General features: G+C 41.3%; 1 protein-coding gene and 2 non-coding genes across 3 annotated transcripts; all 3 read left to right on the top strand.

Moving 5' to 3' along the window:
- The first annotated feature begins 5225 nt into the window (after nucleotides 1-5225).
- Nucleotides 5226-5389, top strand: LOC118144030 (U1 spliceosomal RNA). Its single transcript, XR_004728497.1, has one exon. It is a non-coding gene; the product is annotated as a U1 spliceosomal RNA (small nuclear RNA).
- Nucleotides 5390-63913: 58524 nt separating this feature from the next.
- On the top strand, nucleotides 63914-243191 carry NPSR1 (neuropeptide S receptor 1). Its single transcript, XM_002751323.6, has 9 exons — nucleotides 63914-64107; nucleotides 94365-94497; nucleotides 188748-188851; nucleotides 206398-206491; nucleotides 216851-217052; nucleotides 226385-226461; nucleotides 237512-237598; nucleotides 241303-241483; nucleotides 242695-243191. The coding sequence occupies exons 1-9, from the start codon at nucleotides 63961-63963 to the stop codon at nucleotides 242783-242785; spliced, it is 1116 nt and encodes a 371-aa protein (XP_002751369.3). The 5' UTR covers nucleotides 63914-63960; the 3' UTR covers nucleotides 242786-243191.
- Nucleotides 223554-223658, top strand: LOC118143957 (U6 spliceosomal RNA). Its single transcript, XR_004728435.1, has one exon. It is a non-coding gene; the product is annotated as a U6 spliceosomal RNA (small nuclear RNA).
- Nucleotides 243192-258351: the final 15160 nt, after the last annotated feature.

Here is a 258351-nt window from a genome sequence, read left to right on the forward strand (position 1 = left end):
CTAAGAGGGGACTTGTCTTAAGCAGCTGACTCAGTGCTCTGAAAGTTGCAATGCCTGCTTCTTTTCTTTGCTAATATTAAAGGGAACAGCTCCTTCCTACCATGCTTGTGTGGAAGCCCCAAATCGTAAGAATAAAGCACAATAAGATATCACGACAACCATGCCTGAACCAAAGCACACGGGGCCATTTCTGATGAGGGGAGTGCTGTGCTGTTTTTGATGGCTCCATCCACATGGACCTTTGTGAACAGGGATGGGTTCTTGCACCTTCAGCAGAAGAGCAAAGTCAAGTCGATGTCATTGTCAACAGGTGAATTTTAGTTCCTCAAAGGAGCCAATTCTAGTTCCTCTTTGGAAGAATGTGCATGATCCTGGCAGTTGTATTTTCCTTTGGGTTATTCAGGAAAAAACAAGCTATAGCCTTATTGTTGAAGAGAGCAGATATGCAGTTTAAGCCAGATACTCCCTCCCACATCCTCCAACAAGCAAATATCCCTTTCCTCTTCCGAACCAAGGAAAGCCCAGATAGAGAAAAGCTTCACTCTCACAGAGCTAAAGACTGGGGTGAGCATTTGTTAGACATGGGGAGGGAGCTGGGGAGAGTTGATAAGGTAGCTGTTCCCATATGGAAAGAGGTAGAATGCCCTGTGAAAGAAGGTGAGAATGAAGAGGTGAAGAAGCACAGGGCTGTAGAGAGGGAGGAAGCTGGCTGAAAGAGTGAAGGTCCCACACGGGACCCTTCCAAAGACCTAAGGAGCAGGTCTTTTCTCTGAGTTCTCTCTCAGTCTCCTTCCAAGTTCAAAGGCATGGATAGCTAAATAAAGTCACAACTCCCAGTCATCAAGTTCAATACTGATTTAGGACACTTAAACCCTGTAATATAAAAGGTGCTGCGGAGATATTAGGGATGGAGAAAGTGGGGTGCTGGCAAGACAGACCTTTACATGATGCCCTGATTTGTGGTATTTGTCAATTTCCTTAGAGTAAATGTCCGAATCATGGCTGGTTTCAAGCTACCAAGGCGATGTCACTAAACACGGGATTCGTAAGAGATGCCCACAGCCACCCTCTTCGAAGCCACGGCATAACACACCACCTGGGCTGGTCCACGTTTCCTTCAGATCAACAGCTCACTTCTACTTAACTGAAAAGCTAACAGATCATCAGATGATGAAACGCACTCGGGAGACTACTGACTATTTCCCGTGATGTTTTTCTTAATCCACAGGATATGAAAGGATGAATATAACTCAGGTAATGATCATGAAAAGCATGGTGATTGAAAGTATTTGTTCAGTGTGGCAGTATGATGATTCCCTGTGTCTACACAGGCCAATTTCTGAACACTGCACTTGGCCTCTACAGTACCCATGTGCTGAGATCCACTTACCTGAAAAATGAGTCAAAGAATAAACAAAATATTCCCTTATTTCAAGAAATGGCTACTAGAGGCAAGGTTGGAGAAAATCATTTATATCTGTAGTCAAGTGGACTTTTAAACAGGAAACTCCTTGGTAGGAAGGGGTCTGAGGGTGTAGCCACTTGTGAAATGGAAAGCATTGAGAAAATTAACAGAGTTCCTGCTGTCTGCAGGAAGAATGGGTCCCCAGGGAGCTTAGAGCAAGGAAATGATGGAAGAAAGTGACTCAAACTAAAGAGACATCTAACTCGGCTCAAGCTGGACCTGAACAGAGCTCTTGAAGCTTCCTGTGGATTCTTGGCCCTGCTCAGGAGTGAGGATTACAATGTAGGAGAGCAGACGGAAGTGTTTTTCTGAAGGGCAGCTTCACCCAAGAGGGAAGGGAGAAAGAGAGAGACTAGGTGTGCTTTCTGTATGTAACTCACCAACCAAATCAGTTACTCTGGGAGCCAGGCTTGTCATGCTTATGTCTTTCCACATGAAGGGAGAGCACCCTTCCACTGCCTAGCGCATTTTTATCTTAGTCTATTGAGTTCAACCGTTAAGCTTTTGGTCACCGATGACTATGGCTGCTCCCTCATGGGAGAAGGGTGCCCAGGTGTCCAGGGCAGACCTGCCCCACCTTCACTACACCCGTCTCCAGCACTGATCTCTGCATCTCTGTGTATCCTCATGAGGGTGCTCATGGCCAACTGTAATTTGCCTCCACAACATTCAGAAATTGGTCAGAACAGCTAGTTAATTAGGACAACGCTAGGGTCATTTGGTTCCCAAGGATGAAAATTTGTTCTCTATTTTATTTCTCATGCCAAATTACATCCAGAGAGCGTGTCAGAGGTTTTGCGATAAAAAAGAATGAATAAAATGCCAAATAGATAGATATCTTGAACTTGATTACTAAAGCTTCTCCCTTAATCAAATTTCAGAGGGAAATTAAAGTCCAAAGATTAATACTTTTGCTTGTTAAAGTCCAGAATTGGTGCCTTCTAGTTTCATATTCTGCTCATCTTAGGTAACGGCTTAGCATGGAGCCCTTCACTTCACCTGTAATGCCTTCCTGCAGAACTCTCTGGATCAAGGAGTGGGAGAAGCCACTCGTACAGCTGTTCCCGCCAGCCTCACAGACACCATGCAGCAGTGCTATGCCCAGAGTCCCTTGACTTGGCTTCTTGCTACAACACGTCCACATGTGTTTTTTTTTTTTAATTTTCTGTGTCTCTCCTGCTCCTTGCCAACTCTCAGTTTTCTCCTTCTTTATTACCACCCCTTCAAAATTAGGAGAGTTAGGATGCAGCTGAAATGTACAGGTGTGCAGTTACCTCAACTTCAGTTTCTAGGTAGTCACAGACTTCAATAGATATTCCCAATTTTCAGAAAGAGCTTGCAAACTGCACTTTTGATAAACTGCTGCATCTGACGTTAGGAAAGAGTAGAACCCCAAAGATTTTTTTCTTCACTTTTGGAAAAGTACCAAACTCTGCAGTTGACCCCTCTGACAGAATGAGCTAATTAGAATCTAGTCTTCTTGCCTTCTAGCAATTTCTGAGCATTAAATATGTTAGAACCAAAAAAAAAAATGTGTTCCATGCTTCATTAGAGAACCTTGGTAACATTTTCCTCAGGGACCACGCCACATAATGAGACCCACTTGGTTTTAAAACATTGCTTCATGAAGAAGAAAAGTAGTTTTACATACCCAAACTGCCATATCATTTTTTATTCTTCTAATCATTAAAAGTGAATTTGATAAATAACTTCTGACATTTAATATGCAGCTTCTGAATCTCTTTTCTCATTAAAAAGGAAAAACTAGTTTTGGAAATAACCATCCCTCCTGGGTCTATTACTATATGGTTGACTTTTTAAATAAATGCTTTCACTTAAAAATAGAGTGTGCATAGTAAAGAAAATCCGGATACCCAGAAAAGTGGACAGAGGAAAAAGTACATGTAGTTCCATTATCCAAGAAATATCATCATTCACATTTTAATGTTTTCACTTATGATTTCCTCTTAGTTTTTATGCTTATAAAATATTTCTTCAGATTGAAAGTAGGTCAATTACCCATAAATTAAGCTATTAATTTAATGTAATTCTAAATTGCAATTCCTTATTAGAATGCAATTCTAACACAAATCCCCATGGGTTTCTTTTAGAACTTGATTAGTTCCCTCCAAATTCAACCTAAGGTATAAATGAATGAGACTATCTAAGAAAAAAGTTTGAAATAGCTAATAAAGAAGTTGCCTGGCAAAATATATTAAAATTTAAAATGCGTGTACTCTTTGTCTAACAACACAATTTGGTAAAACTTTCTTTAAAATGTACAAGGCTGGTCTGCAAAGATATATGTCAGAAGGTGTTTTGAGGTGGTTTTGTTCATTTTGTGTTGGAACTGCAGGGGCAGAGAGTTGAGGTTATCACACTTCTCAACCCTGAAACATCAACTGCCATCACCCACACGTGGAACAACCATCTCTTACTTATCTTTCTTAGGACCAATTCTTGTTCCATGTTTCTTTCCTTAAGATTCCCAGTCTTCATTCCCTTTTACCTCCTTCTCAAGCAATCATATACCACGTTATAATTATCCATTGTTTTAGAAATTTTTTTTATCACAAGGAATGAAGTAATGAACATTCCCATGAGCTTTCCATTATGGATCTCTGCAATAATTTAGCTGAGACACAGGAGAATATATAAGAATATATATATTCTTGTCTTCCCAAAGTACTTTTGAATTGCTTTTCATAATGTCAGCACCATTTTTCACTATCACCTACTTGTCCATGTGATTAATTTCCTCTCATTCTCTCCAATACTTGTCATTAACTTTCATCAGTGTAATGAGGATAATGTAGGAGTTCACTGAGGTCATAATTCACATCTTATTAATTAGTAAGTTTAACTATCAATTCATATAGCCATTTACTTTTTCATTTCTGAGATCTGAATATACATGTTCTTTGTCTACTTTTCCTTTCCGGGTCTTGATTTTTCCCTAATGATTTGGAAGAAATCTCAAACATCCTAGATTTTAATCTCTTGACAATGTTAGTTTTGACAGGTAACTTCTTCCAATTCATTGTCTGTCTATTAATTTTGTGTATGATGTTTTCCATTTAATAGAAATATCCATTTTTGATATAATTAAATAAATATTAAATTTTCACATTGTGAGTTATATTGTTAAGGTCCTCTTTAAGAATATCTGTCTGACCTGAAGTGAGAAAGATAACCTTTCATATTTTTTCCTGTTATCGTTATTTTAGCCTTGAATATTTATAATTCACTGGAATTAATTCTTATATTTTGAATGATATACAGCTCTTTATACATGAGCTTTTATTAATAATGTATCTTCTCCCTCACTGATGTGGTACTGTCTTACATTAAGTTCCCCCAAATACATGGCTCAGTGTCTGACTTTCCATTGAATTATATTTATCACCTTGTACTTGAACCCGTAGTCTATCTTTTCTTTTTCCTTTATGACAATGTCCTTGCATTAGAGCTTATTCTCTGGTAGATTTAATCCTATTTACTTTCTAAAAATGATTTGGAAATTGTTAAATATAAAAAACAATATAAGAAGCAAATATAATAAAAATAAGAAATGAGTATGAATATACAAGATCAGAGAGACAAATTTTTAAAAATTGACCTGACTGGCATGTATAGAACATTGCACCTTACAATGACAGACTCCTCATTCCTTTCAGGTGCACGTAGTATGTAAAGCAAAGCAAAAATGGTCATATGCTGGGGTTAAAGCAAAGGTCAACAAAATAAAGAATTGAGATCAATACTTACCTGGCAGGGGAGAGACTATGATCACGAAGGTGGTTTTCCCAAGGTGAGGCTTATCCATTGCACTCCAGATGTGCTGACCCCTGCGATTTCCCCAAATGTGGGAAACTCGACTGCATAATTTGTGGTAGTGGGGGACTGCCTTCACGCTTTCCCCTGGTGTAAAAAAAAATAATAATAATTGAGCTCATTCATCATAAGTTTTCTGATCACAACAGAATCAAGTAAAAATATTCAAATACAAAAATATGAATAGAAATTAAACAATATACTTTTTAGAAATCTATAGCTCAAAGAAAAAGATCATGGTAGAAATTAGTAGATGTAGAACTGAATGATAATAAAGAAATGAAAATAGCAGAGTGTGTGGAATGAGGAAGTTCACAGCCTCCTTGCATTGATGGCTGCATTCCAGCCATAATATAAATATATATATATATATATATATTTAGTTTGTTAAAATGAAAGCTCAGATGATTAATTTTTGAACTTTCTTACACACATATTTGTATTATATATATATTACACACATATATATTACACATGTATTTGTACATATGTGTACATATGTACATATTTGTACAGATATTTGTACATTTATACATTTGTACATATATATGTATATATATACATATATATTACACACACATATATATTATATATATAACACACATATTTGTATAATATATATAAATATATATATATATTCCTGGAATGTTTTAATCTATATATATTATACAAATATGTGTGTAAGAAAAGTTCAAAAATTAATCATCTGAGCTTTCATTTTAACAAACTAAATCAATCAAGAAAATAAAAACAGGGAAGAAAACCCAGTAAGAAAGAAGAAATAACAAAGATAAGAGCAGAAATCAGTGAAATAAAAACAAGAATATGATATGGAAAATCAACACTCTAAAGCTAGTTATTTTAAATGATTAATAAAATGGAAAAACCCTTAGAAAGACAGGAAAAAATAGAGGATACAAATTGTCAATATTTAGAATGCAAAAGAAGACACTACTACAGATTCTGCATAAAGTAGTCCCTCTGTGTCTGCAGAAGATTCATTCCAGGAACCACCCCACCCCTCTGCCAAATACCAAAATCCACAGATGCTCAAGTCTCTTATATGAATGGAATAAAATAAAACGCTTAAAATCCAGGCATATCTTCTTGCATATTTTAAATCATCTCTGGACTACTTATATTACATAATACAATGTAAATGCTACGTAAATATTTGTAATACTGTATCATTTTCATTAGTATTTTCTATTTTTGTTTTGTTGCTTTTTATTGTTCCTTTCCCCCTTATTTTCTATCTGTGATTGGTGGAATCCACAGAGGCAGGACTTGTAGATAAGAACAGCCAACCTCACATGAATAAGATAACTTTACACCAATAGATATGATACTTCATTATAAATTAACAGTTCTTTAAAAATCATAAAATAGACACACAAAATAGAAATATAAATAGTTTTTTAGTGCATTATTAAATATGTTTACAAAAAAACACATGGCTTTACAGATAGTTTTTCAAATAATTTAAAAAGAGATAACATAAGTCTTAGAATCTTCTAGATAATAGAGAGACAACAGTTTCAAAAGCTTGTATAAGACCTTTGATATCTATATAAGACCATTCATGATCTTGATTTTAGAACTTTTTCAAAAAGAATATTATTAGAAAAGAAAATTATAGAATATCCTTTTTAACGAATATATTTTAAATAAAATGACAGTGGTGAATCCTATCATATTGGCAGGATAATACTTATGACCAAATGGAATTTATTCAGAAATGGCATGTTGGTTTATGTATTAGTTTGTTTTTACACTGCTAAAAAAGATACTGCTCTAGACTGGGTAATTTACAAGGAAAAGAGGTTTCATTGACTCACAGTTTCACATCGCTGGGAAGCCTCGGGAAACGTACAATCACGGTGGAAAGGGAAGCAAACCCATCCTTCTTCACAAGGTTGTAGGAGACAGAAGTGTGTGGAGCAAGCTGGGAAGAGCCCCTAATAAAACTATCAGATCTCATGAGAACTCACTATCAAGAGAACAGCATGGGGAAACTACCCCCAAGATCCAATCACCTCCCACCGGGTATCTCCCCAGACATGTGGGGATTATGGAAATTACAAGTTGAGATGAGATTTGGGTGGAGACACAAATCCAAAACATATCAGTTTAATATTTGAAAAATCAATGTAATTCTATATATCAACATAAAAATTTTAAAGAAATACTTATTTTAATAAATGTAAAAAATATATTGAATGAGGCTAAAACCAAATTATGATACAATCTCTTAGCAAATAGGGATAGAAGAGAACTTAATTTAACAAAAAATATCTACCTGTAAAAAACACCAAAAAAATAATGGCACTAGGGTTGTCCTCCTACTGGAAATCAGTAGGTGACTGTGCCTTTTATGATGTGGTTTTCATGAACCATCTCTACTCTTTTCCCAAGGTTTATACCATTTGAGGGGCTCACAGAGAGGAGCAGTGACATTGTCAGAAAATTGTGATTTAGAAAAGGGGCAGGATTCCATGACTTGGAATGTTTAGTGTATAGAGTAACTAGCTTCAACCTCTCTGAAACCACTTGACCAGGAGGCAAACCTTGGGCATTCTCTTTCCTGAAAAAGGTCCCTTAGAGAATGATAAAGACATATTTTCAGCATTCTCTGCAGTGGGAAATAGAGAAGGTGCTATGGTTTGAACATTAGTCTCCTCCTAAACTCCTAAATTAAATGAAATTTAATTGCCATTGTGGCCATATTGCAAGGTAACACCTTTAAGAGGAATTTAGTCATGAGGGATCTACTCTCATGACAAAATGAGGCCTCAGGATTGAATATTTCCTGAGGCCTCCCCAGTTACACCAAACTGTGAGTCAAATAAGCCTCTTTTCTTAATAAATTACCAAGTCTTGGCTAGTATCTTTTTAGCAGTGTGAAAATGGACTGATACATAGAGTGGATTCACCTGCTCTTACTCTCTCTCTCTCTTGCCCTGTCTCTGCCCTTTTGCCATGGAATGATACAGCAAGAAAGCCCTCACAAGATGCTGACACCTTGATAATAGACTTCCCAACCTATAGAACTGTGAGCCAATAAATTTATATTCATTATAAATTATCCCCACCTTGGTATTCTGTTACAGCAGCACAAAATGGGCTAAGACAGAAGGGAAAAAATTGCTTCAGTCGAGAAGTTCTCCCCTAGAGAAGAAGACTTGAGAATACTCAAGAAGCCCTGGGCATGGATAGGAATCAGCCAACCTAAAGAACCAGGCAGGGGAACAGGAGGAATTGAACTGGTAAGCATCCATCATGCTTTCTTATAGTTACCCTTCATAACTCAGCTTAGGGTTATGGTTATATAATGAGGCCGTGATGTACTTGAGAAAGCTATGTAGTATGGCTCTTACTAAATTGCCACAGTTTCCCATGAAATGGTTCTTGAATAAGCTAAGCTCTCCCTGGATTTAGAAACATACAGCAGACTACATTGTTCTCTTTACTCTGGGTACTTGAACTGTCTAGGAAGTCAGCTGTTCGTCCACAATGGAAAAATAAATATTTCAGTAACCAAGGATGTATGGAAAATTTTAGTTTGATAAAACTATTCTATTCACATACCTTATTATGAAAGGAAATGAATAGATTTTTGATGAAACTTTAAAAAGTATATTCTCTAACCTTATTAAGAATCACAATGCAAAAATTTATTAGGAGTTTATGCTCCCTCTTTACATGAAATTTTACTGTAGACAATACTACAATAAGAAAGGTCCAAATGAAAGAGAGCTGGAAATTATCCTAATAAATATTCAGTGAAAAATATATCTGAATTGTCAGATCCATATTTCCTTTTTTTTGTAATGAAAACTGAAATAGTAGCTCAATGAAAGTATAGATGAAAATAAATGGTTTTGAAAGATTGCACAGACACTTTGTATCATAGAGGTCACAATTCATAAAAATAATATGTTGAAAACATGTTTCTGTACTCAGTATGACAATTTGTCTTAAGCCCTTATATTTGAGACTAGTGTTTTTAAAAAAAAATAACATTTTTGATGGTTGGCTCAGTCTTCATTTTTGTTCTGGGCAATATTTTATTAATGACTGAAAAGGAGACAGCAGTGTTATGGTTGACACCTAGAACCCTGGCCTGAGGGTATAGGGAGGATAGGTCTGGCTGCCCCATTTCATGAAGGAGGAATTAATATGTCAAGAGAGTAGCACCAGGGTCTAACATGGACCACCGTATCGAATGAGAGCCATCCCTTATCAGCCAGTCACATGCTTATTTGGTTATAGACTCAGTGGAAATTAACAACGGCACATGATGGCTAACACAGTTGATATAAGTCTTAGGCTAATACAGTTTCAGGGAAAAGTAAAGCCATATATTCAAGGTGTGCTGAGCCCATCATAGAGTTTAGCTGCATGGTAGTGTTCAGTTCTGGATCCAGCTAAGAACAGAGAGATCCAGAAAAACTGGAACAAGTTTGGAGGTGGATACCTGGAATGGTAAAGGCATCAAGGCATTGTCACATGGGGAGCTGTTTAAGAAATAAAAGAAGGTAAGATCTATGGACGACATGATCTGTGTCCTCAGATACTAGAAGGACCGTCAGGCAGTGAAAGAACAAGACTGATTGCCATTGCAGAGAGGGGCCAGCGGCACATCTGTGTAGAGAAGAGCCAGGAAGAGTCTGCCTAAACTGGAAGTGAGTGCCCCATCACTGAGGAGTTCAAACAGACAAGCATCTCTCAGGGATGTTTGGGGGATGCTTGGTTAGAAATGGTGGGCCTGAGAGTGTGTAAGGATTGGATAAACAGCCTGAGCAACCTCTACGATGGTCTTCACACCAAAATTCCACAAGGCCCTATGTGCAAATCAAAATCAAATTTTTCTGTGGTGTCTCTTCCCGCCTGTCATTGTGGCATGAAAGTTCCTTTTGCGTGTGTGCCACCTTCTTCCGTGACCCCAGCAAAGTTCTTTATCCTCCTATTTTTAACACCCCTTATGGTACTCATTCTGCCTTGCACTGTACTCTTCTTGCCCATCTGACTGTGTTTTCTAACACATTAGGAACAGGCTCTCGTTCTCTGTCAAATGCACGCATTTTGCCCAAAAGCTTCTTGTCAGATACATGTACAACTTTGTAAATATTTATATAAGCAACTCTAAGAAAATAGAAGACTCTGTGGTAAGAAGAAAAGGAGATTGATAAGAGAACTCAAATACTTGTATAGAACGCAAAAATTAAGGGAGAAAGCCAAAACTTAAATGCTGCAATATACCCAGGTGACGTTGTACTGCTGCAAAAAAAAAGAGTTTCTTCTGAGCTGGAAAATAGCCTTTACACATAGAGGAAACTAGTGTTTTCTGAGATCAGCTGGACTACTACTGCTCAAGACAAAAAAATAGAAGTCAGGAATTCAGAAAAACAGAGTAGGGCCACCTTAGATCCTTCTTTCAGCCCTAGCGTTCTGGTCAGGCAGAGTCTCCATGCTGGAAAACCAACGCCAAAGCCAACAACGGTCACGTTTCCAGAGTCATTAAGTGGAAAGTCGTGTCTCGCTATTTCCTGGATGTGCAGCCTCTACTGTATCTGAAGTCCAGGGCTAACTTGAGAGTTTGTGATCTCCACTCTGCAGGGAGAAGTTATAGGATGGTTCTTGCAGACTCTCTAAGCATTGGGCTGGCTGTATCTGTGGATGCAGCCAGGGCAGCTGTCAAGCTGGCCCCCATGGTTACAATGGCTGGGCTCACAGCCAAAGTGCACATGCAGAGTAAGAACAAATATTACTGAGACCAATGTGTTTGAGACTGCTGAAATTAAATGTATTAGAAAAATTTCTTGTAATGGGAAAACTAGAATGTGCTCTGAGATTGTTAATTAGAATTAACTTTAATTCTTAAATAGTTCATCTGTGTCATCATTGGTTCATACATTTACTATTCATTATCATCATATTACACAGTGTAAGGGGCCCATAGAGCAGAACACAAGGTCTCTTGTCACAGGGAGATTACAGCCCCTTTGGAGTATACATCTAGGGTATAACACAGGCTTATGTCAGGAAATAAGGGCAGAGGAGAAGCCGGGAGGACTGAAACAGTTCACTCTCCTCCACTGAGGTGCTTCCTGCTCAGAGGACCAGCGTATCTGGGCAGTACCAAGCCACGGGGTTTAGGCAGTTCTAATGTTTTCTGCTAGGTCATAAGTGATGGATGATGTTCACTTTACAGCACAAACCCATGACTGTAGTGCAAACCTGACATACACACCTCCCCTGAAAATGCTTTTCCAGGCATTTTTAAATGATTTCAAAACTGTCAAAACAATAAAACCAGGCACTTTAACATCTCAGAAAGTTGTCATTTCAAATAAAATAATAAAACATGGAACGAACCTAATTTTTTAAACATTTGATTTAAAACATCTTGGGCCTCAGTTTTCTCATCTGTAAACGATTACTTCCTAACATTTTTTAAACGACACCATATGTTTAAAGTGATCAGCACAGTTCCTGACCTGCAATAAGCACTCACCTCGATCGCTGGCAAGACGGCCAATAGCAACAGCTCCGGTGCGCAGCCCCCAGGGAGACTGACGCAGAAGGTGGGTGAGCTCTGAAATCCAGCTAAGGTTCTGGTTCCCCTCATTGGGGTGCAGCCCAAGGAGGGCGAGGCAAAGGGGTGCCGCCTCCCCGGGGAAGTGCAAGGGGGCAGGGAACTCTCTCTCCTAGCCAAGGGAAACCATTAGGGACTGCACCCTGCACTTCAACCCTGATACTGCTCTTTTCCCACAGTCTTCACAACCTGTAGACCAGGAGATTCCCTCTGGTGTCCACAGCACCAGGGCCCTGGGTTTCCAGCACTGAACTGGGCACTGTCTGGGAAGACCCTGAGCTAGCCACAGCATTTATTTTTTCATACCCCAGTGGTGCCTGTGAGACAGAACTGTTCACTCCCCTGGAAAGGGGGCTGAAGCCAGGGAGCCAAGCCATCTGGCTCGGCGGGTCCCAACCTAACAGAGACCACCGCGCTAAGATCCACTGGCTTGGAATGCTTGCAGCCAGCACAGCAGTCTGAGCTCTACCTGGGACATTCCAGCTCAGTGCGGGGAGGGGCATCTGCCGTTGCTGAGGCACAAGTAGGCAGTGTTAATTCCACAGTGTAAATGAAGCCAGAAGGAAGTTTGAACTGGGTGGAGCCCATGGACGTTCAGTAAGGCCTCTGTAGTCCAACTGTGTCACTAGATTCCCTCCTCGCTGGGCAGGGCATCTCTGAAAAAAGGTAGCGGCTCATCAGGGACTCATAAATAAAGCCCCCACCTTCCTGGGACAGAACACCTGGGAAAAGGGGTGACTGTGGACACAGTTTCAGCAGACTTAAATGTCCCTGCCTGGAGCTCTGAAGAGAGCAGTGGATTTCCCAGCACAGTGTTCAAGCTCTGATAAGGGCTTGAAGTAGCCTCATCAAGTAGGTCCCTGACCTCTGTGTATCCTAAGAGACACCTCCCCGTATAGGCTGCCAGACATCTCATACAGGAGAGCTCTGGCTGGCATATGGTGGGTACCGTTGTGGGAAGAAGATACCAGAGAAAGTAAAGGGCAGCAACCTTTGCTGTTCTGCAGCCCCTGCTGGTGATTCCCGGGCAAGCAGGGTCTGGAGTGGACCTCCACCAAACTCCAGCAGACCTGCAGCAGAGGCGCCTGACTGTTAGAAGGAAAACTACAAACAGAAGGAATAGTTTCAACATTAACAAAAGAGACATCCACTTAGAGGCTTCATCCAAAGGTTGCCAGCTTCAAAGACCAAAGTTAAATAAATCTACAAAGATGGGGAAAAAACAATGCAAAATGGCTGAAAATTCCAAAAACCAGAATGCCTCTTCTCCTCCAAGGGATTACAACTCCTTGCTAGCAAGGGAACAGTCTTAAAACTCTAAATGTCTCATGACTTCTAAATGATCTCTGCAGTGTCCATTTCCAGGGCAAAGAAAAGAGCCAAATGAATACATTCCCTGCAGATCATAGCTCACACAAACTCTTTAAGAGAAATTTAAAACCCAATTTACATACTAACATGAGGGAAAACAGACAAATTTGTAAGGCAAATAAATTAGCATCTTTGAAGAAAACAGCCCAGGAATCCCTATATTCTTCTAAGCGAGTGGAGGTGGGAAGAAAGCAATGTTCCAGCATTGAGAAAACATCAACAGAACGTCTTTGAGACAACGGCAATACAGTGTTTACCGCATAGCTCAGCTTCATGTATATAGCACAGATAATCTTCCCAATGACTGGGGGTGAGGGCGAGTAGTGCCATCCCAGTATTACAGATGAGGAGATGGTGATGTGAGAAGGTGAGACTTTACAAATCTACACCATGGTTGGGTGGCAGAGCCTTGCAAGACTCAGTGCATGGGTCACCGCATTTCATGGTTCAACTCCTTCTGTTAAACTATTCCGTGCAGCACGAAGAAGCAAATGCTAACTGAAACAGAATATTATAATTCATGTGGAAGAAAAGCTTCGAAAATGAGTGCACAGCTCTGAGGGAAGTTTGCTGTGGGGGACGCCGCCCTGGGCTGCCTGCGGAGATGAACAGTCGGACCACAGCAGATTTTTATTCGTTTGGACATGGTGAATAAAACAGTTTTAGACTCTGGGGGAGAAAGAAATTGGTTTGTGGGTAGGGGTGATTTTTTCCCCTAGGTCTTTGTATTTTAGTAAGTGGGAAGTCCTTTTGTTTTCTTTTTGGGGGGTTTGGGGGGGTTGTGTTTGTTTTGTTTTGTTTTGCTTATTCTGTTTAAAAAAGGGAGTCCCTAGGACTGCACTGTGACATTTCTTCCATTTTCTCAGATAAGGATGGTTCAATAATTTTTTCACTTTCCCTTTCTATCATTAAAAAATAAAGCTTTTCAACCAAAATATTTGATATTTTTCTACCAATTCTTCAGAATTTTATCATGTGTTGATAGGAAACCTCTCGCCTGAAAGCTCAGTGCTTCCCCTTCTTTACATAGCCCAGCTGGGAAAGTGGTTAAAAGGTACATACTTGGGAAGATACCAGGGCTGTGAGCAATTAATCACAGATTTACTGCAGAGTCCTCTGAATTATTTCTGTGATTTGGCTTCTTAAAACTAACATACATCACAGAGTCCTTAGGGGAAAAATGAGGAAATGACACAAGGAATCCCTGTATAGAATTTTACTAGTTTTAAGTAAAGATTTTCTGACAGGCACTGAATTCAGGTCTTCACATGTATTGTCTCATTTCATCCTTAAGACAGTGGTTATTATCCCCTTTTGATTGAAAAGAACGCTGAGCCCTAGGTAAGTCACTTAGGTTGCCTAAGGCCATGCATATCCTGAGAAGAAGAACCCAGCGTTCCCCATCCCCAGTCTGTGGACTTAGAAGAACCCAGCGTTCCCCATCCCCAGTCTGTGGACTTAGAAGAACCCGGCGTTCCCCATCCCCAGTCTGTGGACTTAGAAGAACCCGGCGCTCCCCATCCCCAGTCTGTGGACTTAGAAGAACCCGGCATTCCCCATCCCCAGTCTGTGGACTTAGGTGATTTAAGGACGTGCAGCCAAAACTCTTGGCTTCCAATTCTGGTTTCAAAGCTGTGTGAATTTGGGCACGTCTTTAAATTTCTCTGTCCCTCAGTGTCTTCTCCAAAATGGAGAATAGTAGCAGGGCCAATACTAAATCACAGGGCTGCTATGAGGATCCAAACAGTTAATACAGTTTAGGTGCTTAATAGGTTCCGAGATGCCCATCCCATGTGCTCTCATGTCCCAGGGCAGGGCAGTCAACTTGCAAAGAGTTGTTGGAACACTTAACATTTTCCAAGGGAAATGAGGGGATAACTGATGCCTGTCAGTTATCGAGTGAACTACTAGCTTGAGGTAGTTCGCAGTTTCAACATTAGATCACACCTCATTCCTTGTGATGGCAGCGTATCTTCACAAAGCTGGATGTTCAGCTTTTGCTATGATGAAAAGCAAAAACCACCCTAAGATCAACGTGGAACAAGAAATTCGGGAGATGTCTGATCTTGACTCCAAGTTTCCAGACATTGTACAGTACCCAACAGGTGCACACATGCCATTAATAACTATTGTGGTACTTAAGAATGAAATAAAAGTATTTTCTTTCAATTTATGCATGTTAGTTTTTCAAATTTCCACCAAATTGTCAAGACATAAATATGTATTAAGTGGTTGAGATATCGTTACTTAATAAATGGATATGATGGGTATTTCTTTTGGCCTAGATGTGCTATGAAAAAATTACTATTACTACGGATGCCCTGAAATGAGAGTGTTCAGAACTTCTGGCCTGGAACGAGTCCTGCTTGCACAGTCCCTGTGCAGATGGCAGCTGTTGGTGTCAGCCCCCATGCTGTACTGAGTCTTATGTAAAGTTTTGCCCGTTCCGTATGACAAATATAGCTAACATTTGTGTTTGCAAACTGCCTAAACAGGTTGGGAGATGAGAGGGCCCAGTTTTTACAGAAAAGGATAGGTGGTTAAGGCAGACTTGACTTTTCCTAGAGCCCTAGGTTTACCCAGTGGTGCAGTGGTACACCCAAACTTCTGGACACAGGGCACTTGTTTCTCTGAACCAGGCTGGTTCCCCAGGAAAAAAAAAAGATACAAAAAAAGAAAAAAATGTTCACAAGAGGATTTTTTTTTTTCTTTTCCCTACCCCACTAAGAGAGTCCAGTCTCTTCCTTTCTTCCATCATGCATTTATTTGAAAAGATGTTATGTAATGATCTTAATGAGGGAATCACTCTGCTGATTGGAAAGATAAATAACCAGAAACAATTTTCTTCTATAAGTCTGAAGGCTTAAAATAAGATCTCAGCATGTTATTCTTGGGTTCACATTTTCGTCTGTTACTTTTACCTAGGGAAGATTTGTACCATGGAGACAGGAGCCTTCTGCCACCTCTTAGAAGCCATTGTAGGCTCTTGGGAGACCTGGCCCAGGGCAGGGACCAGGACATCTTAGCGGACTCAGTTTTACCGTTACAAAAAAGCAACAGGAAATAACATGCAGAAGAGATTCTGACGGATATTAAGTGTACTATTGGAGGCAGAGCCTTCTCACAGACTGTTTCAGGAAGCTGCTTTGAGGGGGTTGTGTTTTGTTTTTTGTTTATATTATTTTTAATTTTTTCTCTGGAAACATTTCGAGTATTGGTTTACCTTTAATATTTTTATAGCACCTCCCAGGATTATCCCAGGGGAATGCTTTAAACTAGCTGCAGGTAATTCAGCTGTTTTGGCTAGTTAAGGATTTCACAAAAAGTGTTCTGAGAAGACGGGGTCCTCGGTGCCCTTGCAGTGTCCAGCCTTAAGCCTTTCAGCCTCTGTCTGTAACCAATGACCCCCTGCCACTCACTAGGCACCTTATGAAGGACAGGCTCTAACAATTTCAGTTCATAGACTCAGTGCTGAACTCCCTTGATTTACTCCTCAAATCCTCCTTTCTTGCCCTCAACTTACCTCCTCATGAGCTCACTCTTTCCCAGTACCCTACGTCTGATCCAGCTGCATTGTCTGTGGCTGTTGCCTTCCTACCTATGAATGTGTTTTCTATCATAAACTAATGCCCATATAACTAAACAAAGTGTTGACTTTTTACCCCAGCAACACTCTGAAACGACACAGATTAAACCACTCTTGGGGTTTGAACCAACCCCATGAGCTTTCCTTCCAATGGCACCCACAGTATTATCTATTATCAGTATGATTATTAACATAGGCTTTCTTTTGATTGGTCCCACCATTGGAGTCTTATGTTCTAGTTGGTCATAAAAGGATAAACATATCCAATTTCTATAATTCTCGCAAGGATTAAATGGTATGCTGAATGCAGGGCATGTAGCCCAACTTCGCAGGTTCACAAGTGTAGCTTTTATTATTATGAGAAGAAACCTTACCTCTTCACTCAATGAGAACAAAGGGAAACATGGAGACTGTGGAAGTCAGAAAGGTCCCCAAAGGTATGCACGCTCTTGTCTCTGGATCCTGTGAATATGCTGCAGTCTGTGGAAAACGTAATTTTGCATGTGTGATTAAGGTTATGAACCTTAAAACAGGAAGGTTAGCCTGGATTATCAGGTATGCCCAACACAATGAAATTAATCCTTAAAAGCAGAGAGCGATCCAGGCATGGCAGCTCATGGCTGTAATCATCCCAGCACTTTGGGAGGCCAAGGCGGGTGGATTGCTTGAGCTCAGGAGTTTGAGACCAGTCTTAGCAGCATGGCAAAACTCCATCTCCAATAAAAATATAGAAATTTTCTGGGCATGGTATATGCACCTGCAGTCCCAGCTACTCTGGAGGCTGAGGTGGGAGGATTGCTTGAGCCCAGGAGGCAGAGGTTACAGTGAGCTGAGATTGCACCACTGCACTCTAGCCTGGGTAACAGACAGAGACCCTGTTTAAAAAAAAAAAAACAGCAGAGAGCCTCCTCCAGCTGGAGTAAGCCCTCTGTGACAAAAAAGGAGCTTGGAGATATCTGAAGCATGAGAAGAACTCAATAAGGCAATACTGAAAAGAACCACATGGAAAGCATGAGACAGAATGTGGACACTTCTAGAAACAGAAATCTGCCCCAGCTGATAGCCAGCAATGGACTGGGGACCTCAGCCCTGCAACGGCAAGAAAGTGAGTGTGGCCAACAACTTGAATTAGCTTTGATGCAGGTTCCTCCTCAGACTGTTGAGACGGTCCTTCTGCCACCCTGATTTTAGCCTTGTGAGACTCAAAGCAAAAGACCCAGCTAGGCCATATGCCCTGTTTACCTACATAACTGTGAGCGCACACATCTGTGTTGTCGTAAGTGCTAAACACTGGTGGTAACTTTCTCCTGCTCAGGCCTCCTCCAGGATATAGGCTCTGTGTTAGCTCGGTATTAGAGCCTATACCCTGGATTAGGCCTGAGTAGGAGAATGACTTCCAAAGAAATGCAGAATCACATCAGTACTGAGGGTTGCTCCTCAGAGGCTGTGGTAGGTGACAGACAGGGGCCATAGGAAGCCATCAGTCACAACGATACCAGACTTTAGGGCTGAGGGACTCAGACAATGACTCTACAGGGGGACCTCAAAAAGTTTATGGAAAAATAGAATTGATAAAAATAAAAAAATATATATTTTCTCTCTTAAGATAAACTGCATCAAATTCAAGATTTAATCCATCCCTAAAGAACAGAGGACCCCGGGATTTAACCACGTCCATACAGTCTTTTTTATAATATTAATGGAAGAAAAATGGGTGGCTTTTTCAGATCTTTCTTCAGATAAGGAAATAAAAAGAAGTCAGAAGGAGCCAAATCAAGACTTTTGTGTAAATGCCTAATGAATTCCCTTAGAAATCTCACATAATTGCCCTTGTTTGACTAGAGGAATGAGTAGGAGTATTGTGGCAGTGAAAAGGAATTCTCTAGTGAAGATTCTGCGCATTTTTTCTGCTAAAGCATTGGCCTTTCTCAAAATAAAATAAGAAGATATTATTCTTTGGTCCTCCAGAAAGTCAACAAGAAACAGTGTCATGCACATCTCAAAAAACGGTTGCCACGACCAGTGTAAAAACAGCTCTTGCTATGGCTCTGACTGGGCCACTTCCGCCTCTCGGTAGCCATTGCTTTCATTGTGCCTTGTCTTCAGGACGATACTGTAATGTCATGTTTCCTAATCGCTGCCATTCTTTGAAGAGATGCTTCAGAATCTTGAACTTTGTTTAAAAAAATTCCACTATAAATCGTTCTACTACAAGGACACATGCACACGAATGTTCATTGCAGCACTGTTTACGATAGCAAAGACCTGGAACCAACCCAAATGCCCATCGATGATAGACTGGACTGGGAAAATGTGGCACATATACACCATGGAATATTATGCAGCAATCAAAAATGATGAGTTTGTGTCATTTGTAGGGACATGGATGAATCTGGAGAACATCATTCTCAGCAAACTGACACAAGAACAGAAAATGAAATACCACATATTTTCACTCATAGGTGGGTGATGAGAAATGAGAACACATGGACACAGGGAAGGGAGTACCAAACACTGGGGTCTATTGGGGGGGAAAGGGGAGGGCCAGCGGGGGGGGAGCTGGGGAGGGATAGCCTGGGGGAAAATGCCAAATGTGGGTGAAGGGGAGAAAGGCAGCAAAACACAGTGCCATGTGTGTACCTATGCAAATGTCTTGCATGTTCTGCACATGTACCCCCAAACCTAAAATGCAATTAAAAAAAAATTCCACTGAAAGCCTGCTCTTATGTGCAGCTGATCTGGGTGTAACAGTTTTGGCACCCATCAATGAAAAGTTTACTTTTAATTTCTTAGTAAGAATCACGTGAGCTGAACCGATTGAGATATCTATAGTGTCGGCCATTGTTTCTGCTGTTCATGTTCTGTTCTGTCCTGTTCAATCTCAAACAAGATTAATTTTTTTCTCACAAATTGATGTGGATAATTTGCCACTGTAGGCTTTATCTTCAACATAGACTTCTCCCTTCTTAAAAAAAGTTATCCATCTGTAAACTGCTGATTTCTTGGGGAAATTGTCCTCATAAATTCTTTATAAAGCATCAATGATTTCACCATTCTTTCTCTCAAGTTTCACTAAATTTGATGTTTGTTCTTGCTTCAATTTTAGCAGAATTCATTTTGCTCTGACAGAGGCTCTTTTCAAACTGATGTTTTATCTTTCTTAGTGCCTCAAACTAGATCCTGTTCATACATGTTATAAAAAGTTAGCGCCAGTTTATTTTGGTGCAAAACATTTTTGAAATTCATGCATAATTTTTTCAGGACATACATTTTCATGAACGCTTTGAAGACCTTGCATAATTTTAACTGTGCTGCTGGCTATTGTAAGACCTCTGGCACTAGGGACGAAGCATAAAGAAATGGAGAGGCAGCATGCCAGCTATTGGGACCCAGCCAAAGGCCAGTATTTTGTGTGGAAGCAGCCAGGAATGCATGTGTTGCTGTTAAAAATATTAAGAGTAGTTTAGCAAGGGTTGATAGGATGTGTCCATAGTATTACTAACAAGCAAATAAGGTTGGTTTTCTGCATTTTTTGCTTCTGCACAGATTTGGTGAGCACCAGATTTAGAATTTATAAATGACTGACCCTCCAGTCCTTGAAACTAGGTTGGGTCAAAAGTAATTGTGTTTTTTGCCATTGAAAGTAATGTCAAAAACCACATTTACTTTTGCACCAACCTAATACTTATTTAAATGGATTAAACACAAGTCTCCCTAAGCTCAGAGAAGTTAATCTCAGGGAGAGCTGGAGACTTCAAATACAGTCAGGTCTGGTTTTTATATCTGAGCACATACATCTCTCAAAAAGTGTACTTCTTACCTTCACTCTAAAATATAATTAACAACATAACTATCTCTTGCCTTTTATGTAACTACCTCTTTCCCCCAGCCCATAGTCCAAGCACATCACAAATGTAGTATTCTTATTTTCTTTTATAAGAAACAATATCAGTCAGGCGTGGTAGCTCATGCCTGTAATCCCAGCCCTTTGGGAGACCACGGTGGGTGGATCACCTGAGGTCAGGAGTTCGAGACCAACCTGGCCAACATGGTGAAACCCTGTCTCTACTAAAAATACAAATATTAGCTGGGTATGGTGGCAGGTGCCTATAACCCCAGCTACTCAGGAGGCTGAGGAAGGAGAATCACTTGAAGCAGGGAGGCAGAGGTTGCAGTGAGCCAAGATTGTGCCATTGCATTCCAGCCTGGAAGGCAAGAGTGAAACTTCGTCTTAAAAAAAAAAAAAAGAAAGAAAAAGAAAAGAAACAATATCAATACCTGCTGGAAAAATAAAGATGTTCACAAACTGACCCCCGCCAGTCATGATTCCGCAGTGGACGGTGGGGATGGGGTGTTGAGTCATGGGTCCATCCTTCTTGCGTATTGCTTTCTGTCTGAAATGTAATTATTTCTTCCTCATGTAACTAACTCCTAACCATTCTTCAGAATTTAACTCAGAGCCTCGTCTCCCGACAACCTTCCCTCACTAGCTACCATTCATTCATTCCCCAGATACTGCCATCCCTAAACTTCTGCAAATGTTGCAGATACTGAAGTGAGCAAAAATGAAGTAATTTCCGCCTTCATCGAGTTTACACTCTAGTGGTTGAGTCAAACATTAAACAAAGAATTCACATGTAATAAGATTGTTATAAAGCTGCTCTGCCAGAATAATGATGTATCAATAATTTTATAAATTACCTCATGCCTTTTTTTTTCTGCAGCTGACTTATTAAGAAAAAAGTGTAAAGGCAGTTTTTCTCTCTCTCCCTCCAAAAGATATTCAGGCTTTCTGTAAGGTAGGTCAGGGCTCCCAGGTCCTGAAAGTAGAGTTACTAAATGGACAAAGGGTCCTGGCCTCCGTTTTGTAAGGTCTAGAACAATAGCACACAATAGAATTGTGATATCATTACATACGTACTTTCACATTTTCTAGTAGCCATATTAAAACAAAATTTTTTAAGTACAATTAATTGGATAATAAATTTTATTTAACTTCAATATCCCAAATAGTTTTCAACATGTAATTAGTACAAAACCATTATGGGATATTTTACATTCTTTTTTCACATCAAGTTTTCAATACCTAGTGTTAAAATCACAACACATCTCAATTTGGACTAGCTACATTTTCCTTTAAAGTTATTTTCCTGTAGTAGGAAGACCTTTCACTGAGTGGGTATGTGTTAATGGAGACATAAATATTAACTGCCAAAACTTGGTATCCTGGCAAACACCCTGGTGGTCAAATCTTTGGGTGATAGAGAGGCATATCTGTATTCTATTTCTGGATCAGTAGTTAATGAGGGGTAACCCTCAAATGCAGCATCATTTAGCAGAAGAAACCAAAGTAACAATACAGAACAAGGAAACAGAGCCCTCCTCCCATTTTCCAAGCTAAATAAACTCTTATTCTTGGTATATGGAAACTCTGAACTGTAGTATATGCTTTAGAATATAACAGAGATGTGACATTTCTTACACTCTGAGTGTGATAGAACAATTCATCCTTGTTAGACATAGAGAAAAAGTCCATTCCGTTTTGAGAAAGAATAGAAGAATGCAGATTAAGTATTGGCAAAGATTGCCTCGAGGAAGCGACATAAACCTGTGGAGAAGGCAGCTCTGTGTAGAGATGGGGGATGAAATGTGCTCCAGACAGAGCAACACGTATAAGTGCCTGGAGGTAGAAAAGAGATTTGTATCCTCCAGAAGCTGCAAGAAACTCAATGGAAGTAATTAAAAGGCAGAGTAGAAGGCCAGGCATGGTGGCTTATGCCTGTAATCCCAGCACTTTGGGAGGCCGAGGCAGGTGGATCACTTGTCAGAAGATTGAGACCATCCTGGCCAATGTTGTGAAACTCCATCCCTACTAAAAGTACAAGAATTAGCTGGGCGTGGTGGCTCATGCCTGTAGTCCCAGCTATTTGGGATGCTAAGGCAGGAGAATCACTTGAATCTGGGAGGCCGAGGTTGCAATGATCCAGAATCACGCCACTGCACTCCAGCCCGGGTGAGAGAGAGACACTCCGTCTTAAAAAAAAAAAAAAAAAGAGGAAGAGTTGCTCAATTTAAACTGGAAGGTGTGAGAGGAACCAGATTGTATGTACTTATGGGATAAGTTAAGGGTCTTGAACTTCATTCAAACTGCAGTGGGAAGATGTAAGCACTTAGAGGATCAGAAGGGTGTGATGAGGTTTATGTAGATGTTCACTCTAGCTGTCATGAATGGGTCAGGGGTGGAAAGAGTGGAAGAAGGGAAACTGATAGTCTAGGCTTAGAACAAGGACAATGGGTAAGAAAGATTTTGAGATCAATTTGGAAGCTGAAATCAACAGGACTTGGTGATGCATTGGATGTGGAGGTCAGGACAGGACAGGGGAGGTGCCAAGGATGATGCCCAGGTTTGTGGCTTAAAACACTTCACAACAAATGAAGAATCTGAGAAGTGTAGCAAATATAGAGCAGACTCAGAGTTCAGTGTCTTGATTTTGTGCTTCTGTGGTGCCCTGTGCATACACAATTAAATGGTTTGTTTGTCTCAAAATGTACCCATGGGGTTCTTGACTTCGTATCTTTATGTCTTGACTTTGTATCATCTTCAGCAACTACTTAACATGCCACCTGGCACAAATCAGATACAGATGCATTTAAACAATTATATCCCAATTTCTTCTTGCTTTGTGAAATCAAAATCAAAATCCATATATTGCCATACAACATCTTTCATTAATGACTCTCCAACCACCTGTCCAGCCTCATGTGTTACTATACTTCTTCACACACACCTGGTGTGTCAGCCTCAGAACCTCACCTCACAGCCTCAACCTCCCACCCCTCATTGCAGCAGTCTCTATCACAATGTCCTGACTTAGAAATTCTGTTCATCTATTTGTCATTCCTCACTTTTCACATGAACCATGTTAAAGATTACTTCTCTTCGAAGATTTCCAAACAACCTCAGGCTGAATCCGCCACAGAATCCCACAACACCTTGTTTATTCTTTAATTAGCGCATCAGTCCTTATGATTCAAGATCGGTTTGCAGGTGATTGTGTACTTAAGACTGTAAGCTCTTTGAAAGTAGGAGCTGTGCCTTGTTTATCTCTCAAATATTGGTACCTTATATTAGACTTGACACAAGTCTATGAAGTAAGGATAAAGAATATGGCTAAAAGGAAGAATTATCCCTGGTGAATAATTTTTTTAAAAGTTGGAGAGTCAGGGTAAAAACGCAGAGACACCTGCATCCTGATAGACAATGGGGAGCGCCAGAAAGTTTATGTTGCCTGCAGAAGAAAATCTGGAAATAGTTAATGAGCCTATACATGACTTTTGACTCAGCAACCTCAATTCTAGAAATCTACCCTGAAAATAAACTCCAAAAATATGAAAAAGTATATGTGTGTGTTTATGAATTATGGCATTATTTGAACAACAAAAGTCCATCAATAAAGGGTTATGGTATCCCCACACAGTGGACTACGATGCATCTACTTAAGAGGAATATGGTCTCTGCAAACGGATACCAGTGGTTCCTGGGACATACTTTTAAGTGAAAAAAATACATATATATATATATATGACATACATATATTTATATATATGACATTTATATATATATGACAGTGTTTATTACATGCCACCTTTTGGGCAAAAAGAAAGGGAAACATATATTAATTGCTTTTAGGAAATAAGATTTAAGTATATATGTTTATATTTGCCAAAGGAAACATAAAAACAATGAACCAGAGACTTACGAAAACCGTTATTTCTAGAAGTAATCTGCTAGAATCTTTTCTTTCATTTCTGACCTTTAAGTTATATGAATGTTTTACACATATGAAAGAATCAAATTAAATCCAAAAGAAAAAGACACATTATAAAACTGAATACAAGCAGAAACAAATGAACATAAATATGTATGTGTATATCTATATATCTGTATAGTTATAGATATGTATAATTGACACAAAATGGTCCATTTAAAAATGTACTTCAAATAACTCATGGATCAGAACTCCGACTATATGGCTTTAGTGTAATATACAGTATTTTAAGAAAAAAATAAACTGCCAAGAAGCTTACATTTCACTCAGGCTCAATTTCTACTCAAGTAGTCAAACTAAATTTGGGCTTATTATTATTAAATAAAATGGTATTATAAATTTGAAACTACTATATGTATATTGTAGGTTAAAGCAAACAAGGAAATATATTAATGTTATGAGGAAACATGATTTTAATATAAAAGAAATACATGTACAAAAAGATAAAGCTTTGTGATAGAAATATCAGTCGGCCCTCATCATTCTTATTTCCTACCTCTAACATCAACAGGATCTAGAAGCAATGACATCCAGGTCACAATGAACACAGCCAGTGCCTGGATTTTACCATCCCCCCGAATATGATCTCAGCTTGTTGGAGAATGACTGAGTCTAGATCTGGGACAGAGAAAGCTCAGGTGAGTCTGAGACATCCTTTGTAGTAGAAACCAAGAAAGCACTCAAAAACTAAGGGTACATGTTCAAAGCACCCAGGAGTCAAATTAAAAAGAATCTCAAGGCTAAATTCAGGACAGTATGAGCATCAAAAAAGATGGACTATTGTGGTTTGTAATATATTGAATAAATAAAAATCCCGAGTTCCTACTGAAACCATCTCTTCACCCAAATAAAAAATAATAAAGATAGAAAGGGAAAACATAAACGCTCTTCTCTACAGAATACTACCAGATAACCAGTGCAGAAGAAATAGTAGAATATAAAATCGCTGTTTCAACCCTCAATGTCATAATTGATTTAGGCAGGCTTTATCAATGGATGTTAAAACTGTTAGAAGTGGGAGATATTCTTCCACGCCAAAGTGTCATGTGACTGCTTTCTTCCTAACTGTAAATGGTGAAATGTATCATTGCAATGGGGCAATCAGATGATTAAAGTCAGCATTATGAATAGTGATGGAGCTCCTGATATAACTCACTGTAACATATGTAACATCAGCCACGAGGAATTCTTACCCTCAGTGTTTAACCCAACCTAATCAAGCTTCTAGACAGAATTTCTAATTTATCAGAAGTACATGGATGCAAGAATAAATAACACCACAAGAAAACAATGAGAAAAATCCAGAAATTGGAATATTCTATAAGATAACTGGCCTAGACTCATCAAAACATGACAATGTCATGGGAAAAAAAGTATGAAGACTGAGATATAAAGAAAGTTGAGTATATGCCAGCTAGCATGCCAAACTCTTCATTTATTTTCTAGAATCTTTACTACAACCAGTTTGCCAAGGCAAGGAGAGGTTCAACGACTGGCCTGAGGTCACATGGCTGGTAAGAGCTGCTCAGTCTGCTGAGTCTGTCTCTCTGACCAAACTGCCTACCCACAAGACTTGCTGTACATAAGACTTGTAAAGAGACTCGGACTCCCACATAGAAGTAGTGGGAGATCTCAACATCAGTATTAGATAGATCAATGAGACAGAAAATTAACAAGCATATCCAGGACTTGAACTCAGATCTGGAACAAGTAAACTTAATAAACATTTATAGAACTCTCCACTTTAAACACACAAGATACGCACTCTTATCAGTACCACATCACACCTACTCACAGGTTTAAATGAAATATTGGTTGGCCATTATTCAGCACAATTGATGGTATAAGGGAGGTTTTCAATACACATTTTTAGACCGCATTCTAGCCTGGACAATTAAGCAACACTCCCGTTCTCTCTCCCTCCTCCTCTTCCTCTTTTTTCCTCTTCTTCATTCCTCTTTCTTTCTTTCTTTCTTTCTTTCTTTCTTTCTTTCTTTCTTTCTTAAAAAAAAAAAACTGCCTACCCATAGGTTGGTGATGGCATTTATTTAACTGATTTTATGCGATACCTAAGAGTAACAACAACGGGCAGATAAATGTTTAGGTGGTGTTCTCTGAAAACAACAAAAAGTCAATGAAATTTTCTACTTATCATGTCTGCTGAAATGTTAGCATTGTATATCGGGGTTTACCTACCAAAGACGTCAGTGAGCGAGGAGCAGGGAAACATCAGCCGAGAAGTAAAGCAGCACGTGACAGTGTCACACTGGTAAAAGCGATTCATCTCAGATGTGTTATGTGAGAAAGTCAGAAGTGCCAAAATGTCCTTAATGGACCCACCAATTTGAAGGATGTTTCAATGACATCTGCAGGTCACTATTTATTTCAAATTTATGTCTTTTGAAGTGGTTCATGCTGTAGCAATCAAAGTACCCTTATCAATTCCAGGGTAGTTTACTATTTGTTTGCATTATTTTTCCCTGTTCTATTTAATATTTTCTAATCAAAAATACCAACAGACAGTTTCTAGGTAACTGTTTCTATTTACTCCATTGTATCATTTAATACGGTACTATTGTTTCAGCCAGATTCTCCTCTATCTCTACCGGGTAAAGCAAACAAATAAAATCAAAAGAGAAAAATAAAGAAAATGAGACTTTATATCCAAGTAAAATATATCAACTTTGATTAGATTCTGATTAAAAAGACAACAATAACAAGTGCCATTCTTGGATAATTGAATAAATTATTAAACAGCCACACACCACATAATGACATTTTAGTTAGCAATGGGCTGCTTACACGATGAAGATCCCATAAGATCACATTACCATAGTTTTACTATCCTTTTTTTATGTTCGGATATGCAAATACTTACCATTATGTTACAATTGCCTATAGTATTTGGTATAACAAGGTGCTGTACAGGTCTGTAGCCTGGAAGCAATAGGCTACATGGTGTACCCTAGATGGGCAGCGGGCAGTAGGTTCGTGTGAGAATACTCTATAATGTTTACACGGCAATGTAATCCCCTAGTGACATATCTCTCAGAACATATCCTCATCATTGGACAATGCGTCATAGTATACTGAATATTAGATAATATTGGGGAAGTATCAGTTTTCTCAAATGTGGTAACACAGCTAAATATGAGAAGGCCCTACTTTGAAGATTTGCATGAAGGAGGATCTAGGAGTGAGACATTTTAATGTCTGTAACTTACTTTCAAATAGTTCAGCAAAAATGACCACAACAATAACACACACACAGGATGGGTGGAAAGCAAATGATCAAAAAGAAACAATTTTTGAATCTGGTTGTAGGGCATTGTACTACTGCACTATTCTTTCAAATTTTCTCTATGGTTGGATTTTTAAAATTACAATACACAAAGAAAAACTGAAGAAGTTAGGGTTACTCTCTGTGGCATTACGTTTACATAAAGGTCAAGGCAAGTAAGACCCAAGAGAATTTTTACCAAGACGGTGGTGCTGGTGGTGACTGGAGACATTTGAAAATGTGCCAACACTTCGATGCTGAGGGTGGAAGTGAGAGGAGGGAGGTGTGGAAAAGACAAGGCAGCCTGAGAAGCTCACTCACTCCAGAGAAGAGGAAGTAGAAGGAAAAAAATGGGTGAGCAGCCAGATCAAATACTAGATAACTGAGTTTTAGTAGAAAAGACAATACCACAGTAATATTAAAAGACCTTTGAAAGAGATAATGAAAATATATCATCCATTATTCCACCACTCTCCCTATATTAACTGTATGTGTTACATTCTACATTCAAATTTTACTAATATTGTCATGCATGCTATTTTATAATCGACTTGAACTATACATTATGTCAAGTAGTTTCTCTATTTTTTAAAAGTATCCCAAAAGGCTTCCGATTTTATTATGCTTTTATATTATGATTTATTAAGCCATTATTCTGTTGAACATGTAGGTACCCCTTCCCCTCTTTCTGCTAAAATGGATGGTGGTACAAGGTATATGATAATGTATATCACCCCTCTAGTAGATTATATCTTTGGTATTCACAGGAATAAAATAACTGGAGCAAAGCATGTGAGTGGTTTTGTGTTTGGCCCACTGGGTTTTGAGAATCTAATCTTACTGCCTGAATGTAGATCCATAGTGACAGAAGGGACCGTGAATTCTTCATGCGATAGAGGAAGGACACCAGAATAAGGCCTGTTCCCGGCAGAGTTCATGAACTTGGATGGGGATCTGGGAAGGGGCTGGATGTGAAAGCTGAAAAAGCTGAGCTCTAAGCACCGAGGATGAGGCCTGCTTAGTTGAACGTGGCATTTGGGGAGTGTGGGAGTACTCTTTTCATTCAGGCGTCTGGACTAGAGAGCAGATCACAGCATAGGATTAGGTGTGGAATTTCCAATCCTATCTGCAATTTTAAATATGCATCCCTTAGCAGTGAAAAGTAGAGGTGGACTCTTGTCCCAAGTGTGAAAACCAAAGTGATTTCTTATAGATCTCAAAACACCTGGGAATTCTGAGACAGTATGAAGAAAACGCCAAGAGAGAGAGATTTAATGTTGTGCTATAGGTGGTGGAGGCTTGAAAAATTAATTGGAAATAGATGTGAACTCATTCGCATGGACTTCAGTAATGAAAATCACAAGCATCAGATGGTAGCTTCTGCCCGACACTTCATAGACTGGTACAAACAGAGTAATAGGCGATAAAAGTGAAGCCGTCCAGGGAGCAAATATTAGGGCAGAGTCAAAGTGGTGAGTTATCTCAGGAAGCGAGCACTCTCAGCATGTGAAATAGCAGGCCTGGCACTTACTACAGAGCGCTCCCATTACCGCTAAAGAAGGTGAAAATAGCCCCTTGCATGGGAAAGAAGCCAGGCAGGAATGTGCTTTGTAGCCTGCAAATCCCTTCCACTGAAATGCCTTCCTACACGTTACAGGCAACCAACCTTTTCCTCACAGAATGAAACAGACCCAGCCTTTTCCTTTTGTCTAGGACAACATATTTGAACAGGTATCTGAAAATCTCTGGGGGTATCCACTCTGACCCCAACACAAAAACAAAATAGATATGGCATCTCTTCATAAGAATGGGAAAGTAGAGAAAAAGCTGCAAATCTATGAAAACATCCAACAGTCGCAAACAAGGTCAGCATTCTGGGAACTCAGAGTAAACACTTTCCACAAAAAACAAAGTCAAGAAAAAATATGTTAACAATTTGTGTTTATAGTTTCCGATAGATTCAAGAGAAACTTTGATCTATTAGAAGTTACTAATCTGAGATGAGGAAAAATTATCTTGAGATCATCAGCATAAATAGGTTTAAAATATAATGTAGGCTGTGGATGATGATGCATGTACAATACATACATTAGACATATATATGAAATGTTTAATTACATGAAAATCTTAAGAAATTTTTTCACAAATAGGAGAAAATAATCATGATGAATGCAGGGAACATACTAAAAAAAGACACAGATTAGAAGATGAGGCCGGGCACAGTGGCTCAAGCCTGTCATCCCAGCACTTTGGGAGGTCGAGGTAGGTGGATCACGACGTCAAGAGATCGAGACCATCCTGGTCAACATGGTGAAACCCCGTCTCTACTAAAAATACAAAAAATTAGCTGGGCATGGTGGCACGTGCCTGTAATCCCAGCCACTTGGGAGGCTGAGGCAGGAGAACTGCCTGAACCCAGGAGGCGGAGGTTGCAGTGAGCCGAGATCGCACCATTGCACTCCAGCCTGGGTAACAAGAGCGAAACTCCATCTCAAAAAAAAAAAAAAAAAAAAAGATGATTCTGGGAAGATGGCAAAGTACAGAGCATCAGCAATCTGTCTCCCCAACTAGATAACAATTGTACAGTAAATCTTTCTGATGTAACTATTTTAGAACTCTGAAGTCTATTGAAGAGTCACAACTTCCAGGAGAAGGCTTGTATTTTTATCCTTCAGATCTTAGTACAGTAGCAGCTACCCATCCCCACCTGAGACCCCATGACAGGCTAACTGTGTGCATTTCTGGAGCAGGACATAAAAAACTTGCAGGAACCAAAGTGGAAAACAAGAACCAAATCCTCCAGATGCTTAAGATCTGTACTCAGATTTCTAATTGCTGTTTCTGATCACAGAGGTACAGACAGATATGAGTGGCCATTTCCCCACTGTGGCAAACCCCTGTTTCTAGAGTGGTTTCTGGAGGATTTAGAAGACCAGCACCCTCTCATCTGTCTCTTTATTTCTCTTTCTCCCACTTTTGTGATCAGACATTGAACACTGAGATACTCAGAAACACCTACATAGACAGTAAAAGTCGGAAACAGACATGCGTGTTCAGGGAAAAATGCAGACTCAGAAAGGCCTGAAAATACGTTGAGTTTATACCTCAAGCTAATCTTAGATACAGTCAATGACAACTCAAAATCCAAAGCAATAAACAACTTTTTAAAAAGCAAACCCTGAGGGAGGGAGAGAATCTGATTTACCATTAGATGAAGCTTAAGACATTATCGTAAGTAAAATAAGCTGGTCACACAAAGATCAATACTGTAGGATTCCACTTACATGAGTTACTTAAAGTACTTAAAATCATAGATACGGAAAGTCGAATGGTAGTTGCCAGGGGTTGGGGTAAAAGGGAAATGAGTTATTTTTTAATGGAAATAGAGTTTCTGTTTTACATAATAAAATGTGTATGGAAATGGATGGCGGTTATTGTGGCAGAACATTATAATGTATTTAATATCACTGAACTGTATGTATAAAAATGGTTAAATGGCAAATTTTATGTTATATATATTTTAACACATTTGAAAAATCGGAAAAAAGAAACACTGACGAAAGGGTCAGGAGATCTCATTCACCTGTAATCTATTTGGAGAAAGAACACATAAAAAGAAACTAACAAAGCAATAATTAAAAAAATAGTAGAAAAATGTCCTAAGATACAGCTTCCATCTTTAGATAAAAGCTCTCTGAAGCTTCCATCTTTGTTAAAAAGACACTGAGTACTTGTCAAAAGGATGAGAAACTCACTAGTCAAACTTAATCAGAAACTTGTTTGTGAGAGAGCCTAAGAAATGTGATTCGCAGGTTGACTCCAGAGATAAGCAGTAGAGTAGAGACGGGGAACGAAACGGATCTCAGAACAAATGGGAAAGAGGCACAGTGATTACGTGAGATTCACTTCACAAGCAAAAGTGTAACTCAGAATTTTAGAATTGGTGAATTTAATTCATCATGTAACTGAATCAAAGAATAAAAACTGTAGAAAAGATACTAAAACAACACTTGAAAAGTAGCAATAAAAGGATAAACAACCATTCTTGAATTAAATCCTAGAGACTGTTCCACTATAGATAAAATACAGTTCATCATAACTGAATTATCCAATAATGCTCTGGGTATTTTGGCCAATGCAATATGATCTTTGCTCCTGCCACAAAGCAACACAAGAAAGCAAAGAAAAAAATTAAGACAAATAAATATTATAAAAGAGGAGGCAAGTTACTATTAATTTCCTGTGCTGTTATTTTATACCATAAAACATACAAATAACCAACTAAATAACTATTAGACCTGATAAATGAATTCTGTAGGTTGTTTAATTAAAAAGCAGTATATAAATTAATATATTAGCAATACTAAGCAAAATTCAATTGATCATCCTTAAATATATCTTAGTGAATTTATTTACAAGAAACATAATGCAAAAAATGCCAGAAGACCTTCCTGATATACCCAACAAGAAAACATCAATAATACTGGAGAAACAAGATGCACTTGATTGAAAGTCTCTGTGTGTGATGGCCTGAATGTTTGTTTTCTCCCAAAATTCCTACGTAGCAAGCTCTGTTTGGGGAATAATAGAGCCATATGGGGGTTGGAGCTTTCAAAATTACTCTGGTTGGGAGTAATTAAGGTTAAACAAAGTTCCAATAGAATTAGTGTTCCCATCAAAGGGAGACACCAGAGAGCTCACTTACTCTTTTCCATGGACACACAAGGAAGAATGGCCATGTGAGAACATAGTGAGAAAGTGGGCGGCCGGGCGCGGTGGCTCACGCCTGTAATCCCAGCACTTTGGGAGACCGAGGTGGGTGGATCACGAGGTCAAGAGATCGAGACCATCCTGGTCAACATGGTGAAACCGCGTCTCTAGTAAAAATACAAAAAATGAGCTGGGCATGGTGGCGCGTGCCTGTAATCCCAGCACTTTGGGAGACAAAGGTGGGTGGATCATGAGGTCAAGAGATCGAGACCATCCTGGTCGACATGGTGAAACCGCGTCTCTAGTAAAAATACAAAAAATGAGCTGGGCATGGTGGCGCATGCCTGTAATCCCAGCACTTTGGGAGACCAAGGTGGGTGGATCATGAGGTCAAGAGATCGAGACCACCATCCTGGTCAACATGGTGAAACCGCGTCTCTAGTAAAAATACAAAAAATGAGCTGGGCATGGTGGCGCGTGCCTGTAATCCCAGCACTTTGGGAGACCAAGGTGGGTGGATCATGAGGTCAAGAGATCGAGACCATCCTGGTCAACATGGTGAAACCGCGTCTCTAGTAAAAATACAAAAAATGAGCTGGGCATGGTGGCGCATGCCTGTAATCCCAGCACTTTGGGAGACCAAGGTGGGTGGATCATGAGGTCAAGAGATCGAGACCATCCTGGTCAACATGGTGAAACCGCGTCTCTAGTAAAAATACAAAAAATGAGCTGGGCATGGTGGCGCGTGCCTGTAATCCCAGCTACTCAGGAGGCTGAGGCAGGAGAATTGCCTGAACCCAGGAGGCGGAGGTTGCTGTGAGCCGAGATCGCACCGTTGCACTCCAGCCTGGGTAACAAGAGCGAAACTCCATCTCAAAAAAAAAAAAAAAAGAAAGAAAGAAAAGAAAATGGGCAACTACAAGCCAGGAAGACAGCCCTTGTCAAAAACTGAATTTGCTGGCACCTTATCATAGATTTTCAGTCACCAAAACTGTGAGAAAATAAATGACTGTTGTTGAAGCCACCCAACCTGTGATACATTGTTACAGCAGCCCAGCCAGACTAAAACGCCATCACAGAGATGCCGGTTGTTCTCCAATTAGCCTACACATTAAAATCATTTCAACCGAAATGTCAACGAATTTCGTTTTCATTTCAGGGTCTCCTACAAGCCTCATTCACACATTATTAGAAAAAATATGTTTTCTTATATAAATCCAGACCAAGAAAACATGCTATCCTACCAGCACTCACACCTGTCGGTCGCAGAGTTACCTTAGAAGAAAGGCTGGCACGGAGTAAGGACTCATAACATGTTAGTTATTATCAATCATTGTCATCCTCCTCGTTATTATTTCTCACTTTTGGTAAGTATTTAAAATATTTTAACCTATAGTGAGATAAAGTGAGAAAATTTTGATTTAAAAAACATCAAAGATATGCCCTGTGACAGAGCAATTTCATCTTGAGGAAACTATCAATAACATGCAATTAGCCTAATGGAGAACGATGTGTATTGCAGCTTTGTTTATAACGGCATGAAATGGAAACATTCCAAATACCGAATAAGGAAGCGATTTCGAATACATTAGGGCATATCCATGAAATGGAAACCATTTCAGCAGCGGGGTCTTCATTGCCAGTCACAGTCCTGTCAGGGAATTGGTTATGCAAGTGACAGAAGAACCAAGAAGCCAAAAGGGGCTGAGGAGACAACGCAGACATTAGAACCGTGGGAAGCTGCCAACACCCCTGAGCTGGCACTGATGACAGGAAGTAGTGCTACTGAACCTAGAAATGGAGGCCCTTCTGTGGGAGCTGGGGTCCCACTGGCTACCTGAATAGGTCTCATGGGAACCTGCCGCCAAAGAGAAAACAGGTGTCCTTCTGTCTGGAGTCAATGAAGAGGCTCAGCTGCTGTCAAAAGTAACACTCAGAGCAAAGAGAAAGGCAGGGAAATATCCCACCTTATCCTTTCCAGTCTTCCGCCAGCTCCTCCCGTTAGTGAATCTGCCTGAAAATTGAAGGCAAGGGAGTGTAGAAAGCATAGTTCCCTGTGATTCAGAACAGGGCAGGAAACTGTGGGGAGTGAATCTGAGAGAAAACAAGGACTAAACCAACAGAGCTAGTGAGTGGTACTTATTGATGAGGAGGACATATTCATTACATAATTTCAGGAAAGAAACAGGCTACACCCGTTTATATTACCCAAATAGGCATATACATATATATATATATATAAGCACATAAAAATGTCTAGAGAATATACACCAAGATATTAATGTTAATATTATCTGGATGGTAGTATTTTTGGCTTATCTGAATCTCCTGGTTATTGTAAAATAAATATATATCACTAGTGACTTAAAGTAATAAAAAGATAATTGTGTTTCTGTGTTTAAGGAAAGAGCAACTTGACTGCTGGCTCCTTGAATACAGGATATGAAGATGAGCTGTCTTTATCATTTTTAGAGCTTTTATTTTAGAGGAGAAAGCTTAAATGTGTCTACCAACATGAAATACACAACTGCATCTATTGATGATGCCCATCGGACAAAATGGGCAATATATTTTCACTTCTGCTTACCCTTTTCTACTCCCATGTACGGTTGAAATATAAGGCATATTGCATCTGAATTCTTTTCATCTCTTTCAATAATACATTTTGAATCATCTCCTTTAAGAATTTCCCTCACGTTTGCTTCTTTTAAAATAATCTTAGCAGTTCTATTTTATGGTTTTCATTGTCCGATATCATGTGTTTTATTACAGGTATTCGATGTCCTTTCATTTTTATTTTGCTACTTTCCTTCTCGACACACTATCCATGGTATTTGAGTTGTATCAGGGGGTAGACCTTGTTTGGAAGCCTGATTCTGATGCCAGCTTGAAATGAAAGCTAAAGAAACACTTCTCTATCAATCAGCCAGTTGTCTTTTTCCAGCTGATCTTGGTCGGTATCCAGTTAGGGGACAGTGACCACACCAGTTATTTTTACAGAGAGAATTTAATTCAAAGAATAGTTCATCGACATTGGAGAACTGAAGGTGCAAACATGAGCCACTGAGGTAGTATCGAGGTTGTACCTCCAAGAAGATGCAACTGCCCCCTTGGGTTGGAAGGGCAAAGAGAAGGGACTGCAATTATTAAAACGTACATGCTTAGAAAAGGGGTCCCAAAGAATTGGGATGGAGACCTCCTGGAAGGAGGTCACTGCCTGATTGGTGCTGGGATGATTCTTTGGGGACTTGTAGGAACCTTCTATGGAGCTGACACTCAGACCTCTGAGCAGCAGCCCCCTTCAGCCAGAGCTACCATCCCTGAGACGATACCAGGAGGCAGGCTCTAAAGGCAAAATGGATAACCACTGCTCCTGGAATTTACTGCCAGTGCCAGCGTGAACAACCATTGCTGTGGTGTTGCTAAGGTGACCAGGAAAAGACACGAAGTAGGACTCCCTCTTTCATGCCTCCTTCCTCTGGAATTCGCTCATGCCAGAACCTAAGGAGAAGTCCTCTGACAAAACCAAAATGGGGTTCACAGAATGCTCAGCCCTGTCTTTGAATGCTGCGTACATAAGGGTGGTCTGAAGCTGAGAAATGTCAGCCAAATTCCCGACACAGAGCTCCTGGAAATTGGAAATAATAGAACTCTGTGACTATTTCCAAGACTAAGAGGAAAATTGGGGGTGAAAGAGGGGTAGAATAGGCTTGGAATAAAAACTATGGGGGTGGTTTACCCTAATGAGTATTATAGCAACACAGGTCACTGTGCCCCAATTCAGCCAGTGCTCAAGGGAAACAAGCTTTGTGCATTCTGATGCTGAGAAACTCTCAAATCTTATTTACTCAGCTGTCTGACTATCCAGCTGACCATACAGTTCTAGGTCATTTTTTTCTCAGCTCCTGTTATTAGTTCCCATTGAACCAGATAACAAGTTTGGAATCTTGAATTTTGACCCTGAAAGCTCTCACTTGGGTACAAAGAATGTATGTTCACCCCTGGTCCTTTAAATTCTATCCCTCTCCAATGGTAAAGTGGCCCATAGTGTTCTATCTTCGTATCACAGTTTCCCACAAGACCTGTGCTGGTCTTAGAGAGGGCTGTCCATCCATCTATTCGCCCATTCATCAACTCATTCAACAAGTGGTTATTTATAACCCTCTGTGTTGGGCATTGTTCTAGACACTGGTGACACAGCAGAGAGCAAAACCAGTCTCTGCTCTGATGAAGCCCACATTCTAATGGGAGGAGAAGGGGAGAGGAAGGAGAGAGGTAAACAATACACAAATAAACACATCATAGCAGTTCATAGAATAAAGGGCCCCATGGAGAATAACACAGCGTATGAGAAGGCAGAGAGTGACAGAGATGGAGAGGTGTAGAGGGATCAGGGAAGGACTGAACAAACGGAAGCTGAGCAGAGATCACAATGGTAAGTCATTAGGGACATCTATGAAAACAGCAATTCCAGGTCAAAGGAAGGGCAAGTGCAAAGGGGTGAAGCCAAAGCTATGTGGCATGTTGAGGAGAAAAGCAAAGGGCCAGTGACAGTGGCAGGACGCTGGCCTCGGGTCAGAGGGGGCTGAGATCAGAGAGGGAGCAGATCACATGGGGTCGTCTGAGTCATGTGAGGGACGTAGCAATGCTTCTGAGTGAAATGAGAAGCTACCTGGAACAGATAAATAGGATACAGAACGCAGTCGATTTAAGCTTAAAAAAGACTTATCCTGGATACTGTGTGGGTAAGTCACAGACTCCACAAATCAATCAATCAGAAGAGACACGATTGTTGTTTGTACCACTAAGAAATTGAGAAACACTACTAATTAAATCACATGAAGTTTTCTTATGACTCAGGAAAATTTTACACCCATTTAAAGAGCTGTTTTTAAATTTACGTAGACATTAGGTTTTTAATCATGTATCACTCTTGTGCATATATAAAAGGAAAATGTACATGAAATGAATTGGCTAAAGAATTCCTAAGTCTTTTTCATACTTACAGTCCAACCCATCTGAAACACTCTTTCAATCCAGAGTCATCAAGGAAACCAAGATATTCATTCATTGTTTCATTCATTCATTCAACAAATACAATCAAGGGACTACGATGTAGCAAGCACTGTCCTCAGAGCTGGGATGCAGTTGAAAATAGGACAGATGCAATCACTTACCTCACCAAGCTTACAGGCCAATAGACAATAAGCAAGAAAGGAATGGGGCAATGATCACAAACAGGAAGGCAACATCCTCTGCAAATTCTCCATCCTCGTACAGCATCGTTCACAACAGGGTCTTTAAATCAGAAAACTGAGTTTCAGTCTTGACTCTCCATTTGCTATTTATGTGTCCTGGCACAAACTATTTAATCTCCCTGGTCATCAACTTTCTTCTAATATCTACCTCATAGTGTTGGTATTCGGGTAAAATGAAATAATGTATGTAAAACCCTTAATAGAGCTTGAGTTCTCACATGGAATTCATGGTTACTACATGAGCACATGTCTTTGCATTTAAATATGTTTTATATGGTTCTCAAATTAACTCCTATGCCCATGATACTGTAGATTCTTTGAACATAACCATAGTGCATTATGCCTTCTTTCTGTAACACTTTAGGGATCTTTTAAATATGTTCCACATGTGCAAAGTTGTAATAATATGACTACTTTGCTTTCTCATGATTATGCATTGAGTTGACATTTTGTATTTTCTTCTCCTAATTCATAAGATCTCAGAAAAGAAAGCATTCTTTTCTAACAACTGTGTAAAAGAGACTGTTCTTATTTGCCATTCTTTCTCTTTGGCAGAGATAAAAATTGAAGAGCTGAAAGGCAATTGCAATACAGGCTCAAAGATACTGAAGGGCATTGTTGCAAGCATCTAAGGACTCATTGCAAACATCTCAGGAATAATTGCAAAAATCTAAGCGGACTAAAGCAAATACTAAGAGGCTCCATCTAGGAGCCCTGTGATGGTTCGTACTGAGTGTCAACTCGATTGGATTGAAGACTGCAAAGTATTGTTCCTGGGTGTGTCTGTGAGGGTGTTGCCAAAAGAGATTAACATTTGAGGCAGTGGACTGGGAAAGGCAGACCCATCCTCAGTCTGAGTGGGCACAGTCTAATCAGCTGCCAATGCAGGCAGAAGAACATGAAGAGATGAGACCGGTTTAGTCTTCTCCCCTACATCTTTCTCCCGTGCTGGATGCTTTCTGCCCTCAATCATCAGACTTCAAGTTCCTCAGCTTTGAGACTCAGACTGACTTCCCTGCTCCTCAGCTGGCAGACAGCCTGTTGTGGGACCTTATGATAGTGTGAGTCAACAGTCCTTAATAAAATCCCTTCATATATTCATCTATCCTCTTAGTTCCATCCCTCTAGAGAGCCCTAACTAATATAGCCCACATTGTTTACCCGTTTGTCCTGTGCGTCACTATAATAAATGGTTCTCAGTCAGTCTGAAGCATTCCATGTCAAAGACCCCTTAACCCTAAAGCCAGAGGGGCTGCTGATCCTATTATTGCAATTTTTGTACTAACAGAATGTAAAGTATCTGTGGCCTGGTCATCTTTCTGGTAGTATATTTAAAGGTTTGATTGAGCACTTTCTCTACTTCAAAAAGCCTAACATAGATAGAGAAAATGCAACTTTAACTATTCCTGTCTTTTAAATCATGAATGATGTAAATTGTTTCTTTGTTGGCGTTTACTTGGCCATAATCTTCTTTGAAGAAAAGTGGATGATCTGTCTCCAAAATGTCATTGCATTCTCTTCCGCTTCTAAATTCTGCACCTGACTGAAGACCTCATTTGCCATCTGGCTCATTTGTGAGAATCCAAAAAAACAAAACCCGGAGTTACAAACTGGAAAAAACTCATCTTTCTCTATATATCCTCTATTAATATGTCAGCATAGTGAATGTACGACCAGCAATATTTCCATGCATGTGAAGGGTCCATTCTGCTACCTGCCAACCCACTCTGCTCCAGAGTTCGGAGATTGCTGGAGATCAGAGTGTACAACCCCAACATAAACAGGACTCTATGGTTTCAATAAGTTATAAGAGCTTAAGGTACCTTTGAACTCTGAAATATTTTTAAATAGACACTAAATATATATGCACTATTTGACTTATCTTCTAAAAGACATTAAAATTATAATGAGAAACGAGGTGACATGAATCTAGAAAATGATCATAAATTGTTCATGATTAAAGTCCCATTACAAGCAAATCGCTTAAAAACAATGAAGGGATTAATATATTCTTATCCAGGCAACATATGGGCTTTAAAATGAATAAATAAAAATGTCTGTGTTTATACATTTCTAATTTTTCAAAATATTCCAAGCAGCTCAAATTAATTCTTGGCATGTGTTGCCTCTTAAGACATACTCCATCTTTTGAGTCACAAAATAAAATTAATTTTTTTCTCTTTAGGTTTTAATTTATATGTATAATCAGATGTCAACTGTGTAGAGAAAACTCAGTTCACCCAAATTATGGGTGAATGGTATTCTAAGACAATGATGTGTGTTTCTTTCAAAAGTCCCACCTGTCCTACTTTCCATCTAATTCTTTCTATGTCCTGGTCTATGCTAAACATTAATTCCTCTATTTTTAACTTTCTGAGAATACTGTGAAGCCAAGGCTAGAAATGCCTGGTACCAGGTCACATAAGGGTCCCAATTTTCTCCGAAATTTTCCAATTTACGACTTCTACTTACTGATGATGATAAAAATGCTATCTTTTATTCACTTAAATCTCATTCAATTGTCTTGCACTATTGGCTTCCACAGTACGTTCACTGATTACCTCATCTAATCTTCACATCAACTCCAGAACAGGCAGGACAATAATACCATATTCATTCTCATAAACAGTATGAGAGATTAAATAACTTCACAATTATGCAATTGTTAAGGATTGCTACACAAAATACTACTCAGACCTGCTAACCCCCAACACACAACGTTTTCCGTGATGTCCTAGGTGGACATAATTTGAGTTTTCATATTACAGATACCCATGCCTCAGTTGGAACTTTATCTTCACTCTTTATTAGCTAGGTGAATGTGACTTTAAGGAAACTACTTAATACTCTTTTGAACCTCAGTTGTCTCACCAACAAAGTAGAAATAATTTAAAAATGTATGAAATATCTGGCACGATTCCCCACACACGCTACGATTTTAACAAACAGCTGTTTTGAGAACACTACTGAGCACATAGCCAATACTCCATAAATGCAAGTTTCTTCTCCAGCTAAGTGACATCATGGCTCATTGCAAATGAGACTGTCACCAAATGAAACAATTATGGAGTAAAAAATATTTACAAATTGAGTCGAACAATTGCCAATAATAAATTAACATTTATTGAGGGCCTATTATCTGCCACACACTGTCAATTCTGAAGTGTTTTCTCTGTAAAGCTGGGTGCTATTCTTATCTCCAGCTTATACATTAAGAAACTGAGGCACTAATGGTTAAGTAGTGTCCTAAAATCTTACAACAAGGAGTGGACAACTGAGATCATAACCACTAAATCTGCTTCCAGAATCCTCCAACTGTAGGTCAATTTCAATATCAAATGCTACGTCCAAATGATTACAGCAAATAAATAAAGCCAACCCTTTATAAAATGAAGCCCTGTTTCATTATGTGTATTAGTAATAACTAGTTTCTGTCTTTGTGTCATTTCACTATTTCAGCTTTCTAAATCGACATTACCAATACCTTGACAAAAGGTAAAACATTACTCCGGAGAACAAGTCGGTCAACATCTATTTTTTCAACCATTGATTTTTTTTCTAGCAATTTTTAAACTATTAACTAAAATTATGTCTTTAAATATTATGATAAAGGAAAGAAAAGTTTCTCTCAAGGCAATTGACATGGCATCACACCAATTTCTTGCTCAAAAGTCTTCAATACTTTTCTTTTTTCTACGTAATTAGGTTCATATTCTTTAGCCTGTCCCTCAGAATCCTTTACAAACAGTCAGCTACTTAGTCTTTAAGTTTTATCTCTCTCAACTAACAGTCTGAAGCATACAGTCTTCTACTTTTACTTTCAAATTCTGGTCTCTACCATTCTTCTGTAGTTATTTTTATATACAGAATGTGATCTTGACTTTCTCTATGAACCTTACCCATTCTCCAAAGGGCATACAAAATAAACAGTCTTTCTGGGAGTTATGTCTTTCTTCCACTATCTTTGGGGGTCCTTTGCCTCTTAATTCTGGCAGCACACCAACCACTCTCATCATTTGACGTCTATCCTCACATTGATTAAGCACCTAAAATGTTCCAGGTGCTCTAAATCCATGTCAGTATTTAGTCTTTGCTGAGTCAGATATGAGCGCCACTGCCTATTTTATTTTATTTTAGTTATGAAGAAATCAAAGCTGAGAGACCTAACTTGCCAAAGGTATATAGTTAATAAAAAGTAGATTGGAGCTTTCTCGATTTCTCCTTTCTGGGAAGGGCATCTCTGAAAGAAAGGTAGCAATCCCAGTTCACAGGCTTATAGATAAAATTCCCATCTCCCTGAGAAAAAGCACCAGGGGAAAGGGTGGCCGTGGCACAGCTTCAACAAACTTAAACGTTCCTGCCTGCAGGCTCTGAAGAAAGCACTGGATCCCAGCACAGCACTTGAGCTCTGCTAAGGGACAGACTGTCTCCTCAAGGTGGTCCCTGTCCCTTGTGCTTCCTGACTGGGAGACACCTCCCAGCAGGTATTAACAGGAGAGCTCTAGCTGGCATCTGGCAGGTGACCTCTGGGATGAAACTTCCAGAGGAAGGAACAGGCAGGAATCTTTGCTGTTCTTCAGCCTCCACTGGTGATTCCCAGGCAAACAGGGTCTGGAGTGGACCTCCAGCAAACTCCAGCAGACATGCAGCAGACAGGCCTCACTGTCAGAAGGAAAACTGACAAACAGAAAGGAATAGCATCGACATCAACAAAAAGGACATCCACTCAGAAACTCCATCTGAAGATTACCAACATCAAAGACCAAAGGGAGATAAATCCGCAAAGATGAGAAAAAATCACAAAGAGGCTGAAAATTCCAAAACCCAGAACACCTCTTTTCCTCTAAATATCACAATTCCTCACCAGCAAGGGAACAAAACAGGAAAAAGAATGAGTTTGATGATTGACAAAAGTAGGCTTCGGAAAGTGGGTAATAACAAACTTCTCTGAGCTAAAGGAACATGTTCAAACCCAATGGAAGGAAGCTAAGAACCTTGGGAAAATGTTACAGGAATTGCCAACTAAAATAACCAGTTTAGAAAAGAACATAAATGACCTGAAGGAGCTGAAAAACACAGCACGAGAACTTCACGAAGCACACCCAAGTATCAATACTGAATCAATCGAGCAGAAGAAAGGATATCAGAGATTGAAAATAAACTTAATGAAATAAAGCAAGAAGACAAGATTAGAGAAAAAAAGACTAAAAACAACAAACGAAGCCTCCAAGAAATATGGCAGTATGTGAAAAGATCAAACATAAATTTGATTTGTGTACCTGAAAGTGACAGGGAGAATGGAATCAAGTTGGAAAACACTCTGTAGGATATTATCCAGGAGAACTTTCCCAATCTAGCAAGACAGGCCAACTTTAAAATTCAGGAAATACAGAGAACATCACAAAGATCCTCCTTGAGAAGAGCGACCCCCGGACACACGGTTGTCAGATTCACCAGTGTTGAAATGAAGAAAAAAATGCTAAGGGCAGCCGGAAAAAGAAGCCCATCTGACTAACAGCAGATCTCTCTTCAGAAACCCTACAAAGACAGAAGAGAGTGAGGGCCAATATTCAGCATTTTTAAATAAAATATATTTTCAACCCAGAATTTCATATCCAGCCAAACTAAGCTTCATAAAAAGGAGAAATAAAATCCCTTACAGACAAGCAAAATGCTTAAGAGATTTTGTCACCACCAGGCCTGACTTACAAGAGCTCTTGAAGGAAGCACTAAATATAAAAAGGAAAAACTGGTACCAGCCACTGCAATAAACATACCAAATTGTAAAGACCTCTGACATGAAGAAACTACATCAACTAACACACAAAATAACCAGCTAGCATCATAATGACAGTATCGAATTCACACATAACAATATTAACCTTAAATGTAAACAGGCTAAATGCCCCCATCAAAAGATACCAACTGGAAGATTGGACAAAGAGTCAAGACCCATTGGTATGCTGTATTCAGGAGACCTATCCCACGTACAAAGACACACATAGGCTCAAAATAAAGAGATGGAGGAATATTTGCCAAGCAAATGGAAAGCAAAAAAAAAAAAAAGCAGAGGTTTCAATCCTAATCTCTGATAAAATAGACTTTAAACCAACAAAGATCAAGAAAGGCAAAGAAGGGCATTACATAATGGTAAAGGGATCAATGCAACTAGACGAGTTAACAATTCTAAATATATACGCACCCAATACAGGAGCACCCAGATACACAAGGCAAGTTCTTAATGGCTTACAAAGAGACTTAGACTCCCACACAATAATAGTGGGAGACTTTAACACTCCACTGTCAATATTAGACAGATCAATGAGATGGAAAGTTACCAAGGATATTCAGAACTTGAACTCAGCTCTGGACCAAGAAGACCTAATAGACATCTACAGAACTCTCCATCCCAAATCAACAGAATGTACATTCTTCTCAGCACCATGTCACACTTATACTAAAATTGACCACATAATTGGAAGTAAAACACTCCTCCACAAATGCAAAGGAACAGAAATCATAACAGTCTCTGAGACCACAGTGCAATAAAATTAGAACTTGAGATTAAGAAACTCACTCAAAACTGCACAACTACATGTAAACTGAACAATCTGTTCCTGAATGGGTACTGGGTTAATAATGAAATTAAGATATAAATAAATAAGTTCTTTGAAACCAGTGAGAACAAAGACACAATGTACCAGAGTCTTAGGAACTTAAATTTACAAGAAACAAACAACCCCATCAAAAAGTGAGTAAAGGATATGAACAGATACTTCTCAAAAGAAGTATCATCAAAAAAAGACTCATCATCACTGGTCATTGGAGAAATGCAAATCAAAACCACAATGAGATACCACCTCACACCAGTTAGAATGGCGATCATTAAACAATTGAGAGACAACAGACGCTGGAGAGGATGTGGAGAAATAGGAATGCTTTTACACTATTGGTGGGAGAGTAAATTAGTTCAAACACTGTGGAAGACAGTGTAGCAAACCCTCAAGGATCTAGAACCAGAAATACCATTTGACACAGCAATCCCATTACTGGGTACATACCTAAAGGAATATAAATCATTCTACTATAAAGACACATGCACACATATGTTGATTGCAGCACTATTCACAATAGCAAAGACTTAGAACCAACTCAAATGCCCATCAATGATAGACTGCATAAAGAAAATGTGGCACACAAACACCACGGAATATTATGCAGTCATAAAAAAGATGAGTTCATGTCCTTTACAGGGACATGGATGAAGCTGGAAACCATCATTCTCAGCAAACTAACACAGGAACAGAAAACCAAACACCACATGTTTTCACTCATAAGTGGGAATTTAACAATGAGAATACATGGACACAGGGAGGGGAACATCACACACCAGAGCTTGTCAGAGGTTGTTGGGATGGATGGGATGAAACGAAGAGGAATAATGTAGATAATGGGGTGAGGGATGCAGCAAACCACCATGGCACGTGTATACTTGTGTAACAAACCTGCACGTTCTGCACAGAACTTAAGTATAATATTTTTAAGAAAGTAGGTTTGAGATTCATATTGAAAGTGATCTTGAGACAAAATTTGTATTATTTTTCTCAAAAATTTCCAAAGTGGATCTCAGTTTTACCTTTTAAGCCAATCTCATCAACTTTTCATGGCACTACCTTGAGAAAAATTTTAAAGTATACTAAGGCACAGTGGGTCTCAGTGCCATAATCCATCAGCAAATGTGGAGGACGGGCAGCAGGCACAAAGAATGTGGAATGTGCCCAGGTCTGACACAAGCAATAAGAACATGATTCGGTATCAAGAGGTTGCTTCTCTCCTGGGTTTCCTTGTAGCCATTATCAGATATTACCCAACTCAACTACTCTATAGTTATTTTTAACACTATTCTTCCTTTCTGTGTCCCATTGCCCAGTCTTTACAAGCCAGGCACTCAGTTTTCAAGCCCCCTTTCATAAGGCCAGGGGTTTCATATAACCTAGTTTTTGCTAACAAGATGTAAAGAGATAACTGTCATCATCTTCATGAGCATCATGAAACTATTTTCCTCTTTGAAAAAGAAACAGATGAAGAAGAATGTCCTCCTCTACCACCGTACCTTTCTCCTTCCACCATTTTATTTTATTTTTTGAGACAGAGTCTCACTCTGTCGCCCAGGCTGGAATGCAGTGGCATGATCTTGACTCACTGCAACTTCTGCCTCCTGAGTTCAAGCAATTCTCCCACCTCAGCCTCCAGAGTAGCTGAGATTACAAGGATCTGCCACCACACCCAGCTAATTTTTGTATTTTTAGTAGAGACGGAGTTTCACCATGTTGGTCAGGCTGGTCTCGAACTCCTTGCCTCAAGTTATCCACCCACCTTGGCTTCCCAAAATTCTGGGATTACAGGCATGAGCCACTGTGCCCAGCCTCCCCATTTTTTAAACCCATTGCCATCCGTGCTTTCTGATTTGGACTGGCATGTGAAGATATAATTATTAGGGATCTGGAGCCATCTTGTGATCATGAAGGAAGACATTGGCAACATGACAAAAATAGCACAGAGGAAGATGAAAGGACTCTGGGTGTCCTGGAGACTTGTTGAGCTACCAAACCCACCCTGACACTGCCCAGCTCAAGTTCTTTGTGGCATGAACAATACGTGGCTTATTGCTTGATCCACTGTAAGCTAAGTCTTCTGCTCCTTGCTATCCTATGTATTCTAAAGCCAATACACCAGCAAATGAGATGCAGCTGTACTGCTCCGCCATTTTTCAACATCGACACCACCTAGAACAAGAAACTTTCTGACTCTCTGAATGATATTTTTGTAAAGCTGTAGAAGCAAAACCACAAGTTTAAAAGCCTTGAATTTTAATTATTAGAACCAGATTCTTGAGAACATTTCTGATGGAGTTGAAGCCAACAGTTTATACAGTGAGGCAGGAAAAGGAGTAATCTATTCGAGAGTTGTTTCCCCCCTGTGCATGGAGAAAATCCGAACATTTTCTAGAGAGGTTTGGGAATGGACAGGAAGACAGGAGATGCTAATACTGGGCTGTGCTTCCTGGCTTTCCTTTCCTGCAGGGTTTACCCATTGATGGGGTGGATAAAATAGGCTTGGGGATCTGAATGTAGAAAGGACTTGCACCGGCCGGGTCTGGTGGCTCACGCCTGTAATCCCAGCACTTTGGGAGGCCGAGGTGGGTGGATCACGAGGTCAAGAGATCGAGACCATCCTGGTCAACATGGTGAAACCCCATCTCTACTAAAGATACAAAAAATACAAAAAATTAGCTGGGCATGGTGGCGTGTGCCTGTAATCCCAGCTACTCAGGAGGCTGAGGCAGGAGAATTGCCTGAACACAGGAGATGGAGGTTGCAGTGAGCCAAGATCATGCCATTGCACTCCAGCCTGGGTAACAAGAGTGAAACTCCACCTCAAATAAATACATAAATAAATATAAAAATAAAATAAAAAACTCTCCAGCACCCATCTGTAAACACTTAAACAGCTAGAGGTGGCTCCACTGATGCTCATGAAACAGATGATCACTCTGTATCAAGAGTATACCCATCTCACCCTGAAGCTCAGAAAACAGAATAGGAGATAGGACAGCCTCTGTTACCCAAAGGCAGAAATATGACAGGGTCATATGAGGGTACGATAAAAAACACAAAGCTCAAAACCAAGAGTGACGAGCAAGGAGACCGTGTTAGACAGTTTCAGTAACTAAGGTGAGAAACGGTGGCGGCCTGAAGTGGAATTTTCCTGGTGGATATGGGGAGAAACAGTTTTAAAACTGTTTTAAAATAGTTCTAAAGGAGCATTGGCAGAACTCATTAATTGAACCAATGTAGACAGCAGGTAGGCTGGGGGTGGGGGTGTTACATATGACAACAGGACATATTCTGGTAATACTAATTGAAGGCCTCAGTGGTGGAATCACTTATGTAGGTGATTTGGGAGCAACAGAGAGGTAAAGCCACACTCCTGGCTTCCAAGAAATGTATAGTCCATTTAAAGAGATAAGACATAACAACTCTTTTTAGTATCTGCTCTAGTTTATTATTTTATTTTTAGGGCCCTTTTCAGTTCTCAAAAAAAAAAAAAGTAGTAAAGATGAAAAGGGCATGGCATCGGAGAAAAACTTTTGAGAAACCTCAGGAACAGCCCCCTTGAAACCTCCAGCCAGTTATTTTTGTCTTATGGAGAGAGCTGATGAAATGAATAGGCTGTGTCACTACTTTTGAGAAGCCTGGGTACCATTTCTAAGAGCGATTTTCATTTCTATAAAAAGGCAGGGAAATTGCAGTATCTAAAAACAGTTTTTGAAAGTCACTCCTTGTGAGTTATATCAAGTGAAAACACTTTCACTTAAAGCCCTTATTATTTGAACATTGTTATTTACTTTTGCTTTTATGTGCATGTTTGTATACTTATGAGAAAGTGTTTCATTCACGTTTCAAATAAAATAAAAGAATGTGGCTGTGATGTATTTGTATGGGCTCTCAATTTCTGTCCTAGGTAAGATGAGAAGCGTGAAGATGCCTCCTTCGACACCTGTCATGTCCCACACTGTCCTTGTCACACTCATATGTACCTCAAGCTGTGGGCAAACTCTTCTTTACCCTGCCTGTCATCAAGGCGTGCTTTTTATATGCTATCTCTAGGGCCCCAGGACTGTACGGATGGCTTCAGACCACCACCTTCAGGAATAGGGGCCAGATCCATTGTGGGGTATATTTGGCAGAGTTGATAGAGAATTTAAAAACAGGAGAAATACTTCCTGAATAGCCCCAGTCTTACTGACCCAGCTTCTGTTTCACTGAGAATTCACGATCAACCATGATCTCACCTGGAGTCATTGCTCCAGAGAACATCCCAAAAAAGAAGGTATAGGTAGTTTTTCCCAAACCTAATTTATAGATCGAAAACCAAGACAGAGAGAGAGCAAGGTTAGGAAACACATAGGAAGTTGGAGGAGCCCAGGTCAAGCAGATATAAGCCCAAGAATGCAAGGGAAAGGTCTGAGGTATAATGGTATAGGTTTAGACAGGAAAAGCTACTGAATAAAAAAGCAAGAAAGTGCAGAGGCAGTAAGGAATCCTCAAGGACTATGTCCGATGCTCTTGTTCTACCCCAACTCCAATGAGATGCACATGGGCATTGGTATTTTTGCCTTCTGACTCTCTGGGATGAAACATCAACCACGTCATTTGCCCCAGGGAGAGGGTCTTTGAAATTAGCAGAGTAGCTCTGATTTCTTGCCAAATGGTTAATCAGAAGAGGACCTAATACATAAAGAACAGGAATCTATTGCTATCATAGATTCCTTATGCCTTGGGCAAGACACAAAACTAACTTGCTATTACCCCCCTTCTCTGATTTTACACTAACTAGGGATATAACAGCCACCTCAAATGCCCCCAGACAGTTCACATCCCAGCAATAGCTGACTTCAGCAAAGTGGGCCGGCAATTTCACCTTCGTCCCATAGATTTCAATGACTGTGTTGCCAAGGGATGTTTTGAGTGCCAGTTCACTAATTTTACAGAAACTCTGTCATTGGCTGGAATTGCTAAGGTCAGGGATTGTACATTTCTTGTCACCTTCCTTCAGAGTGCTAATTTCTGTTTTCTCTCTTGGATATATTCCAAAAATCAAACAGCAGATGCATTCTCTTGCAGTGATGAATAAGAGGCCATTCTTGGACAGGCCTAGTTGCTCTACTGAGTTAAAAGGAGCCTCCTTTTTAGCTAACAAATAATCAATCAGCATGCATTAGGTTTAGAGCAAAGAATCTTCTCTAAGTGACAAAGACTGGATTTGTTAATTTTGCTTTCAGCCGGTGGCTCAAGCCTGTAATCCCAGCACTTTGGGAGGCCGAGGCGGGTGGATCACGAGGTCAACAGATCGAGACCATCCTGGTCAACATGGTGAAACCCTGTCTTGACTAAAAATTATAAAAAAAAAATTAGCTGGGCATGGAGGTGCGTGCCTGTAATCCCAGCTACTCAGGCGGCTGAAGCAGGAGAATTGCCTGAACCCAGGAGGCAGAGGTTGCGGTGAGCCGAGATCGCGCCATTGCACTCCAGCCTGGGTAACAAGAGCGAAACTCCGTCTCAAAAAAAAAAAAAATTTGCTTTCAGCAAATGTACGTTAATATGAATATTTCTAGGATTCTTGGCAGCAATATAATTTAAAACATAGTTTACTCTGACAATGCAAGAGCATGATGTCTGAGTGTGATAAAATTTTGTCACATATGAGACAAGGAAGAAGAAAAAAAGGTTGGTAGTTCAGATAAGAGAAAATAATTGGCTGAAGAGCTTTTATATTTGAAAATGATATAAAAGTGGAAACTGAAATCGTTGACATGAACTGAGAACTTGGAAAGACCTTTACTCTTCCACTGCCAACTGCCCAGTTGTGCCTGACGTTATCCCATCTGAAGTCAGAGGTCATGATATAAACCTCCCATCTCTGATTTTCCACTAACCAGGGCTCTAATGGACATCTCCGACTTCCTCTCCAACAGCTGACTCTGCCACCTTATTTCTTACAAATCAGAGCAGCAATCTGATCACTTTCTCATATGGTCCAATGAATATGTCGTGAAGTAAAGTAAAAAGATCGAGAAATTTTTACCAGATAAACCTGCGTTTGAGTCACATCCAACAGCACACGATTCACCTAAGACTCTTACTAATTAGAGTTCTCAAGAAAATACCTTCGTGCAGTGATTCTCAAAGCTGTGGTATATATCAGAATCACCTGGGGAACTTGCTGAACTACAGAAGCCCAGGCTTTTGCCTACTTGATGAACCCGAGCCTCCATTCTTTACTAACTTCCTAGATAATTCTGAAACACATCCGACTTTGGGAACATTTGATACAGTGTTGCAGGAAGTAAGTAGAGAAAAGGATGAGCTGTAGATAAGAGGGCAACACTCTGTGCCCCTTTTCCCACTGCACTAGGAAATGTTTGAGGAGTGGTGTAGCTGGATGGGAAAGCAAGTGTCCTTTGTCATCACTTTTCACCGAGCAGACAGTTTCTTAACTGCAGTGCTTTCTCCCTCTGACTCCATGCCCATACGCACATGATGAATCCGAGGACATGTGGCCACGCGATCATACAACAGTAGAGACAACGGCCGATTTACTTGCCAGCTAAACGCGGGGGCACGCGGTCCGTCCTCAACACAGATAAAATCTGCAAGTGCTCTTCCTTTTCTGAGCCCAGTGTTTCTCAACCTTGGCTGCACAGGACAATCGAAGAATGTTTCAAACTCCTCGTTGCTGTAACCCAGACCAGTTACAGCAAAACTGGGAGGCAAGCACAGGTTTTGGTGGTTTATAAGGCTTCCCAAGCAAAAGTCTAGTCAAAATCGAAAACTACTGTCTCTAATTTCAATTCTCACGAATGAGGCAGATTCATTCTGCATTTAAGAGAGCAATCTGGAAAAAAAAAGAGAGAGAGACAGCAATCTGTAACTCTACAGTTATTTCTTCTATTGTATGCTCTCATGATTTGGTATCAGATTAAGTAGTTTAAAATGTGAGAAAATGTGCACAAAGAAAAGAGATCTGATTGCCTATTCCTTCCCGTTTCCTAAGGTCTTCCCTCTAGGTGACTACAAATCTCCTCTTTGCAAGAAGAAAATACCCACCACACCAAGATATGGAAACAGAAAGACTGTATAGACCTGATTCCTTTATAAGATGTGTAAAGAGAAAATGAGCACAGCCCATATGAAATTCAAATTTAATCAGGAAGTCTTAATCTCAATAAAAAGACAAAAATTTGCAAATGGACAGAAGATTTTAGTAGATATTTTATCAAATAAGACATAGAAATAACTAATAAGAACTTGAAAAGATGCTCAACGTTATTGGCTATTAGGAAATGCAAATGAAAACCACATGAAATAGCACTTAACCCATCACTGAAATGGCTGTAACAAAAAAGCAGACGACAAAAGTGATGTCAGTGACGTGGAAAACTGAAACCCTCATTTATACGTTGCCAGTGTGAATGTAAAATGGTGTGGCCACTTTGGAAAGCAGTTTGGCAATTTCTTTTCTTTTTTTTTTTTTTTTTTGAGACAGAGTTTCGCTCTTGTTACCCAGGCTGGAGTGCAATGGCACGATCTCGGCTCACCGTAACCTCCGCCTCCTGGGTTCAGGCAATTCTCCTGCCTCAACCTCCCGAGTAGCTGGGACTACAGGTGTGCACCACCATGCCCAGCTAATTTTTTGTATTTTTAGTAGAGACGGGGTTTCATCTTGTTGACCAGGATGGTCTCGATCTCTTGACCTCGTGATCCACCTGCCTCGGCCTCCCAAAGTGCTGGGATTACAGGCTTGAGCCACCGCACCCGGCCGGCAATTTCTTAAAAATGAAACACCATGTTACAGTGCAAATCAGCAATTCTACTCCTAGTAATCTCTCCAAGAGAGACAAAAACGAAAGACGTCCACACAAAGACCTGTATGTGAATGTTTCCTACTCATAACACCCCCAAAGTGGAAACATCTCAAATGTCATTGAACTGGAAAACGGATAATCAAAATGTGCTATATCCACGTAATGGAATAATATTCAATGGTAAAAAGTAACATAGTACTGATATTTGCCAAGCTATGCTTGAACTTCAGAAAATTATGCCGCACAAAAGAAATCCAAGACAAATTCCACATATTTTATGATTTAATTTCTACAAAATGTCCAGAAAAGATAAATCTACAGAGATGAAAAGCTGATTGGTGGCTGCTTGGGACTGGAGTGGCTATAAGGAATGACTACAAATGGGCGTGAGAGCTACTCTTTGCGGGAGAGAAATATTCTAAAATTGGATTGTGGTGATGGCTGTGAATTTACCAGAAGTTAATTAAGTTGTGTACTTAAAATGGGAAAATTTTATGGCATATACATTATATCACAATAAAGCTATTTTAGAAAAACATGTAGAATTGACTAAAATTCTGCAAAACTGATGTAAAAATTTAAATAGATATAACATGCATAAAGAAAGCTTATTACTGTGGAAAAATTACTCCAAAAATAGGGGAAAAATTAAGTTGCAGGAATCTTTTTAAAAAACAAATTCTAAAATAATAGTAGCTAAAATATATTGAGCATTGACTATATTCCAGGTATTATTCTAAGTGCTTTATATCATTTTATCTTGTAAACAATCCTCTAAGTTTGATGTTACGTTTGATTGTACAAGTATAGAAACGGAGGTCTAACTACAGATAAAAGACTGAGGCTAGAGTAAGAAGACAGACTAGAAGGAAGATGGTAGTTCTAGAGAAATCATTCAAGTAATTTATAATACTGTTGCATAATTGTAACCGGTATTAAAAAGAAGGAAAAAGAGGATAAAGACCCAAATCTAGTTTAGTGTTGATCAGAGTAAAATTAAAGACATCACAGACAATGCAGAGAAACAGGAGAAAGAGATGAAGGCGATCAGAAAACAGATGATAGAAAGATAGAGACAGATGATATATAATGAGGAACAGAGCAGGGATCATTAGTGTTCTTGGGGTGCAGAGGAGAATCAACATAACAAAAATATTAAAGATATTATTTAAAATGTTCTTTTAACTGAAGAGAATTCTAAACCTAAATAATACTATCATTAGCAAGGATAACTATCAGGCAATAATGTACCACAACTGCACTGAGCACACACCAGCTCCTTGAAACATCACAACAATCCTAAGAAGCATGCACTATAATTTCCATTTTACAAAGGATCCCCAGAGCTAAGATGTCTAGTTTCTCCAGTTTGCTTGGGATGATTCTGGTTTACTGGATGTAAACTACCTAAAGTACCCATTTCATTCCTAAAACTATGAATTTGGACAATAAATTACATGATCACACTACTTTGAGTCTAAGAACTACAGGTGGCGGTAAATTACAGAACTAAAACTTAGAGAAGTCTCCAAACCCTTCGTTCTTAACCATTTTATTACACTAAATCTGCAGAGCTAAAGTGTCCATCATAAAGTGACAAAACTTGTAAAAAAAAAAATGAAAGCGGTTATACCAAGAAATTCTGCATTTCAAAATAAAAGAAACAACTCTACATGCATTCAGCAGAAGTAAGTCACTTCAAAAGGAATAATATATTAATTAATTTAGTAAGTAAATAAAAAAGGATACCCTGCATTTCTTCTTTATGATATTAAATGCCAGAAAACAATGTCCACAAAGTCAAGTTTGAATAGTGGAAGTTCTCGAATAGATAAGTAGTTAAGAAGTCAAGCAACTCTTTAAAGACATTGTCCAGCTAATTTAGGGAGATATCAAAATTTAGACTTCACAAACATGTAAGATACAGAAGTACTGATAGGCTGGGCACAGTGGCTCATGCCTGTAATCCCAGCACTTTGGGAAGCCAAGGAGGGTGGATCACGAGGTCAGGGGTTCAATACCAGCCTGGCCAACATGGCGAAACTCTATCTCTACTAAAACTACAAAAATTAGCCAGACATGGTGGTGGGTGCCTGTAATTTCAGCTACTTGGGAGGCTGAGGCAGAAGAACCATTTGATCCTGGGAGGTGGAGGTTGCAGTGTGTATACTAGTGGTCAACAGATTTCTCAAATCATACCTACATTTTTATTTATTTAAAAAATCATTTGATATTTTTCTCAAGATCATCTAAAATCCCTCCCCTGCTCCCAAAAAAAAAAAAAAAAAACTGGTTCATGGCCTGGCGTAGTGGTTCATGCCTGTAATCCTAGCACTTTGGAAGGCCAAGGAGGGCATATCACCTGAGGTCAGGAGTTCGAGACCAGCTGACCAACATGGAGAAACCCCGTCTCTACTGAAAGTACAAAATTAACTGGGCGTGGTGGTAGATGTCTGTAATCCCAGCTACTCAGGAGGCTGAGTCAGGAGAATTGCTTGAAACTGGGAGGCGGAGGTTGTGGTGAGCCAAGATCACACCCTTGTGCTCCAGCCTGGGCAATAAGAACAAAACTCTGTCAAAATAAACAAAGAAACTGGTTCATCTTGGAGCCGGGAATGTGAAAAAAGTATCGTTTTATACTCGTACATGAACTTTCCCGGATATAAGATTTTAAATCATTATTCAAGAACCTTCTTGCATCCAGTATTGTTATTAAGAACTCAGATGCCTGTACGATGCTTCTTGGTTTGTAAAGGTTCTGTTCGCTCTCTCTGAAAATGTTCAGAATCTTCCCTTGTCCTTGGTGTCCTTAAACAGCACGGTTACTCGTCTAGGTTCCTTTTCTTCTTTGCTTTCACACCTGCTGTCACCTTGCAGTGTAAAGTCTTACAACTTCCTTTAGTTCTGGCAAATTTTCAATAATTATTCCTTCAAAAAATTTTCCTTAAGTACTTTTTCTAATATTCTATTATGAAAATTGTCCATCATATATAAAAATATACAATGAAAATTCATATCAACACCATTTCGATTCTATCAATCTTGTTTGCATTGTCACAGACCTAGCACTCTATTCAACTTTCTATCCAACTATTATTTCAGGTGTTTAATGCATTTCCAAGTAAGAAACATCAGTAACATCCCTTCAAATGCTTCAGCATGAATATCAAGTAAATGCATACTACTATTTATTTTTAAATTTTGTCCCCTCATGTAAATATTATGCAAAATAGAATACACAAATCTTAATTATGCCATTCAATGCATTTTGACGGATGCATACACCTTTGTATCCCAGACCCCTATCAAGATACAGAACATCATACAAACATCACCACCCCCTGAAAGTTCTCTATGCCTCTTCCAGTGACCTCCAAATCCAGTCCCATACCCATCCCCACAGATGCAATTACCATGCTTAAATTTTCTACCATACATTAATTGTGCTTATTCTAGTGCTCAAGATAAACAGAATTATATAATGCACATTTTTTAAAGTTTTTCCATTCAGACGAATGACTTTGAAATTAACTCATGTTGTGACATGTATTATTGCTTCGTTCCTTTTTGTTGATGAGAAGTATTCCACTGTATGGGTATATCCTGGTTTATTTACCCATTGCCTACTGGTGGAATCTTTCCAGTTTTTCATCAACAAACATAAACATAAACCACCACAGTGGTACCATCTTTTCCTTCCACTGGCATTCTGTGAGAATTTCAAATGCTGCGCATCCTCACCAACCTTCGGTGTTGTCAGTCTCTTGAAATTTAAAGTTCTTCTTGTGAATGTGCAGTGGCATGTCACCATGCACCTCCCAGACCATCGTCCTCGAGTGCTTTTACAACTGCTTATGGTGAACTCTCCTATCATCCTTTGTAAGGTGTCTATACTGATTTTCTATTTTAAATTTTTGCCTTTTTATTGTTATTCACGTGTCTTTGACATCAGTTCTTTGTCAGATACATATATCATAAATGTTTTCTCCCAATATTTTCTGTACATTTTAACATCTTTTCTTTTTTTAAAAAAGTACACTTTCAAAACAACTTTTGATTATCACATTTTAATTTTAGTGAAGTCCAGTTTATCAAATTTTGTTACGATTATTGCTTTCTGCATCTTATCTGAGAAATATTTGCCTAACGCCAAGTTGCAAAAATATTGTCCTCTGCTTTCTTTTTTTTTTTTTGAGACGGAGTTTTGCTCTTGTTACCCAGGCTGGAGTGCAATGACATGATCTCGGCTCACCACAACCTCCGCCTCCTGGGTTCAGGCAATTCTCCTGCCTCAGCCTCCCGAGTAGCTGGGATTACAGGCACGCACCACCATGCCCAGCTAATTTTTTGTATTTTTAGTAGAGACGGGGTTTCACCATGTTGACCAGGATGGTCTCGATCTCTTGACCTCGTGATCCACCTGCCTCGGCCTCCCAAAGTGCTGGGATTACAGGCGTGAGCTACTGCGCCCGGCCCTGTCCTCTGCTTTCTTATAAAGGCTAATAGTTTTGAGTCTGTGATCTCCACTTCAAATGAATTGTGGCCAGGATGAGAATCATAGGCTGACAATCATTTCCTTTTTCATGTGAATATCCAGTTGCATGTGCTATTTGTTGAAAAGACTTTCTGTTCCCCACTGGTTTGTTTTGGTACCTCTGTCAAGAATCAGATTCCTATATAAGCAGAGGTCAATTTTTATATATACAAAATGTATTGTTCCATTTATCTATTCACCAGTCCCACTGTCTTAAATTCTGTAGCTTATAGAAAATCTTGAAGTCAGGTAGTTTAAGCTCTTCAGTGATGTTCTTCATTTTCAAGTGCTTTAGATTGTCTAGATTTGTTGTCTTTCTGTATGACTTTTGAGATCAGCTTAATTTATACTAAAAATCTTGGCTCGATTGTTAGTGGAATTTTACTGAATTTGTAGATCAATTTGGGAAGTGACATCTCTAGCAATCCCAAGTCCTCCAATCCCTGAACTGGTGTTCTTCTCAATTTCCTCGTGTCTTTATTCTCTTCTTTCTGCTATGTTTTATAGATATTTTATTTCTTTTGTAAATCTATTCTTAAGAATTTTACATGTCAAAATTTTGGGAATTTTTATGGATTATAAATAAAATTGTTTCATAAATTTTGTTTTCCAATCTTTTCCATTGATTTTTAACTCTCCTACGGGAACTCAGTATATAGATGCTCAGACATCTATATTCATTGCATATGTTCCTTAACTATTTGTCCCATTTTTTCATAATATTGTCACTTTTAATATCTTCTGAGAGTTTTTCACCTTTTAGCTCATTCATTCTTTTCTCTAGTCATTCAAAATATCTATTTAGTAGTTTTCCCAGCTATTTATTTTTACACTCAGTATTTCCTGTTGGTATGCCTTAAATACTTAGCTCCATTCTTCCTTGGTCTTCTTTTTTTTGAGATGGAATTTCGCTCTTGTTACCCAGGCTTGAGGGCAATGGTGCAATCTCGGCTCACCGCAACCTCCGCCTCCTGGGTTCAGGCAATTCTCCTGCTTCAGCCTCCTGAGTAGCTGGGATTACAGGCACGCACCACCGTGCCCAGCTAATTTTTTGTATTTTTTTAGTAGAGACGGGATTTCACCATGTTGACCAGGATGGTCTCGATCTCTTGACCGCTTGGCCTCCCAAAGTGCTGGGATTACAGGCTTGAGCCACGGCGCCCGGTCCCTTGGTCTTCTTGTTTGTTTGTTTGTTTGTTTGCTTGTTTTGAGACAGAATCTCAGGTCATTCCACTTGGAGTACAGTGGTGCCATCACATCTCACTGCAGCCTCAACCTCCTGGACTCAAATAATCCTCCCACATCAGTTTCCTCAGTAGCTGGGATCACAGGCACACACCACCACATCCAGCTAATTGCTTTTACTTTTTTGTAGAAACGGGATGTATGTTGCCCAGGCTGGTCTTGAACTCCTGGGCTCAAGTGATCCCCACACTTTGGCCTCCCAAAGTGCTGTGGATTTTGGTTGTGAACTGCCATGCTTGGGCTTCCTGGGTCTTTTTCACAAGCTGCCTCTTCATTTGTAAACATCTAGCCCATGGCGTGGTGTGGAGGACAGACTTTAAGGTGACTTCCCCCCCATAATACCTGACACCTGGTTTTCAGGCTTTTCTGTAATCCCCTTCTCCTGAGTGTGAGCGGACTGTGACTTGCTTTCCACCAGTGGTAACAGGACATATACAATGACATGCGTGTAATTACATAAGCGTGTTGTACTCGTTAGAATCTTTGCTGGCTTTGAAGAGACAAGCTGCCCTGAGTTCCATAGTCACAGGAAATGAATTCTGCCAACAGTTCTGAGGACCTAGAAGTAGATCCTTCCCCAGTTGACCCCGTGATGAGTCCGCAGTCCCAGCCCACACCCTGATTTCAACCTAACACAGATGGACAAGAAGAAATACTCAGTGCCAGGCTGCCCATCTGTATGTGCTGCAATCTGCTCCCCTGCTCCTGCAGCGCACCCCAATCCCCCATCTCCAGGCCAGGCTCCAGAGTTTCTGCTGTGTGAAGCAATGAGCCACCTGGAGAGTGTGCACAGAAAAAGACCCAACTAAAAAGACTTCTCTCGGCCTCTCTCCTGTTCACAGCACGTTGCCTTTGCCTACTCTAAGTCGCCATTTCCCTATCCATGCTCCCATCTTTATCACATGTGACTCAGTCAGCTTCTAATCCACCTCCAGGATTTTCTCACAGTTCTTTAAAAATAAGCTTGTATAACATACATACAGAAGAATGCAAAAATTATTAGTGTATAAAGCTCAATGCATTTTCACAAGTGGAACACCCCAGGTTCCTATCAGTCCAATCAATGAGCAGAATATGACCAGCATCTCGGCATCATTCATCTGCATTAGCGCATGTTTTCCACTGTGTGAAGATACCGTAATTTATTATTTTATTTTACTACTGAAGGGCACTTAGGTGGCTTCTAGTTGGAGCTATTAAAACAGAACTGACATGTTGATTGTTCCATTTTTTGGTTAACGTGTGCTCATTTGTGTTGGGCATTTTCTCAGCAGTGAAACTGCTAGGTCATAGAGCATGCATACATTCTGCAGGAGATGACATTACTGAGCAGTTTTGTTTTTTTTTTTTATTTTTTATTGGATTTTAGGTTTTGGGGTACATGAGCAGAGCATGCAAGACAGTTGCGAAGGTACACACATGGCAGTGTGCTTTTCTTTCCTTCTCCCCTTCACCCACATTTGGCATTTCTCCCCAGGCTATCCCTCCCCACCACCCCTCCCACTGGCCCTCCCCTTTTCCCCCCAATAGATCCCAGTGTTTAGTACTGCCCTCCCTGTGTCCATGTGTTCTCATTTTTCATCACCCGCCTATGAGTGAGAATATGCGGTGTTTCATTTTCTGTCCTTGTGTCAGTTTGCTGAGGATGATGTTCTCCAGATTCATCCATGTCCCTACAAACGACTCAAACTCATCATTTCTGATTGCTGCATAATATTCCATGGTGTATATGTGCCACATTTTTCCAATCCAGTCTATTATCAATGGGCATTTGGGTTGATTCCAGGCCTTTGCTATTGTAAACAGTGCTGCAATGAACATTCGTGTAGTTTTTTAAAGGGGCTTGTCCCAACTTGAATCCCTACAGTAGGTATGCTAGTTGTACCTCCACATCCTCACCAACAGGTAGTATTTTCCATCTTTATCATTTAAGCCATTCTAGCAAATGTCTTCTGGTTTTCCTTGAAGTCCTACATTTCATCAGTGCTGCTCTCCTTTTTATGGAATTTCTACAAATGAGTTCAGGTGAGAATGTGTATTAGTTCTGCAGAGAAACAGAAGCAACAGAAGATGTGTGTGTGTGTGTGTGTGTGTGTGTGTGTGTGTGTGTGTGTGTGTAGGGAGGGGAGAGAGAAACAGAGAAATGTCTTATAAGGAATACAATATGAAATAATCATTCACACAATTAAAAGAGACTAAGAAGTCCCAAGACCTACAAGCAGCAAGCTGAAGACCTAGGAGAGCTGATGTGTAGTTCCAGTCTGAGTATAAAGGCCTGAGAACCAAGAGAGCTGATGGTGTATTTGCAGTCTGAAAGCCAGCTTGCTGGAGACTCAAGAACTGATGTTTTAGTTCAAGAGCAAAAACCAGAAAAAAACACAATGTCCCAGCTCAAAGTAGTCAGACAGGAGGATCTCACCCTTTTCCACAGAAGAATTCCCCTATCTATTCTATTCAGGCCTTTAATTGAGTGGATGAGATTCATTCACCTTAAGGAGGGCCATCTTCTTTACTCAGTCTGCCAATTCAAATGTAATCTCACCCAGAGCCACCCTCACAGACACACCCAGAATAATGTTTAACTGTTTGGGTATTCCACGGCCTTGTCAAGCTGAAACATAATGTTAATCATTATACCATGGTAGTTTGTCACCTTGTCCACAGCTATTTCTTTTAACTACTGTATAACATTCCACTGTATTGTATACAAGCATGGTTATACTTTACAAAAATTAAAACATTTATTATTTTGCTTAGCATTATGTTTGTAAGTTCCATTTGTGTTATTTTTGGCTGTAGATCATTTTCATATTACTATATGGTGTGACTGCATGAAAATTTATTCATCCGGTTGATGGACATTTGGGTGGTTTCCAGTTTGGGATGATTCATTGATTTTGACATTATGAATATTCAGGTTGCTCCTGATATGTTTCTATAATAAGTTGGAAAGGCATCTCTGCATGTCTGCTTGTACAGATGCATAAATGTTTCTCTTGGGTAGCCACAGGTTGAACAGTGATCCCCCCGGATCAGGAGTGGAAAGAAAAGGGCACAACCAGAAAGCTCTCCCTCCCCACCTGTTCTCCGTCCATGGAAGCTGCCACAGAAAGCTCTCCCTCCCCACCTGTTCTCCGTCCATGGAAGCTGCCACAGAAAGCTCTCCCTCCCCACCTGTTCTCCGTCCATGGAAACTGCCACAGAAAGCTCTCCCTCCCCACCTGTTCTCCGTCCATGGAAGCTGCCACAGAAAGCTCTCCCTCCCCACCTGTTCTCCGTCCATGGAAGCTGCCACAGAAAGCTCTCCCTCCCCACCTGTTCTCCGTCCATGGAAGCTGCCACAGAAAGCTCTCCCTCCCCACCTGTTCTCCGTCCATGGAAGCTGCCACAGAAAGCTCTCCCTCCCCACCTGTTCTCCGTCCATGGAAGCTGCCACAGAAAGCTCTCCCTCCCCACCTGTTCTCCGTCCATGGAAACTGCCACAGAAAGCTCTCCCTCCCCACCTGTTCTCCGTCCATGGAAGCTGCCGCAGAAAGCTCTCCCTCCCCACCTGTTCTCCGTCCATGGAAGCTGCCGCAGAAAGCTCTCCCTCCCCACCTGTTCTCCGTCCATGGAAGCTGCCGCAGAAAGCTCTCCCTCCCCACCTGTTCTCCGTCCATGGAAGCTGCCGCAGAAAGCTCTCCCTCCCCACCTGTTCTCCGTCCATGGAAGCTGCCGCAGAAAGCTCTCCCTCCCCACCTGTTCTCCGTCCATGGAAGCTGCCACAGAAAGCTCTCCCTCCCCACCTGTTCTCCATCCATGGAAGCTGCCACAGAAAGCTCTCCCTCCCCACCTGTTCTCTGTCCATGGAAGCTGCCGCTTTCCCTCACTCTGCTCCTACACACTGTGACCTAACCATCTTCCACCTTCTTTCAAAAGTTCCTCACATATTTTGTCTTATAAACATTTGCTTGAAGTAAAACATACCTACAGAAAAGTGCACGTGTTTTAAGTTTGCAGTGCAAAGAATTTCTGTGAATTCAGCACATGTAAGTAACCCGAATAGAGATGAAAAGTCATTAGGACCGAGAAATGGAACAGTGCATTTACAGGATATGTAATTCCAGCTTTACTAAATACTGCTGAATTGCTCTTCAAAAGTACCATGTCAACTAACTCTCACCAGAAGATGCACAGCCATTTCCTTCCATCTTTACCACTTGGGAGTAGCCACACACCAGCTTTTCACTGTTTTATTTCCCTTACTTGTTAATCTGGGTGAACATACTTTCATGCTTATTTGTTAGCTGGAATATGCTGCACTTGTTTTGCTATTGAGTTGCTGTCCTGTTTTAACCCTTTCTTTAAGAACCCACAGCTTATCCAGCTTTCGGCACAACTCCCTTCTGTTTGCTGCCCTTCATTATAAACTGAATGCCTTCTCATTGCTAGAGCACTGTGCCCTCCTTGGGGCTGGATGGTTCATAATGAAGTTTTCCCGGGAGATCTCATAGGACTAGGTTCTTTAATGGTGGCCTCTAAACCTGCTACCTCTTATTCCAGGTGTCAGAAACCAGTGACTGGACCTGTTTGGCTCACAGCGTGCTTTCAGCGTAAGGAATCAGGTGTTACGCTTGGTGGTCTTATAAGCAGCTTAGTTCCTATTGTTCTAGACCTGGCCTGCTACCCCCATTCATGTTACCTTCGTGCCCCACAGGCATTTGAGATTTGATGCAAACTAATCTGCTACAGTGAAAGCATCACTGTCTGGGAAATTCTGGGGACGGGTTATCAGCTCATTTACACCACAGCTGTGGGATCTTGGGCAAGTCATTTCACCCATTGGAGCCACTCTCTGCTAGCATAAGGGAGAACATAAAGACACGTTCCTTGCCCATCTCATGGGGTTGTTTGGAAATTGAATGAAAGAACACGTAAATGTGCTTTGTAGGTTGTGTGTGTGTGTGTGTGTGTGTGTGTGTGTGTGTGTGTGTGAGAGAGAGAGAGAGAGAGAGAGAGAGAGAGAGAGGAGAGAAACAGGAGCAGCTCTTAATATTCTTGCCTAGCCTTGTCTGTGGTGCCCAGGATGCTACACTACCTCCCTTCTACCCTCACCCCGAGTATTGGTCCGAGGTAGAAATGGGTGAATATACTGAAGGCAATAAGAGTCTTCACTAGGCTCCTCCCAGTCATAGCACGAGGTGTGGTGGCTTATTGACAAACACAGACCTCATGCTTTTCTGAGAACTGCCCCGTGAACACCTAGATCGAATTATGGGTGTGAAATACAAACGTAGTATTTGCCTATATTTATGGAAATAAACGTACCTGACGGAGTAGATCACAAGGTGATCTTTAAGTCAGAAAGCAACCTCAGCTGAAATAAATGCATAACTGATTTGATTTCAGAAGTGGAAACATAACCGGAGTTCTTGCACCTACTGATTAGTCCAAATTTCTGTATTGTTGAAGCTACAGCAGAAGTGGGGGTCTGCTGTGGAAGTCAGGAAAAGCACAACAGAGCAGGGGTCCCATCCAGGGAGCCACGTCGATGGCTGTGGGGGGCTCCACTTTGCTCTTGGGGGTGGGGCCCCGTCTGTGGGTGGGACCGTGGGATGATGAGGGTGGTGCTGTGCTGGCTACCCGGTGGTCATTGCCAAAGAGTGAGCAGCACATGAATCCTCCCGGTCATCAGGCAGAGCTCTTCAGTGAGGTGGGTTCAGGGAGGGCTCTGTGCCTCTGCTCAGCAGAGCTGCAGCTGCTGCCCAGATCTCAGGAGGCGAGCTGGACACTCTCACTCAGCTGCAGGATCAGGGACAGCAAGGTTCAACCCTGCCTGAGCCATGCCAGCCAACTTCACAGAGAGCAGCCTCGATTCCAATGGGACCAGGCAGACGCCGGATTCCTCCCCAGTGGCTTGCACTGAAACAGTGACTTTTACTGAAGTGGTGGAAGGAAAGGAATGGGGCTCCTTCTACTATTCCTTTAAGGTGAGTTTCCTGCCTTTGACTCTGAACACTGACTTACAATAATGAGGCTGGTGGAGCTTAAGAGTGTCAATTAAAGTATCCTAGCCAGTATTGTGAATGAGTATTGTTTATTTTCTTTACTAAAAAGGATTTTGAAAAGTCTGAAGTGCTAAAGCAACAAGCTTTATTGTATAGAGACCTAGACTCTAGCTTCTTACGAATACAGGCGGTGTTTTTCTGATGCCGCTGGAAATGTGTGAATCGTGAGTAAAATTTTTGAGTGGATGAGATTTACTTTCCCCGTTTCCTCAGGTGAAAGCACTTTTAGTTAATGCTGTAGCTGTACTTGAAATGTCTGCTTCTAGTAGGGGTTAGAGCTGTGAGTTTTTGCTAGGAACACCAAAGGTGTGGAAAGCTCCCCAGTCACCAGGACGGTGACTGAAGTGATGAGAAACAGCATTGAGAAGGCAGGAGGGACGATGCTTTCTCTGCTGATCCTTTTCATTAAACATCAGTGAGAAGCAGATTTCTCTGAGGGTAGCTGATGATGCCACTGTTTGCAACAAGTTACCTCCTAGAAGACTGAGAGTTTGGTGAGTTTCACCTTCAAAGTATCCAAGGGCCACACTGAGGAAGGATCCTCATGAAGCTAATATTGTATTGTTTCCTGTTCTGCAATAAGATCTTGTGGACGGAAATGCACCACGCATCTGGGAAAACAACAGTTTCCTGCTTCCTGCATCAGAATGCTGGGTTTTCAGGTTATTTCACTCCCTGCCTAATGATATGTTTAGTCGTTGCAATAATTCACAGGTCTCAAACTGGTCCCTTCCACCAAAGAAAAAAATAGTTCCAGAAGATTCTAGCTGTTGCTTTGTTGGGTTTTGCTGCTGTTGTGGTTGTTAATACTCTGTGTGTTCTTGAAATGACTTGGTTTTTACACAATGAGGAAGCATTACTGTAACATCCAACTCCCTACTGGAAGCATGTGAATATTTGTGAATACTCAGAATAAAACTTTCAGCAGGGAGCTCTCCCGGGAGTCAGATTTACACTTCGAGGGCCCTAAAGACCCTGTAGCAAAGCAGAGCCTGAGCAAACCACTCCTCCAATGGCTGCAGTGAAACCCTGTCCCTCGGAATCACCTCCTAATGCATACACACAGCCCAGCTGCACAGCTCCACGATATACCATGGAAAGTGAAATTAGAGTTTGTTACCACTTAATGATGACTGAATAATCCGCTTTATAAAATCAGCCTGCAGACCAGAGAGTCTGTCTTGTCAGGCTTTGTGCACCCAGGGAGTACAGGACACCACTCAGTTTTGCTGCCTGTGTGGCCTCTTTGATATTCTTGGAACGTGACAGTAAGCAGAATGGAGAGAGGCCCTCCATGGCAAAGGGGATAAAAATCAGCAATAAGGTGGTTATTCTAAGACTCAGGCAAGAATCTATCTCAGTTTAAATCTGCCATTTTTTGAATCTGGCACCTGCAGGGGTGTTTGGAACGTGTGGACAAATCCTGCCTTGCTCTCTCCAAGTGTTTGTCCTCTGTCCTAGCAACGTCACCACCAGACACTAACGAGAATCACAGCGTCTTTATCTGATTCCTACTGATACAAAAGCTGGACCACTGGACCAAGAGAAACGCAGAGAGGAATTGTGTCTGGTCAGAACGCTCAGATTCATTATTTGAGAGACACACGTATTGACTAAAACACTGATTTTTAGTTACACCGTGATGAGTGCTGGTGTTTGCGAGAACGTGGCTTACATTTCTCAGTAACTTTTTCTATGACCCCTTGAGCACAAGCAGTTTGGATGCATTGTTCATACAGAAATAGTTCTGATGCAAGCCCTTGTTCCCTGCAATTCATTTCATCCCACATAGTTCTGGAGAAGAAATTCAAAACCACACCCCTTCTGCTGTCTCCCAAATGTATCCCTTTAATCCTCATTGCCTTTATGAAAAGCGCTAAAAAAATAGCATAAAAACAAAAATAGCAACAACAGTAAAAGTCACCGAAATAACCGTAACAGCAACAGCCATACATCTCATTTGCTTTGGGCATTCTTGGTGCCAAGAGTCTTAGCAAGACTCCCTTAGCAAGTGACTTTCTGTGAAGTATCTCATTTGATTCTCGCAATCCATGGTGTATCTTTCCACCCAGACCTGCCTTCCAACTTCATCTATTTATCTCAATTTTATTCACACTTTAAAGCTCAGCTTGGGTTGCTTCTTCCATGAGGCCCTCCTTGACTCACCACCCCGTGAGCTTCATTACTGTCACAGACATACCTCTCTTCTTGCCACTGAATGCAACTCTGTCTTAAACTACTGTTTCCATATGTGTTGGGTGGATGTGTTACAGTCCTCAAGCTCCTTGAGTAAAAGGAATGCCTTATATTTGTTTCACATTTTCTCCCAGGACCTACCACTACGCTAGTCATACTCAACAAACATTGACTTAAAGTGTGGTGTGTTTTTTCTGTCAACTACCAACATCTTGTCAAATAAGCAAAATAAAGCTTGTGTTCACTGTGACAGAGGTGGGTGGGACTCTCATTAACCCCGATTCCACCCCGCAGCCCCTACCCTGCCCGGTCCCTATCCTCACCCGGGTCCCTGTCTGCAAGCCTGTTCGGTTTGTCCCTAATCCATTTCAAAGACAATGAGACCAGGTCAGTTCTAGATTCCAGTGGGTGGGGTATGAAATTAGCCGAGGCACCATGAGCCGGTCCCAGTAGTTGGTCTAGCCTTGGGGAATCCATCTCCACCACACAGCAGCCTTACCTGGTCCCAGCTGTCTTGCTCAGTCCACATACTGGGCTTCTGACCTAGTTTCCCATCTCACATTCTAGTTCTTACCCTCTGAACCCCAAAGCTCTTTCAGAAGGAGACAAAACATCCCTGTCTAGATCTTTCTGGCACTTCCTTCACAGGCTTGGAGCCTGTTCCTTACCCCCACCTCCCAGAAGAATTCTAGCTTCTGCTCCCATCACTCTAACCCACTCTGCCTTCCTAAGTGTGTTAGGCTCTTGGAAATGAGCAGGGAGGTCTGGAGTGGGCTCACCCATCCCATCCTCTACATGGGCCTTGCGTGACTAGCCCTATGTGGTCTTGGGTTCAAGGTTCTCAGCTCAGCCCCTGGCTCCCTTCACAGTTTCCAATTTCTTGTACTTTCAAGATCACATCCAGCTCACCTTCTCAAGACCTAGGCCTTGGAATTAAGGGATTATATGGGCTTCAAGAACCTACCAGAAGTTTCCAGGGAAATGGGAACTAGCTTGAAAACTTCTGGTAGATTCTGGGAACTGAAAAATGGGTATTGGACAAATCCAACACCCTTTGTCAGAAAATGAATGAGGTATCTGAATATAAGGCTGTCCAAACGCAAGGCAAATACAAAACTCTTCACACCGAAAGCCCTTGATTTTGCCGGTGAATTCACCAGCAGTTTCCTGAATCTCTGATTCTTAATAATGAGAAACCTAATTAGAAGTAACTGGAGGCCGGGCGCAGTGGCTCAAGCCTGTAATCCCAGCACTTTGGGAGGCCGAGGCGGGTGGATCACGAGGTCAAGAGATCGAGACCATCCTGGTCAACATGGTGAAACCCCGTCTCTACTAAAAATACAAAAAATTAGCCGGGTATGGTGGCGCGTGCCTGTAATCTCAGCTACTCAGGAGGCTGAGGCAGGAGAATTGCCTGAACCCAGGAGGCAGAGGTTGCAGTGAGCCGAGATCGCGCCATTGCACTCCAGCCTGGGTAACAAGAGCGAAACTTCGTCTCAAACGAAAAAAAAAAAAAAGAAGTAACTGGGAGACCTGTCTGAATTACCTTAATTACAAAATAATGCGAATAAAACTTGGTTTTATTACTCACCGGTGAGGGGAGAAACGGAACCAAGGCTGTTAAATATCACCTAATAATAATCTTTTGTAGTGCCTCGATCTGTGGGTAGTTACCAGTGATATGTGATTAACTATTGTTTATATGTTAACGGTTTCTTCTAAGTGCTTCAGGGTGACTGAACACAGTTTGTGCCCTTTGTTTGTACTCCCTCCCTGCCACGCTGTCTTACTGTTAATTTTCTTAACACTCTCTTCCTCCATTAATGGAACAAAAGCAAATTTCAACTCAGTGCATGTCCCAATTATCTCACACTATGCTTTTGCAGAGCTCAAATTAAGACTGAAGCAGACTGTGCTTGTTTTCCCTACATTTCACTTGACAACTCATTTCTGAGAGCTTCTACCTACTAAGTACCGGCACTTTCACCTGTGACTGTCATCTCAACGCCTCCCACCTTTCCAGGGCTTGCTGTTCTCCCTTCCTGTCCTGGCCCTGGGATAGTGTTGGTGATGCCCTTCCTGGAATCCAGAATCCCTCATGTCCCAACTTCCTAATGCATCTCCTGCAATTTGTAACAAGGGGTCTTACATTTACATCATGCATTTTTAATTTTTTTTCTAATTAGTCTCGCTCAGTTTGCTTAATTTGGGTTTCTACAGTTGAATACTGTGGCTGTGTCTAAGGGAATTAACTACTGGTTTTGCTCAGTTAAATCATTATTAAAGATATTGTTCCTTCCTGCCTGTTCTGCTACCCAGACCTAGGGCTTCGCTTTCCAATCCCTGACTCTGGGTGAAGTCTACTGTGCAGTGTGTCCAATTTCACTCCCTGCAAATGAGAAAGGCTGAGGATGGCATGCAATTTCCAAACTGTAGACTCTAGTATTTGAAAAGGAAATATTCCTCAGCTAAATTTCTCTTTGTATTACTAATACATCTGATGGCAGAAAGCATGATCTTAGTATCTTAGTGAATTCAGAATGAACCCAGTCATTGTGGAGCTTTTCAGCTCAGGAAGAGTTTCCACAATTTCTGGCTTTGGGAAGGCATCTATCTCCAAGGGTAGTGCTTCTGTATTGCGTTTTGCCTCCCCTCACCTCCCCTCACCTCCCCTCACCTCCCCCCCTTCCCCCCCTTTGGGGGAGGGGATGTGGGGGGATAAAAGGTGAAGAGAGTTTAATCTAGTGAGGGATCTGAGCAAGTTGGCATCAGCTGAAACAAGACACATCTGTCCCTCAGATGTGGTCATCCTCGTTCTGGACTTTTATCTGGGTTCCCGGCCGACCTGTGTCAGGCCCACACTGCTTTCTGGGGTAGCGGCCCTTGGCCACATTCTCTCCTGGTACAGCATGCTTGAATCCCCTCTCTCAATCCTGAATAAATTTCTGCCTCCTTACTGGGAATAGAAAGTTTGCTCCCAACTTTGGGCTTTGAAAACACAATGGAGTGTCTCTGGCCCTCTCTCATGCCATATAGCCATCTCATGCCATGTAGTTGTACATCTACACTATACAACTCCTACCTCATGATACATGGCAAAATCTGGGAGACTTCCCTTCCCTGGTCTCTACAGAGTAAGTAGACCTTAGCACCCGTCCAGCCCTGTGCTCCCCAAATGTAGCAGTTCTCTCTTCCTTCCCTTTTTCCTGCTAACCCTGGGAGGGGGCAATCCAATACCCATTTGTCATTGTCGCAGCTGTCTCGCATCTCCCCTGGCATCCAACACCACTACTGCACCCTCCAACCCGTCCATCTCCCTCAGCCTCCCGTCTGTCATAGGGAAACTGATGACACAGTGTCCCTCCAAATTTATTATTCCAGGCTCTCTGTTCTGAATGCTCCAAAGTCACACCCTCTTGCAACAGAAAAAGCCATTTCTCCTCCAGATGTTTAAGATATCCTCGATGAGTTATTTCAAAAACCTAGTGCTGACTTGTTTCTCTGTCTGCATTGATGGAATAAAGAGTGCACTCAGAACAGTGGGGCTGCCTGGGCTGGTGGACAGTGTGTCGAAGAAGCATGTCCATTCATGCTTCACAGTGCCACTCTGCCATCCTTGAAATAATCTCCTGTTGATGGAGTAAGCTTGTTTCAAGCCATACACTCTAGTAGATATGAAATCTAACCCTGTTTCTCTTAAGTAAACTGAGCATCTCTCTGGACCTTTCAGAGCCTGGAGCAAACTCAGGCTTTGGGGCTTTCTCCATCATTTTCAGTGAGGCAGTGTGGCTTAGAGAGCAGGCTTTAGAGCGAGACTGCTGGGGTCAAATCCCAGTGCCACCACCCCCTAGTGGAGTCATTTACATCTGGCGGACTTTGGGTAATTTGCTTCCACCAGTGTCTGTTTCCTCGTCTAACAAACAAAGCTAATGATTGAATGGCCTTTAGAGTGATGTAAAAAGTTAAGTGACAGAATGTTTGTACAGCCTAAAAGAACAGCAAGGGGCCCACAGTATGTTCATTATTCACAGTTAGAGTCCCAGGAATTCGTCATTCCACTCTTTCTCACTACTGAGAGGTGAGGAGGCGGCATTATCTGTAATGAAGGTTTGGAAAATGCTGAGAGGCCACTGCGGGTGGGGGCACTTCCAGACAGCTTTAATATGCAGGTGGTCCTCAGATAATGGCAGCAAATCGAGCTGTTTCTTAAAAAAAAAAAAAAAAAAAAAAAAAAAAAAAAAAAAACAAACGAGACCATGAAAATGTAGAAAAGACATAGAGGGAAAAATTTCTATTTCTTACTTTATCATCCTGATATTATGTCTAGCTATTATCTAGGCAAACTTAACGGCCCACAACATGAAAGGCTATTTGCAGAAAGAGCAAAGTATGCCCTATCTGGAGAAAGAAAGAAGTGGCTGCTTCTCTGGTAAAAAGATTTCCAGGCCACAGATGGCAAAATCACCCAGGGTCATGAGGAAGTCGTGAGAAATAATCAAGGTTCTTGTTTGCCCACTTAGGAAATACTGATGGGTGCCTGGAAATGACAGGTCTATTACTCTCGTCAGCACTTCACAGTTTGCAATACGATTTCACATGATCACATTTCAACCTCCCATCAGCTCTAGGGAGATTTAAAACAGCATTCTTTTTCTTTAACCAGATATGAAACTAAAGTCTGAGAGAAGTTAAAGGTGTAAACTTCCTAAAAGTTAAGACAAAATAAAAATAAAATAAGCAAGAAAAGAAAGAGGATTCTGAGCTGATTTTGGTCAGGACACATTAAGGTCTGCAACAGTAAAAACCAAACCCTGAATCTCAGCAGTTTAACACAGCAGAGGTGTATTGTTCCCTCACATCACAGTAGGAAACAGGTCAACTTGCAGCTATATCTTCTAGAACAAGTGGCTTCCAGGGGAGATGGCAAACTTTCTCTTGTTGGCTGTGGCTTGAAAGGACACATGACTCTGACTGAGTTCTGTTGGCAAGAATGAGTTACCTTGAGGGCAAGAGAAACACCCCCAGGTTGGGGGAACATAATGCATGGCTTTAAAGATTTGATCCTTGCCTTCTGGCAGATAAAACCCAAATCCTTGGACCTGGCCTATTGGCCTTTCACATTCTGACCCAGTCATCTTCTCTTCTCTCTTCATATCCTGGACTATGTTGATTTGAATGTCTTACCATAGTCTGAGGGTACAAGGTCCTGTTTACCTTTGCTGGAAATGCCTTTCTCACATCTTCTTCTTCCGATATCCCTCTAAGCTCAATTGCCTCCTCTTCCGGGAAGCCTTCAGAATCATTTAGTAGTCCAGCATCCTCACTACGCTTGTGCTCCTAAAGCACCTAGAATCTCACGGTTCCTCTCTTGACATGCATGTTCACTTACACACGCCCCCACACATACACAGCCATGAGCACCTACACATGGACACATACAAATACAGTGACACACATGCGTGTGCGCGCACACACGCACACACAGACAAATTAGATGTCAGGTATTTAGGGACACCATTAAATCCACTCTCCCCAGTACAGTGACTGACACGTGGCAGATAAAAGGTCAATAAATATGTTGTTGAATGAAAGAGTATATCAAGAAATAATCTGTAAAACAAGTTTACTGCTAACACATCAATAAGTTCATATGAATGAATTTGGATAGATGGAGTCTTAACCCTTATTCACCACCCGTCTGGCTTGAACTGATAGGTGCCATAGTTTAGGGGATTCCTGACATCACAGTAAGCCGTGTTATGTATTACTTAGTACTGATGAGAATAGTGATGATGTTGTTGGACTTTGGGAAGCACCAGTGGGACTGGTGAGTGGAGGCACCATGTGAGTCTGGAGAAGGGAAAGGGAAAAGGAACAGGCTTCTGTAACCGAGGATGCCGTTTGCTGGAAACAATACTCGGTTTCCACCTCCATCTCGCCTTCCCAGCTAAGCATTCGCTGTCCTAGTCTCCCTTGTAGTTAAAGGCAGCACAGTTTGGGATGCTTAATTGGAAGTCTGAGATTTCTAACAGAGGTTTTTCCTTTTCTGATGAAAGTGGAAAGAGATAGCTGGCATTCTGATTTCCCCCCACTTGAATTCAGACACAATGCATGGAGCTACAGCAGCCGTTTTGTGACCACAGCAAAAAGCCAAGGAAATCTTAGTGTACTGAGTTCAGCAGCGACATATCTTCAGATTTCCTAATATATGAGAGAAATTAAATCTTTGTTTAAGCTATTGCTAAGCTGAATACTTTCCTAATTGATATAAATACTAAGGGTAATATGACGTTGACAGTATTGAAGCCAAGGCCCTAAAAAGGCTCCCACAGAGAGTCAGACAGACATTGCAGATATTACACATCTGGAGGGTACAGAGGCTGGCTCTGCCCATGGTTTTTGTACCGTTATTATCTAGATTACAAAGAGATTGAACCGATTCTCCTAAATGCTGTGTAGACTGAATTGTAGGGTTTTGAGTACCAAGAACATGAAAGTTTCTCCCCCTTCTCAAAGAAAAGGGCCTTATATTTTTCAAATGATTCTCTACATTCCAGATAATAACCATTCCATTCACTTATATAATTTTATGAAAAAGTACTAAAAGCATTCTAAAACATCAGCTCAAAACACTCCCTAAAGCGTTTGCTCATTTATTCATGATGGCTCAACAAGAAGATGTTTTTATTCTCCTCCAAAAAGCAGAAGGAATCACATCCTTTTCTGACACCTTAAAACATCCAGGCCAAATGTGAGCTGGAGCCGTGGCTCTGGACTTGGCAGCTGTTGTTATGCTGTATGACCCTGAGCCTGTCGCGGGGCTGCTCCAGCCCCAGGCATTTCTGCTCTGGGTGCAGAACAATGACCACCATCCCTGCCTGGATGGTGAAGTAGGAATGGAGCCAGTTCTCCTGTGGGAGGAACAGTTTTGAGAGACAGGAGAAGGGAAGTAGTCAGGGAGTTCTGCTTACTAATCTGTGACAATCCTGTCCAGGCCCAGAGAAGGTGGGAGGTAGGGGAGGACTGATGCTCTTCACCCTCAAAGGCCAGCCTTCCGGACTCTCCATTGATCCAGCCTCTCCACCCTCCTGGCCTCTGCACCGTCCCAGTCGCTCCATTTACTGAGATTCTCCACCTTTCCAGACTCTCTACCCTCAAAGACCCTCCACCCACCCAGACTAAGTCACCCTTTGCTAAAGATAAATAAGAAAGAAACTTCCTAGGACTCTTGACTCCTTCTAAAGACAGGAGTACGTGGTGGTAAAGGAATAAGATGCAATCGTAACTTTGACAAGACTCACAAGAACCCTGTGAAGCCTCCCTGCCCTCTCACAAGTCTCTCCTTTCCAAGCCTTATCTGCTTGCCCTCATCCTTACCAGACATTCAGCTTGCACTTTGCTCAGTTTTTAAAAAACATTTCTTTCTCACCTTTTCCACAATCCCTCTTTTATCTCATTAAAACTTGTTTCTTCAATAAAGCGATTCCAAATATTAGCAAAAATAAAAAACCCATTCTGAGTAAAGGAGTTCTGAGTTCCATCCCTCAAGCGTCTCTTCTAATAACCCCCACAACCTGCCATGGCTGTTTGCATTTTAAAAGAGGCCTTTGCTTAATGTAAAATAAACTCCTACTCTCCATCCCCTGGTGGAGTCAGGGGCAGAGACTAGGGCAGAGTCTAGAGGATTCTTGGAGTTGCCTGAAGAGCCCACAACTCTAGTGCTGGGCTAGAGCCATGACTCCCCTAGGCCTGTGAATCAGACCCAAGATATCCCACAGCACTCAGAATTCTACTCACATACAGATATTGTGTTGGCACAAGGAGCATTATTCACAAGTTACAATTTAATAAAAAATGAAAGGGAATATTGTGAGTGCTCAAATAATAGGTGAAAGAATGGTTTCTCTTTTTTCACCTATTATTGTAGACTCTAACCTTGGGCAACACAGAGCAATCCACGCAAACAGAAGACATCCTTTTGACTAAGAATAAATGTATTCCCTTTCCAATGCATTTAGTCCTTTTTGAGGATTTTTGGTCTAGGTTTAGATAAAAATGCAAAGAGTATTCAGGACCACAGAAAGTATTAGCCTAAAATAAAACTTAGAATGATGTAATGAATGCAACTCGGCCAGGCCACTCGTCTTTTCTGTTGATCTGGTATATTTGTTCATTAATCGGGTTAAGCTGGCTTATGCTAAGGAAGCAAAGAACTAGACATTCTTGGTGGGTTAAACCATAATGTTTCCATGTGAGTTTCCTGCTCATGTCCCATGTCCATCACAGGGTAACAGGGGGCCTCTGTGTATTGTAATCTCTCAGGGAACCAGGCTGATGGAAACTCCATGTCAACACAGGCTTCCCTAATACTGGAGTCAGGAGAGCAGGAGCTAGAGAGATACAGAGCAATGAACCTTGCCCTGGGTCTCATCAGCTTCTGCCCAGAAATGACACATACGGCGTCCACTCACTATTCATTGGCCAAAGTAACTTCCTGGTGAAGTCTGGTATCAGTGGAGCAAAGAAACATAATCCTCCCTCTGGGGACGGCAGGGAATATCGGTGCTCAGTGACGTCTGATGCACCTCCTAAAGCTGTGAGACAGGCATTATCCTCTTTGATTTAGAGAGAAGAAAAGTGAGACCCTGAGAAGATAAGACCACAAAATAGTTAATAATCCAAAAACGTGAACCCAGATATGGTTCTCAGGCGCATGCTCTTTCCAGCATATTAGAACTTCTCAAGGCTGCTCCAGAGAATGCTAATTATGAGAATTCTTCAGCAGCTGTCTGCAGAATGTGAAACAAAGAACTTGGGAAGCACCATATATTATACGCCATTATACACTTCGAGGATGCATTCACCTATTTAACTCTCTGAGAAGTCTTGCAGTAAAGAAACTTGTTTAATTCTTTAAAATGCATTTTCCAAATGTATTTGACCACACAGCATTATAATAGTACCCCAGACAATGGCCATGGCACACACTTCAGAATAGAGCCGTGATTCACCCAGGCCTCTGAATCAAACCCAAGATAGCCCACAGCACTCAGAATTCCATTCACATATAGATATTGAACCGAAGGGTTCACACGAGGAGCATTATTCACAAGTTATAATTTAATAAAAAATGAAAGGCAATATTGTGGTACTTTATGTGCTTTCCCAAAAAAAACCTAGCAGATAACTGAACAGAACTACCCCTTTGAGCAGATGAGGCCCAGAGAAGTAAAATTACCTCCCAAGGTTACAGAGCTGGTAGACGGTAGAGTCAGGACAGAAACTATAGTCTCTAAATATCCAAGTCAGAGCTTCTGCTCAGCTTTCGAGAGGCCCGTGAAAAAATGAGAGTGCTTTATACACTGGAAAGCGCAATTTGAATTTAAGATAGCATTAATTCTCTAGGATAAGCATTACTGAAATATGTAGAATACACGGAAATACATGTGGTGCTTCAAGACAGGAAGATTAAATTTTGTGAAGATGACAGTTGTCCCCAAATTAGCATATAATGTTTGAAACAATTGTAATCACAACTTCAATGTGATTGTTTAAAATTGATTAAATAATTTGAAAGTTTTATTTAAAAAATATTCAGAAATTTGAACACAAACAACTATGAGGAAGAAATATGTCTCCCTATTAGTTATTGATAAATGTAAATCCACAGTAAGCAAAACATACAGAAATAGCAAAATAATTGACAGATAAATCAGTAATAAATAGTTTGCCCTGAAAATAAAGTCCTGGTCCATATATAAGCTTAATGTTACAAAGAAACTACCAAAATTAGTAAAAAAAGGAAGGAATATTTTGGCAAGAAAAGTAGAGGGTAGGTGGGTAATGGTTCTTATATAAAATTATAAAATAATCAGATGGATTGTGGAACTACAATTTTACAAAATAACTATAAGAATTACATAATGAAGACACTAATTTTAGGATGAGCAAGTGTTATTCAAGCCTAAAAACAAAAATTTAAAGGGAAACAAAATTATTTGCAATAAAAATATATAATATCATAGCTAGTAATACATAAAAAATATTACATGATTATAATCCTTAATATATAAACAGCTCCCAAGGGAAAATAAATGATATTTCTAATGGAAAATATAAACAATTTTAGATTAAATACAGAGTTAAAATATATAAAAAATACTGTTTATCAGTTATCTGAACAATACAAATTCAAAAATCCATCATAACATGAAACATATCAAATAAAGATGAAAGGAAAATAATATATAAAGCACATAACAGTTCTGTAAAACGTAGGAGAGTAAACCAGAACAATATAACCCAATTTTTCTGGAGAGCACTTTGGCAATATCCAGCAAACTTAAACAATATATTCAGACTTTGCCTAGTAATTCTCCTTGTAGGATTATACCATAAGTATACTAAAGAAACATTCAAAGGCAGAAACAAAGACTGCATTAAGCTGTTTTATTAAAAAGTAAGTTTCTGACAATGGAATCATAAAATTATGATATAACCACAGAATGGAATAGTAAGGATTATGCAGCTATAACAGCCATTTCTCTTTGTGTAATGTTAAAGGTTTTTAAAAGCGTAATAAATACATTTCAAGTTTTGTCTATATTTATAAAATATAGAAGAAACAAATACCAAGATGGAAAAGTAAGAAATTCTCTCTGAAAGTTACTTTGCAGATTATTATTATTATTATTATTATTATTATTATTTTGAGACGGAGTTTCGCTCTTGTTACCCAGGCTGGAGTGCAATGGCGCGATCTCGGCTCACTGCAACCTCCGCCTCCTGGGTTCAGGCAATTCTCCTGCCTCAGCCTCCTGAGTAGCTGGGATTACAGGCACGTGCCACCATGCCCAGCTGATTTTTTGTATTTTTAGTAGAGACGGGATTTCACCATGTTATTTTGTCTTTGTGTAAAACTTTATTTTCTAGAGTGAGCACATACTACATTTATTATTCTAAACAACAAAATAACCATGTAGGATACATCATACAACTTCTCAAATAAATGTTCTGCATTGTGTTTCCATGAGAGCAAATAGGAAGAGCCCATTTACTCTGCAGAAGCCTAGAAATGAACCCAAGCTAGGGAGGCTTGTACGATCCCGAGAGCACATTAAGGGGCCTAGACATGCAGGCAAGGGAACAAGACAGCAAATGAAAACCAGAGCAGAGGACTGGCTGTTTGAACTGAATGCACACCAACTTGTTAGCCTTTTACATTTTGCTAGCCAACCACCCAACTTAGCTGCACCAAAAACGAAGCTTGCAAGAGTAGCAATTCCAGACTCTGTAGCAGTAATCCTCTTGCTAAGCGTCTCCCATGCCCCCTCGCCTACCTGTTTTCGTCTCCCAGGATGCTCAGCTCCCTCTGGTCCTTACATCTGCTTCTGCTCATCCATGTGTTCGCTCCACCTGGTTTCTTTTAGCTATTTGATTTTTGAGCCTTCCAGATGGATTGTAAATACCGGGTTCAAGCCAAGGTGGATCTTCAGGGGAAAGTTTCTCAGACACTTTCACTTTTTATTAGCACCTCCAGGACAGAAAGCAAATTCCTGTCGGTTTATTATTTAAATTATGTAGATTATCAGGAATAATACATTCTTGATATTTTTATTATATAGTAATTACTTTGGTTTCTACAATGCTGTAAAGATTTGGACTTAATTTACTCAAATGTTAGTTATCTGTATTTCAAGAATCTAGAGCTTAAATAGCAATTTAAATGTTAATCTCAGTTCTTGTTACATAGCCGACGTTTCATTTGTTTATTCAGCAAATATTAATTACTGTGTAGATTTGAAGCCCAGTAGGATTCCAAATGATTTTTAACATCTGCAGTTTGCTATATTATGGGAATTCAAATGGAATTCCAGAGTTTAATTCTTTCAAAGCTTTCAATGCATGCTGTTAGTGGTTAATTTGGAAGTCCCCTTGTGTGATCCAAGAACAGATCTCAAGAAGAGATTCACATTAAAATGAATGCAGAACATTGGCATTTCTGTTGTTGGTGAAATTCAAGGATTCATCAGTAACCAGAACACTGAATTTGAAGGTAACACAAATGCAGTCCCACACGCCAAGCCCTGACTGAAATGAGAACACTTAGGATGTGGGAGATTGACACTGTTAGTAAAACGTGATCTATGACCCATGTACCAATGATCAAAACTCCAAACCAGTAAGTATGCCTTTCAGGTCGGAGTAGAAATGACTAATGCAATTATTCAACGCGTCCTGGAGACTAAACTGAAATCAGTGTTAGGCAGTAATCCTGAGTCTACTGAATCGGTTCCCTGTTCAGTCCCAGTCTGAAGGTGCGAGTGTTCCCTTCCATCACTTCTAATGATGGCATTGAGAGGTAAGGCAAAGGCAATCAGGCAAGACAACTGAAGAAGATCACAGATAGACAGGAATGTCTCCTCTTGACAGCACATTTTTCTAAGTCAGGACAGTGACACAGGCCTGTTCCTTGTCCCATTGTTAAAATAATTGGCTTTTAGACTGAGCTCCAGCTTCTCATTGCAAACCTTTTCCTGCTGTTACTGCCTCAAAGGTGCCTGGATGGCCACTATCTGTCCTCACTAACCTGCAGTTCTCCCCCTGCCTTCATTTACGCTGTTGGCAGGCACCCTGCTTCTTAGTTCGCCCACTTCTACTCCTTGTTTCAGACCCAGCTCACATAACAGTCTCCCTGGGATATACCCACTGACCAACCGTGACAGCCTCTCACAAAGTTCTAGTGCCCGTTCCTTATTTGGGTTTCTGCAACACCTTTATCACAGAAGTTCACAATGAAAATTTTGGTGGACATTCCTGCCTCCACCATCAGACTAGAAGTTCTCCTTGTCTTAGCCTCTCTTATATCCCCAAAGTATATTGAACTTTGATACTAGATTCTCAAAAATGTTTAAGGAATTTGATTGTACAGATTACAAACCAGTATAATCATGTCTCCAGCTCCATTATTTTCAGGACAGCTTCCCACTTCTGGCCTGAGTATCATTAGTACAGCAACATGTAAGCAAGGCTCTCTCCTCAGGGTAAATGCCTTTCCCTCCGGTATCCTACGTGGGAGTTCACAGAATGACTCTCAGTTCACGAATACTGGGACAATCGTGATCCACAGTCCAACAGGTCTAGGCTTGAACTGCACGTCCCATCTCATCCACATACTCTATTCTTCATGCAGGGGGCCTCTGTCAGCTTGTCTTGCCAGTCTCCAGACAGGTTTAGAGGCATTGCAAAGGGTGCAATCTCCATCCCTGTCCTAGACTCTTGTTAAAGTGATATGAAAAGCCTTATGAACATATTAAAACTTGAGCTAACAACCAAATTTATATGTAGCATTATACGGCTTTCTTACTTTTTTGTGATTGATTTAAAAATCTTGTCATACATGTTTTCATAATTGAGTGTTATAAACGATGACACTCCTCGGTAATCTGGGATGGAATCTCCATAGTTCATAGTAAAACATTAGAAAATGTGAATGCCAACAGGAGGTCATGATGACAAATGCTGTATTTCCTGAGATAATTCCCATTTCAAATGACCTTTCTGTGATTCTTGTAAGCAGCCTTGCACTTGTCATCAACCACGTTTCCATCCGACAGATATGGATTAAGCACTTCCTGTGGGCCAGACAGATGCCGGAGCTGTGACCCAGGCTTAGTGCCCGCCAGCATGGGCATCCTTCTGGCTCTGGAAGCAGGTCTCATGGAGCCACAGCCCACATAGCCGCCCTGTGGCAGCACCGCCATCATCAGAGGAACCCTGCAATCATCTCTCGAAATCCCAGTTTGCAATTCTCCAAGGCTCCAGAGGACTGATGTCATTGTGTAGCTTGCTTAACTTGAGGTGAAAAGCCAATCAGTCATGTGCCACCAACCATGTAATTTAGCTGAGAACAGGTCAATCTTTAGTTATTGAAACATTTTTAAATGCACTTCTTTCCACTCAGCATTTGACCATCTGGCTGGAATTTTGCCTCACTTCACCACTAGGGGGCATTTTATGCCCAACTATATTCTGCAGTAGTTTGGGGATGGTGTTGGGACGCCAACAGCGCAGTGTGGTGGGGGGTGGGTAGGGAGAGTGCTTCTTAGGCTCAGCGAAATTCCAATAGACTGTGCTGAAAATAGGATGAACAGGGTGAGTTCAAGCACCACTTTGAAAAGGTAATGAGTTAGTTATCACCCCTCAAATGCATGCATGTGGGCCACAGACCTACGGAAGGAGATAAACCCATTTACACCGCATATCTATGTAACAGGCACTGAGCTAAAAATCTCCATCTTCATCGTCTCATCTACCCTTCACAACGGTCCTGAGATAGGTTTTCTCTTCATCCTCGTTTTACAAATAAGGAAGGAGAGGTGATCACTTACAACCTGTCACACGCCCAGCAAGCAGCAGAGACTGAGTCCAGGTCAGGCTGATTTCAAAGCCTATCAGCTTTCCTTCCATGAGGCTCACCTGGCCGTGCATATTCTCACTCCTCTGAAACTGTTTCCTGAATCCCCATTCCCATCACTCTCCAAATCAGCCTGGGATCTGTGTGTGCTTCTGTGTGCCTGTGGGTGGGGAGGGGGACGTGCACTCATGATAAGGCTGGGAAGAAAACAGCATGCAGCTGAGTGTTTCCATACGTAATGACCTTGTAGTCAGTGAAATGGGATTTAAACTTGACTGAGTATAACTTACACACTCAACATGTTTTATTCTCTTGTAGCACCAAAACCTTACACCAAGTCTGGCATATGGTAGACCATTAATAGATCCTGGATGAATTCATAAACAGCTAAATAAACACGGCTCTTAGGAAGACCCCAGAAAGTATCTGTGGGGTAGGGGGGCTTCCTACATCTGGAAGTGTCCTGAAGCCTATGAAGTCAGGTGAGATTATCTTCCAATAGAAAACTCCAATAGATGTGGAGGTGGGGAGGGTATAATTTATAGAACCTGCTCAGCCTGCCCTAGAGACATCAGCCAATCGAAGGAAAATAGAACCCAACCTGTTTACAGAGCTCCATGGATTTACCATCCCAAAGCACGGTCCAAGAAAAAAAGCCCGATCCAAGCCATCACTGACTCACCAGCCCTGGGGGCTGACTTCCAACACTGACACATCAAACCAGCGTGATTTGATATGCTTCTCACTCTGAACCTTCAATAAGGCAGATCTGAGCCCTGAGACTACTCTGAAGAGACTGGATCCCTCGGTTCTGAAAGTACTCTACAAAGATGAAGAAAGCAGCCTATTTACTGCCCACTGGGGACCAGTGGCCTTTTCCATTAGACGGAAACTTCATTTCCGGAAATGTGAACGTTGCTGGGCAAAAATGCCGGCTATCCGTGCGAAGCAAACTACTGTCCCATTTCAGCACTGATTTTCCAGAAACATGGCCTGACTGTACTTACATGAGGAAAGGGGAACATGAGAGAGAGAGAGAGAGAGAGAGAGAGAGAGAGAGAGAGTGTCTGGAAACGTGATGTTGACTTCCAAGGCAAAACTACCCTGAGTTCACTTAATGTTTTCTCTTCCTCTTTCCAATTCTCATCCAGCAAGCAGCAGAGACTGAGTCCAGGTCAGGTTGATTTCAAAGCCTATCAGCATCAACATGCTTCTCTCTATGAAAAAGATTTCCTAAAAGAAACAAGAGAATATCTTGGAAAATCTCTTCTTTGTACTCTCAGCAGAGCTGGAAAGGTCACTGCATTAAGAAAAGGGACATGGCCTGAGTTCATAAAATATTGTTTTTAAGATGAAAATGCAGTTACTGCAAGGAATTGGGAGTGAACAGATAATCTGAGAGGTTAGCTATAAGAATAGTCAAGAACTATTATTATTATTATTATTACTATTTTGAGACAGAGTGTTGCTCTGTCACCCAGGCTGGAATGCAGTGGTGCTATCTCAGCTCACTGCAACCTTCACCTCCTGGATTCAAGCAATTCTCCTGCCTCAGCATCCCAAGGAGCTGGGACTGCAGGTGCATGCCACCACGCCCGACTAACTTTTTGTATTTTTAGTAGAGATGGGGTTTCACCATGTTAGCCAGGATGGTCTTGATCTGCTGACCTCGTGATCCACCCACGTCGGCCTCCCAAAGTACTGGGATTACAGGAGTATTAAGTCACTGCACCTGGCCAAGAATCGTCAAGAAATTCTGATAAAATTCACTGTAAACAATGGAAAGCTGAAGATGAGGAAGAGCGAAAGAAGAGAAATGCAGGGAAGTCACGTGAGCTTCATATAGTAAAAATGCCATAGGAGACAAGAAATCGGAGGAGAAGCAGAAATGGGAACAATAATAGGAGACAATTACCTGACTTCAAAAGTTGAATCTTTTAATCTAAAATGGCCAAAAAGAATCACAATGAAAAAAGACCCAACCCAAATCAACTAGTACCCACATTTGAAGGATATGGAAAGCAAAAAAATCCACCAAGAATGTAGATAGAAAAATGGGTTATTGCAAAGAAAAAAAAATGGTCTCCTCCTCTACAATACGTTAGAGGCCACAATATATTCTTTCCCATTCACATTCGTAGCACATGTCAACAGAGCCCTAGGAGGAAAATACTCTGACTCGACTATCAAATCTGTAAACAGAAACTTTCTCCCCACCATGTTGGGAGGCCGAGGCGGGTGGATCACGAGGTCAAGAGATCAAGACCATCCTGGTCAACATGGTGAAACCCCGTCTCTACTAACAATACAAAAAATTAGCTGGGCATGGTGGCGCGTGCCTGTAATCCCAGCTACTCAGGAGGCTGAGGCAGGAGAATTGCCTGAACCCAGGAGGCGGAGGTTGTGGTGAGCCGAGATCGCGCGATTGTACTCCAGCCTGGGTAACAAGAGCGAAACTCCATCTCAAAAAAAAAATTGTATCCTTCCTAAAACATTGAGTATTGAATGTACTACTTTAGTCAGAAATTAATCAAAACAAAACTTAGAAGATATAGTGTAGAAGAGCACAGCATGGAAGACAGAGTATAAAAGAGGACCAAAAGCAAAGATCCCAGTAAAATATAGAACAACAGCTCAATAATTCTTGGCAATATGTTTATAAAACTGTAATACAAATGTCAAAAATGACTCTTAGAAAGGTATGTTATACTAGAATATACTAATAATCTAAATTTTAAAATCACAGATTGTTTTAACAGAGTCTGGGGTTAAGGAAATAAAAATTTTTAAGCCTTTTAATTATTTTTATTTCTCAGTGTGAAGTGAAATTTGAATGATTTTTAATGGTCACTAAAAATTAAGCTTTCAATGTCTGAAATTTTTTGAAGTTAACATGTGATAAAAGAAAATAAATGTTTCAAATTACTAGTGAACAAATTATAATAAAAACACCAATGACAAAAATTTTTTAATACAAAAAGAAAATTTAAAAACCTTTGTAAGAACTTGCATATATAAGTTACACAATAAATTACAATGAATTGTGTCATTATTAAAAGTAGACTCTCAGGTTAAGTCAGAAACAAAAATTATATGCTACTTACAGGAGAAATAGTTGGTAGCAAATGAAGCAAAATGGTTAGAAACATACAGATAAACAAAGATACACCATTAAAGAGAAATATGATTAAATCAAGTATGGCAAAATTAATATCAGGAAATAGATAATTCGAGATGAAAAGAATTATGTACAATAAACACAGTAAGTCCTCACTTAACATCTGAGTGTTTTGATAAGTTCTCGGAAACTGAGTGTAAGTCAAACTACATATAACAAAACCAGTGACTTCTTTTCGTATCATGGTAGAATGCTGACAATATGATGTCATTCAGGACCTGCGATAGTTCATTTCACTTAGAGTCCCAGTTTCCAAGAACGTATTGATGATGATAAGTGAGGGCTTACAGTAAGTCATGTAACTGAAGATGAAATAGACATAAAATCACAAGCCCAATTAAAATATTTCATTAAAATGTGTAAGCAAAAAATTATTAGAAATAACAGGTAAACTTTAAAATTAGTATAGAGGTTATTTAAATAATATTCAAAAGCTTTATTTATAAGTGTATACTGAAATAATGCTACTACTAGTTAGGAAGAAACTAAGAAACTAATCCTAATACTAAATACAAAATGCATAATGTTAAAATTGATCACAAATGAGACAAAAAAATTAAAAATCGATCTTATGTAGACAATTCATCAATGTTATAAAAATAATTGCAGAAATGTTGGCATGTAAAGAATTGCATAGCAAATATATGACCATAATAAGTAAAACACCAGTCAGCCTAATTGATTTTACAGATAACAAGAATGGCTTCTATGATATTATAATCATATCATTGTTCTGAAACTTCTAACCAATGTGATAAAACGGGAAATGTAATCTTTGAAAGTTGGAAAGAAAATTATCATTTGCCATTGATATGATAGTCTCCACTAAAAATACAAAAGACTTCATGAAATGACAATTAGGATTAGTGAAACAATTTATAACTTTGTTGGCTTCAAAGTAAATATGTGAAAATAAGTGTTTTTATATAAACTAGCATTACCCAGTTAGAGAAATACAATGGTGTAAATGAAATATGTCATTTAAAATAGAAATCTTAAAATATAAAATACCTAGGAATAAAAATTGTGAAGAAAACCGTAAAGCTACTCAGAACCAGTAACGAAAGTACCACGGCATTACACAGTCGGGTTTAGGGTTTGTTTCTCCCATGTCTCAGCATTTCTATACTTAGAATACGTACCAGAGGAAAAACGGCTGAACCCTATAGCATCGTTTATGATACCTTCAAACCACGAACCACCCAAATGCCTATCAAGTACCTGGATAAATAAATTGGAGCATAGTCATACCATGGACTACCATAGAGGAATAAAAGTGAAAAGCCTGCAGCTCTTTGCAGTCACAAGAATGACTCTTGCAATCATAAACTAAAGAGCCAAGACAAAGGAAACATACGGCATAAAACTACTCTATAAAGTTGGAAAGCAGACCCTACTCTTTATGGATGTGTATTTAAGTGGTAACCGTAAAAACTGAGTGAGTAGAAATCAGGTTGGAGGTAATTTCTAGAAGAGGCGAAATAGAGTTTTACATATGAAGGGCTTTCTGGTGTTGACAATGGGCTTTCTTAATGATGTTGGTAGTCATTACATGGGCTTTTACTCTATGATTACTAAGTACTCTGCATGTGTATATATATTGTGCACTTTTTATGTTGTATATTTTGTAATTAAAAATACCACAAAATAAAATGCAATTGCAAACAGATAAAAATATTTGCCACTTACATTACTAAGAGATTATATCCTTTATATTAAAAAATTTATAAATATCAATCTAAAAGAAAGGGAAAATGGGCTGAGTTTCCAAATGTATAATTTACAAAATAAGAAATGGTTAATAAGTAGATAATAAAATGTTAATAATTTATAATAACAAAATCCTATAAGTAGTTGTCATTTACTAAACTGTAAAAGATTAACAACATGGGAATATTTTGAAATACTCATTTTTTAAATTCCATTTTAGGTTTTGGGGTACATGTGCAGAACATGCAAGATAGTTGCGTAGGTACACACATGGCAGTGTGTTTTGCTGCCTTCCTCCCCTTCACCCACATTTGGCATTTCTCCCCAGGCTATCCCTCCCCAGCTCCCCCACCCACTGTCCCTCCCCTATTCCCCCAATAGACCCCAGTGTGTAGTACCCCCTTCCCTGTGCCCACATGTTCTCATTTTTTGATCACCCGCCTATGAATGAGAATATGCGGTATTTCATTTTCTGTTCTTGTGTCAGTTTGCTGAGAATGATGTTCTCCAGATTCATTCATGTCCCTACCTTCCGGCAGTGTAGGTAACAACCAGTACAAACATTTCTTTTTTTTTTTTAATTTATTTTACTTTAGGTGCATACTATATCTGGCATTTCTCCCCATGTTATCCCTCTCCACCCCCCTCCCCCTACCCCCGCTGTCTCTCCCCTACCACCTCCCCAACTGCCCCCAGTGTGGGAGTCCACGTGTTCTCATTGTTCAATACCCGCCTATGAGTGAGAGCATGTGGTGTTTGGCTTTCTCCTCTTGTGTCAGTTTGCTGAGAATGATGGTTTCCAGATTCATCCAAGTCCCTACAAAGGACACAAACTCACTGTTTTTTATGGCTGTGTAGTATTCCATGGTGTATATGTACCACATTTTCTTTGTCCAGTCTATCATTGATGGGCATTTGGGTTGGTTCCAGGTCTTTGCTATTGTACACAGGGCTGCAATGAACATACATGTGCATGTGTCTTTATAAGAGAATGATTTATAGTCCTTTGGGTATATACCCAGTAATGGGATTGCTGGGTCAAATAGAATTTCTATTTCTAGATCCTTGAGGAATCACCACACTGTCTTCCACAATGGTTGAACTGATTTACACTCCCACCAGCAGTGTAAAAGTGTTCCTATTTCTCCACATCCTCTCCAGCATCTGTTGTCTCCAGATTTTTTAATGATCGTCATTCTAACTGGCGTGAGATGATATCTCAGTGTGGTTTTGATTTCATTTCTCTAATGACCAGTGATGATGAGCATTTATTCATATGTTTGTTGGCCTCATATATGTCTTCTTTTGAAAAGTGTCTGTTCATATCCTTCACCCACTTTTGAACGGGTTGTTTTTTGTTTCTTGTAAATCTGTTTTAGTTCTTTGTAGATTCTGGATATTAGCCCTTTGTCAGATGGGTAAATTGCAAAAATTTTTTCCCATTCTGTTATTTGCTGATTCACTCTTAATGATGGTTTCTTTTGCTGTGCAGAAGCTCTGAATTTAATTAGATCCCATTTGTCTATCCTGGCTTTTATTGCCAATGCTTTTGGTGTTTTAGTCATGAAGTCCTTGCCTACTCCTGTGTCCTGGATGGTTTTGCCTAGATTTTCTTCTAGGGTTTTTACGGTGTTAGGTTTTATGTTTAAATCTTTAATCCATCTGGAGTTAATTTTAGTGTAAGGTGTCAGGAAGGGGTCCAGTTTCTGCTTTCTGCACATTGCTAACCAGTTTTCCCAACACTGTTTATTAAACATGGAGTCCTTTCCCCATTGCTTGTATTTGCTGGGTTTGTCAAATATCAGATGGTTGTAGATGTGTTTCTCCTGGGGTCTCTGTTTTGTTACATTGGTCTATGTCTCTGTTTTGGTACCAATACCATGCTGTTTTGATTACTGTAACCTTGTAGTATAGTTTGAAGCCCAGCAAAGTGATGCCTCCAGCTTTGTTCTTTTTGTGTAGGATTGTCTTGGCTATGTGAGCTCTCTTGTGATTCCATAGGAAGTTTAAGGTGGCTTTTTTCCAGTTCTGTGAAGAAGGTCATTGGTAGCTTGATGGGGATAGCACTGAATCTATAGATTACTTTGGGCAGTATGGCCATTTTCACGATATGGATTCTTCCTAACCATGAGCATGGAATGTTTCTCCATCTGTTTGTGTCCTCTGTTATTTCATTGAGCAGTGGTTTGTAGTTCTCCTTGAAGAGGTCCTTTACATCCTTTGTTATTTGTATTCCTAGGTATTTTATTCTCTTTGTAGCGACTGTGAATGTGAGTCCACTCGTGATTTGGCTCTCTGTTTGTCTGTTATTGGTGTATAGGAATGCTTGTGATTTCTGCACATTGATTTTGTATCCTGAGGCTTTGCTGAAGTTGCTTATCAGTTTGAGATTTTGGGCTGAGACAATCTCTCAGTAATTGCTTGTCAGTAAAGGATTTTATTTCTCCTTCACTTATGAAGTTTAGTTTGGTTGGATATGAGATTCTGGATTGAAAGTTCTTTTCTTTAAGGATGTTGACTATTGGCCCCCACTCTCTTCTGGCTTGTAGGGTTTCTGCCAAGAGATCTGCTGTGAGTCTGATTTGTTCTGTCTGTGGGTGACCTGACCTTTCTCTCTGGCTGCCCTTAGCATTTTTTTCTTCATTTCAACCCTGGTGAATCTGAAAATTATGTGCCTTGGGGTTGCTCTTCTTGAGGAATATCTTTGTGGAGTTCTCTGTATTTCTTGCATTTGAATGTTGGACCGCCGTGCTAGGCTTGAGAAGTTCTCCTGGATAATATCCTGGAGCATGTTTCCCAGCTTGGATTCATTCTCCCCATCATATTTAGGTACACTGATCAAGTGTAGATTAGGTATTTTCACATAATCCCATATTTCTTGGAGGCTTTGTTCATTTCATTTCACTCTTTTTCTTTTGTCTTGCCTTCTCTTTTTATTTCATTGAATTGATCTTCGATCTCTCATATCCTTTCTTCTGCTTGATCAATTCAGCTATTAAAACTTGTGTTTGCTTCACGTAGTTCTCGTGCTGTGTTTTTCAACTCCATCAAGTCGTTTATGTTCTTCTCTAAGCTGGTTATTCTAATTAGCATTTTGTCTAACCTTTTTCAAGGTTTTTGGTTTCTTTGCATTGAGTTAGAATGTGTTCCTTTAGCTCAGAAAAGTTTGTTATTATCCATCTTCTGAAGCCTGTTTCTGTCAATTCATCACACTCCTTCTCAGTCAAGTTGTGATCCTGTGTTGCTGAGAAGTTGCGATCCCTTGAAGGGGAAGAGGTGTTCTGGTCTTTGATGGTTTCATCTTTTTTGCACTGGTTTTTCCCATCTTCGTGGATTTACCTGGCTGTGATGTCAGGGAACTGCTTGATGAGGTTGCTTGTCTGCCTGTAGAGGTGCTACTGGGTTTCTTAGGGACTCCTTCAGGTTACTAGGGAAGCTTCCTGTCTTTGTTTATACTGGGAGATTAGGCCTGCCTCTTCTGCTGACTTGTAGGTACTGCTGGGTTGTCAGGAATGCTATCCCATTGCTATGTAGGCTTCCTGAATTTTTTGTTAAAACATGTAGCCCAGTCCCACCCCTCTAACAATGGGTTGTGCCCTTTCTCCACTGGGCTGGATTATTCAGGGTTCAGCTCAGACTGTGGGTCTGGCTGTGCAACCCACTAAAGATAGAGCTTCAGCCCTCTGGGGTTTGTGGGGGAGGGGAGGGACCCACCCAGCCACACCCAGCTGGCTGTCTCTCCCTTTCAGCTTCTTCTCTTTCTGGCCATAGGGTAAGGACCCACCCAGCTACTCCCACTTACAGCTCCCTCTCTTTCCGGGCAGCAGGAGGGAGCGATAGCTCAGTCTGCAGGTTCTCCCAGCTGCCTTTTGGGTTTATGTGTCTGTTTAGGTTTGTGCACAAATCCAGGACACCATCCTGGATTATTATGCAACTCCGGTGCTTAACTGACAAACATCCCCTGTTCTGTGTATTGCTGAGGCTTTGGGGGAAGCACTGTATCTGGTTCAGAGCACCAGATGGGGACCCTCTTACTCACTGGTCAGATGCACTTTCTGGGTGAAGCAGCACCCCTCCCTGCCTCAGTCTGCCATGAGTGGGCTTTGCTCACCATTGGACCAAACCTGTTGAAATGCACCTGGTATCTCAGTTGGAGTTACGAGATCTCTGGATTTCTGCTTCTCTCTCGCTGGGTGTTGTGCACTGGAGTTGTGTCTAATTGGCCATCTTGGATCACCCCCTTCCAAACATTTCTTAACACAAATGAATATGTATTTCAAAACCTTGAAAATCTACTTATTTATTTTACTTTAATCTTTCATATCTAGGAATTTTTACTTATGAATTAGGCATATATAATGGATGTTTATCACACTATTATTTATGATTGGAAAAAATAGCTAAAATTTAATGCCCAAAAACAGAGCATCAGTTGAGTGAATTACAGTATACTCAAATACTGGGGAGTAGGCAGCCACTAAAGTGACCAGGTGAAGTTATGTTGTAACTGCTCAGAAGTCTAAATGACAAAGTCAAGAAAACTGGGTTTATATAGACCTCCTTTGACCCCAGGTCAACTTTTTTGATCTTCAGTTGCCTCATATGTAAACCTGAGACAAACAAACCCACTTCTTTAGCTGCTGAGAGGATTAAATAAAGTGATATATGTCAAATACCAGGAAGCTCTTGATTCTATATGTTGTGGTATAAGAAAAAAGCAAGTTTCAAAACAAAACCCTGACAAAAAGCCCCAATTTCTGGGCAGGAGGGCAAGAAGACTGGATATAGGTGTTTTGTTTGGAATTATATACCCCCAAATTGTGAGTAATTTTTAGTTTCTTCTGTATCTTATCATTTTGTTTCCTAGGATGTATTCTGATGTAATTTATTATCCTGAGAAAGACACTTTGCAAGACGCCCCTCCCAGCTCTTTCCCAGCTCCCTCTCATCTAAAACCACACCAAGCTGCCTTGAGCTCTTGGCCCCAGTTCCCAGCCCACCTCCTGGTTAGGTGCCATTTCTTTGCTCAGCTCCTTTAGGTCTTTGTGTCAGATAGACCATCTGCATAGTCCTAAACTCTTGATTTCTTCCACTTCTTGGCACAGTCCCTTGGGAACCTTTCAGCTTTTCATTCTACAGGCTCAAGATCTGCCCTGCAGCCTTCCCCACCCCAAATTCCAACCTGAGGCATAGCTGGATCTCAATCTTCCCTTTACCAGGATGGGAAATGCCAACATCCTTCTTGGTTTCTCATTCCTGGGGGATGGTCCCAGCCCCCAGGGGCCATAGCAAATTGATGCACAGCTGAATCTTCCTGTAATTGTGGGCACACAGGTGAGGAGAGGAGGTAACTTTGCCCCTTTGACAGTTTTAGCTCCAGTCAACTGCTGTTCACTCTGACCTCAGGACACCCTCTACCCCACATCCATGAACATATTGCAACATCAAGCAACTACAAGGTAAGCAGAGGTATGCAGGGCCTTGTGGATTCAGTTTCTTCTCCTAATGGATGAATAGCAGCACCAGCAGAAGAGATAGCACCTCTTTTCCAGCCAGGCAGTGTGCTGAAACACTTCCTGGGCCTCTTAGCAGTGCCAAAGACATATATGGTGGCCTTAGCCAGGAAGATGAGGCCATCCCAAGCCTCCAGCATGGGGTTGTGGAACTGGATATAGGTGACCCACTAGAGCTGTGGACTCCTTCAACTCTAGTGTTGAAGTGCCATATTCAATGAGAGAGAGAGAGAGAGAGAGAGAGAGAGAGAAAGAGAGAAAGAGAGAGAGAGAGAGAGATACATTTTTAGGGATTGATATAGACTAGGCTATAGTATTTGGAGCCCACCCATTGGGAACCATGGATAGGGTGATTACATAATTTACTATCCAACCAAAGACACTTTTTGAGAGGAAAGACAATTTAAATAATTATCTTGGGACAGCAGTTGACAACTAGGACTACCCTAGGCAAACCAGTTTACATAATTACCCTAGCCATGGACCATACTTTGAGAAACACTTTCCAAAGGCCTCCCCATGTACAGCTGCTCAGAGCCAAGCTCATGCTACACAGGTGGAAAAGCTTCTGTAAGAATGGGGGCCTTCCCTAGAAGACTCAGAATGTTAACAAAGAATGGGGAGGAAAGGGAACTACTGAAGGTCATGGTACAGGAGGACTGTGACACAGGCATTGGGTCATTCACACTGAAGCTTATTCCAGAGACCAAAAGTATTCGATGGCCTTCTGTCATACCTTACCTGCCAGGCCACCTGTTTTATGGGCTCTCTCCTGAATGCAGACACCCCCAGGGCACCATCATCTTCCCTGATAGAACAATATGAGGACCACAGACACATTATTCCCCACCCTGGCCTTGAATTGTTTCATCAGTCAGCACCATGGTGTCAGTGAGACTTTCTGATGGAGACTTCCAAGCCACCTGGCTGCTTACGTTACTCTGTAGGTTGTTTCATAGTCTTTTTAAAGAGAGGTCTTCCAAATTCAAATGACTTGTTTAAGTCCCACTGCTGACACACCACCTGAATACGAAGTGTCAGTCTACATCAAAGGCCTCTCCTGCTGTATCTGCTTCTGACAACACTGTTGTCAGTCCATCTCAAAGGGGAGAATTCTCTTACAAAAATGCACTCCCTCTACTCTGTATCGTCCTTTGTATAATAGTTTTTTCTTTCCTGAGGCTTTATCACTCATTTCAACACTGCTAGAGAAATGAGTTATCCAGAAAGAGGTAGAACCAGAGAAAAATTGTGTGGCTTGAAGCTGAGCAAAGATGCTGCCCTCCAGGTGGGAAGTGATATATGCATGCTGGACATGATGTACCTGCAGAGTTCTCCAGCTCTATTGTAGCAGGAGTGGCTGTGGGAAAGGATCTCTCAGACACCGAATACAGGAGGAAGGACTTCATTTCAGCTGGGAGCAAGGTGGCATAGGTGCCTAACAGCCAAGCTGGCCTAACAAAGGGAGGTTTAGCCTTTATATAGGCTTATACTTTAGATGTTATACATGGAAGAACCTTAGATTCGTAGTTTTAGGACTCACATGTGAAAAGGTCTCTGTTTACAGTTTCAGGAATCACATATGAAAGGGTTCCGGTTTACAGTTTTAGGACTCACATGTAAAAAGGTTTCTGGTTTGATCTTGTTTTAAGTAAAAATAGTGCCTTCTGGAGAGTTTCCCCAAGGCCCAGCCTGTTGTTTTCAGAAAGGCGATTCAGGAGGCGCCAGGTGGCCTGCTCTCTTTTATTGAGATGCACAGTGGGTGACAGAGGGGGAGGGAATCCCAAATGCCTGGGTCTCCCTCCTCACTATCACCTTGGCACTCTAGTTGTGCAGTCATGAGCCTCCCTCCACATCACTACAGTGCCTATCCTCATTTCCACAGATCCGCAGTTCCAAGGCCCTGACCTCCACCTGGGATCTTAGAAACTGATCTGTAAATCCCGGATAGAGAGCCTAAATATGAGATTGGTAAAGTGCAGTACTCATGAAGATGTTCATAAAAAAATTTCTTAGAAGGACTGTTAGATTAATAGCATTCCTGCTTTTTTTTTCTTTTTTACTAATTCATCATTTGTCTTAATCTGTTTTATGCTGCTATGACAGAATACCAAAGACTGAGTAATATAGTACTCTTTATAGTATATACTGTAGTATACTGTATTTATTACTCTTCTTTATAATGAAAAGTAATTTATTTCTACAGTGCCAGGGGCTGGAAAGGTGCTGGTATCTGGTGAGGGCTTTCTTTCTGCATCATTCCATGGCAGAAAGTAAGTGGATGAGGGACGGTGAGAGAGGGACAAGGGAAGGGAACTGAACTCATTATTTTATCAGGAACCCACTCCTGCAATAACGAACCCACTCCCACAGTAACAACTTTAATCCATTCCTGAGGGCAGAGCCTTCATGATCTAATCACCTCTTAAAGGTTCTATATTAAATCCATTGCTTTGGGGATTACATTTCAACACATGACCTTGGAGGACACATTCAAACCACAGAAACATTTTCAGTAGAACTTTAATATAACCACCTTATAAAATTCTGTCAAATGAAAAAAAGAAAAGGTAGCTCATAATTACACTATCCTAAAATGACCACTTTTAACATTTTACTCTACTTCAGCCTTTTTCCTAAGTATATAATTTTACAAAGTTCTAATCATACTCAGTGTATAATTTTATTGTTTTCCCACTTACCATTGTAAGTATTTTAAATATTGCTACATAGTCTTCATGTTTGTCATTGTTAATAGCTATGCTGTAATAGTTCACTGAATCGAAGTGCTTGATTTACTTAGCTACCCTATTATCTTTAAACAATTTCTAATTTATTTTTACAATAAATATGGACATCTTTGTGACAGTGGTGGTTTTTTTCATTTTGAATTTCCACATAGTATTAAAATTACTTGACCAAAGAATACAAACTTTTTATCTCTTGACTTACATTTCCAAAAGATTTTAAAAGGTGCATTAATTTACTCTGCAGCTGGTGTAAATAAAGACCGTTTTTATCATTGTTTTCTTGAGAGTAGAGCTTCCAGAGGTAGGGATATAGGATCAGGTGGAAGAAATCTAGCACCAAAGCTTGGGCCATGCATTCTTTAAAGAACCCTGGTTCTCACTGGCACACTGGTTTTATTTTTCTCTGTTTCTTACAGACTGAGCAATTGATAACTCTGTGGGTCCTCTTTGTTTTTACCATTGTTGGAAACTCCGTTGTGCTTTTTTCCACATGGAGGAGAAAGCGGAAGTCGAGAATGATCTTCTTTGTGACTCAGCTGGCCATCACAGGTAAGTCGCTATGCAAGTGAGACAAGGAAGCTGCATGCAAAGTCCCTATGGCTTCCTGCTTTTAATGAATTTTATCAGTAAAAATGTAACACATGGGCAAATCTGAGCAGAATTTCTGAAAGAATATAGAACACATGTTTGAATATTTCCTCTGGCACACTTAACATACACGACTGTCTCTAAGATTCCATTACAAAAATTACTCAGTGCAGTAATGGAAATACCAATCAGTGCCACCAAATGGTTCTATAGGGTTTCCCTGTTTCTATATACAGTAGCCTCCATATTTCACTAACGTGATATTATCATATCACGTTGTATTATGAGCTTAAGGAATACATTCCAGAAAATGCACCAGCACTATCTCTATTCAATTATTAATTTTTAAAAATATGTATTTTATTGCAATTTAGGTTTTGGGGTACATGTGAAGAACATGCAAGATTGTTGCATAGGTACATACATGGCAGTGTGGTTTGCTGCCTTCCTCTCCATCACCTATATCTGGCATTTCTCCCCATGTTATCCCTCCCCAACTCCCCACCCCCCACTGTACTTCCCTTAGATCCCCCCCAACATACCCCAGTGTGTGATGCTCCCCTCCCTGTGTCCATGTGTTCTCATTGTTCAACACCTGCCTATGAGTGAGAACATGCAGGGTTTGATTTTCTGTTCTTGTGTCAGTTTGCTGAGAATGATAGTTTCCAGGCTCATCCATGTCCCTATAAAGAACACGAATTCATCATTTATGGCTGTGTAGTATTCCATGGTGTATATTTGCCATATTTTCCTGTCCAGTCTATCATTGATGGGCATTTAAGTTGGTTCCAAGTCTTTGCTATTGTAAACAGGGCTGCAACAAACATTTGTGTGCATGTGTCTTTATAATAGAATGATTTATAATCCTTTGGATATATACCCAGTAATGGGATTGCTGGGTCAAATGGAATTTCTATTTCTAGATCCTTGAGGAATCTCCACAGTATCTTCCACAATGGTTGGACTAATTTTCACTCCCACCAGCAGTGTAAAAGTGTTCCTATTTCTCCACATCCTCTCCAGCATCTGTTGTCTCCATATTTTTTAATGATTGCCATTTTAACTGGCGTGAGATGGTATCTAAATGTAGTTTTGATTTGCATTTCTCTAATGACCAGTGATAATGAGCATTTATTCATATGTTTTTTGGACTCATATATGTCTTCTTTTGCAAAGTGTCTGTTCATATACTTTGCCCACTTTTGTATGGGCTTGTTTTTTTCTTGTATATCTGTTTTGGTTCTTTGGAGATTCTGGATATTAGCCCTTTGTCAGATGGGTAGATTGCAAAAATTGTTTCCCATTATGATGGTTGCTGATTCACTCTAATGATGGTTTCTTTTGCTGTGCAGAAGCTCTGGAGTTTAGTTAGGTCCCATTTCTCTATTTTGGCTTTTGCTGCCAATACTTTTGGTGTTTTAGTCATTAAGTCCTTGCCTATGCCTATGTCCTGGATGGTTTTGCCTAGATTTTCTTCTAGGGTTTTTATGGTGTTAGGTATTATGTTTAAGTCTTTAATTCATCTGCAGTTAATTTTAGTGTAAGGTTTCAGGAAGGGGTCCAGTTTCTGCTTTCTGCATATTGCTAGCCAGTTTTCCCAACACCATTTATTAAACAGGGAATCCTTTCCCCATTGCTTGTTTTTGTGAAGTGTGTCAAAGGTCAAATGGTTGTAGCTGTGTGGTGTTGCCTCTGAGGCCTCTGTTCTGTTCCATTGGTCTATATCTGTTTTGGTACCAGTATCATGCTGTTTTGATTACTATAGCCTTGTAGTATAGTTTGAAGTCAGGTAGTATGAGGCCTCCAGCTTTGTTCTTTTTGCTTAGAATTGACTTGGCTATGTGGGTTCTCTTTTGGTTCCATATGAAGTTTAAGGTGGTTTTCTCCAGTTCTGTGAAGAAGGTCATTGGTAGCTTGATGGGGATAGTATTGAATCTATAAATTACTTTGGGCAGTATGCCATTTTCACGATACGGATTCTTCCTAACCATGAGCATGGAATGTTTCTCCATCTATGTCCTCTCTTATTTCATCAAGCAGTGGTTTGTAGTTCTCCTTGAAGAGGTCCTTTACATTCTTTGTTATTTGTACTCCAAGGTATTTTATTCTCTTTGTAGCAATTGTGAATGGCAGTTCGTTCTTGATTTCGCTCTCTTTAAGTCTGTATTGCTGTATAGGAATGCTTGTGATTTCTGTACATTGCTTTTGTATCCTGAGACTTTGCTAAAGTTGCTTATCAGTTTCAGGAGATTTTGGGATGAGACAATGGGGTCTTCTAAATATACCATCATCTGCAAATAGGGACAATCTGACTTCCTCCTTTTCTAATTGAATATCCTTTATTTCTTCTTCTTGCCTGATTGCTCTGGCTAAAACTTCCAATACTATATTGAATAGGAGTGCTGAGAGAGGGCATCCTTGTCTAGTGCCAGATTTCAAAGAGAATGCTTCCAGTTTCTGCCCATTCAGTATGCTATTGGCTGTGGGTTTGTTGTAAATAGCTTTTATTATTTTGAGATACATTCCATCAATACCTACTTTATTGACAGTTTTTAGCATAAAGGGCTATTGAATATTGTCAAAGGCCTTCTCTGAATCTATTGAGATAATCATGTGGTTTTTGTGTTTGGTTCTGTTTATGTGGTGAATTACGTTTATAGACTTGTGTATGTTGAACCAGCCTTGCATCCCTGTGATGAAGCCTACCTGATTGAGATGGATAAGCTTTTTGATGTGCTGTTGCAGTCAGTTTTGCCAATATTTTATTGAAGATTTTTGCATCTATGTTTATCATGTATATTGGCCCGAAGTTTTCTTTTCTTGTTGAGTCTCTGCTGGATTTTGGTATCAGGATGATGTTGGTCTCATAAAATGATTTAGGAAATATTCCCTCTTTTTGGATAGTTTGGAATAGTTTCAGAAGGAATGGTACCAGCTCCTCTTTGTATGGCTGGTAGAATTCAGCTGTGAACCCATCTGGACTTGAGCTTTTTTTTTTTTTTTTGGTTGGTAGGCTATTAATTGCTGCTTTAACTTCAGCCCTTCTTATTGGTCTATTCAGGGTTGCAACTTCTTCCTTGTTTAGGCTTCGGAGGATGCCAGAGTCCAGAAATTTATCAATTTCTTCCAGGTTTACTCATTTATGTGCATAGAGTTGTTTGTAGTAGTCTCTGATGGTAGTTTGTATTTCTGTGGAATCTGTGGTGATATCCCCTTTATAGTTTTTTATTGCATCTATTTGATTCTTCTCTGTTTTCTTTTTTATTAGTCTGGCTAGTGGTCTATTTTTTTGATCTTTCAAAAAACCAGCTCCTGGATTTACTGATTTTTTGAAGGGTTTTTGTGTCTCTATCTCCTTCAGTTCTGCTCTGATCTTAGTTATTTCTTGTCTTCTGCCAGCTTTTGAGTTTTTTTAATCTTGCTCCTCTAGCTCTTTCAATTTTGATGATAGGGTGTCAATTTTAGATCTTTCCTTGCTTCTCCTGTGGGCATTTATTGCTATATTCTTTCCTCTAGGCATTGCTTTAAATGTGTCCCAGAGATTCTGGTATGTTGTGTCTTTGTTCTCACTGGTTTTGAAGAACATCTTTACTTCTGCCTTCATTTCATTGTTTATCCAGTCAACATTCAAGAGCCAGTTGTTCAGTTTCCATGAAGCTGTTTGGTTCAGAGTTAGTTTCTGAATTCTGAGTTCTAACTTGATTGCACTGTATCTGAGAGACTCTTTGTTATGATTTCCATTCTTTTGCATTTGCTGCAGAGTGATTTACTTCCAATTATGTGGTCAACTTTAGAGTAGGTATGAAGTTGTCCTGAGAATAATGTGTATTCTGTGGATTTGGGGTGGAGAGTTCTGTAAGTGTCTAGTAGGTTTGCTTGGTCCAGTCTGAATTCAAGTGCTGGATATCCTTGTTAATTTTCTGTCTCGTTAATCTGTCTAATATTGACAGTGTAGTGTTAAAGTCTCCCACTATTATTGTGTGGGAGTCTAAGTCTTGTTGTAAGTCATTAAGAACTTGCCTTATGTATCTGGGTGCTCCTGTATTGGGTGCATATATGTTTAGGATCATTAGCTCTTCTTGTTACATTGATCCTTTTACCATTATGTAATGGCCTTCTTTGTCTCTTTTGATCATTGTTGGTTTAAAGTCTATTTTATCAGAGACTAGGATTGCAACTCCTGATTTTTTTACTCTCCATTTGTTTGGTAAATCTTCCTCCATCCCTTTATTTTGAGCCTATATGTATCCTTGCATGTGAGATGGGATTCCTAGATACAGCACACCAATGGGTTTTGGCTTTTTATCCAATTTGCCACTCTGTGTCTTTTGATTGGGGAATTTAGCCCATTTATATTTAGGGTTAATATTGTTATGTGTGAATTTGATCCTCCCATTTTGATGCTAGCTGGTTGTTTTGCCTGTCAGTTGATGCAGTTTCTTCATTGTGTCAATGCTCTTTACCATTTGGTATGTTTTTTCAGTGGCTGGTACTGGTTGTCCCTTCCCTTGTTTAGTGTTTCTTTCAGGAGCTCTTGTAAAGCAGGCCTGGTGGTGATAAAATCTCTGAGTAATTGCTTGTTTGTAAGGGATTTTATTTCTCTTTTGCTTATGAAACTTAGTTTGCCTGGATGTGAAATCCTAGGTTGAAAGTCCTTTTCTTTAAGGATGCTGAATATTGGCCCCAACTCTCTTCTGGCTTGTAGGGTTTCTGCTGAGCAATCCGCTGTGAGTCTGATGGGCTTCCCTTTGAGGGTGACCCAACCTTTCTCTCTGGCTGCCCTTAGCATTTTTGCCTTCATTTCAACCCAGGTGAATCTGATGATTATGTGCCTTGGGGTTGCTCTTCTTAAGAAATATCTTTGTGGTGTTCTCTATATTTTCTGGACTTGAATATTGGCCTGCCTTGCTAGGTTGGGGAAGTTTTCCTGGATAATATCCTGAAGAATGTTTTCCAGCTTGGATTCATTCTCTCCATCACATTCAGGTACACCTATCAAATGTAGATTTGGTCTTTTCACATAATCCCATTTTTTTTTTTTTTGAGGTTTTGTTTGTTTCTTTTTACTCTTTTTTTCTCTAATCTTGTCTTCTCGTTTTATTTCATTGAGTTGATCTTTGACCTCTGATATCCTTTCTTCTGTTTGGTCAATTTGGCAATTGAAACTTGTGTGTGCTTTGCAAAGTTCTTGTGTTGTGTTTTTCAGCTCCATCAATTCATTTATGTTCCTCTCTAAGTTGTTTATTCTCTATGTATTTCATCAAACCTTTTTTCAGTGTTCTTAGTTTGTTTGCATTGGGTTAGAACATGTTCTTTTAGCTCAGAGAAGTTTCTTATTACCCACCTTCTGAAGCCTGTTTCTGTCAATTCATCAGACATTCTCCATTCAGCCTTGTTCCCTTGTTGGTGAGGAGTCGTGATCCCTTGGAGGAGGAGACATGTTCTGCTTTTGGGTGTTTTCATCCTTTTTGCACTGGTTTCTTCCCATCTTTGTGGATTTATTTACCTGTGGTCTTTGGTGACTTTCAGATGGGGTCTCTGAGTGGACATTCCTGTTTGTTGATGATGAAGTTATTTCTTTCTGTTTCTTAGTTTTCCTTCTAACACTCAGGTACCTCTGCTGTAGGACTACTGGAGGTCCACTCCAGACTCTGCTTGCCTGGAGCTCACCTGCAGCAGCTGCAGAACAGTGAGGGTTGCTGCCAGTTTCTTCTTCTGCTATTTTTGTCCCAGAAGGATATCTGCCAGATATCTGAGCTCTCCTTTATTAGGTGACTCTCTGGATATACGGGGGCCAGGGAGATGCTTGAGGAGACAGTCTGTCCTTTATAGGAGCTCAAGTGCTGAGCTGTGAGCTCTGTTGTTCCATTCAGAGCTGCTGGGCAGGTACATTTAAGTCTGCTGCAGCAACTCATAACAGCTTTTTTTTCCCCCCAGGTGCTCTGTCCTGGAAGGTAGGCCTTTATTTATCAGTTTCAGTATGGTGCTGCCTTTATTCAGTGCTGCCCTGCCCAGTGAGGAAGCAACCTAGTTACAGTCTGCCAGCAGAGGCGTTGCTGGTCTGCTGTGGGCTCCACCCAGCTGCTGTGTGAATTTCCCTGAAGTCTTCTTTATAGGGGTATAGATAGAACTGCCTTAGCAATGGTGGCCTGCCTCTGTAATGGCGGACTCTCTCTGTAATGGTGGACTACCTCAGTAATGGCGGACTGCCTCAGCAATGTTGGACTACCTCGGTAGTGGACTGCCTCAGTAATGACAGATGCCCCTCCCCCACCGAGCTGGACCATCCTGGATTCAGCTGTGCTTGCTGTGAAACTCTCAATCCAGAGCATTTCAGATTGCTGGTCTTTGTGGGGATGGGACTGGCCATGCCTGATCACCTGGCTCCCTGCCTCAGACCCCTTTTTCTTCAGTTGAACAGGTGACTTTGTGTCCCAGGCATTCTAGTCACCAGTTGAAATGACGCCTGGATTTGTGTGAGTTCTTGTGTGGAGACCCACTGCACTAGCTGACATAGCTGCACTGGGGGCTCATGGCACTTTTTTGCCTGGGAATCTCCTGGCCTGGCTGTTTAAGTCCCCTCTTTATCAGTTGAATGGGCAACTCTGTCTCCCATGTGTTCCAGTCACCTGTTGAAAAGGTGTCCGGATTTGTGTGAGACTTTGTGTGGAGGCCCACTGTGCCAGCTGAAACAGTCGCAGTGGAGACTCATGGTGCTTTTTCACCCAGGAATTTCCTGGCTTCCTATTTCAGTCCCCTTTTTAGCAGTTGAACTCTGTCTCCCAGGTGCTCTAGTCACCAGCTGAAACGGTGCTGGGACCCATGTGAGTTTTTTGAGTGGAAAGCCACTGCGCCGGCTGAAACAGCCACACTGGAGACCCATGGCACTTCTATGCTCAGGAATCTCCTGGTCTGTGTGCAATAAAAATCCATCTGGAAATGTGGTGACCACTCAACCCTCTGCGTTCTCGCTGGGAGCTGCAATCCAGAGCTGCTCCTACTCGGCCATCTTGGATCCCCTCCAATTATTAACATTAAGTCTTGAGTACTTTGCAGATTAAAGCCTGTGGACATTGCTTTTGAAATGCAAATGATGTGTAACACCACTGCTGGGGGTAGTATAATGAAGTAACCTCCAAGATCAGGATGCTTAAATGTAGACTTTGGAAATGACTATTCAGTAGAAGAGTGAGCACAGCACACTTACAAGAGGAATAGCGAAATAGTCTCAAAGAATAAAATGATCTGTGACGGTAAGAGCCCCAGACATGAGTAGAGCTCGTGTTCAAAAGAAAAAGAAAAAAAACCAGAGAGAGAGTCCTGTTCTACAGGCCACAGAAGAAAGTGAGAAAATGAGATTCACAGAAGGTCCAGCAGAAGCCAAGCTTGGAGTCCCAAGCTGTGGGAGCAAGAAGGCTGTTACATTAGCTTAGTTTGGATCAGACAGTTTTTTAAAAATACAAAAAGAAAAATTTAAGTATTAAGTGCTTACAGGGAGTGATGGTAAATGACTTTCAGAAAGGGCTGTTTGGTACATTTCAACCTGTACTGTTATCTCAGCTGTACTAATGGTAGTGGAGCTCTTTGGACTTGAGTCTTGAGCTACAGTATCTCGAAAATACATGGCACCGTCACTTAGAAAAGAACCTTTGCCATCCGTTGCTGGTGACCTGAAATTCCCCTTTTTCTTTCTCACAAAGTATAGCAGCCCATCTGCTTGAGCTAGGCTGCCGTGATCAGGGCAAACATCAAAGGCACCATTGAAAAATATAGAGAAGGTAAAAGGAACAGGAGTCTTGAAGGTGGACCCTAAGATAGGGAAAGTGTCTTCAATCTTTCCTACCAACAGGAGCTCCAAGTTTTCACTCTTATGATTGTAGAAGTGGAGGTAATTAGGAACATCCAGCAAATGTTTACAAGTAAAACTCCCTGCATGAGGACATCACCACTTATTTCATTATATTTCTTTGATTGCAGTGTGGTAATGCACGTCATATGGAATGATTTATTCTTTCAGAATGAAAGGAATTAGAGGTGGCAAGAATATCAGCTTGAAATTTATAGTTTTTTTCCATAAACCATAAACAAATGATAATTGAAAATTCACTACATATTATCGAAGAGAAAAGTTGTATATTCTATTCAAAGTCATAGCCATTGTTATTAATCTGGGCTTAATTTCATATACATCTTCTCAACAGTGTTTTTATTTGTTAGGTGTTTCTAGAAAAACTCTAGGGGTCAGGTCAGAAGCTTTTTAAATGAAGAATTCCTGAAATGAAAGGCATTGCCAAAGGTCTAGGATTGAAGCTCAACAGTCTGAGATTGAATTTATATGTTATTGAAATTTCCTTCATATGCATTTCATTATGATCATAGATCCTTTGATAAAGGAGGGGAGAATACATATCTGAGTCTTGAGTATGTATATAAAAGTTACCCAGGCATCAACTGAGGGACTCAACCCAAATATAAAAATTTAGGTTGAGTCCCCCATCCTATGTCAATGTCCTCAAGATTTCTTCAAATTCTGTGGTATTTATATTTTTACTTCTCTCTTTTGCTTCTTCCTTCCACTAAAGTCTTGCTCTCTCTCACCAGTATCTCATCTTTCTCAGCTTCTTTTTTTTTTGTGGTTATTTCATGCTGTCCCTTACGGTGTACTTAAGGCACCCTCCTTTCCTTTAAAATCAGCCACAAAAATATGATTATCTATGTTTAAAGAACTTTTCTGAATATTTCACGTAATATTAGGATATTATATCATAGAAAAGTATCTTAAGAGTGAATATTAAATCTTCTCAGAACTTTCAGCTGCCATCAGAAATGTCTCAGTTCGACCATGCCACCACACTCCAGCCTGGGCAACAGAGTGAGACTGTATCTCAAAAAAAAAAAAATCTCAGTTTTACTTTGCTTCAGCCTTCTGCCTTGTCTTCACTAATCCACTCTCTCTTCTAAATGTCTATTATATTGTGCCAAAAAGTTTTAATACTTTCCTCTGTTTTTTGTTTGGTTTGGTTCTTACTCCTACCAAACCATGATCTCAGAGACCCCACAACTTCCAAAAAACAAGTATCAGGCTTTTTAAAAAAAATTTTTTTTTTTTTTTTTTGGCCAAGCGTGGTGGCTCAAGCCTGTAATCCCAGCACTTTGAGAGGCCAAGGTGGGTGGATCACAAGGTCAAGAGATCAAGACCATCCTGGTCAACATGGTGAAACCCCGTCTCTACTAAAAATGCAAAAAAAATAGCTGGGCATGGTGGCGTGTGCCTGTAGTCCCAGCTACTCAGGAGGCTGAGGGAGGATAATTGCCTGAACCCAGGAGGCGGAGGTTGCGGTGAGCCGAGATCGCGCCATTGCACTTCAGCCTGGGTAACAAGAGCGAAACTCCGTCTCAAAAAAAAAAAAAATTTTTTTTAACAAAGAACCCTGAAACTAGTTACAATGATAAAGAAAAATACATATTCGTATTTATAGTTACATATGTCATGGCTAACAAATTATTCTGACTTGTATAAAACTGTAAGATATACAGTGATAACTCAATAGTATATTGTATTAGTCTGTTCTCATACTGCTATGAAGAAATACCCAAGACTGGGTAATTCATAAAAGAAAGAAGTTTAACTGACTCAGTTCTGCATTGCTAGGGAAGCTTGAGGAAATGTATTAATATAATCATGGCAGAAGGCAAAGGAGAAGCAGGTGCCTTCTTCACAAAGCAGCAAGGTGGAGTGAGTACAAGCAAGGGGAATGCCAGATGCTTATAAAACCATCAGAGGCTCACTCATGATTACAAGAACAGCATGGAGGAAACCACCCCCATGATTCAACCACCTCCAGCTGGTCTTGCCCTTGACACATGGAATTACTACAGTCCAAGGTGAGTTTTGGGTGTGAACACAGAGTCACATCATATCATATATTATGTGCTGTGCTTACAAAAATTTTAAACTGGTTTTAGACCAATACTCCTCCCTAAAATAATTAGAAAAGTTGGACAAATTTTAAACATTTGTTAAAAGGCATCACATAGCTGCCAAAGACAACTAAGACTTGAGGGGCCAAGATTCCAAAGAGCAGGGAATTTTATGAGATAAATACATTATTAGACACCACTGTCCCCTTAAAGCACTAGCTGATTTGAAAGCAGAGACTGGAAGGCTGGAAACCTGAGTAGAGCTTTTGGCAGCTTCATTGGACCGATGGGGCAAAATTAATCTGCCAGAGCAAGGCAGCTTTGATCAATGTTCTGGGGTTTCTATTGGTACTGCTGAAAAGATACAACCCACAAGTAAGAGTAAATTAAAAATGAATCAGCCCTCACAAAAAGTGAAATACAACCCCAAACCTGAATGAAATCAGATATCTACCCCTGCATGCACTCAAACTATCTGCCAGTGCAAAAGTAAATCTTCTTTGGAGGAACAAAGCACTATCACAGCATCAAATTATAATTTCCATGCACAATGTTTAGCACTTGAATAAAAAAAACCAGGAATACAAAAATACATGAATTGATGAAAAACAAGAAGAAAAATAGATAATGAAGAGTTGCATAAGAGATCCACCTGTTGACATTATCAGACACAAAACTTTTAACTGTTGCTCATCTGTTTAGAAACTACAAAACAAGATTAAAGGTTGAATGTCCTGTCTCCGGGCTTTTGATGCATCTGCCCCCTTAGAATTGGAACTTGAGCTGCCACTCCCTTTTCACGTAAAGAACTTGGTGTAGTGGCACTTCCTCCATGCCACACATGGATGTAATCCCAGCCATTTAACACACCTGCTCCCATGGACTAGGAGTTTGAGCCACCTCTTCCTCCCATGCAAAGACCTTGTTGTGGCTGCAGTTTCTCTGGTCTTTCCCCAGACATGTCACCCAGCTTGAGGTGCACCTGGCCCCAGATTAGGAGCTTGAACTACCCCTCCCTTCCCCAGAAAAACTTTGTGGCACAGTGGATTTTTTCCACCTTGCTGGGGCATATTTCCAGGCATTTGGCACACCTGATTGTCTAGATTAGAAGCCTGACCTGCCCCTCCTTGCAGAGAGCTTGGAAGAGCAAAGCTTTCTTCACTCAATGCCCAAATATATTTCCAGGCATTTGAAGCACCAACTCTTCTAGATTAGGAATTTAAGGGTCCCCCACTTCCTGTGCAGAGAACTTGGGACAGCGGAGTTTTGCAGACTCTATGCCTAGGCATGTCTCCAGAAACTTGGCAGCTGCCCACTGGACCCCACCTTACAGCTAGCGCTTCTGCCTGCCACTGGGAGAAATGTAGGATGGCTCGCTTAGTCTATCCCACCCATCTTTGTCCCCACTCCAGAATTAAGCAGGGAGCTCAGACCACTGTGCATTCCACAGTGGGAACCAAGATTGCCTGAGTCAACAGAGCTTCTCCCAGTAAACAAGAAGCAGACATATGCCCATTTGAGTCAGCTGCAGCTGACCTGTATCCATAAGCATCACCTACTGGTCTGGAGGTTGACCTGCACAATACAGTAAGAAACCTGGCCAGGACCTGGTGTTTCATGCCTGTAGTCCCAGCGCTTTTGGAGGCTAAGGCCGGCAGATCACTTGAGCTTAGGAGTTTGAGATCAACCAGGGCAACATAGTGAGACCCTGTCTCTACCAAAAAAAAAAAATTGAAAATTAACCAGGCACAGGGTACACACCTGTAGTCGCGGTTGCTAGGGAGGCTGAGGTGGGAGAATTTTTAGTGCCTAGGAGGTCAAGGCAGCAGTAAGCCAAGATCATGCCACTGCACTCCAGCCTGGGTGACAAAGTGAGACCCTGTCTCAAAAAAAAAATATGCTGACAAAAGTGCATAGCACTGGAAAATGAAATAAGCCTCCTGAGACCCCAACCACCCAGCCTCATATGAGGCAGTGAGACTGCTCGTATACCCAGTACACAACTACTGCAAGCAGCATTTGGGAAAGCCGACATAAACGGCTACCTGTTACCAAGAAACGCCTATACAGATGAGTTGCCACTGAAAGCACTCAGAACCAAATCCAAAGGACCTTACACAACATAAACTATGGATATATCCTCAGAAGAGGAAAAACAGTTAAATCCAAATAAATGAAATTTTTAAAAAAGTGAGAGACAGCTTATCTGGATGAGAAGGAACCAGATAAATGACTCTGTAAGTGTGAATAAAATAGAGTCTTACAACACCCCCAAAGGATCACACTAACTTTCCAGTAATAAATTCTAACCAAGATGAAATCTTAGAAATATTAAGAATTCAAAATATTGATTTTTAAAATGCTTAATGAGATCAAAGAGAAAATTGAAAACTGAAGGAAAACAGAAAATAACAATTCAGGACATGCAAAAAAGAGATAGATATCACTTAAAAAACTGGAAATTAAAAATTTATTGAAGGAATAACAAAATAAAAATGAAAGCTTCAACAATAGGCTAGACCAAGTAGAAGAAAGAATTTCAGAGCTAGAAGATATCTTTTGAATTAATCCAATAAGAAAAAAGTTCAGAAAAATGAATTTTAAGAAATGAGCAGTGCCTTTGAGAAATATGGGATTATATAAAGCATCCAAACCTACATGTTATAGGTATTCTAAAGGGAGAAGAAAAAGTATGGAAAAACCTATTTGAGGAAATAATTCAGGAAAACTTCTTTGGTCTTGGGAGAGATTTGGACACCCAGGTACAAGAAGCTCAAAGAACTCCTGGAAGATGCATTATGAGAAGAACATCACCAAGGTATATAGTCATCAGACTATCTGAAGTCAACATGAAGGAAAAATTCCTAAGAGTGCCCAGAGAAAAGTGTCTAATCACCTATAATAGAAATTTCTTAAGAATAACAGTGGACTTCGCAGCAGAAACCCTGCGTGCCAGAAGAGATCAGGGGCCTAATTATAGCCTCCTTAAAGAAAAATATGTGCCTGCCAAGATTTTCACATCCTGCCAAACTAAGTTTTAGAAATGAGGAAGAAATAGTCTTAAGTAGACAAATAAATGCTAAATGAGTTTGTCTATACTAGACCAGACTTACAAGAAATGCTCAGAGGAGTTATAAACGTGGAAACTCATCATAAAAAGACACATAAATACAAAGCTCATGGATCTTGTAAAGCAACAACACAATTGAAACTCCAAGACAACTGACAACACTGTGACAGGAACACATCAATATTCCACTTAAAATACAGAGTGGAAAACTGGATTACAAAGATACCCGGGCCGGGCACGGTGGCTCACACCTGTAATCCCAGCACTTTGGGAGGCTGAGGCAGGTGGATCACGAGGTCAAGAGATCGAGACCATCCTGGTCAACATGGTGAAACCCCGTCTCTACTAAAAATATAAAAAATTAGCCAGGCATGGTGGCGCGTGCCTGTAATCCCAGCTACTCAGGAGGCTGAGGCAGGAGAATTGCCTGAACCCAGGAAGTGGAGGTTGCGGTGAGCCAAGATCGTGCCATTGCACTCCAGCCTGGGTAACAGGAGGGAAACTCCGTCTCAAAAAAAAAAAAAGACACCCAACCATCTACTCCATACAAGACACCTACTTACTGGCTAAAGACAGCTATAGATTCAAAGGGGTGGGGAAATATATATTATGCAAATGGGAGAAAAAAGCAAGCAAGAGTAGCCATTCTTATATTACATAAAAGAGACAACAAACGAACAACAGTTTTAAAAAAAAGACAAAGAAGGGAATCATATAATAATAAAAAGGTTCAATACAACAACAAGATTGAACTATCCTATATGTATACACGACTAACACTGGAGAGCCCAGATTCATAAAAATTATGACTACACATAAGAACAAAGATTAATAGAAAAAAATTGTGGTCTTCAATACTCTACTGATAGCAGTAGACAGATCTTCAAGGCAGAAAATCAACAAAAAAAATCTGGACTTATGCTGGGTACAGTGACTGACTCTTGTAATCCCAGCACTCTGGGGGGCTGAGGTGGTAAGATTGTTTGAGGCCAGTAGTTCCAAACCAGCCTGGGCAATATGCTGAGACCCAATTCCACAAAATAAACAAACAGAAATTAAACATGATAGTGCATGCCTGTAATCTAAGCTACCTGGGAGGCTGAGCTGGAAGGATTCTTCCAGCACAGGAGTTGGAGGTTACAGTGAGTACCACTGCAATCCAGCCTGGACAAAAGAGTGAGACATTGTCTCCTAAGAGACAAAATAAAACTCTGGCCTTAAATTGTATATAGACATGTTCAGCATGGAACATTCTCCCAAATTGACTATATTCTTAGCCCTAAAGCAATTCTCAATAAATCAAAAAAACTGAAATCATATCAAGTATTTTCTCAAACCACAGCAGAATAAAATTATAAATTAAACCAAGAGGCACCTTCAAAACTACATGAGATTATGAAAACTAAATGACTTGCTCCTGAATGACCTTTGGCAAACGATAAAATTAAGGCGAAATAACAAAATTTTTCAAAATGAATATAAGTAGAGATACAACATACCAAAAGGTGATTATATCATGGAGGAAGATTTCTCATGAATGGTTTAGCACCATCCGCCTTGGGCGCCAAGCTACTCCTTCATGATAGTGAGTTTTTGTGTGATCTAGTAATTTAAAATTCTGTGGCTTCCCCCAGCTTGCTCTCTCTCTCGATTCTGCTTTGCCCATGTGAGGCACCTGCTCCCTCTCTGCCTTGCCTTCCATTATGATTGTAAGTTTCCTGAAGCCTTCCGAGAAGCCAAGCAGATGTACAGCCTACAGAAACATCAGCTAATTAAACCTCTTTTCTTTATAAATTACCCAGTCTCTGTTATTTCCTTATGGCATTATGAGAAAGGACTAATACAGTGACATTACAACCGATACTATAGAAACAAAAAAATCATCAGAGACTGCTTTGAGCACCTCTGTGGACACAATTAGAAAACCTGGAGGAAATGGATAAATTCCAGAAACATAGAATCCCCCCAAGATTGAACAAGGAAGAGGCAGAAATCCTAAATAGACCAATAGCAAGTAATGGAATCAAATCAGTAATCAAAAAAATCTCAAAACCAGATTCACAGCTGAAATTTATCACATGTACAAAGGAGAACCAGCACCAATCTTACTGAATCTATTCCCAAACATGAATGTGAGGCAATTCCTAACTCTTTCTGTAAAACCAGTATCACCCTGCTACCAAAATCATACAAGGACACAACAAAACACTACAAGCCAATAACCCTGATGGACATAGCTGCAAAATTCCTCATTAAGATATCAGCAAACCAAACCCAACAGCACATAAAAAAGATAATACATCACAATCAAGTGAGTTTTATTTCAGGGATGCAAGGATGATTCATATGAAAATCAATAAATGTGATTCACCACATTAACAGAACTAAAAACCAAAACCATATGATTATTCCAATACATGCAAAAAAAAAAAGCCTTCAGTAAAATCCAACATCTTTTGAGAATAAACACTCTCAACAAATTAGGCATCTAAGAACATACCTCAAAATAAGAGCCATCTATTACAAACCTACAGCCAACATTATACTGAAGGCAGGAAAATTGAAAGTTATCCCTAAAAACAGGAACACAATGAGGATGTCCACATTCACCACTCCTATTCCACACAGCACTGGAAGTCCTAGCCAGAGACTCGGGCAAGAGAAAGACATAAAAGGAATCCACATTGGAAAAAAGTCAAATAACCAAATCATCTCTGTTCAGTAATGACATGATTGTATACCGAGAAAACAATCTACAAACCCCAAAAGACTCCTAGACTTGACAAACTACTTCAGTAAATTTTCAGGTACAGAATCAACATATAAAAATTAGCAGCATGTCTATATACCAATAGTCTTCAGTCTGAGAACCAAATCAAGAACTCTATCAACTTCACAATAGCCATTAAAAAAAAAAAAAAAACCTAGGAACAGTTTTAACCAAGGAGATGAAACGTCTCTACAAAGGCAGACCTGCAAAACAGTGATGAAAGAAATTGCAGATAACACACATGACTGGAAAAACATCCCATACTCACGGATTAGAAAAATTAATGTTATTAAAATGACCATACTTCCCAAAGCAAGCGATAGATTCAAAACAATCCCTACCATATTAAATTGTCATTTTTCAGAGAATTAGAAAAACTATATTAAAGTTTACATCGAATTTTAAAATATCCTGAATAGCCAAAGCAATTATTAGCAAAAGAAAAAGTTCAGAGGCATCACGTAGCTTGACTTCATACCTCAAGGCTATTGTAACCAAAACATCAAGGTTCTAGTACAAAAATAGACACACAGATCAATGAAACAGAATAGAAAAAGCAGTACAAATGCCACATACCTGCAATCAACTGATCTTTACAAAGCTGACAAAAATAAACAACATGGAAAGGACACCTTATTCCATAAATGGTGCTGAAAAAGATTAGCCCTATCCAGAAGAATAAAACTCTACCTATGACAATATACAAAAAAGTTAATTCAAAATAGATTAAAGATTTAAATGTAAGATCTGAAAATAAAAATCGTAGGAAAAAAACTAGGAAAAACTCTACTGGACATTAGCCTAGGCAAAGAATTTATGACTAAGACCCCCAAAACAAATGAAACAGAAAAAAAAATAGGCAAGTGGAATCTAATTAAATTAAAAAGTTTCTGAACAGCAAAAGAAACAATCAACAAATAAACAGACAACTTATTTGGAGAGGAAGTATTTGCAGATTATTTCTCCAACAAATGACTAATATCCAAAATCTATAAGGAACTAAGACAAATCAATAAGAAAGAATAAACACCACCATTAAAAATTGGGCAAGAGACATAAACAAACATTTCTCAAAATTAGAAATAGCACCAACCAACAAACATGAAAAAGTGCTCAACATCACTAATCATCAGAGAGATTAAAAGTAATACCACAATGAGATACCATCTTACACCAGTCAGAATGGCTATTATTAAAAAAAAAAAAAAAAAAAAAAAAAAAAAAAAAACAGATGCTGGCAAGGCTGTGAAGAAAAGGGTAGACTTATAAACTTTTGGTGGGAATGTAAATTATTTCAACCACTATAGAAAACAGCATAGAGATTTCCCAAATAACTTAAAACAGAACTTCCATTTCACCAAGCAATCCCACTACTAAATATCTACTCAAAGGAAATGAAATCACTATAAAAAGGACATCTGCACTTATATGTTCCTTGCAATAGTATTCACATTAGCAAAGTCAGGCAAGCAAATCAACCTCAGTGTCCAGCAATGGTTGATTGGATAAAGAAACCGTGATTGATTGATTGACTGATTGATTGATAGATCACAGAATACTATGCAGCCATAAAAAAGAATGAAATCATGTCCTTTGCAAAACCATGGATAAAGCTGGAAGCGATTATACTAAGTAAAATAACTCAAACAAATCAAATAACATATGTCCTCCTTTATAAGGGGGAGCTAAATAATGAGTACACATAGATATAAATATGGAAATACTAGACACTAAGAACTCCAAAAAGGAGAAGGGTGGGAAGAGAATAAAGGTTGAAAAATGACCTATTGGTTACAGTGTTCACTATTTAGGTAATGGGTACACTGGAATCACAATCTTCACTCGTTTCAATATGTTAAAATACACCTGTGTATTACAACATGGCTGTGTAAAAAACTGCACACATATGCCTAGAATCTAAAATTTAAAAATAATAAATATTGAATGTCCCAGAAAGGAACAAAACAGAAAATTGAGGAATTGAAAATTACAACTGTTGCTTAAAATAAAATAATTAAATTTAGCAGCAAATTAAATGTAGCTGAAGAAGAAATCATTGAACTGGAATATAAGTCAGAAGAAAATAATTAGATTGAGACATGAAAATAGAAAAGTAAGAAAAATACAAAAAATAAAAAGCATACAGAAGTAGTGAAAAGGAATCTCAGAAAGAGATAAAGGACAGACAGGAAAGAAACAACATTTAAAGATATGATGACCAATAATTTTCCCAAACTCTTCAAAGACATCAAATCACAAATGCATAAAGCACCATAAAGGACAGCAGAATTAAGAAGCAAACAAATATAAAGAGAATTAAAACACAAGATAAGACTAAGTAAAAGCCCCATCATCTTGAACTTGAAATGGAAGTGTTCATGCTAACTCATAATATATTTTATGCTTAACAGGAGTTTTTAAGGCTATATAACAAAAAGTTTACAGGTAAACTGATAACAATGTCTGGGATTTACTCCAAAATAATTTGAGGGTGGGAGTGGGCAGAGATATATAAATGTGACAAAATTGATATTGTAACTGTTGGACATTGGTTGTGAGTACATTGGATTGTTTATGTTTTTTATACTATTCTCTCTACTTTTATATAAGTTTAAGATTTTTCATAATAAAATTCAAAACAAAAACATATACAGGATTACAGTGAAACAAAATAAATTTGGGTAAAGATGTCAAAGTCCTCAGATTGTCTGGATGTAATAAGTGTACTAATTTCTACTAGATTTTAATGTCAAGGAAGCGTTAAAACCTCTAAGGTAATCCTCCCAAATTATGAAAACTGACATTACTAGCAAGCTGAAGAAGGTACAAAATTTAGTATTTAAATATGCAAATATAGATGTTTATATATGCAGTTGTCCCCCAGTATCCACGGGGATTAGTTCCAGAATCCCCTGCCAATACAAAAATTCGAGGATGCTCAAGTCCCTTATATAAAATGGATAGTATTTACATGTAACCTACATACATCCTCCTGTATATTTTAAGTCATCTCTAAATTACTTATAATTTCTAGTACAGTGTAAATTCTATGTAAAAAATTGTTATACTATATTCTTAAAATTTGTGTCATTTTTGTTGTATTGTTATTTTATACTTTCTTAAAATTTGTAATTTGCAGTTGATAGAATCCACAGATGTGGAACCCACAGATATGAAGGGCCAATTATAATACATATATATCATATATAATCAATCTAAGGAAAGTTAGGAGAGAAAAAATATTAGAATTATTAGAACAAGACAAATAGACTAGTAGATTTAACTTCAAATATATCGGGAATTGCATTAATTGTAAATGGACTAAATATTCCTATTAAAATAACAAGATTGTTATTTATACTATTCTCTCAAATAACAATCTTGTTATTTTAATGGAGATTTTTTAATTACATATTTTAATTTGCTTATAAAAGGTGTACATCATAAATAGAATGATGCATGTTAAAATTAAAAGCAAAAGGATAGAAAAGTAAAATGGTAAAAAAAAAAAATAGTGAAACCAAATAAAAGCACAAAGTAGAGGTAAGCCAATGCAGATGCATACGTGTATTAAAAATTTTTATATTTGCTGTGATTCTTGGAATCACTTGTAGCTTTATATGTGTCTTATCATTTGCTCTGAAGGAAATACGAAGACAGGAGGGTTTCTAAAACTAGTAATGTTCTATTTCTTGATCTTGCTTATAGTTATGTGGGTGTGTTCCCCTTGTAATAATTCACCAAATTATATACTTATGATTTTGTACACTTTTCTTTATGTATTTTATTTCAATAAAAATTTATTTACAAAATATATCACATTAATCCAAAGCAGGGGTTGCAATCTCAAATAGCTTTAGGAATCAGGTAGGGAATGTAAACATGTAAAGGAGTCAAGGGGAAGAGACAAACAAAATGAAAACACATAAGACCAGGGAATGAACGCCCTGCCTAAAGACATTAAAATCAGTTTTTGTCAAACACTGTGCTGATCAAACAAATCACGCATGCAGGCCAGGTTTGGCCTAAGGGCAACTTTTTTACAACAACTGACATATAAAATTTAAATGTCAGAATTTGAAAAGTGTGCCACTATAAAATTCTAGCCCACCTCTGAAGTATGAATCCCACCTTCAATTTGTGGGGTGGAATATTAATCTTTGTCTGTGGATTGTGAGAAGTGAGGACAAGGAGTTGGGGAGGTTAACATTTACAATGGTTTAGACAAAGCATAAGTTTTAAAAGGTTTAAAATCCCTTCTGTTCAAAGAATATCTTATATTAGGATTTTCTTCTCCTAACGTGTTTATTATTGTTTTTATTATAATTTTTAAAGAAATCTAAACCATTATATGTCTCAGAGACCACAGCAGTGAGAACAAAGATATAAAGGAAAATTTCCAAATGATGGAAAGTCCAACCCATATAACCAGAAATCTTCATGATTTTCAGACGACCATCTGATTAAGCAGAAAAGCCAAGATAAGCACATATTCATACCTGCTTATTACTAGAATTGTTCTATGAGAACACCATGAATCGATCATATGAGGGGAAGAATCACTGACACAATACCGGCTCCATTAGGATGATATTATAGAGGCTGCTGGCTCAAGCTTAACACGGACGAGTTGTTCTCCCATAAAGATGCTGTTATTGGCCAGGTGTGGTGGCTCACGCCTGTAATCTCAGCACTTTGGGAGGCCTAGGTGAGTATATCCCTTGTGTCCAGGAGTTCAAGACCAGCCTGAGCTACATAGTGAGACTCCGTCTCTACTAAAATTTCTTTTAATTAAAAGATTTTTAGAAATTAAATGAGGCTGTTATTATGAGTGCATTTCTGTAATGCTAACATGCTTGCACACATACAGTTATGAGTTTATAGGTGTTTTCCCCTTAGCCTCAGGAAGGGAGATGTTTCAGTCTTGGGACTGTCATAATAAAATAATGTAAACTGTGTGGCTCAAACAACAGAAATTTGTTTACTCACAGTCCTTAGGCTGGAAGTTCAACATTAGGGTGCCAGCACGCGGGGACTCTCTTCCCGGGTTGCAGATGTCACCGACTCACTGCATCTTCACATGGCCTTTCTGCAACGCTTCTGCACAAACAGAGAAGCAGCAAGTTACGCGGTGTCGCTTCTTGTAAGCTCACAAATCCTGTGGAATCAGGGCCCCACCCTTGTTAACCTTGATCACTTCCACAGAGGTCATGTGTTCAACTATAGTCACATTGGGAGTTAGGGATTCAACATACAAATTTTAGGGGAACACATTCAGTCTGTAACAGCTGGAAAGAGCCAGGCTGGGCAAAAGACAGCTGAGGGAACAGAGATGCTGGGGGAAATAGAGCAATAGCAAAAGGTGGGGGTGGGGAGATGATAGGCGCTTCACATGCCTTGCTAAGGAGTTCAAGTTCAGGCTTTGCTTTTAGCACAGCCCCTCTTCTGCGAACTCTGTTCAGACTGCCATCGCCTTTGACATGGATTACTACAAAAGCCACCCGGTGTAGAAAATGAGAAAACACATGATTAAATTAATCCATGGCCAGGTTTTGCTGGTTACATGAGAACACAGTAAGGGGAGGAAAATAACCTTACTGTGAAGAGGGCAAACCAAGGAAGGTCAGACAGACATAGAGATGGCAGAAGCTCAAGGAACCGGAGGTTGTCCCAAAGTCACAAGGTGGATGTCCCGAGAGCACCTGAACAACAGAGCGGGAAGGAACGACGGACTTGTTCAGGAAGCAAGATATTCTCACATGAATACTGCAAAGGTGGTGTAACTCAGTGCAACCATTGTACCGGGCAGTCAAGGCAAGGTGGCAGGGAAAGTCACCAGCAAACATGGCCACAATAATGGAGACCAAACTTGTGTTTACCATGCACCAGGCTCTGAGCTACTTGCTTTCTGTAGATTATCTCGTTTAAGCCTCAAATTTTTTTCAGAGAAGATATAAAAATTACTTGTAAGAATATAAAAAGATGTTCATTAGCATCAGTCATTAGAAAAATACAAATCCAAAGATCAGGGAGATACCGCTTCACACCCACAAGGATGGCTATTCCCCTATAAAACACTAAATCACTCTCTAAAACATAACATTTTCCACACACTCGCCTCTTTGCATTCACATTTTGCTTTGCCAGTGTTTTAGGTTATTTAGACATGAGTTTGAATCTCAGCAATTCTACTTCTGAGCCCTATGAACTAGAAGAAGTGACAATTTCTCTGAATATCAATTTCCCAATCCAAAAAAACGGAAATACTTCTTAGAGTGGTGATGAGCATTATATAAGATAATGCATATAAAGTGCCTAGTACAGTGACGGGCATATTATTGTTCAATAAGTGCTAGTTGTGGATGCTACTGCCATAGTTATTTCATTCACCGTAGAAGTGGTTAATTTAAACTCCTCCCGGTAATTTACTAAAGAGTGAAAGTTCTCCAAAAGGCCTGCCTTTCACTTCAAACCTCTTTCCTTGTTTTGCTCTTTTATTCGGGACAATAAACTTTGCCCGGGTGTGTCTTTGGCTCTCAAGCATTGCTTTAAAGAATGACCAGACTTTGTCATCTGACATTCTTGAAGGAGTTCAGGACATGTCACCCCAAAATATGCCACTTTTGTAAATTGATTACATTGAACTGATCCCATTGGAAAACAGCAAATCAAGGGAAGCTTTCTCTTAACTTACCTGCCTAAAAACAGATCCTCCAAAAGCAATTCAATTACCGTATGTCATCTGCCTGGGAGTTTTATTAACCAGGAAAGACAGACCCTTATCACAATAGAGCAACCTGGAAGCCAACACCCCCAGACAAACTTTTTCATAAACTATTATAACTCCCATTGATTCTTCTAAGAACCCATTCATCTTTCCCCCAAATTATTTACTCCACTCTAAATGGCTTACATCACCCCTCCCCATCCCCTGTCAACACAGTATGTAAGCTCTCAAATTCCACCTCTTTTGGGAATATTTATTTTTTTCCTGCGGCCCCCATGCACATAATATTAAAATGAATCCCTTCTCTCTTATTTATCTGCTTGTTGTCAGTTTATTTCATAGACCCAGCTATCCAACCTAAAATAGTAGAGGGAAATTCTTTCCTCCCCTATAATCCAGAGACATTGTATCTGATTTTTCTGAGGTAAAATAATAAGCACAAACAGGCATTGTCAGGTAAGGCAACATGGACGTTTCTCATTAAATGATGTTTTTCATCATGATCCACATCTTGAAAACACCTTCCTAATTAAAGACCAGTAGCCTTGAGTGATTCTTTGAAGAACATTTTTATTTCCATTTGGTCTTGTCTACTGAGTTGATGAATCTGCTGGAATTAGATTCAGTGCACATACATAAATCCAAATAATGTCAGCTTACGTTTACAGAGATTTATTTTTATCTTATGTAAAGAAGTCTAGAGGTAGGTAATCCAGGGCTCATGCTGTTTTCTTATCAGGAACCCAGGCTCCTCTTTATTTCTACTGTATTAAAGGACTGTCACCCTCAAGTTCAGCTCATGGTACAGACGGCTGTTGCATCAAGATGGCTGCTAGAATACCTGTCATCAAGCCCAAATTCTAATCAGCAGAAAGGAAGAAGGGAGGATGAACAGAGGGGCCTGTATCAGCTGTTTGTTCTCCTCTTGGCATTGAAAGAATTCCCACCCATTGGTTTGTCCTTGCATCTCATTGGTAATGTCTAGCTGAAAAAAAGCCTGGGAAATATTTTCATTTATCAATTTATTTTTTAACCCAGACCCATTGGCCAGAGTAAAACCAGCTTTTTTTTCCCTAAGGAAGAAGGAGTAAATAGAATTAAGGTGCAATCTCTGGAATAGCTTGTCCTCCATACTTTTACCTCCATCCAGAACTGAGAAGTTTAGAAAATAAATCTTTGTCTATCCATTCCCAGCTGTGAGAATGCTTCTTCCACGGTCCCACACTCTCTTCCAATGACCTATTATGTTGGCAGGCTGTGCTCTTTCTACTCTCCATAAGCTGCAGTGATCCATTGGGTGATTGTCCCATTATGTAGATAAGTTTCTATTGCTGGCTGTTTTTTTTTTTTGTTTTTTGTTTTTTGTTTGTTTTTTGCCATTTTTAGGCTATTAGCAATCCTACAATAAACATTCTTATAATTAATTTTTTTAAGAATTCTGTATTTATTTAGAAAAAGTTTATAGAAGTGGACTTATTGCATCAAAGAAAGACATTTTGGTGGCTTTTGAATTGTCTATCTTTTTTGGTCACCCAAAAGATAATGGAAAATGGCAGAGGGCAAATGCTCTAGAAGCCACCAGCATAGACCTACACTGTCTTGTTTTAAAAGGCCCCTGTAAACAAAATCCTAGTCGACTTGCAATAGTTACAGAATCATAACTGTTTTTTTGAGAGCAGAGATTCTCTCTGCTCCTCCCTTAATGATACTTAGCCACCTACTGGTAATTTGCTTAGTATAAAAAGGAGCATTTTTTCTCACCTTAGCCAGTGAATCAGAGAAGAATCTACACCTAATTGTCTTTTATTTTCCCCCACAGTGCCTGTGGCAGTGTTCACACATTCATGAAAAGAAAACACATCACTCGGAACATTCAAAGGGAGGGTGTGTTTTTATTTTGCTCTTCTGTGTTTTAACCCACTTCCCTCTTTTCCACAATTTTGACCCCTTCAAAGAAAATATTAACTAATTATTCTCTATATTCTATTAAGAATCTTGGCTGTAGACTTAATCTTGAGGTTGGAAAGAAAATAGATCTTGAAGCCACTATTTTGACACATTCTGTAATTCTTAGCATTTCCATTCTAACAATTTTCTGGATGAATTTAATGACTTTTTATATTTTATGAGCTAAAGTGCCAATTAAAATTTATTACTCATTTATCATCTTTAAGACTTACTTGTCTGTTTTATTCAAATGCAATAAAAAAGGGAAACTAATGAGAGTAACTCCCGTTGAATGTTCAACAAAGAAAAGAGAGAAAACATATTTTTTGGCACACATTCAAATCATTTCCTTTTTCTGGTAGGGCCAAATTTTCTCATATTGGGAAAGGAAATGAGCTTTTCTTCAAAGCACTTTCTGAAGAGCAATTTGCTAATGTACCCAGGAATTCTCTGCCCTCATAACCCTCCTATACATTACCTGAATGCAGAGAAACTTGAGACGTTCAGCAAGGCAGGTGAGGCCGGAACTGCTGAGGGCTCCATCTGTGGAGTTCACTGATACTCTCCTGTGTGGATTTCAGTCCTTATTTTTTGGATTGTGAGTTGCATCCTCAATACATTATTTTCATCCTTACTCATAGTGAAAATATTGAAGACTGAATTTTTTCTGAATTCATACATTTTTATGAGATGTTATTTATTTTCTAAATATTTCTCTGTTGAAGTTCCTCTTTCACATAAAAACTAGTAATTTGTACTGTCTTTGTTTAATTTCTAGGTGACTTTTCCTTTAATATTTTGTAATTCATATTTAATTTTATTGCCTTGTAGTCAAGGAATATTTTTGAAAGGACTTCTGCTCTTTGGAACTTATTAAAAGTGTCTTTGAGGTTTAATATGTAATTAGTATCTTTAAAAATATTTAATGTATACTAAAATGTAAGACACAATTTATGCTATGGAATTAAACAGACCATCCAAATGAGAACAAGCAGTGGCTATATACGCAGACTCTGGGAGCCAGCCCACAGTTCCTTGTGTTGACAGAGACTCAAAGGCAGGCAGAGCGGGAAAGCTTCTCAAGGGGGAAAGAAGGCAGGGCCTCTGGTGGGCCCTGATTGGAGACTGCTGGCCTGAGGAAGCTGACCTGAAGTACAGCATCTTATCTGATTGGTTAAGGATACATATTTACCTTTCTCCTACTGGTCCTAAGTAAGAAGCAAGGGAAGAAATTAAAGAAGCTATCAGTTATCCATCAAGTTCTGGGTTTGCTGGGCTAACTGCTATGGTGGTATTATTTGGCTACCTGAGCTGGCTGCTGCCAGTTGTGGATAAGAGTTCTATTTTATGTACATGGTCTGGCCATTGTCTCTTTGTTCAGTTTCTCAATGCATTTGTACTTATTCTTTTGAATTTGCCTTTACTAATTATGGTCTCTATTGTCTCTTTTTGTATTTTTTTTTTGCCTTTAATATATCATAGAGGACTAAAAGTGCTATTAAAAATTTTCACACTTTTGGCCAGATGCAGTGATTCACACCTATAATCCCAGCACTTTGGGAGACTGAGGTGGGCAGATCACTAGAGGTCAAGAGTTCAAGACCAGCCTGGCCAACATGGTGAAACCCAGTCTCTACTAAAAATATAAAAATTACCTGGGCTTGGTGGCACACACCTGTAATACCAGCTACTCAGGAGGCTGAAGTGGAAAGATCGCTTGAACCCAGGAGGCAGAGGTTGCAGTGAGCAGGGATCATGCCACTGCACTGCTGCACTCCAGCCTGAGTGGCAGAGTGAGACTCCAGCTCAAAACAAACAAGCAAGCAAAACCTTTCACACTTTCTGTCATCTTTTAGTATTTTTTATCAATGTTCGTTTTATACATTTCAGTGGTTTCTTAAGTGGCTCCTAAAGGCTCCTGATTAGCATATCTTTAATGTACGTTTGTGTATATATATATGGATCTCTGTCTCTCATACACATACATAAGTCTTTTCATTTATTAGCTTTGCTTTAAATTTTACTAATGTAATATTATGTTTATCTTCTTTTTATTGCACTTGTTTGCCAAGCACTGAACTAAGCATTTTAAACAATATCTCATTTTTGTAAATGTTTTGGCATTTAACTCCTGCATTGTGTCTCTTCTCTAAAAAAGTATCAATGTGTATTTCTATGTTTGAGTGTTTCAATAATCATCAAGAGTTGTTTCCCCATATTTGCTTCCTGCCTTTTAACACAGCTCTCAATTTTCTGTAGAACTTTGGGGAGTTTTTTTTTTGTTTGTTTTTCCAGGAGGGCACCTGGATAAGATTCCAAACAGCTGTCATTTCTGAGAGAGTCTTTCCCTGGACTCCACAACAATGGTGATATAGACGAGTACAGAAATCTTGAATTCAGAACTCAAACCTCTATAGGTGTTGCTCCATTGACTTCTGGTATTTGATGTTAAAAAAAAGAAATCTAAAGTCAGTCTGAGATTTCTTTATTGCTAGTTTATCTGATTTTGTCTTTTTTTTTTTTTTAGATTTCATGCTTTCACCTGGTTATGTCTATTTATTAGACACCTGTAATAGGAGTTCTCCAGGCTGCTGTAAGCTTTTTTTTTTTGATTTGCCAATTAAAGTGAATTCTTAGATTATTTTCTTTAAGTCTTTCCATTTATTCTAATCTCGTCTTCAGGAATGCTAACTGTCCATATGTCAGTAATTTTGGCCTTTCTGTCATCATTTAAATATCTTAATCCTATTCCTCCACATTGGAAAGATTATTTAACCTTTATTAATCAATGATTTGATTTTGATTCGATGATTAGCAGTGTTAATTCTACTTTTTGTTTCTAAAGTATGTTAAAAGTTGCTTTGTCTATAAGTTTTAAAACATTCTTTCTTTGTATTATCTGGTGCCTTTTTATTTCTGTCAGCTTCTCAGTATTTCCCTTTCCACAAACTATCTACTGTCTTATTATTTCATCTTTCACCTTTTATTCCATATTGTCAAAGTGTTCCCAAAATGTAAAAAGAATGCAAAATATGCACTGTCTAAATTTCAGTGTTTCTTGAGCTAAGGTTTTTTTTAATGTTCATTCTTTTTCTGATATTTTTGTGCTATTTGTAACTTAATGCTAGGAAATTTCTCTCTCATATGTTTCACTCATCTGCTGAAACTTTTTTAATTGGCTAGCATCTGAACAAATGCACATGTCTTTTATTTGGATTATTCCTACACTAGCTGCACAATGCCGTTACTGTTTCCTCCTCTGAGAATCACTGGGCCATGTTCAGAAAGAAAATCAGTTTTTCTCAATCAGGAGAAAAATGGCACTGTCCTGTCACTGTGTGAATAATTCAACTAAAAAGAATGAACTCTTCTTCTAGTCAAGTTTTTTCTTCTTTAGAAAAATTGGGTTTCTTTATATACCATGCCTTTGCTTCAGAGTACAATACGTGACCTGGGAAAGGCATTTACCCTTGTGAAACCTTCGCTTTCTCATTTCTAAAATGAAAGGGTTATTTCCATGATCTTTAAGAAGCCAGAATCAATCTGGTTGTAATGGTTCTTTGATTCTAATTAGAAATTTCCGACAGCAAAAGTTGAAGGGAATTTCTACATCTTCAGAAGCCTACTAATTAAACAACTTTTGCTGTAATGAGTGTCAGTCACCTTTATGAATCAGCTTGTCACTTAATAATAGAAATAGCTGGCTTCTGGCCCATGCAGAAGAAATGTAGACAATAGACTGCAGTAACAAGCTGACTCTCATTCTCCTGTTGCTCTCCTGACTCACTCAGGTTACAGAGTCAACTTCGGACAATTCCATACTGTGATTATTTACGCCTTCCTTGCTTTTGCAATTCAACAAACAATATTAAGCACTTCTATGGTGAGGCATGGTTCGAGGTGCTAAGGACCCACAGTGTATTTGATTATACGTTACAGCTAAAATAATAAAGCTATAAAAAGGATAATTTTGCTTTCGTCATGAAAAGCTCAGTGGCAGAGTGAAACCTAGACTTGATTTGCCTTCGCAGTGCAGGAGTGGTAGAGGGCAACGGGGTAGTCTCATCCTAAGCCTGGCTCTCCGTGCTGGTTATAGGATGTTGTATGAGTTTGGTAGGACGGCCATAACAAATACCGAAGACTGGGCGGCTTAAACGGAAACGTACTTTCTTACGGGTCTAGAGGCTAGCTGTCCTCTATCAAGGTGTTGGTTAATTTCCTTCTGAGACCTCTCTCACTGCTTTGTAGACGGCTGTCTTCTCAATTTTTTTCACATGGCTTTTCCTCTGTCCATGTCTGTACCTTAATCTTCTCTTCTTACGAGGACACCACCAGTTATATGGGACGAGGGCCCACCCATATTACCGCATCTTTTCTTCGTTATCCCTTTAAAGTCCCCATCTTTAAGTATGTCACATTCTGAAGGACTGGGGAGGACTTTAACACATGAATTTAAGGGAGATGAGATTCAGCCCACAACAAAGGCCTGCTAGTAACTCATAGGAACACTTACCCACATGCAAAGAGATAGACTGTGACTTCTGCAAGTTTTATTGGAAGTATAGGAAGGAACCCTTCCCAGCAGCGTTGACAAGCCTGTGCATGTACCTTGATGATCCAACACAAGTTATGTGGTCATATTTGAACTAATCCATGGAACAAGACATGCAATTACACGGATGAGCTTCGGCTGAAGTCAAATGTCTCACTCCTGAAAATTCAGACTTCCCCAAAACAGGGCTGAGCAGGTAGGATAGATACTTCAACTGAAAGCCAGGGTGCTTAACAAAAGCAGAGAAATACATCTTGGAAGGGTAATCTCCATGTCCAGTGCAAATGCTGTGAGGGAAAATAACACAGTCCTGAACGTGCTAGAGTTTACAGTTAGAGGAAGGAAAAATAAGATTCTTCTCAGGGCTTTGGGACTGGGGAACCTTCGACAGTCAGCACCTAGATTCCAAGGCAGGTCAGAAGATGCCTCTGCCCAAGAGTTGGAAATCTTTTGAGTATCTTTGAGTATTAAAAATATTTTAACACTACCCAAGAAAAGTAATATTTATGAAGTTATAAATTTAATCTATCCCATTCAACTCAGGGGAATGTACGCGAATCAAATAAATTGCATTTCCCTCCCTGATATTCACACAGAGAGGTGAGTGGTGAGCACTAATCTTTAGGACCTTGAAAGGAAAAGAAGTGAAGGAAAAGAAAAGAAAAAGTTTGCCGACCTCTGGCAATCCTCAACTCAGCAACTTAAGAGGCCCCTTTCAAAGTGCAAATCGGGTCAGGTCATGTCTCTGCCCACAGTCCTCCTATGACTTCTCATTCTATTCAGAGTAAAATCCAAAGGCTTGCCAAGGCCTTCAAGGCCACATGATGCGGCTTATTCTTTATTTATTTATTCTGCCTCTCCTACTACTTTCCTCCTCATGCACTCTGCTGCAGCCCAAAGGATCCCTCACTGTCCTTCCAACATGCCAAGCACATTTCTACTCAGGGCCTTTGCATGTGCTATTTCTTCTCCCTGGAGAGTTCTTTCTCCAAATAATCTGTATGGCTAACTCCCTCATGTCCTTGAAATCTTTCTTCAAATATCAGTTTCTTACGGGGCTTTCTGTGACCAGCCTGATGAACACAGTCTGCCAGCCCCAGATCACAGCATCCCTGACATCCTTTACTCAGCTTCGCTTTTTCCCTTTTTCACAGCAACTGTTACATTCTATTCTCCTACAACTTACTTATTTATTGAATTCACCATTGACTGTTTGCCTAACATCCCTATAAGACAGAGATCTTTGTTTTGTTCTTCAAGAACCTAAAACAGTAGATATTCAATTAACATTTGTTGGAGAAATGAATGAACCAAATGAGTGAATGAAAGATGAATATAAAAAATATTTATATATCCTAACACTCTACTAAGAATTATGGGAGAATATCCACAAAAAAAAAAAAAAGATGGCATGTTCCTTTACATCAAGAATCTTTTATCACATACACAGTAAAAGGAATTCAGGAACAGTATATGGGCATATAATCAGCATTAAAATTACTAGGAGAGCTGAGCGTACAAAGCAAAAGACAGCAAAGTGGAACACGGTAGTTCAGGAAGACTTCATGAAATACCATGAACCCTTCCCAGAAATATGCAGAGACTGAAGCAGAGAGGAGGTTAAATCTTCTAAATATAGAATATAAAACATATTAAATCTAATATATATATTCTATGATATATATGAAAATATAATGTTATATATTTTTGCTTATTGGTATCTATCTCATCTGTATATATAATATATAGATATATAGAACATGTATTTTATAATATGTACAAATGCATATATTATGGATACAGATACCTACATATATTTTTGCACATATAGAGATATAGATATACAAAATTCAAAGGGATTAACATTCCGAATTTTTTAAAGAAAAGAAAATGTTATAAAACTAGATTACTACTGGCTAATAGAGAGGCACTTAATCTGGTCACTAATGTGACATTCTTCCCTGTAAGTCAATGATACGTCATCTGGCCTCACCATGATCATATATTAATTCATTCAACAACCAAAACTCTGACTCTGAGCATCTGCTATGCATCAAGCTTGTGCTAAGTGCCAGAGATCAAGCAGTGAGCAGGAACAAGAGTGCTCCAGCCCTATGGAGCCTAAGTCTATTGGGGATGACAGAGATTAAACCCACGCTGGTCAAAGAGGGTGCAAGGGGTCTCTAAGACCAGTCACATCTTCTGGCTCTGATTCAGCAATCATGAAGCAGTCCTCCGATGACCACGGCAGTCTCCCAAATAGACTATCAGGAAGCTGTGGGTTTGAGGAAACGGGGGTAGACAGGAGGCCTGGATTAGAAACTCAGTTTCTACACCTGCTGTGCTGGGCCGAGGACTAAGCCATAGGCCCTGGCAAACTCCCCAGGAGAAAGCCACTCTGTAGGTCTCTACAGAGTTTGTCCCCAGCCCAGCACAGCAGGTATAGAAAGCCACTCTGTAGGTCTTCTACAGGCCCAGTTGGAGTCAGCCAGTGACAGGCACAGACATGAGATTTGGAAGATAGATGAGAAGGAAAAACTATCATTCTCCTGTAGCAGGGCTAACAGAACATGAGCAGAGAGCAAACATGAGATCATTAGCACCTTCTGAGCTAGTTCCTGGAAATCAGCTGATTTCCTGCTGCTTCCAAACATTCTTAAAGCTTTCAGCCTCCCGGCAGACTCCTGCAAAACACCTGTTTCGGTGCTGCAAGCACCTCCGGAAGCTCTCTAGCTATTCAGATACTGGTTGACCTTAGGAACTCAAGCTATAGTTTCCATGATTTTCACTCCCTGATCCCTTTTCAGTCTCAAATTCCTGTATCCAAACCCTTCCTACTTGCAATATCTTACAAAGGCTACCTTCTGACCAAATCTGACAAGTTGGGTAAGCTTGTAGAGGAAGAATTATTGGATTATTCCCAATTCTTTTGATCCTCACCCCACCCTCCTAAGACTAAAGCTACAGTTGCCTTCCTTTAGGGAAAGAAGAGAAAGCAGAGCAAAGGAGCAGAGGAATTTTTTCTGTGAATGACCTGTTTCTAGATTCTGCTATTAGTGACTAACACTTGCACTTCCTGTATTCTTGCTTTGGCAAGAGCTAAAAGAGTTTCAAAAAGCGTAAACTGCAAGATAATTCAGAAAGGCCTTTCCAGAATAGATGGATCTTAAATGATGGGCAGGTTTCCCAAAGAGAGAGGTGGGGAAGCCATTCTAGCCTAGAAAACAGGACGCCTAGAGGTACGCAGTGTTTTCAGAAAATGGCAAACACAGACTTCCTTGGCTAGATAACAAAGACTTCATAAATACAAGCACAAGAGCACTTTACAGCATCTGAGTCTAGTGATTCTTAATCATTCAGCCTATAAGAATCAACTCCAAGAATAGTTAAAAATATGTTGAAGAGAAGAAATAAGTTTCCTGCTATACCAGAAACCCTTAAGAAAAAGCAAAGGAATTTCACAGAGCTAAAGGTCAAGCACCTGAGAAACAAGTTTGCCCCAAGAGATGCTTCCAAAGGCGAGGAGGAAGCTTGTTGACGGAAAAGTGAAAGACTATTACAAGGAGTACAGGCAGATGGACAGAACTGAAATTCAAATGTCTACGACGGCAGGAAAAGCTGACCACTTCTGAGTACCTGCAGAACCCCAGCTGGCATCATCGGGATCAGAGAGATACCAACGGTGTGAGCCCGAGGGTCCAAAAGCTGCAGCTTCTTCCCCTTTGCCAGATCGTCAATGGACGCTTTGTGAAGCCCACACGGCTCCCCTTAGCATGCTGAGGGCTGTAGAACCATACATTGCACACGGGTAGCCACACCTGGAGTCATTACATGAACTAATCTACGAGTATCATTCTCGTAAGATCAGAAAGAAGCAAACGGCCCTGACAGACACCACTCTGATTGCTTGATCTGGCTTCATCTGCATGGAGAATCTGATTCATGAAATTTGTGCTGCTGGAAAACACTTCAGAGAAGCAAATCACTTCCGGCACTCCTTCAAAGCATCCTCTCCATGAGATGGAATGAAGAAAAAGACCACGCATCTTGTCGAGGTGCAGATGCTGGCAACAGGGAAGACCAGATTCATGGGCTCATTACATGGATAAAATAAGGTTTCTGCCATGATAATTTTTGTAATCTTGTCAGTTAACAGTGACCGCTTTCAATTTGAAAGAAAAATAGTTACAATACACCTACACATTCACACCAAACACTGATTTTATTGATCTGAAGCCAAATGAAGACATTAGTACTTTTCCAGAGCCCCCCAGGTGATTTTAATTTGCACCCAGTGCTGAGAAATACTGAGATAATACACATAAAATGCCTAGCCCAGAGCCTGCTCAGGAAATGTTAGTCGTTGCTATCTGCCGTCATTGTCTGGGTGGCTGACACTTGGGCACAGGCTTCCTAGGGGAGTGTTCCTCCCATTGCCCCACAGTTCCCTGGAAATGGTGGGAAAAGAGGCCCTAGAGCAGCACTTCTCAGCACTGGCTACACATTCAAATCAACAGAGGAGCTTTGCAAAGGTTTGCAAAAGATGGCTAGGTTGCTCTCTAACCAATTAAATTAGGATCTCTGGAGGTAGGACCCAGGTATCCCCGTTATTTACTTTCTCAATTAATATTCCACAAATATCCTCATATGATCTGATCTCTCTTTCCCCACAATAATTGATTGGTATTTCTCTTTGCCATTTCACTGTTCACAATGTGCTTTGTGTTAAAGTTGCTTGTTTACATTATCTCTCCCACTGTGGACCACTGTAGACCAAAGACTGTGTTTCTTTTGCTTTGTTTTCATTTTTATACAACAACATTCAGCATACAGCAGAGCTCTACCACACGGTATATACTTGCATAATATGAATTTACTAATTGTCAGAGACTATAGATACTCAACTATAATACTCCCCTGACTTCTCCACTCTACTTTTCCATTTTTCATGTTTTCTTTGTTGTGCATTTTTATGCCTTCTTCACACTGTAGCCAAAGTTATTTTATTCAAAATTCAAATTAATTAATTATGGAAGCTGGGTAATGGTCTGATAATATAAACATAGTGGTACAAGGAGCATGCAGTTAGTTACAATGTTCCATCTATTTTTGTGCATGTGTGAAGACATCCAGAATTTATAAAGTACCCCAGCGATTCAAAAATTAAGAACCATTGTTCTAGGAGTAGGTTGAGGCCAGACTATGGAATTTTCCAATGCCCAGGAGCAGGAGTTGGATGGAATAAATAAGAGCACTGGGTCATCCCTGAAATCTTTGAGCAGAGGAGCAACCTAAACAGAGATGTATTTAAGCTTATAAGTCAAAATAAAAGTTGGGGATTTAAAAAACAGAATTACTTCTGAGAAAAAAATCCTTTATTCATTTCTCAGTGGGCTTCTATAATCATCTCAGCTCTGTCTCCAATTTACTTTCTTCCCTAATTATTTTTTTCTCCTTTCTTGCCCTGATAGCCACATGCTGATTTGAGTATCTGTCAGAGGCTACATTGCAGTATATTAAGTCTCTCACTGAATGGTACAGCTTGAATTTCCTTCTGCTAGTTTTATTAAAATCTAAATTGGGGGGGGAACCCTCTACATTATCTAGCAGATCCATGGGAGCTGCCCAGCTCCATTAGTTGTTATCTGTTAGAGGTGGATTACAAGCAGTTGTAATCTTAAGGACACCACCCTTCCAAGGTTGCTAAGAAGGAACACACACTGGGCAGAGCAGGTCCTGCCCCGGTCAGGAACCACCGCCACTGGTTCCTACAGCAAACAGAACGTCATTGTCAGCTCTGTCCTGGAGGAACAATAGAATACAAGTGTAAAGTAAATACTTTAGAAACGAAGGACACGATCTCACTTTTCTAAATGAGTTTGCCTCTTTTAGGGGTCAGCATATTCGTGGTTTTGCTAGCACAGTCCTGAGATGTAGGGGGAAAATGCCCAAAAATATTCTAAAAGAAGATGAGAGAATTCAAGTTAAAATGTCAGATGGAGCAGCCTCTAGAATTCCTTTTTAGCCCGTCAGTAACCTCACTCAAAATTCAAAATTTATTACTTATAAATAATAATATAACATTACATATATTTTAAATAATAATAATAATTTAGGTCAAAGGCAGAAAGTAAAATTTCTAGGCATCAGAAATGAAGGGCAAATCTTCCATGGGAAGGCTCTGAGAGCTGAAGCTCTGCAGAGCACACTGGGGATCCTGATGCAATATTTAGAGGCTGTTTTTACTCTCCTGTCCAGAAGTGAAGGCTCCAGCTCTGGAGCATGGAACTAGGCTTCCCAAATAAGCCTGGCACCGGCAAAGCTCTGCACAGTTCATGACTGGGAGATGGGAAATCTGGGATGCTAGCCCTCTGACCTAGGCCCATCCCGGCCTGTCCCAGTCCCTCTGGAAATAGGAATCTCAAGAAATAGGATGTCAAACCCACAGGGCACTATGTGCCAGGCACCATGTCCACTGGACACATCCAGGGAACATCATTCACATGAACACATGTCCTTGTCCTGGTCATTGACGGCTGTGTAACAAACCATCCCAAATATTAGTGACTTAAAACATCAGTTTATTGCCTTTCATGTTTCTGAGGGTCAAGAATCCACATGGGATGCAGTGAGGCAGCTCGTCTTTTCTCCATTCTGGCTGAGACTGAGCCAGAAATGGCCTGACTGGCATTGTTGGCACATTGGTGCCAGCTGTCTGCTGCAAGTCTGGCAAAGATCATTAGGCAAGTTCCTCAGTTCCTCCTCACTTGGGCCTGCCTCTCCAGAACTCCCTTGCTGGTGCTGCCTGGATGCCCAGAGGACCAGGTGAAACCTGCAAGGATTCCCATGACCCAGGTTCTGGAATTATGAAATGCCCATCCTGCCACTTTCCACTGGTCAAGCATGAGTCCTAGCTCTGGCCAGGGTTCAAGGAGAGGGAACCACACAAGGGTGTGCAAAGTATGAAACATGGCTCATGGGGGGCCATCTTTGGAGACTAGTGATCACACATCTGGCATTGTGCAAGGGGCCAGTATGCGGCCGTGACTGCAGAAATCCCAGGGTAAAGCCTGAATGGAAACACACGCTAAGAATAAGTCGACCCAATGGGGCACTTCAGAAGTGACTCTAAAACTCTCCTATGGAAGGGCTTTCACATATTAGAGCATCTACGAGGCTCCCTCAGTTTCCAAAGATGATAGATCTCCTGGAAGATGACCTTGAGGAGAAGGTAGGTCCCCACTACCAGAGCTGGGCTGTGAGCTCCATGCTGGGCTCACTTACCTAGTGGGGATCCATAGGTTACTCATCCTAGACCCAGTCAGTCGCCCCTGACCCACCTCAGGAGTGAAGCAGAGTCAGGGTCAGGGCTAGGTGGGTCGGTGGGCTGCCCCAGACTTTAGCTGTGCATTGAGAAGTGCCATAGAAACCAGGAACCAAATGAATGAAGATTTGCTATTATTTGGAAGGATGTAAGACCACAAGCATATCTATAATAAATTGTACCAGAATCACAAATCTCCCATCTCAGCCCAGCAGCAGTGAGCTCTGGAAAGAAACACCACACCACATCCCAGGCTGGTACACTTCATGGTAATGATGTGTGCCTGGATTAACGCAAAGGACGAGTTCCATTGTACTCCCTCTATCTGAAGGAGGATTAACAGCACACCTGATGTGAGGAAGAGCATGAGAGGAGCCTGGCTATCCGAGCAGGAATTCTGCACAGTGGCGGGTTCAGCTCTGTTTGGCTGACGCTTCTGAATACAGCAGAGATATGATGGCCTCATAATTTGGATTGCTTGAAAGGCAGAGAAAGAAAAGTTACCTAGTTTAGTAAAATCAGGAGACTCAAGTATGAAAAGCTATGCTATCCCGAGCCAGCATTGCTTGAACTAAGCACATGAGAATGTGAGTCCAGAAAGTTTTTCCCCCAAAGAAATTCTCTTTTTGACAGCCAATGAGGCGCAAATGGTTAATAAGGTAGCCCAGAAGGCAAAACATTTAAGAGTCAGAAAATCCTTACATGCTTGGCACCTCTACCAAGGAATTGTCTGTCAGCCCTACAGAACCTCTGTCTGGCTTATCTTAAACTTGTGGCAGAAGTAATGCCACATGTTCACAATATTCCATGGATGGGGCCATGTGATGTGCTCAGACCAATGAAATGTGAGTCAAAGGGACTATGTCAGTCCCAGGCTGAGACCGTGAAAAGCCCCTATTAGATGGTTCTGTCTCTCTGCTTTGAGCTGTAAGTATAGAGCCCATGTGTTGAGGTGTTAGGATCCTCAGATCAAAACAGCCCTGAGTACAAAACAGTTGCATTTCGAGCTTGTGTGCTACCACAGGCACCAGAAGCCTCTGCCTAATCTGTCAAGTTCATCTTGTAACTAACGTAGGGGCACCGTGATGCTCAGGCCACCATGTGGAATCCATGAGGAGAAGCACCTGGGTGGTGAATAGCACCTGGGAAGCTGAACCTCTGTGTTCAGCTTGGAGGTAACTAGCAGATATAGTTCTAGGATGTACGACCATGAGGAGAAAGTCAAGGGAAGACAAAAGTCAGAATGACGGAGATAGTATTGGTTAAATTCAGAGAAGGAAGGATAAAAACTTTGGGGAAAGAGTGGGAAGAGGATGGCCTCCAGAGGTGAGACCACCAGGATGCACAACAAATTATGCTTGGGATGAGCTGTCCGGGACTCAGCATGCAAACGGGCGATCCATCCTTCAGTGCCCACTGATTGGAAAACACACCTGTGATGAAAAGCATTCTTTAAACTCTGCCACTGGAGAGCCTTGCTGCTTGAACCCCAAGGTGACTATAACAAAAGCACTGTCACGGCCGGTGTGGTGGCTCACGCCTATAATCCCAGCACTTTGGGAGGCCAAGGTGGGAGGATCATGAGGTCAGGAGTTTGAGACCAGCCACGGCCGGTGTGGTGGCTCACGCCTGTAATCCCAGCACTTTGGGAGGCCAAGGTGGGAGGATCATGAGGTCAGGAGTTTGAGACCAGCCTGGCCAACATGGTGAAACCCTGTTTCTACTAAAAATACAAAAAATTAGCCAGGTGTGGTGGTGGGTGCCTGTAATCCCAGCTACTCAGGAGGCTGAGGCAGAATTGCTTGAATCCAAGAAGTGGAGGTTACAGTGAGCTGAGACCGCCACAGTAATGGGCAACAGAGCGAGAATCCATCTCAAAAAAAAAAGAAAAAGTACTGAACTCATTTTCCAAAAGAGGAAAGGGGCTGATATATAATTACTAGCCCATAAAATAATGGCGAATATCAGTCCTCCAGACACTATACCTGGTGCCATAGAAAAACTTGAGCATTATTGGGAAATCATTCTCTTGTGACTTCGACTTTAACTTAAGAAGAGCAGAAGAGTGACAAGAGTGTACATATTGGGAGCAGGATCCAGACAGAGTTTCTGGCTCAAACCCTTGCTCTCCTGCTTTCTTTTGGGAGATCTTGCAAGGTAATTGCTTGACTTCTTTCTGTTTCAAGTATTTCATCTGTCAAATGGAGATAAACACAATTCATTTCTCACAAGATTTGTATGAAAATTACAGTGGATCATGAGGAAAAGTTCTTAGCACCGTGTCTGATACATGAGTCCTCCATGAGTGCTAGATATTATGATTTTACCAGCATCCTTTAAACCCAGGTATCTTTCATCTCTTCTCATCCCTAAATGTCCAACACAGGCCACTTCTCCCCTTTCTACACCCGCTGTGCCGTTCCTGGGGTCTCCACGTTGGAATGGGAGCATCACAGCTTAAGGGTCCTACTTCCTTTCTCTGCCTCTGGGTATCCCAAGTCTCTAACTTGCCACTGCCATTGTCTGCTTTGCACCAATGACTAGGGTATCAGGGGCAGATTACATGGAGTCCTATAGCCACTAGCCACTGCTCTGCTAATGAGTGTTTACCTTAGAGGTGAAGAAGCCAGGTAGTCCCTGCCTTGGAATACTTCAATAAACACCAAAGAGCCTCCACTGCCAAGGACATTTTACTCACTTACTTTCTAATGTCTAAACTTCTAGAAGATAGGACACATTCTTTTGCTAAAATACAGAATTTCCAGGGAGAGGATGTGTAACGAGTCTTATCAGTCAGTACACCTCAGTATAAATTAATTTCTCAGGTTTCTTTTCTAAAGGGTTAGATCGGGGGAAATGTAAGATGGTGGGAGACTTGGGCGTTTGAGAAGGAACTGAGAGGAAAAATGATCCAAATGAGAACTCTGGGGCTCCCAGAGACAGTCACTAAGGAGTTACCAGTGGGCACAGAACTCCTACTCCTGCTCCCAACTGGCAATGCTCAAAATGAAGCCCAGTAGGGTCTTCAGTGCCTCACCTTGAAAGAGGGCAGCTTCCAAGCCTAGTATTGCAGAGTGAATAATGGTGATTTCAGTGCTGCTCATCAGTGAACAATAAGTAATCAGTGTGCAAATTCAGCAGGCCTCAACTCCAGCACCAAAGGCATTTTCATGAGGACATATCCTGCTCGGGGAATTCTGAGTGCCATCAGGCAAGTCAAATGGCTGCCCTCCTCTTTTCTCAAAGGATCTGAAATCCCCTGAACCAGTGAGAATGTCACTGTGACCCTTCTTGGTGTATAAGCACAGGGATAAGCACAGTAGGTGGGCAAATCCAACTGTACCTTATCCTGATCACATGTTTGAAGGCAGCAGTGTTTAACTTTCTGGTTTTCACTCTTAAAAATAATATTGAGAACCCCAAAGAATTTTTGAGGATGTTAATTAACTTATCTCTACAGATATTTATCATTTTAGAAGTTAAAGTAGAAAATTCTTTTAAATATTGTTTATAAATTCATTTCAAATAACAATAATAAAATGTTAACATAAATGTGATATGTTATGATAAATAACTCCTATTTTTCAAAATGACAAAAGCACTGCTTGCATTTTTTCACATTTTTGCAAATCTCTTCGATTCTGGTTTCTTTTCCACTCGGCTGTGATATCACTCACGATGTAGCCTCTGGAAAATTCCGCCCTACACACAAGAGAGAATGAGAGTGAAAAAGACAAATGACAACCCAAGATTGTTGTAAAAAATAGTTTGACTTTGCATACCCCCTGAAAGCGTCTCAGAGACCCATAGGAGGCCCCAATACTACTCAAAGACCTTTTTTTTTTTTGAGACGGAGTTTCGCTCTTGTTTCCCAGGCTGGAGTGCAATGGCGCGATCTCCGCTCACTGCAACCTCCGCCTCCTGGGTTCAGGCAATTCTCCTGCCTCAGCCTCCTGAGTAGCTGGGATCACAGGCATGCGCCACCGTGCCCAGCTAATTTTTTTGTGTTTTTAGTAGAGACGGGGTTTCACCATGTTGACCAGGATGGTCTCGATCTCTTGACCTCGTGATCCACCCGCCTCGAAAGACCTCTTTTTTTTAGAGGATTGTTTTAGGTGATTGGGCTGTTCTGATATGATCCACTCCTAGGCTTCTAAATACCTCAGGCAAGTCTCCAGGGCCCAAGGGGAAGGTCAATACAGCCTTTTCCTGGTTAAGGGTATGCCCCCATTAAAGGTCAAGGAATCTTGGCATTTGTAGAATAATTATGGACTAGCAAAGGATAAACCAGTTGCAGGTTGTGCCCCTGTGTTTGTGAGTCTGGAACCCAGAGAGGCAACAGCAGACGGGCAGGGACTGAGAAGCAGCAAGATATGTCTCTTAATATCTGTCCCGAAAGGGAAACTCATGATGTTTTTCTGAGATTTCCTTTGTAAAATGGAAATAAAGTCTAAGCACTTCATGGAAATGACCTGATTTAATTCAAATACATAACACAGAAAATTTGGGAGGTAATCATGTTACTCTGTTTTACAGATGAGGAATCACATACACAAGCTAAGCGCCCAGTACACAGGAAACGACAGAGTCCCAATTTAAAGGTGTGTTTGCTTGATCTTAAATCCCAGGCTTGTCCCAGTCCTGCTGGCTTAGTGAGAGGGTGTCCAGGGTTGGCAGGGAGCCGAGAGAAGTGGGGGATGGACTTTTTTCTGGAAGTTTATCCAGAGCTAATGGCATGTGGTAACTATGCCAGGAGTGTATGAGCACTCAACTCCTAATAACTTCCCGTAGGAGAGTTAGACAAAGTGGAAAAATAGAACAACAACCTGGCCAGTGTTCAGAGTGACCCAAGGGACAGTAAATGCCCCAGCAGTATATGCTGTGCATGCATATATGGGGACCCTGAACTTTTCAACAGAGGGAAGGACGGAGGTTTCTTCCTCTTTTTTTTTTAATTTTTTCATTTAGACACACAGACACCTGGCATAATTTGCTGCAAAACATTTTTCTCTCTCAGGACTTAGGAAAATGGAGTCACAGGTTAGCAAGCTAGATTGGTCAGAGCTTTAGTGAAGCAGCAGGTGACCTAGAAAAGATCTTTCCTAGGAAAAATGCAATAACACACTGTCCCTAGATAATGATGACATGCTGTCTCTATGCACTGCTAAGATGTGTCAGAAATATTATGGGAAATAAGAAATGGATTTTTCATACAGCTGGCACCTTACTAAATAAACATAGATTTCATACCTGTTTTGTTAATGAGAATTCAAAATGTATTCCCATCTTGCTGCCAGATTATGCCCCTAAAGCACAGACAGATTGTTTCCATTCTCTTATGCAAAACATCTAGATGGACTTCCAGTTCGAGATTGTGTCTGGCTAACAGCCCTCAGCACAACCTGGCCCATTTTCTCACTTTTAAAAGATGGGAAAAAAAAAAAACAAAACTCATTACCATGGAAAACCATCAGTGACAGTCTAATGTCAGAATCAGAGAGGAACTGACATTAACTGTAAGGCACATGGAGCTGCATTAGGACACACCACGCTAAGGAGCCCTGCACACCCATGCCACACTTAGACTAGTCTAAAAAAGAGAGAGATGGAGAGCCAGACACAGGCAAGCCAGAGGCATGGAGCCCTTTGTGCCAGGATCTGGCCCACCAGACCAGGGGTTGCTACACTGTAGATGCTACCAGGCTGTGAGGCAAGCAGAGTGTGAACTCTATACCAGTCTCCACTTTCTGGAAAGGAAAACAAGTCCCGGGGGAAATATGGGCAGGTGTAGGGTCGGACATAAGATACAATGCAATGTGTAGTTCCCCAAATAAACCCTGCATATGTGAGTTGGGAGAAGTCCTCTGAGTAACAGTGCCATGTGGAGGGCTGGGTGTGCTGTGTGGGGTCTGGTGTATGTGATGCGGGACAGGGAGTGTGTGTACGTGCACTGAACTGCAGTATTTAAGAGTCCTGGGGAGTCAGGCAATTGAAGGAGAAGAATTCCATCAGCTAGAGACCTCAAGATCAGAACTTTGGAGTTGGCCTGGAGCTTTGCATGTTGACCTCCAGATGAGTGCCAGGAAAAAGTCTTATTTGTTCACTGTACAATGAGCAGAAAATAGGGACAAGAGTGATTTATTCACATATCTGCTTCTAATCATCAAGTGTGAAAAGAAATCTGGATACTTTTTTTTTTTGAGAAAAAATAGAGAAGCCATAAATAACTTGGAAATGTAGAAGTACACTTTATACCAAGAAAAAGGAACAACATCTGGAAGGCTCAGCAGAAAAGAATGTCTCTGAAAAAAAAAAAAAAAAAAAAATATATATATATATATATATAAATACCTCGGTGGCTAGGAAAATGTATTTCAAGGAAATTTTTTAGTGTCATGCAAAGTTGTAAGAAGACACAAATATGAACAGCGTCATAAGAAAACGTCAGGGAGGGTAAAGGAACGGGAAGGTACGAAAAAACAAGAACGATCGAGGAGCGATGCTGAGGCAATAACGACCGAAACGGGCGCATTTTGTGATGCATGAAATTCAGTCCATTCCTGGAAAGACAAATCTGAGGTGCATTTCCAGAATGTCAAAGGAAAGGATAAGGAAATGAAAACAATGAAATGGGAATGGAAGATAGCAAAGAGTGTTCCTGGAAGAGAAACAGGAATAAATGAAAGAGAAGCTGAATCAAACCTACAATAGAAGCAAACTTCAGAACACATGGACGCAGGGAGGGGAGTGTGTACCTATGCAACGATCCTGCATGTTCTGCACATGTACCCCAGAACCTAAAGTGCAATGATGTACACATAGATAGAGATGATATAGATACAGATATAGATAGATATACATATAGATATAGATATATAGATATAGAGATAGAGATAGAGATGATATAGATACAGATATAGATAGATATAGATATAGATATAGATATATAGATATAGATAGAGAGAGATAGAGATGATATAGATACAGATATAGATAGATAGATATAGATATAGATATATAGATATAGATAGAGATAGAGATAGAGATGATATAGATACAGATATAGATAGATATAGATATAGATATAGATATATAGATATAGATATAGATATATAGATATAGATAGAGAGAGATAGAGATGATATAGATACAGATATAGATAGATATAGATATAGATATAGATATATAGATATAGATAGAGATAGAGATAGAGATGATATAGATACAGATATAGATAGATATAGATATAGATATAGATATAGATATAGATATAGATATAGATATATAGATATAGATAGAGATAGAGATAGAGATGATATAGATACAGATATAGATAGATATAGATATAGATATAGATATAGATATAGATATAGATATAGATATATAGATATAGATAGAGATAGAGATGATATAGATACAGATATAGATAGATATAGATATAGATATAGATATAGATATAGATATAGATATATAGATATAGATAGAGATAGAGATAGAGATGATATAGATACAGATATAGATAGATATAGATAGATATAGATATATAGATATAGATAGAGATAGAGATAGAGATGATATAGATACAGATATAGATAGATATAGATATAGATATAGATATAGATATAGATATAGATATAGATATAAAGAAACCCTTCCTGAGCTTCAGAGAACAGGGAGGAGGAGTCTTGTGTGAGACAATTCCTAGGGTTCACCATTTTCAAGCACAGTGATTAGAACGAGACCCCACCTCCACCTTCATCATCACATCTTGCCTAACCAATTTAATTCATTCTCCCAACTAACACTTATTTTATTCCAACTGCATGCTAGGCACTGCAACTATAAGGGTTAAAGAAAGAGGCCCCAAAATTTCAGGTAGCACAAAATTATGTATTTATAATATGCACAGTGACTTTAGATTTCTTTGTAAAAACAAATATATCAAGACCTTATAGAACAACATCTATAGTTTAAAGAGAATAGTTTATGGCTCAGGAATTTCATATGCTCCCAAATTACCTTTTATGTATGAAAGCAACAGTTTTTAACACTGTGGCATTAGTATTAAATGTTTAAAAAATAGTTAAATGTGTTCCATAACCAATGGAGAATTGGAACAGAATTAAAGTCTTAGGACTAAAGAAGTAATGGTATAGATATTCTGAAATTATTAAAATACAGATAAGCATAGATAAGCATAATTGGTACAAGATAGTTATAAACTGAAATGATATCACAAACATTATACTAGGAGAAGAATATATATAAATGGACACATCCTTAACTATTCCTTTTATTTTTTTTATTTTTTTTTTAGAGAAAAGGAGGGGGGGAAACATGGAGAAGGAAGAGAAGAAGGAAGAAAAAGATGAATGGTTTTATTAGTAAAAAAATTTCCCAATGAATTATTTAAGGATGGGTATAATGATTTCTAAACAAGAGTGTAACTTATAATATTAGTTACAAAGTGAAAAAAGTTAAAGAATGTAAGAATAAAACAATAATGGCCGGGCGCGGTGGCTCAAGCCTGTAATCCCAGCACTTTGGGAGGCCGAGGCGGGTGGATCACGAGGTCAACAGATCGAGACCATCTTGGTCAACATGGTGAAGCCCCGTCTCTACTAAAATTACAAAAAATTAGCTGGGCATGGTGGCGCGTGCCTGTAATCCCAGCTGCTCGGGAGGCTGAGGCAGGAGAATTGCCTGAACCCAGGAGGCGGAGGTTGCCGTGAGCCGAGATCGCGCCATTGCACTCCAGTCTGGGTAACGAGCGAAACTCCATCTCAAAAAAAAAAAAAAAAAAGAATAAAACAATAATGGAGTTGCTTATATGAACAAAACATACCTATAATGAAATGCAATAGAATAATATAGATACAATCCATTCATAGGGTAACTGTAATATGTTGTAATGTTAAAAAAAAGAAAAAGAAAAATCAAAGTTATAACCCAATACCATAGTACGATTCTACTTTGGAAAAATATGTCCATAGGTGTATAAATAGAAAATAAGGTCTAGAAATCTCTGCAGCTAAGTGTTAACCATTGTTACATCTGGAGGGAAAGATTGTGCATGCTTTCTATGTTCTATGTTAATTTTTTGGAGCCCATCTGGATTTTTAATTTTTTTCTGCAAGTTACATGTAAAGGATTTAAACAAGGCTATGATATATTTAGGTTTGTAAGGGTAGAGACAGATTTTCAAGGAGCAGTATGAGAGAGAAGGTAATTGAAACAAACCAAGTGAGAGGTGATGGTACCCTAAATCCAGACAATGGCAATAAGATGGACAAAAATGGGCAGACTTGAGTGATCCCAAGATGAAGAACTGATGGGGTGGGAAATTCATAGATATGGGAGTGTGGCTGCAGATAATGACGGTTCCATATGTCAGCATCGACATGGATGGAAGTGTATTGAGCCACTGGAAGATCATTCTGGGAGGAGTTGGCAATGCCTCTTAGAAGAGATCATGCCTCCTTTGAGCTTTAAAGGATAACGAACAGTCAACCAGCTAGAGAGGAGAGGAAGGCCATTTAGCCTGAAGTGAGTGTTCCATTATTTGACTTGTCTCACAGTGGCCTTTCTTAGCCAAATTGCAATCAGAGTCACCAAATTTAAATAAACATTTTTAAAGTGAGAGGAAAGCACTGCTCCCATGGAATCTGTGAGCAAATTAAGCCGGAGCAAATCCATCCATCCTGGCTGCAGCAATCCCCAGATAATGCTGCTCAGTGCTAGCCTGCTTGGCAGAAAGGGGTTATTCTCTGTTATGTGCCTCATTTACTCATGAATGGAGAATTTCTGGGAATCCAGGATCAGCCAAGCACAGCACAGTGACTGTTTCTAGGAAGATTGCATTTGACCCCAATTACTTAGAATAGCAGAGCAATGTCCCATTGTCCAATAATAATCACCATGACCTTCACTGGGTCTAGGTGTCCTTTCCCCAAAGACCTGCTCCAAAATATCATCTAGCAAATTGGAGCTCCTGTCAGAACAAGAAGAGTCATCACACTGGCAGGATCTCCCTGAGGACACCAAGTGCCTAAGAATTTGAACAAAGCATCCTTTTCTGTGCAGGAGGAAGGAGGCACAAGATTTCTAAATAGCAAATAAGATAAAATAAAAAGATGAATTGTAATTATCTATCTTTAGCAGACATTTGAAGTAGAAATAGGTCACTGGGATTTCCATTTCAAATCTCTATTGAAATTATTTACCAAAAAATTTCTTTTTCACTTGATCTATCTACTCTTTTTTTGAGGGGGTCTCACTATGTTTCCCAGGCTAGACTTGAACTCCTGGACTCAAGGAATCCCAGGTGCTCTCAGCCTCTGGAACACCTGGGGCTATGGGTATGCACCCCCACTGCACCCAGCTCAGCACTTTTTATCAGCCATAATTTATAACCACAATGGTAGTAATAATTATGATAAAATAATATGAATGTTTGTTACCATTTGTCGGGCTCTGTTATGAATATATCTCTATCTTTATAACAATCAATGAAGACGCTAACTCAATTTCTACAGATGTCAGAGAGAAAAATTATCCATTGGTTGAACCGAAACCCATCTACCTTCCACACTTATTTAACATATTATTTTAAATAAATATGTTTTTATCAAGAAAGGAAAACATCCATTATACTTTTACTTTCACCTTTGCTTTCAAAATCACCCAAACCTGAATTACTAGCTCATTTCTCCAAAAGTATAATTAATATTGACTTTCTTTTTATTACTTCCGATAACTAGATCTTGAAAAATGGTATAGCTAGCATAAAGGAAAACTTCTGAACAGTGTAGCCATATTGCCATAGAAACAGATTCAGAAAAATAAACCTAAGAACTCTAGAGAGAGAATGCATGTTATATAAGTTTCTCCCTACCTTCGTTCATAGCTGGATGCAAACTTATTCATTTCTACCCATAAGCCCACAGAGCTTTACTTCCTGACATCTGTTCTCTCCTCCCAGGATCAGGAAGGTTTCTCCCTTCTGATAAAGTGTGAAACATTTGTTTGGGAAAAGGCAGGTTCAGAGAGGGAGAGAAAGACGACATCCTGATTCCTAGATCTCAGGTGGGACTCAGGAAGATAGATTTGTTTAAACTCACCCTTGAAGTTATTCCTCCTCAGGTGCTTTTGAGACAATGCTTTGAGAATCTCTGGAGTGGAGTACCTGGTAGTCTGCACATAGTGGAGAGGAGCGTGGAGTCACAGAGCCTGGGGTCAAGTCCCACCTCTATGTCCAATCAGCTGAGTGAATTTGGCAGGTCAATTCACCGGCTAAGCCTCAACTTACCTGTTTTTAAAATGGAGAGTGGTGATACCAAAGAAGTGCTTAGCATAGTATCTAGGTTACAGTAGCTAACAAATAAATGGGAGTGACAACTATCGTCATTATATTACATGAAAAGTACAAAACAAGTAGTATCACAGTATGTAACAAAGTCCTCATTTTGTTGGGAAAAAAATGATTAAATAAAACCCCAAATATCTGTAGCCTGTGGGGTGAGATGAGGGAAATGTTCAAGAGTAATAGACAGCAAAGTGTCACCAAGCTACCCAAATGGACGATCCATTTAAATTTGTACATGGAAAAGGAACAAAAAGGGGAAAAAGACCTCTGAGACCCTTCTAAGTACCCACACACACAGATGCACAGACACACAGACACACACACAGCCCTCTGAACACTGCTGCCAGAGGGTAAATGCAGATACAACCTTCATAACCACTGCTGAAATCACACATGTTCCAAGAGGAGATACTATAGCCAAAATGGATGTCACAATGCATGTCAGAATATCAATAATAACATTTACGCAAAATATACTACATCCCATCAGCTGCCCCAAATCCTCTACCATGATAAGCTTATGCTATCTTGACAACCACTCCTACAGTTGAGGATACTGAAGAACAGAAATATGAAGTAATCTACCCAGGCTGCACACCTCACAGACAGTGGAACCAAGACTCATACATAAGTTAACACATCTCAAAGCCCCTGCTCCCAAACACAGTTAAGAACATAATGAGGTCCCCAGAATGTGGGCAAAATCTGGTGGAGAGATGGTTTTCTACCTCATACCAACTGTTATCCCTAGATTGTTAGTAAAAAAAAAAAAAAAAAAAAAAATGTGGATCAAGAGAATGAGAAGACAAAGCACAGGCTGGGATAAAATACTGGCAAAAGACAGACACCTGATAAAGGCCTATTGATATATAGCTTGGCCGTGTCCCCACTCAAATCTCACCTTGAATTGCAATAATCCCAACCTGTCAACGGTGGGACCAGGTGGAGATAATTAAATCACTGGGCAATTTCCCCCATACTGTTTTTGTGGTAGTGACTAAGTCTCATGAGATTTGATGGTTTCATAAATGGGAGTTCCCCTGCACAAGCTCTCTTGCCTGCCACCATGTAAGATATGACTTTGCTCCTCCTCCACCTTCCACTGTGATTGAGAAGCCTCTCAATCATATGTGGAACTGTGAGTCAATTAAACCTCTTCCCTTTATAAATTACCCAGTCTCAGGTATGTCTTTATTAGCAACGTGAGAACAGACTAATACAACTATGGTACCAAATGTACACAGAACTCCTAAGACTCAACAATAAGGTAACAAATAGCCCAATTAAAAATGGGCAAAAGACCCAAACAGACACCTCACCAATAAAGATATGCAGATGGCAAATGAACATAATCAGGGAATGCAAATTAGAGCAGCAGTGAGATAGGACCACACATCTTTTCAGAATGGCCATTATCCAGAGCACTGACAACACCAAATGCTGGTAGGGCTGTGGAACAACAAGACTTCTCCTTCACTGCTGGTGGGAATGTGAAATAGGACTGTCACTTTGGAAGACAGTTTGGCAGTTTCTCACAAAACTAAACATACTCTTACCGTATAATTCAGCAATCACACTTCTTGGTATTTATCCAAATGAATTGGCAGCTCATGTCCACACAAGATCTTGCACTTGAATGTTTATAGTAGTTTTATACGTAACAGCCCAAACTTGGACGCAACCAAAATGTCCTCAGTAGATGAATGGAAAAATAAACTATAGTATATCCAGACAATGGAATATTATTCAGCACTAAAGAGAAATGATCTATCAAGCCATGAAGACATGAAAGAGACATAAATGCATACTGCTAATAAAGAGAAGTCAATCTACCAAGGCTACATACTATAATTCCCAAGTACATGACATTCTGGTGAAAATAAAACTATGAAGACAGTAAAAACATCAGCAACTTCCAGGGATTAGGGAGGGGGAGGGATTAATAGGCAGAGCACGGAGGATTTTTAGGGCAGTGAAACGATTCCACACGTTATTTTAAGGATGTATACGTGTCACTGTACATTCGTCTAAACCCACAGGATGTACAACACCAAGAATGAACCCCAGTGTAGACAATGGTCTTTGGTGATGATGGTGCGCCAACACAGGTTCATCAACAGGAAGCAATGCACCACTCTGCTGGGGGATATTGATAGTGGGGAGTGGGGGTTGTGCATCTGTGGGAGCAGAGAACATACAGAAACTCTGTACTTACTCGATTTTGCTGTGAACCTAAAACTGCCCCCCAAAATAAGGTTTTTCTTCTTAAATGATGTATATTTGCTAATTATACCTTTAAAAAGCTAGAGAATCAAAAGGAGTGGAGTCTATCTTCAAGCACATGTGCAGCCTTTTACAATTCATTTATAAACAGGATCTCCAGGAGAATTATCATGTTTATCTTGCTCACTTTTTAAAAAGCCATTCTGAAAAAGCAATACATTCAAAGGAAGTTGCAAAAATAAAGAGGCTTGCTGTACTGTTAAGTTTTCCCCAATGGTTTTTACGTAACATTGAATGTAACTCTAGTTAGAGATGAAAATCAGGACATTGATGTATGTACAATATGTGTATAGCTGGACATACCACAGCATCTTGTTCACTTTTGCTGTCCAGTGCTGAACATGGTTCTCAATAGCACTCGTGAGTACTTTTCAGTCAACAAACAAACAAGCAAATGAATGAACAGATGACTGAATCCATGACATCAGTAAAGAGCATGTGGTTCTTCTGATTTGCATATGTGCTCAGTCAATCTCACAGATCATTTTTATTTGTGTATAATCTTGATCTGAGAGCGGTCTGTCAAATACATGGATTGGGAGCACCTGACCACACTACTAAGGGCCCTCTCTTCCACTTCAGCTGGAGCCTACGTGAGTTTAACTGCCATCCCCCCAAACATCTTTATTGAAACAATATAACATAAAAATTGGGGAAAAGATTTTTTTTAATCCCTGATAGAAAAAATTGCTATCCATATGGTTAAAAAAAAACCTGAGGCTTTCTTGCCAGATTCAGAACAGGTGAGATGGAAAGCCACCATATGGGAAGAAAAACAAAAAACTGCTGTTAGAGATGGAAAGAGATACCCATCAAAACTTCATTCTCAATCCCCAAACCAAAAGCTGGAAATAAACGTTTTAGGTGCCAGTTACAGAGGAAATGTAACAGACCCTGTCGCTGGAACAGGTGACCAGAGAGAGCATCCTCCCAGTCTATCCTGGGCCAAGGAGGCATGCTGGAGGCAGGCTGGGCTGAGCTGAATGTCTGATGCGGGGTGCATGCTGGAGGCCGGCTGGGCTGAGCTGAATGTCTGATGCGGGGTGCATGCTGGAGGCAGGCTGGGCTGAGCTGAATGTCTGATGCGGGGTACATGCTGGAGGCAGGCTGGGCTGAGCTGAATGTCTGATGCGGGGTGCATGCTGGAGGCCGGCTGGGCTGAGCTGAATGTCTGATGCGGGGTGCATGCTGGAGGCAGGCTGGGCTGAGCTGAATGTCTGATGCGGGGTACATGCTGGAGGCAGGCTGGGCTGAGCTGAATGTCTGATGCGGGGTGCATGCTGGAGGCAGGCTGGGCTGAGCTGAATGTCTGATGCGGGGTACATGCTGGAGGCAGGCTGGGCTGAGCTGAATGTCTGATGCGGGGTGCATGCTGGAGGCAGGCTGGGCTGAGCTGAATGTCTGATGGAGGCAGGCTGGGCTGAGCTGAATGTCTGATGCGGGGTGCATGCTGGAGGCAGGCTGGGCTGAGCTGAATGTCTGATGCGAGGTGCATGCTGGAGGCAGGCTGGGCTGAGCTGAATGTCTGATGGAGGCAGGCTGGGCTGAGCTGAATGTCTGATGCGGGGTGCTTGCTGGAGGCAGGCTGGGCTGAGCTGAATGTCTGATGCGGGGTGCATGCTGGAGGCAGGCTGGGCTGAGCTGAATGTCTGATGCGGGGTGCATGCTGGAGGCAGGCTGGGCTGAGCTGAATGTCTGATGCGGGGTGCATGCTGGAGGCAGGCTGGGCTGAGCTGAATGTCTGATGCGAGGTGCATGCTGGAGGCAGGCTGGGCTGAGCTGAATGTCTGATGCGGGGTGCATGCTGGAGGCAGGCTGGGCTGAGCTGAATGTCTGATGCGGGGTGCATTCTGGAGGCAGGCTGGGCTGAGCTGAATGTCTGATGCGGGGTGCATGCTGGAGGCAGGCTGGGCTGAGCTGAATGTCTGATGCGGGGTGCATGCTGGAGGCAGGCTGGGCTGAGCTGAATGTCTGATGCGGGGTGCATGCTGGCAGAGCCTGTTCCCACCTGGACCAGTGCTGCTAACTGGAGAGGTGCAGTGCCTCAGCCCCCGACAAAGCTTAGAAGCTCCAGGTGGAGCAAACACTGTTGCCTTAGCCTCAAAAAATAACTGGACTTTAATCTGGCCAAATGGAACTGGAGAAAATTCTCCCCCTCCTCTTGTCTGTTCACCTGAGTTTTTCAGGAATCATCCACACAACTAAACAGGAGTGATATTATCTCCAAAAAAAATAATTTCAGCTACAAGTCTGCTATTATGAACCTCTGGTATGCTGACCTTTGAGAATAACCTCTCTGCTGGGCTTGAGACCCATGAGAGCTACATGTACTGGTTTTCTTCTCGCAAGAAACTGACAGGCATGAAGACTGCAGTGCCTGACCTATCTTTCTGTGCTTTTTCTCAGATAAGCTGCAAATAGAAACAAAGAGAAAAGATTAAATGCCTGTAAATTCTCATTATAGCCCCTCTTTGTTTAGAAAGTGTTTCTGCCTACCTTTTACATTTCTATTAAAGAGTAGAGAGAAACTTACTCCTCCAACTCTCAAGAGAAGAGTGAAAGTTAGATTAGAATCCATAGTGGACCCACAGTTTCTGACCTATGAGCATCAGTGCCGGAGTCCAAACCCTTCCCACCTCTTCTTTGCTACCATCACCATCTACTCAGAGGTTCAGCTCTGAGCAAAGCTTCTGAGCCTCTCCCAGTGAGTCTGGTCAGCACACAGTCTAGAACCACCGTGACTGTCAGAGAACCTCACAAAGTGTAGCTGCAGTGCTAGTGTTACCTGCACACTGCTTGGCCTCTTACTTGAGACGGAATGAAGACAAGGGAAATCTCTTGATTATTCTCCATTCGCCCTTTTGTGCCTTGAAATTTCCCTCTTTCTTGAGAAGGAGTGAAGACAAGGGAAATCTCTTGATTATTCTCCATTCGCCCTTTTGTGCCTTGAAATTTCCATCCCATTGTGAATAAAAAAGGCAAAGTGTATTCAGTCTCAGAGAGGTGCTGAATCCCTGAATTTCACAAGTTGAAATACCATGAAGAAATTGACCACCCTCTGGAAAGATGTGAAAAATTGAAAAGATCAATGAACACGTACAAAGAGTCTGTAGCTATGACTCTTATTGATGATGACTAAAGGAATTTATCTGAGTAATTTAGATAATTCAACTCAATAAGAAAACAACATAATAAGAGATATAACTGAAAAATTAAATGGTCAATTTGGAAATGATATGATTAAGAAGAAAAAAACAAGACTGTTTTTGAAAAATCATTGGGCCTAATAAGACATGTAATTAAAGATGAAAACCAACAAATATAAAAAGTAATTAGCTTTTCATTACACTATCAATAACCAATTAGAAAGTATAATTTTAAAAAACAAGAGATTAAATATTCAAGAACAATTAAAATACAAAACGCATTCAAATAAACTTTTTTTGTTTTTGAGATGGAGTCTCACTCTGTCGCCCAGGCTAGAGTGCAGTGGTGCCATCTTGACTCACTGCAACCTCCGCCTCTCAGGTTCAAGTGATTTTTCTGCGTTAGACTCTGGAGTAACTGGGACTACAGGTGCCTGCCCACCACACCCCGCTGATTTGTGTATTTTTTAGTAGAGACGGGCTTTCGCCATGTTGGCCAGGCTAGTCTGGAACTTCTGACCTCAGGTGATGTGTCCATCATGGCCTCCCAAAGTGCTGGGATTATAGACATGAGCCCTTGTGTCTGACCATGAATAAACTTTAAAAATAATTGTGGCAACTTATATGAAGAAAATTGCAGAAGTTTAGTGAGTGACATTTTAAAAGTTTAATAAATGAAAATACATTCAATGTTCTTGGTAAGGGAACAGAATTAATGGTCAGAAACAAATCCAATATATATAAGAACCTAGGATTTTTTTTAAGTGCATTTGAGATGAATAGAGAAAAAAGGGATCATGTCTCCAGCACATCAATGTTCCTGCTTTTCTGAACACACTTAACTCTGTGCTGCCTGAAAAACCTCTATACTTGCTGTTCCCTCTGACCTGAACGGTCTTCCCTCAAAGCTTATTTCTGGTCTCTGCTCAATGTTCTTTAAAAGGATAGCAGTATCTTGGGGTCTTTATAACTTTGGGGCTTATCTATGGCTAGCAAATGTAGGGCATAAGTGTGCAGAGTATGCAAAGCAGGAAGGCTCTCAATGATTAAAAATCTGTTTATCTGGGCTATGTTTAGAACAATTGGATGTGTGAAAAATTGAGTGTGGTGCTAGTGGGCATTTGAGCTAACAAATCTCAGCCTGCTGTGAAGAAGTCATGAACCCAGGGGTAATATATAGAAGCCATTTTGGCTCATTTGCATAACATGCCCCACCCCATTCTCAAACTCCTCCCCCTTCAGTTTTAGTAGAGCACCTATCACTCTGTGACTTTATAATCTGTATCTACAGGGTTTTGTGTCTATTATCTGCTTTTCTCATTAGAATGTTAACTCCATGGAGGCAGGAACCATGTCATCGTTGTTCATTGTATTTTCAGAACCAAAAAAAAGTGAGTGCCTGAACAGAATGGAAACCTAAAAAACATTCACCAAAAGAAACAGGAGAGGAGAGGGGGCAGGGAGCGAATATGCTAAAATAGCTTAAGGTTTCCAATACAGTCATAAAACTATTTTTAGGAAAAAATTTCAATAATTCACATAGAAAAGATTTTTTTTAAGCATGACACCAAGGCAGAAATCCTTATAAAAGACTAACAGACTTTACTGCAAAATATAAAACTTACAAAATTTAAATTGTAAAATTAAGATTTTTAATATAAATAAAATTATAAACGAATATAAATGTTTACAATATAAATAGTATTTACCTAGCTGATCAAGAGTTAACATACTCACTAAAAAGGACTTCCTACAAATCAATAAGAAGATAAATACTTAATAGAATAAACACAAATACAGAAACAAGACACTTACTTAAGTGCAATTCACAAGTAAACCTATTTTAAATGCTTAATTTTGCCAAAAACTAAATAAATGAAAATAAAAATAACAATGAGTTGCTAAATTTTCCAATAAGAAAAGGTTGTAAAAAATAAAAAATGTTTTTATTTTATTGGAAAAATAAAAAATTTCCAACAAGAAAAAAAAAGTAGGTAGTTCATTAGCCCATTTTTATTAAATAAACCTAAAACGGTATCAACAAAATATTTAAAAGTATCCCTGGGTTATATTTTGTTTTTTAGTACTTTCTAATTATTCACCAATATGTACTAGTTATGTAATTTTAAAAAGTGATTTTGCATAAAAAATAAATAGTATGGTAAATTGTTGGCTCCCAGTACCGAAAACTGTGTACATAAGTTGCACCTTTCAGTAGCAGAAAGGAGGGGGTGATTTTTCACTGCTTTAGATGAAGGCCAGGAGCTGAGGGTTAATAGTGCACAGATAAACCTTGAAGGACAAATGACGTGGCCAATGGAAGGAGAGATTATAGGCAGATAAACAGAACATGCAAAACGAGAGGAACGCAGGATAGCACAGGGCATAATATCATAATAAAAATAAACAACACAAGGCCAGAAACAGTGGCTCATGCCTGTAATCCCAGCACTTAGGGAGGCCAAGGCAGACAGATCACCTCAGGTCAAGAGTTCAAGACCAGCCTGGCTAATATGGCAAAACCCTATCTCTATTAAAAAATAAAAAAATTAGCCAGGCGTGCTGGTGGGCACCTGTAATCCCAGCTACTCAGGAAGCTGAGGCAGGGAGAACTGCTTGAACCTGAGAGGCAGAGGTTGCAGTGAGCTGAGATTGCTCCACTGTACTCCAGCCTGGGTGACAGAGCAAGACTCTGTCTAAACAAGCAAAGAAAGAAAGAAACAAAAAAAAGCAACACTTCGCTTGGAATTCTCAGTTTGTATAATTCACAACTGATACTAAAAGTCTATCATGTAACAGGGCTGAGGTTGAAATTCACCTCACTGGTTATAAGTTAAAGATAGGGTTTTTTACAAGACTTACAAACAAAGTGTCAGCAAGAAAAGAAAAGACACGTTTCTCTCATCTCTCACTCTAGGGAATGCTGGAACAGGTCATGAGATTACCTTCTGAGAGAGAGACCCAGCTCCCCTTCTCACACATCAAGAAGTTGTTCAACTTTCTAATATAGCAATAGACAGTGCAAATTTATCAGAGGGGAAGCTAGTGGTGGGGGGAGGAAATGGACCATTTTGGCACCAGGCAGTATGACTTTGATGTCATTTGTTCAGCTGCTTAGGAAAGCCACCCACCGCCAGCTTAAGATTCAGGGGGAGCTGAGATCAGGTGCAGCCCCACCTCCTGACATGGGGAAAACACACTGTCCTCACTCATTCATTGTGCAGTCAACCCAGGGAGAATTTCCAGGGTTGCTTTTGGACTGCCCTATTTGTGGTACCAGAGCTCTATGACATTTAATTAATTTTAATTTTACTGAGGCTGGATTTGACTGACCTATGCTTGAAAGGTAGGCTTTCACCAAACAGGCGAATGAGTCTGCTGACCACCAGCAGTCAAATCTCAACTTGACTTCTCTTCATGTATTTATCAATGCACATGCATGCTCACTCACACAATGAGTAGCAAAAAGAAGTGCTAATTCCTAATGATGGTGGTGGCCATTAAGAAAGAAATTGGTCGTTCTCGGACAGAAAAGAGAAGTTCTGGATAAATGACAAAGAAGGAAATCGTTAACACATCTAACAGTGTGAATGTGAACAAGTACAGCATTTGGGGAAAGTAAAGGTGATTTGCGAAGCCATTTTAATGATTTCTTGAACCCATTCAAAAATTTCTCATCAACTTAGAAATTAGACAACTGAATGATGAATGGCGGTTAACAGTGTTAACAGGTCGCTGACTCATTGTAGGAATCCATGCAGAGAAAAAGTACTGTCGAGGCTTTGGAAAAAGCATGTGCTGCAAAATAAAACTTAGTTGAAATTTTTAGGAAATATTTTTCTTTGCAGAATTTAGATCATAAGCCTTTGTGAAGGGAGGGTTTTTCATAATCACACCTGTATACAAATGTGGAGTCAATAGGAATAAGTAACATCGTTCATCACTCTTGGTCAGCGTTACTATAGAGATGTAATGCAATATTTGTGTAGGTTATTTTCATGACAAAGTATACTGTAATTGATATTAAATGAAATTCCTTTTGCATTTATAGAATCTGGGTGGAAGTCACGGTTTTTCCATTATAAGTTACTGTTTTCTATGGAAAGAAGTTGCATGGCTTTCAAGAAAATGGAGTTTCACAACTGTCTTGAGGTGTTTTTCTTTTGAATGCCAAAGACTACTTTGGTACCACAATAGAAAACTGGGAGGGGAAAGGGACAGAGAGAATACTGAGGAGATGGCCAATGAGGTTATCTTTAAAGCCATGCAGAGGTTAAGGTCGCAGAGGAGTCATAGTCATGGGAGCAACAGAATCAGATTGCTGTTTTACAAATGTGCCTCTGACAATGACATGGAAGACAGATGGGAAAGAAATGGAGAAGGCAGACTGACAACTTGGGAACCTAATTTCCAAGCCCTGAAAAGATGATGAATTTCTAAAGTGAGCTTCAAATCCGCTGGTCCTCAACTTACCTAGATATTAGCGATGGCCGAAGAGCTTTTGAAACTACAGATGTTGAATACCATTCCAGATCAAATATATCTGCGAGTCACATCTGAGTATCAATTTAAGTTCCCCAAATAACTGTGATGCAAGATGAGAACTGAGAATGCTACAAAGAGGGCAATAAATGTGGATACATTCAGAAAGCATTTAGAAAACAGATGATGACTGAATGGTGGGAATGGAGAAACAGGTAGGGGTCAACTTCCAGATGTGTGTCTTGAACAGCTTAGATGATACGGTAGAAAATATTAACATGAAAAATATGCCAAAATAGACAAATGGGACCTAATCAAACTCCACAGCTTCTGCACGGCAAAAGAAACAGTCATTAGAGTGAATCGGCAACCAACAAAATGGGAAAAAGTTTTTTGCAGTTTACCCATCTGACAAAGGGCTGATATCCAGAATTTACGAAGAACTAAAACAGATTTACAAGAGAAAAACAAACAAGCCCATTCAAAAGTGGGCAAATGATATGAACAGACACTTTACAAAAGAAGACATACATGAGGCCAACAAACATACGAAAAAATGCTCATCATCACTGGTCATCAGAGAGATGCAAATCAAAACCACATTGAGATACCATTAAATGCCAGTTAGAATGGCGATCATTAAAAAATCTGGAGACAGCAGATGCTGGAGAGGATGTGGAGAAATAGGAACACTTTTACACTGTTGGTGGGAGTGTAAATTAGTTCAACCATTGTGGAAGACAGTGTGGCGATTCCTCAAGGCCTTAGAAATAGAAATTCCATTTGACCCAGCAATCCCATTACTGGGTATATATCCAAAGGATTATAAATCATTCTACTATAAGGACACATGCACACGAATGTTCATTGCAGCACAGTTTACAATAGCAAAGACCTGGAACCAACCCAAATGCCCATCAATGATTGATTGGACAGGGAAAATGTGGCACATATACACCATGGAATATTATGCAGCCATCAAAAACGATGAGTTTGTGTCCTTTGTAGGGACATGGATGAACTTGGAAACCATCATTCTCAGCAAACTGACACAAGAACACAAAATCAAACACTGCAAGTTCTCACTCATAGGTGGGTGTTGAACAATGAGAACACATAGACACAGGTAAGGGAGCACTACACACGGGGGTCTGTTTGGGGGGAAATAGGTGAGGGACAGCAGGGGATAGCATGGGGAGAAATGCCAGATATAGGTGAAGGGAAAGAAGGCAGCAAATCACACTGCCACATGTGTGCCTATGCAACAATCTTGCATGTTCTTCACATGTACCCCAAAACCTAAAATGCAATTAAAAAAAAGAAAGAAAGAAAAATATGGAGGACCTGCTCAAAGCTGAACACATTTCAAGCTTTGAAAAAACGCTAAGGCATAATCTCTTCAAAATCTAACCTGCTCTCCAAGCCCACAGACTGGGAGTGGCAATCAGCAAGGAAAACCCCTATTATTCAAAAAACAATCTTTTCTTTGGGTGGGAAAAGTAAATCTTCTCAAAAGTCACAAGAGAAAAATCACTTGACCAAAGGTGCTTGTTCTGAAGGAAGATCTGGATGTTGACACAGCAACATCCCATTATGAAGATTTTGCTCCTAGGTGAGATAGATTGATGGGTTCTTCAATACTGAGATGAAGCAAGTGTCCTCAGAGGACAATGTTTCTCAAGAAAGTGGTCTAAATGACCACAAAGTTTTATAATAATTGTCAGATTTCAGTCTCCTTGAAAACCATGTTATCTCCAAGTACGTTCTCTGTCACCTCCTGCTGGCCTTACATTTTCTCTCTTAGCTTGCCCTCTTGGTTGTAGTTTTTTCTGAGATGGCGTTTTGCTCCAGTGCAATCTCCCCACAAGGGACCTCAGTATCAGCAGGTGTACATCACCCTTAGAGCAAGTAACCAGTCACTATGGCCATGGATGGACTACTCTGATTGGCCAGCCCTAGCTCGTGAGACCACCATAGGTGGGAAGAAAAAGAGTCAATACCACTGAAATCCTGTGGATGAAGACCTGGTTGGGGGAAGGATAACTGAGATAGCACTATTAGAAGAAGAAATATTTTTAGGGTAGGCAAAAACAACAGATGATGAGTAAAACCTCAGGAGAGTCCCTCCACTCCCTCGGCCCCCAGGAATGATTCATGGGTTACTGTATTTCCTCTCTGGTCTCCATGCATCCATGCACAGCCACGTGTAGAGGCAGAGACAACCATGATAGAGAACAGACCACCCCAGAAGACACCGTTAAAAATGAAGGCAAATTTGTGCCATTTTTGGCAGGGCCATCTCTATTGTTTATTATCCTAGAGCGCTGTTCCCCTCCTCTGTTTTGCTGACCTTGATAAATGAGCACATGAATATATGTTTGGAAATACATCTATTTCTGCATACCTCTGCCTTCTCTCCAAAGAATAAATGATTGTTAGAATATAAGAGCTGAAAATGTGAGAGCTATCTGCTCAGAATCCAGAGAAAACAGAGTGGGGCTTATGAAAAGTATTGCTTAATTAGTTAGTCTCAAAAATCCTAAAACGGAATTTCCAAATGTTTGTTTCTTTGAAACAGTAGTTAAGGTTTTGATACTCTCCCTGAGGAAGTCATCCAAAACTGCTGATAAGGCTGTTGGCAAAGAGCTTTTCATTACAGGGCTCTTTATAACAACAGAAAACCATAAACAACTTAAATACCCAGCACTGAAGGAACAGTTAAATAACAGATGGTAAATACTCATAACTAATATTATGTACCATTATAAGCAATATTGACAATAAATCTGTAATATAGAAAAAATCTCAAAATGAATAAAAAGCTGAATAGAAAATCATATATGCACTATGAACTCCAGCTATATAAAAAAGTGAAGAATTAAATTAAAAACAGGGATGAGAAGGATCATTCAATAATGCAAACAAGAGTTGTTTTGGTGGTGACCAAACATATGATTGTCATTTCCCATCTTTCTACTTTCCTCTAGTTTTTATATGTTGGGAAAGAATAATTTACACAAATAACTTACCCATATTTAGTTCTCAGTCTTTATCTTGGTTGAGCTGCCAGCAGAATTTAACACATCTGATCACTCCCTCCTCCCTAAAACACCCTCCCCATCTCCTCTATTTATGTGTTGTCTGACACACAATACTGTGAATTCCTTGATAGCGGGGACTGTGCTGTCCGCATCTTCATCTACTTTTCTCTCCTTACCCAGATTGAATTCCATAGTCGTTTCTATCAGGCTGTTTTTCACATCCTCAATCAACTTCCTTGACCCTGCCTCTTTTCATGATATTACCTGGCAAAACTACAATCCCACTTTTTTCTTTGTACCCACACAGGGGAAAACAAGGCTGGACACACACACACACACACACACACACACACACACACACCCTACTGACTCTCCTTGCTTGCTTGCGCACTCTCTCTCTCTCCCCCTCTCTCTCCCTCCCTCCCTCCCTCCCTCTCTCTCTCTCTCCTCTCTCTCCTCTCTCTCTCTCTCTCTCTCTCTCCCCTCTCTCTCCTCTCTCTCTCTCTCTCTCTCTCTCTCTCTCTCTCTCTCTCTCTCTCTCTGTCTCTCTCTCTGCCGTTAACATTTTTTCCTTCATTTCAACCTTGGTGAAGTTGATGATTGTGTCTTGGGGTTGCTCTTCTCAAGGAGTATTTCTGTGGTGTTCTTTGTATTTCCTGGATTTGAATGTTGGCCTGCCTTGCTAGGGTGGGGAAGTTCTGTATAATATACTGAGGAGTGTTTTCCAACTTGGTTCATTCGCCTTGTCACTTTTAAATACACCTATCAAATGTAGGTTTGGTCTTTTCACATAGTCCTCTATTTCTTGAAGGCTTTGTTTCTTTTCAGTCTTTTTTCTTTAATCTTGTCTTCTCACTTTATTTCACTGAGTGATCTTCAGTCTCTGATATTCTTTCTTCCACTTGATGGATTCGGCTATGATACTTGTTATGCTTCACGAAGTTCTCATGCCGTGTTTTTCAGCTCCATCAGGTTATTTATGTCCTTCTCTAAACTGGTTATTCTAGTTAGCAATTCATGTAACCTTTTTTCAGGGTTCTTAGCTTCCTTGCATTGGACTAGAACATGCTCCTTTAGTTCAGATGAGTTTGTTACTACCCATCTTCTGAAGCCTACTTTTTTTTTTTTTTTTTGAGACAGAGTTTCACTCGTTACCCAGGCTGGAGTGCAATGGCATGATCTTGGCTCACTGCAACCTCCGCCTCCTGGGTTCAGGCGATTCTCCTGCCTCAGCCTCCTGAGTAGCTGGGATTACAGGCACGCACCACCATGCCCAGCTAATTTTTAGTAGAGACGGGGTTTCACCATGTTGACCACGATGGTCTCGATCTCTTGACCTCGTGATCCACCCACCTCGGCCTCCCAAAGTGCTGGGATTACAGGCTTGAGCCACCGCACCCGGCCCAAGCCTACTTTTGATGATTCATCAAATTCATTCTCTGTCCAGTTTTGTTCCCTCACTGGCAAGGAGTTGTGATCCTTTCAAGGAGAACAGGTGTTCTGGTTTTTGGAATTTTCTGCCTTTTTGTGCTGGTTTCTCCCGATCTTTGTGGATTTATCTACCTTTGGTCTTTGATGTTGGTGACTTTTGGATGGAGTCTCTGAGTGGACGTTCTTTTTGTTGATGTTGATATTATTCCTGTTTGTTAGTTTCCCTTCTAACAGTCAGGCCCCTCTGCTGCAGGTCTGCTGGAGTTTGCTGGAGGTCCCCTCCACACCCTGTTTGCCTGGGTACCACGAGCAGAGGCTGCACAACAGCAAAGACTGCTGCCTGCTCCTTCCTCTGGAAGCTTCATCCCCTCCAGATGCCTGCCAGAGCTCTCCTGTAGAGGTGTCTGTCAGCCTCTACTGGGAGGTGTCTCCTAGTCAGAATACATGGGGGGGTCAAGGACCCACTTGAGAAGGCAGTCTGTCCCTTATTAGAGCTCGAATGCTGTGCTGGGAGATCTGCTGCTCCCTTCAGAGCTGTCAGGCAGGGACATTTAAGTCTGATGAAGATGTGCCTACAGCCCCCCTTGCCCCAGGTGTTCTGTCCCAAGGAGATGTGAGTTTAATTTATAAGTCCCTTCCTGGGGTTGCTGCCCTTTTTTCAAAGATGCCCTGCCTAGGTAGGAGAAATCTAGAGAGGCAGTGTGACAGCAGTGGCCTTGCTGGGCTCCAGTGGGCTCCACCCAGTTCAAACTTCCTGGGCTTTGTTTACACTGTAAGGGTAAAACCACCTATTCAAGTCTCAGTAATAATAGATGCCCCTCCCCCCAGCACACTCAAGTGTCCCAGGTTGACTTCAGACTGCTGGGCTACTAGTGAGACTTTCAAGCCAGTGGATCTTAGCTTGGTAGACTGCACGGGGTTGGGTTCTGCCAAGCCAGACCACTTGGCTCCCTGGCTTCAGCCCCATATTCTGGGGAGTGAACGGTTCTATCTCGCTGGCATTCAAGGTGCCACTAGAGTATGTATATAAACCCCTGCGACTAGCTCAGTGTCTGCCCAAACGGCTGCCCAGTATTGTGCTTGAAACCCAGTGCCCTGGTGGTGTAGACACCTAAGGTAATCTCCTGGTCTGCAAGTTGTGAAGACTGTGGGGAAAAGTGAAGTATCTGGGCCAAAATGCACTGTTCTTCCCAGTACAGTCTCTCACGGCTTCCCTTGGCTAGGGAAATGAAATCCCCTAACCCCTTGTGCTTCCCAGGTGAGGCAATGATCCACCCTGTTTCAGCTCACCCTCCATGGGCTGCACCCACCGTCAAACCAGTTCCATGAGATGAACTGGGTACTTCATTTGGAAATGCAGATATCACCCACCTTCTGTGTCAATCTTGCTGGGAGCTGCAAACCAGAGCTGTTCCTATTGAACCATCTTGCCAGCAAACCCCTGGTTTGGGCCATTATTTCTTTAAATACTCTTTCTGTCCCTTTCTCTCTCTTACCTTCCTTTAAGATACCCAGAGGTGAAAGCTCAGGATCCTCTCATGTCTTTTTTGAGAGTTTGTTCAGTCCTAAGTGTGCATTGGAGCTGCTTGACTCACTTATGCATATTAGCACTTTTGAAAATTGTGATTCCTCCATATACCTTGTTTTCCAAGCTCATTCTTCCCAGGATTTTTGATCTATTGTTTGTCCTGACCCAGGCTGCTGTGGACAACACCTTTAGCTTGAAATATTTTTCACAAATATGGTTCAGGCATATTCCAAGTTAGGTAAAACAAAGGCACACTTTGCACTGATCCTTCACAGAGCTGCCAGAAAGGTCAAAACGTACCACCAAAATTCTTTAAGAATAAAAAGTCTATTCTGTCCCCCGTGGTACTGGCAAACTAGAATAGTATCTTCATGGCCACCACTACTCTGGGGAGGAGGGGTGGCAATCAGGCAATTTTAAATGCTCTGACACTCTCTTACCACAATGCTGCAGTTCTTTCCTCATTAATCTTCCCCTGGTTGTTGTTAGTTTTTCACTATGTTTCCTAGTTCTGTGAAAGTTGATTCTGCTGGTTTTTGCCAGCATTCATTGATGGATGTATGGAGTCTTAGAACACCCCACTCTCCGCTACAATGTGAGCAACATAGAGAGATCCCCTCTCAAAAAAAAAAAAAAAAAAAAAGAAAGAATCTCAAATATTTTCCATGAAACTTAATTCTCTGGAATTCTGATTGATAAAGATTACAAGCAATAAAAGAATCAAATTAGCTGTATTCAGTAGTCCTCCCTTATCCAGTTTCACTTTCCACTGTTTCAGTCATAATAGTGCAGTAGAATGCTGTTCATTTCTTTATGTGCCTGCTTTATAAATTAAATTTTATGATAGTTCTGTATGTATAAGAGAAAACATGGTACATATAGGGTTCAGTACTATCTGCAGCTTCAGGCATTCATTGGGACTCTTCAAACGTATCCCCTGCAGACAAGGTGGACCTTTTGCTTCTTATCCACGTGTTCTCTCTCCACCCACCCCTGTCTTAGCATTTCTATCATTACATAATTCTCTATTTGGACAACTGTATCATGAGGTTTTTACTGCCACAATGCATGTTACTTAGGAAATGTGAAAAACAAAAAGTTTCAGTCTATTTCTTGCTCTTGAGTTTCAAGTGATTTAGAAAGAAAAAAAAGAAAGAATGGGGAAGAATGAGGAGTATGCAGGAAGGAAACCAGAGCTTAAACATGGAGGCATTTCTAAGAGAGAGATCTTAAGCCCAGTACCACCCTAGGGCAGACGCTGATGGATTTGGGGCATGAGACAGGGGATACAGGTTGGAGAACATCATGAGCAAGGGCATCTGTAACCCACCCTACCCACTTTTTCCAGAGACAGTCCAGAGAGTGAGTAAGGCATGGGGGACCTCTTCTGCATATTGAAAGTAGGAAGAAATGTCTATCTGAGTGTCTAGGCAGAGAGCTTGAAACAGCCACGTGTGGGTCTCTGCACATGGAGCCTGGTGCAGGGATCAGAAGAATGTACTTACTCTGAGCAACAAGAGCCATGCCTTTGTGACAAAGCCTGTGGCCCAGTGAGGCCCTGCAGTTGGAACAAGGAGGCACCACTTTGATTTGCTGACAGCTAAGTACAAGGTGGGAACAGAGATATCTGAAATAGATGCCAATGATAAGAGATGACACCAAGGACCAGATATCTTACACACACACACACACACACACACACATACACACACACACGACTTGATATTGCATACATTTTCTAAAGCTTAAAGATGACTACAAGCACAAAGAGTAAATACTTAATTGCCTGCAATGAAGTTTATTTTTTATTTTTTTGAGATGGCGTCTCACCCTGTCACCCAGGCTAGAGTACAATGGTGCAATCTTGGCTCACTGCAATCGCCACCTCCCAGTTCAAGTGATTCTTCTGCCTCAGCCTTCTGAGTAGCTGGGATTATAGGCATGCACCACCTCACTTGGCTATTTTTTTTATCTTTAGTGGAGGAGGAGTTTTACCATGTTAGCTAGGCGTGTCTTAAACCCCTGATCACGTGATCCACCCATCTTGGCCTCCCAAAGTAGAAGGATTGCAGGAATGAGCCACTGCACCCAGCTGCAATTAAGTTTTTGTTATCCAGCAGAGTAGGAGATTTTACTAGCAATTAACATCAGTTTTAGAAAATGACAACTACAAGCAAAGATGTAATGAACGCTCAGATTCTAGGACTCTATACCTGGGGTGATGGGTGGGACAAGTTAAAGAAGGGATCTGAACACAGCTGCCTCGCTGCCTTCTTTCTATGGGGACCGTATCACAGATGAGGCTCCTGTGGCTCCAGTCATGCTTACTGTGCAGCAAGGCTCTTGGCCAGAGAACATAATTGATGTGCATAGAGCTGGAGCTCTTGCCAGCTCTCGGTGGAAGGGCCTCTAATTCAAAGAAAAAGGAGTTGGACCTCCGCCAGTCATACCTGTTATGCTTTCATATAGGCATCAATTAGACCCTGATTTCAGTCTGACAAACCAGAAAATAAAAAACCGTCAGGATCAAGGCACACTGTTTACTGGGAGTGTTAGCCTGATAATGGAGAGCAATGCTGTTGCTCTAAGCATTTGCATGTCTACCGATCAGACCTCTAGCAAGCTGCTACTCTTCATGCCAGCATCTGGCAGTGAAGGAAGACTATTTTAGGACTCACCATCCCAGCCTCTTCACACTCAGGCCATACCACGGTCACTAACACAACTTCAGAATGGGGCAGCAGGTCCCCAGGGTGACGGCACAGGACAGGAATCAGCCTCAGGAGGGGGCCAGAGCATGAGACTGGGGGTGGGGGCAGCTAGGTTTTATTTACTCTTGGCTGTGTGACCTTGGGCAAGCTGCCAGCCCATTCTATTCCTCCCCACATGCCACACCACCTGGAATTCCTATATTACTAAGTCACTCCTGGGCTAAGGTTTGATGTCCCCATTAAAATGAAAATGCTGTTGGGAGAAGAAGTGGCTTCAGTCATTAGCCCTGGAGAACTAGTTCATCAGTTCAATTTGTTTACAGCTGAGAACTCTTTCGGTTTGTGTGGAGGAGGCACTGGGGGAGCAGGTGGAAGAGGCTTTGCTGCGGTGGGGGAAATCTGCCTGGGAGTGGGGTTGGGGGAAGGGAGGGTCTTTGTCCATCACTATGAAATCCTAGACAGGTAGGTCTGGGAGGCATAGCATGGGTCATTGCTTGCATCTTCCCCCAGTACCTGAATCCCTGACCAATGGAACTGAGGATCTATACTTAATAACCTCTAGTGATGGGACAATCACCTTCTCCTAAGACAAGCTACTTGGAACCTCTAAGATATTACTGAGAAAACACCCTGAGCCCAGCCTCGAATTAGTCCAATGTCTAATGCTTCTCCCAGGTGACAGCCCTTGAAAGTGTGTGACAGGCACCACGGCCCCGTGAATCTTCTCTTCTCCCAAATAAATACTACCTGGTCCTTCCTCTGCAACGTGTGTGACCCAAACAGAGCTGAGCCTGTGTGTGGCGACTCTCACCCTGATGTTGTAACCGGAAACCTTCAACTTCAATCTTAATTCCCGGGAATGGGGGAATGTGTGGGAAATGGCATGCAACAGAGTACACAGCAAAACCTCTTAACATTTCTCTTGATTCTCTAGCTCCTTATCTCTTTTCCTAAAAAACCCAATGCCCATCAATGATAGACCGGATAAAGAAAATGTAGCAAAATATACACCATGGAACACAACACAGCCATAAAAAAACGATGAGTTCACGTCCTCTGCAGGGACATGGATGAATCTGGAAACCATCATTCTCAGCAAACTGACACAAGAACAGAAAACCAAACGCCGCATGTTCTCACTCAGAAGTGGGAGTTGAACAATTAGAACACATGGACACAGGGAGGGAACATCACACACCAGGGCCTGTTGGGGGCTTAGGGGCTAGGGGAGGGATAGCATTAGGAGAAATACCTAATACAGACGGCAAGGTGATGGATGCAGCAAACCACCATGGAATGTGTACACCTGTGTAACAAACCTGCGCATTCTGCACATGTACCCCAGAACTTAAAGTATATTTTTAAAAAAATCTCTAAAACTTTCAAGGAAAAGGGAAGGGGGTCGAAAGGGGAAGCAAGGCGAGGAAAGGAAGGAGATCTTCATAATTGGGAGCCTATGATGTTCCAGACACGTGGGACATGTAATCTTGACAAAGTAAGCATATTCATCTCAATTTTATAAGGCAGAAACTAAGACCCAAGATACCTAAGCGAGTTACCCAAAGTCACAAAGCAATTACTTGGCAAACAATGGATTCAGATAATGACTATATCATAGACCAGGCCCAATTACACTCACAATAATTCACATCTTCCTGAGAGGCAAGCCGTGGGGACCCAAGAGAAGGTTGTTGAATAAGGGCAGAAAGTGCAAGGGAGACCACTTGCCAATCACAGCTCGCCCCTGATTATGATAACTAATACAATTAAGGTTCAATTTCATATACTTGGAAGGTTTCCTTCATATTCCAAGGCTGATGAGAAATTCATCTTCTAAGAAGGGGATCTGTCGAATGTTTAAAATTCAGGCCTTAATTAAATCTTTTAAGATTGACTCTTTCTGTGTTTGCCCTTAATCTTTTATTTCTATCTAATATTGTTCCCGGACCAAGCTGAAGGTCGGGCTGCTGTTTCTTGTGGCTCAATAACAAGATGCAGATGAACTGGGGAGGAAAAGGGCTTTTTTTTTTTTTTTTTTTTTGAGACAGAGTTTTTGCTCCTTACCCAGGCTGCAGTGCAATGGCGCGATCTCGGCTCACCGCAACCTCCGCCTCCTGGGTTCAGGCAATTCTCCTGCCTCAGCCTCCCGAGTAGCTGGGATTACAGGCACGCGCCACCATGCCCAGCTAATTTTTTGTATTTTTAGTAGAGACGGGGTTTCACCATGTTGACCAGGATGGTCTCGATCTCTTGACCTCGTGATCCACCCGCCTTGGCCTCCCAAAGTGCTGGGATTACAGGCTTGAGCCACCGCACCCGGCCCTTTTTTTTTTTTAAGTAAATAAAAACATTTATTTATTAAAAAACAAAGAGATTGCCAAAAATATATTCCAAAGTGAAAGCAGCTCGACACAGTTCAGTTAGGCTAATTTAAGAGAAAGGCCTTGCATTTTAAAAATCATTTTTCGATGGTTCTTGAGTTCTTGAGGACTCATGAAGAACAGAGGCGTAGCCAGGAGTGGTGGTGCCTGCCTGTATCCAGCGACTCAGGAGGCTGAAGTGGGAGGACCCCTTGAGCCCACAAGCTCTGGGCTGTAGTGTGCTATGCCAATCAGATGTTTGTACTAAGCTTGGCATCAGTATGGTTACCCCTCTCCCAGGAGCAGGTGACCACTAGATGGCCTTAGGAGGAATGAACCAGCCAAGTCAGAAACCAAGCAGGTCAACATTCCCCTGGTGATCAGCCGTGGGGTCATGCCAGTGAACAGCCACTGCACCACAAGGTGAGCACCATAGAGGGACCCCTTCTGAAAGAAAAACTGAGAAAGAAAGAAACCTGCAATCCTAGTACTTTGGGAGGCTGGGGAAGGGGGATGGCTTGAAGCCAGGAGTCCAAGACCAGCCAGGGCAACATGGCCAGACTCAGTCTCTACAAAACTAGGAATAAATTTAAAATAAACATAAATAGAAAATGAAAATGTTAAAAATTGATTTTTAAAAGAAAGAAAAAATAACAGAAGGTTTTGGGGATCAAGGCAGCCCAAAGGGACTCCTGGAGTTTCAAGCACAAAATAGGCATCGGAGACTTTATCTGGATCTCAGACCAACACTAGAAGGAAACCTGAACATTTTAAAGCCCTTAAATTTTATGAACATTTGTTGAAACTTTGCCATGTCCAAGAAGGTCACCCAGGATCAAAACTTCTTCCCATCCCCTCTTCTTCCCCTATCCTTTTCTGAGGTCCACAACCCCTTTGTAGTAGGTTGTGGACATAGCACAACATTTATCAAAACTTGCTCTCAGAAAATAAAAAGAAGACAAGAAACACAATATACACAAGAACACATGTTCTCGTCCATCAGTAACTCTCTGAATAGTCTGTCTCTGGATTCTGTTTGATGTAAGAGTGGTTGCTTCCAAGGAAAGAACTGAGTGACTAACAGTCAACTGGTGGAGAAGGATGGCTTTCTTAGTTTTAGTTTCTATTTTTATTGAAGTATAAAGTCCAATCCTGTGCACACAAGTATCAGCTGACAAATTTTCACAAACTGAAGATACCACTGTAACTAGCACTCAAATTAACAAATATTACCAGCTTCCCCCATGCCCTCCCCTGCCAATTCCCAGTCCCATCTCTTCCCGCAACCAAGAGTAAGCCCTGAGGCACAAACAGGCTTTGCCTAATCTTATACTTGACTTTTTCTTTTTATAAACAGCTTTATTAAACTATTCACATAACAGTACAGTTCACCCATTAAAAGTATAAAATGCAGTGACTTTCAGTATATTCACAGATATGTATAAACATCACTGAAGTCATTTTTAAAACATTTTTATCACCTCAAAAAGAAAGCTAATAACTTTTAGCTATGACTCCCCACCTCACATCCTCCCCAAGCCTTACCAACTACCAGTCTGCTTCCTGTCTCTATAAAATTGCCAATCCTCTACTTTTCATATAAATGGAATCATGTAATATATTGTCTTTTGTGATTGTCTTATTTCACTTAACATAACACTTTCAAGGTCTATTTTTGTTGTAGCATGGACCCATATTTCATTTTTCATGGCCAAATAATATTCCATCATATGGATATACCACATTTGTTTATCCATTCATCAGCTGATGGATATCTCAGTGGTTTTCTGCCTTTTGGCTCTTAGGAATAAAATGCTGCTATAAACATGAATGTACAACTTTTTATGAGGACAGCTTTTTTTTTTTCTCTTGGGCATGTAACTAGGAGCAGAATTGCTGGGTCATATGGTAACACTGTGGTTAGCATTCTAAGCAGCTGCGGTTTTGCATTCCCTCCAGCAGTGTATGAAGGTTTCCGTTTCTCCTCGTCCTTAACAACATTTGTTATTTGGGGATTTTCATCACAAATACACAAAACAGTGGTTACCAGAGTCAGTCAGGGTGGGAGGGAGGAATGTGGAGACTTAGGTCAAGGATATAAAGTACCAAAATGTAGAATGATTTAATTCTTTACATAAGTGGAATCTTACAATATGTGAGCTTTTGCTTCTGACTTCTTTTGCTTAGCACTAGATTCAGGAGATTCATCGTTGTTTCATATAGTTGCAGACTTTCAGTATTCTTTATAAAAGAAAGTATCTACGTATCCTTGAACAGCCCAGAACACATCATTTTGTGAGCTACTTATTTTTATTATTTGTGCTTCCTGAATTTTGTACTATGTGCATGTATTACTTTTTTTAAATGTCCTAAAAATACTTTCAAGGGCTTTTAAACTAGGATCGGAAAGTTAGCTCCTTCCCTACTGACAAGTAGGCAGAAAAAAAAAGACGGTAATAGCTAATACTTACTGAATGCTCACAGAGCCAGCTCTTTGGGGAAAATAATCTTTTCATATATGTTTGCATTTAATCCTCCAAATCACTCAAAACTACAGGTATTCTCATTACACTCATATTAGACCTGCAGAAACTGAGACTGAAGGAGGTTGAGTAACATGTCCAAACCATACAACTAGCAAGTGGGGAATCACAGGACACATACAGGTCTCTGACTGCAAAGCCTGGGCATCCCCCTCCAGTTACGCAGCTCCGATTACACTCAGCTGGGAGTTGAGGGAGCCTGCTCGACGTGGGGAGGAGGAGCTGAAATGACAGCACCTGAAACTGACAGCTCAGTCCAGCTCACAGCTCAGAGCGTTCCTTCCTCCCTTCATATCCTAATCAATCAAATGCCCTTGAACATCAAAGAGAGATTGGATTTTTTGTTAAGATGAAAGAAAGCAATCTACTCCCATCTGGCACCTTCAAAACGCTCCTATTTGAGCCAGCAGGGGGCAGTTAGTGCAGCCTCCATGGCAGTTTAATAATTTCCCAAGAATTCAGGGAGATTTAGCGATGTCACAACCAATCTGGATCCACCAGCACTTGAGAATAATGGCAAGAGCAGGGGTCTAAGGTCCAGGGCAGGGGTCGACCAACTATCTCTGTAAAGGGAAATATTAAATATTTTAGGCTTTGCAGGTCCTCTGATCTCTGTGTCAACTACCCAACTCTGGCATTGTAACATGAAAGCAGCCACAGACAACATGTAACCGAACCGGCATGGCTGTGTGCCCGTGAAACTTCATTTATGGCACAGATATTTGAATTTCATATAATTTTCAGGTGCCTGGGCTTGTATTTCTTTTTAAAAAAAAAATTTTTCCACCAGTAAAATACTTAAGAGTTATTCCTAGTTTGAAAGCTGCACAAATAGGGGACAAAGTTTAGAGACCTGAATTCAAATCCCCTCTCAACCACTTATTCCTGTGGCTTTCAACATGTTATATTTACCAAGCTTCGTTTCTCTCTTGAGAAAATGAGCAGAGCAGGTGGCACGCATTCAGGGCCTCCCTGTGGCCGGCACTGAGCCACATCCTTTATAAGCTTTACTGAGTTAAACCCTTATAATAACCACAAAAGTCGGAAATTATATGATTGCCTTCCTCAGATAGTTATAATGATTAAGAAATTATGTGTATGATTGTGTCTGAGCTGGCCTCCATAGTTCATTGAGTTTGATGCTTCCTATTGTATGCAAAATTTTCCATGTTGGTTCGATGAGTGCATGCCTGCTTCTTTTTTTTTCTTTTCTTTTCTTTTTCTCTCTCTTCCCGCCCCCCCCCCCCCCATTTAAGACAGAGTTTCACTCTTGTTGCCCAGGCTGGAGTGTAATGGAGCAATCTTGGCTCATTGCAACCTCCGCCTCCCATGTTCAAGCGATTCTTCTGCCTCAGCCTCCTGAGTAGCTCGGACTACAGGTATGCACCACCAAACCTGGCTAATTTTGTATTTTAAGAGTCAGGTTTCACTATGTAGGCCAGGCTGGTCTCAAACCCCCGACCTCAGGTGATCCGCCCACCTTGGCCTCTCCAAATGCTGGGATTACAGGGGTGAACCACCACACCTGGCCTGCCTGCTTTTTCTAATACCTGTGATGTTTTGAGTCCCTATATTTGTATTGCACTTAGAGTAAATAATTAACTATATTATTCTATTTAATTACAATTACACCAAGGTCCAATTTACACTCCAAATTTCACCGAACCAAAAGCTGAGTCTACACTTTAAATAGTCACTCTTTCTACTAGGTTGGTGCAAAAGTAATTGCCGGGCTGGGCATGGTGGCTCAGGCCTATAATCCCAGCACTTTGGGAGGCCGAGGAGGGTAGATCATGAGGTCAAGACATCGAGACCATCCTGGTCAACAAGGTGAAACCCCATCTCTACTAAAAATACAAAAATTAGCTGGGCGAGGTGGCGTGCACCTATAGTCCCAGCTACTCGGGAGGCTGAAACAGGAAAATTGCTTGAACCCAGAAGGCGGAGGTTGCGGTGAGCTGAGATTGTGCCATTGCACTCCAGTCTGGGTAACAAGAGCGAAACTCCGTCTCAAAAAAAAAAGTAATTGCCATCACTTTTAATGGCAAAAACAGCAATTACCTTTGCGCCAACCTAATATATATATGCACAGTAGGCAGTTTGGCTCAGATGTACTTGTTCAAAACATTGCATTAAGAAAGGTAATAGATGTTAAATACCTAGCAAAGAGCCTGGGATGCCCGTGTCAGCCAGTGTTTGTTCCCCACTTCCTTAGAGGCAAAGATTAGCTTAGTTACTTTATGAGAAAGGTGAGTACCACCAGAAGGACAAGGCCAAGGCCTTATCAGACACACTGGAACACACAGCCTTTCCGAGGAATAAATCCAACATATTTTGTGTGTGAGTTCTGGCTCTGAAGCCTAGCATGTTCTTACACTGAACCCCCCCAGCTTCTGCCTTGATGAGTCACCTACTAGTCTGGGTGTTGCTTCCTCTCGCTCTACTATCCAGTGACCCAACCTCAGCCAAAACCCTCCAGCTTTCTTCTTCCTTCTGACTGTTCTGCTCCACATACCTGCTCCTATCTTCCGATGCCTCCGTGAGCTTTGGTTCCATTCCCCACTCAGCACTAACAACTCACTTTGCCCCAGTATGGGGTACAACAGCTCAGACTCTTTTAGATGTCTAATCCTGGACCTCAGCTTGCTTTATAAGCACAATGCAAAAAGAGTTTCATTGCTCAGAGCCCCTCAGGAAGGAGAAGAGTAGCTGGTGAAGACAGCAATCATCCTCCAGAATGACCCTAACTGGTGTTTCCATCCCAGCTCCCCTGCACACTAACACTTGGGTGAGTTACTCACCAGGTCTATGCTTCAGCTTCTTCATCTGTAAAACGGAGGTTGCAAAACTATCATCTGTCCAATAGGGTTATGGTGATGATTAAATTAGTTCTTCTATAGAAAGTGCCGGTAGCGGTGGTTAGCACATAGTAGGCACTTCATATGTGTTAGCTGTTATGTCTGTTTGCTCGTCACAGCCTCGATATTTCTGAGTCCTAGATCTCCCCAGAGAGTATGAAGTTCATGGTGTTTCATGGGAACATACATTAGCCCACTTGCTGAATCCTGAGCTAATAATTAACACATATGTTGGATAGTTTACCAGGAAACCCTATCCTGGTCTGAATGAGAAGAAACTTGCCGAACAATTCTAAAACTCACTTCTCAATATAACAGCAGCCCGTGCTCAACGTGTTGCCCCTATCTTCAGTACTGTGCAGAGTCACAGCCATCACATTCTGCCAGCTCTTCCCCTGTTGTTGAGCAACCATATCATGTGTCTTCCCAACAGGACATTTTTCATTTTTAGCTTCTTGTTTTGACATAATTTCAGGATTACAGAAAATCTTCAAGAGTGGTACAATACCCCCATGTATTCTGTACTCACATTCCTGAAACGTTCATGTTTTCCATATTTGCTTTGTCATTTTGAGGAAAGGTGTTCTCTTTCTGGGTCCACAAGGGGGCGTAGTTTTAAGGGGGAGAACTTCCCAGTGCCACGCCCCCCTCCCATCTCTCTCCATCTGGGAGATTTAAGGGTGTATGTTTACATTTTGCGGGTGCGGGCAGTAACTTAAGAGTCAATCACTCCCGTGGCAGTTCTAATGCACTCCTTTCATTGGCCTGGGGTCTTAGAGAAGGTGGGGGTTCCTCCCAGGTTAAAAGTCCCCTCTTCCACAGCCCTTCGGACTCCATGTTTGGGTCCCTTCCAGGAGCACTCCCTTCATGGAAGCTGCTTTTCTCTCTCCTGATTCCCCTCTGGAGCCCCCTTCCACACTCTCTCCTGGAAGCCTGTTTTCCCTCCTAACCTCCATCTCTCTCTGTTCCCTTCCACTCAGGGTGGAAGCTGCTTTCCTCTCCTGGATTCCATCTTTCTGGATCCTCTCACTCAGCGTGAGAGTCAGCTGTTTCTTTCTCTCTCCTTCTCCTTTTTCTCTCTCTAAATAAATCACTTTCTACAAACTCTTTTGAGTCTGGCATTTACTGCACAATGCATCGTGGTCCCCTTTCTCATTAAGAGGGCAGGAGGCCAAGAACCTGGAGAAACGTCCTTTCAGGGGAGCTGAGTGCACCCTGAACCCCTGAACCCCAGTATTACATTTTGGCGAGCCAGCCAGGAGAGGGGTACACCAGAAAAAAGGGGTACAGCCAGAAGAGGGGTACACCTGGGAAAGGGGTACAGCCAGAGAAGACGACTTCCTAATCATGAATAAAAGCAGCCGCACTGTGTCGTGTCCCTTTAAGAATACCGGAGGCGGCGGCAGCCAGGCAGGGCTCGGGGAACCGGAGCAGGGGCCGAGCCTTGGAGGCTCCCGGCCCGTCTCGAGCGGCCGGCGCAGGGATCAAAAGCACAGGTTTCCTACCTTCAGGCTCCCTCTCTGCTTTCCGTCTCCTTCTCCAGCCTTCAGATGTTAATTCTGGAACCAGACTCTGAGGGCGCCTGTGGGGTGCAGCAGGGAGCCCCGCAGGGCCCGGGAGCAGGACCTGGGACCTCCGCGGCTGGGCCGTGCAGCAGGGGGCTGGGCTGAGAGGACGGCGGGGAGGAGGAGGCACGGCCGGGAGCAGGACCTGGGACCTCCGCAGCTGGGCCGTGCAGCAGGGGGCTGGGCTGAGAGGACGGCGGGGAGGAGGAGGCGCGGCCCGGCCTGCAGGGGACCAGGGAGCACCGCAGGGCCCGGGAGCAGGACCTGGGACCTCCGCGGCTGGGCCGTGCAGCAGGGGGCTGGGCTGAGAGGACGGCGGGGAGGAGGAGGCGCGGCCCGGCCTGCAGGGGACCAGGGAGCACGCGGCCGGGAGCAGGACCTGGGACCTCCGCGGCTGGGCCGTGCAGCAGGGGGCTGGGCTGAGAGGACGGCGGGGAGGGCGAGGGCGAGGCGCGGCCCGGCCTGCAGGGGACCAGGGAGCACCGCAGGGCCGGGGAGCAGGACCTGGGACCTCCGCGGCTGGGCCGTGCAGCAGGGGGCTGGGCTGAGAGGACGGCGGGGAGGAGGAGGCGCGGCCGGGGCTGCAGGGGACCAGGGAGCGCGCATCCGGGCACATGGCTCCGGCCCCTCCGCGGGTCCCCGTGCAGGCAGCAGTGGAGAAAGGTCGCCCCAGGGCGGTGGCCCCCGTGTGGGCAGCAGCTTGGGGCGTGGCCCAGGCGCTCACGTGCTTCCGGCAGGGCCAATAAGGCCACGGACAGCCGCGGGGATCGGGAGCTGACGGCCTGCCCAGCAGCAGCTGCGAACGCGGTTTGTTTGTTTGTTTGTTTGTTTTGAGACGGAGTTTCGCTCTTGTTACCCAGGCTGGAGTGCAATGGCGCGATCTCGGCTCACCGCAACCGCCGCCTCCTGGGTTCAGGCAATTCTCCTGCCTCAGCCTCCTGAGTAGCTGGGATTACAGGCACGCGCCACCACGCCCAGCTAATTTTTGTATTTTTAGTAGAGACGGGGTTTCACCATGTTGACCAGGATGGGCTCGATCTCTTGACCTCGTGATCCACCTGCCTCGGCCTCCCAAAGTGCTGGGATTACAGGTGTGACCCACCGCCCCCGGGCGAACGCGGCTTTTAAACTGACGCGGCAAGAGGCTTTTTTCCTCTGCTGGGATATTGCCGATCTACCGCTACACGTCCTTCCACAGCTCTGTGGTTTTTAACAGGAGGCAATCCTGGGCATTTGAAAATGGTGGGACAGTGGTTTATCACAAAGCCTGGGGCAGCAGGGGTTACTTCTGGCATTTAGTAAGCACAGTCCAGGGTTGCCAAATTTCCTGCACAGGACCGTCTATCCTGACACACAGTTGCCCTGTAAGTAGCATTCCTGTTAGTCAATGCTGATCCGATCCCTGAACCCCTCATCATAGCTAGTCCTTCTTGTGTTCTAGTCTCTCCGTGATTGGCTTAGTTCTTTTCACCTTATCGACCATCAGTTAATTTAGTCACCGCTGTTTTCGTAGTGGGAATTTAATACATTAGGTTTATCAAATGTGTTATTCAAATGTACTGGATTAGCTAGCATGTGTTATAGCAAATAAAATAGCCAGTCTTCATTGCAGATGTAGTTTAAACAAAGCCTCTACCTCGTACGTGTCAATTTTTGCAGAAAACGTCATTCCAGGCAGTTGGCTAGAAGCCTAGGACTTATGTTGAGACAACCCTCTAATCTCCAGTTCTTGCAGCTCTCTGTCTAGTTACTGACCCTACTCATTGCATCGGCACCAATAACAGGTACCCAGGTATTACAGGGCAAGCATTTTACTAAGCCCTCGACATGCATTGCCTCATTTAACCCTCGCAGTAGCCCTATAAATCAGGCATTCTTATTATTACAATTTTACAAAAGACCTGCGATGCAGTGTGGTCAGTAGCAAGCCCAAGCTAGCACAAAGCCAACATCCAAAATCCCACAGTCGGGCTCTAGTACCCACACTGTGTACTACCCATACATGTAAGAACATACCCAACACAATGAAAAATAAAAACTGAAACAAGAAGATCATGAAAAACATTCACTGTAAAGAAAAAAGAACCAAATTTAGGCTGTGAGTCACTGCAAAGTTACTGCAACCAATCAGGGTTTATTCTGTGTTTCCTAGTTAGTGGCTAAACTAAGGGCAAAACTGAGCAAATATAATTTGTTGTAGTCTAGACAGAAATGCACAGCAAGATGTTTCTTGATCAAGAAAACTGATACTATGGAGCTTTATATTCAGGACTTTGATGAAACAGCACTAAAATGTCCTCAACATCTCTACAAAGAATCAGCAGCTCTCTAAGAGGAGCCAGTGTGATGCCTAAGCATAGGAACGTGGGTACTCGGCAGACAGACTCAGCATAGCAGTCATCATCACATAGTAGTTTCCAGCCTCCCGGTAGCTTTCTCACTGGCTTTAGTTTTGAATAAGTAGGATTTTTGCTAAGCTCGGACATTATGCAACAGAGACAACCAAAAGGACCATCCCTAGAAAATAAAATGATCTTGGGCCCCTTCCTTACTTACCTCCTGCTTCACACTGGATTCTCTGGGAAGCAGATGCTGAAACAGAATCAGGTTTACAACAATTTGGGGACAAGTCACACCTGTGAAAGCAAAGGGAAGTGGTAAGATCGGGCTGGGGGACCCATCAGAGGCTGACATTAACCTGACAGTCCCTGCTGGCTCAGGAATCCTATAGGATTCCCCTGTTGGGTGGAAATAACTAGACCCTTCTACTGGAACTTAGTCATTGGTAGAGGTTGTACCAAGAATAGCAGCTAAAAGGCTGAGGCAGACCCGAGGAATCTAACAGCTGGAGGATGTCAGCAAACCATCTTCCTCCCAGCTGGACAGCAAGGTCTTTGTTGAAGGGCCTGTCTGTATGTGTGCCTCACTTCCCTACGTACTAGCCTGTATCTGATTGCAGCATAATGAGATGAGAAACAAATATTTTTTGTTACAATTTACCACTTTCATGTCAGCCTGCTACCACTTGGCTTTCTTTGGGCAAAGGGAAAAAGGCATTTGAAGAGCTTGCCTCTTGGATAAGTGAAAATGGAACTCTTCTCTCCTTCCCTTGGACTTCTCAACATCCCAGATCATTTCTGTGAATTCTTGTTGCTAGGAAAATAGCATCCTTGAAAAGAAAACAAGTTGTTTATGTCTTATACTTAGAGTCAGTTTGAGCCCCATGTTGTGCGATGATAATTACAGACTACCGCGCTTCAAGAAATTTCCCCTTAAAGTGGAGTGAGGAGGAGAAACGTGGAGGCTCGAGGCTTTATTTTAAGAAAACGTTTGTTCTTGCCGAACCTGATGCTGGTGCTTATGAGCACAGGAGTTCTTCCTCACCGAGCAATGACTAAAACTCAAGTAGGCCAATTGGCCTTACTTAATGAGCTTCTCCGTTTCTGAATACAACAGAGGCAAAGAGTGAGTTTTATGAGGAACTGGGTTTCCTTAATTAGACACTAGATTTTCATTTGGTCAGCGGGACTAATGGAGAAAGGGAGACGCTAGTGGCATCTGTAACTTGTTGAGACTAATTGAAAATCTCAGGAACAAAGCTTTCTGTGAAGAGAGTGCTCTAATGAGAATGAATGTGATGATTATTTACCTAATTGGGCAATAATGACCGAGGTACAGGCCACTTCCCCTGGATTCATAAAGAACCAGGGAGTTGACAGTTTAGACCATTAGTCTCAGCTGGCACTTCATCTTGGCGAAGGGCACAGTGCCAGAATCATATTCATATTGTAAAATAAGCCCAAAACATAGAGATATGAGAATATACTTGTGGAGAAATCATTTTAGTTGGCTAAGTACCTGACATCAGGTTGGGCAATTCAGTTCCCTCATTAAACAAAGTTTCACGCAAGTTCTTCAGGACTTGTTCAATTCAGAGTGTCCTCAGCATTTGGTGGGGAAAAAGAAAAGTGGAAGACGGGCCGTTAGCAATATCAAAAGTAGTTTCTTGTGCAACCAAGCAAGCAAACTATTATTTTGCACACACTCACTTTAAAAACAACACTAAAGACATGGAGTTGAGCTGGAGGCGTTGCAGACTCTGGACATACACAGTTGATACTGTTACCCACGGTGTCTTCCAGGAAAGCCAGAGATCATCCGTAATACCACAATTAAGGCTAAAAGGATCTTTTATTACCAGAAATTTCAGCGTCTTCATAAAAATTGTGTTTGCATTTGGTATCTCCCTTATCCAGTGTGAGGAACATTCGTGTACTACTCGTGTTGAGAAGAGGGTTACTCAGCTTGCTGTGTATTCATTATTCTGTGGCTCTCTCTGTAGGGGAAAGTGCAAACAGCAACTGAGAGCAAGAGAAATCTAAGACCTGGGACTCAACTTGCCCTTTACACAGGGTGATTTCTACACTAGTGGCCTTTGCATTTTAAGCAAATTTGTAAACATGTTTAATTGGACATTTTTTCCTTTATCTAGCAAGTGCTGAGTATCTTTCCAGGCACTATGAAAAAAGATAAAACTATAGACATGAGCAAGGCACAGCCGCTGCCAATCAGAAGCTTACAATCTAGCAGAGATCTTAAACTCCAGGGAGCTCTTTTAGATATTTGCTTAGGGTCAAAATTTCCAATCACACTCCTCCTTCCAACATCTTGATTCTGTAATGATTATTTTAATCTTCATGGAAGGAGATGATTGATGTGGTTCCATCTGCTGTATGAAATCCCCCATGCTACAGTCAGCCAATCAAGCAACAGCACTAATAATGTACTGCTTCATTTCATGGAAATGTATCAAGCTGTTACTATGTAATATCACAATTCGAGGGCCTGGGGAGGTACAGCTGAATTAAAAATAATAAACTCTGTTATCCCATAGTATAGTGGAATAGGAAAGAAATACCAAAAAAGTCAATGTGTTAATGTATTACAGTTTCTACAATAGTAGGGTAGGAAGATACACAGAACTGGGAATAACCAAGCCAATCTCAGTACTCAGAAAAGGTGTGATATAGGAGATGACCTTGAATTAAAGCTTGAGGAAATTGATATTCTTCAGGTAGAGGTGTTTAAAGAGCTTAGCAAACCAATGGAGCAGCATAAAGAAATGGCATGGCAGAGTGAACGGTTGGGTATTGTCAGAGAAACTCTCAACGGTGTCTTCTTCACGGCCTCAACAGATTCATCAATGCTCTCCATTCTCTCAGCAAAACGCCCTGAGTACTGAACTCCCGTGACTTGCAGGATGTTATTATATGACCACCTGTCAATTTATGCTTTCCCTTTAGAAAGACATGGCTTTTGTTTCAGTGAGGTACAGTGAAACTAAGTGCAGGAGACACAGCTGTGAAAGACGAAGGATTATAGAAAGCTCCACAGTGAGATTCTGCCTCAGATTGCTTTGCTGGTTTCTCAATTGATTACTCCCATTTAAAGAAACCAAAATGGAAAATTATAAAAGATAACTTATGGGTGTATTTAATGCAAAAAAAAAATCAAATTGAAAGAAAATCTTGGCTCTACATTAAAGAAATGACAAGTGCATGTTTGTGTTTTTATTAAAAGGTTTTAGGGTAAATTTGTATGTATGCTTTATTTCTTTAACCAGTGTTTTAACCCATTAACCAGCCACTATTATTAATGTGCTGCTTGAAAGGGTTTCTCTTAATGTGTGAATTTAAAATAGAATGAGGGAAGATCGGACTTGAGAATAAGGAAAGTCACAGCAGGACATTGGGAATTTATTCTCTAGACCAGAGGTCTGCAAACTCCAGCCTGCAAGCCAAATCCAGCCTGCAGGTTATTTTTATAAATTAAGTTTTCTTGGAATACACCCAGGCCCATCCAGTTACAGAATTGTCTATGGTTGCTTCCACACTACAATGGCAGAGTTGAGTAGCTGTTACAGAGACTACATGCACTTATGTAGGAGAGTTTAGACCATGCCCACAGGAAAGGTATGAAATGCTATGCACCTTCCTAAACACTTTTCCAAACAAAACCCTTAAGTCAGTAGGGGACCCAATGCTGTTTCCTCACCAGAGCACCAATAGAGGCAGATAAATGACTGAGAAAAACCCTGTCCCTTGGGGACAGAGGCCAGATGTGGCATCACCAATACCATTGCACGTCTCCTACTTCTAGGGAAGGGCATGAATCTCTATCGTATGCAACACCCACCACAGATACAAGGCAGGAGTTTGATTTTCATTAAGAGCAGGAATTGGAACACTGAGGATGCCCCACCCTTAAGGCCCAGGCACACAGGCCTGTATGGGTCTGTGGCTGAACTCGGACAAAAGAGAAGCCCTACAACCATCAGTTTAGCAAGCACTAAGTAACAAGCAGTAGCCGTATTTACAGCAAAACAGGTGCAGATGAAAGCAGAGAGTGGGGCACTAAAACCCTTCAGCACTTCAACTACTATGTTAATAGAAAATCCAAATAAAAATCTGCAGCCCGGCCGGGCGCGGTGGCTCAAGCCTGTAATCCCAGCACTTTGGGAGGCCGAGGCGGGTGGATCACGAGGTCAGGAAATCGAGACCATCTTGGTCAACATGGTGAAACCCCGTCTCTACTAAAAATACAAAAAATTAGCTGGGCGTGGTGGCTCATGCCTGTAATCCCAGCTACTCGGGAGGCTGAGGCAGGAGAATTGCCTGAACCCAGGAGGCGGAGGTTGCGGTGAGCAGAGATCGCGCCATTGCACTCCAGCCTGGGTAACAAGAGTGAAACTCCATCTCAAAAAAAAAAAAATCTGCAGCCCTTAGGAGGCTGAGGATGATCCTACTAAGAACAAAACTCAAGTGTAGCTAGACTCCTAAGGGGATGGATTTCGCACCCCATTCTAACAACTTTAAATACTATGCATCTCAGTATTTGATGATCTTTTACACATAACGTTTTCCACTTAATCAAAATATATGAGACTCAAAAGCAAAATGCAACCCGCTGTCAAAAGCCAAGGCAATCAACAGAGCCAGAGCCACGACTCCAATGTTGGAGCTCTTGGGGACTTTAAATAAAATAATCACAATGAATAGGAAAAAGCCGTTAAAACTACTTTGTTGTGAAAGAGGATATATGGATGGCAAAGCAGCACTTTTAAAAATGTTCAACAGCTTATACACTATCGATGGAAATGTAAATTAGCTCATCCACTGTCGGAAGCAGTATGGAGAGTTTCTCAAACACTTATCTACCGTTTGTCTTAGCAATCCCATTACTGGAGATATACCCAAACAAAAGCAAATTGTTCTGCCAAAAGGACACGTGCACTCGTATGTTCATCATAGCACTATGTATATTCATAATAGCAAAGGCATGGAATCAACCTAAATGCCAATCAATGGATTGGAGAAAGAAAATGTGGTACATACACACCATGGGATACTATGCAGCCGTAAAAGAAAATGACATCATATCCTTTACTACAACATGGATGCATCTGGAGGCCATTATTCTAAGTGAATTAATGCAGAAACAGAAAACCAAATGCTGCATGTTCTCACTTACAAGTGGGAGCTAAAACCTGGATACACATAGACATAGAGATGGAAAGAACTAGAGCAAGAGACAAAAACCTAGCTACTGAGCACTATTCTCAGCACCTGTGTAACGGGATTCATCGTACCCCAAACCTCAACATCACACAATATACAAGCCTGCACATGTACCCCCTGAATCTAAATTCAAGTTGAAATCTTTTTTTTTTTTTTTTGAGACGGAGTTTCACTTGTTACCCAGGCAGGAGTGCAATGGCACGATCTTGGCTCACCTCAATCTCTGCCTCCTGGGTTCAGGCAATTCTCCTGCCTCAGACTCCCGAGTAGCTGGGATTACAGGCACCATTTCTAAAAAGAAAAAAAGAAAAGGAAAATGAACAAATTGAGAAAAAAAAAAGATGTTCAACATCATTAGTCATTAGAGAAATGCAAAGTAAAGCATGATGAAATATCACCACACACTTAGTAACACAACTGAAACAAAGCACACTGCAGTCCTGAGTGCTAGCAAGTACCGAGAACCACAGTCTCTTCCGTACGTTGTTAATGGAAGTACACAGTGGTGCAGCAACACTGCGAAACTGCTAGGCAGGTTTTTATAAAGCAAAACATGTATTTAGTTACTCTGTGGCCCAACAATTTCACTCCTGAGTATTTATCCTAGAGAAATGACAACTTATGTTCACACAATAACCTGTACATGAATGTTTGCATCAGCCTTGTTTGAAATAACCAAAAACTGAAAACAACCCAAATGTATTTCAGTAAGTGAATAAACATATTGTGATACGTTTATACAATTTAACACTATTGGAAATAAGAAAGAACAAACAAATGATACACAGACCTTAGAAGACCTTCAGAGGCGTTGACAAAACTCTAATGATGAAGAAGAGATTAGTGCTTGCTGGAAATGGGGTGAGTAGGGAGTGTGGCTATAAGCACAAGGGAATAGCACAAGGGAATTTCTTGATAGTTGTTCTCTATCCCCACTGTGGTGTTAGTGACATGACCTTATATGTATGAGATTAAATTTCATAGATATATAAAATGCTTGTAAAAATTGGTGATGTCCAAATAATGCGACCCTTTAGTTAACAGTGTTATACCAATGTCAATTTTGTGATTTTCATTATGATACTGATATTGACCAGGTAAAATGTACATGGGAAACTTCTGCCTTATTTTTGCAACTTTAATATGAGTCTTAAATGATTTCAAAATTAATGCTTTAAAAAATTCTCCCAACTAAGTAACTATGATTCATAGGTTAAAGATTCCAGGGGATAAAAGTGGGCAACATAGATGAATGGTTGAATGATTTCACAGAAAGATTAAAAACTGTAAGCACGATTCAAGTAGAAATGTGAGGCGGGGTGGAAATCACAGTAGCAATTCACAGAATTAATTCTAGGAATCATAGATCTTACAAACCCAGAGGAAGAATCAGGTAATTTGAAGATAGATCAATAAAAATTGCCCAAATTGAAAATCAATAAGAAAAATACAAAGAAAGGGGGTGGGAAGAACAAAGCATTTGAGAACCACGGGACAATATCAAATAGTCTAAAATATATATCATTGAAGTTACACGAGGAGAAGAGAGAACAGACAAAAGAAATCTCCGAATAATAGCTAGAATTCTCCAAAAATAATGAAATCATCAAACCATAGATCCAAAATTCTTAAATAACCTGAAGCAGAACAAATTTGAAAAGGTAGACACAACTAACTCAAAGTACCCAATAAAGGTAAAGGGGAAATTGAAGGAAACCAGTGGAAAAATATATGAACACATTAAATCAGAGAAATTGTTAAAGATTACAAAATTACAGCTAGATAGAACTGTAATACGTTCTAGTGTTCCTTATCACCATAGGATTACTATAGTTAACAATAACGTATGGTTTCAAATAACTAGAAGAATATTGAATGATCCTAACATAAAAAATGATAAATGCTAGAGATAATAGATATGCCAGTCACCCTGATCTGATAACTGTGTATTAACACATCTCCCTGTAGCCCCATGAATATATATATACACTTACTTTGTTAACTTACAAATTAAAGAAAATAAAATTAATATAAAGAAGAAAAAATAAGAATTATAGCTGACTTCTTGTCTCAAACAATTAAAGCCAGAAGATAAAACATATCTCTAAAGCCCACTGGGAGGGACAACTATCATCCAGAATTCTACATCTTGAATACCTGGCTCATGCCTGTAATCCCAGCACTTTGGGAGGCCGAGGTGGGTGGATCACGAGGTCAAGAGATCGAGACCATCCTGGTCAGCATGGTGAAACCCCGTCTCTACTAAAAATACAAAAAATTAACTGGGCATGGTGGCGCGTGCCTGTAATCCCAGCTACTCAGGAGGCTGAGGCAGGAGAATTCCTTAAACCCAGGAGGCAGAGGTTGTGGTGAGCCGGGATCATGCCATTGCACTCCAGCCTGGGTAACAAGAGCAAAACTCTGTCTCAAAAAAAAAAAAAAAAAAAAAAAGAATGAAGGTACAATAAAGAATATTCAAAATTTTTGTAATGGGAGAATTCCTTACCAGCAGACCTTTAAGAAACATTAAAGAATGTTCTTCTGACAGAATGAATGTGAAACCAGACCAGAAATTTTATCTACCTGAATAAATGAAGAGCTCTTAAAATAGTAAAAATAAAGATTAATATTTAAAAATATATTTTTCTTAATTTTAAATAACTCTGAAATGTAATTGACTACTTGAAGCAAAATGACAGCGGTGGGATTTACAACCCATGTAAAATTTAAACATCTGATAACAATAGCACAAAGTTTGTGAGGGATTTGAATGTATAAGTCTTCACGATGTGTAGGAATTCATACAATATTATATCAAACATCTAATACTCAGTCTTCAGTAGCTGCAGGGAGGATCAGTTTGGCAGGTCCAGCACTGGAATTACCATTTAGATTAGTTAGGAAACTGCAGAAGTTCAACAAACAAGTCATCAGCACCTAGAGTATGACAAATAATAGCAAGAATACAGAGAGGATTCCCATTTGAGATCACTTAGTCAGGTAAAATAAGGGGGATTTGGTGACTGAATATTAAAATGTTCTGAATGTGAGGTAGAGGGAAGGGTCTATGTAGTATGGGTTCCTGGCGTGGTGTCCCTAATAGATAGCTGTGCCATCAAGTGAGTGAGAATAGAGGAGGATATGATCATTAATAGGAAAAGTTCATGAGTTTGCGTTTTAACTGGGGTTTCAGGCAATTTACATGTAATGTTATTATTGACGTGTTGGGACTGAAATCTACCTACCAATCTGTTCCACCCATATTTTTGTTCCTTTTTTCTTTCTATTTCAGCCTGGATTAATTGGGCATTTTATGATTTCATTTTGTCACTACTATTAACTTATTAATTATGCCTCTTTTTCTATTTCTTTTAATGCTGACCCGGGCTTTACAATGTATATCCTCTCTATATTCTTACCGTTATTTAACATACATTTCTTTTTGAACGTCTGCATAGTTTCATAATTTAAATGGTAATTAATTCCAGTATTGAACCTAACAAATTGATCCTCCCTGCAGCAACTAAAGAAATCTATTTAAAATACATGTTTGAGGATATAAACATTCAACTCTGACAGTATAAAAAAAAATTACAACCTCTTTTAACTGGCATATGAGGCTCTAAAAGTCTGGATTCTTCTTGTTTCTGCAGACCTATTTTTGCCACTTCTTGGCTCCCGTTTAGGCTTCAGGAACAACAAACTGAGGTTTAATATACACAAGCCAAGTAATTTCTCATCTCCATAACTTTGTTCATCTGTGCCTGGAATCAGTATTCTGCATTCCCTTCTCCCTTGGCCAGTCCTCACTGAAAAGCTCAGCTACTGCCTCATTCTTAACTTCTTCCCAGTCCACCTATATTTGTGCTCCAACTGGGAACCCCTATTCGTGTTTACAAGAAACACTCAAAGGACAGTAAAGCCTGCTGTAAGTCTACTTTGGCTTTTCTGAGTATAAAACTTTCCTAAGATCTTTCACATAACAGATTTGTAAAAGCAAGAGTAACACGGAGAGGAGATTAAGCCTTTGAAGTGTACCCTTTGTTCCCAAGGTCTCGTTCACTACCATTTAGGAGCAGTTTATTTGCAATGTACTCGATTACTTAGGTAACTAAACAGCTTTTTACTGATCAGCATTGAGCATCATTTGCTTAATAGCAACGAACAAATGCAGTGGCGTAGTCCCACTGACAGTGTACTTTCACAAATCGGCTTATTTGAGATTGAGCTCCGGGGCAAAACTAGATTCTAACAGAATAGATTATTGTTATTTACATAAGCACTTGGATCTAGAGAAACATAAGATAATCTTTCCTTTTTTAAAAAATTAAGGAATTAGTAAGCCAAAAGAGAGTATCCAAGTAACGCCCACGTCCATTCCGTTCATTCATCCAGTCCATTTGTGCCAGGAAAATCTTCATGGCATTCCTATCTGATAGGTCGCAACCCACAGCTCTCAATGACTGCTCACGTCTGACCTTTAAGGAAGGACTTCTCTTATGGCTTAGAACAGTCATGGGATTTTTCCTCTCCAAGCTTTTGACACTTTTGATTATCGATCCCATGTCCTTGCCAATGCTTTTTGTTGTTAACTGTAGAAAAATAACAGAAAATACAGACAGGCAAAAGACTGGGAAGGTCACTTAACTTTGTATGGTAAACCATTCCATGTGAAAAGTCAAGGAAAGCTTCTGGAACATGGGACATATTAGCTAGATGTTGAAAGATCAGTGGGAATTCAATAAGGTGGAAAATGGAGGGAGGCTATTCCAAGCAGAGAGAATATATATCTAGAAGCGCAAATGTATGATCAACATGGTGCTCAACTCTAAAATCCCACATGGGGACCTGACAAGAGGTCGTTGTCTTAGTCTTTTTGTGCTGCTATGACAGAATACCAGAGACTGTATAATTTATCAGCAGAAATTTATTAGGACACAGTTCTGGAGGCTAGGAAGTCTAAAATTCAGGTGCCAGAAGGTTCAGTGTCTGGCGAGGTCATTCCCTGCATGCTGCCTGGATCCTCACGTGGCAGAAGGCCAAAGGGTGAGAAAGGATGAGTGTCAGCTTTTTATAATGGTATTGATCTATTCATGAGGGCTCAACTGAAATGCTTCCCACTAGCCCCCACTGTCACATTGGGAATTAAGTCTCCAACACATGAATTCTGGAAGACACATTCAAACTGTGGCAGTAGGCAAGGCCAAATGGTGACAGGCTTTTATGCTAAGCTGTGGGACTCACGCTTTATTCTGCTAACAGTGAGGCTGCAGAAAGGGAAAGACACAGTGTCTCACACCTGTAAATGCTAGGAAAACTTTTAAATAGTCAAAGTTAGCTGGGTGTGGTGGCATGTACCATTCCCAATGACTCAGGAGACTGAGGCAGGAGGAACGCTTGATCCTGGGAAGTGGAGACTGCAGCAAGCCGTGATCACACCACTGCACTCCAGCCTGGGGGACAGCGATACCCTGTCCCCTTCTCTCCAAAATAAGATACAAAAAAGGGAAATTGATCTCCCTAGTTCTCTAAAGGAGTAAAAGCAACTTCTGTGGGTAGAATGGCCCAGCCCTGTAAGTAGAAGGGGCCAAAAGAGAAAACGGGCAAGCTAAAAAGGAAATGAGGAAAAGAGAAGACAGGACTCATGTCGGCACGTTAGTCCAGGGAATAAAGGAGAAAAGAATCTAAAAAGAAATAAATGAAGACGGTAAGAGGCAGTGTGGAAGGCAATCAGACACTGACGTCTACAGAAGGAGTTCAAGCCTGGCTTTACCTCTTTGAAATCTTAAAATGTTTTAATTTCTCTCATTTTGTTCATCTATAAAATTGAGATTTTACCTCATAGTTTGTTGTGAGATTAAATGAGTTCATGATTCTAACTACTTAGAACCTTGTCGAGGATATAATAACTGGTTAATACCACCCCTCACAATCATGTTCTGTGTTCTCGAGAAGCCAGGTCAAGGGTAGTAACTCCTTTAAGCCGTGAAGTCTACCTAGAGTTACGTAAGGTGTCACCGTTGGGGGATGGTGTGTGGTAGGCACATGAAACCTTTCTGTACTGTTAATTGTGACTTCTTGTGAGTCTCTAACTATTTCAAAAAATTTTTTTATTTTGTTTTATTTTTTTAAAAGCCTTTTCAAACCACAATGGCAATTCATTATGAGCTCAGCACTTGCTGCGTGCCATACCCCGAGCTCCTTCTGTTCTAACGTTAATAAACCTCATTTTCCAATATTCAAAAAGCAATTAACCAAATGACAGTGTGACTTTCCATTTTTACTAGTGCCCTTTAGCAGAACACAGCAATAAAAATAAACTGTTGGAAATGAAACTATGAGTATCCTAGATTAATCCCCAAAGTTGCAGTTTCTTTCGTTTTTCAGCCGTTCAATCTTCTGAGAGCCTGAACCCAGCCAAGTGCATACTCTATTTCTGAGCAGAGCTCTGCCCAGTTCTCTGTCGGACTAGAATTGCACAGAAACAACAAATCTCTCATACAGCCTAACGGCGTTTCTCAACAGAGGCATGATTGGAATTCTGAGCTGAATAATTTAATACCCACAGGTACAGCCCATGAAGAGTCCAGAGAATCAACACTTGCCTTGTCTTTGTGCAACTAGGATGCGTGTCTGCATGACAATAATACTCAATTTCAGCCCCCATTCACCTTTCCACCACAGCAGGGGCAGGGCACCCTAGAGCGTAAATAATCTGAACAACCCTACGTTGCGGGCCTGCTAAAGATGCTCAACATCCCTGGTCCCATCCACTGATTGTCTGCCATCAATTACAACTTGACAGTTACGAGCAACTCGCCTGTGTCCTCCCCATATGCCTGCCTTTCTCGTTGTGTAAACACAGCCCTACCTCCATCTGCTAGTCACCACCAATCACCCTTGCCAAGATGGTGACTCCTTTTCTTGCCTGCTAGTCCCTAGACACAAAGCATCCAAAGTGCCCTGCTGGCAGCCATAACTTTTAGTTCAATGGGACCTTTGCTATGTTCCCTGGCTGAAGTACAAGTCCCTTGGTGACCAGGACCTCCAACTTGAAGAGCACAGAGGTACAAATGAAGCAGCACAAAGCCCTTCCGTGGGTCAATGGGATGACGTTACCTGAGGCCATTCCTTCCTCTGCCCCTTGATTCTAAGACCTGTGTATACTTCTGTTAGGGACCCAACACCATGAAGTGGGCTTTGATTTAACACATATGCTGCACTTCAAAGGATGGGACCCTGGCACTTCATCTCTTCCTTCAGTAGTTCATTCTAGGGTGCTGAACGTAGAGCTACTTCTGTCTGGTGTAGGATGTGATACAAACAGGAGGTTCTAGGATCATGAGCCAACCCTACACCCCCTCCACTATTAGGTGGGTCCCCTGATCAGATACTATCTGTGGAATTCCATTCTAGTTTGGTAATCCAAAAGCCCCCAGAGAATAGTTAGTTGTGTAGACTACGACTCAGAGATGAGGAAAGGAAAGCTTATACCCAGAGTAAGTGGATCATTGGAAGGAAGGACAGCTGGCTGCTGCAGGACTGAGGGCGCCCAATGTAGTCAACTTGCCACAAAGCCACCAGTTGATCTCCTGAAGAACTAGTAACCTATTGAGGGCTCAGTGTTGGTCTCTCTTGTTAGCAAGTTGGACGTTCAAAACCAGCAGTAGCTAGACTGGCCAGGAGTAGTGTTGCTTGTTGCTGCTGTGGCCACTCTGTTCATGTGCCCGTCACACCAGTACTATCTGATGACACAGCCTGGATCATGTCCACTGGACGAGTTACCTCATCTATTTGTTTTTTCAGTGCTTCTTGTCTACTTAATGCTTCCCAATTAATGTCAAATGCATGACACAAGAATCTGCACACACTGTGCCCACTCCCATAATCCCAACCCCATGCCTCTGTCTCATACTCTTGTCTCTCATCTCCACGGCCCTTTTATTCAGGTCCCTGTCCACACAGCTAAACTGTTGGCTACTGTGCAGAAATCTACACATATATTCATACATTAGGCCATTTCTTCTTCCACACAAAGTAGATAACCATATGCACTGCTTGCAGCTTCGCTCATTGAAAAGAACTTCCAGCCGGGCGTGGTGGCTCACGCCTGTAATCCCAGCACTTTGGGAGGCTGAGGCGGGTGGATCACAAGGTCAAGAGATCGAGACCATCCTGATCAACATGGTGAAACCCCATCTCTACTAAAAAATACAAAAATTTAGCTGGGCATGGTGGCACGTGCCTGTAATCCCAGCTACTCAGGAGGCTGAGGCAGGAGAATTGAGCCGAGATCGCGCCATTGCACTTCAGCCTGGGTAACAAGAGCGAAACTCCGTCTCAAAAAAAAAAAAAAAACAGAACTTCCTTCTCCACTGTCTTCCAAAGCTACCCCATAATGCAGCTGCACTTCAGTGACCATCTAGTTTTGCTTTACAGCTACATGGTGAACTAACCCATTGTCAACCAAGATTGGCCCTTTACCTCCCTTTCAGCTAGTCATAGAACCCCCTATACAGCCATAAGTGTGAACTAGGCACGGGCACTGGTACAACCCTGGTGAATAACATGGGGCATCTGTGCTACCTGCTCATGCAGCTTCCTATGCCAACCTAGTCCCATAAGGGTTTGATCCCAGATGTGCCATTTCCATTTTCTAGGAGAAGGCTGTGGGACATGTCTGAGTGTATGACTTTGTGCATCAGCAAGAATCTAGCTCATAATAGTCAGTTCCAAATACATTTGGTGTCCCATTTTCAACCATTCCATCTTGACCAAGGCTCAGCAACATTCTAGAAACAGTTTCTCAAAAGGCTTATAACTTTATACTGAAAATGGTGTGGCATTACTTCCCAGCCCTAGGGGCCTGCATTCTGATTCTGTCACGTGGGCATCCATCAACTCCAAACTGTATCTTTCCCCACTAACACGTTAAGCACCATCGGGTCAGCCATATCATGTGCCCCGAGTAGTAGGGTCGCTTATACTGCAGCCCACACAGGTTGCAGAATGCTTTCCCACTCCAGGCCCACTCAAAGCTGTGACTTTTGTGCAGTTCAGTATATGGGACCGAAAAATATGACTAGATATGAAATGTATGGCCACCAAAACACAAAGATACCAGGTATCTTGCTTTATTTATTGAGACTGGAAATGTAAGATACAGAAATTTAACTTTTACTTGAAAATGCAGTGGTGGTGGGGGAGGCATTCTAGCAGCCTTTCACAACTGAACCGCTAAAAACCTTACCAACGTGGCACATTCCTGAATTTTCACAGGGTTTATCTCCCACTTTCCAGAGTGCATGTGTCCTACTAAGGCCGCTAATGTTTTAGACATTTCTCGTTGACTCTTGATGTGTCTTTGGTGTAAGTGGATCGATGTGATATTCTACAGAATGTTCAGATGGTTGAGCTCTTCAGACCTTATTATGACAGGCATTTGAAGAGGTACCATAGCCCTGGGGAAAGCAGAAAATGAATGTTATTGTCTGTTTCATGTGAATACAAACTCTGATCTTCTTTTCTGATCAAAGCACACTCTTGCCAAATGAACATCTGCATGCCGTTTCCCTGAGGCCATATTAACCTGCTCCAGTGAAGATGCTATGTCCAAAACCACAGCCACCATCAGGGCTACTGCTTGTTTGAGCTTGCTGTGGTCTACCCTTTCTCTTTCTCCAGGACCCATCCACTTTCTACAGGGACCAGACCGGTGAATCGATGACTTCTACTTGGCCTTTCCTACTGTGGTGGAAAAACCAACAAAGGGTTCCTTCAACTGCCAAATAGATCGATCCCAATTAAACATTTAGGGGATGAGGGAACGACTAATGCGAAGGAGTGCAGACCTAGTGGACCATTCTGCTGTAGCCAGGATTGTATTTATTACTCGGTCCCATAAGATTTCATTCTAATAGTGGTCTGTGTCTCTGGATTTTATGTTAATTCAGACCCTATGGCTAATGGTCCTCAAAATGTCTGAGTATTTTTATTTCCCCAGTGTACAGTCACTCAAACAAATAGGCCTAGGACCCTTTGAGAAAAGATTAGAGGAATCATTGCAATACTTCCTATAGTTTTGCAAGACCTGGCTCTATGACTGTCTCTCCTAACATCCACCCTGGACTGCAGAGGGAAACCACTACTGAGTTTCCTGATGATGATGGGGCCTTCTGAGCCCTCTCAAGGAAAAGAATTCTCTCATGGGTCTTCTGGCTTCTCTCAATACATCCATTACAGCACGCCCGCTTCCTTTAGCCTTTGCATTATTTTCTCTAGTATCTACCAGGGAAACTCAAGCATTTCCATTCTTCTTAGGGCCATCACTTTCTCCATCCTTCTAAGAACTACCTTAGGAACAAGTTCGTCCTCCCTCTGGGGTCCTTGACAGGGTGTTATATCCCATGTCCCCAAAACGTGATCCAAGTCAGTGAGTTCTTGCTTATCCAGCCTGTCCGTTAATCAGCAGAGAATCCCTGCAGCACTGTGGGATTTTTTTTTTAATTTTAAAAAAATGTTTGTGGGTACATAGTAAGTGTATATATTTATGAGATACAGAAGATATTTTGAGAACATGTGATGTTTGTCTTTCTGTGCCTGGCTTATTTCACTTAATTGATAATGTCACATAATGATCTCCTGTTCCATCCATGTTGTTGCAGATGACAGGATCTTATTCTTTGTTATAGCCCAATAGTCCTCCATTATGTATATGTACCACATTTTCTTCATCCATTCATCTGTCGATGGACACTTAGATTGATGATTACCGTGATTCCTCTTCAGTAATTACTAAAATTTTTCCTAGGTGGTTACATCTAAGTGGCAACAAGCTCTAATAATCAAAGTCAAAGGACTCCTACCTTGGTTTACTTTTCCCCAATGGCCATCAGATACATCAGGAAGAGAAAAACAAATGAACCTCCCCAGGATTTCATTTCTATTGTGGCTTAGCTGCAAATCTGGGGGGAAAAACCCTGAATGTAAGCACTTGTATGTTTCCGTTAGATTCTTTCACGGGACTGGTCAACATTCTGACAGATATCATTTGGCGATTCACTGGAGACTTCGTGGCACCTGACCTGGTTTGCCGAGTGGTCCGCTATTTGCAGGTACCTAACACCTTCCAAATGTGACAAGACCAACTGATACCACAGTTAGCACTTAGATTTGTCATAGGGAAAATAATATGAAACCTTCATTTCTATGCATCAGACTCCCCGTTTTCTCCTACGTGGAAGGGCAATAAAAATTTGAAAGTTTCTCAATGTATTTCCTTTGCTAAAAATAGTATCTATGTAAAGAAACACAAACAAGCAACGCTAAGGATGTAAGGCATTCAAATTTCAAATGTTAAATAAAATGTCTGGGTGAATATTAAGGATTTTGGCACATTGTGGATCTCCAGAAAGTTTGTTAATGGTATTTACCTTTTACCCCTCAAGTGAACTCAACACCGCTACTGTTCTTTTCCTAAAACAAGGGGAATTTGTTAGAACACAACTATTATCTATTGAATTACTGCCTAAATTGTACTTTTTAATGTATCTATTGGCATTTGAATTTCTTCCTCTCAAATTTCCTATTTTCCATTTTGAATGATATTGTAACTGAGAGACATTATTTTTTTAGTTTTTCTAAAATCTATTTTTAGATTAAAGATATCCACGCTTTGAATGTCAGTCTGCTTCATTGTAAGCCACATTTATGTACATGTGTATATTTGACTTAAAATATTATATATATACCACATACTTACATGGTTAACATGTCATAGATATATATAGTATAGATTAAGACACTTCAACTAAGTATGAAAAGAATGAATCATTCATAACTGATTTTAGGTCTGAGGCCATGTTTCTGAGTTCTTAAAATTACATTTGATTAATATATTTGTATTCTGATGCTAGTACTTCAGATCTAAATTATTATCATTTTACGTACAGATAGTGCATTTCTAGAAAGCTTTATCCTGCTAGATTTCATTTGTTAGTAGAACCTTTTAGAATACTTGTATTTATATTCATAAGTAAAATTATAATTTTTATTGGTTTTATTATTTTCAGGCCTTGGTAATGAAGTTATTTCATATTCAGAAAATGAATTTGGAACGGTTACAGTTACAATCTTCTTTTGTGCTCTGAATATAACCTTGAAAGTTTGTTATGTGTGAAAGAGCCTTTACCATTATGTATGGCTAGTGTTTTCTCAGGGGAAATTTTTAAAAACATATTTCAATTTCTTTCTGAGGACATTTGTTTCCTTGTAAATAAGTGCTTTCAATTGCTTATTCTATTAGTAATTAATTGTTGAGACGCAAATTATGACAAACTTTGTGGCTTAAAACAATAAACATTTATTATCTCACAGTCTATTAGCCAAGAGTTCAGGAGCAGCTTGGCTGGGCAGATCTAGATAAAGGCTTATCCAAAGGTTCAGTCGGACGCTTTGTGGTAATGTAACCATCAGAACAATTGGCTGGGACTGAACAAGATGGATCACTCACATAGGCGGGAAATTAGTGCCGGCTTTGGTGGAACACTCAGTTCCCCACATGGACCTCTCTATAGGTATATTTTAGTGTCCTCACGACATAGTAGTTGGCTTTTCCAAGAATAATATATTCAAGTGATCAGGGTGGCAGTGGCAATGTGTTTTCTGAGCTAGTCACAAAAGTCACACACCATCACTTTCATCTGATTATTTTGGTTGTACAAATCAACTCGGGTTCAGTATGGGGAAGGAAGACCCACAAAACTAGGAAGCAAGGATTGTTTTTGACATGTTGGAGGTTGGCAACTGTACCTATCTTCGTATTTTCGTATTTTTCCAAAGTATTTTATAACCTATGTTTTCTCCTAATTGTTAACTTTAAAATGTCTTCCTGATCTAGAAATATTCATGTGGGTAACATTTTTTCTAACTGTATTGACAACAAATGGTAAGATAATACTATATAGAAAATATCTTTGTGACATGGGAAAAACGATAGAGAAAGAAATTCTGATAATTCTGTCTTCTATAGAGGAAGCAAGAAAATTGGCAAAAAAATATCAGAATCAAATCTGTAGGACTCTGGAAATTAACCAAAGACTTGCAATTACCCAGGGAGCATTTATTCAGGAGAATGGCTGAATCTCAGCGAGAAAAATGAGCTTTGTGGTGTTTTGGCTTGCATTCTTCTCATCCCCCAGTATTCAACTCTGCAATAGCCTTAAAACTTAATAGCTCTCGTTCACAGTGAAAACAAATTGTCTGGCAGCCACTGTAGAAAGCAGAGCAGGGATAGAGCCCTTTCAGATTTCCAAGAAATTGCCATTATTTGACATGTCTGGCAGTTTTCTGGAAGACTCCACGTGCAAAGCTGTCTTTATTTTACTTAAATCAGAACTCACCCACTGTGGAAAACCTTTTTCCTCTGGGCATTTGTCAAAACAATTACTTTGCTTAACTTTGCTTATGACTGCGGCATTGGATAATAGCTGGGGAAAACCATAGAGCAACCAAAGCTTAAAACATAAGCTGAGTAACGACATACCCACAGGAAATTTGAAAATCTCTGATGTAGTCCCAAAAATCTAGAAGACTAAGTATATGCCTACGACTATGCTCTCCCTAAGACAGAAATAGAGAAGGCACTGAGCTGTTGATCTCGAGGCTTTCTGCAAGGAGGAAGTCAAGGCAAAGACACAGTTGTCAGTTGCCTGAGTAAGTGTCAAAACCAAGCTCCAACATTCACGCAGACCTCTGCAATGACTGGGGAATTAGTAGTTTCTGGAATTTAGGAACATCTCTGTTTAGGAGCTATGACCAAGATCACAGAGGAGGAGACATTCACCTTCATCCCTCTAAAACATTCAAGTATAGATAGCTATTCACAGACTAAAACAGCCCAGAGAGGGCTCAAGGTCCCATTAAGGAAGTTGCAGCAACATTATGAAGCAAGAAATGGAGAATAACCACATAGAAAGAATTGCTGGTATACTGGCATACCTAGAGACCACGGTGTGGCTAGGAAAAGGAAGAAAGGTGGAATTTGTCAGTGTTAGACACAGAAAGGATCAACATTGTCTCTAGTAGCCTGCTCCACAAAAGACACTAGCATCTTTTCCCTCTGTCTAAACAACAGCCATTCCTGCGAGAGAACCCCAGAGGGGGACACGTGGCTATAACTCCCTCCTACCCCCCAAGAAGCAATTGCTGTTGAGCCGCCTTGGGAATGGGTTTGTCACCTCTTCCAACCATGTGCAAGCTCCAGCCCTGGAGCCGTGGCCAACTGGGAATGCCCACACTCCAGACTGATAGTCTCTGACTACACTGGGCCCAACCATGTTTCTAACACCACAGCCAGCACCACAGTAAGCTAGTTAACACTTCAAACCCCAACGTTAAACTCTCCCTGCATGTGTTCACGCTCCAGATACAGACTTCACCACCATAGAGAGGTAGCCCCACCCAGGCCACAGAGCCATTATAATTCTGTGCATACCTGCGCTCCCATTCTTCTCTCCTTGACTAATTCACTATTACCAACATTTCAGCAGAGGCACCTATGCCCTGGGCAACAACTCAGTCATAGACGGCTAGGTCTTGCCCCGACCCTGAAGCCACTGAAAGACTGTGTTCTCAGTTCCCACACTATTTTGCATGTGTAACCATGCTTTACATACCATACCATGCAGCAGACGGAGCATCTGCACCCTGAGCACCAGTGTCATGACCACTCCAACCCCAGAGCCATAGTCACTCCATGTGAGCCCATGCATCAGACCTCAGTTCTATGGCTACTCCATGAGTGCCACTTATCAGACCTGTATGACAGGCCCTGCAAGCCAGATCTAGTACACAGAAAAATCTTCTCAGCTCTAGCTTCCCTGGTGGGAGAAAAGATTGGAGGAACTTCAGCAGCCCTCACCACTGAAGACCCTATCAATTCCTGTTGCTACTGCCAGTATCCACCACTTTGGCCACTGAAGATCCTTATGATCTTTGTCAACTCTGACCTGAGCTGAAAAAACTACACAAAGACTACAAATCTGCACCATCACTGATGCCACCCCACCCAATGAGCCCTCCCCCATAGGGTATGGTCTTTTCAGAGTTAATTAGTTCATAAATTCTGGAAGGTGATTCTTATTTTTTTCTCAGCTTTTTTTTTATACTTTAAGTTGTGTGGTACATGTGCAGAATGTGCAGGTTTGTTACATAGGTATACATGTGCCATGCTGGTTTGCTGTCTCCATCACCCCATCATCTACATTAGGTATTTCTCCTAGTGCTATTCCTCCCCTATCCCTTCACCCCCTGCTATCCCTCCCCTAGTCCCCACCCCCCAACAAGCCCCAGTATGTGATACTGCCCTCCCTGGGCCTATGTGTTCTCATTGTTCAACACCCACATATGCGTGATAACATGCAGGGTTTGGTTTCCTGTTCTTGTGTCAGTTTGCTGAGAATGATGATTTCAAGCTTTAATCCATGTCCCTGCGAAGGGCATGAACTCATCCTTTTGTATGGCTGCATAGTATTCCATGGTGTATATGTGCCACATTTTCTTTATCCAGTATATGAACAGATACTTCTCAAAAGAAGAAAATCATGCAGCCAACAAGCATATGAAAAAAAGCTCATCATCACTGGTCATTAGAAAAATGCAAACAAAACCACATTGAGATACCATCTCACACCAGTTAGAATGGCAATCATTAAAAATTCAGGAGACAACAGATGCTGGAGAGGATGTAGAGAAATAGGAACACTTTTACACTGTTGGTGGGAGTGTAAACTAGTTCAATCATTGTGGAAGACAGTGTGGCAATTCCTCAGGGATCTAGAAACAGAAATACCATTTGACCCAGCAATCCCATTACTGGGTATATGCCCAAAGGATTATATATTATTCTATTATAAAGACACATGCACAGATATGTTTATTGTGGCACTGTTCACAATAGTAAAGACTTGGAACCAACCCAAGAGCCCATCAGTGGAAGGTGATTCTTTTTGGTTGTGTTAATGTTTATTTTTCCCCTATATTGATGTGTGGGCATTTGACTGCTTTACCAAATACACACACATCAACATAAGGCAAAGATAAACATAAAAAAAACAAAAAGACATAACACCATCAGAAGAACACAATAAATTTACAATAACTTACCCCAACATAAAAGAGATCTATGCAATGCCTGACAAAACAATTAAAATAATTGTTTTAGGAAATCTTAGTGAACTTAAAGAGAAGCAGTCTACAAAATCAGAAGAGAAAAGTACAACCAAAACCAAGAATTGAACAAAGAGATTGAATTTATGTTTTTAAATCAAATAGAAATTCTGGAGCTAAAAAACATAATAAATAATAAATAAACTAGACAGCATCAACAGCAGAAATTATCACATAGACAAGCTGTGAACTGAAAAACAGGTTATTTGAAAATATACAACTAAAGAAGAAGAAAGAAAAAAGAATGATAAAAGAAGAAAGCTTAAGAGGTTTATGAGACAGCATCAAAAGAGCAAATGTACAATGCATTAGTCCATTCTCATGCTGCTATAAGGACATATCCAAGACTGGGCAGTTTATAAAGAAAAGAGATTTAGTTGACTCACAGTACTACAGTGTTGGGGAAGCCTCAGGAAACTTACAGTCATAATAAAAGAAAAAGCAAACATGTCCTTCTTTACAAGGTGGCAGGAGAGAGAAGAATGAGAACTGAACAAAGGGGGAAGCTCCTTATGAAACCACCAGATTTCATGAGAACTTACTATCATGAGAATAACATGGGAAAAATTAACCTCCATGATTTAATTACCTCCTATTGAATCTCTCCCACAACACACAGGGATTATGGGAACTAAAATTCAAAATGAGATTTGGGTGGGACATAGCCAAATGATATCATACAGTTACAGGAGTTATAGAGGGAGATGAGAGAGACAAAAGATGAGAAATTACTTAAATGAATAATGGCAGAATAGTTTGCAAATCTGGGGAAAGATATAAATATCCAGGTATAAGAAAGTCAGAAGTTTCCAATCACATTCAATAAAAATAAAACTACACCAAGACATATTATAATCAAATTGTTAAAAATCAAAAACACAGAGAAAATCCTGACAACAGCAAGAGAGAAACAAATCACATGTAAGAGAATTACAACAAGGCTAGTAGAAAATTTCTTGGTAGAACCCTTGCAGAATAGGAGAGAACAGCAGACCATATGTAAGGAAAGAAAGGAAACCTCCCAACCAAAAATATTTACCAAACAAAGCTGTCCTTTAGGAATCAAGGAGAGATAAAGACTTTCCCAGACAAACAAAAGCTGAAGAAGTTCATCACTACCAGACCTATTTTCCAAAAATTCTACACAGAATTCTTCAAGCTAAAGAAAAAATGAGGAAGCAAGCTAATTAGCGACATGAAAACATATAAAAGTCTATCACTCACTGTGAAAAGTAAGAACATTTACAATACTCTAATACTCTAACTGTGGTGTGAAAATCACTGATATAGTTAGTATAAAGGTTAAAAGACAAAACTATTAAAAATAATAATAGCTACAGTATAGGTATACCTCAGAGATACTGTGGGTTCAATTCCAGAATTTCTAAATAAACCAAATATCATAATAAAGCTAATCTCACAATTTTTTGTTTCCCAGTACATATAAAAGTTATGTTTACATTTTACTGTTGTAAAGTAATTTACAGATTCAATGCTATCCCCATCAAGCTACCAATGCCTTCTTCACAGAACTGGAAAAAACCACCTTAAACTTCATATGGAACCAAAAGAGAGCCCGCATAGCCAAGTCAATTCTAAGTAAAAAGAACACAGTGAAAGGCATCACACTACCAGACTTCAAACTATACTACAAGGCTACAGTAATCAAAACAGCATGGTACTGGTACCAAAACAGAGATATAGACCAATGGAACAGAACAGAAGCATCAGAGGCAACACAACATATCTGCAACCATACTATCTTGGAAATACCTGACAAAAAAAAATCAATGGGGAAAGGATTTCCTGTTTAATAAATGGTGTTGGGAAAACTGGCTAGCCATGTGCAGAAAGCAGAAACTGGACCCCTTCCTGACACCTTACACTAAAATTAACTCCAGATGGATTAAAGGCTTAAACATAAGACCTAACACCATGAAAACCCTAGAAGAAAATCTAGGCAAAGCCATTCAGGACATAGGAGTAGGCAAGGACTTCATGACCAAAACACCAAAAGCATTGGCAAAAAAAGCCAAAATAGACAAATGGGGCCTAATCAAACTCCACAGCTTCTGCACGGCCAAAGAAACAGTCACTAGAGTGAATCAGCAACCAACAGAATGGGAAAAAATTTTTGCAGTTTACCCATCTGACAAAGGGCTGATATCCAGAATTTACAAAGAACTCAAACAGATTTACAGGAAAAAAACAAACAAGCCCATTCAAAAGTGGGCAAAGGATATGAACAGACACTTTACGAAAGAAGACATATATGAGGCCAACAATCATATGAAAAAATGCTCATCGTCACTGGTCATCAGAGAGATGCAAATCAAAACCACACTGAGATACCATCTCACACCAGTTAGAATGGCGATCATTAAAAAATCTGGAGAAAGCAGATGCTGGAGAGGATGTGGAGAAATAGGAACACATTTATACTGTTGGTGGGAGTGTAAATTAGTTCAACCATTGTGGAAGACAGTGTGGCAATTCCTCAAGGACCTAGAAATACAAATTCCATTTGACCCAGCAATCCCATTACTGGGTATATATATAAAGGACTATAAATCATTCTACTATAAGGACACATGCACGTGAATGTTCATTGTAGCACTGTTTACAATAGCAAAGACCTGGAACCAACCCAAATGCCCATCGATGATAGACTGGACTGGGAAAATGTGGTGGCACATATACACCATGGAATATTATGCAGCCATCAAAAACGATGAGTTCGTGTCCTTTGTAGGGACATAGATGAACCTGGAGAACATCATTCTCATCAAACTGACACAAGAACAGAAAATTAAATACTGCATTTTCTCACTCATAGGTGGGTGATGAACAATGAGAACACATGGACACAGAGAGGGGAGCACTACACACTGGGGTCTATTGTGGGGAATAGGGGAGGGACAGCCTGGGGGCGGGAGTTGGGGAAAGATAGCATGGGGAGAAATGCCAAATATAGGTGAAGGGGAGGAAGGCAGCAAATCACATAGCCCCATGTGTACCTATGCAACTATCTTGCATGTTCTTCACATGTACCCCAAAACCTAAAATGTAATTTAAAAAAATAAAAATACTTAATTGTTAAGAAAAAAAAAAGTTGATCGTCTGAGCCTTCATCAAATATTGGCCTTTTCACTGCCAGAAGGTTTTGCCTTGAAGTTGGTGACTGCTGACTTATCTGGGTGGTGGTTGCTAAAGGTTGAGGTGGCTGTGGCAATTTTTTAAAATCAGACAATAAAGTTTGTTTCATCAACTCACTTTTCCTTATCCAAAAAAAAATTATTTGTAGTATGCAATGCTGTTTGATAGCATTCTACCCAGAGTAGAACTTCTTTCAAAATTGAAGTCAGTTCTCTCAAACCTTGACACTGTTTTTATCAACTATGTTTATGTACTAGTTTAAATTATTTCAACAATGTTCATAGCACTATCACCAAGAGTAGATTCCATCTCAAGAAACCACTTTCTTTGCTCATCCATAATAAGCAATTTCTCATCCATTCAAGTTTTATCGTGTGAATGAAGCAATTCAGTAATATCTACGCACCCCACTTCCGATTCTAGTTCTCTTGCTGTTTCCGCCACATTTGCAATTCTTTTCTTTAGTGAAATCTTGAAACCATCAGTCATTCATAAGAGTTGGAATCAACCTTCTAAACGCTTGTAAATGTTGATATATTCATATTCTCACATAAATCATGAATGTTCTTAATGACATCTAAGTGTCGAGTTCCTCTGAAAGGTTTTCCATCTCTTTTGTCCTGATCCAGCAGAAGAATTACTATCTATGGCAGTTATGGCCTTATAAAATGTATTTCTTAAATAAGAAGACTTGAAAGTCAAAATTAATCTTTGGTCTGTGGGATGCAAAATGGATGTTGCGTTAGCAGAAATGAAAACAAGTTTAATCTTTCTGTTCATCTTGCTCAAAGCTCTTGGATAACAAGGTGCATTGTCAATGAACAGTGATATTTGGAAAGGAATCTTTTCTTCTGAGAAGTAGATATCAACAGGCAGCTTAAAATATTCAGCAAACCATGCTGTAAACAGATGTGCTGACATCTAGGTTCTGTTGTTTTATCTATAGAGCACAGGCACAGTAGATTAGTCTGATTGTTAAGGGCCTGAGCATTGTGTTCAACTTAAAGTCACCAGCTGCGTTAGCCCCTAAAAAGAAAATTATTCTGTCCTTTGAAGCTCTGAAGCCAAGCACTGACTTCTCCTCTCTAACTACTGAAGTTCTAGATGGCATCTTCTTCTAGTATTTGATTATTTGTTTCCATTGAAAAACTATTGTTTTTTCTATCCTTAAACCTCATGAAACAAACTCTGGTAGCTTCAAACTTTTCTGCTGCAGCTTTCACAGAGGTGAATAGAGTTTAAGAACTTTCTCTGGCTTAGTCTATGGCTTAATGGAATGTTGCAGCTGGTTTAACCATATATCCAGACCAATCAAACTTTCTCCATGTCAGCAGTAAGTTTGTTCTTATAATTTGTGTGTTCACCGAAGCAGTCATTTCACTTTTCTTCAAGAACTTTTCCTTTACATTCACAACTTGGTTAACTGGTTAAATACTTAAAAATCATTAATATAATCTATCACATGAACAAGATAGAAAAGGAAAATTACACAATTTTTCATCAATTGACACAAGGAATGCATTTAACAAAATTCAGCATCCATTTATCATAAAAACTGAGCAAACTGGAAATAGAGAGAAACTGCCTCAACTTGATTCATAGCATCTACAAAAACCCTACCATTAATCTCATATTTAATGGGGAGAAATTAAGTGCTTTTGTCCTAAGACTGAGAACCAGGCCAAGATGTCTTCTCTCACCACTCCCATTCAACACTAAACTAGATGTCTTAGGTAATTTAACAGGAAAAGAAAAGGAAATAAAAGGTTTATACATTGGAAAAAGATGAAATTAAAATGTCTTTGTTAATAAATCGAAATCTGAAAGAATAGACAAGAAAAATAAGTTTTAAGAAAGAAACTTCCGGCCCCAGTAGGCAACAATAGCAACACTGCAGAAAACAAGGTTAATATACAGAAGTCAGTTTTTCCCAGCAATTAGAAGTTGAGGTTGAAATTAAAAACACAATACCTTTTACATGAACACCAAAACATGAAACTTAGGTGTAAATCTAACAAAATATATACAAGATCTATTGAGGAAGGCTACAAAACTGATGGAACAAAGCGAAATATCTAAATAAATGAAGAGATGTTCCATGTTCACAAATAGGAAGACTTAATATTGTTAACATGTCTATTCTGTCCAGTGTCATCTACAAATTCGATACAATTCCATTCAAAGTCCCAACAAGGCATTTTATGGATATAGACAAACTCTAAAATCATATGGAAAGGCAAAAGACACAAAATAACCTATTTATATATCTATCTATATATGCATATATATATATATAGATAGATGATAGATAGATAGATAGATAGATAGATAGATAGATAGATGCATAGGTTATTCTGTGCATAGGTTATTCTATTTATATATCTATCTATCTATATATATATATGCATAGATAGATAGATAGATAGATAGATAGATAGATAGATAGATGCATAGGTTATTCTGTGCATAGGTTATTCTATTTATCTATCTATCTATCTATATATGTGCATAGATAGATAGATAGATAGATGCATAGGTTATTCTGTGCATAGGTTATTCTATTTATATATCTATCTATCTATATATATGCATAGATAGGTAGATAGATAGATAGATAGATGCATAGGTTATTCTGTGCATAGGTTATTCTATTTATATATCTATCTATATATATGCATAGATAGATAGATAGATAGATAGATAGATAGATAGATAGATAGATACATAGGTTATTCTGTGCATAGGTTATTCTATTTATATATCTATCTATATATATGCATAGATAGATAGATAGATAGATAGATAGATAGATAGATAGATAGATGCATAGGTTATTCTGTGTCTGTACAAATATATATATTTATATTTGTAGAGACGGGGTTTTGACATGTTTCCCTGACTGGTCTTGAACACCTCACCTCAAGCCATTCACCAGCCTCAACCTCCCAAAGTGCTAGGACTACATGCAGGAGCCACCATGCTTGGTACTATTTTTTAAATTGCGTGGTAGATGTTTTTAATATATTTTGGATATTAACCCTCTATCATATATGTGGCTTGTAAATATTTGCTCCCAATGCAATTCTAAAGAAAAAGAGCAAGTTTGAACAACTGAAACTACCTGATTTTAAGATTTACTCTAAAGCTTTATAATCAAGACAGCATGGTATTTGTAAAATAATCGACAGTTGGTAAAGAATCAACACATACGTCAATTAAATAGAAGAGAGAGCCCAGAAATAGATACACGCAAAGACAGTCAACCAGTGTTTGACAAAGGAGCAGAGGTGAGAGGCAGCCTTTTCCAGAATGTTTGTCTTTCTTGAAAGAGTGGTTGAATGTCCACAGCAAAAAAAAGAAAAAAGAAATCTTAACATAGACCTTATGCCTTTCACAAAAACAAACTTAGTTTAGATCCTCAATATAATATAATGCTCAATACTATTCTATAAAACTACTAGAAGATAACATAGGAGAAGATTTAAGGGACCTATAGTTTGTCAATGAGTTTTTAGATACAATACCGGGAGCATAATCCATGAAAAATAATTGAAACGTTGGACGTTATGAAAATTCAAAACTTTGTAAAGGATACTATTTAAGAGAATGAAAAGACAACCCTCGGAATGGGAGAAAATATTTGCAGAATATATATTTCATAAAGGATTTGTCTCCAAATAGGTACAAAGAACTCTTAAAACTCAACAATAAGAAAACAAGCAAAATGGGCAAAAGAGCTGAACAAAGATTTCACCAAGAAGATGGCAGGTAAACATATAGAAAGAAGCTCAAAAATCAGACGCCATTAGAAAATTGCAAATTAAAACAACAAGATAACACTACTCATCTATTAGACCATCACTAAAGTTCAAAAAACTGAAAATACCAATGGCTGATGAGGACGAATATTCACAGGAGCTTCATTTATTGCTGCTGGGAATTCAAAATGATACCGTCACTTTGGAAGATAATTTGAGTTTCTTACAAAGCTAAACATGATCTTACCATACGACCCAGCAATCATAAGGCTAGATATTTACTCAATTGAGTTGACAACTTATGTCTACACAGAATGTTTATAGCAGCTTTCTTCACAGTCACCACAAACTGGAAGCAAGCAAGATGTTCCTCAAAAGCTGAATGGATGAACTGTGGTACATCCATTAAATGGGATATTATCCAGTGATATAACAAAATGTGCTACCAAGCCACGAAAAGACCTGGAAGAATCTTAAATGCTCATTGCTAAGTAAATGAGAGCAGTCTGAAAAAGCTACATACTAAATGATTATCAACTATATTACATTGTCAAAAAGGCAAAACGATTGAAGAGTAAGAAACCAGCATTGCCAGAGATGTGGTGGAGGAAAGAGACAAATAGATAAAAGCAGGGGGTTTTTAGGGCAGCAGAACTCTTCTGATACTATACGGTGGATACATAACATTATGCCATTGTCAAAACCCATAGAACTGTCCAAGGCTGCAGAGTGAACCTTAATATAAACAGTGGACTTTAGTTAATAATGATGTATCCATATTGGTTCATCGATTTTAACAAATGGATGAACAAACTACATTAATGCAACATGGTAATAACAAGGAAAGGTATACAGATGGGGGAGGGGTAATATGGAAATTCTGTTTGTAATTTTTTTGTAAATATAAAATTGTTATGAAAAATTAAGTCTATTTTCTTAAAGTCAGCCTAGGGATCCTCGTTTTTAGAATCCAATCTGGCATTTTTCTAAGTAAAATTTCTCTGTTTCCAGCATTTAAGTCTCACTTTTCTGTGCAAGATTTTCTTAAGTTTTCTATTTCCTAGGTCATTTCTGTCAGAATTAGGGGTGGGGTAGTGAGAATTCAGACATATGTCCTCGGGGTGCCATCTGTTCTCCGAATGGTGTCCCATATGTTGTTGATGTGTAGAGTTTTCATTGTTGACATTTATGAATTCACTATAATTGTACTTTGATTTCCTTCTTGACTCGAGTTAATTATGAGGGTGTTTAAATTTCCAAGTGGTATTTTTTTAAAAACATGTTACTAATTTCTGCTTCATTGCTCATTGTTTTAAATATGTGATTTGCGTAAGCCCTGAATTTTAGAGCTATTGAGAGGGTTTTTTCTTAGTAGTTTAGTATATCACAAATTTTTTAAATGTCTGGATATTTTATAGCAACATATATGATTCTTACGTTATAAAGTCTATTTTTTCTACCTATATATTTTTATTCTTCTGCAAATCTTTGAACATTTTCATTGCATATTTAGTGTTACATTACTTGTTACACATAAGTTTGTGAATGTTCTATTGCCATCATGTATTGTATCTTTTATCAATATAAATACTCTTTTATCACATGAAATGTGGTTTGCTTTGAATTTAATTTGTCTAATAGCAGTGTGGTCGTGAATGCCTTCTTTAATTTTTATTTGCTTGATATACCTTTGGCCATTCCTCTGTTTTCACATTTAGATGTCTAAGTGATGTGGTTTTTACATTTTTCTCTTTTAAACAGCATATTTTTTAGTGACGTTTTAAAGTCATAGTTATTTTCTTAGTGAAAGAGCTTAAGTCATTCACATGTATTGTGACAGATAGTGTTGGGGTCTGCTGTTACTTCAGTTACCTCATTTTAGTTTTTCTATGTTAAGTGTTTGTTTGTTTGCTATTTACTTGTTTTTTTATTATTTTTATTTGATTATCAATTATTGTAGGCTTAAAAAAGCCCCCCCACCCCCCATCACAAAATTCATATTCTAATCCCTGGAAGCTGTGATGTTACCTTACATAAGAAAAGGGAACTTTGCAAATGTGATTAGGTTAGTGATCTTAAAACAGGGAGATTGTCCTGGTTTATCCCACTGAGTCCCAAGTGCAATCACAACAGGGAGGTAGACGGGGATGTGACACACGGAGGAGGAAAAGGCAGAGCTCGGGCTGATTTGACCACATGCCAAAGACTGCTGGCAGTCACCTGAAGCCAGAAGAGGCAAGGGACAGATTCTCCCTAGAGTCTCCAGAGTCTCTGGAGGAATCATGGCCTTGCCAGACTTGCATTTTTGCCCAATAGAACTGATTTTGGGCTTCTGGTCTCCAGAGCTGTGCCAGATTATATTTATGTTGTTTTAAGCCACCAAGGTTGTAGTTAATTTGTTATAGCCACCATAGGAAACTAATCAAAATTTCTCCATTTTTATTTTACTCTATCATAGCTTATCTTAACCTTTTAGCTTTAATATATCCCTATAAAGGTATAAAACAAAAGGGATACCCAAAATACATAACAAAATTGAACATAATGTCTTGCTTTTTACTCTGCCCCTTCATTCAACTCCCTAAAGTTTTCCCTGAAATGTTTCGTAATCACATTTATAATTATTTTGTGAGCATTTCCTGTTTCTAACTTCATTTCTTACCATAGTTGTTATTTTTCTATCCTCTTTCCTCTTGCTGAATGTTTAATTTTGATTCAATTCTCAATTAGCCAAAGTATGCCAGGAAGAGTATATGATGTTATATTTTCTTCTTTCTTATATATCTGAGAAGATTGTTCTGTGCCTTGGCACAAAAATGATATTTACAAAGATCTCATGTAAGAATTCTTTTTCAAAACTCTGAACATGTTGTTATACTGTTTTCTGGCATTTATTCTTGTGGAAAAAAAGCATGATAATTTAAGATGCATTTATTTTAGGTAACCTTTAATTTTTTTTGCCCTGCCTAAATGCCTGAAGATGATTAATTTCTGAAATTAAATACTCCTTTGGATTGTATCTCAATGTCGACATCTTTTTATCAACATTGACTGCTCTTCTGGACACTCATGTTTGTGACTCTTCCTCCTGCTCCAGATTCTGAACTGTGCCTGTCTCCTCCCTCAAGACAGCTGCAGAGGCCCAAGATGCTTGGAACCTTCTCACCACGGTGTTCCGCCACACACGTTCCACCGCCGCATGGCTTCCTTTTCATCCTTCTCCTCCCCTCTCTGTAGCAGCCTCAACAGTTCTAAATGCATGGACCACATGTAGAAACCCCAGTTTTGTCTAAGTAGACAATTGTTTGAGTTTTGTTTCCTTAAACTTAGTCATCCATTTTCTCTTTCTCTATTTATCGCCTTTTTCCCAAGAGGACAGTTTTATCCTGTAGTTTTCAGGGGAGCCTTCCATTTCTTTTTTTAACCTTTTTTTCTGACTTTTACTTTAAGTCCAGGGTAATGAGCAGGTGTGTTATACAGGCAAACTTGTGTCATGGGGGTTTGTTGTACAAATTATTTCACCACCCGGGTAAGAAGCTTCGTACCCGTTAGTTTTTCATGATCCTCTCCTTCCTCCCACCCTCCATCCTCCTGTAGACCCCAGTGAGTGTTGTTCCCCTCTATGAGTCCATGTGTTCTCATCATTTAGCTTCCACTTATCTGGAAAAACATGCGGTATTTCATTTTCTATTTCTGTGTTAGTTTGCTGAAGATAATGTCCTTCATCCATGTCCATCCATGTCCCTGGGAATGACATGATCTCATTCGCCTTCAATTTCTAATCATGCCTCAGAACCTCCTCCCTCTGGTGTCTTTCAAAACATTCGTGCTGAGCTGCATTTGTGGAAATAATAAAGAACAACAATGTACTTGATTGTTATTTGTCCGACCCAGAGAAAGAACAAAAAGGCATGAATTCAGAACAAAGGTAATTGCCAAGAAGAAAGTGAAATAAATACTCACCGTTAGACTTCAGTATACAAGTTACTCTCCTACCCCATGTGGATTTGATCCTAATGTTACAAAGCAGAAATACAACTGGACTGTTGGTAAAAATAAGGCTCCAAGTTATCTGAAAAAAATTTCACCTTGATCATCCATTCAAATATATTTCATTTAATTACATTCTAAATATGGTCTTCACATAAGATAAATTAACTTCTTAAATCCCAATTTCCTTTTCTGCTTAGTATGCCAAAAAAAGATGTACACAGATAATTAAGAGGTGTGGGTACAGTTAATAAAAGAGAGAGTGTAAAGGAAGAGGAGACACAGAGCCTCAGCCTAATGAAGAGGATGAAAAGGGGGTGCACTCAGATGGTGTCGGTGCTAATGATGATAAATTATTCAACATCGCACATAGGTTCCCTAAAACGGGAATCCTTCTGTCATCTCTTGACTCCTGCTGATAAAAGGCAAATGAACTTTTTTTTCTAATTATTCTGGAATGTCAATTGTGGCTGGGAAAATTAGTTTAGCTTTGAAAGTCAATTACAAACAATGTACCATGCAAATGTCAAGAAGGACTGAACCTGAAATATAGAGTTTCCAAGAGGCCAAGGGACTGAGTGAGCAAGAAAGAACTGGAAGCATTTTCACTCATCATGGTCAACAGTGCAAATTCTAGCACCAGGTACCAAAATCTGCTTCCTGGTGTGGAGAAGAAACAGGAGAGTTCCCTGGCCCATCCATCACAGGATGTGGGACAGGGGTATAGCTCTCTGTCTGGCTGCTTCAAGCTCAAAACCCCTACAGGAGGGGGATCACACAGAAGGGCAGGTGCAGGAGCCAGGACAAATGCTTTGGCTCCATAGTAGTGTCTGGACTGGGTACCTGTGACTCTTATAGCCCCTGTATTACAGTGCCGTTTTAGCTCTGCCATCTGCAGGTGGCTTAAGCGTTAACCAGCTCAGTGCTCTCTTGGTCCATAGTCCAACAAGAATCAGGTCACACATGGACTTGAAGGATGAATGCAGGAGTTTTATTGAGTGAGGTAAATCTCAGTGATGGGGAGTTCGAAGGGGGATGGAGAGGGAAGACGATCTTCCTCAGGAATTTGGCCATCCATCTGCCAATCTCCTCTCTGGTGGTCCCAAGCTGAACTCCTCTTGGCATTCAGACTCTCCTTCTTTTCTCTCCTTCTCTGCCACATCATTCTGCCACTCATCTGCTCATTTCCTCCTGGAGCCTGGGGTTTGGTGTTTATATGGGTACAGGATAGGGGCATGTGGCAGGCCAAAAGGTAACATTTTGGACACGAAAACAGGAATGCCTGTTCTCATTTAGGGCCACTGGTTTCCAGGCTTGAAGGTAGGGTCTTTGCTGGAGAACCGCCCTCTCAGTATTTCCCTGTCTCTTGTTTATATCAGAGATTCATTTATTTCCCTCCCTAACCCAACCCTCACCCCTTCTTTGGTTCACTTCTCAGGTTTGTAAATAACACAAGGTGCTATTCCTTCCATTCTGTGCATTCCCTCACCTCTCTGGAGTGATGCGCCTCTTCTCCTTTCTCTCTTTAGGTTGTGCTGCTCTATGCCTCTACCTACGTCCTGGTGTCCCTCAGCATAGACAGGTACCATGCCATCGTCTACCCCATGAAGTTCCTTCAAGGAGGTGAGCTGGCTTGACCAGGTGCTGTTTCATAAAGAATCATCCTTGAGTGAGGGGAGGATCATTTTCACTAATGTGTAACTCTTAATAGTAGTGATCTTCCTCCTCTTTCCTTCTCTTCCTTTTCTTCTACCTCTTTCCTCACTTCATGGGTCTGATTGTCCAAAAAGATGTACAAAAGAAAACTTAGATGCCTGGGAAAATGCTGATGGTTCCCATGGACAGCCCAGAGCCATTAAGGAAGGTAGGTGGCTGACCCACTTCGTGACCATTCACCTTGAAGCTGATGCTTCCATCTTTTTCCTCTAGAGCAGTGTTGACATGCATACCTGTCCAAAGAAATGAACTCGCCCATACTAGCTTCTCATTTTCCAGAAACAAATATCTTGTCCTCCTTATCCAAAACCATAGAATCAGAAAGATATTTTTAATTGATAATCGTATTGCGGTGGGGGGAAAGGAAACTCTCCTTGATCCAGAAATGGTGAGGGGTCCCTAAGAAAAGGAAGCAGATTGGCTGGAGGGAAGGCTGAGACCACACAGCCCACACTACCCCGAGATGATGCTCAGGTGGGATGGGAGAATTCTCCAGAGCATTTCCTAAACAGGCTGCATAAACGCGGAGTGCAGGAGAGGACCCAAGGCAACTGACAGGCTGATTCCTGAAGTACAACAAGGAGGATTAATCAGAGCAAGTTTCCCTGGGTTTGAAGATGCAGAGCGGGGCCCTGGGGAGGACCAGTACATATTCACAAGCCCAGCTGCCCACTGCTCTGCCCACGGTCGGAGCCCCCTCTCCTCCATACACCCTGAAGGCAACTAAGAAGCCAGTGTTTACCAGCCCGCACTTCCCTTCCTCCAGATAACTTTGAAAAATGATAAAGAACCTAACAATCTTGACCGCAAAAATGAGGCGCAATCAAACATTTAAAAAGCAACAAAACCAAACTGTAGAAAACAGATAACAACCTTAAAATATCACTCGTCAGAATTTGCATCTGGGGAAGCAAATTTAATAGAATTCTAAGACAAGTATAGTTAACATCAAGGACCTGAAAGCAGTGGGGTGAAGAATGGTAATTTCCTGCATTATTGACAGGGGTATAAGCAAACACATCTACTGAAACATCAGATATGAAGCACTTTGACATGACTTCTTGGTATCTGCTCTAGAGAAACACCCACGTGTGCATGTTTACATACGTGATGGTGGCATTGCCTAGAGTAGCAGGAATTCATTGCTACCTTCGGTGTCTCTCAGTGGAGGAATGATTAACCGGTCTACGGAAGGAGTTTCGGTAGCTTATGTTTACTGATCGCACCCTAGGTGTCATTCATGATTCTAAGTGATTTACACCTGTTAAATATTTTAATATTCATACCATCTCTTTGAGGTAGGTTCTATTATTATCGGCATTTTACAGTTAGTTGCTGTTCCAAGAGTGAAAGTAATTTGCCCAAGGTCGCAGCTAGTAAGTGCAGGAGCAGGATTTGAACCCATACAGTCTGGGTCTAGCTCTGGTGCCCTCAAATACTATATAGCCGCCTCTCAGTGTGGAGGTGGTAGAGCCATGGGAAGTCATACGCGTCAACATGAACGTATCCACATTATGTGCTGAGTGGCAAAAACCCGTGCAGAATGATACAAGTAAAGTTAAAAACTCAAAACAAATGCTAGATACCGTGTACAGAAAGATAGAGAGGAGCAGAAAGAGGGAACGCACAAAAGAGCGCTCTAGGGAAAGAGAACAATAATCTGCAGAAGCACACACTCACGTGACATTTGACCTCACTTGCAGGGATGGGAGTTAGGCTAGTGGCAGTGGCCCCGACAGGAACTTATATGCAAGGCAGTAATTTTTACATGAAGAACATATTAATGTGTTGTGTGCAATTAAAATTGAGTTATTTTGATCCTGCTAAATAAGTACCAGAGGTCTACTGCACAGCGTGAGACATATGAGTAACAACACTCAATAGCAGTCTTAAGAATTTGCTAACGGCAGGGCATAGTGGCTCATGCCTGTAATCTCAGCTCTTTGGGAGGCCGACACAGGTGGATCACAAGGTCAGGAGTTCGAGACCAGCCTGGCCAAGATGTTGAAACCCTTTCTCTACTAAAAATACAAAAATAAGCTGGGCATGGCCACACGCGCCTGTAATCCCAGCTACTCAGGGGGCTGAGGCAGGAGAATCTCTTGAACCTGGGAGGTGGAGGTTGCAGTGAGCCGAGATCGCGCCATTGCACTCCAGCCTGGGTGACAGAGTGAGACCCTGTCTCAAAAACAAAAAAAGAATTTGCTAATAAGATAAATCTTATGTTAAGTGCTCTTACCACAAAAGGAAAAATCTAAACAAAACAAAACTAAAGGGGGGCAGGAAGAAGCCTTTGGAAGGGATGGACATGTTTATGGCATGGCTTGTCATGATGGTTACATGAGTATACACGTATTTCCAGACCCAGCAAGTGGTACGCATTGAATATGTACAGCTTTTTAGATGCCAATCATGCATCAACAAAGGGGTTTAGAAGTTCACTTAGCAAATTGAATGTATACGTGTTTCCTAGGCTTCTTCTTGGTATTTGACGTGTCTGTTTGGTGAAGGGTTGAGGCTTGTACCAAGTTTTCTGGGCACTGTGCAGCCCTAGTTATTATGACAGGGGAGGCAGGGAATGGACGAGGCAGGAGAGGCAGGAAGGACGTTTCATGACATAGGTGTGCAAAGATATGAAGCATCAAACTCTGTAAAATATTAGTAGAGATTTATTCTGAGCGAAAAACGCGTGACCGTGGCCCATGACAAAGCCCTCAGTGCAGTCATAAGAACACGAGCCAAGGTGGTCAGTGCACAGCTTGGTTTTATACGTGTTAGGGAGACATGAGACTTCAATCAAACTCACATAAGAAACACATAGGGTTGGCCCAAAATGGCAGGTTGGGTAGGGTGGGGTGGGGTGGGTGAGGCTTCCAGATTATAGGTAGATTTAATTTTTTTCTGGTTGACATTTGGTCGAGTTTATCTAAAGACCTGGGATCGACAGAAAGAAATGTCTGAGTCAAGATAAAGGATTGTGGAGACCATATTTCTTATTTGCAGAGGAAACTTGCAGGCTGTAGGCTTCCAGTGTGAGAGACTAGGTTGTAAATGTTTCTCATCAGACTTAAAAGTCTGTGTTGCTGTTAATGTTGAAGGGATATAATGAGACATGCCCGACCCCCACTTCCCAGCATGGCCTGGAACAGCCTCTCAGGTTACGTTTTAAAAGAGCCTTGGCTGAGGAGGAAATTCATTCAGATGGTTGGAGGGCCTTCTAACTTTATTTTTGGTTTATATTGGTGCATTTGCGATTTGCTTTTTTTTCTTTTAAGACAGAGTCTTGCTTTGTCAACCTGGCTGAAGTGCAGTGGCGCCATCTTGGCTCACTGAAACTTCTGCCTCCCGGGTTCAAGTGATTTCTTGTGCCTCAGCCTCCTGAGTAGCTGGGATTACAGGCGTGCACCTGTAATTAACAATGCCTGGCTAATTTTTGTATTTTTTTTTTTTTGAGACGGAGTTTCGCTCTTGTCACCCAGGCTGGAGTGCAATGGCGCGATCTTGGCTCACCGCAACCTCCGCCTCCTGGGTTCAGGCAGTTCTCCTGCCTCAGCCTCCTGAGTAGCTGGGATTACAGGCACGCGCCACCATGCCCAGCTAATTTTTTTGTATTTTTAGTAGAAACGGGGTTTCACCATGTTGGCCAGGCTGGGTTAAAACTCCTCCGCTCAAGCAATCCACCTTGGCCTTCCAAAGTGCTGGGGTTACAGGCATGAAATCCTGCGCCTGGCCGGTGATACACTTATTTGCCCATCTATTTGTTTATGCCCAGCAGACTTCAGAAAGGATTTAAAGTGGTGGACAAAAGAACATCGACACCTAAGACTTTTAAGGTGAAGAAACGGAAGTGAAGGAAAAATAAATATAGGCAATTGCATGAGGGAAGTCCCAGGAAACTTGCCAGAGGGGAGGACTTGAGGCCCATAGCCAAGAGGGTGGCATGATGGATTACGTTTCACCAAATTCACTGGGTTAAAAAATTAACTGTTTGCTCATAGAAAACATGTCTAGTTCTGGGAGACACTGTGTAATGTCATGAAGAGTGTCCTAAATTATCAGAAGGAAGCAATTAATACTAGAGTGCTTTTCTAAAGATGTAAAACAACTTATTTCCTCACTACAAAATTAAGAGAGGCTCAACATAGGGTGCTTGGAAAATCCTCATCATCCATGGCTTCTGGGCAAGATGAAAGCTTGGAGACATTAGCCAGCTCCCTTCCTCTGGGCAGTCCCAACCAAGTCACTGAAGAAATGTAAAAACAGGGGAAGGCCGGGCGCGGTGGCTCAAGTCTATATTCCCAGCACTTTGGGAGGCCGAGGCAGGTGGAACACGAGGTCCAGAGATCGAGACCATCCTGGTCAACTTGGTGAAACCCCGTCTCTACTAAAAATACACAAATTAGCTGGGCATGGTGGCGCAGCCTATAGTCCCAGCTACTGGGGAGGCTGAGATAGGAGAATTGCTTGAACCCAGGAGGCGGAGGTTGCGGTGAGCTGAGATAGGGCCATTGCACTCCAGCCTGGGTGACAAGAGCGAAACTCCATCTCAAAAATAAAATAATAAAATAAAACAAAACAAAACAGAGGAGACCTGCATCTGGAATGAGAGCCAAGGAAAGAAGCCATCCAAATACCAGAAACTTCAAAGGATTCCCAGCACAGGAGGGAGCAGATAAGTGTCAACGTGTAATTCAGCCCCTGGGAACACTCCCTGGCCTTGCAGAGGATGAACTGATCCTCACAAGTTTATAGGGTGAGGGCAGCCGGTGAGAACGGGGCACGAGAGGTTTCAGGAAACAAAGAGGGAGTCATGTTAGTGCTGCAGCTTGTCAGAATTTAAGGGCAGCTGTGAGAGGCAGGGTTCGGGGTTTATGTGCCTCAGCCAAGAGAAAGCCGTAGAAAGAGGAGATTTCCCAGAGCGCAGCAGGGAGATGCCCGGAGAGAGTCAGACGCAGCTGTGCAGGCACAAGGCCATGGCCACTAAACCGAAGGGAGGCCATCTTTTATTTATTTTTTACTGCTATTTACCGAAGCGGTATTTTTCTTAGCCAGCAACTCCAGAAAAGTTGACAATTTTAAAGCTCTTCACCAAAAAGAATATGAGAATAATTAGTCCGGGCGCGGTGGCTCAAGCCTGTAATCCCAGCACTTTGGGAGTCCGAGGTGGGTGGATCACGAGGTCAAGAGATCGAGACCATCCTGGTCGACATGGTGAAACCCCATCTCTACTAAAAATACAAAAAATTAGCTGGGCATGGTGGCGCTTGCCTGTAATCCCAGCTACTCGGGAGGCTGAGGCAGGAGAATTGCCTGAACCCAGGAGGTGGAGGTTGCGGTGAGCCGAGATCACACCATCGCACTCCAGCCTGGGTAACATGAGCAAAACTCCGTCAAAAAGAAAAAAAAAAGAGAGAGAGTAATTAGAAAAATATCAAAATAATAAAGATAAATATGCAGTGTCCTATTAAAACGTAATATAAAACTTTGATAATTAAAAAGTATAATACTGGAACCAGAATAACACATATAAATCATACGAAATTTCAAATCAGTTGGCAAAAATGAATTAGTCAGTATACGGCGTTGAAATAGCTGTCTGGCCATTTTTAGAAAGATTAGATCGCCACCTACCATGGCTAATGACAAAGTCAGTTTTAGTTGGATTGAGAAAAAGAGCACTTTAAACATAAAAGGAGTAAAAGAATATTTGAGTAGCACCTTCATGATTTCAGTAAGGAAAAGGCCTTTCCAGGAATCACACCAAAAGCAGAAATCACAAGGGGAAAAATTAAATTATTTATATAAATAATAAATATCCATAATCAAACTTAAAAAGCAAAATTACAAATGGGAAATATTTCTATATAACAGGCAAGAACAATATCCTTTTTATAAAGAAGTCAGGCAAAGAAATAAAAACATTCTAATTGAGTGAATGGGCAAAGGGCAGGAACAAACTATAAAAAATAAAGACACCGAAATGACACCGGGTGCCGTGGCTCATGCCTGTAATCCCAGCCCTTTGGGAGGTTGAGCTGGCTGGATCACTTGGGGTCAGGAGTTTGAGATCAGCCAGGCCAACATAGTGAAACTCAGTCTCTACCGAAAAATACAAAAATTAGCAGGGCATGGTGACACACAACTGTAATCCCAGCTACTGGGGAGGCTGAGACACGAGAATCACTTGAACCTGGAAGGCGGAGGTGACAGTTGAGTGGAGATCGCACAACTGGGTTCCAGCCCTCTAGCCTGGGCAACAGAGCGAGACTTCGTCAGAAAAAAATTAAAAAAAAAAGAAACAAAATGAATAGAAAACACATAGAAATGTTCCTTTTGACTATTAATTAAAGAATTGAGAGATTAAACATTTGGTTATAAAATTTTACCAACCACATAACAAGATGAAAAGGAAGAATTAGAAGTGTTAGGACGGTATAAAGAAATAGGGACTTCTGTAGTTGCAGTGAGAGCCGTGAACTGTAGCACTTTTGAGAGAAATGTAACAGTATTAGTCAAAAGTTTATAAATCTTCTAAGAGTTTATCCCAAGGAATAACTAGAACCGAGAAAATAGATGCATATAAATTACTTATAATGAAAAACAATGGGAAACAACTTAGAAAATAATCGGCTATTGATAAAATTGAAGTGCGGTGTAACGATTGGAAAAAATGTCATTTATCGGTGCTTTTCCAACTGCACTTCCCACACTGACCCCCAGAGGGCTCATTTTTCGGTCCTGCCCCAGGGCAGGTCTGGGAGCTGCTGGCTGTCTCACTTTGAGTTGAGGATACCTGAGCTTTCTACACGTTTCTACACTGGGTTCAAGATAAAATTGTATTTGAAGAAAGGATCTTACTACCAGGAAAAAAATGCCATTTGTACAGGTTCATATTTCTTACCAGGAAAAGGCGGTCATAACAGGCTTTTCAGAGGAAAAAAAGGGTTTACAGGGTAGCATCTGTATCACGATCTCATCTTTAAATGTGTAATCTATGTATTATATATGCATGCGTTATCGAAATTTAAACTTGCTGTTTCTAGGTGGTGCCACTATGGAGTTTTTTCCTTTTCGCTTATTTTTATTTGCTAGTATTTCTGTAATCAATGTGTGTAACTTATACGATTTTTTAAAAAGATAAATGAGTTACGTGGAAAAGGGGAAGGCTGAGCTGCAGAGAAGCGCAGAGCTGGACAAGAGCACAGGGAAGAGGGAGTCTGACTTTCCATGGGCGAGACACACGAGACAGTCCACCTCATATGCAAACCGCACTTCCTCTGTTCAGTCCTGGATCCTTCAGCCCTGAGAAATCACTCTTCATGGCACATGGGCTCAGCTGCCTAGAAGGCCACCAGTCTCCCTGCTGTGGCAGCCACATCACAGCCTAAGAGAGTGGGGCTTTCCCAGCATAGCCCAGCTCCAGTATGAGAAAAACAGCTCCAAGCCTGTACCCTGGTGGGCCTTTAGGGAAACATCTTTGGAGACCTTGGTAGAGGAGATCCTAAAGCATGGTGCTATACTCTTTAATCTGTTTCCCTGTGCATCCCTCGCAAAAGCGAATGCCGTATATCCATCAAGTGGGAACCTGGGTGGGGACCAGGAGTGACATGTTGCCCTTAACCATACCCGGGGACCAGAAGGAGATGACATTCGAATTCCAACCAGTGAAAGAATAAGAGCACAGGGGCCAGCTATTAATGTCACCCAGGTCCATAGAAACACATCAGGCTTCACACCCTCACCATCAAGAAGAACCCCCTCCAGTACCATCATCTGTCCTATTAACCCCACCCTGCTTCATTCCTGATCTGAACTCCCACTGCTTCTCTCTACGCCGGTTTTTCTCTATTCCTTTAGGGACTAGCTCCCCTATACCATCAACTTCCTAATGGGAAGCTCCCTCTACCTCCTGCCTCCTGAGGCGGCCGATTTCCTTAAGGCATCTCAAGAGCATACTCCTCAGCCTTCTTTCTTAGGTACCTCATGGCCTGGTGGTGTTGAAGACATTTCCCTACCTTTCCAGACCACCTCCAGGTCATTTCTCCTTCAGTATTGCATACGCATGCCCATTCTGTTTCCCTGGTGCTCATGCTGAGTCTAGACCACCTTCTACAACGCCTCCCCCGTGTCTGTGCCCATCTGGCCACAACTCTCATCCAGTGAAGAGGCTGACACTATTCTCAGTCTCTCCTTCACCTTTCATGCTGTCCTAATCACAGGTGACTCGATGTCCACATAAACTGTCTAGTGAGAGGGCTTCACACGATGACCCACAGAGCTCAACATGTATCCGGCATTTGAGAGCACTGTGGATCAATGACTACCTCTCACCTGAGAACGCTGAGGAGAGGCTGGTCGGCGCTGTGGTCCTGGCCGCGAGGGCCCATTGCGAAGTTTGCCTGAGGCTGTGCTTAAAAAGATCCTGCCCCAGATATTTCTGCCAGAGGCCTCAGAAGAAAGAGGCTGCAGGTCACCAGGGAGGGATGGAAAGACACTGCCCAAGTCAAGCCCAAGTCAAGCAGAGAGACCCCACAGGAGAATTTCCGAAGGACCCAGGAAAGTTCCTCAGGGGACCAAGAATCAGCTTTGGAGGCAGCCAGGCGCAGAGAGCACAAAGCCATCTGATGACAGCACCAGTCCAGCGAGAACTGTCCTCTTCCACCTCTGGGTTCCCTGTACCCCAGCTCTGGAGAGACCCCAACATGGTTAGCAACCTGGGGGAGGACGAGGAACAGCAGATGAGGACAGAGTGGAAGGGCCGGTCCCCCTGCCCAGACTCCAGCTTCCTCCGTGAAGCAAGCCCCCCTTAACTTGAAATGATCTTGGGAATTTGGGGGTTTTATTGTTATCTAGAATAAAACAATATTTCAGTTAATTACATAAAAATTTGTATTACTAATTTGTATGCAATTAACTAAATTGATACAATGTTTACCACTTTATGTGTCTGTCACCTATGAGTCATCACTGACACAAAGGGACTTGAGTTTCCAAACGTGGGCCGGGAAACACTCCCCATTCCCAGTGGATTACTGGTTGCAAGTGAAGAACAGGGACGATCTTAACTGGATTGGTATTGTAATTCCACGCCAAGACTCTCGCTTGCTCAGTGGGCCAATAACAACTCTTTTCTACACAAATCTAACATCTCTTTCCAGTGCATACAATTCATCAAGAATAGGACGCTAGATATTATTCTCCTAAATATTTCGGGTTTGAGATTTCTATGGAGTCCCCAGTTTCCTCTAGATTTTTCACACTTCTTGTAGCCCCTTGTCCACAGCCAACGACACCACCGACGACATTCCACCCCCACCCAAAGACACACTGCTTTCCGAGTTGAAAGTAGCAGAGCAAGCCGGCCTTCTGTTTCTGGAAGAAGGCCCCAGGGGCGATCAGCACCGAAAGCACAGCCAGGTGAGGGACTGAGGCCAGAGCTTCACCAGCAGCCTGACCGAAAGCCTCACACATAACAATGGGTGTATCTTAAAGGTACTTGCTTATATATGAATTATCTCTCTCCATTCCCATCATAACCTGCTGAGGTGACCAGAAAGGTATTTTTTATACCGATTTAAAGAAAAGATGAGGCTGAGACTGCATGGTTTAGCCAAGGTCAGAATGTTGCAACTGAAATCCAGTGTGCAGACATAGCTACCAGGTTTCTGGGCTGGGTTTGAATGAGCCCCATTCTCCGGAACAAAGTTCCATGTTCTTCCTTTGCGTTATAAGTCCACTCGTTTTCTACCAAAAAATAAAAAAGAAGAAGGAGAAGGTTCCTTCCCATTTGGCAAATAACTCTCGAAAACTGTCCCAGTGCTTTGCAGTGCTGGGTACAGTGAAAGGGTGCCACACAGACCAAAGCCTGCAGCCCTGCCTGGTACCAAGAGCCTGACTGCGTGTGGGTAGACACAGCTCAGCATTTGCACCGTGACTTACCAGATGTGCAGAGCACACACTGAGCTCCCTAACCCTGCAGAGATGCATTCCTCAACATCTCAAGTCAGATGGGTAAATCAGGAAAGAAGCACTAACCTTAGGCCAGGCAAGGCGCCAGCTTCTGTTCAAGCTTCCCTCTATCATCTTCCCATTGATGCTGTTTGCAGGTACTGTCTCACTGTTTACATATGAGGAAACCGAGGCTCTGGGAGGTTCTGTGAGGTCCAGGGTGGCTGCCCCACGGTAATCGTTTTCTATAGCGGACTCCATTGTGCTCTCGAAAATGGTTGCCACATACCCAGGCATCCCTCTCTTTTCTTTGGGCAGAAAAGCAAGCCAGGGTCCTCATCGTGATTGCCTGGGGCCTGTCTTTCCTGTTCTCCATTCCCACCCTGATCATATTTGGGAAGAGGACACTCTCCAACGGTGAAGTGCAGTGCTGGGCCCTGTGGCCTGACGACTCCTACTGGACCCCGTACATGACCGTCGTGGCCTTCCTGGTGTACTTCATCCCTCTGACAATCATCAGGTACGAAGCTGTCATGCCAGGACCACACAGAGCGGGGACAGGTGGGCTTTCCTGCCTCACCAGCTGCCGCTTTCCTCCCCTACAGGCCCATTTTTCCTGGTGCTTTTGGGAGAATTGGCCAGGCCTCAAGATCTGATCAATAGCTACCATGGGCTAAGCCTAGTTTCTTCAAAGTAGAGAAAGGAGAAGGGAATTAACAATTATTGGATATATACTACAGGGCATCGTGCTAAATAGCTAACAATTATTGCATTAGCCACAATACAACCCTGTGAAATAATTACCATTGTTCCAATTTAATGAATAATAAAACTCAAGCTCAGAGTGGTTAAGTAACTTCCTCAACATAAAACAAGATTGACATCCAGGTTTTTCTGATTTCGTACCATATTATTTCTCTTATATCTCACAGCCTTTCAAATACAAGGCCAAACACCAGTTTTAGGGATTTTGTAAATGAAAAGATAGATATACCTAAAACAAACTGAACACAAAACTCAGTGTGCACTAATATGCTAAGATGTGTATGCAGTGGAGTCAGATAATGGCGGGGAATATATTTTGGAAGCCACCATTGAAGGCAGTAAGGATTCAGGTAGGATGAGGGAGAAGTGGGGAGGAAACAGACTGTGATCACCAGATATCGGAGTGAGTATGAGGGCAGAGTGGACAGGAAGGTAGTGCCAGTGGGACAGAGGTTGGCAGTGAGCTCCTTCCAGTGGCTGGAGGAGGCTCAGTTGTGAATGGCCTTGGCAGCAAAGTCATAGCATGTCCTGTGTCCTGCAGCCAGTGGTAAGCCATCGATGGTCTTTCAACAGCCTGGTCAAGGTAGGGTCTCACCTGGCCGTGTGGCAGCATCACCCTCTGAAATGGGCTCTGTATGTGTGGATGGGGTGGGAGACTACAGGGAGAGACCTGGCACATTGCGAGTATTCTTAGGCCACGGTGATCCTACACCTTTAAAGTGCTTCTAAGCCTGCCATAGTGTGTCATATAGCACGTCGTGCGCAAAGGAAGATGATCCTTTGTTTTTGATAGTGTAAAGAGAGCTGTGATAAAAATCCTTGTACTTAAAATTGTACATGAGTCTCCGGTTATTTCCTCATAACTCATTCTAGAGGAATTACTGCATCAAAGGTCTGGATCCAAGATGATGCGCATTTTAAAACTTTTGATGCATAGTCACAAGCTGCCCTTGAGAACAGGTTTATTGCTTCTTGGCCCTTTAGCTAAGATGAGTTGTAGAAAATGTATATTCTGAGCAACACCATACGGGCTCTTGCTTTTTGCTCCTTGATCTGATGGAAAGTAGGTACTATTTCCTTATTAAATCTTTGCCAACCTAAGAGTTTAAAGAGTATATCATTGTTTTGATATGCATTTCTTCTATTTTGAAGCTGGTAGCATGCTTCTCAAGTGTTTTCTCATATGGTGGGAGTCATGTTTTATTGCTCATTGTTTATCTTTAGTCTCATAGAATACTAAAGCCGGGACAAATGTTATCCGTCATATGGCCAAACCCCTGAATTATTCCTAAGCGTAGACTTAAGGCTAAAAGACGCTGACTGCCTTGCTCCCCGTCAGAGACTGAGAAGGGCAAGCACAGAGTAACCCCAACAGCCAGCCCAGCAGGCTTTCTGAGATGGGGTGTTGTCTAGTCACCTCTGCTGAATGGACAACTTAACACCTACACTTTATTTCGACTTACTGTCCTCTACTTCATCAAGCTGAGCTGAGAGGAAGCTTGGAAAAGAGAAGGTTATTTAGACAACGATTCAAGGTAAGTCGCAGCACGTGGGAAGGGGCCCAGGGCAGAGGAGACAGGCCAGTGAGCCACAGCTGTCAGAGAGCATTTGGAAGGAAGCGGCTTGTGTCATCCCAAGCAACTGAGGCATCGATTTCAGTGCCAGTGCATGTCCTGGCTTCACTGCTGATTGATTTCCCATCAGTTCAAGAAATGATGGTCAAAATCCCTGCTCAGCAGAGCGGATGCTGCAGCACGTGGACCACACAGCTCAGGATGTCCTGTGTCTATGATTTCCCTATTAATTTGGGCTTTTTTTTCCACCAGGACTTCTTCTAAACTTGCCTACAGGCTAGCTAGCATGTTTTTTTAGTGTCCTTGAAAGGGCAAAATACAATGTGTTTGCTGATTGAAGGAAATGATTTCAAAAGCTGGTTTCCCTCAGTTCTCATCAAGCTAGGGCCTCTGTAAGGCCTGCTCCTAGCTCCTGGCTTCCAGCTGTGGTCCTCATGAAAACCCAGCTGTGGCCTCCAGCCATCCTTGGGCTTCTCTGAAGCATTTCCTACCTGACAAGAGGCTGCCCTTCCATCACCTTCCGTCTTCCATGGCTCCCCCTGGTAAAGAAAGAAGTCACTGGGGGACTAACATCCTCCACCTCCTTCAGCAACAGCTCTCTTCTCTAACAAGGCCAGGCCCTGGGGGGAATTTTGTGAGGAACTTGTTTCCAACTAGTACCCGACATAGGTGCTCCAATTTCATCTCGGAGATAAGGTTCAACTCTTATTTCTTCTTTATTGTCTATATTCTGGCCCCCTGGCCAATTCTTACTCAGTTCTCTGAGTAAGTTTAAATTCTTCATTTCGAGCTTAAATAGACAAAGAAAAGAGCTCAAGGAAAGTGTTCAGTCACGTTGTTCATCATGCCTCATGCTCTTCATACATGCTACATATGTATATATATCTTTACCAAATTGATAGAAAAAACACATCATAGGTGTTTTGTTTTGCATTTCTTTCATTACACATGAGATTAAATGTATTTTATATGCTTATTGTCATTTTTGTTTTTTTAAAGTACTTACTAGATTGGTGCAAAAGTCATTGTGGATTTTGTCGTCAAAAGTAATGCCACTTTAATTGTTTAAATGTTTTTATTTTCTCTATTCTCTATCTTTAGAGATATTCTTTATACAATAACCTTTCCCTTTTTGCATATGTTGCAAATATTTCTCCTGGTTTGTCATTTGCCTCTATAGTGAGTATGGTTTTATTTTGGTTTTGGTTATTGATAATAGTGATTGACATAATTAGGAAAAAAGGAGAAAGCACAAATAACTACCTTAGTGGCTTTTCTACGCTGAGTACCTCATTGTTTTACTTATTGCCTAGCTTCACATGCATTTGGTATCTGCTAGGACAAGATCCACTTGTCATTTTCAGACTCCCTAGCTGCTTCATGGTGAGCTGCTGACCTCACCTGCACTCCCAGCTCCAGCCATGGAACAAACACCCTTCTCAGCCATGAGCATCACCCCCATGCTGAACGCTGTGCCAAACTCACCTTGCCTTGCTTCTGGCCGATTAGTTCACATGGCTTGTGTCTCATTTCCAATACCAACTCCACAGTAGAGCTGCCCTTGCCAACCCTGAACCAAGAGGCACCTCAGGTCCTCACTCCCTAACCTCCAACCTCACTTTGTCCATGTAGTCACCTAGACTATGTGGTAGTGTGACTGTATCTCATGAGCGCAGGGACTGTTACCTTTTTGCTTCTGGATTTCACATCCAGCACACATTAAATATTAGTGTGACTATTAGATTGAATGAATGACATTCAATCTAATATTGTTGGTGTAACATTGGTTGGTGAATAGTAGATTGAATGAATGACATTCAATCTAATATTGTTGGTGTAACATTGGTTGGTGAATAGTAGATTGAATGAATAACACAATAAATTGCACCTAACAACAGATCTGTCATGTCTCCCTCTCTACTCTCTCTTTCTCTCCCTTTCTCTCAGTCTCTCTCTCTTTCATACGCGCGTGCACACACACACACACACACGTGTACACGTCCTGCTAATACAAACATTTCTGGACATTTTATGCCTAGATACATTTTTGGCATATGATAGCTCCTCCATAAATATATGAGAGAGGAAGGAAGGAAGGAAGGAAGGAAGGGAGAAAATAATGAGTAGGGGGAGAAATGGAGAAAGAGAGAGAGAGAGAGAGAGGCAGTCGTGTTGTTGGTGGCAAACTCTCATGAGAACAGTGTATGAATGAAGGTTTACCTGTTCCATCATCTGCTAAATCAGGCTCCCAGGAGTTGAAACCACAGTGACTGACAGAAAAGGCAATACCTTGTTTTCTGGGTCAAAACAACAGGAGTTGTTTTGAAATTCACTTGACGTAACTGTCTAATTGTTGCTGGGGGGGTTATTAGCCCCAGTGTAATTGCTTTACTTTAGCTGTGCTGCTTTTCTTGCTACCTAATTGATTTCTCATTCTCTTGTCATTGCCATCTCTGTAAGATAAAGGTAAAAGCAGTAGAGAATCATGGCCAACAATTGAAAAAAAATAAGTGGAAAAAAGCACATTAGTCATGGATCATTGATGTGTCACATGTGAGAAAACTTTATTTGTTTGCTTAGAAAATGGCATCACACCGTGGGAAAGCCCCATGCCAGGTCAGTGCAGCCCTGCGGATGGAATACACGGCCAGGGTGGGTAAAAGGGCCCAGGGACGTGGCCAGCACTGTCCATCAAAGAGGATCACAGGGCCCTAAGTCAGTTCATCACATTAGGAAGGGAAAGGACACTGGTGCTGGTATTGATGTACGTATCATGAGATATGGTGAGACCCTGTCTCCACAAAGACAAAGTGATGCCATAGGTGTGTATATTAAATTATCTGAGAAGTGGCAAGAGGTGTGTGTCCCTACATTCCTAAATTACGGAAGACGGTTGTGGCTGAATTTCCAGCATCCCTTCCACTTTCGCCCTCAGCCAATCACAGCAGCTCCTCCCTGCACCGTGGCAATAGTTTAGGAACAGCCACGTGATCCCATTTCAGCCTGAATGACCACTCTCCTCTGCACTTAGAAAATCTTTTTGTATTTCAGATCTCAGCTGAATCCTCGCTCCTCTGGGAACACTTCCTAACCCTAACCCAGCCACGTCAGGGCCCCTGTGACACACCCTGGTCCCCCTTGCATTGTATCTTCACAGCACCTCACTCCTTTGCAATCACGTCACTCCTGTCCTCATTTTGTTACCATCTCTTTCCCTAAGATGTGAGCTCCATGAGGAATGGGACCTTGTCTGCTTTGCCTACCGCGGTATCCACAATAGTTTGTCCAGTTCCTGGGACAAAGCTGGTGCTCAAATAAATATTGCAAAATTAATTAAAGAAGGAGAGAGACACTTTTGGCCAGGAAGAATCCTTAAGGGTCTTGGTAAGAGGAAAGAAAAAAGGGTATTATGAAACAACAGGCCAGTTCTCCCTCACCCCTTCTCCCCATGCTTGGCCAAGCACAGGGCGTAGCGCCCTGCTGAGACCCCCAGAGCACAACTTCATGTCACCCTCAAGCCCCACGAGGCAAGGTCGGGAAATCCAGCTGGCGGAGGTGGAATCTTAGGCCCTCTCTGGCTCTAAGGTCTACAGCTCCAAGGCAGTGATGGGCATCTTTCAAGTCCCCAACCCCATGCTGAGCCCTGAGGGGGTCAGGAAGGGGGCACTTTTGGTTTGATGGGGCACTTCTGGTTTGATGGGGCACTCTCTGTCATGTCTTGTGGGGAGAGCGACATGTTTGTCCCGTTTCCTGGACACTTCCTGCATATGATCCAGAAGCAAGGCTCAGGATCTGGCCTCAGGCATTCTCCTGGATGTCTGCAGGTCTTGCTCTGGTGGCTGGCACTCCAAGTTCTGCCACTGCCACACTACCACGAGCTGCCCCTATGAAGGAAGTGAAGGAAACAGGCCTGTGTTGGATCCTCTTCTAGGAAGTCAAGAGATAAACCAGCCAGGTGCAAGAAATGGGCACTTTTCTCAGCCTGGGCAATCCTTCAGTTTTCCGATTTCTAAGAAGCTTCAAGAAAGCTAAGCTCATTTCTTTAGAGAGTGAAGATAGAGCAAAGATATGGAGGAAGTTATACCCAAGATGATGAAAATGCTTTTCCTCAGTTCTGTTTATAAGAAAGAGCTATTCTAGGTCCACTCAATCCTGAAGACATGACCACCATGGGTAGACTTAGAGCAGTGAGTGCTCTGCCAGCCCGGGGGTCCCAAGGAAGCTGGAACTGAATACCAAGGAGAAAAGGGCAGCTCAAGAAGGCTTCATGGCAAGTTGACGTATGCACGATGGACCCAAAAAAGACAAAATTGCATTCCAAAGAGGGGGCAAAGCAGGCATAGAGAGATGGGAAGCACTGGAGCTCACATTCCTCCAAAGCGCACAGGAGTTATGGAGTCAGGGTTGGTTTGATTGGCTAACCAATACAGGGAAAGGTGTTGAGAGACACTGGGTAGAGGAAGCCAGGAGGGTGAGCATGGTGGAGGAATACTGTGAGAGGCTTGGACGCCCTGTGAAGAGACTGGATAGCATCTTGTGGAAAGGGGAGCTGCTGGATCATGAAGCCGGGGGATGGCTCTGTGTCCTGCAGCTACAGCCTCAATGCTGGTGTGCACGAGAGATGGTAGCAGGGTGGGAGTGTTACAGGATTGCGCCAATAAGCAAGAACGAGATTATAAGAGGTGCTCATTCTGAGAACACTTATGCCAAAAGGTGCAATGATACAGAGATTAGCGTGGGTCCCTCACAAGGATGATGCACACATTCGTGAGATGCATCATATTTATTTTTGATGGGTACAGACTTTCAGTTGAGGAAGATGAAAAAAGTGTGGAGCCAAATGGTGGTCATGGTAGCACAACAATGTGGATGCAGTTAATGCCACAAACTGGACACTTCCAAATAATCACAATGGCCTGGGCACGGTGGCTCACGCCTGTAATCTCAGCACTTTGGGAGGCCAAGGTGGGAGGATCAACTTAGCTCAAGAATTTGAGGCCAGCCTGAGCAACATAGCAAGACCTCATCTCTACAAAATTAATTTAAAAAATAGTCAGGTTCAGTGGCACATACCTGTGATCCCAGCTAATTGGGAGGTTGAGGTGGGAGGACCACCTGAGCCCAGGAGGTCAAGAATGCACGCAGTGAGTTGTGATTACACCACGACACTCCAGCCTGGGTAACAGAGCAAAAGACCTTGTCAGACAAACAAACCAAAGATTAAACGGTAAATTTCATGCATATTTTATCACAATAAAAGTGGTCATCAAAAGACTGGATAAAGAGGAAGGTACATATTATGGAGTTATTTTTTGGGGACAATCTATAAAACTTATCTGCAAGCTGATTGATCAGATAAAGGAAAAAGGAAGAGACAAAGCCAAGTGTGGTGGCTCACACCTATAATCTCAGCACTCTGGGAGGCCGAGGTAGGCAGATCTCTTGAGCCCGGGAATTCAAGACCAGCCTGAGCAACATAGTGAAACCTTATCTCTACAAAACACACAAAAATTAGCTGGGCATGGTGGTGTACACTGGTATTTCCAGCTATTCAGGGGGCTGAAGTGGGAGGTCAAGGCTGCAGTGAGCTGTGATCCTGCCACTGCACTCCAGCCTGGGTGACAGAGCAAAACCCTGTGTCCAAAAACAATGGTGACAAACAGTAACGCAGACGTCTCTTTGATGCATGATTGCTGTGCTCTAAGTAGTAGCCTGGTTGGCAATAATACCCTAGTTATTAGGTGTTTGCCAGGCTAACAGAAAAGCTCTTACTGCCTTCACTGATCTGAGTGGCCCTAGGTAAAAAGCAGGTGACTTAGGCCCAAATCACTAAATCGTAAGACATTTCTCAGCTCTCCCCTATATACATGGTTGATAGTCACAAGTATTTGATTTATTCGTCAGTTAAACATTGGGGTTGCAGCCGTCATCACCGCAGGCATTCCGTGATGGGTGTAACCTTCCCTTGCACAGTATTTCACTTATCCAGGGAAGACGTTTCCCTATTCTAGCAAATAGCCAACTTAGGGTTGAACTCACTAATAACGTTTTTCTCATTTTTTCTTTACTGCAGGCATACAAATCTCAAAAAAGTCCCTGGGCAGTTAGATGTGAAGGAATGGAGATGCTCCCAAAGCCCCTGAGCTCTCCTGGGGCACTCAGAGGGGCTCGCTGCGCAAGGATGGGAAAAGGCAATGAGAGGCGGGGATTTCAGCACGGCCATTAATTAAGTTACATTCTAAAGATCATTAAAAGCAATCAGTGCTTCGTCAGCTACTGCAAACTGAAGCTCTGCTTTTTTTTTTTAACTAATGATTCTGAAGAGGGAAGATAGGCAGTTTTAAAATAAAGCATCGCTTTATCCCAAAGTTTTTAGTCAAGGCGCTTAATGTAGTCAAAATATCAAGTAATAGAAAAGAAGAGTACAAGTTTTTCTATTTATCAAAGAGTACTGAGGACACAAAACTTGCTGACACTTTTGAATCATTAACACTTTGTTTTCCTGTTAGGCACAGATTAAATCATGTAAGAATTGGTGTAAAATAGTGCACAAAATAGGCAAAAAAGAGGAGAAAGGAAATTACACCTTTTAAGTCTGCACTAATTTTTCAGCACTATACTTGGCACTTTAAATATTGTCACATCTGACACTCAACGAGTTCAAGAGGTCTGTATTGTTAACACCGTTTTGTAGAATCTCAGCGAAGGCTCACTGCAGTCGTCACCTATTACTATACAACAAATTACCAGGAACCTAGTGGCTTAAAACAAGATACATTTATTATCTCACAGTTTCTGTGGGTCAAGAGTCTGACCACGGCTTAACTGGGTCCCCTGCTCAGGCAACGCAGCCGTCAAGGTGTTTATCCAGGGCAGGGGGTCATCAGAGGCTGGCCCAGGAAAGGCTCTTTTCCAAGCTTTGTCAGGTCCTCAGCAGAATTCATTCACTTGCGGCTGTGAGGTTCATGGCAGCTTCTTCAAAGCCAGCAATGAATGACAGGCACTGCACTCTGTGTAACCAATCTCATCCCCTTTGCCACATTGCATTGATTAGAAGCAAGTCACCAGCTCTTCCCACGCTAAAGGGGTGAGGATCACACAAAGCCATGAATGCCGGAGTCAGGATCATAGATGCCACTTAAAAGACTGTCTAAAGTCAGGATTGAACAACAGGCAAGTAGCAGAGGACACCCAAGTTTTTCTGACTCCAAAGCCTGTTTTTGGATTCTAATCCCAGCTCTCCCTCAAACCGTTTGGGTTGCGTTGGGAAAACTGCAGTAACTTTACCAGGTCTTCGCCTCCTCACTTAAGGAAGAAGTAACTCCGTCCAGTGGACCCTCATGGTCATTTTCAGTTGTAATTCTGTAAACAGCAAGTATGGGGGTGGGGCAGGCATGGTTAAAAGATCCCTCCCTTCACACGTTGCACTCAGGGAGGTGGCAGTGGTCTTCTTCGTGTCCTCACAGTAGGGATCCACCAGCCACTGTAATATTCCCTTCCGTTCTTTCTGCAGCGTCATGTACGGCATTGTGATCCGAACTATTTGGATTAAAAGCAAAACCTACGAATCAGTGATTTCCAACTGCTCAGGTGAGTCTCTAATCTGCGTAGCCCAATTCTTGGTTAATTTGCTTCCACAGAGATTTTCCTCTAGCAAATTTGAGCTGGGGCTTCCTTGACAGACAAGCATACAGGATCATATCGGGACCCAGCCAGCAGACCAGACCCACCAAAGGCTGTCACAGGTAGGCTCTGTCTTCCCCCAGGAGACCTCCCTGAAGTCTAGGAGAAGGAAGGGGGGACATTGGGCCTGACCAAGCTATGCCAGCAGAGAGTTAGCCTTTGAGCTAGGACCCAAGGGTTACCCCAGCCTTAGGTCTGGCAGAGAAGCACCTTGGAGGACACAGATATGAAAAGAGAGACTGTCCAAGGAGCACATCACACCTTCAGCAAGGATGAGGATCGTCTTTCTTTTTACTTGAATTTTCAGATGCGTAAAGCTGCCATCTGTTCGTACAAAACTCTTGGACCCTAAGCCAGTACAGGCACAGTGGTCCATGCTTTCCCAGCTGCTCTGACATACCAGTTCAAACCAGATCAAGCCTAAGACCACCTACTACAACCCTTCCCCAAATTCCTTCTCAGTAAACCTGAATGCCGAGCATCTTGTATGCAATAGACTCTGAGCCCTGGAAGCCTGCCCTGTTCCCAGGAAAATACTACTGGACCTGACTAAGGTCAACCTGGAGAAGACACAGCAAATCAAAGGGCCACAAGAAGAAAGCGCCTCTAGTTTTCTGTTTATTAGAATGGGATCGCTCTGCAGAAGGAGACTGGTTCCGCTCAGCTTCCACACCCCTCCCATTCCTTGTGCGCGCACACACACACACAACACAGGCACATACACACATATACACACCTTCACACACTCAGTCTCACACACACTAACAATGCATACTCTCACCTGTACGCACATACACAACAAGCTATAGCACAAATATCTGGAATAAAAAGCTGCTTTGTGTTCCAGATGTGCCACTGACAGCTGGGCCGCCTGGCAGTCATGTAATCCCTGGGTTCCAAGACGTCAAAACAAGTGGATAGACTGGATTCTCCCTAAGCCCTCCTCTTTTCAGACTGTGAGCTAAACTTTTATTGGACCGAGACAGATCTTTTTCTCTCCTCTTAAAGCTGCTTTTCCCAATAAGATTGTGAGGCCACCACGAGGATACACAAGTATTATTGCTCATTGATAACCTGTGTCTCTTCCCTAGAAGAATGAGTAGACATGTATAAGTCTGGGTTCTTCACCTGAATTCAGTTCAATTCTGCTGTGCTCTTCTGCACGTCAGGAGTGGCACAAGGGACTGGGGATGGCAAATGAGTGAATAGCACAACAGTCTAGGGCCTTGGGTCTTGGCCCTGGCTGCACAGTACAGCTGTCTGGGGTTTTAAAATGCGCCAAACTCCAGACACCATTTCCTGAGAGATTCTGATTCACTCCATCTGGAGTGGGGCATGGACATCATTATTTCAGAAAAGCTCTTTCGGAATTTTCAATGTGCACCTGGTCCAGTGGGACACACAGTCACAGGTGGCAGACCTTCACACTGACTAACCAGGGTAACCAAGAGATGCGCTGAGGCTGCTTGGAAGTTTTGAACCCACGAAGACCCAGTCATTCAGCCTGGGGCTAATCCCAGCCCCCGTGCAGATCCTAGCGCTTCCCCTTCACTGGCACAGTCTCCACACCCTGGTTTTTCTAGAAGAGCAAGAGCAATCAGAGAGACTAAACACAGGTATATTCATTCTATTCAGTGCAGTTGGCTTTGGTTAGAGGTTAGAACGTTCCTCTGAAACAACGTGGATGAAGTCATCCTTCCTCTATCAGATATCAAATAAATGCAATAAGTACTGTAATTATAATACCATAATCATTGAAAGAGAATTATATGGACAGGGACATCCAATAAAACAGAAATGCTAAAGAAAATCTCAGACAGTTAGAATGCGATGAAGTATTTTGAACTGATAGAGAAATAGAAACTGTTTAATTACTAGTGTTGAGACAACTGCCCATATGGAAAAATCATATAGTAAATTGTTATATCATATGCTACAAGGAAATATATCCCTTATGAAAGGAATAACAAAAGAAAGAGTGAGAAGAAAGAAAGAGAAGGAAGGAAGGGAGGGAGGGGTGAGGGGTGAGGGGTGAGGGAGGGAGGTGGGGGGAAGATGGGGAGAGGGAGAGAGAAAGAAAAGGAAGGAAGGGGGAGGGAGGGAGGTGGGGGAAGATGGGGAGAGGGAGAGAGAAAGAAAGAAAAGGAAGGAAGGGGGAGGGAGGGAGGTGGGGGAAGATGGGGAGAGGGAGAGAGAAAGAGAAAGGAAAAAAGTATAAGAAATGTTGTTTATAATCAGGAAAAACTGGAAAGATCTGAACACCCTATAATGAGGGACTGAGTATAATAATGATATAGCCATACAGTTAAATACTACAGCTCTAAAAATTCTTTTATAGAGTATACTTATTGCCACAGAAATATTTCTCTAATATATTAGGTTAAGAAAAAGAAAGCAGTATGGTATCCCTTTCGTAAATATGTGTACATAGGCACGTATTTATCAACACGTACATGTATTTATAAAAAGGGATGCCACGCTTTATAGAATATACATGTGCGTTTACAGATAGATGACAGCTAGAGAGAGAGAGATGGAAGATGTCAAGAAGCTAAATGTTGTCAATGTTATTGAGATTATCTCTGAGTGGTGGAATTTTAGTTGATTTTTATTTTCTTCTGTTCTCCACTTAACTATATTTTAAAGTTTTCTACAATTACCTGTATCATATCATTGAAACAGTAACCCTGTGGCCCTTTAGCCTGAGTAAACAGCCAATATTATTCTAGATGTATAGATATGTATGTTCATTTTTTAAAGCCATCAACTCAGCGCCCACAAACGCATACATTTGCAAAGCACTTCTCTGAGTAAACGTCATGCTCAGGCCCTCCAAGGCCCACTCAAGGCCATCGTCCATTTGTCTCTCAACACAGGCTGACAGGACAGAGGGAGCAGCTCCCGTCAGCCATGCTGGGTCCCGGCAGCCATGCTGGGTCCCTTCCATGTGTTCTTCCGTAACCCAGTTCCTGTTTGTCCCATTTCAGCCAGTGCCCATTGCCCATTTAACCCACCTCCCATTTGAGAATACTGCACTGGCAGTGAGATGCACTTTTTTCCCCTAAACTGGAAATGGATTAATACACAGTTCCAGGTGGTGGTAACTGTCTCTCACAGACAGATGACGGGCTCAAAGGTTAAGCAGTTTGCCTGTTTTCACAGGTAGCACGTGACACAACCGGTATTCGGATGCACACATATTGAATGCACACATAAAGGCAGGACTTTCTAAAAATTAAAAACACAAACTCAGGGTCTTGGGTGTGGCTTCCCCTCCAGGGCACTTCCTCCAGAGCTCTGCCTTCAGAGAGCTATTCCTACCTCATCTCCTGAAGGTTTTGTTTTGATATATTTAAAATCTAAAGGCTGAGTCATGACTAGCAGCGTGGAGACCAACTTTGTGGAGGTAGCCGAGGTCTTCCTGTACTTTCAGATGAATCAGATTGGTGTATACCCCTGTCTTGTGATTTCTGCCAGTTCTGTGGGTCTGACATGCTCCTCGCCGCCTATCCCTCTTAGCACTCACTCTCACTGTCTCACCTCCTACAGCTCTCCTGTTCCCTCCACAGCAGCACCGCCCTTGCTCACCACCTTCCTCAGCATGCCTCTCCCAAGGGCGGCTGAGCTCCAGGCTCTCTCCAGAGCTCCATGTCTCCTGCTACTACATAAGCCAGTCCTTACACTCTTGGGTTCCCCTGACTTCCAGCCCTTGAAATTGTACAAAGCCACTTAGAGCTCTGTTTCCCACTGACAAACAGTATGCCATTACTCCCTCCCAAAGGTAGAAATGGCTGCCACCAGTTTTTGTTCTGGTATATAATTTTGTATCTCCATTATATCTATTTTTTAGTTACCATAAGTGACCTCATCCTGGAATGAGGGCAGCTTGTATTCTCAAAAGCTCATATACTCTCTATATCTTATTCATAAATGAAACGCGGTTGATTTTCCATCTGTCATTACAGCCAAGCAGCTCTGGAGTTGGCAGGTAAATGAGATCTCCAGCTGTGTCCGCATGCCAGGATTATTGCTTATCAACAAGGGGACATTAGCCATGATTACTGTGAACAGAAGCTCGTTTTGTAAACACTGGCCGAAAAACTCAAGCCATCCTTAGTGCAGGAACCACTCTTCTTGTTGACAAATATGTCTTTTTCTCCCACTTAAAGGCTGACAGGAAAAGAAAAAGCATTGTACTGTAAATAACCTAAAGACTTTCCCATTAACAAACGTGGAGGGCAAGACGTGGAGGAGATGGGGTTCCCAATCTTGTATGTTATCGTTCATAAATGAGCACATTCTTGATGTCCAGGAGGACCTACTTCTGCAAAATAGAACATTTACTGCATAAGAGCAGTTAGGCAGGTGTGCCCATGGAACAGACAAAGTATAACGTATCTCATTATAACCAGGTCTAACAATTATGGCTTGGTAGATATGATCCATGCTATATCCAAATCTCATGTTTCTAATTAAATGAGGCACAATGGAGTGCAGAAAGACGCTACAGATTAGGAGTTGGGTTAGGGCCCTATCCACTTTGTAGCTTAAAAAAACTAAACGAAGTCCATTAACTGCTCTCCATATCGGCTTCTTCATCAGTAACTGTGAATAAAATGACTTCTCTACAATTAATTACATTTAATAAAAGATGTGCCAGAAAAACATAAAGATACAAATAAATGAAGATTAGGACGTGTTCGTGCATAAGATTCAATGTTATAAAGATGTCGAATCTCCCCAGCTGATCTACAAGTTAATAAAGTTCCAATCAAAATTGAGTTGAAACATTTTATTGAACTTGACAAGCCTATTTTAAAATGTACATGGAAAATTCAATAGCCAAGAGTAGCCAAGACATTCCTAGAGATGCAGAACAAGGTGGAGAAAGTTTGGTTTACCAAATATTGAAATGCATTATAAAGTCAGAGTGTGGTATTGGCACAACAGATGAATGGAAACCTCAGTTTCCATGCCACCTGCTGCCTGCCCCAGAATCCAATGCCACATGTTTCAGGTTTTCATTAAGACAGCACTGCATATGAGGTACCAATTTCTACTTTAGTAAGACAAACACTAGCAGCTGTGTAAACCCAAAATATCAGTAGCCTTAACCACATAGAGGTTTATGTCTTTTTTTTTTTTTTTTTTTTTTTGAGACGGAGTTTCGCTCTTGTTACCCAGGCTGGAGGGCTGGAGTGCAATGGCACGATCTCGGCTCACAGCAACCTCTGCTTCCTGGGTTCAGGCAATTCTCCTGCCTCAGCCTCCCGAGTAGCTGGGATTATAGGCACGCGCCACCATGCCCAGCTAATTTTTTGCATTTTTAGTAGAGACGGGGTTTCACCATGTTGACCAGGATGGTCTCGATCTCTTGACCTCGTGATCCACCTGCCTCGACCTCCCAAAGTGCTGGGATTACAGGCTTGAGCCACCACACCTGGCCAGAAGTTTATGTCTTAATTAAAATCCAGCTGGCAATAAAGACCAGAGGGAAAGGCATTGTTCGACATGGTCATTCAGAAATTCAAGCAGATGGAGATTCTGCCATGCTTAACAGAGGACGGTTAAGTTACCCCTCAGCACCTCCCTCGGGCCGGCAGGGATGGGGGAAGAAAGAGGGTGGAGGACTGCTCAGGAGAGGTGTCTGAGCCAGGTTTGGGGATGGTAGACATTGACTCTTCCCAGCATCCCTTAGGCAGATCCTTGTCACATGACTACACACTGGTGGGAGGCAGGCTGGGAATTGAAGTCTAGTTGTGTGCCTTGGGGACACAGGAATGGGTTTGGTGAACAGTGCATCTCTCTTTGCATAGCTATGTTAGGCTGTCAGGGCTCCTGCTTCTGCCTGAGCCAAGGTGCTGAGGTACAGAAAGGGCTATCTGGCGAGTTAGATGAAATCTTCTCATATCTAGCTATGATTTACGGTTGGATCTGGACTAAAAACCTCCTGAAAAGAAACTCAAAATGCTTTCCTACTTGAAGGTTCAGAGATATGCAGGCATGCCCACTGAATGGGGAGAGAGGGAGCACCTCAGATGACAAGAAAAAGTAAGATTCCTGAGCATGAACACATTCTGGAGAATATGGAGTCAGGCACAATGAGTGCCTCAGGGTCAAAAAAATGTAAGTTCTGGGTCACAGAAGAGCATTCCCACCTAACCACTCTGGCCACTCGTCAGTATCTAGGGAGGAAAGCATTGTGTGTGGAAGGGCTAAAGAAGCTGAAATCCCTAGGGGTTCAAGCAAGTCTAGTGTAGTCCCCTGGAATAGCACAGCACAGAGGAGTGAGGCCATTTCCTTGTTTCCTGGCAGAAGAACTTGGACAGCAGGTATCCCAGGGAAGAGCAGTGGTGCTGAATAGTCCACAGCCCTGGGACAGAACTGAGGCCCTGACAGGTGGAGCAGAAGAGCAAAGCAATTGCCCAAGGTCAAAGAAGACTCACAACGTGGCTTAGAAATGACTGTGGCTGTGGAGCCTCTGGTGCCCAGCCGGAGCCCCTCAGGAGGCCGTCACTGGCAAAGAGGAGGTCTGGGCGAAGGGGCCTGGGGCAGCCCAGGGCAGCTGCAGGGAACCTAGAAAGCAGGATCCAGACGGCGTCACCACAGAGGCACAGGCAGTAGCCCGGGTGGATCCTGGAACACTCTGAGACACCTCCTTGGGTCTACCAGAAAAACTAGAGGAACGGAAATAGCCTGGGAAGAAACTGACTGCAGTCCGCAGCTGAGCAGATGAGACCTAATACGCCGAAGCACTGAACTGATGATTTCAGGCAGTATTCACGCCATGTCTGTAAAGAGCATGTTACTGTTCAAGGTGAATTTCGAATTTTAAATTGGAAATCAGGAAAAACTGCTAAAAATACGTTGAAGTTTTTAAAAATCAACCTAACATACAGAAAATTTCTAACCTAGGAAGCACATTGATTTTAAAATATTGCCAGTGAGACTTCCTTGTTTATAAAGAAATCACCTGCACTCCTTATAGGTCCACAGATGAATTCCCCCCACCACTTCCCAGAAACCAATTCTACTTGCATTTGAAATCCCAAGGTACCAATTCCTCCCACTCCAGGTACTCAGCCTCTATGAAGAATGGGTTCCCAGCAGCTCTGTAAGAGGCCTGCGGCCTTGGGAAGGTGAGGAGCCAGAAGTGGCCATTTGGAGACTAAATTTTCAGCATGGGCCCCCATTAGGGATGTACCCTGGAACTGAAACAGCCCACATCAGTGTGCTTCTTCCAGTCCCAAATCAAATGGACCTGCCAACTTCAGGCTACCCAAGTTATTAATGCACAGTGACAGCAGAATTGAACTGCTTTTCACTGCAGCTCAGCGCCAAGGCCTGAGTAGAAATAATCCTTTTATCTCCCAATAAAGGAGAATTACCGGCATCTTGTAGCCCAGCTCTCTCTGAAGAGCCATCTTTAGAAGCCAGAGGCTTTGCATTTCCTGGAATGGTCAGATTAAAGATGCTTTTCCCTGATCTCTGGGCAGGTAGTTGATTATATTGTCACCCCGTTGCCCTGTGGAAAGCACTGCAAGCTTCCATTTTAAAGAGATTTCAGAGCACAAAATGTCATTCTCAAAAACTTTTCTGAAAGACCAACTTAGCCTGCAGAGCCATACTGTTTAGGGGCCAGCTGTTGCCTAGGAACAGCCAGTGGGGACATTCTGAAAGAATATCATTTGGTCTGCTGTCTTCTTTACTTGCCCCCCATGGGAATAATCTCACCCTGATCATTTTCTGCTTTACATAATTCTTACACAGATACCAACCTTGTATAATAGACAATCAAATGTAGTCATCCCTTCTGTTCACTTCCATAAAGTTGGCTCACCTTCCACCTGAAATACTGTTGAAACTGCATCCGTCTCTACTGATGGCACATCCGACATCCCCAGCATGGGGCTTGGCTCCTTGAATACATTATTTTATGTTAATCTTCAAAGTAACTCTGCGAATTAGGTGTTCTACGCCTCGATTTTTAAATGGAGAAACTGAAGCTGGGAACTTTAGACAATCTGCCTAAGGTTACACAGTTAGTAGGTGGTAGAGACGGAAGGTGCATATTCCAGTCTGATCTTACAGCCTGTGTCCTTCCCAAGATCCCATCCTGGAAATCAAGGTTTCTCGCCCTTGACACCTTTGGCATTTTGGACGGGATAATTCTTTGTTGTAGGGGCTGCCCTGTGCATTGAAGGATGTTTGTCAACATTCCCGGCTTCTGCCCACTAGACACCAGTAGCACACACGCACATACAACTGTGATACCCAAAGATGTGTCCCTTGCCGAAAGTTCCCTGTAAAGCAAGATCACCTAGTGGAGAATCACTGCTCTAAATGTTCTGAAGCATTTGCTTTCTTACAGAGCTGAGGTTTCATGGTCCCAGGAAATGCACAGAATGATTTGAAGACCCTAAATATTATTTAGGAGGGTATGCTTTAAGAAATATTATTAATTATAATAAGCATTTTAGGCTGGGTGCGGTGGCTCAAGCCTGTAATCCCAGCACTTTGGGAGGCCGAGGCGGGTGGATCATGAGGTCAAGAGATCGAGACCATCCTGGTCAACATGGTGAAACCCCGTCTCTACTAAAAATACAAAAAATTAGCTGGGCATGGTGGTGCGTGCCTGTAATCCCAGCTACTCAGGAGGCTGAGGCAGGAGAATTGCCTGAACCCAGGAGGCGGAGGTTGCGGTGAGCCGAGATCACACCATTGCACTCCAGCCTGGGTAACAAGAGCGAAACTCCATCTCAAAAAAAAAAAAAAAAAAAAAAATAAGCATTTTAGCTATTTGCACCTAAAGAGTCCCTATTCCTGTTACTCTTGAAAATCATCTGTCCTCTGCGGTGAGTAAATGTTCACAAACACCCAGAAGCTTCAATGGACTGCTGCCACCTCAGGAGTTCCACCCAAACTCCTCACAAAGACATTTGAGGCCTCCCCAGTTTGTCTTCAGTCCTCTTCTCCGCTCTCAAACCCCACACATTTGCAGGCTCCAGCCAAGCAATATGACTCACTGTGGTTAAAACGCATCCTACATCTTCTTGTTCCATGTCTTGGCTGAGGATGTTCACTCTCTGCTTCCACCTCCCCCAATCCCACGCTGCACCCTGCCTTTGTTTTGGAACCCTTCTTATGTCATTTGAGTTCACCTGATGCTCTCTGCCTCTCCCACACAGCCTCACCAGCACAGCGGTGCAGGGATGGGTCTCTCCTCTGTCCACAGTTGGTTTCCATCTGTCTTAGTCCATTTTCTGATGCTATAACAGAATACCACAGGCTGGGAACTTTATTTCTTTTTAAGAGATTTATTTGGTTTATGGTTCTAGAGGCTGGGAAATCCAAGAGCAGGGTGGCTGCAGCTGGCAAGGGTCATCCCATGGCACAAGACAGAGGGTGAAAGTGAGCACACAAGAGATAGAAAGTCAAGCCAAACTCGTCCATTTCATGAGAAGCCCACTTCCACAATAATAGCAATAATCTATTCGTGAGGGCCCTGGTGGCCTAATCACCTCTCAAGGACTCTACCTCCCAATACTGTTACAATGACAATTGAATTTAAATATGAGTTTTGGCAGAGACATTCAAACCACAGCAGCATCTCTCTCATCTCAACCGGTTTTATGGAGAGTGTGGTCTTGTACACTGGATTGAAAATTCTTAGAGAACAAGAACTCTATTTCAGCCCTTCTAGTCAGTCCTTATCTCTTAGCAGATATGCTATGCTTGTGGGGTTGGGCAAGATCAGATTGGAGGTGGGATTGAATGAATATTGCAAATATGTAAACATCTGACTGGTTTCCATGGGCATTAAAATAAATTTCAAACGTGAGAGCCGCGCGGGGCAGGAGGACAATGGTGCACAGCAGACTGCCTTTCTAGTGCACAGCTACCCTGCTCCGTGTGACATGCATGCACTGGGTGGGCCTCTGACCAAGGCCACCACTGGGTTTGTGCCCATTGAGCCTCACTGGGTGGCTCCTGGCTGAGAGGTGTGTGGCCTGGCATCCTCTTCATATTTCCCTCACTGAATATGTGCCCTAGGCAGGCCTGCGCTTATCAGAGGAAGTGTCCTTTTTCTGAATTTTCACAAAGGTGGCATATGGGCTGGTGGAAGCCCTGACAGTAAAAACTCTTCCATGAGGAAAAGGACACTGCATCTGACATTTTTATCCCCAAATTTACAGGTAACCACTCCTTTAACTAAGGGCTGTGGCATTGGGTCCTGCCTAGCCTAATCCTATCCCCTTGTTTTACTGCCACTTAACTGACGAGAGGTGGATATTGTTTATTGATTCGTTCAACACATTTGTATTAGTCGTTCATATGTGTATAGGCTACAGGAGCACAGAAAACAAAGCCCCTGCCCTCATCAAGCTTGTATTCTAGTGGATTCTTGTATTCACCCCTCAGTGGTCAGCATCAGACAGCAGCCCACATATGAACAAAAGAATGTCCAGGCTGCTACTTTGGAGAGTTCTGATACCCCTAGACTGAGCTTTGCTTGAGAGTGCTTTTTTGACCAATGTGTTTGTCTGGGGCAGCCATTTTAGAAAATAATTTTGCCCAGGTTGCTAAAGTGGCCACACGGGTGTCTCAGCATAGCCAGGGCTCAGAGGATAGTGCTCCTCAGGGAAGGGCTCAGTTCCTACGTGGTCACATGCTCTAATTCCAGCTACAACTAGCTCAGGCCATCTGACCAAGATTCTCGAGAGAGTCTGAGTATTCCATAGCATTTGCATATACTATTAAGGTGTAAACTGAGCATTCTCTAGAAAGCAGCCCAGAACTATCTTTAAGAATTTCCAAGGGCCATCTGGGCATAAGTGCACAGGATATAAGTGAAAACTGGAGAACTGGAGTCTAACCTTTAGTGTTCCTATTGGCAGAAACAGACACTGTCACATCTTGAACACTTCTCCTTACTATTCCCCTCTTGTATCTACAGATGGGAAACTGTGCAGCCGCTACAACCGAGGACCCATTTCAAAGGCGAAACTCAAGGCTATCAAGTACAGCATCGTCATCATTCTTGGTAAGCAACGTCCCTTCTTGAGCTGTAAAGTGGTATGAGCATCCGAAAGCAGGCTTGCTCCTGGACCTGGTGGCAGAAAGGAATTTGTCGGTGGGCACTTCTACAGTGGTCTGAATGGAAAGGAATGTGTGGAACCCATCAGGCCATCCACGGTTCTTTCAAAGGCTGAAACTTGGTTCCTAATCCCTCTCCTTATGAATACAGCTGCCTGCCAAGGCCATGGGTTGAATGATTTGGAGAAAATCTGATTAGGACCTAACTAGCTGGAGGGGATGCTCACAGCACCTGCTAACTCAGTTACCTCCTTTAAGACACACTCTTCCCCAGGGCTGGAGTTCATGAGCAAAAAGAAGGCAGAAGTGGCTTTCCATGTCTTCTGAACATTTAATGTCAGGGTCACTACGAATTCCTCCCCGATGGCACCTTACCCGCCCTTCCACCCTCCTGTCTTCTGCCCTTTCTTTTTCCTTTCTCTCTACTCTTAAGCCCCATAAAGTCGCCTTGCACCATCGCCTGTCTGAAATACTCTGCTCTCCAGTGGTGACCTGGCATACTTCCAAACCTCATTTGTTCCCCAACAATGCCACCTCCCTGAGGGCTCCATGACTAGTCTTTTTAAATATCCTTTCTCTAGTCTTTACTCTGCCTTATTTTTCTTCTTGTTTCTACCCGGCACTATAGGATATGGACTGATTTTCTTATTGTTTATCTCCCAGGCTGGAGTAATAAATTTATGAGGGCAATTACTTTGACTTTTGTGTGACTTACATTATCATCAAGACCTAAAATAGTGTCCCCCACACACTGCTCAACTAACATTTGTTAAATGAATGAATGAGTGCATACAAATATGCAGGAAGGAAAGAATTGGTGCTATTTTCTTTTTTATTCATCTTAAATACCCACTACTTGCCCCTCTGTCAACTCTTGGAAGCCCCGAGGAAGCATAGGTCTCCATTAGCTGCATGTCAAAGCACCAGAACAGTCTTCTCACCTTTCTAAAACACAACTGCAAAATGCCAAACAGACCACACGCAGCATGACTCAGCCAGCAGGACGTGGGCACCAAACAACACTGCAGGCGGAACTGGGATAAAACATATACAACCCACCAGGCCTCGAAACTTTCTCAGCGGCTTCTGAAGTAGATCAAAGACTCCTCTGCCTTCCCAGATAGTCGGAACCACAGAGGCACGTTCCCTGGTTGTTGAGTTGGAAGACGTATGCTGACAAGTGTGTCCCAGAGCCAGCATAGCCCTTCGTCATCAGCAGCCATACTCCCAGGCCCTGTGGGATCCCTTCAGTCAGCAAGCAGGGACACCCACTAGAGGCTCAGCAAGTGTCGTCAGCCCCGTCAGACCAAAAGGGCCCTTTCTATAGCAAACACTTTGTAACGTCCCTTTCCCATCTTGAAATAAAATGCATACTTATACCACCTACCATGGTAACTAAAAATATTAGGCCAGGCATGGTGGCTCATGCCTGTAATCCCAGCACTTTGGGAGGCTGAGGCCGGCGGATCACAAGGTCAGGAGTTTGAGACCAGCCTGACCAATATGGTGAGACCCTGTCTCTACTGAAAATACAAAACTTAGCCAGACACGATGGCATGCGCCTGTAGTCGCAGCTACTCGGGAGGCTGAGGCAGGAGAGTCACTTGAATCGGGAAAGTGGAGGTTGCAGTGAGGTGAGATTGCACCACTGAGCTCCAGCCTGTGTGACAGAGCGAGACTCTGTCTCAAAAAAAAACAAAAAAGTTGCCCCCAAAATAATATAAAGGTAATATAAAGGAGGAATAAAAATATAATCTATAATAAAACAATACAATTTTTGTTAATTAAAATTTATTCTAATTTTAATATGTAAAAGCGTAAGCACAGCTACACTAGAAGAGTAAGGAAGTGGCGATCCCTACACCCGGACGTAGTAACGGCTGTGAATGGAAAGCAATACAGGTGTATTTTCATGGAGATGTAAAGAAACGTAAGCAGCATTGCTGTCAGTGGCTTGATTTTCTGAGCTGCAAAAAAAAAATCCCTGTAAGTTGTTGAATTAAACAAAGTAATCTTTCCTCCATTTGGAACAGAATTGCATGTCTAGAAAATTCCGTATTTGTTTAAAATATCTGTGTTTATGTGTAAAACAAAGTCAGGTCCCCACATGGACGTCTAGTAGGGCATTCACCGTAGATACAAATGTTTGCTGGCTGGGCTGCCTGTACCATGCCAGAGGACTGGCATCCCTGTGACAACTAGAATCTGCCAACCTCACATACACACACAAGCACACACACCAGCACACGAGGCCATTTGCCCCCTTAGTGCCCCAGACACTTTCAGTGCCAACATCTGAGTTAATTAACCAGGATGCAGAACACCCAGTGGGCTTTGCGTTGGAACTGCTCCTCTTCAACACATTGCCAAGGTCCGGGATCAAGAAGGGAACCATGAGTCGGTTTATTATTCCAAAATTCCCCAACAAGTTACAGAATCCGCATTGCAGAGTTGTGGAGGAAAGCTTGTCCCCGCATGCAGAAAGCCGAGGAAGCCAAACTTCTACTCTGAGAAAAAATTCTACGGATGAGAAAGTGGGAGAAGGAGAGTGGAGGACACATGGTGAGAAGATGAGAGAGGCGTGTTGTCCAGTCAGCTTGCGAGTGTTTAGCTCTGTGTAGTAATCTGTGCCCTCCAGAGGAAAATGAAAGAGAGAAGTTTATTAGAAGGAATTGGCTCAGGTGATCACTGAGGCTGAGACTTCCCAAGCTATGCAGTTGACAGCTGGACACCCAATGGTGTAGGTTCTAGTCCAAGTCTGAGTAGACAGGATGGTGTACTTTTCAGTGTGATTCCAAGTATGAGGGAAGGGGAAGGCCAATGTCCTGGCTCAAAGACAGGCAAGCAGAGTGAATTTTCTCTCTTAACGTTTGTCCGCGACCCAAACCTGCAACACATTGGATGGGGCCTGCACGCAGGGAGGGCAATCTGCTTTTCTCACTCTACCAGTTCAGGTGTTCCTCTCATCCAGAAACATCTTCATATGCACCCAGAATAGTGTTTAACCGAATCACTCCACACCCCAGTCAAGAAGTCTCAAAATTAACCACCATGTTCTAATCCCCACCTTTCATCCATTTGAGAATTTAGAGCCAAACAAAATTAGGGTCTCACATAAACCAGTGGATTTAGAGAAGGGTATTGTGTGGATGTTTTCTGGAGAGACCAACTTAGAGGTGAAGAAAAACCGAAAACAGTGTGATTAAACCGGGCGGTGCTTTGAAAAGATTGTCATCACCCTTCTCCCTCCACAACCCAAAACCTGTAGTCACTATGTGGTCCAAATGCTTCCTGCCCTTCTGTCTTTTCCTAGAGAGTCTTCAAAGTATTTTGCTGTTTTTTCCTGATCCCTGTGTTGGATGAGGGGCTCTGTTCCTGAGGTGTCTATAACGAATCCACAACAGTAGAATTCTTTACCAACAGGGAAGCTCTGCGACCTTTGCTCAGTCTTAGGAACATGTCTGCAAGATGTGTCCATATGTATGTGTGTATGTGTTTAAGTGAATAGGACATCCATGCTCTAAACAGCATGTAACCTCAGTTTTTCTGAGAAATCCCAGACCCCAAAGAACCTCCAGGTAAAAGTCCAGTCAGGACCAACCAGAAAGACCTGCTGCCTGCCGTGGTGCTGATGGCTCTCTTCCCCCGCAGCCTTCATCTGCTGTTGGAGCCCATACTTTCTCTTTGACATTCTGGACAATTTCAATCTCCTTCCGGACACCCAGGAGCGTTTCTATGCCTCTGTGATCATTCAGAACCTGCCGGCATTGAATAGCGCCATGAACCCCCTCATTTACTGTGTCTTCAGCAGCTCCATCTCCTTCCCCTGCCGGTAAGGGGAGCTCTTGCATGAGTCAGACACCCTGATGGCCACTGCACTGGGATTCCACCAACACGTGGGTTTCTCATGTCCAAGCTCTCCGGTAGGTTACAGAATGCCCCCCAACAACCTTTTTTTTTTTTCTTTTTAGACAGAGTCTCGCTCTGTTGCCAGGCTGGAGTGCAGTGACATGATCTCAGCTCACTGCAGCCTCTGCCTCCCAGGTTCAAGTGATTCTCCTGCCTCAGCCTCCTCAGTAGCTGGGACTGACTGCAGGTGAATGCCACCATGCACCACTAATTTTTGTATTTTTAATAGGGACATGGTTTCACAATGTTGGCCAGGATGGTCTTGATCTCTTGACCTCGTGGTCCACCCACCTCGGCCTCCTGAAGTGCTGGGATTACAAGCGTGAGCCACCGCACCCAGCCAGAATCCTCCCTTTATAGATGAGGGGCTTGAGACTCAGAAAGATTCCACGAATGTGACTGATTTAAACCCTGGCCCAGGCCGCGGCCAGCGTGCTTTTTCTTACACCACAACCCCTCCTCTAGCAAGCACCTTAATCATGACACATCTGGAAGACCATGCTTTGTTCAAAGCGTCTTCACGTGAATTACCTCAATACAATTCTACGGCAATAACAGAACATGGAGCCTTATCACCATTTTACAGATAAACAAAGTAAGTCTTACGGGTTTACTGACATCATGAAGGTTATGTGAATAATTAGCAGCAGAGCTGAAATCAAATCCGTCCCACAGCTATTGTCATTCTGCTGTTTCTCAGCTGTTTTCCTGCATAAGCCACAGAGGGTAGGTGGAGAATTCCATATGAGACACAAGAGGAGAGCGATCTCAGTCTTGGGCGTCATGCCGGTGGTTGAGATTTACATCTTGCCACTGCTCAGTCATCGTGATGTGCGACCTTGGGCAAGTTAGTTAACCTAATAAACCTCATTTCTTCATCTGTAAAATGGGGCTAGCAGCACCGTCTACCTGTTGGCCTGTGATGTCGCTGTCCTCTGGGGTCTGGTGCTGCCCGGTGGGAAGGAGAACTGTGAGTCATTAAGAAGGAAGGTCAGGGTATTACATGTAAAGTGCCTGGCACAGTTTTGTCTGATCTTTAATACATTTTTTATAACTATTGTCTCCTAACATGTCTACTCTCCTTTTCATTAGGTCAAATTATTTCCCGCGCTGCTTCATTTTCACTTTCTCCAGGGAGCAAAGATCACAGGATTCCAGAATGATGTTCCGGGAGAGAACCGAGAGGCGTGAGATGCAGATTCTGCCCAAGCCAGAGTTCATGTAGACCCCGGGGCAGTACCAGTGCTAGGCTGAGCACCGTCAGCTCTCCCAGGTCGCTGTCACCCGCTTGGGCACATGCATGGAACCTGAGCCGACTTCACCCACCCTCGTCATCACCTGGGAGACGCACAAGACAAATGTTCTATTGAGTCCATGCGCTGCATTAAGTATTGGCCAACACGAACTCCCCAGTTATTCATGCCAGCCAGGAAGGAAACGCCTTCCCTCCCCACCATTCCCAGTCCTCTTTCCCACCAGCCAGCACCTGAATCCAGTGAACACAGGCATCGGTGGCCCAGGGTCCTGGCTTGGAGCCAGTGAGTAGACAGGCAAGCAGAAGGGACAAAAGTAGCAGGGTTATGCGTGAATCTTCTCACTACAATACAAGAAGAAAATAAAATACTTAATTAAGCCTAGACTTTTTGCCCGGTTTTGGATTGGAGGTTCAGTGCTTGTAGCCAAGGAAGTGTTTGTCCTTGAAATGCCAACACATTCATTTTCAGGTATTGGCGCTTTGTACCTCTTCTGCAGATCGCCTTGGTTTGCCGCTGAGTGTGCTGGCAGCAGGCAAGTGCATCTCCATCAACAACTGATTTGTGGAAAGGGCACGCTGTTGGCCCTCCCGAACGAGGTCGAACAAAGGGATACTGGCTCGGATAGAAAACAAGTTGTGTTGAAAAGCCATGGACCCCTGACTTCCAGCCTCTGAGAGCTGGTCCCTAGAACACACATGTCCTTGAGGCTTTCTGAGACCTCTTGCTCTGTATTCAACACTTGGGCCACTCTGGGCTCCATCCCTCACACCTCAAGAACAAGTCTTCCCCTTCTTAACTACCTGGACCCTCTCTTTCGTTGGGAGCTGGGTTCCTGTGGCTTTTCCAGGCTCCATGTTTCGCTAAGCTCTTCATCGTTTTTGCTTGTCACATCCTTTGTCTAGCACCTCGGCCGGGAAGCGCTGGTGGGGCTTATTTTGACAGGTCTGGAGTATGGCACTTACGAGCATAATCCAAGTGAAATATGACTTAATGTTTTCTAGTCAATTTCTCCCATCAGATTTTCCACAAGTGGAAGTGAAATAATTTCATCTGATCATGTATACATCCCACCCACGGCTCTGGGATGCGCGTGAGCACCTTAATTTAGCTTCACATATATTCCTGACATTAAAGTCTCCTTGGCAAAATCCTCCTTCCCAGAATTATTCAGAGCTTAAATCATTTTTTTTTCTTTTTCTTTTTGGCATACTGCTAGTGGAGTCATTAAACTGTTCAGTATATTTTAATAGCACTCCATTCCTCACTGTGGTGTCAACTCAAAGTCTGCATGCTTAAGGTCATGTGGGCTGTTTTTTTTTTTTTTTTTGTAAACTCTCTTTTCAATTCGATCTGACCTTAGGGAAAGTATCTCTTTAAGAGGAAATCAGACTCCTCACTCACCATCTCTCCGAGAATTATTCTCTGAATTTGAGAAGCCTGAATAATCTAATTTTATTTCTACACGATACTTTTGAAGGCTGCCTCCCTCTCTGTCCAATCAGCTAAACTTGAGCAACCCTGGAAGCTTTGAAGAGTTGAGAAATGCTTTTCAACATTTCACTTTAAATCAAGATGTGCCGCAGAAGACCCACGGAACTGTTGCTAAAATAGCTGCCTGCACAGGCGCCAATTAACAGACAAAAAACTGGCAGTTGTCCTAGATGGCAAAACGGGAGGACCCGGTTCTCCTGACAGATGCTTTCAATCTTTGTCAAGTCTGGTCTGCAAACTACATTGCGTGCCTACCTCATCCATCAGTAGATTATCGAAGTGAAGGAGAAATATAGTGAGGGGCGTTGTGAGCTACAGAAACTGTGAATGTGATTTCATAGTGGTGATGCTGCCTCTCTCATTTCCCGTGAAGACTGAAGATCAAGAAGGTTAGGGTACAGGTTGCTGCAGGGTAATCTGCCATTTAAATGAAACTTGCTTGATAGTGGTATGAATTCTAGAACTGTCATTTCCGTGTATTTGCTGAGCTGGGGAAACATGACTTAAGCATTATGAAAATACTGGTAATTGATAGTCTTGTGACCTTCAACAAATCATTTCACACCTCTGGGCATCAGTGGTCTCATCTGCAAGATGGGGACAAAGTCAGCCTGGAGCAGAGGATCTTGGTGGTTCCTCCCAGACACAGGTTCTGAGAGTGAGAGCTTCTAGAATTCTTTCCCCAGGGGACCAATGATTCAGTGACTTGATGCTGAGTCACTTGCCCTTCAGAGGTATAACTTCCCTGTCTATCACCATGAATGCAGAGAAATATCATCTCCCAACTGAGACATGCCGTTTGAGCTCTTGGAGAAAATTAGAAGCTTGATACGGTGACGTTACTGTTTGCAGCCTTTGAGGCCCAAGTGGAATCAGAGAAGCCAGCAGAGTGGTGCCTAAGATGTCACCTAAGATGTCACTTTTTGAGAATATCAAAAAGGAATAAAAACCAAGATGTCAAAAAGTCTGTGGTTACATTACTGCATAGCTTCAGGGACTGGAGAAAATTTAGGAGAGCCAGAGTGGGTGTACTCACTGTATTCAGCCACACTCTAGAAAATAAGTGTCTCCACTTTACTGAACTAAACTAAACGTGAATGGTAAAACCTTCTCTGCTTTCAGGGTGCACGTGGACATAATTCAGTTGAATTCAGTGAATTACTTTCACTAAGCAACATCTCCCACCTTTTTCCCCAGAAAATGGTAACACCTTTTTAATGACTTTCATTTGCGAACAATCATGAGAAAAAAGGAGTCCCTTTGAAACCAGCCCAACCGGCAGCTTAAACTTCCTGGCTTTGTTTGGAAAATTCTGTATACACATATACAGAAACGACCTTGCCTTTTCCAAGTGCATTCACAGTGCCAATCAGAAAAGGCCACAAGCCTGAGTCTGAGAGAAAAAATGGAAAACAAAAATCTTGAGCAGGAAATAAAGTGATTCTGCTCTCCTGGAATTATCTTCGGTGAGTTACTCCAAGTTATTCTTCATCGTTTCACTATTCCTAATATTATATGCAGATCGACCAGTGTTCCCTGAAGCTTCCCAGTCGCATTTAATTGAAGGGAGATGGTGTTCACTTGCCAACCTCTGTGCTTTTGGAAACATGAAAAACCCATGCCTCATTTCTCTGCAATTGCATTTAAGAATACATTATCCACAACAGGGCTGGTCCAGTTAACATTTTAAAAGTGCAATTCTAGGCTTACAGAACGTTAAAGTCGATGGGGTCTTGTATCATCTAGTCTCATGGTTTTGAGACTGCTCAGAGACTCTGAAGCAGTTCCAGGAAGGTGATTCAATATTAATATTTTTACATGGCTGGGCATGGTGGCTCACGCCTGTAATTCCAGCACTTTGGGAGGCTGAGGTGGGTGGATCACCTGAGATCAGGAGTTCAAGACCAGCCTGGACAACATGATGAAACCCCATCTCTACTAAAAATACAAAAATTTTCTGGGCATGGTGGCAGGTCGCTTGTAATCCCAGCTACTCAGGAGACTGAGGCAGGAGAATTGCCTGAACCCAGGAGTCAGAGGTTGCAGTGATCTAAGATCATGCCATTCCACGCCAACCTGCACCACAAGGGCAAAACTCAGCCTCAAAAAAAAAAAAAAAATTCTTACACACAACAATAGCATAGAAGCCGAGAGGTGACCAAATGTAGTTAAATAGTTTCAAGTTTTTGAATGATCTTACATGCAAAATGCGGATTAAGATTCAACAGTGATATACCAAGAATGCATATTACAGTTTCAGGGTCATCACTAAAATAATAGATACACAGAAATATATCTCTTTCAGACTACAAGAGAAGGAAAGCTGAGTGACTCGTCACTCAAACAATTTGAAAGAAAGCAAGAAAAGAGAGAAACAGGGACATAAAACAGCCAGGATAAGCAAAAAACACATAGGAAGATGGTGGGTTTTTTATCCAAACTTATTAGTAATTATAAGTGCAAAGAGATTAAATGCCCGAGTTAGCAGTTAGAAAAATTCGCCAAATTAAACTCAAAGGAAGTAGAAGAAATAAAATAATAGGAATAGGATTAAAATTAATGAAATAAGAAATGTAATAAAAAGACTCAACGAAGATCAAATTCTGTTCTTAGAAAAGTTAAATTAATAAACCTCTGGTGAGACTGATCAAAGGAAGGAAAAGGGAGAAGACACAAATGCACAGTATTTTTAGAGGCTATCACTGTAGATCCCGGAGTCAATGAAAAGATAATCAGAGGAGGCCGGGCGCGGTGGCTCAAGCCTGTAATCCCAGCACTTTGGGAGGCCAAGGCGGGTGGATCACAAGGTCAAGAGATCGGGACCATCCTGGTCACCATGGTGAAACCCCATCTCTACTAAAAATACAAAAAATTAGCTGGGCATGGTGGCGCGTGCCTGTAATCCCAGCTACTCGGGAGGCTGAGGCGGGAGAATTGCTTGAACCCAGGAGGCGGAGGTTGCGGTGAGCCGAGATTGCGCCATTGCACTCCAGCCTGGGTAACAAGAGTGAAATTCCGTCTCAAAAAAAAAAAAAAGATAGGATATAATGATCAAGCTTATGTCAAAACAAATTCAAAATATAGATAAATGGGAAAATATATAATTGATCCAAAAAGAAACAAAATCAAAGTAGTCCCATTAGTGCTAAGGAACGAGAATGTCTTCACTACTGAGTTCTACAAAAATTTAAGGACAAAGCAACACCACTTTTACAGTCTTCAGTAAAACAGCAAAAGGGTGACTTTTCAGATTACTTATGAGGCTAAAGAAATCTGAATCCCAAATGCTGCAAAGGAAAAAAAGTTTTTTTCCAAAAAAAAATAAATCTCAAGTCAATTTTGCCATGAAAATACATGCAAAAATTCCAAAAACCAAAATTAGCAATCAGATCCAGCAAAACATATCAAGGCTAACATATGTGACAATACTGGTTTCATTCCAGGAATGCGATGTTGGCTTACTATTAGAAAATCACTCAACTCATTACATTAACAGAGTACAGGATAAAACAATATATTAACAGACGCAGAAAAACATTTGGTAAAATTTTTCAACCTCCAGTCATAATAAAAGATTTTCACAAACTTGGGATAGAAGACAATTTCTTTAACCTGAAAGTTTATCAGCAAGAAAGCTACAGGAAACCTATACTTAAGGGTGAGGCTTTGAAGATATTCCTTTTGAAGTAAAGAATGAGTGAAGAATGCCAGCATCCCCACTTCTATTCAACATGTAAGTGATCCTAGCCAATGCCGTAAAACAAGAAAAAACGTAAGATAAAAGGTACGTAGATTCATAATGAATAATAAAAACTGACATTACTGATGTAAATATATAGATGAATATCCAAAATAATATACGAATTATTAGAGTTAATCAGAAAGTTTAGTAAGGTTGCAGGATACAAAAATCAATATTATTTCCACATAGCAATAAATAAAAAGTTCAATTCTTAAAGTGTTGCAGCAATAAAGGGAAAGCTTCCTTTTTGCCTCTTTTTCACTTTAGAGGCTTCACTGAAAAACCAAGTCACAAAAAGGCAGATAAATAAGACAAAAGGCAAACAAATTTATTACTCCTATACACACAGGGAAAATCAGAGTGATTGGCCAATATTCCAATGGAGAGATGTTTACAGAGCCTTCTTCTTAGAGGAAGGAGAGATGGGGAAGTGAGGATGATTTTAGGGGAATAGTAAATGATTTTCAGGAATTCAGTGTCCTGGAAGATGGTCCAGGACAAAGTCTGTTGGGCCCACAGAGCAGACTTTGTTTGTGACAAAAGTCTGCCCGTGTTTGTTGACAAACTTTAGTTTTCCTTCTTATTATACGGGTTCAGTTAATGAGAACTCAGGGAAGGGACCAGAAGTCATCGTTTTCTTCTTTGGTAAGTCTAGATTTAGACAGATAAGGAAACTTCAGGATTGAGAGACAAGAGGAGGGAGAGGAGAAATAACTGTTCTCCCTGGTAGGAGAACTGAAAACTGGTCCAGTCTTTATGTAGGTAGGAGGATAAAATCTCTTCTAGCATCCATTCATCTCTAAGGGCCCTTAATTCAAAATACTCAGTATAATACCATGAAGTTATATTTTGGGATAAAGTTCCATGAGTTCCTGTGTTTGTTATTTGCAATAGCCTTCAAAGATGAAATTCTTAGGAATAAACTTATAAAATGTCTGTAAATCTCTAGGGAGAAATTATAATACTATTGAGATATATTCTAAATGCTAAATGCAGAAATACATCATGATGATTGTTTGGAAACTGAATAACCTAAAATAATCAATTTTCAAATCGATCTCCGATGATTCAGTAGAATGCCAAAACCCCAAGAAGAATTTTGTGGAACTTGATAAGCTGTATGTAAAATGTATATGGAAAAGCATAGGGCCAAGAATAGCTGCGGCACTGCTGACTAGGGGAAAAATGGGAGAGCTTAACTGACCACATATCAAACTTATCATGAAAGGATAGAAATGAAAGCTGTGGTGTGGGCTCTAAAGAAGACAAATTAGCAAATGGAATAGAAAAGAAATCCAGAAAAAGATGCCCACATACAGGGAAGCTTGATTTGTTTCAGAGGGAACATTGCAAAGCAGTAAGGAAAGGATGTTCTTTTCAATTATGTAAGAAATTGGACATTTATGTCAGAAAATTTGAATGAAAAACTACTGGATTATATGTAAAATTTATAGATCTAAATTCACAAGACAGTACAACATTAAAGAAGTTATATGAAGGAATACCCTTAAAGATTTCAAGGGTGGGAAAGAGCTCTTAAACCAAACACAAAACCAGTGTACTCATGAAGGAAAATATTGATAAATTTAATTACCTAAAACTAGACATTTCTATTAATTGAAGTATATTAAAAATGTGACATGCTATAGAATGGAAAATGACATTTGCAAAATATATAACTGATCAAGATCTAGTATTTGTAATGTATAAAAACTCCTGCAAATCAGTTAGAAAAAGGTTTAAAAAGACAACAGTAAACATAGAAAAATGGGCAAGATTTAACTTCAGAAAAGAGGTTATTCAGATGGACAACAGACATATGACAAGGTGTTTAATCTCATTAAAAAGCAGGGAAAAGTAAATTAAATCTCAATGATACATGAGTGTACAGATTGGCACACCTTAAAACCTTTGACAACATCAAGTGTTGGTGAGGACGGAGAGCATAAGAAATGCTTATCTTGTATGGACTGGAGAATAATTACTACAACCATTCTGGAAAATTACGTGTCTTAAACTAGTAAAACTAAGGATTTGTGTTTCCCATGACCTTGAAATTCCACACTGAGTACATACCCTACAGAAGTATGAATTATGTGCACCATAATATATATGAAAAAATATTCATAATAGCACTAATTATGAGAGTCTTAAATTGGAGGCAAAATAAATACCCATTAGCAGTAGAATACATAATTATGGTGTATTTTATACAATGGAATACTTCACAACAACAAAATGAAAATGAAGAAACTGCATATGTTTGTAGCAACATAAAAAAAAACTAAAAAACATAATATAAAGGTCAAAGGCAGAATCATTAAAGATATCATATGATCTCATTTACAGGAAATTCAAAAGTAGCCAAAATTAATTTATCATGTTTGGCAATGCACACATAGGTAATTGTATTAGTCCGTTTTCACACTGCTGATAAAGACATACCCAGGACTGGGCAATTTACAAAAAAGAGGTTTATTGGACATACAGTTCCACATGTCTGGGGATGTTTCATAATCATGAGATTGTGAAGGAGCAAGTCACATCTTACATGGATGGCAGCAGTCAAAGAGTGAGCTTGTGCAGAGAAACTCCCATTTTTAAAACCATCAGATCTCATAAGACCCATTCACCATCAGACAACAGCATAAGAAAGACCCATCCCCATGATTCAGTCATCTGCCACTGGGTGCCTTCCACAACACGTGGGAATTATGGGAGCTACAAGATGAGATTTGGGTGAGGACACAGAGCCAAACCATATCAGTGATAAAACTCTAAAGCAAAGCAAGGAAATCACTTCTTATAAGTTCAGATTGGAATAAATTTGTGGGGAGATAGAGATGTGCAGAGAGGGGCTGACAGTCTCTTTTTTGCTGTGCATGGTAGGTTCAAGGTGTTCACTTTATTCTGGAAGCACTGCAGAGAAGTGAGCCAGACTAGAAAGAGGGAGGTGATCAACCAGATCTCGGTTACATACAGAAAACAGCAGAGACAGCTGAAAGATCCTTCTCTGTGTTCAGAGCCGTCATCTATCATTAGCATCCAGTGATAGCAGGAACACTGATGCCAGCATTTTTCAAAGTCTGTAGAAATGACTTGGCTCCTCCACAGAGACTTGTGAGTCAGTTCAGAAGAAATCAGTATCCATCTTCTGTTCTCTTCTTGCCTGCCAAGAGGACCTGGAATTCTTAAGCTTTTGCTCCTAGTTTTCCACTTCAATATTCATCCAAAGAGTCTCCTCCTGCTTGTCTTCATTCTTTCTGCCCTTTCTTGTCTCCCAGAGCAGAGATCTCAAGTGTATAATATGCCCCCCCATGCGATGATGTCACTTTCAGAGCACAGCTGAACACAGCATTCCCCAGGGGAGGATTTGTCCTCTATATAGGGAACACTGGAGATCCTGCTGCCCAAGCCCCAAAGCACAAATCACAGAAGCTTGGGACTTTGGGCCCATGGTAGGCCACTGGAAGAACTATCTGGGGCAAACGTGTAACTCCAACATCCTCAGAACTACCTGACAGACTTTAAGGAGGCTGACCCAATGTTCTCAAACCCGGCTGCATTATGGAGTTTGCTTTTTTAATCCATATTTCTGAACCCCTTGCTTACATTCACGTGGTTTCCCCCGGTCCAGCTGGAACACAAATGTTATCTCCTAAGAGTCCAACTTTATCACTTCTTCTAACCATCTAGACATCTCTTAATTCTTCCTCTTTCCACTAGAGATTAAATGTAGTTTTTCACATAAAGATAGGCTTTAATCTAATGTAGTTATGTATGCATATAAACGCCCAAATGAGAGCCAAGTTTGGAAATACGGCCGTGTGTTGATATGCTGTCTTGGAACAAGGAAGGACGCCTCTGCACAGGTGTTTTGAGAGCTAGACCAACATGCTGATGTGATACCTTATCAAAGCACTCCAGAGAAGCCATTCTCAAATATTTTGGCCTCAGAAAGAGCAAATGAGTCCTTTATGATTACTTCTGTGTATTGTATGCATTGATATTTACACAGATATGTATAATACATTCATATTAAAACTTAAAAGTGAAAAATATTTGTTTATAAATCATTTACAAGCAACAATAATAAACTCACTATATTAACACAAATACCTTTTATACAAAGATAACTATTTTCAACAAAATTAGGGAGAAAAGTGACATTGTTTTAACTTTATGCAAATCTTTTTAAGTTTGACTTAATAGAAGACAGATTTTCATATCTTCTGCATTCAATCTGTTGCAATATGCTGTTTTGCTGGAAATATATAAGGAAAATCAGTCCTCACAAATACGTAGTTAGAAAAAGGGAGTATTTTAATCTGCCTCTGCACTAAATCTGCTGCATTATAACATGCCATGTAACCTCTGGAAAATTCCACTGTACACATGAGAGAATGAAAATGAAAAAGGCAAGTAACATCTTAGTACTGTTACAAAAATAGTTTTGACCTCACAGACCCCCAAGTTCCTCAGACTTGGCCCCTCCTTCCCCACCCTCCCCACCCCCATTCTGGTTCTGGTCCATGCTTTGGAGACCGAAGATGCTTCTTGAAGGAAAAGCAGTGTGCTCCTTTCTATGCCAATAGACAGTCACTGCTGCAAAATCGTTCAACACAAAGCTGAGGTGGGTGAGGTGGGCAAGCTAAGGGGCCATTTGCATCAGTTTGCAGACTGGTGAAAGCACTAATTATAGCCAGTGCAAACTGAGTCTTCGTTCCAGGCAACAAACACCTCAGCAGGTTCACCTGGTGGTTAAGCCGCCTCTGCTGGGGGCAAGAGCCCATTGCCCTATTCACACACACTCTCAGGGAGTGTCCAAGACTGGGTGGGGACAGGTGATTGCTTGAATTGAGGAAGAGAATAGTCAAGATTCATCTCAAAGTCGATGGCATTTCCCAGGGTTCTGAGTGTGAGCAACACACAGCCCTCACGTTTGTCAGAATGGGCCTCTGAGCCACCTCCCCAGGAACTTGAGCTGGTCCCCTTCTGAGGATCTGCTTCCCCAGGTATCTGATTGTCCAACATCCTTGCTTTCTTCAGCTCTTTGCCCACATGGCACTTTCTAAGAGAGATCCACCCAGATCACATCATTTAAGGCTGCAGCTGCCAGCCCAGCAATCCAGATGCCGATGCCAACCATCCTGCGTTTTTCTCTTGAGGTAGTATGTATTGCTTTCTAATATACTGTACAATATACTTATTGCTTATGTTTTGTCTGTTATTGATACCTCCCATGAGACAAAGATCTTCATTTTATTCACTGTTGCTTTCCCAAGGACAGAACCACACCCAAAATAGAGTAGATACCAAAAATATTAGCTTAATGAATGCACAGGTAATATTTACAAATGGAGGGGCAGAGGAGAACATCAGCTTCCTGTAAGCAGCCTGCTCCCGAGAGAAGGGGAAAGCAGAGCTGAGTGTGCTTGGTTTATTCTCTGCAAATGTATGATGCATGGTTCAGCCGTTTCTTCTCATCAGAGTGACTGAAGGGCAAATAGGAATCGGGAATGTGACATCTCCACAACGAAAGAAGACATGCGGAATGGAAAAGAAGAACCCACCCCTGATATCCCCAACTGCTTGTTCTTAACTCATTTGCACCCAACTCCTAAGCCCATGCTCTGTTTAAGCCTTGGTGGTCCTCAGAGATTAGAAGTTCTGGCAAGAGCATTCCACTCCCCCTTCAACAGGCACTCCCCAAGTGCCAACCACTGCACCTGTGCCCTCTATTTCCCTATCGTTTCCCAGCTCCAAAGCCACCTGCTATTCCCTTCTCTTGGTGGTGGTGTGAGTACTTTGCAGACCAGCTTTCTCAGGCTACCTCAGTTGTTGACTTCCCGCCTGCCAAAAGGAGACAGGCAGGAGACTGGAAGCAAAAAAGAACACAATTGCAGGGGAGGAGTAGTCGGGGGTGGCAGTGGGCAGTTCTTCCTCCGAGTCCCAGCCTTGCCAGCTCCTCAGTCATCAGCAGCATTCAGGTACTATTTCTCCTCAGTTGGTGCAGCTCACCCCTAGGGCACCAGCCCTGGAGTCCCAGCATCAGCCCTGGGGCCTCCTCTGAACTCTTAGGATAACTCTGTCCCTTGATTTCAGTTCCTCCAGCCTTAGCAATGGTGGCAGCTTACTGCAGTTACTCCTCCTTCCTGCTTTTTCAGCCCTCCAGCAGCACAGGGATCAGCTCCCTGCATTGAGTCTCTATCTGAAATACCTGGTGTGGTTTCTCTTTCCCTGCCCAGATGGCCCCTAACTCATACAGCTTCTCTGTAGGTACTCTTGAGAACATCAGTGGACTAGTTAGAATTCATCCCCAAAGAGCTCTTATGTGAGTCAGAAAGTTTACTAATTAAATGTCTGCGAGACTGCAAATCCATTCCTTATTCCATTTCTCTTTCCTAATTATGCGCTTTCACACTGTCCAATATGACTGGGGGGACGATACACACCGATGCACCCGAGACGGTCCGGGTTCCAGCCTGCTATCCCAGCATGATTATTAATACAGCCTCCTTTCTCTCTCAAAACTATCGAATTTGGGTGATAAGTTATACGGTCACCCTAAATATAGACCATCATATGTTCTACGGTGAAATTCAATGACAGCATTAAGATACTCCAGCACTAAAACACCAATTACAAGATGTTCCAGATTTGAATATAAACTCCTTCTCATCATGAATTTTCCCAAATTAAAATTCAATGATTAAGTTCAATGATCAAATTAATGTACAAAGATATTAAAGCCCAAAGGAGTTAAAGTCCAAAATCATACTCTCTTCCCCTTGTCATTAAAAGTTCAGAGAAAATTAACATCCAAAATATATCCCAATTTCTTATTCAACTGCTGTGTTATATTTCTCAGCATTCCTAGGCCATGCACGAAATGTTGGAGTTGAGTTGTCCAAATATAACTTCTTTTTTCATCATGAGCATCTTAAACAGATTATAAAATAAAACAAAGAAGATCAGAGAAGAGACTGAAACAACACCCTTATTACTAACAAATGTGGCTTGTGCCTACCGGCAAGAAAGCCTGCTAACAATGAACTCTAGAGCTGGTCTTCCCCGCTGTGGCATAAACAGCTACTGTTCACCCATGTCTGTGTTTGTCCCCTCTTCCAGGCACAACTACACTATATCTTTCTCAGCTCCCTTATGGTGAACTCTATTCATGTGATTGAATTTTGACCAGTGGAATGTGGAAAAAAATTAGACCCTCCTAGCATGCTCTATAAAAATGTCTCAAGCGTGCTTCATGCTTTCACACCCCGCCCCTCATTTGCAAGCTGAATGAAGAGGACTCTCACGGCTTAGAAGAGGGCAAAGCCACCAGACGGAAGAACACTAGGTCTCAGCATTATTGCATGGAATACAGCCTGTTTCTCTTTCACCAAACCTCGGCGAACAGTGGCGTAAGTGAGAAACAAACATTTATTTTTGTTTAGCCACAGAATGTTTGGAAGTCGTTTGTTTCAAAGGTTAGCCTGTCCTGCCTGATATACCCAGAAAATCCCTGGGGGCCCTGATGCAGGACAGGTTTTCCTGTGGCAGGGGGTGAACTGCTCAGGTGAGACAGAGACACAGAAGAAACTTCTGACCCTAGCGACAGCTCTTCCCAAAAGAAACAGGGCAAGGCTGAGCTGAGGATGCTCAGTGGAATCTTTCCACATTCAATCCAAGCAGCTTAAGCCCCTCTTTCATTCTTGAGAGGAGTGAGGGAGCTTCTTTCCAGAGGCTAAAATAATCACACCGCCACATGGAAGGAAACAGCTCCCCACCAAAAAAACGTGTTCTCTTTTTGTGTAGCTCTTTTCTTGATCTCTAGAAATCTTTCCCTTTGTTCCCCATCCAGATTCTGTATACTATTTCTAAAGATGCACCCCCTCCTAGCATCTTTAGCAGGTATAAAACAGAGGGGAATAACCTTTCTCTCTTATGACTAGCCCAGGAATACCAGTCATATGGTCCCCTTTGGGTACGTTTGGGTGAGAGTTAAAGGAGAAACAGCCCTTCTTGATGTCTCTCTCCACCTGTTCCAGATTCCAGAGTCCATGAAGGGTCATTCTCAGCAGACATAATAAAGATCCTGAATGCATTCTTCTTTTTAACAATGGGGGCCTTGCCTCACAAATCACCAGGCTCTTCCTAAGGGAAGTTTGCACCCACAGCCATGCCCAAGGTCTGCCTGCCTTACAGACCCACCTTCCTTTGCTGCTTTTATTTGAAAAGGAGAGAGTAAAGATCTTCATCATAGCAAAACCAACGCTGGGATGAACCCACTTCAATGTGCCTGCCGTGCTCATGGTCCCTACTGAGGGACAGTGCTCTGCAGAGCCCCAGATACATGGGCCAACATTTGGTCCCATGTGGCCTCTACCTCCCGAACAAAACAGATGAGGCAGAGGTGGAGGCCCACGGATTGGTCAGCAAACTACTGCTGGGAGAAAAGCCAGTTACTGGGACTTGAAACCCAAAGTTCATGATGTGGAATTCAAATGAGATGAGTCACAATGAACCATCTCAACATCATAAGACAGCAGGACCCATGTGTAATGGGGGAAGTCAGCTCATGAGAAAGGACAATGGCTCGGTTGTAAAGAGATATGCAAACGATGAGAGGAGGGCGGAGGGACAGGAGGCAGAGCGCAGCCTGGAGGAAGCCATCCACAGAGCTGCCTTGGAACGTGTCAGTTGTTCAGTGCTTTCTTTCCTCGTCTGTGTTTATAACAAGCTCCTTTCTCCTTGAACGGACTTGGGTGGTCAAGGTCACGGTGCCTCACCTGATTGAAACAACTCACTTGCACAACTGCATAATTAGACCGTGATAAGTAATCTACAAAACCACGGTCATACGGGCTTCTCCTCGTTTCTCCCTAAAAGAGCAGATGCCTTGAGCTAAAACTTTGGGGAAAAGGGTATGAATAAACACTAGATAGTTTTGCAAGAGTCGCACTTTGGGGAGAAAGGAGAGTAAGCTACGTAAATTACTGGGATATTAATTAGGTTACTATGAGGTTTAGAGGTTACAGTTAAAAAAAAATTCCTGCAGCAAAACCCCCGCAAACTGAAAAATTCTTTAGACCACATGGGAGGTCTTCAAGGAAATCATGGTTCTGGGGAAAAAAAAAGATTTTTACTTTCTTTTCTTCTGAGGATGGGAGAACTAAAGCTAGGCCTCGGTGTCACCTGTGTCACCTTTCCACCCAGGAGAGAGACAGCCCTTTCCCTGAGGGATGTGGAGGCCTGAATAAGACCCTTCCAAGAAGAGATGAAAGAGGCACGAGTACAGGTGCCACAAACATGGACTGCTGTGATGTAGGAACCCAGAACTCAAACATCAAAACCAGTGAATGTCTCTAAGAAAGGGAGTGATTGCCCTGACAGTTTCAGGAGCCAAAAGGCTTTGTGGACTCAACCTCCAAACCAGAACAGATGGAAGAAGGGACAGTGAGAAGGCTTATTCCCAAGCTAAGCCCTGGAGAGGATGGCAACGTGGCAAGTGGAAAGCGTGGTGGATGTGGAGTCCCATGTGAGATAGGATATCCCAGCGATGCCTCACAAATCCTGGCACTTGCTGCCTCTCATTGCACCTCCTGTTTCTATCTTCAGTAAAGACTTGAGGCTATTTGGAGCCCAGAAGCCAGCAGCTGGAGGGAACAGTCAAGTGGCCAGGCCAGCTCATCAACCCAAGGAAGGCAGGCCTGGGGCAATGCCCACTGGCCAGTAACATCAGAAGGTCCATTGGAAACACATCCAAGTTCCCGTGACTCACAACTATCATAGCTGCAGAGCAGTGTCATCTTTCTTCCTGAAGATTTCCCATATCACCCCAGGAGCAACATGGATGATGGATTTTTGCTCTGGAAATAAGTAATGGGTCACTGGAGATAGGAATGGAACTAGAGCTTCCTTAAGAAGCAGTCTCTCTTAAGAAACTGTGAAGCAAATGGCTCTCCTGCCCAGTGGTGTCTGTGGCATTGTACTCCCTGTTTTCCAGCCTTTTGGGATAAGTCTAAAACAGTTTGGCACTCAATTCCAAGCTCACCTGTGGAAAGGGAGGAACTCCAAAATCTGTAGAATAAATAAAGTAATCAGGTATGCCTACCCCAAATGGAGAAAGTCCAGCCAATATTAATAAAAATGTTCAGCCTTTAAAATTTATAACATGAAAAGCTATACCATATTGAAATTTCTGAGTCTCCCCAAAAACAGTGACGTTAGGGAGGAAATCAAATGAGATGAATCTAAGATTGACAGTTCAACTAACCAAATCGCCAAATAATGGGATAGTGG

This window comes from Callithrix jacchus, chromosome 11 (assembly GCF_049354715.1).
Source record: "Callithrix jacchus isolate 240 chromosome 11, calJac240_pri, whole genome shotgun sequence".
In the NCBI taxonomy this organism is placed as follows: domain Eukaryota; kingdom Metazoa; phylum Chordata; class Mammalia; order Primates; family Cebidae; genus Callithrix; species Callithrix jacchus.

Bases quoted from the DNA above. Each gene is read 5' to 3' on its own strand.
- NPSR1 (XM_002751323.6), top strand. From the start codon at position 63,961: ATGCCAGCCAACTTCACAGAGAGCAGCCTCGATTCCAATGGGACCAGG. The intron at 188,852-206,397 runs GTACCTAACACC...TTCTCTCTTTAG, and splicing joins GAGTGGTCCGCTATTTGCAG to GTTGTGCTGCTCTATGCCTC. The intron at 206,492-216,850 runs GTGAGCTGGCTT...TTCTTTGGGCAG, and splicing joins CATGAAGTTCCTTCAAGGAG to AAAAGCAAGCCAGGGTCCTC.